This window comes from Lithobates pipiens, unplaced genomic scaffold, assembly GCF_037356315.1.
Source record: "Lithobates pipiens isolate NorthernLeopardFrog02 unplaced genomic scaffold, aLitPip1_a1.2 Scaffold_18, whole genome shotgun sequence".
NCBI lineage: Eukaryota > Metazoa > Chordata > Amphibia > Anura > Ranidae > Lithobates > Lithobates pipiens.
In genome coordinates, this window is record NW_027507758.1 from 3,344,995 (window position 1) to 3,633,352 (window position 288,358).

Below are 288,358 nucleotides of genomic sequence, written 5' to 3' on the forward strand. Positions count from 1 at the left end.
TAAGAGCAGCACATCCTGTGATAGGACAGAAGCTCTGTAGGCAGCAGAACCATCAAACGTTCCTTTTTCTGAGGCCGCAGAATATTGGATTTCACGTCACATTATACGGCGGCCGCCCCCTGAAGGTGCATCAAATCCGTCTGATTTCTCGCTCCCACCGACCCCGACTCACCCCTCACCCCTCACCCCTCACCTCTCACCCCTTACCCCTCACCCCTCACCCCTCACCTCTCACCCCTCACCCCTCACCCCTCACCCCTCACCCGCACAATTATTCTTTATACCATTCACTCGGGAAATCCTCCGCAGACCAACCAAATCTGCTTATAATGACAGCAGAATGATTAAGATTTACTTTCACATCTTTCCTCTTATTTTACCGCCAGAAACTTCTTTTACTTTATAAAAACTGCAAAAGTTGAGATGAAAAAAATAAGCGAAGCCCAGTGCTGATCACATGACAGCAGAACTTACCACCTCAGTACCGGGCACTTTTACCCCATTTCTGCCCAGGCCAATTTTCAGCTTTGAATGACAATTACGCGGTCATGTGACATTGTACACATAGGACATTTTTATCATTCTGATTAAATACCACGGGGGGGGGGGGGGAGGGGGTAATTTTTGCTAAACAAATAAAAACAGACCGAAGATGTAAAAAGCAAACAAAAGCCACTAAAAGGCGTCTCTGATGGGCACTGATGAGGTGGCACTTATCAGGAGGCACTGATGAGGTGGCACTGATAGGCAGCACTGATGGGCACTGATAGGTGGCACTGATAGACACTGGTAGGTGACACTGATAGGCAGCACTGATAGTTGGCACTGAAGATGATGCACTGATGGGCAGCACTTATAGGTGGCATTGGTGGGCATTAATACGTAGCACTGGTGGGTACTGGTAGGTGGCACTGGTGGGCACTGATAGGCGCTGGTAGGTGACACTTATAAGCAGCACTGATAGTTGGCACTGGTGGGCACTGATTGGCAGAACTGGTGGGCAATGATAGGTGGCACTGGTGGGTACTGGTAGGTGGCATTTATAGGTGCTGGTATGTGACACTGATAGGCAGCACTTATAGTTGGCACTGATGATGAGGCACTGATGGGCAATGATTGACAGCACTGATAGAGGTGGCACTGGTGGGCATTGATAAGGTGGCACTGGTGGGCACTGATAGGCGCTGGTAGGTGAAACTCATAGGCAGCACTGATAGATGGCACTGATGATGAGGCACTGATTGGCAGAATTGGTGGGCAATGATAGGCGCTGGTAGGTGACACTTATAAGCAGCACTGATAGTTGGCACTGATGGGCACTGATTGGCAGAACTGGTGGGCAAGGATAGGTGGCACTGATAGGTGCTGGTAGGTGACACTGATAGGCACTACTGATAGTTGGCACTAATGATGAGACACTGATGGGCAATGATTGACAGCACTGATAGGTGGCACTGGTGGGCATTGATAGGTGGCACTTATGGGTACTGGTAGGTGGCACTGGTGGGCACTGATAGGCACTGGTAGGTGAAACTGATAGGCAGCACTGATAGTTGGCACTGATGATGAGGCACTGATGAGCACTGATTGGCAGCATTGGTGGGCATTAATAAGTGCCACTGGTGGGTACTGGTAGGTGGCACTGATAGGTACTGGTAGGGGACACTGATAGGCAGCACTGATACTTGGCACTGATAATGAGACACTGATAGGTGACACTGGTGGGCATTGATAGGTGGCACTGGTGAGTACTGGTAGGTGGCACTGGTGGGCACTGCTTAGCGGCAGTGTGTTTCCGTGTGCCGGACTGATGTCCGTTTATACAAGCCGGTAATCTGCTTTTTTTTCTCTTCATGTTGAGGGAAAAAAGCCAATTACCAGCTTCCGTTTACATCACATGATCAGCTGTGATTGGCTGACAGCTGATCACATGATAAATTGCCGGGATTGGCCCCTTACCCTGATCTGTGATCAGCCAAGTCTCCTGGACTCCCTGATCACAGAGTGTGCCGCCCGCACCCCGCCGGGGGCACTCGGGCAGCAAATGCACAGGAGGACGTACATGGACACCCTTCCGGCAATTTAAGCCCGCGCTATAACTGTCTTTCGGGTATTGCTCAGGCTAAAAGAGGTTAAATATATCGCAAAGAACAAAAATCCGCTTTGTGTGCACCAAATGCCACTGCAAGCCCAGATATTACCTTGTTAAAGTAGCAGTGATATCATCACTGTGCTGTACATAGCCCGTGCAGAGAGAAGGGGTGTAGGAGACGCCCAGAAGTTTTACTTCAGATAATTGCAGAACAGAGGATGCTTTACCAGTCTTTGAAGTGTAAGAAGATGATGACTTTTTTAAAGCCCTGTTTCTGTAAAGAGCCAACACTGACTAAGGGAACATGGAAGAAATGAGGAAAACTAAACTAACTAGCACTAAACAGGAGGGGAAGACAAAGGGAGAAACCAAAATCAAATAGTATACAAGTTGCAGTGGCCCAAAACCTCCACTAGATGTCAGAATACTACGGAACGATAATAACCTGATGCAGTTAAATCCAACACAGAAAAATTACAAACTTACATAAGAGTGGCGCGTCATGCTTTATATGGTTTGTTTTGCCTTCCTATGATGGTCAGGGGTCAGGGGTCAGGCTCGGTGATCAAGAACAGTGAGAGGCTCCCACCGACCAGCAGGAGAAGCATGCAAGCAGGTCTCCCTGCCGGATGACGCAGGCTCAGGTGCGAGGTCTCAGCCCTTGTACACACGGTCGGAGATTCCGACGGAATGTGTCCTATCGGACCGTTTTGTCGGATATTCCGACTGTGTGTGGTCTCCATCGGACTGTTTCCGTCGGAGTATCCGATGGACCAAGTTTTCCAACTTGTTGGTAAAATTTTCCGACAAAATGCTCCGATCGGACATACTCCGATCATGTGTAGAGAATTCCGATCGGAACAAAGTGCCACGCATGCTCAGATCAAATTCCTACACCAAAGCTATTGGCTACTAGCGGGAACGTAGTCCCGTCGTAACGAAATAACGTCATCACGTCGGATTTTCCGACAACTTTGCCCGACCGTGTGTATGCAACAGTTTCGGACAAAATCCGTCGGACAAAATCCGACGGATTTGGTTGTCGGAATCTCCGACCGCGTGTACAAGGGCTAAGCACTAACCAGTATTCACCAGAGCTCCTGATGGTGGGGATGGGTTTTGCTATGTGTTAGTACCAGGTCGTGGTCTTTAGGAGCGCCCCCACAAGGAGGTGAACAAGATGGCGGGGCCAATAGCAGGTAGGGATCAAGGAGTGGCTGCAGGTCGGCATCAAGTGGAAGCGTAGTCAAGGAACAAGCCAAGGGTGGGTAAGGAGTGGTAGCGAAGAGATTAACGGCAGCCAGAGTGACAAGAGTGAGAGAGCACAATAATCTGACAAACAGGAAGTGCAGGGGCGTGGCTTAAATGGGAAGTTCATGGGAGGAGCATAGAGTTCAAGGTTCACCAGAAACAACAGACAAGGCAAGATTGTCGAAGGAAATGTCCGGGGAGCTGTCCAGCATCTCAGGTGGCTCAGCAAGTAGAGATCCAGCTCGATTCAATTCAGGTCCTGATTGGATCACTTCAGGTTTGGGGTTCTGATGAAGATTATTAATGTATTTATTTTTGTATTTTGGTTAAACTCGGTGACCAATGACCGTTGCGTCTTCCGTTCAACCTGAAGATTTAACTTGGACAGCAATTTTTTATTTTTTTTCAACTGGAATTTCTCTCGTTTTTTTTTTATCCAGAAGCCGCCATAAGAACTTCCTGCCAATCACAGAACCCCATTCACCGCGGATGGGTTGTCCTTGCTGTACTGAGATTGGTGCCGATATTCTGCCATGTGTCATACAGTGACATGTCACATCCTCTGCCCCCTTGCCCTTCGGTGTACGGCATCCGCAGTGAATTGTAATGACTACACGTGTATGGCAGAGCGGCCTCTCACCTCCCGACTCTCCCAATCACTGTCGGGTCAGAGTTAGCGTCCGAGCCAAACTCAATAAACCGTTCTGTGCCGTCTAATTGCATTCCGTAGAATGACAAGCTCACCCGTCTCTATTAACAATTCATGGCACCGCGCTCCGACGTGGAAGATAACTCTCTTTTCCGTCAATACCGGATTATTTTGGGCACCATGGTGCTTGTCTACAGAAGCTGGAAGAAGGAATTAAGGGAGTCCTCTTTAGAAAAGTATATCGATCGCAGGTCTCCGCGTATTGATCACACTGATATGTGTTAAAATTGGGCTCATCAGCAAAGAGTCAATCAGCAAAGACATTCAGCCCAGACCACCCCCCCCCCCCCCCCCCCCCGATGATGTCACACAGTTTTACTGGTCAACCACGAACAATATGGGATTCCCAAACGTTGAGGTCAAGACACATGGAGTGCCCATTACAAGAGACTTAAGCTTGGCACGTGCATTTGGGAAGTTCTTCTTTGGTCTCCATAGCTTCAGCAACTACTCATCCTTTGAGAAAAACACCCTCATTTTGCCCCGTCTGTCCAATGCACCACCCTAATCCCCTTTCCTCTTACCATCTCACCCTTTCGCCAACCACGAACAATATGGCAATCCCAAACGTTGAGGTTAAGACACATGGAGTGCCCATTACAAGAGACTTAAGCTTGGCACGTGCATATGGGAAGTTCTTCTTTGGTCTCCATAGCTTCAGCAACTGCTCATCCTTTGAGAAGAACACCCTCATTTTGCCCCATGTGTCCAATGCACCACCCTAATCCCCTTTCCTCTTACTATCTCACCCTTTGGCCAACCACGAACAATATGGGATTCCCAAACGTTGAGGTTAAGACACATGGAGTGCCCATTACAAGAGACTTAAGCTTGGCACGTGCATCTGGGAAGTTCTTCTTTGGTCTCCATAGCTTCAGCAACTACTCATCCTTTGAGAAGAACACCCTCATTTTGCCCTGTCTGTCCAATGCACCACCCTAATCCCCTTTCCTCATTTGGCATTCCCAAACGTTGAGGTTAAGACACATGGAGTGCCCATTACAAGAGACTTAAGCTTGGAACATACATATGGGAACGCCATAGCTTCAGCAACTGCTCATCCTTTGAGGAGAACACCCTCATTTTGTCCCGTCTGTCCAATGCACCATAAGGACAGAAAAAAAGAAGAATTACTCCTGCGCTAGTGACGGCGTTGCTACTGTGAAGTTGTACTACTATTTAAAACAATAAACCTGGAGAAAATGATTGTACGTGCCCCGCGCCTAGACTGACCAGGGTTGGTCTGAATAAGACTATGTGGGAGAAATGGGTGGCAGGCGCGTGATCAACGCGCCTGCCATCCATTTGGGCTATGTGGGCTCCATGTGGGCTCCTTGAGGGTAGGGACCAATGTGAGTGTGCAATGTACAGGGATAGGGACAATTGTAGACACTCACTCAGGTTGAACTGGATGGACTGGTGTCTTTATTCAACCTTACTAACTATGTAACTATGTAACCGCTTGCATCAAACTCATACAGTTTATTCATGTATAATGGAATACACACATAAAAAATATATATATTAAAAACTACATGACACAAAATATAAGCTACAAAATATGCACTTATAAGTTAAAAGTGGGACATGCCCATGCAAGGGCAAGTATTTAGATTATGGCCGACACGTTTCGAGGACAACCTCTTCATCAGAGCCTTGGGAACAGGAACCGAGTCTGTGTAAACCGGCAGACCAACATAAAACAACATGGAAAGGTGTGGCTAGTTGGGAGATATATCATATGATGAATAATTAATTCTTCTTAGCTCTGTACCAGTCCACATTGCAGCGCTCTATGAAGTAAAACGAGAAATATTTCTTTTAGTGTGGGTCTCGGTCGGATGTACCCGTCTCCAAAGCTGTATGAAAACACTGCAGCCTGTGTCCGTAATTGAAATAGAGAATGGCGTGGTAACTGTGGTAACTGTGGGGGGTGGGCGGTAAACGTCATCTCCCACCAGAGTCCTATCATGTACCTAAAGGACTTTGTGGCTGTCTCCATCCACATGAGTGGCCTGGTGCTCAGGCATGCATCTAGGGACAGCATGTCCACTCCAAGGAGCTATTGGAGGAGCTGGTGAGGAGCACAACAGCCCAATGGCCTCACTAAAGCCAACTAATTTCATGTTGGTTGGTTAAGGCTGGTGAGTGTATCTAAAATAATAAGGTAGTTCAAAAGTAGAAGGTTTTGCACCTTACGTAGGGTCATGTTGGAAGGTGGGAAATCCCAGGAAGGGGTGGTCGGGGGGGGGGGGGGTGAGGTGGGAGTAGGTGTAATCGGAAAGTAAGATAGAAGTTTGGAAGCAGAGAATTTTCTACCTTATGGAGAGTTATATCGGAGATGTTGACACCATGATGGGGCTTGGTATCAGAAACATCGGGAGACGGTCAGGAGCAGAGTATTTTGTACCCTTGTGGACAGTCGTGTTGGAGGTGTGATATCCCAGTGGTGGGGGTAATCAGGAAGGTGGAGAGAAGGTCAGGAGCAGAGTATTTTCTATTTTATGGAGGGTCGTGTTGGAAGTGTGATATCCCGGTTGTGGTGGGTGTAAACAGAAGGTAAGAGAAGGTCAGGAGCAGAGTATTTTGTACCCTTGTGGACAGTCGTGTTGGAGGTGTGATATCCCAGTGGTGGGGGTAATCGGGAAGGTGGAGAGAAGGTCAGGAGCAGAGTATTTTCTATTTTATGGAGGGTCGTGTTGGAAGTGTGATATCCCGGTTGTGGTGGGTGTAAACAGAAGGTAAGAGAAGGTCAGGAGCAGAGTCTCACTGACCTGATAAAGGGGTCCGATTGCAAGGAATAATACTGTGTCTTGGTGTAGAGTGTTATTGGGAAAACAGAGATTAGGGGTAACGTTTTGTGGTTTATGTTGGTGGATCTGTCACAATACGGTACATTGGAATTTTTCTATTGCTGGGAACCAACACGGTGTAATGTAGTGCCCCCTTCGTGCCAGTTCCTGCAACATGGGAAACCATTTAGTGATCAACTAATAGCATCCAATAAATACACCATCTGTGCTACTATCGGGAAATTATTTTTTTTAACCTTCTTTTAAATTCTATTTAACCCACCTGCAGTATAAGCTCACATACCTTCACAAAGGGTTAAGGTGGAGGGGGGGGGGGGCAGTCCAAATCATTTGGTGGAGGGGGGATTATGGTGTGGGGGTTGTTTTTCAGGGGTTTGGCCCATAGTTCCAGTGAAGGGACCTCTTAAGGTGTCAGCATACCAAGACCAACTCGCTCTTCCATGTCTTTATGGACCTTGCTTTGTGCACTGGTCCCAATCATTTGGTGGAGGGGGGATTATGGTGTTGGGTGGAGCGGGGATTATGGTGTGGGGGTTGTTTTTCAGAGGTTGGGCTTGGCCCCTTAGTTCCAGTAAAGGGAACTCTTAAGGTGTCAGCATACCAAGACATTTTGGACAATTTCATGCTCCCAACTTTGTGGGAACAGTTTGGAGCCCCTTCCTGTTCCAACATGACTGCCCACCAGTGCACAAAGCAAGGTCCATAAAGATATGGATGAGTGTGTTTTGGGTGGAGGAACTTGACTGGCCTGCACAGAGTTCTGACCTCCACCCGATAGAACACCTTTGGGATGAATTAGAGCGGAGACGGCGAGCCAGGCCTTCTCGTCCAACATCAGTGCCCGACCTCACAAATGCACTTCTGGAAGAATGGTCAAACATTTCCATAGACACCCTCCTAAACCTTGTGGACGGCCTTCCCAGAAGAGCAGCTAGCAAAGGGTGGGCCAACTCAATATTGAACCCTACAGACTAATGCCCCATACACACGATCGACCATTGATTGGACATTCCGACAACAAAACCCATGGGTTTTTTTCCGACGGATGTTGGCTCAAATTTGTCTTGCATACACACGGTCACACAAAGTTGGTCGGAGATTGCGAACGTCAAGAACGCGGTGATGTACAACACGTACGACGAGCTGAGAAAAATGAAGTTCAATAGCCCTTGCGGCTCTTCTGCTTGATTCCGAGCATGCGTGGAACTTTGTGCGTCGGAATTGTGTACACACGATATGGGAATTTCCGACAACTAGAGTATATGGGAGAGGTTGCAGTGTTGTGGCACCACAACCACCAAAGGTCAATTTTTCTACCACTGTTCAACAATGGCATGTAATTACAATTCTTGATATAATCGTTCACAGCAGGGCGCTCCAGCGCCCACCAAGAGTCACTTTGAGGGCTTACAATGTTGTGGCAAAACCAACACCTTGTTCCGCCATTTCTGCAGAGCATATAGGGCAGGCCCCTACTTTCAAACATCCAACTTACAAACATCTCCTACTTGCAAACGGAAGGAGACAACAGGAAGTGAGATGAAAAAAGATGGATGACAAAACAAATTATACAGGGGTGATAACCCTTCCCTATGTTTTCCAAAAAGCTTAAAAATAGTTTTTTTGACTGGAGCTACACTTTAAAAATGTACCGGTTGAAAATTACAAACAGATTCAACTTAACACAACAAATCTACACAGTCCCTGTCTTGTTTGCACCGCCTGTATACTGCTGTTCTGAGTATATAGGGCCTGGGGGCCACACGCATTTCCTTTTTTTAATATGGGTACGGGGTTCCCCTTAATATCCATACAAGACCCAAAGGAGCTGGTAATGGGGAAGGGGGGGCTACCCATGCCACTTTTCTCAATGGTTTTCAACCATATTGCTGGGACCCGACATTACATTAAAACCGCAAGCAGTTTTAAATGACTTTTTTTTCCATTAAATGTCATTTTGTGCAGGGACTGTTCTAAACACGGGAAACACGTGGCACTTCACAGGCATACTACAGACACCCCCCAGGCACGAAATTTAAAGGAATATTTCACTTTTTTTTTCACTATAATCGTCATTAAAATCAGTGCTCCCGCCAAAATGGCTGTTTTTTTTTTTTTAAATGGCATTGACCCATGTCCCCTGGGGCAGGAGCCGGGTCCCCAAACCCTTTTTAGGACAATATCTTGCATATTAGCCATTAAAATTAGCACTTTTTATCTCAAACATTTGAGTTCCATAGACTTCAATGGGGTTCTAAAGTTCGTATGAATTTTCGGTCTGTTCGAAAGTTCTGGTGCGAACCGAACCCGGGGGGTGTTCGGCTCATCCCTACTCCGCACACGGGCTGTGCTTCCTGTAGGCATAACAGAGTTTACTTTCCAGTTTGGACTGGAGCGCGTTGATAAGGGTTAAAGGCATTTGAGGAAGCGTTTCTTCAGGGCCAGGCAACTCCGTGACACCAGCCTCCGGACGCCTCTGAAATATAACAGTCATTTGTGAGGCAATTTTGTCCACAGTCAGCTCAGGCTATTGCAAAGGCCAGAGGGGAAAACAAATCAATATGTCACACCGAGCCAAGTCATTAATTAAAGCCGATGTAATTCTCATCCCCGGAGAGGTCGGAGTCGGTAAATCTCTGAGACCACACGCCAGCTCCTTGTAATTAGGGGGCTTGATGAACTTCGGTAATGAATTCTCACGCTCTTCAGGTGCAAAACCATCTGTCAGGGTTGGGCTCAGCCCTTCCTTTTCTGAGCTGGCGGCTCAGCTGTCGGCTAATCGCTAGCTCCTATCTCTCTCCACGGGGACTCACTGCTGATGATCCTGCTCGTCAGTCCTACCTACTTAAGCCGTCCAGCTCAGATGATCTCTGCCTTCGCCTTGGTCACATCTCTAGAGACGCTCTCCTGTGTTCCTGTTAGAGACTTGCTTGGCTGGCATTCCTTCTGGCTCCAGATCCTGCTTGCTGTCCTACTTCTCCGGCTCCCTGACGTTTTGGCTTGTCTGACTATCCTTTCTGGTTCCTGAACCCTGCTATGTTTTGACTACGTTTACTCGGTTTACCTTTTTTTATTATTATTAAACAAGTGAGATTTAACTGTACTTCTGTCTCAGTCTGATTCATGGATTCTGACACATTCTGAAATCTGCAAATGGTTACAGCAATGTATTTAATGTGATTTATTGTACGTTTATTTGTATGCTGTGCATTAATATCGTGGTCACCTTTACAGATCTGTAGCTTTTCTGTTGATCTGTCTCTATTCCCAAAGACCAGCAGATAGTTCTATGGATTTAACTTACAAGGTTGTGCTATAGGGCGCACTGGGCAGGGGGGCAATTTCCCCTAGGCTGCTCTAATGCCCTGTAAAAAAGACTGCACCACTTCCGACGCGGTCATGCGTAAAGGCTTCCTGGTGAAAAGGAGTACAAAGTCCCCACCAGTGTCCTATCCAATTGCGGGATGAGGACAGACAGAGCAAGCCACCCCCCCCCCCCCCCAACATGGATGGTGTATGAGCAGAGGTCAGCTCCATGCCCCACCGGAGGCTCTCTTCCCCCGGCCAGCCCCAATCAAGCTGCCCTGGCTACTGCCTGCCAGGCAGTTTAGGAACCCGACCGGCATGGCAGGCGCTGCCCAGTGAGCAGAGAATACTTGCCTAGGATTGGGGTTGGGAGGAGGCAGGGAAGATGGAGAGTGAGAGGGCAGCTTCACAATTGGCATCTTGGTTGTACTCTAGGCCAAAAGTTGCCAGTAAGCCCTGGTTGTGCTGGTACCTGGTATCCCAAAGGACTTGTGTTCAAGACTGGTTAACCACCTGCAGTTCAGTTAGTTAACCGCCCAACCAGCCAGAATGTTTGCCACAATTCCTAGTATCCCCCAAATGTTTCCAATTGAAGATTATTCTTAGTGTTCCCAGTGCTTCTTATTGAGGACGATTGCTAGTGTTCCCCATGTTTCCTATTGGAGAAGATTCCTAGTGTCCCCCGGTGTTTCCTATTGGAGAGGATTCCTAGTGTCTCCGGTGTTTCCTTTAGTGGAGAATATTCCAGTGTTCCCCAGTGTTTCCTTATGGAGAAGCATTCCTAGTGTCCCCCAGTGTTTCCTATTGGAGAAGATTCCTAGTGTTCCCCCATGTTTCCTTATGGAGAATATTCCTAGTGGTCCCAGTGTTTCCTTATGGAGAAGATTCCTAGTGTCCCCCAGAGCCTCCTAGTGACAAGATTCCTAGTGTTCCCCAGTGTTTCCTTATGGAGAAGATTCCCAGTGTCCCCCAGAGCCTCCTAGTGGACAAGATTCCTAGTGCTCCCCCAGTGTTTCCTGGCGAAAAAGATTCCTATTGTTCCCCAGTGTTTCTTATTGGAAAAGATTCACAGTGTCCCCCACTTTTTCTTAGTGGAGACGATACCTAGTGCCCCCCAGTGTTTCTTAGTGGAGAAGATCCCTCGTGTCCCCTAGTGTTTCCTTGAGGAGAAAATTCCTAGTGTGCCCTACTGTTTCCTAATGGAGAAGATTCCTAGTGTTCCCAGTGTCTCCTCATGGAGAATATGCCTAGTGTCCTCCAGTGTTTCCTAGTAGAGAAGATTCCTAGTGTTCCCTCAGTGTTTCCTAGTAGAGAAGATTCCTAGTGTCCTCCAGTGTTTCCTAGTAGAGAAGATTCCTAGTGTCCTCCAGTGTTTCCTAGTAGAGAAGATTCCTAGTGTTCCCCAGAACTTCCTCATGGAGAAGATTCCCAGTGTCCCCCAAGGCTTCCTAGTGGAGAACATTTCTAGTATCCCCCAGTGTTTCTTATTGGAGAGGATTCCCAGTGTTCCCCACTGTTTCCTAGTGGAGAAAAATCCTAGTGTCCTCCAGTTTTTCCTCATGGAATAGAGTCCTAGTGTCCGCCGGTATTTCCTAGCGGAGAAGATTCCTAATGTTCCCCAGTTTTATCTAGTGGGGAAGAGTTCTAGTGTCCCCCAGTGTTTTCTAGTGGAGAAGATTCCTAGTGTCCCCCAGTGCTTTCTATTGGAGAAGAGTCCTAGTGTCCCCCAGTGTTTTCTAGTGGAGAAGATTCCTAGTGTCCCTCAGTGTTTCCTATTGGAGAAGAGTCCTAGTGTCCCCCAGTGTTTGTTAGTGGAGAAGATTCCTAGTGTCCCCCAGTGTTTCCTATTGGAGAAGATTCCTAGTGTTCCCCAGTGTTTCCTATTGGAGAAGAGTCCTAGTGTCCCTCAGTGTTTCCTAGTGGAGAAGAGTCCTAGTGTTCCCCAGTGTTTCCTAGCGGAGAAGAGTCCTAGTGTTCCCCAGTGTTTTCTAGTAGAGAAGATTCCTAGTGTCCCTCAGTGTTTCCTAGTGGGGAAGAGTCCTAGTGTCCCCCAGTGTTTCCTATTGGAGAAGATTCCTAGTGTCCCTCAGTGTTTCCTAGTGGAGAAGAGTCCTAGTGTTCCCCAGTGTTTCCTAGCGGAGAAGAGTCCTAGTGTTCCCCAGTGTTTCCTAGCGGAGAAGAGTCCTAGTGTTCCCCAGTGTTTCCTAGCGGAGAAAATTCCTAGTGTCTTCACGTGTTTCCTAGTGGAGAAGATTCCTATTCCTATCCCTAGTGGAGAAGAGTCCTAGTGTCCCCCAGTGTTTCCTATTGGAGAAGATTCCTAGTGTTCCCCAGTGTTTCCTATTGGAGAAGAGTCCTAGTGTCCCCCAGTGTTTCCTATTGGAGAAGAGTCCTAGTGTCCCTCAGTGTTTCCTAGTGGAGAAGAGTCCTAGTGTTCCCCAGTGTTTCCTAGCGGAGAAGAGTCCTAGTGTTCCCCAGTGTTTTCTAGTAGAGAAGATTCCTAGTGTCCCTCAGTGTTTCCTAGTGGAGAAGAGTCCTAGTGTCCCCCAGTGTTTCCTATTGGAGAAGATTCCTAGTGTCCCTCAGTGTTTCCTAGTGGAGAAGAGTCCTAGTGTTCCCCAGTGTTTCCTAGCGGAGAAGAGTCCTAGTGTTCCCCAGTGTTTCCTAGCGGAGAAAATTCCTAGTGTCTTCCCGTGTTTCCTAGTGGAGAAGATTCCTATTCCTATCCCTAGTGGAGAAGAGTCCTAGTGTCCCCCAGTGTTTTCTAGTGGAGAAGATTCCTAGTGTCCCCCAGTGCTTTCTATTGGAGAAGAGTCCTAGTGTCCCCCAGTGTTTTCTAGTGGAGAAGATTCCTAGTGTCCCTCAGTGTTTCCTATTGGAGAAGAGTCCTAGTGTCCCCCAGTGTTTTCTAGTGGAGAAGATTCCTAGTGTCCCTCAGTGTTTTCTAGTGGAGAAGAGTCCTAGTGTCCCCCAGTGTTTCCTATTGGAGAAGATTCCTAGTGTTCCCCAGTGTTTCCTATTGGAGAAGAGTCCTAGTGTCCCTCAGTGTTTCCTAGTGGAGAAGAGTCCTAGTGTTCCCCAGTGTTTCCTAGCGGAGAAGAGTCCTAGTGTTCCCCAGTGTTTTCTAGTAGAGAAGATTCCTAGTGTCCCTCAGTGTTTCCTAGTGGGGAAGAGTCCTAGTGTCCCCCAGTGTTTCCTATTGGAGAAGAGTCCTAGTGTCCCTCAGTGTTTCCTAGTGGAGAAGAGTCCTAGTGTTCCCCAGTGTTTCCTAGCGGAGAAGAGTCCTAGTGTTCCCCAGTGTTTCCTAGCGGAGAAGAGTCCTAGTGTCCCCCAGTGTTTCCTAGCGGAGAAAATTCCTAGTGTCTTCCCGTGTTTCCTAGTGGAGAAGATTCCTATTCCTATCCCTAGTGGAGAAGAGTCCTAGTGTCCCCCAGTGTTTCCTATTGGAGAAGATTCCTAGTGTTCCCCAGTGTTTCCTATTGGAGAAGAGTCCTAGTGTCCCTCAGTGTTTCCTATTGGAGAAGAGTCCTAGTGTTCCCCAGTGTTTCCTAGCGGAGAAGAGTCCTAGTGTTCCCCAGTGTTTTCTAGTAGAGAAGATTCCTAGTGTCCCTCAGTGTTTCCTAGTGGGGAAGAGTCCTAGTGTCCCCCAGTGTTTCCTATTGGAGAAGAGTCCTAGTGTCCCTCAGTGTTTCCTAGTGGAGAAGAGTCCTAGTGTTCCCCAGTGTTTCCTAGCGGAGAAGAGTCCTAGTGTCCCCCAGTGTTTCCTAGCGGAGAAAATTCCTAGTGTCTTCCCGTGTTTCCTAGTGGAGAAGAGTCCTAGTGTTCCCCAGTGTTTCCTATTGGAGAAGATTCCTAGTGTTCCCCAGTGTTTCCTATTGGAGAAGAGTCCTAGTGTCCCTCAGTGTTTCCTAGTGGAGAAGAGTCCTAGTGTTCCCCAGTGTTTTCTAGTAGAGAAGATTCCTAGTGTCCCTCAGTGTTTCCTAGTGGGGAAGAGTCCTAGTGTCCCCCAGTGTTTCCTAGCGGAGAAGATTCCTAGTGTCCCTCAGTGTTTCCTATTGGAGAAGATTCCTAGTGTCCCTCAGTGTTTCCTAGTGGAGAAGAGTCCTAGTGTTCCCCAGTGTTTCCTAGCGGAGAAGAGTCCTAGTGTTCCCCAGTGTTTCCTAGCGGAGAAAATTCCTAGTGTCTTCCCGTGTTTCCTAGTGGAGAAGATTCCTATTCCTATCCCTAGTGGAGAAGAGTCCTAGTGTCCCCCAGTGTTTTCTAGTGGAGAAGATTCCTAGTGTCCCCCAGTGCTTTCTATTGGAGAAGAGTCCTAGTGTCCCCCAGTGTTTTCTAGTGGAGAAGATTCCTAGTGTCCCTCAGTGTTTCCTATTGGAGAAGAGTCCTAGTGTCCCCCAGTGTTTTCTAGTGGAGAAGATTCCTAGTGTCCCTCAGTGTTTTCTAGTGGAGAAGAGTCCTAGTGTCCCCCAGTGTTTCCTATTGGAGAAGATTCCTAGTGTTCCCCAGTGTTTCCTATTGGAGAAGAGTCCTAGTGTCCCTCAGTGTTTCCTAGTGGAGAAGAGTCCTAGTGTTCCCCAGTGTTTCCTAGCGGAGAAGTGTCCTAGTGTTCCCCAGTGTTTTCTAGTAGAGAAGATTCCTAGTGTCCCTCAGTGTTTCCTAGTGGGGAAGAGTCCTAGTGTCCCCCAGTGTTTCCTATTGGAGAAGAGTCCTAGTGTCCCTCAGTGTTTCCTAGTGGGGAAGAGTCCTAGTGTCCCCCAGTGTTTCCTATTGGAGAAGAGTCCTAGTGTCCCTCAGTGTTTCCTAGTGGAGAAGAGTCCTAGTGTTCCCCAGTGTTTCCTAGCGGAGAAGAGTCCTAGTGTCTTCCAGTGTTTCTTAGCGGAGAAGAGTCCTAGTGTCTTCCAGTGTTTCCTAGCGGAGACGATTCCTATTCCTATCCCAGTGTTTCCTAGCGGAGAAAATTCCTAGTGTCTTCCCGTGTTTCCTAGTGGAGAAGATTCCTATTCCTATCCCTAGTGGAGAAGAGTCCTAGTGTCCCCCAGTGTTTCCTATTGGAGAAGATTCCTAGTGTTCCCCAGTGTTTCCTATTGGAGAAGAGTCCTAGTGTCCCTCAGTGTTTCCTAGTGGAGAAGAGTCCTAGTGTTCCCCAGTGTTTTCTAGTAGAGAAGATTCCTAGTGTCCCTCAGTGTTTCCTAGTGGGGAAGAGTCCTAGTGTCCCCCAGTGTTTCCTATTGGAGAAGATTCCTAGTGTTCCCCAGTGTTTCCTATTGGAGAAGAGTCCTAGTGTCCCTCAGTGTTTCCTAGTGGAGAAGAGTCCTAGTGTTCCCCAGTGTTTCCTAGCGGAGAAGAGTCCTAGTGTTCCCCAGTGTTTTCTAGTAGAGAAGATTCCTAGTGTCCCTCAGTGTTTCCTAGTGGGGAAGAGTCCTAGTGTCCCCCAGTGTTTCCTATTGGAGAAGAGTCCTAGTGTCCCTCAGTGTTTCCTAGTGGGGAAGAGTCCTAGTGTCCCCCAGTGTTTCCTATTGGAGAAGAGTCCTAGTGTCCCTCAGTGTTTCCTAGTGGAGAAGAGTCCTAGTGTTCCCCAGTGTTTCCTAGCGGAGAAGAGTCCTAGTGTCTTCCAGTGTTTCTTAGCGGAGAAGAGTCCTAGTGTCTTCCAGTGTTTCCTAGCGGAGACGATTCCTATTCCTATCCCAGTGTTTCCTAGCGGAGAAAATTCCTAGTGTCTTCCCGTGTTTCCTAGTGGAGAAGATTCCTATTCCTATCCCTAGTGGAGAAGAGTCCTAGTGTCCCCCAGTGTTTCCTATTGGAGAAGATTCCTAGTGTCCCTCAGTGTTTCCTAGTGGAGAAGAGTCCTAGTGTTCCCCAGTGTTTCCTAGCGGAGAAGAGTCCTAGTGTCCCCCAGTGTTTCCTAGCGGAGAAAATTCCTAGTGTCTTCCCGTGTTTCCTAGTGGAGAAGATTCCTATTCCTATCCCTAGTGGAGAAGAGTCCTAGTGTCCCCCAGTGTTTTCTAGTGGAGAAGATTCCTAGTGTCCCCCAGTGCTTTCTATTGGAGAAGAGTCCTAGTGTCCCCCAGTGTTTTCTAGTGGAGAAGATTCCTAGTGTCCCTCAGTGTTTCCTATTGGAGAAGAGTCCTAGTGTCCCCCAGTGTTTCCTATTGGAGAAGATTCCTAGTGTTCCCCAGTGTTTCCTATTGGAGAAGAGTCCTAGTGTCCCTCAGTGTTTCCTAGTGGAGAAGAGTCCTAGTGTTCCCCAGTGTTTCCTAGCGGAGAAGAGTCCTAGTGTCCCTCAGTGTTTCCTAGTGTGGAAGAGTCCTAGTGTCCCCCAGTGTTTCCTATTGGAGAAGAGTCCTAGTGTCCCTCAGTGTTTCCTAGTGGGGAAGAGTCCTAGTGTCCCCCAGTGTTTCCTATTGGAGAAGAGTCCTAGTGTCCCTCAGTGTTTCCTAGTGGAGAAGAGTCCTAGTGTTCCCCAGTGTTTCCTAGCGGAGAAGAGTCCTAGTGTCCCCCAGTGTTTCCTAGCGGAGAAAATTCCTAGTGTCTTCCCGTGTTTCCTAGTGGAGAAGATTCCTATTCCTATCCCTAGTGGAGAAGAGTCCTAGTGTCCCCCAGTGTTTCCTATTGGAGAAGATTCCTAGTGTTCCCCAGTGTTTCCTATTGGAGAAGAGTCCTAGTGTCCCTCAGTGTTTCCTAGTGGAGAAGAGTCCTAGTGTTCCCCAGTGTTTCCTAGCGGAGAAGAGTCCTAGTGTTCCCCAGTGTTTTCTAGTAGAGAAGATTCCTAGTGTCCCTCAGTGTTTCCTAGTGGGGAAGAGTCCTAGTGTCCCCCAGTGTTTCCTATTGGAGAAGATTCCTAGTGTCCCTCAGTGTTTCCTAGTGGAGAAGAGTCCTAGTGTTCCCCAGTGTTTCCTAGCGGAGAAGAGTCCTAGTGTTCCCCAGTGTTTCCTAGCGGAGAAAATTCCTAGTGTCTTCCCGTGTTTCCTAGTGGAGAAGATTCCTATTCCTATCCCTAGTGGAGAAGAGTCCTAGTGTCCCCCAGTGTTTTCTAGTGGAGAAGATTCCTAGTGTCCCCCAGTGCTTTCTATTGGAGAAGAGTCCTAGTGTCCCCCAGTGTTTTCTAGTGGAGAAGATTCCTAGTGTCCCTCAGTGTTTTCTAGTGGAGAAGAGTCCTAGTGTCCCCCAGTGTTTCCTATTGGAGAAGATTCCTAGTGTCCCCAGTGTTTTCTAGTGGAGAAGATTCCTAGTGTCCCTCAGTGTTTTCTAGTGGAGAAGAGTCCTAGTGTCCCCCAGTGTTTCCTATTGGAGAAGATTCCTAGTGTTCCCCAGTGTTTCCTATTGGAGAAGAGTCCTAGTGTCCCTCAGTGTTTCCTATTGGAGAAGAGTCCTAGTGTCCCCCAGTGTTTTCTAGTGGAGAAGATTCCTAGTGTCCCTCAGTGTTTTCTAGTGGAGAAGAGTCCTAGTGTCCCCCAGTGTTTCCTATTGGAGAAGATTCCTAGTGTTCCCCAGTGTTTCCTATTGGAGAAGAGTCCTAGTGTCCCTCAGTGTTTCCTAGTGGAGAAGAGTCCTAGTGTTCCCCAGTGTTTCCTAGCGGAGAAGAGTCCTAGTGTTCCCCAGTGTTTTCTAGTAGAGAAGATTCCTAGTGTCCCTCAGTGTTTCCTAGTGGGGAAGAGTCCTAGTGTCCCCCAGTGTTTCCTATTGGAGAAGAGTCCTAGTGTTCCCCAGTGTTTCCTATTGGAGAAGAGTCCTAGTGTCCCTCAGTGTTTCCTAGTGGGGAAGAGTCCTAGTGTCCCCCAGTGTTTCCTAGCGGAGAAAATTCCTAGTGTCTTCCCGTGTTTCCTAGTGGAGAAGATTCCTATTCCTATCCCTAGTGGAGAAGAGTCCTAGTGTCCCCCAGTGTTTCCTATTGGAGAAGATTCCTAGTGTTCCCCAGTGTTTCCTATTGGAGAAGAGTCCTAGTGTCCCTCAGTGTTTCCTAGTGGAGAAGAGTCCTAGTGTTCCCCAGTGTTTCCTAGCGGAGAAGAGTCCTAGTGTTCCCCAGTGTTTTCTAGTAGAGAAGATTCCTAGTGTCCCTCAGTGTTTCCTAGTGGGGAAGAGTCCTAGTGTCCCCCAGTGTTTCCTATTGGAGAAGAGTCCTAGTGTCCCTCAGTGTTTCCTAGTGGGGAAGAGTCCTAGTGTCCCCCAGTGTTTCCTATTGGAGAAGAGTCCTAGTGTCCCTCAGTGTTTCCTAGTGGAGAAGAGTCCTAGTGTTCCCCAGTGTTTCCTAGCGGAGAAGAGTCCTAGTGTCTTCCAGTGTTTCTTAGCGGAGAAGAGTCCTAGTGTCTTCCAGTGTTTCCTAGCGGAGACGATTCCTATTCCTATCCCAGTGTTTCCTAGCGGAGAAAATTCCTAGTGTCTTCCCGTGTTTCCTAGTGGAGAAGATTCCTATTCCTATCCCTAGTGGAGAAGAGTCCTAGTGTCCCCCAGTGTTTCCTATTGGAGAAGATTCCTAGTGTCCCTCAGTGTTTCCTAGTGGAGAAGAGTCCTAGTGTTCCCCAGTGTTTCCTAGCGGAGAAGAGTCCTAGTGTCCCCCAGTGTTTCCTAGCGGAGAAAATTCCTAGTGTCTTCCCGTGTTTCCTAGTGGAGAAGATTCCTATTCCTATCCCTAGTGGAGAAGAGTCCTAGTGTCCCCCAGTGTTTTCTAGTGGAGAAGATTCCTAGTGTCCCTCAGTGTTTCCTATTGGAGAAGAGTCCTAGTGTCCCCCAGTGTTTCCTATTGGAGAAGATTCCTAGTGTTCCCCAGTGTTTCCTATTGGAGAAGAGTCCTAGTGTCCCTCAGTGTTTCCTAGTGGAGAAGAGTCCTAGTGTTCCCCAGTGTTTCCTAGCGGAGAAGAGTCCTAGTGTCCCTCAGTGTTTCCTAGTGTGGAAGAGTCCTAGTGTCCCCCAGTGTTTCCTATTGGAGAAGAGTCCTAGTGTCCCTCAGTGTTTCCTAGTGGGGAAGAGTCCTAGTGTCCCCCAGTGTTTCCTATTGGAGAAGAGTCCTAGTGTCCCTCAGTGTTTCCTAGTGGAGAAGAGTCCTAGTGTTCCCCAGTGTTTCCTAGCGGAGAAGAGTCCTAGTGTCCCCCAGTGTTTCCTAGCGGAGAAAATTCCTAGTGTCTTCCCGTGTTTCCTAGTGGAGAAGATTCCTATTCCTATCCCTAGTGGAGAAGAGTCCTAGTGTCCCCCAGTGTTTCCTATTGGAGAAGATTCCTAGTGTTCCCCAGTGTTTCCTATTGGAGAAGAGTCCTAGTGTCCCTCAGTGTTTCCTAGTGGAGAAGAGTCCTAGTGTTCCCCAGTGTTTCCTAGCGGAGAAGAGTCCTAGTGTTCCCCAGTGTTTTCTAGTAGAGAAGATTCCTAGTGTCCCTCAGTGTTTCCTAGTGGGGAAGAGTCCTAGTGTCCCCCAGTGTTTCCTATTGGAGAAGATTCCTAGTGTCCCTCAGTGTTTCCTAGTGGAGAAGAGTCCTAGTGTTCCCCAGTGTTTCCTAGCGGAGAAGAGTCCTAGTGTTCCCCAGTGTTTCCTAGCGGAGAAAATTCCTAGTGTCTTCCCGTGTTTCCTAGTGGAGAAGATTCCTATTCCTATCCCTAGTGGAGAAGAGTCCTAGTGTCCCCCAGTGTTTTCTAGTGGAGAAGATTCCTAGTGTCCCTCAGTGTTTTCTAGTGGAGAAGAGTCCTAGTGTCCCCCAGTGTTTTCTAGTGGAGAAGATTCCTAGTGTCCCTCAGTGTTTTCTAGTGGAGAAGAGTCCTAGTGTCCCCCAGTGCTTTCTATTGGAGAAGAGTCCTAGTGTCCCCCAGTGTTTTCTAGTGGAGAAGATTCCTAGTGTCCCTCAGTGTTTTCTAGTGGAGAAGAGTCCTAGTGTCCCCCAGTGTTTCCTATTGGAGAAGATTCCTAGTGTCCCCAGTGTTTTCTAGTGGAGAAGATTCCTAGTGTCCCTCAGTGTTTTCTAGTGGAGAAGAGTCCTAGTGTCCCCCAGTGTTTCCTATTGGAGAAGATTCCTAGTGTTCCCCAGTGTTTCCTATTGGAGAAGAGTCCTAGTGTCCCTCAGTGTTTCCTATTGGAGAAGAGTCCTAGTGTCCCCCAGTGTTTTCTAGTGGAGAAGATTCCTAGTGTCCCTCAGTGTTTTCTAGTGGAGAAGAGTCCTAGTGTCCCCCAGTGTTTCCTATTGGAGAAGATTCCTAGTGTTCCCCAGTGTTTCCTATTGGAGAAGAGTCCTAGTGTCCCTCAGTGTTTCCTAGTGGAGAAGAGTCCTAGTGTTCCCCAGTGTTTCCTAGCGGAGAAGAGTCCTAGTGTTCCCCAGTGTTTTCTAGTAGAGAAGATTCCTAGTGTCCCTCAGTGTTTCCTAGTGGGGAAGAGTCCTAGTGTCCCCCAGTGTTTCCTATTGGAGAAGAGTCCTAGTGTCCCCCAGTGTTTCCTATTGGAGAAGAGTCCTAGTGTTCCCCAGTGTTTCCTATTGGAGAAGAGTCCTAGTGTCCCTCAGTGTTTCCTAGTGGGGAAGAGTCCTAGTGTCCCCCAGTGTTTCCTAGCGGAGAAAATTCCTAGTGTCTTCCCGTGTTTCCTAGTGGAGAAGATTCCTATTCCTATCCCTAGTGGAGAAGAGTCCTAGTGTCCCCCAGTGTTTCCTATTGGAGAAGATTCCTAGTGTTCCCCAGTGTTTCCTATTGGAGAAGAGTCCTAGTGTCCCTCAGTGTTTCCTATTGGAGAAGAGTCCTAGTGTCCCCCAGTGTTTCCTAGCGGAGAAGAGTCCTAGTGTCCCCCAGTGTTTCCTAGTGGAGAAGAGTCCTAGTGTTCCCCAGTGTTTCCTAGCGGAGAAGAGTCCTAGTGTTCCCCAGTGTTTCCTAGCGGAGAAGAGTCCTAGTGTCCCCCAGTGTTTCCTAGCGGAGAAGAGTCCTAGTGTCCCCCAGTGTTTCCTAGCGGAGAAGAGTCCTAGTGTCCCCCAGTGTTTCCTAGCGGAGAAGAGTCCTAGTGTCCCCCAGTGTTTCCTAGCGGAGAAGAGTCCTAGTGTTCCCCAGTGTTTCCTAGTGGAGAAGAGTCCTAGTGTTCCCCAGTGTTTCCTAGCGGAGAAGAGTCCTAGTGTTCCCCAGTGTTTCCTAGCGGAGAAGAGTCCTAGTGTCCCCCAGTGTTTCCTAGCGGAGAAGAGTCCTAGTGTCCCCCAGTGTTTCCTAGTGGAGAAGAGTCCTAGTGTCCCCCAGTGTTTCCTAGCGGAGAAGAGTCCTAGTGTCCCCCAGTGTTTCCTAGTGGAGAAGAGTCCTAGTGTTCCCCAGTGTTTCCTAGCGGAGAAGAGTCCTAGTGTTCCCCAGTGTTTCCTAGTGGAGAAGAGTCCTAGTGTTCCCCAGTGTTTCCTAGCGGAGAAGAGTCCTAGTGTTCCCAGTGTTTCCTAGCGGAGAAGAGTCCTAGTGTCCTCCAGTGTTTCCTAGCGGAGAAAATTCCTAGTGTCTTCCCGTGTTTCCTAGTGGAGACGATTCCTATTCCTATCCCTAGTGGAGAAGAGTCCTAGTGTTCCCCAGTGTTTCCTAGCGGAGAAGAGTCCTAGTGTCTTCCAGTGTTTCCTAGCGGAGACGAGTCCTATTCCTATCCCAGTGTTTCCTAGTGCACATGGTGAGAAGCTCACAGTGTGCAGTGAAATCAGAGGAAGTCATTTCAGTCCAGCGGAGGAGCCACTTAAAGTGTACAAAACTGAAGGGAAGGCCAGAATTGATTTAAGAATCTGCCCTCATTTTCTGTCTGGGTGGTCGCCGGGACAAATACAGGGGGGCGAATCTCTACAGGAAACAAACCGGACATTGGGTCTCACCTTTCCAAGCTCCAAAACAAAACAAAGCTAAAAAAAAATAAAAAAATGAAACACACTTCACTTTTATGTACATTGTGAATGTTTATTTGTAAAACAAGATTATTTCATATCAGGGAGTTTTTCCTCCCGCTTGGAAGTAATTTTGTAATTGATGATCAGATATTCTTTCTCTGGGCCTCGGTATTTCCTCAATAGGACACATCTACTGCCCTCAATGATCAGATGCTGAGCATTAGATGTCCTCTATATGTATATACAGAGAGCGCCCTCTACAGGTAACTTTTATGTCTGCTTACCATGAAAAGATATGTAAACCCGATACACACCCAATCACTAAAATCTCCTGTGAGCTGTAACATGTTTTCTTGATCATACATCACGGGACACAGGAGCTTCATTACATAGTGGGTTATATAGGCACCTCTGGTGATTGGACACTGGTTGACCCAATTAAAGAGAATTCCTCCCCTATATAACCCCTCCCATTAGGGAGGCACCTCAGTTTTTTCGCCAGTGTCTGGTCGATGGTCACGTAAAACTTAGCTCTATGCGGGTCCCGGCGAGGGCCGAAGGGCTACAACAAACCAGATCCATACCTCGGGCCGATAATTGACTCCCAAGATGGTATGGTACCCGGGCCTCGTCTGCCGAAAACACGAGGTTTTGCCTGTAAGTCCTCTCCATTGGAAGACTGGACTCTGGGACAACCAGACTTGGGGTACTGTTTACTCAGGGCGCCCGTAAGTTTCTGGCAGAGTTTTTTACAAGGCCCAGGTAGGAGGATCTTTTCGTAAGAACCCCAGATACGCCTGAAGGTTGGCTAACAATACCCGCCGTGATGGGTGAAGGCTGGAATTGGTCTGAGATCAGCAATTCCTGCGGCGGGGACAGGTATGGGAAGTCATCCTATATATTTAATATATGAATGGATTTCTTCATTGTGAGTAGTTGTATGTCTTACCTGGTTTCCACCACTTGAGGGAGTAAGAGCAAGCCTGATGCATACTTACATGCCTTTCAAACAAACACGCTCAGTGAAATGCCTGGTCCTCCCAGCTACTCACGTCTCCTTGCAGTCCCTGCCACAATAAAAGTAAAAAGGGGTCCCACGCAGATCAGAGGGTCCCAGGTCACTCCTTTTGGGTTCCCCTTCCCCCCCCCCCCCCGGATCCCGCGGTCCTCGTGCACGCGCGCCGGGCACGCTCCCGGCCTAATAGGGAGAGGGGGGGGGTGTGGTTGCCAGCTGTGCACAATCAAGTGCTCCAGACTGCAATGCAGGCGCCAAAACGGCCGTTTTTAAAAGCCCAGAGCGTCAGGGGACTGTAAGGTGAGACACAGGAGCTGTGGGCTGTAAGCATCCGTGGGATTGGATCCAGGCGAACCTTAAGACACCTACTCGGCATCATATTGTGCAGTTAAGCTAATATTGATTTATTGTGAGACTTTAAGCACAACAAAGTGATTGCATTTTACACTAGTAACTCTGCTTTGTAGCTCAGTACTATGTCTCCTCGTAAGAGGGTTTCAGGGGCAGGTAACAAAAGCACTGGCAGGTCACCGCCTAGGTCCAGGGGTTCCAAAAGTGCATGCAGATTACCATCCCCCTCTGCAAGAGTGGAGCCTGCATCTCAAGACGAGTCAGTGCCCCTTTCAGGCTTTGCAGCCTCTCCTAATGTCGCAGCCCCGGTCTATGTCACTGAGGACTCCCTTAGGGCTTCATTGGAGAGTTTTGAAGGGAGGATAATGAATTTTATTTCTGCTTCCCTAAAAGATAGCAGGAAAAGGGGTAGATCACCTCCCTCTGCTGAAATCCCTCTCTCAGACAGCTGCTCTGAAAATGAGGAGAGATCCCTATCTTTGGAAAGGGATCATGAGCAGTCGGATCAGTCAGAGGAAGAGGAGTCAGTCCCCTCCTCCCAGGCACTCAGAAAGCAGGTGCAGTATTATACTGAATTGGTGCGTACCACATTCAGAATGCCGGCTGCTGAAGTCGCTACATCCTCTGTCTCTTCCCTGGGAGTCAGGAAAGCTCCACAGACTGCTTGTTCCTTCCCAATTCATCCTTTAATGGCTGACTTGATGTATGAGGACTGGGGACATCCCGATAAACTGTTTACTCCTCCCAAGAGGTTTTCTATGTATTATCCCGTGGAGGAAAGTTTCACCAAGAAATGGGGGGTCCCATCTGTCGATGCGGCTATCTCTTGTGTGAATAAAAACCTAACTTGTCCTTTGGATAATGCGCAGGTATTTAAGGATCCAGCTGACAAAAGGCTGGAAACCTTGTTAAAAGCCTCCTTTTCCATGGCCGGCGCTGTGGTGCAACCTACAGTCGCAGCCGTGGGGTTGTGTCAGTTCCTTAAGGAACAGGTTAAACAGATGTTTGAACTCCTTCCTAATGAGGAAGTAGAGAAATATGCAGAGATGCCTCACATCTTATGTTTCATAATTGATGCGATTTTGGATTCTGTCCAACAAGCATCACGTTTGTCCCTCATGTTGGTACACATACGAAGGGCTCTATGGCTAAAGAATTGGGCTGCTGAGATGTCATGCAAAAAGCATTTGGCTGGGTTCCCGTTTAAAGGGGAACGGTTGTTTGGAGAGGAATTAGATAAATTCGTCCAAAATATTTCGGGAGGTAAATCTACACTCCTTCCAGTCAAAAAGAGTAAACGTCCTTCATTCAGGCGTACTCTCTCTCCCGAAGCGTCAAGCTCTAAACAGTGGCGACGGCCTTCCCAGCCCTCCTCGGCTAGAAAGCCTCAGGGCCGAGCCCAGGGACAGAAAAAGACTTGGGGGCGGAAGCCTGCCAGGCAGACCTCCAAGACATCCTTGTGAAGGGGCGCCCCCGCTCGGCCGAGTGGGGGGAAGGCTCCTGCAGTTTGCAGGCGCCTGGCGGGAAGAGATTCAGGACAGATGGGTGATCTCTTCAGTGTCTCTGGGCTACAGGCTAGAGTTTCAGAAGATTCCACCTTCCCGTTTTCTAAGGTCAAGGATCCCCAGGGATCCAATAAAGCAGAGACCGCTATTTCTGGCCTTAGATCAATTACTATCCCAGGGTGTGATAGTAGAAGTGAGCCCGAAAGATCAGGGTTCAGGTTTCTATTCGAATCTCTTCACCGTTCCAAAACCAAACGGAAGTGTCAGACCTATCTTGGATCTGAGAGACTTAAACCGGTTTCTACACATCCAGACCTTCCGGATGCAGTCAATACGCACTGTGGTCTCCTCCCTGCAAGGAAGAGAATTCATGGCATCAATATATATCAAGGATGCATATCTCCATGTGCCAATATTTCCCGCACACCAGAAGTTTCTGAGGTTCGCGGTAGAGCAGCGCCATTTTCAATTTGTGGCCCTGCCATTCGGCCTAGCCACGGCCCCCCGAGTCTTCACGAAGATTCTAGACCCTCTCTTAGCAATCTTAAGAGTTCAGGGCATAGCCGTCATGGCTTACCTAGACGACTTGCTTCTCGTAGAGAGAACTGCAACGTGCCTAAGTCGCAGCGTCACCAAAACGCTAGAACATCTGGGCCGCCTAGGTTGGATTATAAACCTAGAAAAGTCGTCTTTACAACCGACCACCAGGTTGGATTACCTGGGTCTGATTATCGACACCGCTCAGGGCAGGGTGTTCCTTCCAAAGCCAAAGGCCTTGGCCATTGGAGATCTAGTGCGCCTGATTCTGGGCAGAAGATCTTCCTCCATTCGGTTGTACATGAGACTGTTGGGAAAGATGGTCGCCTCTTTCGAGGCCGTTCCATTCGCCCAGTTCCACTCAAGGCCCCTGCAAAGATGCATCCTTGCGATTTGGAACAGGAAGCCCCAATCCCTGGATCTTCCTATGCGTTTATCCCCTCGGGCACGCAAAAGTCTTGTCTGGTGGTTACAGACCAAAAATTTGCTGAAAGGCAAAACCTTTCTTCCCCTCTCATGGAAGATTGTCACCACGGATGCCAGCCTGATAGGCTGGGGAGCCGTGTTGCAGGGAACATGCTCGCAGGGAAAATGGTCTGCGACCGAAAGTCTGCTGCCCATAAATGTCTTGGAGATTCGGGCAATTTACATGGCACTCAGAGAGTGGTCTCACAGACTGCGAGGTTTCCCAGTTCGGATTCAGTCCGACAATGCCACCGCAGTGGCTTACATCAATCACCAGGGCGGTACCAGAAGTCTGGTGGCCCATAAGGAGGTGAATCGCATACTTGTCTGGGCAGAAGAGCATGTTCCGTGCCTCTCTGCAGTCTTCATCCCAGGAGTGGAGAATTGGCAGGCGGATTATCTCAGCCGCCAGCAGTTGTGCCCAGGAGAATGGGCTCTGCACCCCGATGTGTTTCAAGACATATGTTACAAGTGGGGCACTCCAGACGTGGATCTGTTTGCGTCCAGATTCAACAGGAAACTGGACAACTTTGTATCAAGGACAAGAGATGCACTTGCTCAGGGGTCAGATGCTCTGACGGTTCCCTGGGATCAGTACAATCTGATCTATGCCTTCCCCCCGAGCCCGCTGCTATCGCGGTTCCTGGGAAGGGTCAAGAGGGAGGCGAAGTCGGTCCTTCTAGTGGCCTCGGCTTGGCCCAGGCGACCATGGTTCGCAGAAATCATGAAGTTGGCAGTGGGCAGGCCATGGACCCTCCCCCTCCGGCCAGATCTGCTCTCACAGGGTCCAATTTACCACCCTGCCTTACGCAGTCTGAATTTGACGGTCTGGCTGCTGAAACCCACATTTTGAGAGGCCGTGGCCTTTCGGGGCCAGTCCTTTCCACTCTGGTCAATGCCAGAAAGCCGGCCTCCAGGCGTATCTATTACAAGATCTGGAGGACATATGTTTCCTGGTGTGAACCCAGGAGATGGCATCCTAGAAGGTATGTCATTAGCAGAATCTTGGCCTTTCTCCAGTCAGGCCTAGAAATGAATTTGGCCATAAGCACCATCAAGGTGCAGATTTCGGCCCTATCGGTCTTTTTTTCAAAGACCGCTTGCATCACACTCCCTAGTACGGGCTTTTATCCAGGGGGCTATGCGGATGAGACCGCCAGTCAAACCTCTGGTATGCCCATGGGATCTGAATTTGGTTCTCTCGGCCTTAGAGGCCCAACCATTTGAACCTCTGCATCTGGCTTCTTTAACTCTCCTGACAAAGAAGCTGGTTTTCCTAGTAGCCATATCCACGGCTAGAAGGGTATCAGAATTGGCAGCTCTTTCCTGTAAAGAGCCCTATTTAATTATCCATAAGGACCGGGTGGTTATGTGTCCCAACGGGTCTTTTCTACCTAAGGTAGTTTCAGGTTTCCATCTGAATCAGGATGTAATCCTACCATCCTTTTTTCCAAACCCTCAGTCCATAGAGGAAGAATCCTTACACACTTTAGATGTGGTTAGAGCAATCAGTCTTTATCTTCAAGCAACTGCTCAGATAAGAAAAACTGACTGTTTATTTATTCTGCCAGAAGGCCCTAGAAGGGGTCAGGCAGCGTCAAAGTCCACTCTCTCAAGGTGGATCAGACAGGTTATTTCTCAGGCCTATGACTTAAAGGGGAAGATTCCTCCTTTTCAGGTGAAAGCGCACTCTACTAGGGCTGTCAGTGCTTCTTGGGCAGTGCATCACCAGGCCTCCCTGGCTCAGATCTGTAAGGCTGCGACTTGGTCATCAGTCCACACATTCACCAGATTCTATCAGGTGGATGTCAGAGGGCAAGAGGATATCGCCTTCGGGCGCAGTGTACTGCAGGCTGCAGTTTAGGTCCTCAGGTCCCTGGCGGTCTAGATTCATGATCTGTGTCTCCCTCCCCTCAACCTGAGCATTGCTATGGGACATCCCACTATGTAATGAAGCTCCTGTGTCCCGTGATGTATGATCAAGAAAATAGGATTTTTATATACAGCTTACCTGTAAAATCCTTTTCTTGAGAGTACATCACGGGACACAGGGCTCCCGCCCCTCTTGGGTTTTACGTGGTTTCTTATTGCTTTGCTACAAAACTGAGGTACCTCCCTAATGGGAGGGGTTATATAGGGGAGGAATTCTCTTTAATTGGGTCAACCAGTGTCCAATCACCAGAGGTGCCTATATAACCCACTATGTAATGAAGCTCCTGTGTCCCGTGATGTACTCTCAAGAAAAGGATTTTACAGGTAAGCTGTATATAAAAAATCCTACTATTGTCATTATAATACGTCTAAATCTGAAGCTTTTATGTAAAATTATTTTGGCGATCCTGCCACGGGGGTCCTTGTTCAGGCACTTCCTGTAACAAGGTGACAACACTGTCCCCCCGTCTCCTATTTCTGCTTCCACGTTGTCACCCTGCTACATGGACTACAAGCTGCTGTTTCAGCACACATTACACAGGCAATTTTCTTCCTGGTTGGTAAGTCGATGGGAATTAAAGTCAGGGGGGCAGCCAGGCAGTTAGCATCTTCAGAAGAGGTTCAGGCGACCCCCCCCCCTCTTGCTGTCAGTGTTGGTACTGACCTGTTTTTTTTTTCTTTTTTGACCCATTAAGAAACAATTAAAACCAAACTCAATAAAAAAAAGTATTTTTATTGCTCTTATTTATTTTTCCAGTGATCATGTATACAGGGATTCACTTTACAATACATTATTAATCCGTCTTTTTTTTATTTTTATATAGAAGTATTTTAGATATATTATTTTCTTTTTTTTTGTTTTAAGATCTATTCATCTTTTCTTTATAGAAGTATTTCAGATATTCGCCGGTATTAAACATTTTCCACATCAGTGCAGGATGAGGATGTACATTATTTACAGGACACTTGGAGAGGAAAAATTACCCCTTCCTTTTACACTTAGGGGGGTATTTATAAAAAAAAAAAATAATAATAATATAAAAAAATGCATAGCTGTTTATCCATCAAAGCTGTATGTAAATTTGCTGTGTGTGAATTGAGCAAAATCGAATGTTCTCAGGCTATAGTCTCTGCAATTTGAACGTGTAAATGTAGAAAATACCACATTATGGCCACTAGATGGCACTGAGGATCATACTTTGTTCCTATGAAAGTTAGAGCCACCTAGTGGCCATACTGTGGTATTTTCCAAATTTACACATCTGAAAACCCCAAGAACATTCAATAGTGCACCCTTCGGAAAGGAGCAAATTTAAATGCAGTTTTTCAATGGGGGAGGGGGGGGGCACCTATGCAAAATTTATTTATAAACACCCGTTACCGACAATTTATATTCAAAGGGAAACCAAAATTCAGAGTGGTGCAATTACTTCCAATCACTGATTACTTTGTAGCAACATTACGGGATTGTTCCACCCAGAACTGATACTCGGGTGCTCCAGCAGGCAGGTGTCCCGGCGCTGGCTGAACTTACCACTGAAAGTGAATCTCGTTTATAAAGATGGCGGCTTTCAACGCAACGTAAAGCCCAACTCCGGCCCGGTCTTTAGTTTTGGATGCAGAAGGATTAGAACTTCTATCAGGTCCTGAATTCTGTCTGTATCCATGTGGAGGAGATTATATTGCTGCCTGTAAAGAGATGTTCTCTTCTCCTCCTCTTCTCTTTGGCGTTTGCCGAGTAGACAAGAGGCGTCGAGGTTTTCCGTCTCATAAGAGATCACAGACAGCAATACAACCATCACAGGGGCCCCAAACCTTCCGCCATCCCTCCAAGACTTTAAAAAAAGGAAAAGGTTTTGGCTGGAGTTGGGCTTTAACATTTTAGTATCGGAAAACCTGGTGGCCAAAAACCTTCTCCAGATGTTGTGATGGATCCAACTGCAGAAGTTGGAGGATGGAGAAGACTTCGGGGGCAACACCCCGAATATCCCGGAGACACGAGGGCTTATCTAGGGGAAAGGGCCGTGATGTGCTGTGAGCCTCAGCAGCCAATCAGACAGATTTGTTAAGAATGGATGGCTTCTGATTGGTGGCTGAGGGTTTGCACATCGTCCCTTACTAAATAAAAGGCCACCGTCTACAAAACCTGCGATACGGCGTGCGAAGGACGCGGCGCGGCCCTCAGAAGGAGCTTCTGTTTTGGGTTTGTTTGCGGAGTTTCTTCTTAAATGACATATTCATGGCGATACCCACGACCAGACATCCCAGCGCCACGCCGCCGATGGAGGCCACGATCACCGACCACATCGGAACCTGGTCTCCATCATCTTTCTCAGGTTCCACCAAGTCCTGGGGAAGACCACTGTTCTTCAGGGTGAAGAGGTAAGGGCGGTCCTGGAACAACACGACATGAAGCCAAATGATACGAGGTCCCCACTGCAACTTCACCCAACCCGCTCCACCCAACCCACTCTACCCAACCCGCTCCACTCAACCCGCTCCACCCAACCCGCTCCACCCAACCCGCTCCACTCAACCCGCTCCACCCAACCCGTTCCACCCAACCCACTCTACCCAACCCGCTCCACTCAACCCGCTCCACTCAACCCGCTCCACTAAACCCACTCTACCCAACCTGCTCCACTCAACCCGCTCAACTCAACCCGCTCCACCCGACCCGCTCAACTCAACCCGCTCCACACAACCCGCTCCACCCAACCCGCTCCACTCAACCCGCTCCACACAACCCGCTCCACCCAACCCGCTCCACCCAACCCGCTCCACCCAACCCGCTCCACCCGACCCGCTCAACTCAACCCGCTCCACACAACCCGCTCCACCCAACCCGCTCCACCCAACCCGCTCCACCCAACCCCCTCCACCCAACCCGCTCCACTCAACCCCCTCCACCCAACCCGCTCCACCCAACCCCCTCCACCCAACCCGCTCCACCCAACCCGCTCCACTCAACCCGCTCCACACAACCCGCTCCACCCAACCCGCTCCACCCAACCCGCTCCACCCAACCCCCTCCACCCAACCCGCTCCACCCAACCCCCTCCACCCAACCCGCTCCACCCAACCCGCTCCACCCAACCCGCTCCACCCAACCCGCACCACCCAACCCGCTCCACTCAACCCGCTCCACCCAACCCGCTCCACACAACCCGCTCCAACCAACCCGCTCCACTCAACCCGCTCCACCCAACCCGCTCCACTCAACCCGCTCCACCCAACCCGCTCCACCCAACCCGCTCCACCCAACCCGCTCCACCCAACCCGCACCACCCAACCCGCTCCACTCAACCCGCTCCACCCAACCCCCTCCACCCAACCCGCACCACCCAACCCGCTCCACTCAACCCGCTCCACCCAACCCGCTCCACACAACCCGCTCCAACCAACCCGCTCCACCCAACCCGCACCACCCAACCCGCTCCACTCAACCCGCTCCACCCAACCCGCTCCACACAACCCGCTCCAACCAACCCGCTCCACTCAACCCGCACCACCCAACCCGCTCCACTCAACCCGCTCCACCCAACCCGCTCCACACAACCCGCTCCAACCAACCCGCTCCACTCAACCCGCTCCACCCAACTAAAAGGGTGAGTCCAGGTTGTTGCCCAACTCCAGCCCCCCTCCCCAGTGCCTGTCCCCACAAACAATTCACCCCCCATCCCCAGATCACGTCTCCACAAACAACTGCCCCCCATCCCCAGATCACTTCTCCACAAACAATTCACCCCCCATCCCCAGATCACGTCCCCACAAACAACAGCCCCCCATCCCCAGATCACTTCTCCACAAACAATTCACCCCCCATCCCCAGATCACGTCTCCACAAACAACCTCCCCACCCATCCACAGATCACGTCCCCACAAACAACTCCCCCCATCCCCAGATCACGTCCCCACAAACAACTCCCCCCATCTCCAGATCACGTCCCCACAAACAACTCACTCCCCATCCGCAGATTGCGTCTCCACAAACAACTCCCCCATCCCCAGATCACATCTCCAAAATCAAATCCCCCACCCCCAGATCACATCTCCACAAACAACTCCCCCATCCCCAGATCACATCTCCAAAATCAAATCCCCCACCCCCAGATCACATCTCCACAAACAACCTCCCCCCATCCCCAGATCACATCTCCACAAACAACTCCCCCATCCCCAGATCACATCTCCAAAATCAAATCCCCCACCCCCAGATCACATCTCCACAAACAACCTCCCCCCATCCCCAGATCACATCTCCACAAACAACTCCCCCATATCCAGATCACGTCCCCACAAACAACTCACTCCCCATCCGCAGATTGCGTCTCCACAAACAACACCCCCATCCCCAGATCACGTCTTCGCAAACAACTCCCCCCCACCCATCCACAGATCACATCTCCACAAACAACTCCCCCATCCCCAGATCACATCTCCACAAACAACTCCCCCATCCCCAGATCACGTCTTCGCAAACAACTCCCCCCCACCCATCCACAGATCACATCTCCACAAACAACTCCCCCATCCCCAGATCACATCTCCACAAACAACTCCCCCATCCCCAGATCACGTCTTCGCAAAAAACTCCTCCCATCCCCAGATCACGACTTCACAAACAACTCCCCCCCCACCCATCCCCAGATCACATCTCCACAAACAACCCCCCCCATCCCCAGATCACATCTCCACAAACACCCCCCCATCCCCAGATCACATCTCCACAAACACCCCCCCATCCCCAGATCACATCTCCACAAACAACCCCCCCCCATCCCCAGATCACATCTCCACAAACACCCCCCCCCATCCCCAGATCACATCTCCACAAACAACCCCCCCATCCCCAGATCACATCTTCACAAACAACCCCCCCCCCCATCCCCAGATGACATCTCCACAAACAACTCCCCCATATCCAGATCACATCCCCACAAACAACTCACTCCCCATCCGCAGATTGCGTCTCCACAAACAACACCCCCATCCCCAGATCACGTCTTCGCAAACAACTCCCCCCATCCCCAGATCACGTCTTCACAAACAACTCCCCCCACCCATCCACAGATCACATCTCCACAAACAACTCCCCCATCCCCAGATCACGTCTTCACAAACAACTCCCCCATCCCCAGATCACATCTCCACAAACAACTCCCCCATCCCCAGATCACATCTCCAAAATCAAATCCCCCACCTCCAGATCACATCTCCACAAACAACCCCCCCCCCCCCCATCCCAAGATCACATCTCCACAAACAACTCCCCCATATCCAGATCACGTCCCCACAAACAACCCCCCCATCCCCAGATCACATCTCCACAAACAACACCCCCATCCCCAGATCACATCTCCACAAACAACCCCCCCATCCCCAGATCACATCTCCACAAACAACTGCCCCCATCCCCAGATCCTGTCTTCACAAACAACTCACCCCCCATCCCCAGATCACATCTCCACAAACAACTCCCCCCCCCATTCCCCACATCTGCTGCTGGAAAAAAAAAAACTTTTATTACTCCCTGTGACTCCTTATAAAATTCTTCCAGGGATACCTTGCATCCCATTGATGTAGATACACCCCCAAACTTACATCTTCCAAGGGTATGTTCATGTTATCCCCCCCCCCCAACCGTTTCTCAAAATCTCTCTTTCTACCGCATTCAACTGACACACAGCTTGCCCTACCAGGTCACATCTCAGAACCCCTTCCTGCTCCACTAGGTGCCCCCTACCCCCCACTGCTGCCATATTCTCCCCCAGGCTGGCTGTCCGTCTGGGAATGGAGAGAAGAGCACCCTTCACGTCTGGTAGGAAGAGCTGACCAGGAAAGGTGGAACCATTAGCACTTTTACTGGCCACGCCAAGGCATCAGGTGAGCCACCAAAGGCATAAAATTTGGTGCCACCCTCGAACAACATGCCGCCTGAAGCAGAGGGCGCTCTTCACCTCCTGCTCTGCCCCGCTCAGTGATGTGCCTGGATATTTATAGTTAGGAGTCGGGTTCACTTACATTGGTGGGACATTTCAGTCTGTTCCGGTCGTAGGTGTAGTTGTTGTAGTCCGTTTTCTGTCCAACCGGCTCCAGCTGGGAAAACAAACGTATTGTAAGATAAAGAGATTAAAAAATAAATAACCGGTTGGGTCAGGGGCCACCATTACCAATCTTGGGGCCCCATGCAGTCCTCCCCCTCCCCCATGCTCTTTAACCCCTTTTTTTTTTGGACACATGACTAACCCCGGGTACTTTCACCCCCCCCCCCCTCCTGCCCAGGCCAATTCTCAGCTTTCAGCGCTCTCACACTTTGAATGACAATTACGCGGTCATGTGACACTGTAACCATATGATGTTTGTATCATTTTCTTCACACAAATAGAGATTTCTTTTGGTGGTATTTAATCACCACTGGGGGTTATTTTTTGGTAAATAAACAAAAAAAGGCAGAACATTTTGAAAAAAAAAAGTTTTTCTTTGTGTCTGTTGTAATACAGTGCCTTGAAAAAGTATTCATACCCCCTGACATTCCCCACATGTTGTCATGTCACACCCAAAACCATAAATGTATTTTATTGGGATTTTCTGTGATGGACCAACACAAAGTGTCACATAATTGTGAAGTGGAAGGAAAATGATAAATGATACAAATAAATCTGTGAAAAGTGTGGGGGAGGGGCATTTGTATGGCGCCCCCCGGAGTCAATACTTTGTAGAACCCCCTTTCTCTACAAGTCTTTTTGGGGGTGTCTCTACCAGCTTTGCACATCTAGAGAGGACATTTCTGCCCATTCTTCTTCTTTGTAGAATATCTCAAGCTCTGTCAGATTGGATGGAGAGCGTCTGTGATCAGCAATTTTCAAGTCTGGCCACAGATTCTCAATGGGATTTAGGTCTGGACTGTGACTGGGCCATTCTAACACATGAATATGCTTTGATGTAAACCATTCCATTGTAGCTCTGGCTGGATGTTTCGGGTCGTTGTCCTGCTGGAAGGGGAACCTCCGCCCCGGTCTCAAGTCTTCTGCCGACTCTAACAGGTTTTCTTCTAAGATTGTCCTGTATTTGTCTCCATCCATCTTCCCATCACCTCTGACCAGCTTCCCTGTCCCTGCTGAAGAAAACCATCCCCACCACATGATGCTGCCACCACCATGTCTCACGGTGGGGATGGTGTGTTCGGGGGGATGGGCGGTGTTAGTTTTCCCCACACATAGCGTTTTGCTTTTAGGCCATAAAGTAGAATTTTGGTCTCCTCTGACCAGATCACCTTCTTCCACATGTTTGCTGCCCCCTCCCCCACATGGCTTCTCACAAACTACAATCAGGACTTCTTATGACTTTCTTTCTCCAATGTCTTTCTTCTTGTCACTCTTCCATAAAGGGCAGATTTGTGGAGAGACGACTAATAGTTGTCCTGTGGACAGATTCTCCCCCCTGAGCTGTGGATCTCTGCAGCTCCTCCAGAGTTACCATGGACCTCTTGGCTCTTCTCTGATGAATGCTCTCCTTGCCCGGCCCGGTCAGTTTAGGTGGACGGCCATGTCTTGGTAGGTTTGCGGTTGTGCCCATACTCTTTCCATTTTCCGATGATGGATTGAACAGAGCTCCGTGAGATGGTCAAAGCTTGGGAGATTTTATTATAACCCAACCCTGCTTTATACTTCCCCACAACTTTATCCCGGACCTGTCTGGTGTGTTCCTTGGCCTTCATGATGCTGTTTGTTCACTAAGGTTCTCTAACAGACCTCTGAGGGCTTCACAGAACAGCTGTATTTATACTGAGATTAAATGACACACAGGTGGGCTCTATTTACTAATTAGGTGACTTCTGAAGGCAATTGGTTCCTCTAGATTTTAGTTAGGGGTATCAAAGTAAAGGGGGCGCCATACAAATGCCCCTCCCCCACACTTTTCACATATTTATTTGTATCATTTATCATTTTCCTTCCACTTCACAATTATGTGACACTTTGTGTTGGTCTATCACATAAAATCCCAATAAAATCAAGGGGTGTGAATACTTTTTCAAGGCTCTGTATATTGAAAACAAGTACATTTTCTTCTTCATGGATGTTTGCTGATGAGGCTGCACTGATGAGGCTGCACTGATGAGGCTGCACTGATGAGGCTGCACTATTGGGCACTGATGAGGCTGCACTGATGAGGCTGCACTGATGAGGCTGCACTGATGAGGCTGCACTATTGGGCACTGATGAGGCTGCACTGATGAGGCTGCACTATTGGGCACTGATGAGGCTGCACTGATGAGGCTGCACTGATGAGGCTGCACTATTGGGCACTGATGAGGCTGCACTGATGAGGCTGCACTGATGAGGCTGCACTGATGAGGCTGCACTGATGAGGTTGCACTATTGGGCACTGATGAGGCTGCACTGATGAGGCTGCACTGATGAGGCTGCACTGATGAGGCTGCACTGATGAGGCTGCACTGATTGGGCACTGATGAGGCTGTACTGATTGGCACTTATAACCAGCACTGATCTGCACTGATAGGCACTAATAAGTCAGCACTGATTGGCACTGATGGGGCTGCTCTGATGGGCACTGATCTTCATTCATCTGCACTGATTGGCACTGATTATTAGTGTGAAGAATGTCCTTACTGTGCCCTGTGTCAGCCTTGCTAGTTGCCAGCTCTCCTTTCCTCACACAGACAGAGTGTGTGAGGAAAGGAATGCCGATACCCATCAAGTCTGTTTATATGTAATCAGCTGTGATTGGACACAGCTGATCACATAGTAAATGGCTGCTGTGATTGGCCCTTTACCCCGATCTGTGATTAGCTGTGTCTACAGGACTCATTGGTCACAGAGTGCGCCCGGCTCTGGGAGGGCATCCATGGACGCCCTCCCAGAACTGGAGAGCCACACTGGCATTGTCTTTTGGCTATATAAGTATGACATGTTTGGTATTTTTATTAATACGAAGCTTTATAAACTGCCTATTTGTACTGAACGTTGCGCGGTGCCCGGCGTGGGGCGGGTGACCCGACATACCATGTTATTCCACAGCGCCTTCGCCATCTCTGCATGCCCGCGCTCGTGGAAGTGGAAGCAGTCCTTGGAGAAGTAGCTGACGTCCGGCTGTCCGAGCTGAGAAAAGAACAGAATTCATTGAATTAAAACCTAAAATGTACTGATGTCATTTTATACTCAGTGATGTCATCACCGGGTCTCTGTGCTTCTCTATGTAATGGAGGCGGATCATGGCTGGTGGGAGGGGCTGGTAGGGGGCTGTACATTCCTTCCTGAAGACATTCCCCCCTCCCCCGGCCTCACTACTCCTCACCATAGCCCTCAGCCCTGATGCAAGCAGTGGGAGGGGTTATGCAAATATTAATAACACCTTGATGGGCAGTTGTCAGTCTGGAGGAGTGGGAGTTCCTAGGTGGGCTGTATTTGCATAAGTGACACCCACATGTGATGCTGACCCTCCATGATTGAAAGACCTATCGTCCAATGAGTGAAAGGGGTTGGGCCAGGGATAGTCAGGCTAATGCTGGACCTCCTCCAGCCAGGAAATTAGACGGGGCTCTATCTGACTTGCTGCAGCTTCAAATGTATATGGAGAGAAGCTCACAGTGTGCAGTGAAATCAGAGAAAGATGTTTTAGTCTGGGGGAGGAGCCGGTACACCTGTGCAAGACTGAAGGGGAGGAGCCGCTACACATGTGCAAGACTGAAGGGGGAGGAGCCGCTACACCTCTGCAAGACTGAAGGGGAGGAGCCAGTACAACTGTGCAAGACTGAAGGGGGAGGGGCCAGTACACCTGTGCAAGACTGAAGGGGAGGAGCCGCTACACCTGTGCATGACTGAAGGGGAGGAGCCGCTACACCTGTGCATGACTGAAGGGGAGGAGCCGGTACACCTTTGCAAGACTGAAGGGGAGGAGTCGGTACACCTGTGCAAGACTAGAGGGGAGGCGCCACTACACCTGTGCATGACTGAAGGGGAGGAGTCGGTAACACCTGTGCAAGACTGAAGGGGAGGAGTCGGTAATACCTGTGCAAGACTGAAGGGGAGGAGTCGGTACACCTGTGCAAGACTAAAGGGGAGGAGCTGCTACACCTGTGCAAGACTAAAGGGGAGGAGCTGCTACACCTGTGCAAGACTAAAGGGGAGGAGCTGCTACACCTGTGCAAGACTAAAGGGGAGGAGCTGCTACACCTGTGCAAGACTAAAGGGGAGGAGTCAGTAACACCTGTGCAAGACTAAAGGGGAGGAGCCGCTACACCTGTGCAAGACTAAAGGGAAGGAGCCTGTACACCTGTGCATGACTGAAGGGGAGGAGCCTGTACACCTGTGCATGACTGAAGGGGAGGAGCCTGTACACCTGTGCATGACTGAAGGGGAGGAGCCTGTACACCTGTGCATGACTGAAGGGGAGGAGCCTGTACACCTGTGCAAGACTGAAGGGGAGGAGTCGGTACACCTGTGCAAGACTGAAGGGAAGGTGCCTGTACACCTGTGCAAGACTGAAGGGGAGGAATCGGACACCTGTGCAAGACTGAAGGGGAGGAGCCGCTACACCTGTGCAAGAAGGGGAGGGGCCGGTACACCTGTGCAAGAAGGGGAGGGGCCGGTACACCTGTGCAACAAGGGGAGGCAGGAGGGAGGATTTAATTGAACATAAAAGACACACCGAATCGCAACCTCCGATCAACTAACCAGGTACCTCCTTCTCATACCTAAATCCCGTTACAAAGCAAAGGGAGAGCGAAGATTCGCAGTCCAAGGACCACGGCTATGAAATGCTCTACCCACTAACATCCGCATAGAAAAAAAACATTGGCCTTCAGAAAAAAACTCAAGACCCTCCTCTTCTAAGGAACAGGAAGCACAGGACGGATCAAGCCCCTTGAGGCGATTCAGTTTGCAGTTGTAGCGCTATATAAATCATTCATTCATTCAGGGCGGTGCAATTTCTGAATAATGATATCAATGAGAAATGTGAGACTTACATTGTCCACTGGCACAATTGTGTTCCTGAAGAAGGGCTGAGCCACCGCAGCGAAGTCCTCCCGCTCGGTGTACTTCTCTGGTAGCTGAGCCAAGTGAACCTGAATAGAAAGAGAATAAGAATCAAAGACAAATGTTACAGTATTATAAATCCGCAATAAATCGGCACCCGATGATGTCACAGACACTGCATAGAACCCGGAGCAGGTCAATCCCAAATAACAGAGTATGGAAGAGTGCTGCATTATGTGGGAAAGGCGCCGAGACCTCCATGTGCGAAATCAAATGAAAATACAAACTATTCTTATGTAATATTACACATTAATCTGGCTGCAAAAATTACATGAGATTTTATCAAATTCCCGATCATAATAAATGAAGTGAAATATATACAAAGTTGCCATAAATGTCTTCTTATGTTTCTGACACTCTCTAGAAGCCTGGAGTAACGATCTCGGTCTGCGGACACAAGTCACTCGGCTGTATAAGAGCGCCCCCCTACTGGTCACATCCTCACCTGCAGATCTCTGTTGAATTTCTTGATCTGGTTCAGCTCTGGAGATCCATCTCGCGGATTTATAAAGCACGGACAGGCGTTACTGCGGTGGAACAAATGGATTTACTTGTATTACAAGGGCAGTTCAGTGGAATATACAAGAAGCACAGAATGTACAGAGGATCACTTTGCCCTCCGGGCAGTGTGTAAAGTACGGCCCCCCTATATTTATTGCATAACGGGGGCGGTCCTTTTATGGACTATGTGCCACTGCCCCACCCCAATACCGATCACCACACTAGAGGCACTCGGCAAGTTCTGTCTCTTCTGTTCCTAAGGACCTTCCCCCAAGCTCATAAACACTCCTACTGCAAGACTGCTTTCAACTTTCAGTTGATTTTCGTGATGACGCTAGCTAAATTTAAAGAAAAATATATGTGTTTTAATGGATCACAGATGTGAATTAATGGGCGTTTCTACTGTCACTGAAGGTTTTGCTTGATATTCATTCATATGGTGCCAGATTGTCCATCAGAACACTGAACCAGCCAAATCAGTCAATGCCATCATTCTATTATCCCTACAAAAGGTTTACAGAGGTCAATAGCTTCAGCTTCAGTTTACAGACATGTACTTCCTAGGCTTGCTCCAAGTCAGTGACTGACAAGGTAGAAAAGCCAGGATGAGAGAGACTGTAGACTGTATCTATCAAACATGTTAGCGGTGATCTCTCCCAGATTTCTGTCCTCCCAGGTTCTCTTTATGGCCTCAGCCAAATATGGTGTCACAAGGTCGGTGTAAGCCATGTTGTTGGAAGACGTCACAAGCTTGCTAGTAGATTAGAGTCAACACTTACGGTTTTAAGAGGCTGCAGCCAATGGTGTCTGCGGTCACCGCGCGTAGTCCTTCTATCTCCATGATCTCCACCAAGTTGATGAAAGCACGGGGCACCTGAGGAGAAACCAATCGCAAACTGATAAATGGATACTGAGCCTTGCAAAGCATCATGGGGGATTTCCCAACAAACTTTATTCTTACTGAGTGCCATCACCTTATGATATCTGCAAATGCATCACAAGGAGGTTGGGAGGCCTTTCTGGGGCGTGCTCTTCAGGGTCGAATACTATGCTGTTGAGGAGCCTTAGGAACCTGTCTACTATCACCAGTGGTGTCACTAAGGTGGGGCCTGAGGGGGCCACGACCCCCCCAATTTTATAGCGTGATCCCCCATGTGCCCCCCTTCCCTCTCCTCCCTCTAATCACCATGCACTGGTGAGGCTGCATTGATGGGCACTGATCAGGCTGCATTGATGTACACTGGTGAGGCTGCATTGATGGGCACTGATGAGGCTGCGCTGATGGACACTGTTAAGGCTGCATTGATTGGCCCTGGTGCGGCTGCAATGATGGGCACTGGTAAAGCTGCACTAATGGGCACTGGTGAGGTTGTATTGATGGGCACTGGTGAGGCTGCATTTATGGGCACTGGTGAGGCTGAATTTATGGGCACTGGTGAGGCTGAATTTATGGGCACTGGGGAGGCTGCAATGATTGGCACTGGTGAAGCTGCATTGATGGGCACTGGTGAAGCTGCATTGATAACCTCTGGAGTGCATTCTACTCTATATATATATATATATATATATATATATATTGCATTTTATGGTTGCCCCCCTCCTTTATCCCTGTCCCCCCATGTGCCCCCCCCCCCTAAATATGAAAGCTGGAGACGCCATTGACTATTACTATTTTATTACTATGATTAGTGATTGATTGGTAAACAGATGTAATAAATGAATCCCTATAGGTGAGGATAAGATACACAATTACAATGTAGCTGTCCGTCTTCTGAAGATCACAGCCCCGTGCTGCAGACTCAGGGCCCCTCCCCTTCCTAATAGCACCTATGGCTGATATTATTGATCAGGTTGGCGGGTGATGCACACCGTATGCATTACTAGCCCTGGGTGTGACCGTACTATACCTCATCATAGAAGATGTCCAGAGCCGTCTGAAGATGTTTCATGTGATTCTCCAGAGAATATCGTGTCTGAGAAGGCAAACAAAAAAAGGAAATATCAATTTTACTCAACTTTAAATAATTAAAAATATTAGTAAAACTAATTATAAATCTTAACTACATTTATATAGAGTAATATTTAGTAGGAAGATATATTAGACGACATTACCTTCTAATTCCCCTTATTTATGACATGACAATTTAGCACGATACCTTCATACTTCATGTATCGCACCCGTTTCTTACGCCGTGTACCCGAGTCACATGACAGTATATATTCATCATTAGCACATTGTGAAATATACTGCAAAGTGCAGCTGTAAAGCCATTTTTTTTTTTCACAAAACTTTTACATTTTATACTTGCATACTGAACACTTTTTGAATGTATATCTTCTGTATACCGGTAATAGCTCCCTCTATTGGCTGTCTGTATATCAGGAGGTGTGTTTGGAATTTTCCGCTATAAAACCCATGTTGTCATGTGACAACCAAAACCGTAAATGTATTTTATTGGGATTTTATGTGATGGACCAACACAAAGTGTCACATAATTGTGAAGTGGAAGGAAAATGATAAATGATACAAATAAATATGTGAAAAGTGTGGGGGAGGGGCATTTGTATGGCGCCCCCCCCGGAGTCAATACTTTGTAGAACCCCCTTTCTCTACAAGTCTTTTTGGGGATGTCTCTACCAGCTTTGCACATCTAGAGAGGACATTTCTGCCCATTCTTCTTCTTTGTAAAATATCTCAAGCTCTGTCAGATTGGATGGAGAGCGTCTGTGATCAGCAATTTTCAAGTCTTGCCCACAGATTCTCAATGGGATTTAGGTCTGGACTGTGACTGGGCCATTCTAACACATGAATATGCTTTGATGTAAACCATTCCATTGTAGCTCTGGCTGGATGTTTCGGGTCGTTGTCCTGCTGGAAGGGGAACCTCCGCCCCGGTCTCAAGTCTTCTGCCGACTCTAACAGGTTTTCTTCTAAGATTGTCCTGTATTTGTCTCCATCCATCTTCCCATCACCTCTGACCAGCTTCCCTGTCCCTGCTGAAGAAAACCATCCCCACCACATGATGCTGCCACCACCATGTCTCACGGTGGGGATGGTGTGTTCGGGGAATGGGCGGTGTTAGTTTCCCCCACACATAGCGTTTGGCTTTTAGGCCATAAAGTAGAATTTTGGTCTCCTCTGACCAGATCACCTTCTTCCACATGTTTGCTGCCCCCTCCCCCACATGGCTACTCACAAACTACAAACAGGACTTCTTATGACTTTCTTTCTCCAATGTCTTTCTTCTTGTCACTCTTCCATAAAGGGCAGATTTGTGGAGAGACGACTAATAGTTGTCCTGTGGACAGATTCTCCCCCCTCAGCTGTGGATCTCTGCAGCTCCTCCAGAGTCACCATGGACCTCTTGGCTCTTCTCTGATGAATGCTCTCCTTGCCCGGCCCGGTCAGTTTAGGTGGACGGCCATGTCTTGGTAGGTTTGCGGTTGTGCCCATACTCTTTCCATTTTCCGATGATGGATTGAACAGAGCTCCGTGAGATGATCAAAGCTTGGGAGATTTTATTATAACCCAACCCTGCTTTATACTTCTCCACAACTTCATCCCTGACCTGTGTTGTGTTTTTCTTGGCCTTCATGATGCTGTTTGTTCACTACGGTTCTCTAACAAACCTCTGAGGGCTTCACAGAACAGCTGTATTTATACTGAGATTATATTACACAAAGGTGGTCTCTATTTACTAATTAGGGGACTTCTGAAGGTTTTTGGTTCCACTAGATTTTAGTTAGGGGTATGAGAGTAAAGGGGGCCGAATACAAATGTACCCCACATGCCAGATATTTATTTGTAAAAAAAAAATGAAAATCGTTTTTCATTTTCCTTCCACTTCCCAATTATGTGACACTTTGTGTTGGTCTATCACATAAAATCCCAATAAAATACATTTATGTTTTTGGTTATAACATGAGAAAATGTGGAAAATTACAAGGGGTGTGAATACTTTTTCAAGGCTCTGTACTACAGCCTATTCACAGCACAGTAGTAAAGCGTTGGAGGATGGTATAGCTGCCTGAAAATAATATATTTGATATAGTCATATGGAATATTTACCTCAGTAAATAGAAATGTAAAACAAATAAACGTATCCTTTTTAGTCCTGAACAAAATGAATAACAATATATAGAAAACAAAGTATCTATTCATGGAAGCCAATGTATCTAAAATAATATCAATGAAAGATTTGCTATTCTAATGACTACCTGGATAACAAAACCTGTAATTCACTCGGCAGTGGTCTACTCACTCTGTTATGGCAGTACTGGCAGAGGTCATTGCCCCCAATAAAAATGGTGATCAACTTCCAGTCGTTTTCAAAATTAATAACCTGTAAGGCAGAAAAATATATGAGAGGGGGAGGGGTTCCTGGGGTTGGAAGGGTCATTATGGGGCTTGTAAATCCTCAATGGCTGAAGGTTGCTCGTGTGTTTTCTCTGTTGTGTCACGCTCTGTTACCTCTCATACATTTCACACTTTAAAAAGATTTGGCCTCTCGTTCTCAATGGGCTGCCAATGCATCGTAGTGCACAAAAAAAACAATTTTTTTCAATGCACCCCATCACAGGCTGTACAGCATTCATGAGAATTTTCGGACATTTTAGATTTTTTTTTTGAGATTTAACAAACACATGCAGTTTTAAGGTTTGATTGACATGTTTGGTATCTGTTTACTTGACACGACTTTTTCTTTTTTTTAACCTTTTTAACCCAAAAATTGGATGTTATATTGTATTTGTTTACACTAAAATGATCAAACCCAGCATAGGTTCTCTTAAAACCCAGGAGTCGTGGTTCTCATTAAAACCTAGCAGAGGTCCTCATCAAACACTGTAAAGGTTCTTGTAAAACCCAGGAGAGGTTCTCATCAAAACCTAGCAGAAATCCTCATCAAATCCAGCAGAGGTTCTCCTCAACAAAGGTTCTCATAAAACCTGACAGAGGTTCCCGTGAAACCCAGGAGAGGTTGTCACTAAAACCTAGCAGAGGTCCTCATCAAACCCAGGAGAGGTCCTCATCAAATCCAGGAGAGGTCCTCATCAAATCCAGGAGAGGTCCTCATCAAACCCAGGAGAGGTCCTCATCAAACCCAGGAGAGGTCCTCATCAAACCCAGGAGAGGTCCTCATCAAATCCAGGAGAGGTCCTCATCAAATCCAGGAGAGGTCCTCATCAAATCCAGGAGAGGTCCTCATCAAACCCAGGAGAGGTCCTCATCAAATCCAGGAGAGGTCCTCATCAAATCCAGGAGAGGTCCTCATCAAACCCAGGAGAGGTCCTCATCAAATCCAGGAGAGGTCCTCATCAAACCCAGGAGAGGTCCTCATCAAATCCAGGAGAGGTCCTCATCAAACCCAGGAGAGGTCCTCATCAATTCTAGGAGAGGACCTCATCAATTCTAGGAGAGGACCTCATCAAACCTGGCAGAGGTTCTTATAAAAACCCAGAAGTCCTCATCAAACTCAGCAGAGGTTCTCATAAAACCCAGGAGAAGTTCTCATCAAACCCAGCAGAGGTTCTCATTAAACCCAGGAGAAGTCCTTGTCAAACCTAGGAGAGGTTCTCATAAAACCCCACAAATGTTCTCATCAAACCCAGGAGAAGTTCTCATGAAAGCTGGAAGAGTTTCCAACCAAACCTAGCAGAGGCTATCATTAAACCCAGTAGAGGTCCTCATCAAATCCAGCAGAGGCCCTCATAAAACCCAGGAGAGGCCCTTATCAAATCCGGCAGAGGTTCTTCTGAAACCCAGTAGAGGCCCTCATAAAACCCGACAGAGGTTTTCATCAAACCCAGCAGAGGTTCTCCTAAAAACTCAGCAGAGCTTCCCCACTCTGTATAAAACCAGGAAACGAATGACAATAAAATTGAGTAACAACTTTGTGTGGACACATTGGTTCTACTCACCGTACTCTCCTTCATCTTATTCACCAGTGTCCTCGCCTGGGTTGTTATGTTCCTGACAAAGGACAACATCTTATTATTAAAGAGAATCTATACCAGTGTTTAGTCAAGTTTTTCTTTCAGTATTTGTTATCTTTTCAAATATTTTTTTTATTAACATAAAAAAAGGGGTAGCAGTACACAAGTACAGAAGGTCGCATAGTAGAGAGATACTATAACATCAAAATGCAGGCAACACTTACAGTACAAGGCTAACGATTGAGTCATAAATACCATATGTAAACATCCAAGATCCATTAAAACCCCAACAGATCGTTTTGGCAAGAAATAGTCACTTAGGATCTAGGGCAAACCGTAAGGGGGATCTGTGAACTTTTCTCATTTCCTCCCTATTTGTGTATTAAATACACCATTGAAAGCCTTTTGTTATATCTGCAGGATAAGTGCAAAAACAATACTGCTCGATCTTGCCAAAAATCCAATGTCCTGTGTCCTGGTAACACTTTCTATGTTAACTCATAGAAACTGTTTACCACCCCCATCAGTTTCTCTATTTGGACTACAAGTCACTTAGTTACTATGCTGTGGATAACAAGACAGTTGGAAAGTTTAACAAAAGACAATGGGCAGGGCTGACACCAAATAAATGCTGTGCATTGTCAGCCCACCATAGGAAAATAGGAGCTGAGTGCAATTCTGGCAGGTCAACAGGTATTGTTCTTGCATTGCAGATGGGCAGGTAGGTCATTGAGCCACTTCCGGGGAGGGGGGAGGACAGGATGAAATCAGCTGCAAAGTCACTGCTGGGAGGGGGGAGCAGGGGATTTGAGCTGCTAAGTAAATGCTACTGAAGTCATTGCTGGATCAGGGGGAGATGAGCCGTTGAGAGAACAAGTCACTACTGGGAAGGGAAAGAGAGATGCTGAGCTAGGCCCCATGCACACTGTGCCTTTACCCCCCGGGTGCATGGGGCAATATACATGCTATATACATATTGTATACACTTTCACTTACTCTGCCTTGGCTCCACTAACAGCCACATTGAACATTTCATTTAGCCGGCCGGTCCCGGTGGAGTATCCCTTTACGTTGGGATTGAACTTCTTCAAGATGTCTTAAAAGTTAAATAGAGAAAAACCAATGACAAATCATTCAGAAATGATACAAAGAGTTCCGTTATATCATTAGAGCCCCCTATAAAAGAAGAGAGGTAACACTAGTCTCAGCCCCCGATCGATCTTCACCCTACTGCAGAGCTACTCTGGCCTGAGATTCTTCAAAACTCAGCACTCCAAAATAGGTGTTGGATGCCTGAGCCCCCGACTGGGCAATGTGGCTCCACCCATGAGGGACTAAGTTACTGGATCCTGCAAATTTGGAACCCTGCGCCTGGTACCCTGGTGTGCATTGGGGGTTGCCATCTGATACCCATGAACAGACTCTATTGTCTTTGGAGCTTTGAAAGTAAGTGAAGACTGGAGGCAGAGGTGGTGATATTATGTCCATTCTTTTTTCATAGTGATTTTTTTAGCACTTTTTAGTCCAAACTAGAGGTCGATTGGGTAAAAATGTGCCCCGCATTACTCAAATTTAATCTGAATTCGTCCCCTACAGCGCCTCTTTTTTGGCCACAAGATGTCCTCAGCCTTCCCAGGTTGAAAGACACACATTGTCTCTCAAACCAGAAGACTGAGGACTGTACCGTGAGTGCACAGTGCTTGGTCCCACCCCTGAGGAGCCATCACTATAGCATCCTTCAAACTGTACTGATGTAGAGAGCAACGCTGATCTCATCACATCAGTTAGTATTTAAAAAAAAAAAAAGAAAAACACAGTGAGGAACCTTTAGGGCGCCGGTGGTGGTCTGGAGGGAAAAGGTGGAGTCTAGTTCGACTTTAAAGGATCCGAAAATAGATTTTACACAACAGGGGCTGTGCTGGAGAGGTCTGTACTCCTGCTATGACACTTGAAGGGTGGTCCCCGCTCTCCTTGTTCATTTTTAATTTGTTCATACCATAAGGAACACAAAACAAAGGAGTTGATGCGCCCAAAGTTTGATGGGATCACGAAACTCCAAGGTGACAGAAAACAGAGGCAGGAACTATGGCAGGGAGTGGTCACCTTCTACTACCAATAGAAGAAGCCAGCAGCCCGCCAGACTCCGCCTATAACCGCGATATAACTTGTATGTGTGGACCAGTCCTTTCATGAAAGCTAAAGAACTTACTTGGAATTGTTGTGACTTTGTCCAAAGTGTCATCTCCTCCAATACTGAAAGAAAAGGACACATCGCAATTAAATAATGCCCACAATTATTTCACAACAATTTATTTAACAAAAAAAATAAAAAAAGCTGTCCCTGTTATAGCCAATCAGATTCCAGCTGTTCCAATTATCCTCAGTATATGTAATGCAACTAATTTATAGGACACATTTTAGGAGCTTAGATATTACACTAAGAGCAGGCAGGGTGAACGTGGCTGTACAAGCATCTGATTGGCTACTATGGAAGATATCTTATATTTGGTACAGTTACACATTGTCCAATTTCAATCATGTTCTTCATTAATTGTGACATCATAGAATAAGCAGCTCTCACCTCCAGGAAATCCCCCTCCACTCCGTGGCTACATTCAGGATAGAGGTTGCTCTGGCACCGAAACCAGCCTACAAAACACATTACAATTAGTTCAGCAGGAGAATCTTCCAGGAATGTATTAAAGAGGGGCAAAATGGGCATTGGCATCAAACCCACAGGGATTGACCTACTAACTCCAACTGGGGTGCTTGCTTTGATCCACCAATATTACTTATATATCACTTTTTGTTAATTTTGCTTTTATTATAAGTTGTCAAGTTGATCGGGACCAATCGGCACTTTTTATTTATACTAAATAGATGAAGACCTATGGCACATCAAGGGTGGCACAGTGGTGTAGTGGGCGGCGCAGTGGTGTAGTGGGTAGCACAGTGGTGTAGTGGGCGGCACAGTGGTGTAGTGGTTAGCACTCTCGCCTAGCAGTAAAAAGGGTCGCTGGTTCAAATCTCAACCACGACACTACCTGCCTGGAGTTTGCATGTTCTCCCTGTGCCTGCATGGGTTTCCTCCGGGTACTCCAGTCTCCTCCCACACTCCAAAGACATGCAGGAAGGTAAATTGGCTTCTGTCCAAAATTGGCCCCTAGTATATGAATGGGGACCTTGGATTGTGGCTCCTTGAGGGTGTAGGAACCGACAGGGCCATCTTTAATACAGATTGGGCCCTGGGCAAGATTTTTCTTGTATCCCCCCCCCCCCCACCCCCCTTGCAAATTCCCTCTCCATCTACTCTGAGACATACAATAAATAGCAGCTAGACCTAAAATCATTTTTCTGTATCAGATCAGGCAGCAATTGCGATTGGTTGCCAGCAGTTACAGCATATCATTACTGCTTACTACTAGTTGCTAGAGGTTACAGCACATGTTACGGCTCACTGATTTGTTGCTAAAGGTTACAGCACATCACCTCCTCACAGCAGGGGAACATGATATACATAGGAATGCCACCTTTATTTACATATAAATGCCACCAGTCACAGCTATTTACTTAGTATTGTCGCCGCTATTTACATATGAATGCTGATTATTTACATGTAAACACAGGGTCTGCAGGTGAGTCACTTGCAAACAACAATAGGGCAGAGCTGGGCAGCATTAGTAGCAGCACTTCACACAGATATTAGGACACAGCACAGGAATAAAACTTCAAGGGACAAGGGAATTTAAACCTGGATAGTTGGCAAGTATGAGGCAGCTGCTTTGGGCCCCACAACAATGACAGGGCCCAGGGCAGCTGCCCCTTTTGCCCTGCCTTAAAGGCGGCCCTGGGAACCGATGTGAGTGTGCAATGTACAGGGATAGGGACAATTGTAGACACTCACTCAGGATGGACTGGTGTCTTAATTCAACATTACCAACTATGTGACCTACCGTCAGTGAATCACCCAGCGCTGCCACCACGCGAATGTCGCCGGGACGCAGCTTATTAACTGAAAGAAAAAATAGAAACATTGGAAAACATGAGGAGGAGCAAACTTAATTGGTATCAAAACCAATGATTGTTGATTGTAACATCAACCATGACATTACCAAAATACGTTCAGTTACTGCAGCCCAAATATCCAGCTAATTTGCTGACCCATATTTCTGTGGCCACATGCTCTAGATGTGACAGAAAATGCACAGATAGAGTCAGCGAAAGCTACACCTTTCAGGGTCATACAAGCACTAATGCCGCGTACACACGCGATCGGAATTTCAGCCAGCAAAAGTCCAATGAGAGCTTTTGGTCGTGGGAAATGCGATCGCGTGTACGCGCCATCGGACTTTTGCTGGCGGAATTTCGGCCATCCAAAGTATGAGAGCAGGTTCTCAATTTTTCGGTCGGGAAAAAGTTCCTGTCCGAAAATCCGACGCGCAAAAACTCGGATTCAACTACGAGACGGAAGCGATCGGTCTGGTAAAACTACCGCTCGTAATGGACATAGCACATTCGTCACGCTGAATTTGTTTTAATAGTTTAATGCAGCGTGTTCTCTTCTTCTATACAACTCTAGATTGTAAATGCGCATATTTACACAGAGTTCTCACAAACTTCTTTCTTCATTATTTCTCCTCCTCTCATGAATAAGCTTTTTTTGTTTCTAACCGCTTCCCGACCACCTCGCGCCGATATACGTTGGCAGAAGGGCACGTACAAGGCAGAATCACGAACCTGTACATTGCCCTTTAAGAGGCGGTGTGCGCCCCCGCGCCAAGCTCCGTGAGTCAGGTCGCGGGTCCCGCGGACTCGTTCTGCCACGGGAATACCCGCGATCGCCTCACGAAGAGGAAGAACGAGGAGATGCTAAAGTAAATAATCATCTCCCTGTTCTGCCTAGCAACAGTGTCACTGATCTCTGCTCCCTGTGATTGCAGCAGAGATCAGCGATGTGCAAAACACAGCCACGCCCCCACACAGTTAGCAACACGCCCCTAGGACACAATTAAACCCTACACTGCCACCTAGTGGATAACCCCTTCACTGCCAGTGTCATTTACACAGGAATCACTGCATTTGTATAGCACTGATCGCTGTATAAATGACAATGGTCCTAAAAATGTGTCAAAAATGTCCGATGTGTCCTCCATAATGTCGCAGTCACAATAAAAATCGATGATCGCCGCCATTTAAAAAAAAAAAAGATTAATAAAAATGCCATAAAACTATCCCCTATTTTGAAAACGCTATAACTTTTGCGCAAACCAATCAATAATCACTTACCAAAAATATGTAGAAGAATACGTATCGGCCTAAACTGAGGGGAACATTTTTTTTTTTATATATATTTTTGGGGGATATTTATTATAGCAAAAAGTAAAAAATAATGTGTTTTTTGTTTCAAAATTTTAGCTATTTTTTTGTTTATAGCGCAAAAAACAAAAACCGCAGAGGCGATCAAATACCACCAAAAGAAAGCTCTATTTGTGGGAAAAAAAGGACGTAAATTTTGTTTGGGAGCCACGTCGCATGAACCTCGCAATTGTCAGTTAAAGCGACGCAGTGCCGAATCGCAAAAAGTGCTCTGGTCAGGAAGGGGGTAAAATCTTCCGGGGCTGAAGTGGTTAAAGCCATAATAAATTGGGATTTTTTTTTTTTTTAATGTTCATTTTTTTTTTTTTCTTAATCAAGAACTCCTTTTTTTTGGAATATTTTGAAATTATTTTCTAGTCATCTCCATCATTTTTTTTTTTTTGTGTGTTTTACACAACAACATTATTATCTTGTCTTTTTAAAGCTCAATGAGGTTGATTGGTGTCCCTTGTTAATTGGACATCGTATTTCTTGAATGTACCTGCCTACTCACAAACAAACTGTCCGATTTGAAGAAAAGCACATATAGGCAAGTATTTTCCAAAATATTGCGAATCGTCTCTCGCCAAACTTTCGACTAACACGACATTAGCAGAAGGAGCCCAAAGGGTGGCGCACTGGGTATTGAACTTCCTTTTTATAGTCCCGTCGTACGTGTTGTACGTCACCGCGCTCTTGACAGACGGAATTTGTGTGTGACCGTGTGTACGCAAGACAGCTTGAGCGAAATCCCGTCGGGTAAACCATCAGAGCTTTTTCCGACCAAAGATCCGATCGTGTGTACGCTGCCTAAGACTCGCAGAATAAAAGTTTCCATATAAGGGTGCAGACAGGGAAAGAAGAACATTCTTGATGGTTCCTCACCTGACGTCGGCACGCTGTCAGAGACGGCTGCATAGTTTCGGCATTCCATGTCACTGCCCCAGTTCTGCATCACATAAGAAATACGACATCACTATAGACAGTCATAGGATAAGGTGACCAAATCCGGGGACATAGATATATATATATATATATATTTATTGGCAAATGGTAAACTATTTTCTAAGCATAATTTTCCTCAAACTATATATGCAGTGTATGCGATACGTGTTTATGGAGCGATTATATAATGTATACTATACGTTATTTCTCACATGTCCTCCATGAGATAAAAAAAAAAAGATACTTTTTAACACTTTTAGGGATATGACTACGAAATGTCAAGAAGAAAAAAATTTAATGCGTATTTTGTATTTTATTCTTACCAAAGAAGCGCAGAGGTGCGTTATGTACAGAGTACAGAGTTCGGAGGTGCGCTATGTACAGAGTTCAGGGGTGCGCTATGTACAGAGTACAGGGGTGCGCTATGTACAGAGTACAGGGGTGCGCTATGTACAGAGTACAGGGGTGCGCTATGTACAGAGTACAGAGTTCAGGGGTGCGCTATGTACAGAGTACAGGGGTGCGCTATGTACAGAGTACAGAGTTCAGGGGTGCGCTATGTACAGAGTACAGAGTTCAGGGGTGCGCTATGTACAGAGTACAGGGGTGCGCTATGTACAGAGTACAGAGTTCAGGGGTGCGCTATGTACAGAGTACAGGGGTGCGCTATGTACAGAGTACAGGGGTGCGCTATGTACAGAGTACAGGGGTGCGCTATGTACAGAGTACAGAGTTCAGGGGTGCGCTATGTACAGAGTACAGGGGTGCGCTATGTACAGAGTACAGAGTTCAGGGGTGCGCTATGTACAGAGTACAGGGGTGCGCTATGTACAGAGTACAGGGGTGCGCTATGTACAGAGTTCAGGGGTGCGCTATGTACAGAGTTCAGGGGTGCGCTATGTACAGAGTTCAGGGGTGCGCTATGTACAGAGTACAGGGGTGCGCTATGTACAAAGTACAGAGTTCAGGGGTGCGCTATGTACAGAGTACAGAGAAGCGGCTGTCAAATGCTTTATTGAAAGCCACACAGGGAGATTGTTGCTTGTAACTCTCCCCAACGCCGACCATCTGTGAGGTTGCCCGGGTCCCCTCTGCTGAGCTCAGGACCAGCTGTGCTGGCTTATCAATGGCCCTGCCAGGGACAAAACCAGGTACAGTCTTGGTCCGGGGACAGTGTCCTCAGTCCGGGGACGGTGTCCTCAGTCCGGAGACAGTGTCCTCAGTCAGGGGACGCTGTCCTCAGTCCGGGGACGGTGTCCTCACTCCTCAGTCCGGGGACAGTGTCCTCAGTCCGGAGACGGTGTCCTCAGTCCGGGGACGGTGTCCTCAGTCCGGGGACGCTGTCCTCAGTCCGGGGACGCTGTCCTCAGTCCGGGGACGGTGTCCTCAGTCCGGGGACGCTGTCCTCAGTCCGGGGACGCTGTCCTCAGTCCGGGGACGCTGTCCTCAGTCAGGGGACGGTGTCCTCAGTCAGGGGACGCTGTCCTCAGTCAGGGGACGCTGTCCTCAGTCAGGGGACGCTGTCCTCAGTCCGGGGACGCTGTCCTCAGTCAGGGGACGCTGTCCTCAGTCAGGGGACGGTGTCCTCAGTCAGGGGACGGTGTCCTCAGTCAGGGGACGCTGTCCTCAGTCCGGGGACGGTGTCCTCAGTCCGGGGATGGTGTCCTCAGTCAGGGGACGCTGTCCTCAGTCCGGGGACGGTGTCCTCAGTCAGGGGACGCTGTCCTCAGTCAGGGGACGCTGTCCTCAGTCAGGGGACGCTGTCCTCAGTCTGGGGATGGTGTCCTCACTCCTCAGTCCGGGGACAGTGTCCTCAGTCCGGGGACGGTGTCCTCAGTCAGGGGACGCTGTCCTCAGTCCGGGGACGGTGTCTTCAGTCCGGAGACGGTGTCTTCAGTCCGGAGACGGTGTCCTCAGTCCGGGGACGGTGTCCTCAGTCCGGGGACGGTGTCCTCAGTCAGGGGACGCTGTCCTCAGTCCGGGGACGGTGTCCTCACTCCTCAGTCCGGGGACAGTGTCCTCAGTCCGGGGACGGTGTCCTCAGTCAGGGGACGCTGTCCTCAGTCCGGGGATGGTGTCCTCACTCCTCAGTCCGGGGACGGTGTCCTCAGTCCGGGGATGCTGTCCTCAGTCCGGGGACGCTGTCCTCACTCCTCAGTCGGGGGACGGTGTCCTCAGTCAGGGGACGGTGTCCTCAGTCAGGGGACGCTGTCCTCAGTCCGGGGATGGTGTCCTCAGTCAGGGGACGCTGTCCTCAGTCAGGGGACGGTGTCCTCAGTCCGAGGACGGTGTCCTCAGTCAGGGGACGCTGTCCTCAGTCAGGGGACGCTGTCCTCAGTCCGGGGATGGTGTCCTCACTCCTCAGTCAGGGGACGGTGACCTCAGTCAGGGGACGCTGTCCTCAGTCAGGGGACGCTGTCCTCAGTCCGGGGATGGTGTCCTCACTCCTCAGTCAGGGGACGGTGTCCTCAGTCCGGGGACGGTGTCCTCAGTCCGGGGACGGTGTCCTCAGTCCGGAGACGGTGTCCTCAGTCCGGGGACGGTGTCCTCAGTCCGGGGACGCTGTCCTCAGTCCGGGGACGCTGTCCTCAGTCCGGGGACGCTGTCCTCAGTCAGGGGACGGTGTCCTCAGTCAGGGGACGGTGTCCTCAGTCAGGGGAAGGTGTCCTCAGTCAGGGGACGCTGTCCTCAGTCCGGGGACGGTGTCCTCAGTCCGGGGATGGTGTCCTCAGTCAGGGGACACTGTCCTCAGTCAGGGGACGGTGTCCTCAGTCAGGGGACGGTGTCCTCAGTCCGGGGAAGGTGTCCTCAGTCAGGGGACGCTGTCCTCAGTCAGGGGACGCTGTCCTCAGTCAGGGGACGCTGTCCTCAGTCCGGGGACGCTGTCCTCAGTCAGGGGACGCTGTCCTCAGTCCGGGGACGCTGTCCTCAGTCCGGGGACGCTGTCCTCAGTCAGGGGACGCTGTCCTCAGTCAGGGGACGCTGTCCTCAGTCCGGGGACGGTGTCCTCAGTCCGGGGACGGTGTCCTCAGTCAGGGGACGCTGTCCTCAGTCCGGGGACGGTGTCCTCAGTCAGGGGACGCTGTCCTCAGTCAGGGGACGCTGTCCTCAGTCAGGGGACGCTGTCCTCAGTCCGGGGATGGTGTCCTCACTCCTCAGTCCGGGGACGGTGTCCTCAGTCCGGGGACGGTGTCCTCAGTCAGGGGGCGCTGTCCTCAGTCAGGGGACGCTGTCCTCAGTCAGGGGACGATGTCCTCAGTCCGGAGACGGTGTCCTCAGTCCGGGGACGGTGTCCTCAGTCCGGGGACGGTGTCCTCAGTCAGGGGACGCTGTCCTCAGTCCGGGGACGGTGTCCTCAGTCCTCAGTCCGGGGACAGTGTCCTCAGTCCGGGGACGTGTCCTCAGTCAGGGGACGCTGTCCTCAGTCCGGGGATGGTGTCCTCACTCCTCAGTCCGGGGACGGTGTCCTCAGTCCGGGGACGCTGTCCTCAGTCCGGGGACGCTGTCCTCACTCCTCAGTCCGGGGACGGTGTCCTCACTCCTCAGTCCGGGGACGGTGTCCTCAGTCCGGGGACGGTGTCCTCAGTCAGGGGACGGTGTCCTCAGTCAGGGGACGCTGTCCTCAGTCAGGGGACGGTGTCTTCAGTCCGAGGACGGTGTCCTCAGTCAGGGGACACTGTCCTCAGTCAGGGGACGCTGTCCTCAGTCCGCGGATGGTGTCCTCACTCCTCAGTCCGGGGACAGTGTCCTCAGTCCGGGGACGGTGTCCTCAGTCAGGGGACGCTGTCCTCAGTCCGGGGACGGTGTCCTCAGTCCGGGGACGCTGTCCTCAGTCAGGGGACGCTGTCCTCAGTCAGGGGACGCTGTCCTCAGTCAGGGGACGCTGTCCTCAGTCAGGGGACGCTGTCCTCAGTCCGGGGACGGTGTCCTCAGTCCGGGGACGGTGTCCTCAGTCAGGGGACGCTGTCCTCAGTCCGGGGATGGTGTCCTCAGTCAGGGGACGCTGTCCTCAGTCAGGGGACGCTGTCCTCAGTCCGGGGATGGTGTCCTCACTCCTCAGTCCGGGGACAGTGTCCTCAGTCCGGGGACGGTGTCCTCAGTCAGGGGACGCTGTCCTCAGTCAGGGGACGCTGTCCTCAGTCCGGGGACGCTGTCCTCAGTCCGGGGACGGTGTCCTCAGTCCGGGGACGGTGTCCTCAGTCAGGGGACGGTGTCCTCAGTCAGGGGACGGTGTCCTCAGTCCGGGGACGGTGTCCTCACTCCTCAGTCCGGGGACAGTGTCCTCAGTCCGGGGACGGTGTCCTCAGTCAGGGGACGCTGTCCTCAGTCCGGGGATGGTGTCCTCACTCCTCAGTCCGGGGACGGTGTCCTCAGTCCGGGGACGCTGTCCTCACTCCTCAGTCCGGGGACGGTGTCCTCAGTCCGGGGACGGTGTCCTCACTCCTCAGTCCGGGGACGGTGTCCTCAGTCCGGGGACGCTGTCCTCACTCCTCAGTCAGGGGACGCTGTCCTCAGTCCGGGGACGCTGTCCTCAGTCAGGGGACGGTGTCCTCAGTCAGGGGACGCTGTCCTCAGTCAGGGGACGCTGTCCTCAGTCCGGGGATGGTGTCCTCAGTCAGGGGACGCTGTCCTCAGTCAGGGGACGGTGTCCTCAGTCCGGGGACGGTGTCCTCAGTCAGGGGACACTGTCCTCAGTCCGGGGACGGTGTCCTCAGTCCGGGGACGGTGTCCTCACTCCTCAGTCCGGGGACAGTGTCCTCAGTCCGGGGACGGTGTCCTCAGTCAGGGGACGCTGTCCTCAGTCCAGGGACGGTGTCCTCAGTCAGGGGACGGTGTCCTCAGTCAGGGGACGGTGTCCTCAGTCCGGGGACGGTGTCCTCAGTCCGGGGACGCTGTCCTCAGTCCGGGGACGGGGTCCTCAGTCCGGGGACGGGGTCCTCAGGCCGGGGACAGTGTCCTCAGTCAGGGGACGCTGTCCTCAGTCAGGGGACGCTGTCCTCAGTCCGGGGACGCTGTCCTCAGTCTGGGGACGCTGTCCTCAGTCCGGGGACGGGGTCCTCAGTCCGGGGACAGTGTCCTCAGTCCGGGGACGGTGTCCTCAGTCAGGGGACGCTGTCCTCAGTCCGGGGATGGTGTCCTCACTCCTCAGTCCGGGGACAGTGTCCTCAGTCCGGGGACGGTGTCCTCAGTCAGGGGACGCTGTCCTCAGTCCGGGGACGCTGTCCTCAGTCCGGGGACGGGGTCCTCAGTCCGGGGACGGGGTCCTCAGTCCGGGGACGGTGTCCTCAGTCCGGGGACGGTGTCCTCAGTCAGGGGACGCTGTCCTCAGTCCGGGGATGGTGTCCTCACTCCTCAGTCCGGGGACAGTGTCCTTAGTCCGGGGACGGGGTGCTCAGTCCGGGGACAGTGTCCTCAGTCCGGGGACGGTGTCCTCAGTCCGGGGACGGTGTCCTCAGTCAGGGGACGCTGTCCTCAGTCAGGGGACGCTGTCCTCAGTCCGGGGACGGGGTCCTCAGTCCGGGGACGGGGTCCTCAGTCCGGGGACAGTGTCCTCAGTCCGGGGACGGTGTCCTCAGTCCGGGGACGGTGTCCTCAGTCCGGGGACGCTGTCCTCAGTCCGGGGACGGGGTCCTCAGTCCGGGGACGGGGTCCTCAGGCCGGGGACAGTGTCCTCAGTCAGGGGACGCTGTCCTCAGTCAGGGGACGCTGTCCTCAGTCCGGGGACGCTGTCCTCAGTCTGGGGACGCTGTCCTCAGTCCGGGGACGGGGTCCTCAGTCCGGGGACAGTGTCCTCAGTCCGGGGACGGTGTCCTCAGTCAGGGGACGCTGTCCTCAGTCCGGGGATGGTGTCCTCACTCCTCAGTCCGGGGACAGTGTCCTCAGTCCGGGGACGGTGTCCTCAGTCAGGGGACGCTGTCCTCAGTCCGGGGACGCTGTCCTCAGTCCGGGGACGGGGTCCTCAGTCCGGGGACGGGGTCCTCAGTCCGGGGACGGTGTCCTCAGTCCGGGGACGGTGTCCTCAGTCAGGGGACGCTGTCCTCAGTCCGGGGATGGTGTCCTCACTCCTCAGTCCGGGGACAGTGTCCTTAGTCCGGGGACGGGGTGCTCAGTCCGGGGACAGTGTCCTCAGTCCGGGGACGGTGTCCTCAGTCCGGGGACGGTGTCCTCAGTCAGGGGACGCTGTCCTCAGTCAGGGGACGCTGTCCTCAGTCCGGGGACGGGGTCCTCAGTCCGGGGACGGGGTCCTCAGTCCGGGGACAGTGTCCTCAGTCCGGGGACGGTGTCCTCAGTCAGGGGACGCTGTCCTCAGTCCGGGGATGGTGTCCTCACTCCTCAGTCCGGGGACGGTGTCCTCAGTCCGGGGACGCTGTACTCAGTCCGGGGACGCTGTCCTCACTCCTCAGTCCGGGGACAGTGTCCTCAGTCCGGGGACGGTGTCCTCAGTCCGGGGACGGGGTCCTCAGTCCGGGGACGGTGTCCTCAGTCCGGGGACGGGGTCCTCAGTCCGGGGACGGTGTCCTCAGTCCGGGGACGCTGTCCTCAGTCCGGGGACGCTGTCCTCAGTCCTCAGTCCGGAGACGGTGTCCTCAGTCCGGGGACGCTGTCCTCAGTCCGGGGACGCTGTCCTCACTCCTCAGTCCGGGGACAGTGTCCTCAGTCCGGGGACGCTGTCCTCAGTCCTCAGTCCGGAGACGGTGTCCTCAGTCCGGGGACGCTGTCCTCAGTCCGGGGACGCTGTCCTCACTCCTCAGTCCGGGGACGGTGTCCTCAGTCCGGGGACGCTGTCCTCAGTCCGGGGATGGTGTCCTCACTCCTCAGTCCGGGGACAGTGTCCTCAGTCCGGGGACGGTGTCCTCAGTCCGGGGACGCTGTCCTCAGTCCGGGGACGCTGTCCTCACTCCTCAGTCCGGGGACGGTGTCCTCAGTCCGGGGACGCTGTCCTCAGTCCGGGGACGCTGTCCTCACTCCTCAGTCCGGGGACGGTGTCCTCAGTCCGGGGACGGTGTCCTCAGTCCTCAGTCCGGAGACGGTGTCCTCAGTCCGGGGACGCTGTCCTCAGTCCGGGGACGCTGTCCTCACTCCTCAGTCCGGGGACAGTGTCCTCAGTCCGGGGACGCTGTCCTCAGTCCTCAGTCCGGAGACGGTGTCCTCAGTCCGGGGACGCTGTCCTCAGTCCGGGGACGCTGTCCTCACTCCTCAGTCCGGGGACGGTGTCCTCAGTCGGGGGACGCTGTCCTCAGTCCGGGGACGCTGTCCTCACTCCTCAGTCCGGGGACGGTGTCCTCAGTCCGGGGACGCTGTCCTCAGTCCGGGGACGCTGTCCTCACTCCTCAGTCCGGGGACAGTGTCCTCAGTCCGGGGACGCTGTCCTCAGTCCTCAGTCCGGAGACGGTGTCCTCAGTCCGGGGACGCTGTCCTCAGTCCGGGGACGCTGTCCTCACTCCTCAGTCCGGGGACGGTGTCCTCAGTCCGGGGACGCTGTCCTCAGTCCGGGGATGGTGTCCTCACTCCTCAGTCCGGGGACAGTGTCCTCAGTCCGGGGACGGTGTCCTCAGTCCGGGGACGCTGTCCTCAGTCCGGGGACGCTGTCCTCACTCCTCAGTCCGGGGACGGTGTCCTCAGTCCGGGGACGCTGTCCTCAGTCCGGGGACGCTGTCCTCACTCCTCAGTCCGGGGACGGTGTCCTCAGTCCGGGGACGCTGTCCTCAGTCCTCAGTCCGGAGACGGTGTCCTCAGTCCGGGGACGCTGTCCTCAGTCCGGGGACGCTGTCCTCACTCCTCAGTCCGGGGACAGTGTCCTCAGTCCGGGGACGCTGTCCTCAGTCCTCAGTCCGGAGACGGTGTCCTCAGTCCGGGGACGCTGTCCTCAGTCCGGGGACGCTGTCCTCACTCCTCAGTCCGGGGACGGTGTCCTCAGTCCGGGGACGCTGTCCTCAGTCCGGGGACGCTGTCCTCATTCCTCAGTCCGGGGACAGTGTCCTCAGTCCGGGGACGCTGTCCTCAGTCCTCAGTCCGGGGACAGTGTCCTCAGTCCGGGGACGCTGTCCTCAGTCCTCAGTCCGGGGACAGTGTCCTCAGTCCGGGGACGCTGTCCTCAGTCCGGGGACGCTGTCCTCACTCCTCAGTCCGGGGACAGTGTCCTCAGTCCGGGGACGCTGTCCTCAGTCCTCAGTCCGGAGACGGTGTCCTCAGTCCGGGGACGCTGTCCTCAGTCCGGGGACGCTGTCCTCACTCCTCAGTCCAGGGACGGTGTCCTCAGTCCGGGGACGCTGTCCTCAGTCCGGGGATGGTGTCCTCACTCCTCAGTCCGGGGACAGTGTCCTCAGTCCGGGGACGGTGTCCTCAGTCCGGGGACGCTGTCCTCAGTCCTCAGTCCGGAGACGGTGTCCTCAGTCCGGGGACGCTGTCCTCACTCCTCAGTCCGGGGACGGTGTCCTCAGTCCGGGGACGCTGTCCTCAGTCCGGGGACGCTGTCCTCACTCCTCAGTCCGGGGACAGTGTCCTCAGTCCGGGGACGCTGTCCTCAGTCCTCAGTCCGGAGACGGTGTCCTCAGTCCGGGGACGCTGTCCTCAGTCCGGGGACGCTGTCCTCACTCCTCAGTCCAGGGACGGTGTCCTCAGTCCGGGGACGCTGTCCTCAGTCCGGGGATGGTGTCCTCACTCCTCAGTCCGGGGACGGTGTCCTCAGTCCGGGGACGGTCCCTGGATATCGGGGACGTCTGGTCACCCTATCAAAGGAGCCATATTCGATGATCACAGTCATTCTAGTATCAGTTCACTTCATCGGTATTTTGAGTTCTGTCGATGTAAATGGCATATACAATATCATATCCAAAATCTCATTGAACCTTTAACACGTTGCTGTCTTTTTCAAAAATAGTTTTCTGTCTTTCTAAATCTTCATGTAAGAGGGGCTTTGGGATTGGCTAGTAATGGCGCCAAGAGCACAAGTCTCCACCCCTCTCCTGTTCTGCTAAACCACCGCCCCTTCCGCTGAGATTAAACCCTCCGCCATCTTGTGCCCTCTCCATGCCTGAGGCCTCCACACAACATTCTCTGCCATTGACCTTCATATCCCAAGGAAGGAAATGTCCACACATGAGTAGAATGGCTGCCAGTGGTGGCTGGTGGTATAATTGTTAGGAGGGGGGGGGGGTCACCAGCACCGCACTTATTCCATCTAGGTTGCGGGCAGTGCTTCCTCCTCCTCGGCTTTGGAGGCTTCCCCTGTGACTCCTCCCTCTTCCTCCTCCTCAACGCCCAATAGGATCGCTTCTCCTCTCGACCAATCGGGTGACAGGTATCAGGACTGGCTTCCTGATTGGCTGGGAGGAGAATCAGGAAGACAATAGCGAATATTATTTCAATTAAAGCCTTAGGCTCTAATCACATGCTTCTACAAAAAAAAAAAACATTGGAATCCATGCGTCCAGCACACTGCATGTAGATTAGGGGCCGGACACATGGATTAGGGGGGGGGGGGGGGTCACTGATGGCTGCACAGACTTGATGGAATTCAGGGAATGGCATACCAGTCACATCACATCGACATACATTCTGGAGCCACTTGGCAATACACAGCCAATCACATTTAGATGACGGTCCGCAGTAGTCACATGTGAAAGCATATGCAGCACTTTAAGCAGCCATCTCTCCCTAACAGCCTCTCCTTGCATTAGTACTCACAGAACCGGCTCTCTGTAGTCACCTTCTCCATGGGTGCACCTCTCACGGGATCCTCCAGGGCGGGGCTGCTGTTAGAAAACAGGATGCCCTGTACAGGCTTTTTGACAGGGCCCCCCAACTCCACCTATACCTCATCCACCCCCCCAAGGTGCAGTAAACAGCGGCACCGACTTTATCTGCCTACGCCCCAAAAAATAAAAGTCCCTTCTTTGCTCCCATCTCCTGGGCCCCTCTGTTGACCAGATGGGGCCCCCGGGAAATGTCATTCAGGCCCTGGCAAGCAAGTAGGCGGGGGATGTAGTCTAGTAAAAGTCAATTGATTTGTTCAGGCACTTCCTGTTTTGGGGTGACAACTTTCTGTTCCTGTCCCCCAATTGTGCTGTGTTGTTGTCACCCTGTTGCATGTAGGAGACTAAAAAAAAAACCTATATGGGAGAATGTGTGCCGCTCGGGCTGTAAGGGATGATAGTCCTGTGCCCACTGCTGTGGCCAGGGGAGGGGCTTGACTGTCCCGGAAGCCGCACACCAATGCAGACCCACTCTTGGCAAGATGAATGGCAGTCTCAGCCCTGACTCCCATCAGGCCACGCCACCAACGCGTTTCGCCTCGCTGCTCAGAGCTTAATCATGGGGATATCCGATTAAGCTGCCATTCATCTTACCAAGGGTGGGTCTCCATTGGTGTGCACATTTTCGTCAAGGCCATACTGACAATCGCCCAGGCACGGTCCACCATTGAAATACCCAGTGCTGCCAGCACCTAGGAGGGTCAGGCCACGTCTCTCTCATATAAAGCAGAGGCTCCACTCTCCAGCAGTCCGACACCTCCCCCGAACACTGATCCAATCAACAGCGCCGCTCAGGGAACGAAAGTTCTGTGGGTTGACCTTCAACAACAGCAGCAATAAGAGAAGTGGGATCCGGGGTCCTGGGGGCCCCAATGATTCCGGGTCACCACCACTTAGAGAAATGGAAATGCTTTCCCTATGGATGGTCTCCTTTTTAGTTATCAAAGGACATCTTACTACAGCGAATAGAAACAATGCAAAAAGAAAGACCACCCCGCCCCCCTTATAATCCATACCGTGATTGGTGCTGGAGTTGTCACGGGGGGGTAATTGTAGTTGCTGTTCTTATAGGTCCTCAGGAATGGCTGAGCCTGGAATAGAATAGAAATACATTTTATGAAGGAGATTGAAAAGAGTTACTTTGTTTCATCTTCATTGCCGGCATCCCAGCCTTCACCACATTCCACCTGCAACAATATAATGGGGTCTGTATATACGGGGTGGGGGAGGAGTGCTCCGGATTTAGGAGTGGTGAAGGGTTGGAGTCTCTTATGTTCCTTTTGGTGTTCAAGCGGAATATATCTATTCGGAACAGATTTTCTTATATTTGGCCGGGCAGAGTCTGCAGACATTAGGGGGGCTGAACTTTGGCCAGTGGGAGAAGAAAATATCCCGGCATCAGTGGAGATAAATAATGCCCCATCATTGGTGTCAGTGGGAGGAATAGTGCCCCATCATTGGTGTCAGTGGGAGGAATAGTGCCCCATCATTGGTGTCAGTGGGAGGAATAGTGTCCCATCATTGGTATCAGTGGGAGGAATAGTGCCCTATCATTGGTGTCAGTGGGAGGAATAGTGCCCCATCATTGGTATCAGTGGGAGGAATAGTGCCCCATCATTGGTGTCAGTGGAAGGAATAGTGCCCCATCATTGGTGTCAGTGGGAGGAATAGTGCTCCATCATTGGTGTCAGTGGGAGGAATAGTGCCCCATCATTGGTTTCAGTGGGAGGAATAGTGCCCCATCATTGGTATCAGTGGGAGGAATAGTGCCCCATCATTGGTGTCAGTGGGAGGAATAGTGCCCCATCATTGGTATCAGTGGGAGGAATAGTGCCCCATCATTGGTGTCAGTGGGAGGAATAGTGTCCCATCATTGGTGTCAGTGGGAGGAATAGTGCCCCGTCATTGGTGTCAGTGGGAGGAATAGTGTCCCATCATTGGTGTCAGTGGAAGGAATAGTGCCCCATCATTGGTGTCAGTGGGAGGAATAGTGTCCCATCATTGGTGTCAGTGGAAGGAATAGTGCCCCATCATTGGTGTCAGTGGGAGGAATAGTGTCCCATCATTGGTGTCAGTGGAAGGAATAGTGCCCCATCATTGTTGTCAGTGGGAGGAATAGTGTCCCATCATTGGTGTCAGTGGAAGGAATAGTGCCCCATCATTGGTGTCAGTGGGAGGAATAGTGCTCCATCATTGGTGTCAGTGGGAGGAATAGTGCCCCATCATTGGTATCAGTGGGAGGAATAGTGCCCCATCATTGGTGTCAGTGGGAGGAATAGTGTCCCATCATTGGTGTCAGTGGGAGGAATAGTGCCCCATCATTGGTGTCAGTGGGAGGAATAGTGCCCTATCATTGGTGTCAGTGGGAGGAATAGTGCCCCATCATTGGTGTCAGTGGGAGGAATAGTGCCCCATCATTGGTGTCAGTGGGAGGAATAGTGCCCCATCATTGGTGTCAGTGGGAGGAATAGTGCCCCATCATTGGTATCAGTGGGAGGAATAGTGCCCCATCATTGGTATCAGTGGGGGGAATAGTGCCCTATCATTGGTGTCAGTGGGAGGAATAGTGCCCCATCATTGGTGTCAGTGGGAGGAATAGTGCCCCATCATTGGTATCAGTGGGAGGAATAATGCCCTATCATTGGTGTCAGTGGGAGGAATAGTGCCCCATCATTGGTATCAGTGGGAGGAATAGTGCTCCAACATTGGTGTCAGTGGGAGGAATAGTACCCCATCATTGGTGTCAGTGGGAGGAATAGTGGCCCATCATTGGCGTCAGTGGGAGGAATAGTGCCCCATCATTGGTGTCAGTGGAAGGAATAGTGCCCCATCATTGGTGTCAGTGGGAGGAATAGTGCCCCATCATTGGTGTCAGTGGGAGGAATAGTGCCCCATCATTGGTATAATTGGAAAAAATAATATCCCATTATTGGTGTCAGTGGGAGAAATTGCGCTCCATTGTTGATGTCAGTAACAGGAATTATGTCCCATTGTTGGTGTCAGCAGTGCCCCAAGGGCCAGATAAAGGCAAGCAAAGGGCCACATTTGACCCCCCAGGCCGCAGTTTAGAGACCACTGCATTATAGGATGGCGGCAGTGCCGGATTAACCTCTATGGAGACCCCTAAGCAGCCTCCATCTTGGGGCCCCCCTTGCAGGTTTCTGGAGGTTTCTCGTGTGCATGCTCTGGTGGTATAACATTGTGCAGGGGGGCTGGTCTTGTCCCCCCCCCCTCCTGTAGTGGGTGGAGCCTTCGGGGGCCCCTCCCACAACTCCGCTCTCTGCACAGGCTGTGTACAGCCCAGTGATGAGGTCACTGCTACAGTCACAAGGTAATATCTGGGTTTGCAATGTGGCATGGGGCCCACAAAGCGGCTTTATGTCCTTTGCGGCTATGGAGGGGTAGATTTACATGCCTGGAGTTCAGCTTTCGGTTTTCTTACCTCAGTCGGGCACTTCAGTGAAAGGCTGGCTGCCAAGTCCAGAGTGTCCGTTTTCTGCCCGACGGGCTCAAGCTGAATAATAATAAAAAATAAATAAATAAGAGAAGACCCCATATATGGGGAATGAGGAGATATGGGATAGTGAGAAGGATTAGAATATACCCTCACACGTTATAAACTCCTCCTGTGCTGATAATGGAGGATGGGAAGGTTCTGACTTCTCTGAGTTTTTCGTAAAGACAATTTTCTGCTGATCATCGTTCGGAGAATGTACATCTTCATGTGAGAAGGTCAGTACCGGGACACGATGAGGGCGATTTACTAAAGGTAAGTAGACTGTGCAGGCTGCTGCACTCATTTTCCCTGGAGCTTAGTGAAGGTGGTGAAGCTTCATTTGTAAAGAATACCCAATCGGGTGTCAGGTTTGGGCTGAAGACCACGCTGGACTGACTGGATGGGTCACTAGTGGCAGGTAGGTGGCTCTGTGGGGCAGTAAGGAAGGAATCGCTTCCACTGTGTTGAGCACAATGGTGGGCAATGGTGGTGGTCGGACCCTCTTGGGGGCTGGTATGACCATGTGGTCGTTTCAGCGAGAAGACTTAGGTGAGCGCCCAGTGTCTAGAAAAGTGCAACTCTTGATGTAGGGTTCACAGAACATTCATTGAAAATGCAAACATGTACATCAAGCCAACGCGTTTCAGAGGAATGGACTCCCCCTTTCTTCAGAGCTGTTAGTGCGTACTTATGGGTGGGGGTGGTTCCCTGAGCAATTTCTACATTTCAGACTCTAGACTGACAGAGTGCCAGCTGGTTGCTTCCGTAGCAGCTCTTGCTACCTCTGCATCAGCAACAGCCGGCAATTCTGTCAATCTGAAGTTCGAAATTCAGAAATCGCTCCACCCTTAAGTACGCACTAACAGCACTTAAGAATGGAGTCTATTTCCCCGAAACGCGTCGGTTCGATGTACGTTTTCAATAAATGTTTTGTGAACCCTACATCAAGGGTTGCATTTTCTGGACAGCGGGAGCTCCCTCCTCACCCAAGTCTTCTCGCTGAAATGACCACATGGTCATACAAGGGAGGTAGCAGGCCAAGCCCCCAAGTGGGTCCACCACCACCATCCAACGGTGGGCTCAACCCACTGGTAGGGACTCTCTTCTCGCTGCCCATGGAGCCACCTACCTACGACTAGTGATTGATCCAGTCAGTCCATCGCAGTCTCCAGGCCAAATCTGGAACCTGATTGGGTATTCTCTACAAGGTGATGTTTCACCGAGTTCTGGGGCAAATGAGAGCACTTGCAGTGTACACGGTCTATATGCCTTTGGTAAATCCAACCCACTGCCTTCCAGCTCCTACGTCAACATAATAGTATAATACCATAAAAGCTACATGAAGAAAAAATGGAGAGCTGCACCGGAATGGACAATTATCGAGAATGGCCCAGGTATGGATGCAGCTAAGCTACAGCATAAGCAGACACGCATGAATGTGCTGTGGGGGGGGGGGGGGGTGTGGGGGTTATACTAAAAAGTCCATAGGTCCGAAGATATTTGTGGCAAGTCCTCAATAAGACTGAAGTAATTCTCTGCAATATATAAAAGGAAACAGCAGAGGGCGCCAACTAAGTGCAGTATATAGGAAAAAAAATGTAATACAGTATTTTCCTATATACTGCACTTAGTTGGTGGCCTCTGCTGTTTGCTTTACCAGAATGAGCAATACAGAACTCTCCACGCAGATACGGGAGACATTTGGGTTTGCAAAATGTAGCAGTTGGATTTTCTGATGGTGACTAGGCGAGATACGTAATGGAAGTTTGCACCACATGAACCATATAAGGTGGTCAGTGACACCACTGGGTCATCCCTTTGACATGTTCTGTATATAAAGGTTTGGACTGGCTGAAGTTGAGCATGGTTAGTGGAAGTCGTCACCGCATGAACCATATCATGTGGTCACATGACAACAGATGACCGGGTCATCCTTTATGGCATATTCTGTATATACAGGTATCGGCGGGCTGATGGTGACCAGGTGAGGTGGTTAGTGTACTGCACCATCTCCCCCGTTCCCCCCCCAATCAGCCCACAGCTTGTATTTACAGAAAGTGTCAATGGGATGGCCTGGTCATAGGGTTGCCACCTGTCCAGGATTCACCCGGACAGTTCGGGTTTGGAATCATGCGTCCGGGTTGCAGACTGCCTGAAACCCGGACACATTATTTAGGCTGGACTATGGCTTCCCAGCAGGGTTGCTGGCTGCAGTCTAAGCTGAGGGTGTCTTTTACACTCTTTCACACTGCCCAAAGCCAGCACTAACAATCCCCTCCCCTCCCAATCACACACACAGACAGGAGAGGAGAGAGGGCGCGATATGTGCCTCTTCCCCCTCCCTTACCCCTCTGTGTCTACCCACACTCCAATCCCCGTGCTGTGCCTCAGAATAGGAAAGTAAGCTGGGGCCGGAAATTTGAAGTCCAGCAGCCTCAGATACATCTGGATGAGAGGCGATGACTGTCAAGGGGTGAGTGAGCTCACCATCCATCCCTGTCTGTAACTGAAGTTTCCTCCCCCCTTCTCTCTCCTGCCTCTGAGTGAGTACACTAAGGCAAATCAGGGTTCTCAGAGCACCCCTTACATCACAGTTCCCCTTTACACCAGAGGCCACAGTGTTGCCCCTTTACATCAGAGTCTTCTCCGTACATCAGAGGTCTCAGTGTTCCCCCTTAGATGAGGGTTCCCAGAGCATCCCTTATGGTGGTAGAGTCCCCAGAGTTCTCCCTTACATCAGAGTCTGCAGAGTCCCCCCTTACCGTGAAAGGGAACCCTGTGAGTTCAGATGTAAAAGAGGAGCTCTGTAGATTCAGATATAAAAGGGGAACTCTGTGGACTCTGATGTAAAGGGGGACTCTTGTTCTTAACTTCATATGATTAGAAATGTATTTTAATAGCAAAATATATCTATAGTTTATAATATAAAAAAATTATTTGCCGTGTGCTGCTAAAGTGTTTGGGTTTGACTTGAAGAAAAGGTGGCAACCCTACCTGGTCACCTGGGGTCATGTGACCACATTACATGTTTCATTCCACGCTCTGTCATATGCAGATAAGTTGTGGCTACATTGAATGCTTACATTGTCTGGTCACTCGGGAGAGGCATATAAGGCCATGCATAACTTGAAGACAGCATGTGGCTCACAAGCCACTGGGTTTAGTCTGGGCTAAAGAACATTTAACATTTGTGCATTTGCCCCTCCCTGCCATTGGCTCCCGCAGCCCAGAATGTACACATTACCATGTTGTTCCAGAGCATCCTGGCCAGCTGGGAGTGAGACTTCTGACTGAGGTGGAAACAGTCTGGAGCGAGGTACGAGACATCTGGTGTCCCATCCTAGATAGGGAAGAAAAACACACCGATCATCAGCGGCACTGTTATATAATAGGCCATGGAGCAGATTCTTGTTCGAGTTTTTTTTTTTTAAACAATTACCGTATGATATGGAATCTTGATATTACGGAAAAATGGCTGCAGAACCACCGTGAAGTCATCTCTTGTGTCGTATCTTCCAGAATCGACCAGTTGCCGCAGACTGGACTGTTATAGGAAAAGAAACATAAGAACTTGTCATTATTTCTAGTCCATGTGTGCCAATTCTGGGCAAAGGAAGGGTGGGGATAGGCAGAATTCAGTATTTGAATACCAGCCCTTGTATTTTGTACCATATGGCTAAAAGCGTGTGGACACCTGACCATCTATATAGAGTTGCCCCTCCTTTGTGGCTTTCACTTCCTCCATTCTTATGAGAAGGATTTCCACAAGATTTAGTGGCTCATGCACACGGACGTTTTAAAAAACTGGCTGCAAAGCTAGCTCCGACGCCTGGAAAAATCAGCGTTAAAACCGCGATTTTTACCGCTTTTTGCATTGGCGTTTTTGCGTGTTTTTTAGCGTTAGCGTTAAGTAGCGTTTTTTTACAGAAACGCATCTCTTGGCTATAGCACTCCCAAATTGTTGGAGGATGAGAAGACCTGGCTTGCACGTCAGGTCCCACATTGGATGCCATAAATTTGATGTTTCAATTCATTCCAAAGGTGTTCAGTAGGGTTGAGGTCAGGACTCTGTGCAGGATGAGTTCCTCCACACCAAACTGGTCACACCATGTCTTTATGGCGCTGGCTCCACTCTTCCGGGAAGGCTTCCCACAAACTTTTGAAGTGTATCTGTTGGGATTTGTGCCCATTCTGCCAAAAGAACATTGGGGAGGTCGGGTATCAATGTTCAGTAGGGTCAAGGTTGGGGCTATTGAATTCCTCCACTCTTCTGGAAAAAAGGCTTTCCAGAAGATTTTGGAGGGTGTCTGTGGGAATTTGCACACATTCGTGAGGTCAGGGCCCCAAGTTGGGTACCAAAAAAAGACCTAGCTTGTGTGTCAGGCATCACGTTGGGCACCAAAAAAAGAACTGGCTTTTGTGGCAGGCCCCAAGTTGGGCTCCAAAAAAAGACCTGGCTTGTGTGTCAGGCCCCACATTGGGCATCAACAAAAAGACCTGGCTTGTGTGTCAGGCCCCACGTTGGGCACCAACAAAAAGACCTGGCTTGTGTGTCAGGCCCCACATTGGGCACCAACAAAAAGATATGGATTGTTTGTCAGGCCCCACGTTGGGCATCAACAAAAAGACCTGGATTGTGTGTCAGGCCCCACGTTGGGCACCAACAAAAAGATATGGATTGTTTGTCAGGCCCCAAGTTGGGCATCAACAAACAGACCTGGCTTGTGTGTCAGGCCCCACGTTGGGCACCAACAAAAAGATCTGGATTGTGTGTCAGGCCCCACGTTGGGCACCAACAAAAAGATCTGGATTGTTTGTCAGGCCCCACGTTGGGCACCAACAAAAAGATCTGGATTGTGTGTCAGGCCCCACGTTGGGCACCAACAAAAAGATCTGGATTGTTTGTCAGGCCCTACGTTGGGCATCAACAAAAAGACCTGGCTTGTGTGTCAGGCCCCACGTTGGGCATCAACAAAAAGACCTGGCTTGTGTGTCAGGCCCCACGTTGGGCACCAACAAAAAGACCTGGCTTGTGTGTCAGGCCCCACGCTGGGCACCAACAAAAATATCTGGATTGTGTGTCAGTCTCCACGTTGGGCATCATCAAAAAGACCTCACGTGTGTGTCAGGCCACAATTTTGACACCAACAAAAAGACCTCACGTGTGTGTCAGGCCACAATTTTGACACCAACAAAAAGACCTCACTTGTGTGTCAGGCCTCACGTTGGGCATCAAAAAATAGACCTGGATAGTGTAGGGTGGGTACTCCTGCGCTAAAAGGAATTTGTGATGTATACAAAGTAATGGGTGCTGCATACACCGTATGGACCAAACTCGTGTCCAAATTTGTGTAGTTTGTGAAGGGAGGGGGGTGGTGTTGCGCTACCTCTAGTATATTTTTTGGTATATTACCACGGTATTGCCAAAATATTAGTTGTATATCCAGCAATAAACGATAAAGTGCATTTAAGTGCAACAATCAGTGAATAATCTTAAATTAATTAATTCAATAAATTAAATCGGTATGTTTAAAAACGCATAATAGTTTTAAAACAACGAGAGACACAATAAACAATCTCTAAACAACAAAAACAAAAAAAAAATTAATATAAAATTATAACTAATAGGTGACTGTATCACTTGTGCAATAAATATGAAGTATAGGTGAATGGTTCAAAAAGTGATAGATTGCAAGCAAATAAAGCAAAATTGACTCAAGATATATAAGTAACATATAAAGCAAAATTGACTCAAGATATATAAGTAACATATAAAGCAAAATTGACTCAAGATATATAAGTAACGTATATACAAATAATTCGACTAGCTACATAAATATAAAGTGCGATATTGAATTTTAGTCCTTGATCCAGTGTGCAAATATTGGTGCAAACGTGCTTCGCTGGAACACTATATATAGCTATCTTGGTATTATAGTGACACTGTGCCTTTAAGTGCAGAAACTAAATCAGATCTTCAGTGTCCTAGACACCCGTGGAAAAAATGGGTGATTACCTTACTGCTGTAAGGTATACAGCGTATCGCAGAGTAATCTTTAGGAGGAGGGAGAGTCCCTTCAGCTCGGTTCAATCCTGGACTTTCATTCACTTTTAAGTGGAGCCAGGGGGATGGGGGGGGAGAGAGGGGTGGTAGTAATCCTTTTCTTCCTCTCTTTCACTGGGTGCCTCGGATTATATCATTCTCGATATGCATTTAAAAGAGATAAAACAGGCCCACCATGGTGTAGTATTTTGAATGGAAAAGGTATTTTTATTTAAATATTTAAAAACACTCACATTTCTGTAGCATAAAAGAGCGTTGTATAAACGAGCGCCGAGCTCGTATCTCAATGCCTGAGCGTCTGTTTTGGTGTCTTCGTTAGCCTCGGGTCCTACGCGTTACGTCACGGCACCCTGTTGAAGTCACGTGCCGTGACGTAACGCGTAGGACCCGAGGCTAACGAAGAAACCAAAACAGACGCTCAGGCATTGAGATACGAGCTCGGCGCTCGTTTATACAACGCTCTTTTATGCTACAGAAATGTGAGTGTTTTTAAATATTTAAATAAAAATACCTTTTCCATTCAAAATACTACACCATGGTGGGCCTGTTTTATCTCTTTTAAATGCATATCGAGAATGATATAATCCGAGGCACCCAGTGAAAGAGAGGAAGAAAAGGATTACTACCACCCCTCTCTCCCCCCCCATCCCCCTGGCTCCACTTAAAAGTGAATGAAAGTCCAGGATTGAACCGAGCTGAAGGGACTCTCCCTCCTCCTAAAGATTACTCTGCTATACGCTGTATACCTTACAGCAGTAAGGTAATCACCCATTTTTTCCACTGGTGTCTAGGACACTGAAGATCTGATTTAGTTTCTGCACTTAAAGGCACAGTGTCACTATAATACCAAGATAGCTATATATAGTGTTCCAGCGAAGCACGTTTGCACCAATATTTGCACACTGGATCAAGGACTAAAATTCAATATCGCACTTTATATTTATGTAGCTAGTCGAATTATTTGTATATACGTTACTTATATATCTTGAGTCAATTTTGCTTTATTTGCTTGCAATCTATCACTTTTTGAACCATTCACCTATACTTCATATTTATTGCACAAGTGATACAGTCACCTATTAGTTATAATTTTATATTAATTTTTTTTGTTTTTGTTGTTTAGAGATTGTTTATTGTGTCTCTCGTTGTTTTAAAACTATTATGCGTTTTTAAACATACCGATTTAATTTATTGAATTAATTAATTTAAGATTATTCACTGATTATTGCACTTAAATGCACTTTATCGTTTATTGCTGGATATACAACTAATATTTTGGCAATACCGTGGTAATATACCAAAAAATATACTAGAGGTAGCGCAACACCACCCCCCTCCCTTCACAAAAAATAGACCTGGCTTTCGTGTGGGGCCCTTCATGGGGCACCAAAAAAAAAGACCTGGTTTGCAGTCAGACATTCCAGTTCCTACCAAAGGTGTTCAGTAGGTTTGAGGTCAGGGCTCTTGAATTCCTCCACTTTTCTGGAAAGGCTTTCTACAAGATTTTGCGCTGTGTCTGTGGGAATTTATACGTATTTGTGAGTTCGGGTTCTGATGGTGGATGAGAATATTTGGCTTATGAAGGTGCTCAGTAGGGTTGAGCTCATGTAAAAATTATGAGAAATTCCACCAATAAGCCAGTTGCAGTTAATTTTGCTGTTCTGTGTAATATCGGGGGAAAGGATAAAACGCAGTACTGCACCTGATAAACAAGGTTGGTGTCCTTTACTATCTGCGTCTCGTAGGAATCCATAGGGTAGCTCAGAACACATGGGCACAGCAGCCTGTACAGGTGAAATTACACAATCATGACACAATAACATATATACAGAGATAGATTGTATGCCAACATCAAACAATAATGATCTATTGGCCCCTCAGACCACATCGCCAGCTTTCCTGACTCTTGGCTTTTCCCTGCTGCCTGAGCTCACTCCCTGGCCTCTCAGTAGGGGATCTCCTGGCACCCTGGGCAACTCCATGCTTCCTGGCTTCTGACTAGGGCACTTCCATGCTCCCTGGTTTTGCAGTAGGGGGATCTCCTGGCACCCAGGTTCCTCCATGCTCCCTGGCCTTTCAGTAGGGGATCTCTGGCACCAAGGTTCCTCCATGCTCCCTGGCCTTTCAGTAGGGGATCTCTGGCACCCAGGTTCCTCCATGCTCCCTGGCCTTTCAGTAGGGGATCTCTGGCACCCAGGTTCCTCCATGCTCCCTGGCCTTTCAGTAGGGGATCTCTGGCACCCAGGTTCCTCCATGCTCCCTGGCCCCTCAGTAGGGGATCTCTGGCAACCGAGCGCATCTATACTCCCTGGCCTCTCAGTAGGGGATTTCCTGGCACCCCGGGCACCTCCATGCTCCCTGGCCTCTCAGTAGGGGGATTTCCTGGCACCTGGGCTCCTTCATGCTCTTTGGCCTCTCAGTAGGGGATCTCCTGGCACCTGGGCTCCTTCATGCTCTTTGGCCTCTCAGTAGGGGATCTCCTGGCAACCGAGTGCCTTCATACTCCCTGGCCTCTCAGTAGGGAATCTCCTGGCCCCCCGAATGCCTCCATGCTCCCTGGCCCCTCAGTAGGGGATCTCCAGACACCCAGGCTCCTCCATGCTCCCTGACCTCTCAGTAATGGATCTCCTGGCACCCGGGCACCTCCATGCTCCCTGAAATCTCAGTAAGGGATCTCCTGGCCCCTGGGCTCCTTCATGCTCTTTGGCCTCTCAGTAGGGGATCTCCTGGCAACCGAGTGCCTTCATACTCCCTGGCCTCTCAGTAGGGAATCTCCTGGCCCCCCGAATGCCTCCATGCTCCCTGGCCCCTCAGTAGGGGATCTCCAGACACCCAGGCTCCTCCATGCTCCCTGACCTCTCAGTAATGGATCTCCTGGCACCCGGGCACCTCCATGCTCCCTGAAATCTCAGTAAGGGATCTCCTGGCACCCGGGCGCCTCCATGCTCCCTGACCTCTCAGTAAGGGATCTCCTGGCACCCGGGCGCCTCCATGCTCCCTGACCTCTCAGTAAGGGATCTCCAGGCAGCCGGGCGCCTCCATGCTCCCTGACCTCTCAGTAGGGGGATCTCCTGGCACCTTGCGCCACCATACTCACTGGCTTCTCAGTAGAGAATCCTCAGGCACCTGGGTGCCTCCATACTCTCTGGCTTCTCAGTAGGGGATCCCCTGGCACCCCGGGCTCTCTTACTCCTCTGAGACCTCCAGACTTCCTCAGTCCCTTGGACTTTTTGCTCCAATTTCGAGTGCCTAGCTATCTTACTAAGAAACTGGCCATGTGACTGGCACTAAACCATGTGAAAATGGTATTTTATCATCATCGGTCAAGATTTATTTTTTATGTAACTTATTACATGTTAGTGTTCTGCTCTGTGAACGTTCTCATTTGTAACTTCCTCTATTTGATCCTCATGGCCAAAAGGAGCGGCAAATCTAGATGAGTATATGCAGCGTGCTAGAATACGGCTTACTTTGTAAGGAAAGTGGGACATTCCACACGATTGTCCAACACACCATCTCTCAGCGGGAAGATGTCCATCACCTCCACCAGATTGACAAATGCCCGGGGGACCTGGAAGAGTGAGAGAGAGAGAGAGAGAGAGAGAAAGGAGAGGAGATGAAAAGAAGGGGGGACAACAGAGAGAGATAGGAGACAGAGGAGAGGAGTGGAGAGGAAAAGAAGGAGGGGGCAAGAGAGAGCAATAGGAGAGAGTGGAGAGAGAGAGAGAGATGAGGGGGTGTAGAGGATGGAAAGGAGAAGAGAGGAGAGAGAGGGAGATATGAGGGGGAGGAGAGAAAGTAGGGGAGGAAAAAGAAGTCAGAGAGAGAGAGAGAGAGAGAGAGTGCGGGGGAGGAGAGAAAGAGAGAGAGAAGGAGGGGAAGAGGAGAGAGTGGGGGAGAGAAGAGAATGAAAGAGAGGAGATTGGAAGAGAGGAGAAGAATGGGGGGGGGAGACAGAGGAAGGGAGGAGGAGATAGATGAAAAGAGAGAGAGGAGGGGGGAGGAGAAAGGGAGAAGAGAGGATAAAAAGGGAAGGTGGGAGGAGAGAGAGGGAGGGGAGAGAGATAATGAAAGAGATGGGAGGGGAAGAAAGGAGAGAGAGAGAGAGAGAGAGAGGGGGGAGTGGGAGAGAGAGAGAAGGAAGGCGAGGGGGGAGAGACAGAGAGGGGGGAGGGAGAGAGAGAGAGGGAGGCAGAGGAACAGAGGAAGGGGGAGAAGAAAATGAATGGGGGAGGGAGGGAGAGAGAGGGGGGGAGAGAGAGAGGAAGGGTGGAGGAGAAAGAGAGAGAGAATGAAAGAGGGAGGAGGGGAAGAGAGGAGAGAAGGGGGAGAGAAAGAGGAAGGGGGGAGGAGAGAGGAAGACAAGAGAGAGAGAGAGAGAGAGAGAGAGAGAGGAGGGGGGGAGGAGAGAGGAAGACGAGAGAGAGAGAGAGAGAGAGAGGAGGGGGGAGGAGAGAGGAAGACGAGAGAGAGAGAGGAGGGGGGGAGGAGAGAGGAAGACGAGAGAGAGAGAGAGAGAGAGAGAGAGAGAGAGGGGGGGGGAGGAGAGAGGAGACAGAGAGAGAGAGAGAGAGAGAGAGAGGGGGGGAGGAGAGAGGAAGACGAGAGAGAGAGAGAGAGAGAGAGGAGGGGGAGGAGAGAGGAAGACGAGAGAGAGAGAGAGAGGAGGGGGAGGAGAGAGGAAGACGAGAGAGAGAGAGAGAGAGAGAGAGAGAGAGAGAGAGAGAGAGGAGGGGGAGGAGAGAGGAAGACAAGAGAGAGAGAGGAGGGGGGGAGGAGAGAGGAAGACGAGAGAGAGAGAGGAGGGGGGGAGGAGAGAGGAAGACAAGAGAGAGAGAGAGAGAGAGAGGAGGGGGGGAGGAGAGAGGAAGACGAGAGAGAGAGAGAGAGAGAGAGGAGGGGGGGAGGAGAGAGGAAGACGAGAGAGAGAGAGAGAGAGAGAGAGAGAGAGAGGAGGGGGAGGAGAGAGGAAGACGAGAGAGAGAGAGAGAGAGAGGAGGGGGGGAGGAGAGAGGAAGACGAGAGAGAGAGAGAGAGAGAGGAGGGGGGGAGGAGAGAGGAAGACAAGAGAGAGAGAGAGAGAGAGAGAGAGGAGGGGGGGGGAGAGAGGAAGACGAGAGAGAGAGAGAGAGAGAGAGAGAGAGAGAGAGAGAGGAGGGGGGAGGAGAGAGGAAGACGAGAGAGAGAGAGAGAGAGGAGGGGGGAGGAGAGAGGAAGACGAGAGAGAGAGAGAGAGAGAGAGAGAGGAGGGGGGGAGGAGAGAGGAAGACAAGAGAGAGAGAGAGAGGAGGGGGGAGGAGAGAGGAAGACGAGAGAGAGAGAGAGGAGGGGGAGGAGAGAGGAAGATGAGAGAGAGAGAGAGAGAGAGAGAGAGAGAGAGGAGGGGGGGGGAGAGAGGAAGACGAGAGAGAGGAGAGAGAGAGAGAGGAGGGGGAGGGGAGAGGAAGACGAGAGAGAGAGAGAGAGAGAGGAGGGGGAGGAGAGAGGAAGACGAGAGAGAGAGAGAGAGAGAGGAGGGGGGGAAGGAGAGAGGAAGACGAGAGAGAGAGAGAGAGAGAGAGAGAGGAGGGGGGGGAGGAGAGAGGAAGACGAAGAGAGAGAGAGAGAGAGAGAGAGAGAGAGAGAGAGGAGGGGGGAGGAGAGAGGAAGACGAGAGAGAGAGAGGAGGGGGAGGAGAGAGGAAGACGAGAGAGAGAGAGAGAGAGAGAGAGAGAGAGGAGGGGGGGAGAGAGGAAGACGAGAGAGAGAGAGAGAGAGAGAGAGAGAGAGGAGGGGGAGGAGAGAGGAAGACGAGAGAGAGAGAGAGAGAGAGAGAGAGAGGAGGGGGAGGAGAGAGGAAGAGAGAGAGAGAGAGAGAGAGAGGAGGGGGAGGAGAGAGGAAGACGAGAGAGAGAGAGAGAGAGAGAGAGAGAGGAGGGAGGAGAGAGGAAGACGAAGAGAGAGGAGGAGAGAGGAAGACGAGAGAGAGAGAGGAGGGGGGAGGAGAGAGAAGAAAATGAAAGAGCGGGGAGGGGGAAAGAGAGAATGAATAGGTCTCATTCACAATAGATAGAGCACACGGTATACGGATTGCTGGGCGTTCATTTTGTTTACAGTGATGAAATGATTTGTTGATGGATCTCTATAAACACAATCAGATACTATTTGCATTTATGTTTGTTCTGTGCAAATTTGGGCAAAAACAAGTGATCTTTGGGCACTATGAATAAAGTCTCAGAAATGTTGAACCAACCTCCTGATGCAGCAGGTCCAAGGCCTCTCTGATGCGACTGATGTAATTTGTAGCTGAGAAGAAATTCTAAAAAAAAAGTTAAAAAGTAAATGTGATCGTATTTACAGCAACATTCAATACAGTTTAACGGAAAGGATTTTCTGTGTGTGTGTGGGGGGGGGGAGGGGGGGGTGGGGGGGTCATGTGTAATAATCAGAATCTTCACCCATGTATCTTAATATTAATACATGGATTGCTTTTTTTTATTATGTATTTTGTATTATCTCCCTATCAGAGCAGCTTCGGGCTGAGTGTCGGGCTGGGCGTCAGGCGGAGCGTCGGGCTGGGCGTCAGGCTGAGCTACGGGCAGAGCGTCGGGCAGAGCGTCGGGCAGAGCGTCGGGCAGAGTGTCGGACTGAGCGTCAGGCTGAGTGTCGGGGCGGAGCATCGGGCTGAGCGCCGGGCTGAGCGTCGGGCTGAGTGTCAAGCGGAGCGTCGGGCTGAGTGTCGGGCGGAGCGTTGGACTGAGTGTCGGGCTGAGCGTCGGACTGAGTGTCGGGCTGAGCGTCGGACTGAGTGTCGGGCTGAGCGTCGGACTGAGTGTCAGGCTGAGCGTCGGACTGAGTGTCGGGCTGAGCGTCGGACTGAGTGTCGGGCAGAGCGTCGGACTGAGTGTCGGGCAGAGCGTCGGACTGAGTGTCGGGCAGAGCGTCGGACTGAGTGTCGGGCTGAGCGTCGGACTGAGTGTCGGGCAGAGCGTCGGGCTAAGTGTCGGGCGGAGCGTCGGGCTAAGTGTCGGGCGGAGCGTCGGGCTAAGTGTCGGGCGGAGCGTCGGGCTAAGTGTCGGGCGGAGCGTCGGGCTGAGTGTCGGGCGGAGCGTCGGGCTGAGTGTCGGGCGGAGCGTCGGGCTAAGTGTCGGGCGGAGCGTCGGGCTGAGTGTCGGGCGGAGCGTCAGGCTGAGCTACGGGCAGAGCGTCGGGCAGAGCGTCGGGCAGAGCGTCGGGCAGAGTGTCGGACTGAGCGTCAGGCTGAGTGTCGGGCGGAGCATCGGGCTGAGCGCCGGGCTGAGCGTCGGGCTGAGTGTCAAGCGGAGCGTCGGGCTGAGTGTCGGGCGGAGCGTTGGACTGAGTGTCGGGCTGAGCGTCGGACTGAGTGTCGGGCTGAGCGTCGGACTGAGTGTCGGGCTGAGCGTCGGACTGAGTGTCAGGCTGAGCGTCGGACTGAGTGTCGGGCTGAGCGTCGGACTGAGTGTCGGGCAGAGCGTCGGACTGAGTGTCGGGCAGAGCGTCGGACTGAGTGTCGGGCAGAGCGTCGGACTGAGTGTCGGGCTGAGCGTCGGACTGAGTGTCGGGCAGAGCGTCGGGCTAAGTGTCGGGCGGAGCGTCGGGCTAAGTGTCGGGCGGAGCGTCGGGCTAAGTGTCGGGCGGAGCGTCGGGCTAAGTGTCGGGCGGAGCATCGGGCTGAGTGTCGGGCGGAGCGTCGGGCTGAGTGTCGGGCGGAGCGTCGGGCTGAGTGTCGGGCGGAGCGTCGGGCTGAGTGTCGGGCGGAGCGTCGGGCTAAGTGTCGGGCTGAGCGTCGGACTGAGTGTCGGGCAGAGCGTCGGGCTGAGTGTCGGGCGGAGCGTCGGGCTAAGTGTCGGGCGGAGCGTCGGGCTAAGTGTCGGGCGGAGCGTCGGGCTAAGTGTCGGGCGGAGCGTCGGGCTAAGTGTCGGGCGGAGCGTCGGACTGAGTGTCGGGCAGAGCGTCGGACTGAGTGTCGGGCTGAGTGTCGGACTGAGTGTCGGGCAGAGCGTCGGGCTAAGTGTCGGGCGGAGCGTCGGGCTAAGTGTCGGGCGGAGCGTCGGGCTAAGTGTCCGGCGGAGCGTCGGACTGAGTGTCGGGCAGAGCGTCGGACTGAGTGTCGGGCAGAGCGTCGGGCTAAGTGTCAGGCGGAGCGTCGGACTGAGTGTCGGGCAGAGCGTCGGGCTCAGTGTCGGGCGGAGCGTCGGGCTAAGTGTCAGGCGGAGCGTCGGGCTAAGTGTCCGACGGAGCGTCGGACTGAGTGTCGGGCGGAGCGTCGGGCTAAGTGTCGGGCGGAGCGTCGGGCTAAGTGTCGGGCGGAGCGTCGGGCTAAGTGTCGGGCTAAGTGTCGGGCTAAGTGTCGGGCGGCGCGTCGGGCTGAGTGTCGGGCGGAGCGTCGGGCTGAGTGTCGGGCGGAGCGTCGGGCTAAGTGTCGTGCGGAGCGTCGGGCTGAGTGTCGGGCTGAGTGTCAGGTGGAGCGTCGGGCTGAGTGTCGGGCTGAGTGTCAGGTGGAGCGTCGGGCTGAGTGTCGGGCGGAGCGTCGGGCTGAGTGTCGGGCGGAGCGTCGGGCTGAGTGTCGGGCGGAGCGTCGGGCTGAGTGTCGGGCTGAGTGTCGGGCTGAGTGTCAGGTGGAGCGTCGGGCTGAGTGTCGGGCTTAATGTTGTGCAGAGTGTCGGGCTAGGCGTGTTTTTTACACATTATGAGTGCTTACACCCAGTGGCATCGCTAGAGGGTGGCTTTTGGGGCTTAAGCCCCGAGTCTCTGCAGGGGAGGGGAGGCTCTCTGGGGACCCTGATGTAAGAAGGGGCTCTCAGGGGACCCCGATGTAAGGTGGAGGCTCTCCGGGGACTGTGATGTAAGTGGGGGGCTCTCTGTGGACCTTGATATAAGGGGGGGGGCTTTCTGAGGATATATATATATACACACACACACACACACACACACGTATATTACTGTATATACATGTGTATGCCCACCCAAGCGTATGACTTTCTTTACTACGCTGCTATGGGCTCTATCCCCAGATTTTTTGTAGACATAGCACCGCCCCCGCTTATACCAGTGAATTTGATTGGTATAAGCAACCATTTTTACTGAATGAAACTGATTAATTTAGTGTCTTTTGTTGTGATTAGCTGTGATTGGCCCTGTCTGTCCCATGTGATCACTGTGACTGTACGGGGAACGTGCTTGTTGGCTGTGCGAATGCTGCGACAATTGCACAGCAAATGTATTTTTTTTATAAATAGATCCCAAAGTATCTTCTGAAAAGAAAGATCACCTGCTAAAAATAATTGTCTTTGCAGATTATAATTACATTGTAAGCATTGCTGTGTACAATGTAGCTCAATGTAACGAATGATGTCACAAGCAGCTGGAATGAAAGGTTACACTCCAATATATATATATATATATACACTTACACTGTCCGTACAAGCGGCACAGAGGTCATTGGCACCAATGAACACGGTGATGATCTTCCAGTCTGTAGTATTACGAATTCTCTACAAACAAAAGAAAAAAAATGTCAGAAATGTGAGAAGGAGAAAATAACAGAATGTAACAATAAATAAATAATAATAATAAAAAGTTTTCATTATTATTATTGTAATTATTATTAATTTGTTTTTTTCCATTCGTTTAGATACGTCATTCGTTATTTCAGATAAATTCGTATTTGTTACGTTCACGAACAACCAAATTTGAAAGGAAATTCCAATACCTATAATTTAATAGTTAATAACTAACTAATAATAACTTAGCTATTACTATTTCAGATTTTCGAATTTTCTAATTTCCGTATTTTTTCGTATTTCCGAATTTCCGTTTTTTTCCCCCAAATTTCCGTTTTTTTTTTAATTTACCAATTTATGATTTTTTTTGAATTTACCAATTTTCAATATTCTGAAAAATTTGTTAATTGGGTTTTCCTTAATTCAGATATTTCCAAATTAACGAATTTGTCTAAATTCATAAAAAAAATGAATTCAGAAATAAACGAAATTGCATTTGTCCAATAAGAAGAAAACAAACTTTTAACAAAATATTCCCCTTCAATCCGGATATTTTCCTATTTTTGATGTCTTTAATCTAAAGGCTGACATCATTTAATCCACTTCCTTTGAGCCCAGGTTGTCCTGGACCCGCCCCCAGCCTGTGACTGGACAGCAAAAAAAAACAAAAAAAAAACATTACAGTGATAAGCAATCCCTCTGTCACTCTCCTCTCTCTTTCTATCAGCTGCTTCTGTTTGGCTCTTTGTGCTGCTTCTTCCTCTTACACTTCAGCTCTGCTGTACGGGGGACTGTGAGAGGAGGATACCAGGTCACACTAATTTATGTCTTTTATATTTGCCCCGAGTTCAGCTTTAAAGCCGCTCTGACACATAAACAAAAACAACAAAAAAAAAAAAAAAAAAGAAAAATTCCTCCCTGTAGAATAGAATAAATAATACCTTCCCCAATGAACAAACTATAATAAATGTGATAGGCAGCGCTCGCAAAATAAATCACTTCTACTGCAACTGTGATGGAAAACAAATAGGATCGCGATTGATCTCAATTAATTGATCAAGTGCTCAGTGCCAAAGAATTCCCCATCGTTGAATCCAAAGTGAAATTCCATTCATAAAAATTGTGCAAAGGTGTGCTGTGCCTGAATCACCAAAACAGAGCCCTGTGGTGCCGCGATGCCACCCTGAGCTCTGATGAAGACCCGCACTCACCAGATGGTGTTGACCCCTTTGTTATATAACAAAAAGGACCAGTCTCACTTAGTGGTCACCCAGGGACGGGAAGGTATTTCCCCGTCCTCGTAGTAGTGTAATCCAATAGCTCCAGTAGCAAAACAAGCAATCGATTAAAAAGAGAGAGAAGAAGGACCTCTCATAGCATAAAAATGCATCGTATTTATTGTTTAAAACGTTCGCTATACATGCAAACACTGTAAAAAAAAAACTCAAAACATGTATACCCACACTGTCCAATCATGCAGGAAGCGGACGGGCATCCGTGTGCCTTCCAAGTAGACCAGAAGTTAAGCGATGATGACGAAACGCCTGACACCTGAACTCTGCACAATAGATACTCCTGACCTCCGCAATCTGCACAATAGATACTCCTGACCTCTGCACTCTATACAATACATACTCCTGACACCTGCACTCTGTACGATACATACTCCTGACACCTGCACTCTGTACGATACATACTCCTGACACCTGTACTCTGTACGATACATACACCTGACACCTGCTCTCTGTACAATACATACGCTTGACACCTGCACTCTGTACAATATATACTTCTGACACCTGCACTCTGTACAATACATACTCCTGACACCCGTACTCTGTATGTTACATACTCCTGACACCTGCACTCTGTACAATACATACTCCTGACACCTGCACTCTGCACAATACATACTCCTGGCACCTGCACTCTGTATGTTACATACTCCTGACATGTGCACTCTGTACAAAAGATACTTCTGACACCTGCGCTCTGTACAATACAAACTCCTGGCACTCTGTATGTTACATACTCCTGACACTTGCACTCTGTACAATAGATACTCCTGACACCTGCGCTCTGTACGATACATACGCCTGCACTCAGTATATAGGCTTAATTTTAAAGCCCCTCTCACTGTTGGCACAATTTTGCCACATAACCAATTCACCACAACACGCTTGACGTACTGTTTCATTACTGTCCTCTGGATGTTCAAGAGGGCCATGTCCGTGTCAGGTAGGTTGTACAGGGCCCCATGATTTCTAAGGTGGCCCTGCCTGTGCCTTCAATCTTCTGAAGAATTATCCTGGCCGAAGAATGGTCACTCATTTCACAGGCTTTGATTCCACCCAATGGGCATTGCTACAGCACACAGCAATGACATACGGGCCAGCAGGTAGAAGCTCAAACACAGTAGGGGTCAGACGTATAGGGTTCCTCAGCCCCCCAAGGTCATCAAATTTAAAAACCACCCCCCCCCCCCTTACCAATACCCAACAGTCATGAAAAATATGAAAAAATGTCCCCACTGGGGACACTTGTTGAATGTGACAACCATCCATAAAAAGATTTCTCTTTCTTTGGAGGGGGAGAAGAAGTCTTCCCAAAGGGACTCCAAGAGCTTAAGAGCAAACGGGTGGCTGTTGACCCTTCCCTACGCTCAGGGCTCGAGTCCTGCGGGAACGCCGTCCCTGCACTATTTTCACAGCAGGAACGCCGTTCCCTTTGCAGGAATCGAGCCGCCCGAATGAGATGTATGCAGAGTAGCGCAGGAAGCGTTTGGCTGTAGTAAGCTCTCCCTCACTTCACACATCGCTGTTCGCTCCCCGGCGGCCCCCCCTCTCTTCTCGTCTATGGTCTATCCCAGATGATGTCACTAGCCAATGGGGATAACAAGAAGAGAGGAGGGGCCGCCGGGGAGCGAACAGCGATGTGTGAAGTGAGGGAGAGCTTACTACAGCCAAACGCTTCCTGCGCTACTCTGCATACTGGCTAGTAAGATGACAATGTGCCCCATGCCCAAATGTGCCCCCTGATGTCCTATGTGCCCCACTGTGCCCCATGCCGTAATGTGCCCCCTGCCCTGATGTTTTATGTGCCCCACTGTGCCCCATTATGTGCCCTGATGTGCCCCATGCTTTAATGTGCCCCCTGCCCTGATGTCCTATGTGCCCCATGCCGTAATGTGCCCCCTGCCCTGATGTCCTATGTGCCCCACTGTGCCCCATTATGTGCCCCATGCCATAATGTGCCCCCTACCCTGATGTCCTATGTGCCCCACTGTTCCCCATTATGTGCCCCATGCCGTAATGTGCCCCCTGTCCTGATGTCTTATGTGCCCCACTGTGCCCCATAATGTGCCCTGATGTGCCATGTGGCCTGATGTGCCCCGTGCCCTTATGTGCTATGTGCCCTGATGTGCTATGTGCCCCATAATGTGCCATGATGTGCCATAATGTGCCCTGATGTGCCAACGTTTCCCCCATACCCTGATGTGCCATGTGGCCTGATGTGTCCCATGCCCTGATGTGCCCCCTGCCCTTATGTGCTATGTGCCCTGATGTGCTATGTGCCCCATAATGTGCCCTGATGTGCTATGTGCCACATAATGTGCCCTGATGTGCCCCATAATGTGCCATAATGTGCCCCATGCCCTGATGTGCTATGTGCCCCATGCCCTGATGTGCCCTGTGCCCTGATGTTCCCCATAATGTGCCCTGATGTGCCATAATGTGCCCCGTGCCCTGATGTGCCATGTGGCCTGATGTGTCCCATGCCCCGATGTGCCCCGTGCCTTGATGTGCCCCGTGCCTTGATGTGCCCCGATGTCCTACTTTTTTTCTTTTTTTTTTGGTGGGGGAGTGGATCTTGGGTGGGAGTTACCACACTTTTTTCCCCAGGACTTGACCCCTGCCTACACTATTCCAAAGTTTAAAAAAAAGTTTTGGTTTTAGATACACTCTTAAAAATATAAATAAAAATGGCCTACAGCGGTCAATGGGTTACCTTGTCACTGTTCATCTGGTCTATCAGAGCTCTGGCTTGTGTGAGCATGTCACTGGAAAATAGAATAGAACGGCAGTGAGATAATAGGAACGTTCTACATTTTACTAAATTCACCTTTGCAGTGAAGAAAAATACATATTTGTGTTCCATTCTGAAGGAAGAACCCCGCCTAAAACTAAAGCCCACACTTGTATCCCGCCATCGCAAGCATTTCAAATTGTTTTCAAGTAGTAATATATACCCCCGTATAGTACACGACCTTTCCCTGCAGTCTTCACCATGGAATGTGTAGATGTTGATTGTCCAAGAACAGGATAGGAGGTGTGAAAGTTGTGGTGCCGTCCTGTCCTAGGTGGACAACACCATTGTTGGTGTCGAGAAGGCTGCATAGGTGTTAGCTCTTCGAGTTACATGGCCAAAAGGTGTAAATTGTTACTAAAACTGGAGATGTTGAGATGTTAAAATTGAACTATATGTGGATGGATGATGCTGAAGGCCCTCGATGTTCAATGATGGTTGTTCCAGTTGAACATAGAAGACCCAGTTCACACATCTTGTGTCTTCTCCATCCAAACTGTGACCTCACTGTCCTCCAAAGAATGTCCCTTTTCCTTACAGTGGAAATCTGGGCTAAACCTATCCTAAATCTGCTCCCACACCCCTTCTAACTCCGATTTTAAAGTGGTTGTAAACCCTTACAACCAACTTTGACTTAGCCCTTGTACACACGGTCGGAGATTCTGACGGAATGTGTCCGATCGGAGCGTTTTGTCGGATAATCCGACTGTGTGTGGTCTCCATCGGACTGTTTCCGTCGGAATATCCGTCGGACCCAATTTTCCAACTTGTTGGAAATATTTTCCGACAAACTGGTCCGATCGGACATACTCCGATCATGTGTAGAGAATTCCGATCGGACAAAGTGCCACGCATGCTCAGATCAAATTCCTACATCAAAGCTATTGGCTACTAGCCTGAACGTAGTCCCGTCATAACGAAATTACGTCATCACGTTCTGAACGATCGGATTTTCCGACAACTTCGTCCGACCGTGTGTATGCAACAGTTTCGGACACAATCCGTCGGACAAAATCCGTCGGACAAAATCCAACGGATTTGGTTGGCAGAATGTCCGACCGTGTGTACAAGGGCCTACAGGTGAGCCTAGATTAAGGCTTACCTGTAGGTCCAAGAAATATCTCCTAAACCTACACAGTTTAGGAGATATTTACCTGAAGACAGCCACCACTGTCTACGGCGCATGCGCTGTAGACAGAGGCGCGCAGGCGCACTGGGTAAGCCACAGATCGCGGAGATATGCCGCGTGTGTCGGCTCCCGTGCGCACGCACGGGAGTGACGTCATCATTGCTCCAGCGAATCACAGCGCCGGAGCAGCGAGACCCACCAAGAAGATGGACGCTCGGAACTACATGGGAAAGCGGTGACTTCGCTGGCTCCTGTGTCAGGTAAGTGACACATAATGGACTACTATGCGATGCGATGCGATGTGATGCGATGCGATGCACAGTAGTCCATTATGCTTTACCTTTGCAGGGAGACAAGAGGAAGTAAACCCATCAGGGTTTACTTCCTCTTTAACTATCCTGTATAAGAAAGATGTCTATACTTACCTATTATCGGGGCTCTCCGGTCTGGTCATGTGATCTCCCCAGCAACCGGATTTCCTGGGAAAGGAGAGAGCAGCAACAGTTCTGCAATGCCTGGGCGATGACGTCACACATAGGCTTACTATGGGGCATCCATTGTCCACTGTCCCACCGCTCCCCTGAAGCCGGCATTGGGAGCTGATCACATGACTGGACCAAAGCACACTGAGAATAGGTAAGTACAGGCATCTTTCCTCTATAGCAGGGGTATTGAATTAAAATTCACAGAAGTCTGATCGCTAACATTTCTTTCAGGCAGAGGTCTGAGTTGCATGTTTGTGCAGCTACTCTGACCTTCAAACCCCAGCCCCCCCCCCCATAGATCTTCCCCCAACTTCACACCACAGTGTCCCTGCAACTTTGCCTCCCACTTTACACCTCAGCCCCCCCTCGCAGCTCTACCCCCCACTTTACACCACAGCCCCCCTCGCAGCTCTGCCCCCCACTTTTCGGGGGAGGAGGGCATTATTAAGGGAGGTGACCAAGAACCCTGATGGTCACTCTGGCAGAGCTCCAGCATTTCTATGTGGAGAGAGGAGAACCTTCCAGAAGAACAACCATCTCCGCAGCTCTCCACCAATCAGGCCTGTATGTAGAGTGTGCAGACGGAAGCCACTCCTCAGTAAAAGGCACATGACAGCCGCCTGGAGTTTACCAAAATGCACCTGAAGGACTCTCAGATCATAAGAAACAAAATTCTCTGCTCTGATGGAACAAAGATTGAACTCTTTGGCCTGAATGGGAAGCGTCATGTCTGGAGGTAACCAGGCACCGCTCATCACCTGGCCAATACCATCCCTACTGTGAAGCATGGTGGTGGCAGCATCATGCTGTGGGGATGTTTTTCAGTGACAGGAACTGGGAGACTAGTCAGGATCAGGGGAAAGATGAACACAGCAATGTACAGAGACGTCCTTGATGGAAACCTGCTCCAAAGCGCTCTGGACCTCAGACTGGGGCGAAGGTTCATCTTCCAACAGGACAATGACCCTAAGCACACAGCCAAGATAATAAAGGAGTGGCTATGGGACAACTCTGTGAGTGGCCCAGTCAGAGCCCAAACTTGAACCCAACTGAACATCTCTGGAGAGATCTGAAAATGGCTGTGCACCGACCCTCCCCATCCAACTTCATGTAGCTGGAGAGGTCCTACAAAGAAGAATGGGAGAAACTGCCCAAAAATAGGAGTGCCAAGCTTGTAGCATCATACTCATCATACATCATACTCATCATACATCATACTCATCATACATCATACTCATCATACATCATACTCATCATACATCATACTCATCATACATCATACTCATCATACTCATCATACATCATACTTATCATACATCATACTCATCATACATCATACTCATCATACATCATACTCATCATACATCATACTCATCATACATCATACTCACCAAGACTTGAGGCTCTAATTGGTGCCAAAGGAGCTTCACCAAAGTATTGAGCAAAGGCCGTGATACTTATGTACATGAGAGGAGCCTGTGATACTTATGTACATGGGAGGAGCCTGTGATGCTTATCTACATGGGAGGAGCCTGCCTGTGATACTTATGTACATGGGAGGAGCCTGTGATACTTATGTACATGGGAGGGGTCTGTGATACTTATGTACATGGGAGGAGCCTGTGATACTTATGTACATGGGAGGAGCCTGTGATACTTATGTACATGGGAAGAGCCTGTGATACTTGTGTACATGGGAGGAGCCTTTGATACTTGTGTACATGGGAGGAGCCTGTGATACTTATGTATGTGGGAGGAGCCTGTGATACTTATGTACATGAGAGGAGCCTGTGATACTTATGTACATGGGAGGAGCCTCTGATACTTATGTACATGGGAGGAGCCTCTGATACTTATGTACATGGGAGGAGCCTCTGATACTTGTGTACATGGGAGGAGCCTGTGATACTTATGTACATGGGAGGAGCCTCTGATACTTGTGTACATGGGAGGAGCCTGTGATACTTATGTACGTGGGAGGAGCCTGTGATACTTATGTACATGGGAGGAGCCTCTGATACTTATGTACATGGGAGGAGCCTCTGATACTTATGTACATGGGAGGAGCCTCTGATACTTGTGTACATGGGAGGAGCCTGTGATACTTATGTACATGGGAGGAGCCTCTGATACTTGTGTACATGGGAGGAGCCTGTGATACTTATGTACGTGGGAGGAGCCTGTGATACTTATGTACATGGGAGGAGCCTGTGATACTTATGTACATGGGAGGAGCCTGTGATACTTATGTACATGGGCTTTATTTTTCATTTTTTATTTTTAATAAATTTGCAAAGATTTCAAACAAACTTCTCTCACGTTGTCATTATGGGGGATTGTTTGTAGAATTTTGAAGAAATTAATGACTTTAATTCATTTTGGAATAAGACTGTAACATAACAAAATGTGGGAAAAGTGAAGCTCTGTGAATATTTTCTGGATGCTCTATATGCCTATCTGTAAAAAGTGAGGTATATTTTTGGGGTGAGTTCCTGTCCGTTGGGAGTGGTGAAGCACTTTGATCACCGGTGTGGATTTTGAAGATTTGGAAATGCATATGTAGCAGATGACATTTGGGATCAAATGTCACACGCGTGTAAATTTAGTTTTTGCCTCAGAACAATAAAGGTTCTGAGGGGTAATTGTGTAGGTTGGCCTTAACACCAGTCTGGCCAGGCTGTGTTTGGAAGTTCTGCCTGGTCATGTGAGCGGTGAGGGGCACATGACAGGCCAGAACCAGGTCTGGTTGGATGTTTCGGTATCGGCCTTCTCGGAGCCAATCAGTGGGAGTGCCGGACCCGCTAAGGAGTCTGGGAGGGGGTACTTAAAGGAGTGTGGGTCACGTGTTCGGGGTTCTGGAGTTGTTCGTGAGACCCGTGTGGTCTGTTCTGGTTCCAGGACCGGGGTAGCCCCGTGAGGGGTCCCAGTCACGGGGTGTTCGGCACCCCGCAACATCTTCCTATCAGTGGCATCTGATGGACCTGCCTGGTCTGGGGTAGGGATCCGTCCATTCCCAAGTCACGGAACTGGCTGGTCTGAGGAGCTGTAACTGAGGGAGGATTCAGAGTGTCCGGGTGTCCGGGTGTGCTCTCGGCTTGGAGGGACACCGCAGCTCGTGGAAGTGACCGGGGGAGGACTCTTCGGAGGAGGGCCGGCAAGTGACATCCTGAGAAGTGCCTGCTTACTGAGTTGAGAAGGACATTGACAAATTCACACTTTTCCAGCACCAGTGAGGAGACGGGAAACGTTCCAGGTACGGAGGAAAAGGTTCCTATTCACCCTCAGTTGATTGTTCAAGTTTTGAGTCAATGTGCTGACTGCCATGATCTCTGGCTAGAGGTCTGTTCAGCCTTGAAGTACCCAGCTGCGAGTGGCTACTCTCTGGATGGAGATAGAGACTTTGCTAGACCTGCAGTTCAAGGTACCTGAGTTCTTCACCCCGTGCCCTCTGTTCCCTAAGAAACTGTGTTATTTGAGAGTTCTTACTGCAAAATAAAACTTTTTAAAGATGACTTCATCTGTGTCAGTGTTCAAGTCGTTGGGTATCAACCCTGGGAACCCCTAGAAGTAGAGGAGCAGGCCAAGACAAGGTAACTGGTAAGCCCATAAAGTCAAGACCGCCTTGCAACGGGTTATGACCCCCACACACATATCTGGAATATGAGAATTTATTAAGGGGCGCTTGAATCATTTTCACATCTTTTCACGAAGTGGACACTGGGTGTTATATATTAATTGAATATTTGAATATTGTCAGTTTTTGTCAATATTGCTTTATCACAGCACTGCAATTTGGAAGGACGCTGTGTTTTGCACTTGTGTTTATGTATTTTATTTGAGGTCCCACTAGATATTTCTCATCCTGCATCTTCAGAACCCCAAACCCTCAGCTGGTCCAGAAGAAGGCCTAATAAAGTCCAATTTACTTCAACAGGAAAAGTTATCTTTCCTGAATTTCTAAGACAATTCACATAAAACTCTTCTCTTCCAAGGGTCCAACTAAAAAGCTGAGAAGAATGAACCTTTCCTTTACATCAGTTTTTTTTTTTTTAAATAAAGTCTTACAAGGATTTGGCCCCAGGAACAGCTTCATTGAGGAAAGAAAGGGGATCCGTGTTCTTGCCGGTATCTGTAGAGTATCCCGTGACAAATGGATTGAACTCAAGAAGAATATCTGTAAAAAATAAGAACATTCTGTAATGGAGATTTCCAGAATGGCGGACCATCCCTGCCATTATTGGGGAGGCTCTGACAGAAGTGCGCTGTACATAGTAGTATGACAATAATAGAATTCAATCAGTAAGAACCCTTTTACGTTTCCCTTATAAAGTATTTTTCTCCATCCACTTAGGTTCCTTGTCTATGGGAAGTTACATCAGTCATCGGGGATGGGGTGGGGTTACTTTAATGGGGAATCAATAATAAATTCCATAATGTGCAATGTAAAAGGGAATGTAACAAATACAAATGTAACATTTGCCAAATTATGAATATAGAACAAATAAAAAAAAAAAACATTGTGGGCAGTTGTGCTCTTCCCGCCTTGTGGAAACAGTTGGGTGAAGACCCTTTTCTGTTCCACCATGACTGTGCCCCCCCCCGTGTACAAAACTAGCTTCAGACAAAACATGGTTTGACCAGTTTGGTGTGGAGGAACTTGAGTGTCCTGCACAGAGCCCTGACCTCAACTATACTGAACAGCGTCCTGAGCCAGGTCTTCTCATCCAACATGAGTACTGCCGCGTACACACGATCAAACAATCGGGTGGAAAAGTCCGGCAAACTCAAGTCCGCCAGACAATTCCCCCCGTGTGTAGCCTCCGGGGGAATTTTTTTACCCGAAAGTACGGCGGACTTAGAAAGTATTTTTGCACTCCAATCTTCCCGCCGGACTCACATTTCGGCGGACAATCCGGCCGTTGGTATGCCAGTCCGCCGTACTTTTGAAATGAGTGGATTTTTCCCGCGCGGAGAAAAGTCCACTCATTTTGAGCGCGTCTCCAGGTAGACGGGGCCAGCGAAGGAGGCGTCGCTGGCTCCGTCACCTGGTATGGACTTAAAGGGGAACCCCAACGCCAAAAAAAACGGCGTGGGGGTCCCCCCAGGTGCACATCAGACCCTTGTCCGAGCACGCTACCCGGCCGGCCAGGAAAGGGGGGGGACGAGCGAGCGCCCCCCCCCCTCCTGAGCCGTACCAGGCTGCGTGCCCTCAACATGGGGGGTTTCCTTGGGGAAGGGGGGGCCGCGCGGCCCCCCCACCCCAAAGCACCTTGTCCCCATGTTGATGAGGACAAGGGCCTCTTGCCGACAACCCAGAGGATGCTGGGACTGTGACATCATAATAGGCGGGGACATCATCCGGTGATGTCCCTATATAAGTCGCCGCACGCCTTGTCCCCGTCATTGTGAGCAGAGAGAGCGATGAGGCAACATCTGAAGAGAAGAAGAGAAGAACAGAAGGCGGCGGCGACAGAAGACCGGGCCACCGCCTGTAAAAGAGCTAGAAGAAGGCGCGGTGGCCCGGCAAGAAGAACCGAAGAGGGGGACAAGACCCCCGAAGTTGGAAGAAGAGGGCGGCGGCGGCGAAGAAAGCCGGGCTCCTCCGCTAGCAGAAGATAGCACAGGAGTCCGGCGAGAAGACCCCCGAAGACGGAAGACCCCCGGAGCTGTGCAATAAACTATTTTAACCCTTGTGTGTTGTGTTTTATTTTTACTTTTTTTCCACAGGTGAATGGGTAGGGGTACATTGTACCCCATACTCATTCACATAGGGTGGGGGGCCGGTATCCGGGGGCCCCCTTATTAAAGGGGGCTCCCCGATTCCGATAAGCCCCCCGCCCGCAGACCCCGACAACCAACGGCCAGGGTTGTTGGGAAGAGGCCCTTGTCCTCATCAACATGGGGACAAGGTGCTTGGTGCTTGGACAAGGCACCCCGCATGTTGAGGGCACGCGGCCTGGTACGGCTCAGGAGGGGGGGGGCACTCCCTCGTCCCCCCCTTTCCTGGCTAGCCGGGTAGCATGCTTGGACAAGGGTCTGATGTGGACCTGGGGGGACCCCCACGCCGATTTTTTCGGCGTTGGGGTTCCCCTATAAGTCCATACCAGGTGGCGGGGCCAGCGACGTCTCCTTCGCGGGCCCCGCCTACCTGGAGACGCACTCAAAATGAGAGGACTTTCCTCCGCGTGTGTCCGCTCATTTCAAAAGTACGGCGGATAGTCCGGCGGACTTAGTACGCTGTATTAGTCCGCTGAAAAAGTGCCGTGTGTGGGCAAGTAGCCCGTTCGGAAAGTCCGGCGGACAGTCCGGCGGGAAGTCCGCTGGACTAAGTCCGCCGGATAGTCCGCTACGTGTGTAAGCGGCATATCTTACCTCACAAATGTATACAGACACCTTCCAAAATCCTGTGGAAAGTCTTTCTAGAAGAGTGGAGGAATTCAAGATCCCTGACCTCAATCCTACTGAGCACCTTTGGGTTGAACATCAATACCAGAACTCCCCAATGCCCTTTTGGCGGAATAGGCAAAAATCCCACCAGATACACTCCAAAAGTTTGTGGGAATCCTTCCCAGCACAGAGGAGCCAGCTCCATAAAGACATGGTGTGACTAGTTTGGTGTGGAGGAACTCGAGTGTCCTGCATGGAGCCCTGACCTCATCCTTACTGATCACCTTTGGGGTGAATTGGAATGCCAATGGTGAGCCTGGTCTTCTCATGGTTTTCTCATCCAAATCGGCATCTGACCTCACTAATGGGCACAGATTCCCACAGACACTCTCTGATATCTTGTGGAAAGTTGTCAGAGAATGCTTCGCCGAAGAACTGGCACATCTGCTAATGCCCAAGGGAATTGCAGATTGGCATATAGGCGGTCGCCAATGCAAATGTGCATGCACAAGGGCGCAAACGGCCACAAAGATTCATGTGCAATTGCGCACACAATTTGTGACAGATTCTGGTGCCCAGCTGCCTATTTAAAGCCAGGAGCGTGATCCACTAGTTGCTGGATGATCTTCAGCTCCCCCGTGTGTTCCTGAGTTTCTGATATTATTGGATTTCCTGTTGCTGACCCGACTTGCCTTTGACCTGTCTTGTCTCCACTCTTGGCTTTGACCCCTGGCTTGCTCCTTTGACTCTGCTTCTACCTGCTGATCCGTGCATGACCTTTGGCTTGCTCTTTGGACTCCGCTGCTGTCTGATTACCTGTGTATAACCCTGGCTTAATCCTGACCCTGCTTGTTGCTTTATCCCTGGCTGATATTTTGTGTATGACTACTGGCCTGGCTGCTGACCCTGCTTCTGGCTCTCCCTTCTGCCAAGTCTCATCTGGTACATCTGAGGGACTCCTGCCCAGCAGTGCATCCTGCTTGTCCAACCACCACCCAGCAGACATCTCATCACTCAGCGTGTCACAGCAGACAACCCCTGCTTCTCTGGGCATACCACTCCCTGCCACCACCTTCAGGGTTGCCCTGCACTCAGCCATAAGGGAAGCCCTCTCGGGAACTTTGGCGTCCAGACAGGTATGTGAAAAAAAAAGTCTTCTCGGAAGAGTAGGTGTTATTGCCAGAAAGGGGGGCCAATTTGCTGTAGGGGGAGGGAGCAACCTTAGATGAATGGCCATTGGCTTCAGATTAATGGCCTTGTTTTTGGAATGGGATCTCCAACAAACTGATATATGGTCAAGTGTTGAGGAACCTTTTTGGCCATAAGTAGTTCCATCATATGCTCAGCTTGAAGTGCACAGGACTGTGACCAGAACTCTTTCTGAATTTATTATTAGGATTTCCACAGAGCTGTTTGTGTCACTGTCTCCTCCAACAAGCCCATAATGAAGGTGTTCCTGAGAACCTGTGGTTGGAATGTAATGCTGTCATTTGGCTTTGTAAAGGCTTTGAGGTGGGGTGTCAGTATTGCAGAACATTTGCTTCAGCCTGCCAACAACCAGGAAAACTGACATAGGAATGCTGGGTGGGGTTGGCCTTTACGAAGGTGTCCTGTTTTTTTTTATCTACGTCCTGGTGTCTATCCACATGCCATTAATAGGCACCAGAAAGAAAAATAAGGGTAAGTACTGAAACAATATTATGTGTTTTTTTTAATACTTACTCGGAAGCGTTGTGACGTGATCCAGTGTCCCATCTCCTCCAATACTGAAATATGTACAATCATGAATATCTTTATTAGTACTGTTAAGCCAACTCCAATAAAAAAACAAACAAAAAAAAAAACAAAAAAAAAAATGTTTTTGGGTCTTTATAATGCTTATAATCTTTTTTTTTTGCCCCTGCCCCAGCATATGTATGTGGGGCGGTCCTTAAGCGGTTAAAATTATGTCTCGAGACACCCCATTCTAAAATGTTTAGCAGTTCTAATAGCTTTACACAACGTAGCAACATCTACACGTAGGACACCCAACGTTAGAGGTTGTGACAGAACCGATCCCACACTCCGATTGAGTGCTTCCGTCATATACCACTTCCTCCCAGTCTGAATATACAGTAGATAGCAGATATTCCAACCGCTCACAAGCACAAAGCAAGATGACACTTGCTTAGCTGCTCAACATGGACTGATTTATTAGAACCAAAATGCCAAGTATTTATAATACAGTAGAAGACTAAAACCTAACCTAATTAGCATGAGCTAATTATCTAAATCAACACTCAGACTAGTTGACTGAGGGATAAGACTTTTCGGCTCCTAGCTCACTAACAATTCAATAAACATTACCATAAACATAAACACAGGGTTAATCAGCACAAACAACAATGTGTGAATACTCCTACAAGCCAGACTAGACTCATTTACATAACAAACAGGTGGCTGGAGTTGATGACATTAGCATCTAACAGTTTGTGTCCCAACAGCATGAGACAACACACATTATATATACATATATACAGCATTGAATCTGACTAGCACAGATCATAGTGGGGTTCTCATTCACCCTGTGCCCCTTAAAATCCAGGGCCCATAATCAGTCGGCAAGAGGCTCGCATTCAGTCATCTTAAAAAGCCTGTGTCCCGGCTAGGTCTGTCACAGAGGTGATTTAGTCTTCCAAGGAAAATGCACTTTTGCACCCTAGTACTGACTAGTATTCCAATGTTTCTCTTCTCCCTTGGTTTTTCTCCATCAGTCAAGCTAATGTCAACCCAGTGCTCAGGGAGAGGGGTGGAGAAGGGTAAAACAAGGATGCTGTGGAGGCAACAGACATCCGCCTTATCAACTGATGACATCATTGGTTGTTAGGATGGCAGTGTCTAGTTGTAATGGTGCATATAATGAAAACCTGTGGATTTGTGTAACTAAAGGGCAACCTGCTGGCTCCTATGAACAAATTTCATACATTTTTAGGCATTTTGCCTGAAGAAACCTCAAGGCTGACCTATAGTACATACAGGTCATTCATATACAGAGTATATCCCGTGTAATGTCTGGATTGTGTTCTGCTTACCTCCAGGATAATCCGCGGTACTGACTGAGCACATCCAGAACGTCTCCTGGGTTGGAGCCAATGCCGTTCCCAGCCTGGAATGGGATATTAAACAGTAATGGAAGGTTGTTGAATAACCAATAATGGGTGATCTTTAGAATGCTATGAATGGAGGGGAGAAGCTTTTGTTCATGGTTGTGTTTTTCAAAAATTTCTAAAGTTGCACAACCATGTCCACTATATTGAAACAAAAATGATCATAAATGGTTAAAAAAAAACAGTGATAAAAGTCCACATCTGAAGTAAATTTTGGTGAATAAATAAAGTCTATGTGTATTCAGTGCCAAGCCTGGATCTCCGTGATATTCAGCGCTGCATATTCTTACGTCAGAGAAATAAAAATTTATATGGCCTCTTACCAGACAGGGTGGACCCCAAGTTATAGAGATCTAACACGATTGTTAACAAAGTAGTCACCTCCGGCGTTCTCCTCTGTCAGCTCAGCTGCAAAGACTTCCTTCCCCCTTTTTAAATATTTTGTTAAATATTGTTTTAATAGAAGAGGATTTATATTTTTAGTATCCAAATTTGTGCTGTGAATTGCAACAATTTGGTTTTCTTAGTGAGACGGGGGGGGTGGTCTTGTATTAACCACTTCAGCCCCAGAAGATTTGGCTGCTCAATGACCAGGTCATTTTTTGCAATTCGGCACTGTGTCGCTTTAACTGACAATTGCGCGGTTGTGCGACATTGTGCCCAAACAAAATCAATCAGTGATCGAAAAAGTAATTTCAAACAAAGGGAAAAAGCAAGGTAGCGCAATGAGGTCAGAGCGAATTACCAGGCAAACAACACCCAGGAACCACCTGTAAATCAATGATCACGAGTGTCTTGGTATGATACTTTCAAACAGGGGATTCCGTATCAAAGTGAATACTCATAGAAAACTGGATACACACGCAGATCCTGGTTCTCGCTCTGTCACAAGCGATTGCAGGAGCCCGGCGGTCATCGCTCGCGTTGGCCCCGGGGCACTTGCTGCACGCACGCTCCCCCACTAGTGGCCAAAAGGCGAAGCGACGTGCCATTCTGCCGCAGTAAAACTGCCATGGCTGGTCAGCAAGTAGTTAATGTGTCACTTCCGTTGTCCCGCCTGCCTAGTTCAGTACGAAATACGTGGTGAGTGACATCCCATGATCGCCTCTGTTCTCAGTCGATGCTTCTTACAGGGAAACACATTGGGTGGAGCAGTTATATGTGACGTCACCACGTTCCAGGTCTGCGGTTGTGTTCATTTAATTATTCTATGCTAATTTAATGTGCAATGATATTGGAAAATAAAACTTTAGTTTCTACTGCACTTCCCTCTACTGCAGTTCCCCCCCCCCCTTTTTTGAATTTCACACCTGCTATATTTGCTGGAGAGCATTGAACCAATTTATCGGTGGAGCTGGACACCTTTGGATATTGTTCCTGAAGATTGTGGTTTAGCTATCATTACTGGGGAAGGAATTCTTTGCAGCTGAGCCCACAGAGGAGAACGCCGCAGGCAGCTACTTTTGATAACAAGCGTGTTAGATCTCTATAACTTGGGATCCATGATCCATCCCGTCTGGTAAGAGGCCATTTAAATCTTTCTTTCTCTGAAGTAAGAATATGCAGCACTGAATATGACAGATATCCATGCTTGGCACTGAATACACATAGACCAAAATTTATGTGGACTATTTGCACTGTTTTTTTAACCATTTCTGATCACTGTGTTAATTTATTTATTTATGGTTGCGTGCTTTATTTTTGTTTCCATATAAGTTAAATTGAGTATTTAGATTATTTTGAAGTTGCAGCACCAATGAATCAATCATAATTTTTTTTCACAATTTTTCAATTTTTCGTCTTTGTAATTATACACACAATTTAATTGATTATTTTTGGGTAAGTGTAACATATTTAAAACTTGAGCCAGCTGCTCCTGTCATAGCGGGAGTCCGCCGGGAGTCCGTCGTTTTTTTTTTTTTTAAAAGCCAGCAGCTACAAGTACTGCAGCTGCTGACTTTTAAAATAGTGACACTTACCCGCCCAGCGCGCCCGCGATGTCGGCACCCGAAGCCGATCTCTCGATCGTCTCTCGGGTGCTGCCGCCGCCATCTTGGGTATGGGAATCAGGAAGTGGAGCCTTTGGGCTTCATTTCCCGGTTCCCTACTGCGCATGCGCGAGTCGCGCTGCGCAATAAGGATGGTCCCCGCTGTCTCTGGGATCCGTGTGTTTCCCAGCAGGCAGCGGGGGACTTTCGGAAAGGGGCCTAGATTCTGCGGAAAGGGGCGTATATTCTGCAGAATCTACGCCGGAAGTGGGTGCAGATACCTGTACTGTACTGGTACCTGCACCCCCCTCCCCTCTGAAAGGTGCCAATTGTGGCGCCGGAGGGGGGGAGGGTTCCAATGAGCGGAAGGTCCACTTTAGGGTGGAGCTCCTCTTTAAGGTAAAAAACAAACAAAAAACTTGTACCTTTTAAATCCGCTTTAAACTAATTTTCATTTTTTTATTTTAATTGTGTGTGTGATTTCACTGCTAGAAATTGGATCTATAGTCCCTTTTCTCCGGGGTCATTGCAAATGAACTTAAAATGAACAGCACACGACAACAGGAGCACACGGGGGCCCGGGGATGTAGGACAGGGATAGGAAGGAGGCAGGAGCGGCATGTAGAGGAACCGATTGCCCTCCATTTCCTTCCTGCAACTGCTGAATATCTGCAGGAGGGAGAGGAGGAGAAGCGGGGATTCAGCAACTACATGAAGGGATCTGTTCCTCTACATGCCACCACCCCCACATCCAGGCCTACAGGGGGGCAGCACTGGTCCCCACATCCAGGCATACAGGGGGGCAGCACTGGCCCCCACATACAGCCATACAGGGAGGCGGCACTGGCCCCCACATCCAGGTGTACAGGGGGGCAGCACTGGCCCCCACATCCAGGTGTATAGGGGGGCAGCACTGGTCCCCACATCCAGGCATACAAGGGGGCAGCACTGGTCCCCACATCCAGGCATACAAGGGGGCAGCACTGGTCCCCACATCCAGGCATACGGGGGGGCAGCTCTGGTCCCCACATCCAGGCATACAAGTGGGCAGCACTGGCCCCCATATCTAAGCGTAAAGGGGGGCAGCACTGGCCCCCACATTCAGGCCTACAGGGAGGCAGCACTGGCCCCCACATCCAGGCATACAGGGGGGCAGCACTGTTCCCCCCCATCCAGGCCCACAGGGGGGCAGCACTGATCCCCACATCCAGGCCTACAAGGGGGCAGCACTGATCCCCACATCCAGGCCTACAAGGGGGCAGCACTGGCCCCCACATCCAGGCCTACAGGGGGTCAGCACTGGCCCCCACATACAGGCCTACAGGGGGGAAGCTCTGGTCCCCACATCCAGGCATACAGGGGGGCAGCACTGGCCCCCATATCTAAGCATACAGGGGGGCAGCACTGGCCCCCACATTCAGGCCTACAGGGGGGCAGCACTGGCCCCCACATCCAGGCATAAAGGGGGCACCACTGGCCCCCACATCTATGCCTACAGGGAGGCAGCACTGGCCCCCACATCCAGGCCTACAGGGGGGCAGCACTGGCCCCCACATCCAGCCATACAGGGGGGCAGCACTGGCCCCCACATTCAGGCATACAGGGGGGCAGCACTGTTCCCCCCATCCAGGCCCACAGGGGGGCAGCACTGATCCCCACATGCAGGCCTACAAGGGGGCAGCACTGGCCCCCACATCCAGGCCTACAGGGAGCAGCACTGGCCCCCACATCCAGGCATACAGGTGAGCAGCACTGGCCCCAACATACAGGCCTACAGGGGGGCAGCACTGGCCCCAACATACAGGCCTACAGGGGGGCAGCACTGGCCCCCACATCCAGACATACAGGTGAGCAGCACTGTTACCCCCATCCAGGCCCACAGGGGGGCAGAACTGACCCCCACATCTAGGCCTACAGGGGGGCACAACTGGCCCCCACATCCAGACATACAGGGAGGCAGCACTAGCCCCCACATTCAGGCCTACAGGGGTTAATGTACCTGTAGGTACGCCCCTGGAGCAAGGGTTGAAGGAAACTCCTTCAATGGGGACACTCATTGCTATGACAACTCTCTTTGGAGGAATTACCTCTCATTTCCTGTAGCATCTTTTGGACAGGAAGTGAAAGGAGATCTCCCTATCAGGACGCAGGCAGAAAACAAAATAACCTGAAAGGGGTTTTAATTAAACCTTCCCGTCACTATTCAAAATCAAAAAGCCTACACTGTAAGAGATCCAGCCGCAAGCATTGCATGGGGGGTGGGGCACCTTACTATAAAGGGAGCAGAAAAAAAAAGAGAGAAGATCTTCCTTAGGAATAAAATGCACTTTTATAGAGCAGCTTATTGGCCCACCTGCCCATTTCAAATGATTATTAATTCTTACCGTCAGTGAATCGCCAAGTGCTGCAACTACAGTGATGTCCGCCGGCCGCAGTGCATGGACTGAAATGAAATGTTAGTAGAGCTTATTACTCTCATAGAGGATATAAAACAGAATCTTGGAATCACAGGACAATGACAGCAGGCAGGGGGGTTATTTAGTCGGTCAGTTGGGATCTCCAAACTACGGCCCTCCAGCTGTCGCGGAACTACACGTCCCATGAGGCATTGTAAAACTCTGACATTCTCAGACATTCCTGGGCATGATGGGAATTGTAGTTCTCGAACAACTGGAGGGCCGTAGTTTGGAGACCCCTGAAAGTGTCCCTAAACCCCCATCATAAAAAAAACTCTCAATAAATGGTGTATTCCATTCTGTTCATACTTTTCTGTATTCTGCAAAATATCTGCTGCTCTCTATCGCCCCCTCCTGTCCATGTCCCCAATGCAGTTGGGGATTTTGCAGAGCGGTGGAGGCAGCTCTGCACATGCTCAGTTCTCAGTGAGATTCTTTGCTGAGCATTTCCTCCCTATCACATCTGAGCAGCCCATGTGACTATAGAGTCACCCATGTGGGCGTATACACAATGACAGGCCACTCCCTTCCCCCTCACCAGCTAAACACAATGGGGGGGTGGGCTGGATATTACCTGTAGATTAATGGAGGCTTCACCTCCCTCTTATTCTAAGACACAGGCCGGAGAGGGCGTGACACAGCCTGTGGCTGGCAGAAATCCACCCACACCGTGTTATTGCCAAAAAATAATAAAGATTTCATTTCAAACATATATTTGTATGACAATGTAAAACAGTTTATTGATATTATTTATTTTTACTCCTAATTCCAAAGGCTGTTTTTTTTTTTTTTAATGATGATCATGTGACCAGCAGCAGAGGACTAGAAGCTCCTCCTGCTTAAGTTTCCCTGCAGGCAGGCTGGGAGAGAGCCGGGTCATGTGACAGCTGGATACCCATTAGGAAAAAGGGACTAATCTTTTTTTCTTCTTTTTTATTAAAATAATTCCAGAGCCATCATCCATATACAGCAATAGAAGGGAGAATGTACGTTATACAACGTGCGTTTAGTATTACTTTACCTTCATTAGTAAAGCAGCCTTATCGTTAAATAAGCCCTCGGCTACCCTAGACATGGGGTCATGGGATTTCCCCCCAAAGAGCTTGGCTTTTACTAGAGAAGACGCTGAATATACTTACCTCTCCGTTGGGTGGAACGTCCAAACTATGCCCCCTACTGGAAAAGTCTTTAGCATTCCACACTTCCAGGATTCAGTAGGGATGAAGGAGCTGGAGGGAGCGGACATGCCGGGGATTCAGATATTCAGCACCCCCAGACAGTGGCGGTTGGTGGGTTTTGTTTTGGGGGGCCGCAAACAATCCTACGCTGCCGCCACCACCACCCCACCTCCCCACCTCCCCCCGGGTTGGCTGGCCGGCTGAGACCACCCCTACTTCTAGAATGTACTGGAACCTTCCAGAAGAATGGGAGGGGAAGTAAGGTGGGACATGCCGGGGATTAAGATATTCAGCACCCCCACACAGTGGCGGTTGGTGTTTTTTGTTTTGGGGGGCCGCAAACAATCCTACGCTGCCACCACCACCCCACCTCCCCCCCGGTTGGCTGGCCTGCTGAGACCACCCCTACTTCTAGAATGTACTGGAACCTTCCAGAAGAATGGGAGGGGAAGTAAGGTGGGGCTGCATGGAGTGTTCTGAAGGCCCTGACCAATTCCCAACAGAGGGTCGGCAGAGGGAGGGCCTCCTCAAATACTCAGGGTCAGCCCAGCTGGGGAGGAGAGTTCAGGTGGAAGCTGGAGATGGAGTGTTAGGCTGTCATGGCCTTTGAAGGGGCTCCCCAGTCTGGGGGGTGGGTGCAAACAGGACCTACAAACAGGACCTACTGTGGTGGCACTGGCAGGAAAAAAGGGGCATCTGCAGCCAGGAGGGCTGGCAGTGCCTGAAAAGGTGGTACTGGGAGCAGTAGCCACATATAGGACAGCTAGCATCAAAGTCCTCTATTTTTTTGGGCTAAACCATAGGGAGCCGCGGTCCCCGCCTGCAAAGGGCCTTCGTCCAGATTCAGCTGAGACTGTGCTGAATCTGAAACTTGTGCTAGCTGGTCCCGGGAGTTATTGTTCTGCAAGCAACTCTGTGCTGGAGGTACAAGAAGAAAGTGTGTATATACCGGGTGTCAGGGGTGGCCCGTCCATTAAGGGCACACGGGCACCGCCCCCCCCCCCCCATCCATCGCCACCTCCCCCTATCTATTTCAGGATGGGGGGGAGACAGGTGATTGTTTGTCGCCCAAAAAAAACACCAGCCGCCACTCTGGGTGTATAAAGAGTTCTACTGATCAAATGGGCATCCCATAATAACCCTTCCCTATCTGAGTTCAATTTCCCTAATTAAAAAAACAAAACAAACAGAGCTGCAAGGACTGCTTCTTTTGCTACGAGGGTAGGGCTACACCAGCAAATCAGTGGTCTCTCTGCAGAGGTCCAGCACACCCCCTGCCGAGTCAGACCTATCTTCAATCAGCAGTGAGTGTGGGATTAATTACAGAAACCCCAATTCAACTTTTAGTTAATGTCACTGAAACACATTCCAGTTGCAGCAAAACAAAAGGCTCAATTTATGACCGCTGACTACATTTATAAAGCACCATCTGCCTGAGTAAAGAGACAGTCCCCTTTCCTTCTGCGTGGAAGCAGTGGTCTCTCTGTATAGGTCTGGAGAGACCACTGCTAGCAGCTGCCTGGGCTTTTCAATCCTCTCCTCTTTTACACACAGAACTGCTCACCCTGTAGCCTCCCCATTGGAAGAGACCGAGAGCCAATCATCAGGGAGCAGCAGCAGAGAACTGTGGGATATGAAGTCCCAGCACAAAGCAGCCTGACTGACGTTTGAGGGGGCAGGACTGCCAATCCCAGGCTGCACTGCAGAGAGTCAAGAGAATTGTGGGAGAGCGTATAAAAGTACAGGGCGGACCCGGCCCAAGAGCCTTGTATCCTGGGGCCCATTGGGAGAGCAATCTTCTACCAAGCGGCACACAGCCTGCACCTCCAGTCTGGAGGGTCAGAACCCCGCCTGCTTCCAGAAGGATGCTCTGCAGCAACGCGGAATGTCATGAAATCGGCGATTCACCGGGTCAGCAGACTGAAGATATTGGGACACATCTTCAGCCAGGAGAATCGTTTGATCGCTCTTTGGAGGTCTACTGAATGCGTACAGGGTTGGTGAGGGGGCTTTGCCCAGGAATTCTATTGTCTTCCATAAAGCACCATATTTGAACACTGTGCACAGACACCTGTTATCCAGATCTAGTAGAGGAGTGCTATATCACAGCACCAGCTATTTTATATTGTAGCAAATTGGATCATGCTTTGTTGGGGTTTTTTGCCTTCCTCTGGATCAACTGTGGGTATAGGATTGTATATATGGCATTGTATGATATCATTTATTTATTTATTTTCATGGTTGAACTAGATGGACTTGTGTCTTTTTTCAATCTGATTAACTATGTAACTATATTGCTCCCCATCACTCTGTTACATTGAGGGACCCTTCTCCATAGAGCTCCAATGTGCCGGTGAAGAAAACAAAAGCAAGGCCTTGCTCTTATGCCTTGTACACACGGTTGGAAATTCAGACGGAAAAGGTCCGAACGGATTATATTGTCGGAAAATCCGATCGTGTGTGGACTTTTTCCATCGGAAATTCAGACGGAAAAAAATTTGAGAGCAGGATCTCAGAAAAAAAAAATCCGATCTGACTTTTTCTGATCGTTCGTAGAGAATTCCGATCGGACAAAGTGCCACGCATGCTCAGATCAAATTACGAGACCAAAGCTATTGGCTACTAGCCGCAACGTAGTCCCGTCGTAACGAACGAACGTCATCGCGTTCCAAACGATCAGATTTTTCTGACAACTTTGTCCGGCCGTGTGTTGCATACACCAGTTTAGGACAAAATCCGTCAGAAAAAAAATCTGATGGATTTTGTTGTCGGAATGTCCAACCCGTGTGTACAAGGGCTTAGAACATTATTGTTGTCACTCTTAAAGGGGACACATCACTGGTGTTTATCCCCTTCCCGCCGAGCGTACGCAGATATGCGTACTCGGCTTCCGGGGGGTATACCGGGATGATGCCCGCACCTGCAGGCATCATCCCGGTACCGTTTTTTTCAGCAGGCGATTGGCTATCCAGCCATAACAACCGATGCGGCTAAAAGCCGCCTCCCGCCGCTGTTACCGGTGCTCCCGCTCGATCGGGAGCACCGATTCCATGTCCGCTGCCTCCGGCTGCTGGGGAGAAACTGGAATGACGCCGTAATCGGCTTCGTTCCAGTCTCCTCATAGTAAACACGGAAGTGACGTCATGACGTCACTTCCCGTTTTCTCGGCTGCCAATGGCGCCGGTTTTAAAAAAATATCCGGTATTCAGAATCGCCGTTTTCGGCGATCTGAATACATTGAAGTGTAAAGGAGGGGTAGGGGGGTCTTTTAGACCCCCGATCCCTCCATAAAGAGTACCTGTCACCGCCTATTACTGTCACAAGGGATGTTTACATTCCTTGTGATAGCAATAAACGTGATCAATTTATTTTATTTTTTTTAAAACAATTTAGTCATTTTAAAATAAATAAAAAAATAAAAAAAATTTTTTTTAAAGCGCCCGCCATCCCCGCGAGCTCGCGAAGCAAAGAAAACGCATACGGAAGTCGCGCCCGCGTATGTAAACGGTGTTCAAATCACACATGTGAGGTATCGCCGCGATCGTCAGAGCGAGAGCAATAATTCTAGCGCTAGACCTCCTCTGTAACGCTAACCTGGTAACCGTAAAAAATGTTTAAAGCGTCGACTATTGAGATTTTTAGGTACCGTACTTTGTCGTCAATCCACGAGTGCGTGCGTTTTATAAAGTGTGACATGTTTGGTATCTATTTACTCGGCGTAACATCATCTTTCACATTACGCAAAAAAAAAATGGGATCATTTTACTGTTTTGTTTTTTTTCTATTCATGAAAGTGTCCCTTTTCCCAAAAAGTTGCATTTAAAACACGGCTGCGCAAATACCGTGTGACATAAAATATTGCAACATTCACCATTTTATTCTCTAGAGTCTCTGCTAAAAAAACATATATAATGTTTGGGGGTTCCAAGTAATTTTCTAGCAAAAAATATGGATTTTAACTTGTAAACATCAAATGCCAAAAATAGGCTTAGTCGTGAAAGGGTTAAATTACCTCATTGTGTCCTAGTATTAAAGGCAGGGCTGGTGCAGGGATTTTTGACACCCTAGGCGAAACCAAATTTTTCCACCCCCAATTGGCTCCACCCCTGACTCCACCCCCTTGGCCCTGCCCATGTGACAGAAGGCACCACTATACAGGTAGCATTTGGCTCTGCTTCCTCTAGCGCTGGCTCCAGTGCTGCGCTGCGCCTCTAATTACACTACTGGTCGGATGAAGCAGCTGCCTAGGACTGAGTTGGTTACATGCTGCAGCCTGCAGAGCATGCAGACACAGAGGGAAAGCAGTGGCCGGGCGCCCCTGAGCAGCAGTGCGCCCTAGGCAGCTGCCTAGTTTGCCTAGTGGTAGCACCGGCCCTGGTTAAAGGTACTATAGGCCGGCCTGGGGTTCCCCTTTTAGTGTTCTACATCAATCAGCAGCTTCCTTTGGGAGTCCATTTAATCCCTGTACGTTGTTATTATTCTTTTATTGTTGCAAAGCGTTATGGACTGTTCTGAGAACAGTTTCAATCAAGTCCTGGCTACTTATGCAGGGCTTGGCTGACTAATACCCCTTTAAAGCGGAGGTCCACCCTAAAGTGGACCTCCGCTCATCGGAACCCTCCCCCCCTCCAGCGCCACAATTGGCACCTTTCAGGGGGGAGGGGGGTGCAGATACCTGTAAAGTACAGGTATCTACACCCACTTCCAGGATAGCTCTCTGCGGAAAGGGGCGTATATTACGCCCCTTTCCGCAAGTGCCCGCCCCTTTCTGCAAGTGCCCCGCTGCCTGCTGGGAAACACACGGATCCCAGAGGCAGCGGGGAGCGTCCTTATTGTGCAGCGCGATTCGCGCATGCGCAGTAGGGAACCGGGAAATGAAGCCGAAAGGCTCCATTTCCTGATTCCCATACCCAAGATGGCGGCGGCAGCACCCGACATACGATCTACAGATCGGCTTCGGGTGCCGACATCGCGGGCGCGCTGGACAGGTAAGTGTCACTATTTTAAAAGTCAGCAGCTGTAGTATTTGTAGCTGCTGGCTTTTAAAAAAAAAAAAAAAAACGCGGAGTCCCGGTGGACTCCCGCTTTAACCAGGGGTCTCCAAACTGCGGCCCGAGGGCCAGATGTAGCCCTTTGCTAGCCTTTATTGGGCCCTTGGGCCACTATTCCTCTCGCTGTCTCCGAAAGTGGGGCACCATTTCTTCCACCGACAACTATGATTGGATACTATTCCTCCTAATAGTAGGGGCACTACACCTACTCCTATTGACCACCAACCCCCGAGGCCATATTTATTCTCACTGATGCCGGGGCCCGGGACATTTTCTGCCCACGCTGGCCACAACTTGGCCCTCCTAAAGTCTGAAGGACTATAAGCTGGCCCTTTTGTTTGAAAAGTTTGGAGACCCCTGCTTTAAACCTTGCTCTGGTCCAAGTAAACTTGAGAGAGCAGAACTGCGTCGGTGTGTTATTTCCCACTGTTATTCCATTAATCACATTGCTAGGGGGCGCCAGAAGGGGGGCTCCAGAAAGGGGCACCAGAGGGGGGCTGGGACAGTCCTTTGGGGGTTGAGAGGCAGAGTAACGGACTGAACAAACAAAAAGCAGCTCCTTCGGGGGGTATCGCTATATATATATATATATATATAGGTCTGGCTCAGTAGGGGGTGTCTCAGACCTCTGCAGAGAGACCACTGCTTCCGCACAGAGAGCAAGGGTCTTTCTTCACAGCATGCTGGCAGGGGACGGGTTTTTCTACTTAGGCTGTGGTTGCTTTAAAAAGAAAACCGACTATAAGACTTTGTACATTATATCTGTTACAGGAAGGAGTCGAGAAGCTCCGGGTGAAAGCTCCCTGTGTAGTTTCTGTAGTAGTTGTGACAATGAAGTATTACCGGAGGTTGGGACTTGTGGAGATTTCGATCGGTCTGCACACTGCACCTGGCTGCCGTACACCTAGAAACAAGGAAGCAAACACATCAACGTCAAATGATCATTTACATCCACTTACTACATTTCACGTCCATCATCACAGAAGGTGGGCAGAGTCTAAAAAGATCATTTTGTTTACGAAGCAGCCACAGCTTGTGGAGAAAAGCCTGTTCCCTGCCAGCATGCTGCAGAGAAGGAACCTTTGCCTCGGTGTGTGGAAGCAGCGGCCTCTCTGCAGAGGTGCACTGCGCCCTCTGCTGAGTCAGACTGATAGCTCTGCAAAGCTCATGCTCCCTGCTGATTCAAAAGCTCTAGCTCAGACTCAGAAAGTGCAGGTCAGATCTCGGCAGAGAAACCGCTGCTTCCACCCATAGAGCAAGGGTCCTTTCTATATAGCACGCTGTGGCTGCGTACTAAAGAAAGCACACCATCCAAATTCAAATGAGCCCAACGGTCATTTAACGGGGGGCACATAAGAGGGCCAGGAGGGTGGTAGGGAACGGCAGGTGAAGTGGATGCAGCTCCTCTCAGATTAGGTCATGAGATCCTAATGCACACACAGTATCTGACAAAAGTAAGTACACCCCTCAGTGACATTTGTGTAAATCTTCTCTTCTATCTTTTCATGTGACAACACTGAAGAAATGACACTTGTCTACAATGTAAAGTAGTGAGTGTACAGCTTGTATAACAGTGTAAATTTCCTGTCCCCTCAAAATAACTCAACACACAGCCATTAATGTCTAAACCGCTGGCAACAAAAGTCAGTACACCCCCTAAGTGAAAATGTCCAAATTGGGCCCAAAGTGTGAATATTTTGTGTGGCCACCATTATTTTCCAGCACTGCCTTCACCCTCTTGGGCATGGAGGTCAGCAGAGCTTCACAGGTCACCACTGGAGTCCTCTTCCCCTCCCCCATGATGACATCACGGAGCTGGTGGATGTTGGAGACCTTGCGCTCCTCCACCTTCCGTTTGAGGATCCCCCACAGATGATCAATAGGGTTTAGGTCTGGAGACATGCTTGGCCAGTCCATCACCTTTACCCTCAGCTTCTTTAGCAAGGCAGTGGTGGTGTTGGAGGTGTGTTTGGGGTGGTTATCATGTTGGAATACTGCCCTGCGGTCCAGTCTCTGAAGGGAGGGGATCATGCTCTGCTTCAGTATGTCACAGTACATGTTGGCATTCATGGTCCCCTCAATGATCTGTAGCCCCCCAGTGCCGGCAGCACTCATGCAGCCCCAGACCATGACACCCCCACCACCATGCCTGACTGTAGACAAGACACGCTTGTCTTTGTCCTCCTCACCTGGTTGCCCCCACACACGCTTGTCACCATCTGACACCAAATACGTTTATCTTGTCTCATCAGACCACAGGACATGGTTCCAGTAATCCATCTCCTTAGTCTGCTTGTCTTCAGCAAACTGTTTGTGGTCTTTCTTGTGCATCATCTTTAGAAGAGGCTTCCTTCTGGGAGGACAGCCATGCAGACCAATTTGATGCAGTGTGCGGCGTATGGTCTGAGCACTGACAGGCTGACCCCCCCACCCCTACAACCTCTGCAGCAATGCTGGCAGCACTCATACGTCTATTTCCCAAAGACAACCCCTGGATATGACGCTGATCACGTGACCTCAACTTCTTTGGTGGACCATGGCGAGGTCTGTTCTGAGGGGAACCTGTCCTGTTATACCGCTGTATGGTCTTGGCCACCGTGCTGCAGCTCAGTTTCAGGGTCTTGGCAATCTTCTTATAGCCTAGGCCTGAGATGGCGAACCTTGGCACCCCAGATGTTTTGGAACTATATTTCCCATGATGCTCCACTACACTGCAGAGTGCATGAGCATCATGGGAAATGTAGTTCCAAAACATCTGGGGTGCCAAGGTTCACCATCACTGGCCTAGGCCATCTTTATGTAGAGCAACAATTCTTATCTTCAGATCCTCAGAGAGTTCTTTGCCATGAGGTGCCATGTTGTACTTCCAGTGACCAGTATGAGAGAGTGAGAGCGATAAAACCAAATTTAACACACCTGCTCCCCATTCACACCTGAGACCTTGTAACACTAACGAGTCACATGGCACCGGGGAGGGAAAATGGCTAATTGGGCCCAATTTTGACATTTTCACTTAGAGTGCGCCTCTATCTAGGTGTAGTGATTTATTAAAAAGAATAAAAAAAAACAATAAAAATGCACTCACTAGTTAAAAGTAGATCAAGTCTTTTCATAAACCCATACAGACCTCCATAGGTGCACCGTAAGGCTGCAGAGCTCAGCGGGTACGTGGCTGGCTTAAGCAGAGTTCTTGATGGAAGTGCAGCTGTCGGGCTTCAGGCTGGAACATAAACGACAGCACCTTCCTGAAATAGCAAGATGGCTGCGGCTCCAAACAGCACCTCTCTCGGCTGGGTGAAGATGACAGGAAGTGAAGGGGGCGTGACTACAATGTAGTCACACCCCCTCCACTTCCTGTCAACATCATCTTAATGACACGCCTTTATCCACTTTTAGCTAGTGAGTGCATTTTTATTGTCTTTTTATTCTTTTTAATAACGTGCTACACCTAGATGAAGGCGCCCTCTTGTGTTTATTTTGTACAGTATCCAAATTTGCACATCATTTGTTTTGATGCACCTGGAAGCACAGACACTTTTCAATACATTTTATACTTTTACATATATATATAAAAAAAAACATTTATTGCTGAAAACGTATTTAGAAAGGTGGAATGATAATTCTGCACTCTTCTCTTACAGGGGGACGTGAAAGTGCTTCCCATTGGCCGATAAAAGAATAATCATTACTGGAGTACTCACCGGATCGGTAGTAACGGTGGGATAGACATAGTTGCTGTTCTTTGCGGTCTTCACATAGGGGTCACCCTAGAGGAGAAGACACAATGTATGAACCAGGAATGGTGGGGGGGAGGGGACTAACCGGATCGTACAAGGAAATGACATTCATGAAATATGTAACAGAGTAGCCAAAGGGGAAGGATTCCTCCTAAATCTTCTGCAGAGTCATTTTTATTGTACTCCAAAAATATCCAAAATGTCATCTCTGATCTCCTGTGTGAGACGTGAGTTACGTTGTCGCGCTGAACCCGCGACTTTAAACTTTGATTCCCTGACAACGTAGATTAGAAAGTCAGAACTCCTGACCTGCATACTTTTTCCAAGCCAGATTTCATTTCTATGGGGGCACAGACGACATTTAAATCCTGATGTACAATTCGTTTTAGTTGCGAATTTCATTTTTTCGGCGAAATTCAACAAATTCGGAAATATTCGAATTAACGAAAATCCGTTTAACAAATTTTTTCGAAAATCCATAAATTCAGAAATGTGAAAATCTGAAAATTAGGAAGTTCAAGAATCCAAAAATCCGAAAATAGGAACGAAAATCTGAAAAATTCAAAAGAATGAAAATCCGAAAATTAAAAAACCCAAACATTTTGAAAATCTGAAATAATAACTATTACTAACTATTACATTATAGGTATTGGAATTTTCTTTCAAATTTGGCTATTATGCCGCATACACACGATCGGACTATCCGGCGGACTTAGTCCAGCGGACAAACCGCCAGACTTTGCAGCGGAGGTCTGCCGGACTTTCCGAGCGAGCGGACCTGCCCGCACACGGAGGAAAGTCCGTTCATTTTGAACGTGGCTCCAGGTAGACGGGACTAGCAAAGGAGGTCAATGTTGCCGCCTCCATCGGCGAGATTGACACCTCACTGGCTCCTTCACCTGGTATGGACTTAAAGGGGAAGCCCTACGCCGAAAAAACGGCATGGGGGTCCCCCCAAAGTCCATATCAGACCCTTATCCGAGAACGCAGCCCGGCCGGTCAGGAAAGGGGGTGGGGACGAGCAAGCGCCCCCCTCCCCCCCTCCTGAGCCGTACCAGGCCTGCGTGCCCTCAACATGGGGGGGTGCTTTGGGGAAGGGCACCTTGTTCCCATGTTGATGAGGACAAGGGCCTCTTCCCGACAACTCTGGCCGTTGGTTGTCGGGGTCTGCGGGCGGGGGGCTTATCGGAATCCGGGAGCCCCCTTTAATAAGGGGGCCCCCCAGATACCTGCCCCCCATCCTATGTGAATGAGTATTGGGGTACCATGCACCCCTAACCATTCACCTGGGGGAAAAAGGTGTAAAGAAAAAAACAACACATGTTATTAAAATAATTTATTGGACAGCTCCGGTGGTCTTCCGTCTTGGAGGGTCTTCTCACCGGACTCCTCCACTATCTTCTGCTACCTCTTTTACTAGCAGAGGAGCCCGGCTTTCTTCTTCGTCGTTGCTGCCGCCATCCGGGGGTCTTCTTCCGACTTCGGGGGTCTTGTCCCCCTATTCGGTTCTTCTTGCCCAGCCTCCGCTATCTTCTTATAGCTCTTTTACTAGCGGTGGCCCGGTCTTCTGTCGCCGCCACCCCCTTTCCTGACCGGCCAGGCTGCGTGCTCGGATAAGGGTCTGATATGGACTTTGAGGGGTGGGGGGGACCCCCACGCCGTTTTTTCGGTGTAGGGCTTCCCCTTTAAGTCCATACCAGGTGACGGGGCCAGCGAGGTGTCAATCTCGCCAATGGAGGCAGCGACATTGACTTCCTGCGCTAGTTCCGTCTACCTGGAGCCACGTTAAAAATGAACGGACTTTTCTCCGTGTGGGCAAGTCCATTCATTTTAAAAGTCTAGCGCACAGACGGCCGGATTGCAGCCCGGCGGACAATTTTGAGTCAAAACTTCTTTCTAAGTCCGCCGGACTTTTGGAAAGAAAAAGTCCGCTGGAGCCCACACACGGGGCGCATTGTCCGCCGGATAGTCTGATCGCGTGTGCGTGTGTGAACGTAACGAATACGAATTTATCCAAAGTTACAAATTATCACAAATAACGAATGTCGCATCTAAACAAATGGAACCTGACAAATTAATAATAATAAAAACGTTTTATTGCTATTATTTATTAATATTAATTTGTTACGTTCCATTCGTTTAGATGCGGCATTCGTTATTTGTGATAATTCGTAACTTCGGATAAATTCGTATTAGTTTCGTTCACTAACAGCCAAATTTGAAAGGAAATCCCAATACTTATAATTTAATAGTTAGTTATTATTTAGATTTTCCAAATTTTCAGATTTTCGTTCTTTCAAATTTTTGGATTTTCATTCTTATTTTTGGATTTTCGAATTGTTTTATTTTCGAATTTCCCAATTCTCCAATTTCCAAAATCAAATTTTCGAAAAATTTCCCAATTTCTTTTTACAAATTTATTCAAAATAACAAATTTCGATCATAACGAATGATCCGCAAAATGTTGTTTTATTTTCGAATTTCCAAATCCAAATTTTTGAATTTTCCAATTTCCAAAATCACATTTTCACATTTTTCAGAATTTCCCAATTTTTTTTTTTTTTACAAATTTATTCAAAATAACAAATTTTGATCATAACGAATGATCCGCAAAATGAAAAAAAAACAAAAAAAAAACAAAGGAAATGAAAACAAATTTTTCAGCAGTGCACATGTCTAATGTCCAACCCTTCCCAAATCTATCCGAAGCTTGAGTCGTGGTTTGGGTTAGAGTTGGGCTTTAACTGGTCTCTAATTATGAAATGAAGACTCCCAATCCAGACAAAGGTAAAAGGCGTGTCTATGGAACATTGTTACTAAAGATGTTGAATACTTTTTATTTTATATGTTTCATCATCCAATTAAATAACAACATCTGGAATGGCCTCATTAGTCCTAATTCTCTCTCTCTCTCCTTTATTATCACTCATAGCTACTATAATCACTATATATTGTATATACAATCATTATATGTTAGATTGTAAGCTCTTCTGAGCAGGGTCCTCTTAACCCTCTTGTATTTTATTGTATTTTCTCTCTTTTATATTGTAAAGCTCTGCATAAACTGTTGGTACCATATAAATCCTGTATAATAATAATAATAATAATAATAATAATAATGATAATAATAATAATAATAATAATAATATATTGTACAGCATATTTATTTTACAAATGTCAGCAATACTATTTGCTACCTGTGGGGGGCAGACTACGCCAATGCTTTCGTTAATTCCCAGTTTATTGCTCTTCTGGCCGACTGGCTCAAACTGGGAGAAGAAAAGAAATAAATTAGTACATGAAGATCATTCACACCAAACATTCATGGCTTGTAGTGAGATAATACATAAGCTTAGACTGAAGTCAGACAGCTGATGTATTAATGTTTTTCGTACTGTCCTGTCTGAACAATGTTTGTGAACAATTCCACTTTGTATCTCTCTATCTCCCGTCTGATCAATGTTTATAAACAATGTTACTTTGTATCTCTCTGTCTAGCTCCTGTCTGATCAATGTTTATAAACAATGTTATTTTGTATCTCTCCATGTCCCGTCTGATCAATGTTTATAAACAATGTTACTTTGTATCCCTCTATTTCCCGTCTGATCAATGTTTATAAACAATGTTACTCTGTATCTCTCTGTCTAGCTCCTGTCTGATCAATGTTTATAAACAATGTTACTGTGTATCTCTCTATCTCCCGTCTGATCAATATTTATTAACAATATTACTTTGTATCTCTCTAGCTCCCGTCTGATCAATGTTTATAAACAATGTTATTTTGTATCCCTCTATGTCCCGTCTGATCAATGTTTATAAACAATGGTACTTTGTATCTCTCTATCTCCTGTTTGAACGATGTTTATAAACAATGTTTTTGTGTATCTATCTCCTGCCTGATAAATGTTTATAAACAATGTTTCTTTGTATCTCTCTATCTTGCTTCCATCTCTTTCCCAGGAACAAAAGGATGAAAACCAGAGGATTTTGATAGAATGTTAAATGATCTAACCATGTTAATCCATAAGCCGAGGGCGCTCTGTGCGTGAGCTTTGGCGCCAAAATGGAAGCAGTCCGGCGCCATGAAAGTTCGGTCAGGAAATCCCTCCTGTATAAAAGACAGCAGCCGAAAATCTGTCAGTGAATATTCCACAGTATAAAATATAGAATGTAACAATCAATAACATATATTCTATTCAATACGGAATGAGCCTGATCATCAAAAGTACGACTTTAAGCCAATGAGCCTAGAGACACAATCTGATTGGATGGGAGGAGCCCGGGCGCGGCAGCTGGCTTCCCGGCCCCCTCTTTAGCAACCAGATTTATACCTCGTGTTTTACAGTGCGTTTAAAGAAAGAAAGAAAAAAAAACGAGAAATGCGTGAAAAAAACGCTGGTTTAAAAACGCAAAATGCACTGAAAAAAACGTGCCTGAAAAACGCATCAAATACAGCCGCCTAGGTGTGAACCCGGACTCGGGGGATGTTTGCGAACGACCCCAAAACTCTATGAAAGAATTATAACCGTCGCCTTAATAAAGGGACATTCTGTTACTAAAAACGGTGAGTCCGTCTCCAGCAATGCTAAAAAGTTTGCAACTTTGATTGCAATATTATTATATATATTAAAAAAACAAAAAAAAACAACAACTTTTAACTGTTTTCAAAGCAAGGAGACCCGAGCTTTACAAATGGGCGTTGGGCTCGTTGGCCAGAGGTCACTATATTTATAATGAAGCCACACACAGCGTGATTTCCTTCCACTTTTAATTGCAGAGATCTGCAGTGATCACTCCAAGCCTGGGAATATCTTCCTTCTATTCTATACATTTGTGTACTTTGTATCGATTTCTCTCCATCCTTCGCTAATCATAATATGTACAACAATAGATAACAGTTACTTTTACAGCCATGTGATAAAATGGCTATTAAGCTCCATTATGCAGATCTACGACTCTCGTTTTCCACCCATCTCACCGCGCCGCGACCTGCCGGAGGTAATCAATGCGACTTTGGTGTGTTTTTTTTAGTTATCTTATTTAATTAATATAAAATTATAAAATTATTTTATGTTATTATTATCGATTATATCGTAATTTTATGTCATTATTATCTATTTTACCTGACACTCACATTCTGTCTTAGCCCCTTGTACACGCGGGTGGGACATTCTGACAACCAAATCCGTTGGATTTTGTCCGACGGATTTTGTCCGAAACTGTTGCATACACACGGTCGGACAAAGTTGTCGGAAAATCCGATTGTACATAACGTGATGACGTTATTTCGTTCAGGCTAGTAGCCAATAGCTTTGGTCTAGGAATTTGATCTGAGCATGCGTGGCACTTTGTCCATCGGAGTAGGCTACACATGATCGGAGTATGTCCGATCGGAGCATTTTGTCTGAAAATTTTACCGGCAAGTTGGAAAACTTGGTCCGTCGGATATTCGGGTCGGATGGAGACCACACACAGTCGGATTATCCGACAAAACGGTCCAATAGAACACATTCCGTCGGAATCTCCGACCGTGTGTACAAGGGCTTAAAGAGGAAGTAAACCCTGCCTCTTTCATTCCCTGCAAAGGTAAAGCATAATGGACTACTATACATCGCATCGCATCGCATCACATAGTAGTCTATTATGTGTCACTTACCTGACACAGGAGCCAGCGAAGTCACCGCTGTCCCCTGTAGTCCGGCGCGTCCATCTTCTTGGTGGGGGTCTCGCAGCTCCGCCGCTGTCATTCGGCGAAGCCGTGATGACGTCACTCCCGCGCATGCGCACGGGAGCCGACACGCGCGGCAGCTCCGTACTTGAAAATGCCGCGCTCAGTGCGCCTGTGCGCCGCTGTCTACGGCGCATGCGTCGTAGACAGCGGTGCCTGTCTTTCAGCAAATATCTCTTAAGCCGTGTAGGTTTAGGAGATATTTCTTGGACCTACAGGTAAGCCTTAATCTAGGCTTACCTGTAGGTCAAAGTGGTTTGTAAGGGTTTACAACCACTTTAAGCCCCATTATGCAGATATACGACTCTCATTTTCCACCCATCTCACCCCGCTGTGACCTGCCGGAGGTAATCAATGCGACTTTGGTGTATTTTTTTTAGTTATCTTATTTCATAATTTTATGTTATTAATATCGATTATATCGTAATTTTATGTTATTATTATCTGTTTTACCTGACACTCGCATTCCGTCTAAGGCTGGGTTCACACTGCTGCGGTGTACGAGATCGAATGCGATTCGCACTGCAGTGCAAATCACATGCGATCTCTGTGCGATTGCGATTTCAGCCGTACAGATAGTATGGCTGAATTCGCATCGCATCCGGCCCAAACTTGTACAGGACCCTTTTTTTTTTGGTCCGCAGCAGAATCGGATCGCATTGGGTGTTCACACCATGCGATTCGATTCCTGTCCGAGTTTGCAGATCGCACTGCGATATGCGAACTGATTTGGAGGTGTCTTTAACTTTTCACTGACACTCCCAGCAGTTCGCATAGAGCAGTGAGAACTGCCGCCGGGAAGGCATGCGATGCGGGAACCCGCAGTAGATTCACAGCGTTCCCGCATCGCAGCAGTGTGAACCCAGCCTAAGAGACAATTCTTGAGTCTAGCCCAGGGGTGCTCAACCTTTTGAAGAGTGAGGGCCACTTAAGTGATTTGGTAACCGGTTGGGAGCCACAATTATGGGTAGGGTAGGGTCCATACGGGGGCACAGGTGAGCTGCCCCCCTAAATAAGTAAATTGGACTTTATTAGGCCTTCCTCTGGACCAACTGAGGGTTTGGGGTTCTGAGGGGGCATCAGCGGCAACCCGTAATGCAGGGTGCAGGGGCGCCGCCCCCTTTATCCATGCGTCCGGCCCCCTAATCTACATGCGGGGCACCGGACACATGGATTCCAATGTTGTTTTGTTTTCTTTTTTTAAGCACATGATTAGAGCCAGAGGCTCTAATAGGCTTCAAATAAGGGTGGGCTTGTGGCGCAGAGCTCTGTGCCCTGAGCCCACCCAGTTGTGTGATAATAGCGAATAAATATCGTCTTCCTGATTCTCTTTCTGGCCAATCGGAGACCGGAGATCCGTTTGGCCGCCTAGGAGGATGAGGAAGGAGACGCACGGTGATGTCGAGGAGGGGAAGGCGCAGGGGAAGCCTCCGACCAGAGGAACAGCTGCCCACAACCTAGATAGGATAAGTGCGGGGCTGTGACCAATCAAGTGCGGGGCTGGTGACCAATCAAGTGCGGGGCTGGTGACCAATCAAGTGTGGGGCTGGTGACCAATCAAGTGCGGGGCTGGCGACCAATCAAGTGCGGGGCTGGTGACCAATCGAGGGGGGGGGGTGCATTGTTTGCCACCCCCTAAAAAAATATACCACCAGCCCCCACTGGTTGCCACCTTTTCTTTAAGCCAAACTGCATTTTTATTATTTTTTTAAGGGGAAACACTCTGGTGTAAAGGGGAACTCTGCTGTAAAGGGGGTTTCTGCTCACCACTTACATCGGAGTTCCCAGCATTCCCTCTTAAATCAGGGTTCCCAAAGCCTCACATCAGAGTCTGCAGAGCACCCCTCAGTCACCAGCACCTTTCATCCATGATGTACCTGCCGGCTGCTGGGCTTCAAATTTCCCACCCACACATTGGGGTACCACAGTTCGGACTAAATAATGTGTCCGGGTTTTAGGTAGTCTGAAACCCCGGACACATGATTCAAAACCCGGACTGTGCAGGTGAATCCCGGGTGGGTGACAACCCAATCTATGGGAGCCGACACGAGCGACATATTGCAGCGTTCTGCGGCCTGCTCAGTGCGCCTGCGCATGCGCCGTAGACAGTGGTGCCTGTCTTTTTGTAAATATCTCCTAAAGGTTTAGGAGATATTTCTTGGACCTACAGGTAAGCCTTAATCTAGGCTCACCTGTAGGTCAAAGTAGTTTGTAAGGGTTTACAAGCACTTTAAGACCAATTGCTGCTATTCGGTGACTATTTACATTGCAAGATCTCTACAGATATTTGTGAGTAGTTTTCCTTTTATGTACTTTTAATAAAATATTTCCAAAAGGATAATGCACAAGGCTGGTGCGCCCCTTTCTCTTCATAATTAGAGGACCCCCTTGTTTTAAACAATAAAACAAATTCAGCCACTATAAAATATATAAGTCGTGTTACAGAGATGAGAGATCTGTCATATTGGATACAATAAGGAACACAGATAGTAAAGAGTCTGTGACAATCATTTCGGGGGCCTCAAGCCTTCTCTTATGATGTCATTGTTACCGGAGTTCGAGGAAGCTCGAGATGTTCCAAAAACGGCTGAATGACGACGGTGAAATCATCTGTGGTGTCGTACAATCCGCTCTCCACCAACTGCCGAGTTTTTTCCTGAAAGGACATTGCAACATTTAACCTTCATTTCTCCTTGAGCGTTGGAAAAAAAAGTATATGGAGCAAAGGAGGAGAATAAAGACACCCCCAGACCCTTAACAGTTGCGCACACTGCGCGGGAAAACTTGCTGGTGCCCCCCCCCCCCCCCCATACAGACGTTAGATAATTACTAAGAGTGTCAGGGCCGTCTTTAATATTGATTGGACCCTGGGAAAAACTTTTCTTGGGGCCCCCCCCCCCCCATGCAGTTTTGCTCTCCACCTGCTCTGAGACATACAATAAATAGCAGCTAGACTCAAAATCAGTTTACTGAATCAGATCAGGCAGCTATTGCGATCGGTTGCCAGAGGTTTCAGTGTATCATTCCCGCTCACTAATTGGTTGCTAGAAGTTACAGTGTATCATTACCGCTCACTGACTGGTTGCTAGAGGTTACAGTGTATCATTACCGCTCAGTGACTGGTTGCTAGAGGTTACAGAACACATTAAGGCTTACTGGTTAGTTGCTAGAGGTTACAGCACATGAATTCTGCTTGTTGATTGGTTACTAGAGATTACTGTGGATATGACCTCAGGGGGGCATGATTTACATATCCATGCTGCCGCCCGCCTCTATTTACATATGAATGCCGGTAATTTCCATGTAAACACAGGGTCTCCATGTGAGTTATCTGGGACACGGCACAGGACTAAAACCTCAAGGGGCGAGGGAATTTAAACCGGGATAGTTGGCAAGTATGAAGCAGCTGCTTTGGGCCCCACAACAATGACAGGGCCCAGGGCAGCTGCCCCTTTTGCCCTGCCTTAAAAATGGCCCTGAAGAGTGTGACTTTACAGCCCTTCAATATGAGTACCTGGGTATAGGAACAAGCCTGCCATATAAACGGCTGTATTTAGTAGCAATCATTCTCTATAGAAATTCACCCCGTGAAAAAAATAGTTAGATTCACTCCAAGTAAGAGCTGATGAGATTCGCCAAGTATTTTCTTTCGGGATTTTTTCTTTGTGTTATATGACATTTAACGGGTCAAATCTTGTTTTTTTTTTTATTGCCAGGAACAATTTGGGTAGTACTATATCAGCTATTCTTTTCCTTGGAATGAATCTTTGTGGGGAGGTTTGGGTGAATCTTGTTAAATAACAGGAATTTGCTTTCTTTCATTGGCTGACTTGTGTTCCATTGTGGCGAATTAGGTTTACACCCATTTTCAACATTGGGAGGGAAGTAGCAAGTATCCAGGTATAGCAAGGGAGCGCACAGTCCCCTACTGTGGTGACACCAGTCCACATGTCTCTCAGCATTATGGTGTGTAGGAGACAACCAGACAGATTAGGGCAGTGATTCTCAACCAGGGTTCCTTCAGAGGTTGCTAGGGGTTCCTTCAGTATTGGGCCATTTCTGCCTCTCGGATAAGTTCCCACTGACACCATTGGTCTTTTGAGCTATCTGTAAGGAGGTAATTCTTCCCAATGACCACAAGTGTAAGGACCATTCTTCCCACTGACCACAAGTGTAAGGACCATTCTTCCCAATGACCACAAGTGTAAGGACCATTCTTCCCAATGACCACAAGTGTGAGGATCATTCTTCCCAATGACCACAAGTGTGAGGACCATTCTTCCCAATGACCACAAGTGTGAGGACCATTCTTCCCAATGACCACAAGTGTAAGGACCATTCTTCCCACTGACCACAAGTGTGAGGACCATTCTTCCCAATGACCACAAGTGTGAGGACCATTCTTCCCAATGACCACAAGTGTGAGGACCATTCTTCCCACTGACCACAAGTGTGAGGACCATTCTTCCCAATGACCACAAGTGTGAGGACCATTCTTCCCAATGACCACAAGTGTGAGGACCATTCTTCCCAATGACCACAAGTGTAAGGACCATTCTTCCCAATGACCACAAGTGTAAGGACCATTCTTCCCAATGACCACAAGTGTGAGGACCATTCTTCCCAATGACCACAAGTGTAAGGACCATTCTTCCCACTGACCACAAGTGTGAGGACCATTCTTCTCACTGACCACAAGTGTGAGGACCATTCATCCCAATGACCACAAGTGTAAGGACCATTCTTCCCAATGACCACAAGTGTGAGGACCATTCTTCCCACACTAATGTATCATGAGTTGTAGATTTCTCATTTTTAGCAGAGGGTTCCCCAAGACCGGAGAACTATTTCAAGGGTTCCTCTGTGTTGAAAAGGTTGAGAAAGGCTGGATTAGGGAGTTCCAGAGGATGGAGCAGGCTCTGGAGAAGTCCTGTTGAGCATGGGAGGAGGAGATGAGGGGCCAGAGAATAGAAGATCTCAGGAGGAACAGAGAGAGGATGATTTTGGTGATACTTTGAGACAAGGTTGGTGAAGTAGCTCGGGGAAGAGTTGTGGTTGGCTTTGTATGTTGTTAGTTTTTTGTAATTGTATGCATTGGGCAAGCAGAAGCCAATAAAAGGACTGGCAGAGAGGAGTGGAGGACACTGAATAGAGGGCAGTGTATAGATTGGCAGACGCAGGAATGTAAATGGAGGCCAGTGGAGGGGCTGGCAGAGAGAAATGGAAGACACTGAATGGAGACAGTGGAAGGATTGGCAGAGACACATAGTGGACAATGGGTGGAAGCGATTAAAGGGATTGTCAGAGAGGAGTGGAGGACACTGAATGGAGACCAGTGGAGGGATTAGCAGAGAGGGATGGTGGACACTGAGTGGAAGCCATTAGAGGGATTGGCAGAGAGGGGTGGAGGACACTGAGTGGAAGCCATTAGAGGGATTGGCAGAGAGGGGTGGAGGACACTGAGTGGAAGCCATTAGAAGGATTGGCAGAGAGGGATGGAGAACACTGAATGGAGGCCAGTGGAGGGATTGGTAGAGAGGGATGGTGGACACTGAGTGGAAGCCATTAGAGGGATTGGCAGAGAGGGGTGGAGGACACTGAATGGAGACTAGTGAAAGGATTGTCAGAGAGGGGTGGAGGACACTGAATGGAGGCCAGTGGAGGGATTTGTAGAAAGTGGTGGAGGACACTGAATGGAGGCCAGTGGAATGATCAGAAGAGAGGGGAGAGGACACTGAACTGAAGCCAGTGGAAGGATCAGATGAGAGAGGTGGAGGACACTGAATGGAGGCCAGTGGAGGGATTGGCAGGGAGGGATGGTGGACACTGAGAGGAAGCCATTAGAGGGATTGTCAGAGAGGGGTGGAGGACACCGAATGGAGGCCAGTGGAGGGATTGGTAGAAAGTGGTGGAGGACACTGAATGGAAGCCAGTGGAAGGGTTGGTGGAGGACTCTGAATGGAGGCCAGTGGAATGATCAGATGAGAGGGGTAGAGCACTGAATAGAAGTCAGTGGAAGGATCAGATGAGAGGGTTGGAGGACACTGAATGAAAGCCAGTGGAGCCATGGAGGGATTGGCAGAATGGGGTAGAGCACCCTGAATGGAAGCCAGTGGAGGGATTGGCAGAATGGGGCAGAGCACACCGAATGGAAGCCAGTGGAGGGATTGGCAGAGAGGGGTGGTGGACACTGAATGGAGACCAGTGGAGGGATTTGCAGAGAGGGGTGGAGGACACTGAATGAAGGCCAGTGGAAGGATCAGATGAGAGGGGTGGAGGACACTGAATGGAAGCCAGTGCAAGGATCAGATGAGAGGGGTGGATGACACTGAATGGAGGCCAGTGGAGGGATTTGTAGAAAGTGGTGGAGGACACTGAATGGAGGCTAGTGGAATGATCAGATGAGAGGGGAGAGGACACTGAATTGAAGCCAGTGGAAGGATCAGATGAGAGAGGTGGAGGACACTGAATGGAGGCCAGTGGAGGGATTGGCAGGGAGGGATGGAGAACACCGAATGGAGGCCAGTGGAGGGATTGGTAGAAAGTGGTGGAGGACACTGAATGGAAGCCAGTGGAAGGGTCGGATCAGAGATTCAGCCATTGAAGGGATTGGCAGAGTTCGGTATGAAGGACAATGAATGGAAGCCAGTGGAGGGATCAGATGAGAGGGGTGGAGGACACTGAATGGAAGCCAGTGGAAGGGTCGGATCAGAGATTCAGCCATTGAAGGGATTGGCAGAGTTCGGTATGAAGGACAATGAATGGAAGCCAGTGGAGGGATCAGATGAGAGGGGTGGAGGACACTGAATGGAAGCCAGTGGAAGGGTCGGATCAGAGATTCAGCCATTGAAGGGATTGGCAGAGTTCGGTATGAAGGACAATGAATGGAAGCCAGTGGAGGGATCAGATGAGAGGGGTGGAGGACACTGAATGGAAGCCAATGGAGCCATGGAGGGTTTGGCAGAATGGGGTAGAGCACACTGAATGGAAGCCAGTGGAGGGATTGGCAGAGAGGGGTGGAGGACACTGAATGGAAGCCAGTGGAGGGATTGGCAGAGAGGGGTGGAGGACACTGAATGGAAGCCAGTGGAGGGATTGGCCGAGAAGGGTGGAGGACACTGAATGGGAGGTCAGTGAAGGGATTGGCAGAGTGGGTTGTGAAGGACACCGAATGGAATTCATGATGGACTGAAGTGAGGATAGTCTATGTAGAGGCTGGCCAACAAGGAGGGAGTTGCAATAATTGAGATAAGAAGGCAGTGGATTGGTAGCTCGGTGGTGTCGTTGGTTAAGAAGGGGCATCATTTGGAAATGGTATGCAGGTGAAGGTGCCAAGATTTCAACAGTTATTGATGTGGGGCTGAAAGTAGAAGTCAAAGTCTATGATTGTCTAGCACCCTGGTATGAACTGATAGTTCTGTCATTGCTCTCCATAGAGAAGTCTGGGAAGGGGAGGAATTATAAGCTCAGTTTAAAAAAAAAAATTAAGTTGAGTAACTGATGTGACATCATTATTGAGATGTCAGTTAATATATTAGTGATGGATGAGAAGACAGAAGGTGCGAGGTGATAATTAGAGATAGATTTGGGTGTTGTCGGCATGGAGCTGGTATTGAAAAGAATGTAAGGTTATGAAATGGCCCAGAGAGGAAGTGCAGATAGAGAATAGAAGGGGTCTGAGACTTGGGACCCCTACAGAAAGAGGAAGAGGAGAGATAGAGTTGTAGGTGACACTGAAGGAATGATTAGGTAGGTAGGAAGAGAACAAGGGAGGAGCCGATTCTTGGAGGCCAAGCGGGTGGAATATTTTGAGGAGGGTGGTCACATGTGTCAGGCAGCAGAAAGGTCCAATAGTAAGTAATAAGTACGGAATGCAAAAAGAAGAATACAGACCAGCAAGCACACAAAAATATGAAAGTCCCACCTAAATATCACAATGCATCTATGATATATCACATGCTTACCTGGTACTGCTTATTGAAAGATCGAAGAACTTCTATTTCTGTTGAGCCTTCTGGGTAGTCCACCACACATCCGCACAGCGCGCTGCCAAGAGACACAATATTACTTCACCCTCCATACCTTTCTAAAGATGGCCATACACCACTAGATTTTGCTTTGAACAGTCATAGAAAAATAGTTCCTCATAACATTTGATTTTTCTATCATTGAGTCAAATAACCTCCTTTGAAAGGCCTTAAAATCCAGACCTGCTGTTGGAACATTGTGTTGGGCAACCGATTCCAAATGGGGGGGGGGGGGGGGTGGTGGCTTTACTGGTCATGCAGGCTGCAGTGGACAAGACTTGGCCCACAGACTGCAGTTTGGAGACCCCAGCTCTAGATGTTTGGTGTACCTGCCAGCCTGAGGTGTTTGTATACATAATGCCGCATACACACGTAGCAGACTATCCGGCGGACTTAATCTGGCGGACTTTCCACCGGACTGTCCGCCGGACTTTCCAAACGGGCTACTTGCCCACACACGGCACTTTTTCAGCGGACTAATACGGACTAATACAGCGTATTTTTGAAATGAACGGACTCGCCCACACACGTGGAGGAAAGTCCGCTCATTTTGAGCGCGTCTCCAGGTAGCCGGGAGCAGCGAAGGAGGCGTCGCTGGCCCCGTCACCTGGTATGGACGTAAAGGGAAACCCCTACGCCGAAAAAAACGGCGTGGAGGTCCCCCCCAGGTCCATATCAGACCCTTATCCGAGCACGCTACCTGGCCGGCCAGGAAAGGGGGTGGGGACGAGCGAGCGCCCCCCCCTCATGAGCCGTACCAGGCCGCGTGCCCTCAACATGGGGGGTGCTTTGGGGAAGGGGGGGCCGCGCGCCCCCCCACCCCAAAGCACCTTGTCCCCATGTTGATGAGGACAAGGTCCTCTTCCCGACAACCCTGGCCGTTGGTTGTCGGGGTCTGCGGGCGGGGGGCATACCTTTAATAAGGGGGCCCCCGGATACCGGCCCCCCACCCTATGTGAATGAGTATGGGGTACAATGTACCCCTACCAATTCACCTGTAAAAAAAAAAAGTTAAAAAAAACACAACACACAAGGGTTAAAATAGTTTATTGCACAGCTCCGGGGGTCTTCTGTCTGTCTTCGGGGGTCTTCTCGCCGGACTCCTCCGCTATCTTCTGCTAGCTCTTTTGCTAGCGGAGGAGCCTGGCTTTCTTCTTCTTCCGACTTCGGGGCCTTGTCCCCCTCTTCGGGGGTCTTGTCCCCCTCTTTAGTTCTTCTTGCCGGGCCACCGCGCCTTCTTCTAGCTCTTTTACAAGTGGTGGCCCGGTCTTCTGTCGCTGCTGTCGCCATCTTCTGTTCTTCTCTTCTCTTCAGGAGATGTTGCCTCGTCGCTGCCTCCGCTCACAATGGCAGGGATTCGGCGCGCGGCGACTTATATAGAGACATCACCGGATGATGTCCCCACCCCCTTTCCTGGCTGGCCGGGTAGCGTGCTCAGATAAGGGTCTGATGTGGACCTAGGGGGGGGACCCCCACGCCGATTTTTCGGTGTAGGGATTCCCTTTTAAGTCCATATCAGGTGACGGGGCCAGCGACGCCTCCTTAGTTGGCCCCGGCTACCTGGAGACGTGCTGAAAATGAGCGGACTTTTCTCCGAGCGGGAAAAGTCTGTTCATTTCAAAAGTACGACGGACTGGCACACACACGGCCGGATTGTCCGCTGAATTACTTTTGGGTAAAAAAAGTCCGCCGGAGCCTAAACACGGGGGGATTGTCCGGCGGACTTGAGTCCGCTGGACTTTTCCACCGGATTGTTTGATCGTGTGCACGAGGCATAACAATGACTGATCACAATGAGTTGGTAATTGTCTCCAGACCTCGGTATCTCTGGATCAGGTCAAGGCTGTCACAGGGTGACATTGAACTTGGACGATAACGGCAGCAATCTGCTCACATATTGATAGAACATCATAAACATGAGATTTCAGAGACATTTTATCCCTGTCATCTCGTCACTTCTCCCTATCACGCTCCTTCTATTTCAGTCTTACTCTTTGATCCTATAGAACTGATTGATCTGTACGAGGTCAGTGTGACATAACACAGGAAAGATATATACAGAAAGAGATTACAATGCAGAGAAAAGGGTGAGCTGCGTTATAGGTAAGAGGAAGGGCTCATCACCCCATGAGATGAGGGGTGGGTGTGTCATTGTTCTGGACCCCCAAGTGTCGGTGTGTCATTGTTCTGGACCCCCAAGTGTCAGTGTGTCATTGTTGTGGACCCCCAAGTGTCAGTGTGTCATTGTTCTGGACCCCCAAGTGTCAGTGTGTCATTGTTGTGGACCCCCAAGTGTCAGTGTGTCATTGTTCTGGACCCCCAAGTGTCGGTGTGTCATTGTTCTGGACCCCCAAGTGTCAGTGTGTCATTGTTCTGGACCCCCAAGTGTCGGTGTGTCATTGTTCTGGACCCCCAAGTGTCAGTGTGTCATTGTTCTGGACCCCCAAGTGTCGGTGTGTCATTGTTCTGGATACCCAAGTGCCAGTGTGTCATTGATCTAGACACCCAAGTGTCAGAATGTCATTGTTATGAACCCCCCAGTGTCAGGGTGTCATTGTTCTGGACCCCAAGTGTTGGTGTGTCATTGTTCTGGATACCCAAGTGTCAGAATGTCATTGTTATGGACCCCCACGTGTCAGGGTATCATTGTTCTGGGGCCCCCAAGTGTCAGTGTGTCATTGTTCTGGACCCCCAAGTGTCAGGGTGTCATTGTTCTGGACCCCCAAGTGTCAGGGTGTCATTGTTCTGGACCCCCAAGTGTCGGTGTGTCATTGTTCTGGACCCCCAAGTGCCAGGGTGTCATTGTTCTGGACCCCCAAGTGTCAGTGTGTCATTCTTTTGGACCCCCAAGTGTCAGTGTGTCATTGTTCTGGACCCCCAAGTGTCAGGGTGTCATTGTTCTGGACCCCCAAGTGTCAGGGTGTCATTGTTTTGGACCCCCAAGTGTCAGGGTGTCATTGTTCTGGGACCCCCAAGTGTTAATGTGTAATTTTTCTGGGACCCCCAAGTGTCAGGGTGTCATTGTTCTGGACCCCCAAGTGTCAGTGTGTCATTGTTCTGGACCCCCAAGTGTCAGGGTGTCATTGTTCTGGGATCCCCAAGTGTCAGGGTGTCATTGTTCTGGACCCCCAAGTGTCAGTGTGTCATTGTTCTGGACCCCCAAGTGTCGGTGTGTCATTGTTCTGGATACCCAAGTGCCAGTGTGTCATTGATCTAGACACCCAAGTGTCAGAATGTCATTGTTATGAACCCCCCAGTGTCAGGGTGTCATTGTTCTGGACCCCAAGTGTTGGTGTGTCATTGTTCTGGATACCCAAGTGTCAGAATGTCATTGTTATGGACCCCCACGTGTCAGGGTATCATTGTTCTGGGACCCCCAAGTGTCAGTGTGTCATTGTTCTGGACCCCCAAGTGTCAGGGTGTCATTGTTCTGGACCCCCAAGTGTCAGGGTGTCATTGTTCTGGACCCCCAAGTGTCGGTGTGTCATTGTTCTGGACCCCCAAGTGCCAGGGTGTCATTGTTCTGGACCCCCAAGTGTCAGTGTGTCATTCTTTTGGACCCCCAAGTGTCAGTGTGTCATTGTTCTGGACCCCCAAGTGTCAGGGTGTCATTGTTCTGGATCCCCAAGTATCAGCGTGTCATTGTTCTGGGACCCCCAAGTGTCAGTGTGTCATTGTTCTGGACCCCCAAGTGTCAGGGTGTCATTGTTTTGGACCCCCAAGTGTCAGGGTGTCATTGTTCTGGGACCCCCAAGTGTTAATGTGTAATTTTTCTGGGACCCCCAAGTGTCAGGGTGTCATTGTTCTGGACCCCCAAGTGTCAGTGTGTCATTGTTCTGGACCCCCAAGTGTCAGGGTGTCATTGTTCTGGGATCCCCAAGTGTCAGGGTGTCATTGTTCTGGACTCCCAAGTGTCAGGGTGTCATTGTTCTGGATCCCCAAGTGTCAGGGTGTCATTGTTCTGGGACCCCCAAGTGTCAGGGTGTAATTTTTCTGGACCCCAAGTGTCAGGGTGTCATTGTTCTGGATCCCCAAGTGTCAGGGTGTCATTGTTCTGGACCCCAAGTGTCAGGGTGTCATTGTTCTGGGATCCCCAAGTGTCAGGGTGTCATTGTTCTGGACTCCCAAGTGTCAGGGTGTCATTGTTCTGGATCCCCAAGTGTCAGGGTGTCATTGTTCTGGACCCCCAAGTGTCAGAGTGTCATTGTTCTGGATCCCCAAGTGTCAGGGTGTCATTGTTCTGGGACCCCCAAGTGTCAGGGTGTAATTGTTCTGGACCCCAAGTGTCAGGGTGTCATTGTTCTGGATCCCCAAGTGTCAGTGTGTCATTGTTCTGGACCCCCAAGTGTCAGTGTGTCATTGTTCTGGACCCCCAAGTGTCAGGGTGTCATTGTTCTGGGATCCCCAAGTGTCAGGGTGTCATTGTTCTGGACTCCCAAGTGTCAGGGTGTCATTGTTCTGGATCCCCAAGTGTCAGGGTGTCATTGTTCTGGGACCCCCAAGTGTCAGGGTGTAATTTTTCTGGACCCCAAGTGTCAGGGTGTCATTGTTCTGGATCCCCAAGTGTCAGGGTGTCATTGTTCTGGACCCCAAGTGTCAGGGTGTCATTGTTCTGGGATCCCCAAGTGTCAGGGTGTCATTGTTCTGGACTCCCAAGTGTCAGGGTGTCATTGTTCTGGATCCCCAAGTGTCAGGGTGTCATTGTTCTGGACCCCCAAGTGTCAGAGTGTCATTGTTCTGGATCCCCAAGTGTCAGGGTGTCATTGTTCTGGGACCCCCAAGTGTCAGGGTGTAATTGTTCTGGACCCCAAGTGTCAGGGTGTCATTGTTCTGGATCCCCAAGTGTCAGGGTGTCAGTATTCTGGATCCCCAAGTGTCAGGGTGTCATTGTTCTGGATCCCCAAGTGTCAGGGTGCCATTGTTCTCTGTTATGGAATCCTACTAGTCAGAGGGGCAATTTTGCAATAAGATGAATATTCATTTGTTAAAGTGGAGTTCCGCCCATATATATATATATATATATATATATATATATATATATATATATATATATATATATATATATATATATATATATATATAGTTGATCCCCTTTTTAATGCCAATATTCCGTTTGCTTTGTTGGCAGCAGCTTGGCATTGCTGAGCCCATCATCTACTAGGACACCCAGGTCCTTCTCCATCCTAGATCCCCCCATGTTGTTCAAGTTGCGGGAATGTACAGATTGAGCTAAAGATCAAATTATGAGTGGAACTCCACTTTAGATGACTCTCCTGTGGACGTCACACGCAGGCGCAGGGAGTGCAGACTACAGTATACAGCATGTGAGGAGCAATGTTGGTAGCCTCACCTCATCATTCTCCGTGGACAGTGAGTTCTATCATCATCAAACATTTCCTTTAATGGTATAATGTCCAGAATAGTCACCAAATTCACAAACATTCTGGGAACCTGAAGACAGAAAAGTAGCCAATTAAACAAATGCATTAAGAGAACAGGAATCCCGTCACAGCTGGTGACTGTCTGCATCCGGTCTTCCTATAATATACAGTATTAAAGGTAAGCCATACGTAGTGTCCCCTATAACAATACCCGTGTGTAGCGGCTGCTGCTCCCTCTCTCCTCTCACAGTAATCTAGAAATCTTTAGATAGCAGCTGTGACAACTCAGACCACGAAATCACTTTTGAAAGTAAAGTAATTTCTTACAAAGTCTGACTGGGTACAATGAAATCAACCTTCAAAATGAGGTGAAACCAACTGAAAAATCGAGACACTTCCTATAGGCGGGATGAAGGAAGCGAAAAGGGAAATTCTATTCTTAAACAATGTTGCAGATTGATAATTTACTGGTTGGAATTCAGTGACAGTTTAATAATAAAAGGTGGATCTTTCTTGAAGAATTACATTGTTGCAATATATTGTGACATGTCAGGAATTGACTCAAATTCACAAACTTATAAAGATAAACTTTAATAGAAAAAAAAAGTTATTGATAGACAAAGAAAAACAGGAAATGATAATAAGGAAACATTTTCTATTGCTCCTAAACATTGCTGACATCACTCTATGGACAAGATAAATATACGATATATAGACAGGTGATCAATACCTCTTTCTGCAGGTAGTCCAGGGCCTGTTTGATTCTGTATACAAATTGTTCAGGAGAATGATAGATCTGTCAGAAACCAATAAAACAAAGTTAATGTATCAACTTTTTTTTTTTTTTTTTTTTTTTTTAAAGAGAAGGATGAACATTTACCATTCATCCACAGAAACTAAACTCTCTCAGTCAACAAACTATTTTTAATCCTGCTAATTTTTTATTTTATTAAAATGTATTTAATTTTTTATTATTTTATTTTTTTATTTTTAATGCTGCTGCTAGCTTTATTAAATAGATAGGAAGGTGGATTATATTTACTTGTTTAAAACACTTAGCCCTTAGACACACGGTCGGAGATTCCGACTACCTAATCCGACGGATTAATTCCGGAAGTGATGTTGCATACACACGGTCGGACAAAGTTGTCGGAAAATCCGATTGTACATAACGTGATGAGGTAATTTCGTTACGACGGGACTACGTTCAGGCTAGTAGCCAATAGCTTTGGTCTAGGAATTTGATCTGAGCATGCGTGGCACTTTGTCCTATCGGAGTAGGCTACACATGATCGGAGTATGTCCGATCGGAGCATTTTGTCGGAAAATTTTTCTGGCAAGTTGGAAAAGTTGGTCCGTCGGATATTCCGACGGAAACAGTCCAATGCAGACCACACACAGTCGCAATATCCGACAAAACGCTCCGATCGGAAACATTCCAACGGAATCTCCGACCGTGTGTACAAGGGCTTAGAACATTTCTTCAGTTACTTCCTGGTTTCTGGCCTAGGCCAAAATGATGTCATACATCCCAGATGTCTTCATGGAAGGAGGGGCTTTCTCATCTAGGCACTCGAGATCTCCAATTACATCACTTCCCCTTGTACACACGCTCGGACATTCCGACGGAAAATGTCCGATCAGGCCATGTTGTCGGATAATCCGACCGTGTATGGGCTTCATCGGACTGTTTCCTTCGGAATGTCCGACCGACAAAGTTTTAGAGCTGGGCTGTAAAATTTTCCGACAACATGATCCGATCGGACTTTGTCCGATTGTTTGTAGAGAATTCCGATCGGAAAAAGTGCCACGCATGCTCAGATCAAATTAAGAGATTAAAGCTATTGGCTACTAGCCTGAACGTAGTCCCGTCGTAACGAAATAACGTCACCACGTTCCGAACGATCGGATTTTCCGACAACTTTGTCCGACCGTGTGTATGCAACACCAGTTTCGGACAAAATCCGTCGGAAAAAATCCAACGGATTTTGTTGTCGGAATGTCCGACCCGTGTGTACAAGGGCTTACTGTAAACCCTCAGTAATTGGAGATTTCCATGAATTGCTGTTTTGGCACAAGACCGGCAACCGTATACACTCCGCTACATTATTAGTCCGCTCCGATACAAACCAACAAAATGGCTGCCACCGAGGCGGCGACAACTTTTTTCTCCTTGCCCTTGTTTCACCAGGTTCAGCGACCCCTCAGAATGTGTAACGGAAGTGACGTTCCGCCGCCGACATCTTGCTAAACCCCCGCACTCCTCCACAGTTATGCCCCATACACACAGTCGGACTTTCCGACGACAAAATCCGTCAGATTTTTTCCGATGGATTTTGGCCCAAACTCGTCTAGCATACACACGGTCGCACAAAGTTGTCGGAAAATCCGAACGTTCAGAACGAGGTGAGGTAGGTACTACAAATGGGCCTGTAGCCAATAGCTTTCGTCTCGTAATTTATTCTGAGCACGCGTGGCACTTTGTCCGTCGGAATTGTCTACATGCAATCGGAATTTAAAAAGATGGGATTTTGTTGTCGGAAAATTTTAGATCCAGTTCTCAAACTTTGTGTGTCGGCAATTCCGACGGAAAAAGTCAGGTGGAGCCCACACACACGATCAGATTTTCTGACAACGCGATCCGATCGCTCATTTTCCGTCGGAAAGTCCGACTGTGTGTACAAGGCATAAGGATACACTGAGAAGGGGGAAAGCGGACATCTTGTTACACCCAATGGAGTTTTGCATTTTACACTTCTTTTTAACAGTAAAGTGAGTTTCTATAGTGAAATACAGGACTTAGAACTCCGTATGACTGGTTAGATGTTGAATTTTAAAAGCAGCGGCGACCCCGCTCATCTCACAGGTTTACTCATCTGACAGAAGTTCGCTACAAAGTAGACACCCTTTCCAGGGCAAAAGGTGACCAGTGTAGTTGTCATGGCCCATGCAGGGGGACCAATAGAGTTACTAGGTCCCTGTCAGGATTGTCCACCTGGTCACCATGTCCCTGGCAGGAAGGCCCATGACGTCACCATGTCCCTGGCAGGAAGGCCCATGAGGCCACCATGTCCCTGGCAGGAAGGCCCATGAGGCCACCATGTCCCTGGCAGGAAGGCCCATGAGGTCACCTTGTCCCTGGCAGGAAGGCCCATGAGGTCACCATGTCCCTGGCAAGAAGGCCCATGAGGTCACCATGTCCCAAGTAGGAAGACCCATGAGGTCACCATGTCCCTGGCAGGAAGGCCCATGAGGTCACCATGTCCCAAGTAGGAAGACCCATGAGGTCACCATGTCCCTGGCAGGAAGGCCCATGAGGTCACCATGTCCCTGGCAGGAAGGTCCATGAGGTCACCATGTCCCTGGAAGGAAGGCCCAGGATTTCACCATGTCCCTGGCAGGAAGGTCAATGAGGCCACCATGTCCCTGGCAGGAAGACCCATGAGGTCACCATGTCCCAAGTAGGAAGACCCATGAGGTCACCATGTCCCTGGCAGGAAGACCCATGAGGTCACCATGTCCCAAGTAGGAAGACCCATGAGGTCACCATGTCCCTGGCAGGAAGGCCCATGAGGTCACCATGTCCCTGGCAGGAAGGCCCATGAGGTCACCATGTCCCTGGCAGGAAGGCCCATGAGGTCACCATGTCCCTGGCAGGAAGGCCCATGAGGTCACCATGTCCCTGGCAGGAAGGCCCATGAGGCCACCATGTCCCTGGCAGGAAGGCCCATGAGGTCACCATGTCCCTGGCAGGAAGGTCCATGAGGTCACCATGTCCCTGGCAGGAAGGCCCATGATGCCACCATGTCCCTGGCAGGAAGGCCCATGAGGCCACCATGTGCCTGGCAGGAACGCCCATGAGGTCACCATGTCCCTGGTAGGAAGCCCCATGAAGTCACCATGTTCCTGGTAGGAAGCCCCATGAGGTCACCATGTCCCTGGCAGGAAGGCCCATGAGGCCACCATGTCCCTGGCTTTAGATGTAGTCATTTAGGTATCATTGTCACTTACTGGGTCCTTGCAGATTCCACACAGATCATTTCCTCCAATGAAGATAGTAAGCAGTTTCCAGTCTTCAGCATAATTAATTTTCTAATCAAAATAAATAAACAAATATATAAATACATTAAAAAAAATGACTGCATACAATGAAATGCGGTGTGGGTAACCGCATGCGAATCGAACAGAAATCACACTGCATTTCGGTTCAAATCATATGTGATCCTTTGCAGTGCAATTTGAGCCCATTCATTTAGCATGACTCGAATTGCACTGCATCCGCACAAAAGGGGCTGGCAATTTTTTTTCCGCACTGGAATCAGTTCACATTAATTTATTAATTTTCTAACGAATTCCAAATTGTCAGAATGATTTGCGTGCCCCATCATTGGTGTCAGTGGGAGGGATAGTGCCCCATCATTGGTGTCAGTGGGAGGAATAGTGCCCCATCATTGGTATCAGTGGGGGGGAATAGTGTCCCATCATTGGTGTCAGTGGGAGGAATAGTGTCTCATCATTGGTGTCAGTGGGAGGAATAGTGCCCCATCATTGGTGTCAGTGGGAGGAATAGTGCCCCATCATTGGTGTCAGTGGGAGGAATAGTGCCCCATCATTGGTGTCAGTGGGAGGAATAGTGCCCCATCATTGGTGTCAGTGGGAGGAATAGTGCCCCATCATTGGTGTCAGTGGGAGGAATAGTGCCCCATCATTGGTGTCAGTGGGAGGAATAGTGCCCCATCATTGGTGTCAGTGGGAGGAATAGTGCCCCATCATTGGTGTCAGTGGGAGGAATAGTGCCCCATCATTGGTGTCAGTGGGAGGAATAGTGCCCCATCATTGGTGTCAGTGGGAAGAATAGTGCCCCATCATTGGTTTCAGTGAGAGGAATATTGTCCCATCATTGGTGTCAGTGGGAGGAATAGTGCCCCATCATTGGTGTCAGTGGGAGGAATAGTGCCCCATCATTGGTGTCAGTGGGAGGAATAGTGCCCCATCATTTGTTTCAGTGGGAGGAATATTGTCCCATCATTGGTGTCAGTGGGAGGAATAGTGCCCCATCATTGGTGTCAGTGGGAGGAATAGTGCCCCATCATTGGTGTCAGTGGGAAGAATAGTGCCCCATCATTGGTGTCAGTGGGAGGAATAGTGCCCCATCATTGGTGTCAGTGGGAGGAATAGCGCCCCATCATTGGTGTCAGTGGGAGGAATAGTGCCCCATCATTGGTGTCAGTGGGAAGAATAGTGCCCCATCATTGGTATCAGTGGGAGGAATAGTGCCCCATCATTGGTGTCAGTGGGAGGAAAAGTGCCTCATCATTGGTATCAGTGAGAGGAATAGTGCCCCATCATTGGTGTCAGTGGGAGGAATAGTGCCCCATCATTGGTGTCAGTGGGAAGAATAGTGCCCCATCATTGGTGTCAGTGGGAGGAATAGTGTCCCATCATTGGTGTCAGTGGAAGGAATAGTGCCCCATCATTGGTGTCAGTGGGGGGAATAGTGCCCCATCATTGGTGTCAGTGGAAGGAATAGTGCCCCATCATTGGTGTCAGTGGGAGGAATAGTGCCCCATCATTGGTATCAGTGGATGGAATAGTGTCTGAAAGGCCAGATAAAGTTAAGCAAAGGGCCACATCCAGCCCCCGGGGTCACAGGTCCCACTGCTTTAGCCTGACACTCACCTATCAATGCATTTTGATAATTTAATAATTCATCCCATGAGCCCCACTGCTTGCGAGTACTGGGAGCGGGGGGGGGGATGATATCAGGAAGGTATGTACTGCCCCCTGCTTGCCCCTCCCACCAGCCATGATTTGCCTGCATTACATAGAGAAGCACAGAGACCCGGGGGTGACATCCGTGGGTCTAAAATAAGGAATGTGATGAAAACAGATCATGTTGAGGGAGAACCAGAGAAAATATAAGAAGATTTAACTTCAGCTTTAACCCTTCCCTCTTCATTCACAACTGAGAAGAAGTTCTGGCTGTACATAGACTGTAAATTGCCTTTGTGTTTTCCTTATAAACTTCACTCACCCTTGAAGAATTCATCCTCTTCATGGCCGTCACCAAGTTTTGGGACTGCTCCAGCATATCACTGCAAGGAACCGGAACACAAACGGGTCAGAACCATCAACAGACCCCCCCAATCAACAGATCCCCCAATCAACAGATCCCCCAATCAACAGATCATCCCAATCAACAGATCATCCCAATCAATAGATCATCCCAATCAATAGATCCCCCAATCAATAGATCATCCCAATCAATAGATCCCCCAATCAATAGATCCCCCAATTAATAGAGCCCCTCAATCAATAGATCCCCCAATCAATAGATCCCCCAATCAATAAATCCCCCAATGAACAGATCCCCCAATGAACAGATCCCCAATCAATAGATCCCCCAATTAATAGAGCCCCCAATCAATAGACCCCCCAATTAATAGATCCCCAATCAATAGATCCCCCAATTAATAGAGCCCCCAATCAATAGACCCCCCAATTAATAGATCGCCCAATCAATAGACCTACCCAATAAATAGACCCACCCAATCAATAGATCCACCCAATCAATAGATCCACCCAATTATTAGATCCACCCAATCAATAGATCCTGCCAATCATTAGACCCCCCCAATCATTAGATCCCCCAATCAATAGACCCACCCAATCAATAGATCCCCCAATTAATAGACCCGCCCAATCAATAGACCCCCAATCAATAGGTCCCCCCAATTAATAGATCCCCCAATCAATAGATCCCCCCAATCAATAGATCCCCCATATATACAAGGCAGGTGGAAATACAGACTCCTAATTATCTTTCATGAACCCTTCTGTGACCAGAGGACATTGAAGCCCGGCCGAGAGCCCGGACCAGATAACTCAACAATAACCACAGGACTTGTCTACCTAAATCATTTTCCTTCACATTGTTTATTTTTAAACACTTATTTCAGGTATTTACAGTGCCTTGCGAAAGTATTCGGCCCCCTTGAACTTTTCAACCTTTTGCCACATTTCAGGCTTCAAACATAAAGATATAAAATTTTAATTTTTTGTGAAGAATCACCAACAAGTGGGACACAATTGTGAAGTGGAACGAAATCTATTGGATAATTTAAACTTTTTTAGCAAATAAAAAACTGAAAAGTGGTGCGTGCAAAATTATTCGGCCCCTTTACTTTCAGTGCAGCAAACTCACTCCAGAAGTTCAGCGAGGATCTCTGAATGATCCAATGTTGTCCTAAATGACTGATGGTGATAAATAGAATCCACCTGTGTGTAATCAAGTCTCTGTATAAATGCACCTGCTCTGTGATAGTCTCAGGGTTCTGTTGAAAGCGCAGAGAGCATCATGAAGACCAAGGAACACACCAGGCAGGTCCGTAATACTGTTGTGGAGAAGTTTAAAGCTGGATTTGGATACAAAAAGATTTCCCAAGCTTTAAACATCCCAAGGAGCACTGTGCAAGCGATCATTTTGAAATGGAAGGAGTATCAGACCACTGCAAATCTACCAAGACCTGGCCGTCCCTCTAAACTTTCAGCTCAGACAAGGAGAAGACTGATCAGAGATGCAGCCAAGAGGCCCATGATCACTCTGGATGAACTGCAGAGGACTACAGCTGAGGTGGGAGAGTCTGTCCATAGGACAACAATCAGTCGTACACTGCACAAATCTGCCCTTTATGGAAGAGTGGCAAGAAGAAAGCCATTTCTCAAAGATATCCATAAAAAGTCTTGTCTAAAGTTTGCCACAAGCCACCTGGGAGACACACCAAACATGTGGAAGAAGGTGCTCTGGTCACATGAAACCAAAATCCAACTTTTTACCCACAATGCAAAACGATATGTTTGGCGTAAAAGCAACACAGCTCATCACCCTCAACACACCATCCCCACTGTCACACATGGTGGTGGCAGCATCATGGTTTGGGCTTTTCTTCAGCAGGGACAGGGAAGATGGTTAAAATTGAGGAGAAGATGGATGCAGCCAAATACAGGACCATTCTGGATGAAAACCTGTTGGAGTCTGCAAAAGACCTGAAACTGGGACGGAGATTTATCTTCCAACAAGACAATGATCCCAAACATACAGCAAAATCTACAAAGGAATGGTTCACAAATAAACGTATCCAGGTGTTAGAATGGCCAAGTCAAAGTCCAGACCTGAATCCAATCGAGAATCTGTGGAAAGAGCTGAAAACTGCTGTTCACAAACGCTCTCCATCCAACCTCACTGAGCTCCAGCTGTTTTGCAAGGAAGAATGGGCAAGAATTTCAGTCTCTCGATGTGCAAAACTGATAGAGACACCCCAAGAGACTTGCAGCTGTAATCGCAGCAAAAGGTGGCTCTACAAAGTATTAACACAAGGGGGCCCAATCATTTTGCACGCCCCACTTTTCATTTTTTTATTAGTTAAAAAAAGTTTCAAAAATCCAATAGATTTCGTTCTACTTCACAATTGTGTCCCACTTGTTGGTGATTCTTCACAAAAAATAAACATTTTATATCTTTATGTTTGAAGCCTGAAATGTGGCAAAAGGTTGAAAAGTTCAAGGGGGCCGAATACTTTCGCAAGGCACTGTATATATCGCTGACAATTTACATGTATATTGTACATTCACATCAGTTCCCGCCCCCGAGGAGCTTACACTCTAAGGTCCCCAACTCACATACATACATACTGGGGCCAATTTAGACGGGAGCCAATCAACCTCCCAGCGTGTCTTTGGAGGAACACAAATCACCATTCTGAATATTTCCAAATTAACGAATTTGTCGAATTTCATGGAAGAACACATTTGAAACGCAGCGAGTGTCGCGCATCCATTATTGTTCACCCGCCATGGTTGATACATGGGTTGGATCTATCAATGTATAAGAAATGTAACATAAGATGGGCCCCATCCAATCACAGAACGTCTTGTCTCAGGATGGGCCCTTTGAAGGAGGTACGAGGTGAGATGAGGTCGTCCAATGACTGGAGAGGGGGGGGGGTGGGGCATATTATCATTTGGAAAAGGTCTTACTCTGCTTTGGCTCCGGGAACGGCTCGGTTTAGGGCGGATCGTGGCAGAACATGAAAGCCTTTCCCTATGGAGTATCCTTGTATACCGGGATTAAACATCCGGAGAATGTCTGCAGAGGAAAGCGGTAGGTAGGGTTAGGTAGGTACACGGCAGTATTATTATACCAGAAAAATAATCCAAAGACGGAGGATCGTTCTACTACAGCCTGATTCCACTTTATAGTAATCCCTACGGGACGGCTCATTAGGGGAACGTAGGGATCGCTCTAATGATTATCTCCAACAATCAGAGGTTTTGCTAAACAGATTTCTATAAAAAGGTTATTATGATTAGGAATCCACATTGGAAGATAAGAGTCGAGTGATAGAAATGGGGCAGATAAATCAAACACGACACCGCATCCCAATATTGTAACCGATAAAACAAGAATTTGGACTTTGGGGTCAACCAACCCCGGGACTTTTGGTGGTGCCACAAATAAAAGGTAGAGGGTTACAATACCGTATCCATAAAAAAGTTTTGTTTATTATTAGAGAAACAACAGAAAAACAAATACAGATATACATTCATATGACATTAAAAAGCATCAAACATGGAAGATTTCCAGAATGGGCTGGCTTATCTAGCAATCCCATAAATACCACTCAACATGTTTCGCTCATTTGAGCTTCCTCAGGAGTTTAGGTATATGATGGCGATTTGCGCAGCCGAGCCATGCTGTCGCAGTACAACTGCGGCGACTGGTCTGCATGCGGTAACTATGAGCAAAACTTTTTTTTTTTTCATTTTGGATAGATCAAGGGGAGGGTTATAACTAGGGATGCACCAATGCCATTTTTATTACGAGTATGAGTACCGATACTTTTTACTTTTTTTTTAGTACTCGCCGATACCAATTAACGATCCCTACCGGAACTGTTTTGTTTTCACTTCAGCTATCAGCAATGGTACAAAACCAAGGTTATTTACAAATTAAATAATTCATCCCTTTGATCTGCAGATGAAGAAACAGAAAGATACAGAAAGAAACAATGTTTCTTTTTATTTTAGCGTTTCAGCGCCTGAGCGATGTTGTTAATAAACATTGCCGGTGTTCTGCCCAATTGAGTCCGACCATCGATATGTGTCCGTTCCGTACTGCGCATGCGCAGTACGGAGCAGACGAAGCTTCGGAAAATCTCCGAAGCTGAACGGCGCCTGCGCCGTGAGTGGAGGAGGTAGCCCCACTATCCAAGCGGACATAGGGTTTAGAATTTTAGAGGGCCCCTCGCGGGCGAGCTTCGCTCGCCACGCTTCGGGCTCGGCCTCGCTGCGCTCGGCTCTTTTTTATTCTAACTCTATGTCCACTTGGATAGTGGGGATAGAACCTGGACTCACGGCGCAGGCGCCGTTCGTCCTCGGCAATTTTCGGAATCTGTGCTCCTGTGTACTGCGCATGCGCAGTACGCAGAGGACAGCATCTGATGGAGGACCCTATTTTACAAGACACCGGCTGCTTTTTTTTTTTTGACAGCTCCAATTACAGCACTCCTTTAATTACACACGTGGGTTGGACTTGATAGACTTGCATCTTTCTTCAACCTCACCTACTATGTAACTATATGTAACTTCAGCTGTCAGCAATGGTACAATGCATTGAAAAGTTATTTACAAATGAAATAAACAGATTTTTTTATTTATTTGTTTTTTCTTTTTGTGCTTTTTCAATGTGAAATGTGTAAATATATGTTAATATATATATGTGTAAAAATATTAACTAAGAAAACAAACAAAAAACAAAGTTTTCATTTGTTTATCATTTATAAAATAGACGTAAAAAAAAAAAAAGCAGGAAAATAACAATTAAATGGAGGAGAATTAGGAGTTAATTAAAGCTGATTAGTGTAAATTAAGGGTTAACAATGGGTTAAATTGAGGAACATTGGTTCATCCCTTTGATCTGCAGATGAAGAAAAAGAAAGATACAAAAACAAACAATGTTTCTTTTTTATTTTAGCGTTTCAGCGCCTGAGCGATGTTGTTAATAAACATTGCCGGTGTCCTATCATATATGGTCCCCCATCGGATAGTGTCCGCTGTGTACTGCGCATGCGCAGTACACAGCACACACGGATTCCGAAAATAGCCGAGGATGAACAGCGCCTGCGCCGTGAGTCCAGGTTCCATCCCCACCATCCAAGTGGACACAGAGTTAGAATAAAAAGAGCCGAGCGCAGCGTGGCGAGCAAAGCTCGCCCGCGAGGGGCCCTCTAATTTTCACAACCCTATGTCCGCTTGGATGGTGGGGCTACCACCTCCACTCACGGCGCAGGCGCCGTTCATCTTCGGAGATTTTCCGAAGCTTCTTCTGCCCCGTACTGCACATGCGCAGTACGGGGCGGACACTATATGATGGCAGGACACTATCTGCCAGAACACCAGCTGCTTTTTTTTTTTCTGACAGCTCCAATAACAGGACTCCTTTAAAACTCCTTTAATCACACACGTGGGTTGGACTTAATGGACTTATGTCTTTTTTCAACCTCATCTACTATGTAACTATATGTAACTAACAGCTGTCAGCAATGGTACAAAGCATTGAAAAGTTATTTACAAATGAAATAAACAGATTTTTTTTATTTATTTGTTTTTTCTTTTTGTGCTTTTTCAATGTGAAATGTGTAAATATATGTTAATATATATGTATAAAAATATTAACTAAGAAAGCAAACAAAAAGAGTTTTAATTTGTTTATCGTTTATAAAATAGATGTGAAGAAAAAAAAAAAAGAAGGAAAATAACAATTAAATGGAAGAGAATTAGGAGTTAATTAATGCTGATTAGTGTAAATTAAGGGTTAACAAGGGGTTAAATGGAGGAACATTGGTTCATCCCTTTGATCTGCAGATGAAGAAACAGAAAGATACAAAAAGAAATAATTTTTATTTTTAGTGTTTCAGCACCTGAGCAATGTTGTTAATAAACATTACCGGCTGCTTTTTTTTTTTTTTGACAGCTCCAATTACTGGACTCCTTTAACACTTGAGTTGTCAGCAATGGTACAATGCATTGAAAAGTTATTTGCAAATGAGATAAATAGATTTTTCTTAATTTATTTTTTGTGTTTTTTTCAAATCTGAAATATGTAAATATATGTTAATGCTTATGTGTAAAAATATTAACTAACAAATAAAAAAAAAAAAAAAAAGGTTTAATTGTTTATCGTCTATAAAAAAGACATGAAAAAAAAAACAAAAAAAAAACAGGAAAATAATAATTAAATGGAGGAGAATAAGCAGTTAATTAAAGCCGATTAGAGTAAACTAAGGGTTAACAAGGGGTTAAACAGAGGAGCATTTGTTCATCCATTTGATCTGCAGATGAAGAAACAGAAAGATACAAAAAGAAACAATGTTTCTTTTTATTTTTAGTGTTTCAGCTCCTGAGCAATGTTGTTAATAAACATCACCCGCTGCTTTTTTTTTTCTTTTTTGACAGCTCCAATTACCGGACTCCTTTAACACTTGAGCTGTCAGCAATAGTACAATGCATTGAAAAGTTATTTACAAATGAAATAAATAGATTTTTCTTAATTTATTTTTTGCACTTTTTCAATGTGAAATGTGTAAATATATGTTAATATTTATGTGTAAAAATGTTAACTAACAAAGCAAACAGAAAAAAAAGTTTTCATTGTTTATCGTTTATACAAATAGACGTGAACATAAAAAAATAAATAAAAAAAAGCAGGAAAATAATAATTAAATGGAGGAGAATAAGGAGTTTATTAATAACGACCGCCCACTGTATATATATATATATATACACATGTCGGCACTTTTAAGTTGGATATCTCGGCAACAGCAGCAGCTGCTGCCATAACAATCTCTTCAGTGGGTGGTCCGGTTTACGATAATGGTGGTCTCTGTAGCGGATTCGCCACAAGATCACCGTTATTAGCGGCGGGAGAGGGTCCCCCCCACCTCATGCCACTCTCCAGCGCCCTCCACCGCTTACCGGAGCCGTTGGTAGCAGCGTAGGCGATCGGGTCCTCTTCCTAGCTGGGTATGGATAAGAGTGATGCCAAGATGACCCCCCCCCATCCATCTCCATACCATAGCAGGGCAGAAGCAACATTAAAACGTCACTTCCGCCCATACCTCTTAAAAGTGAAATTTTTTTGTTGTCATTTTTTCAAATGACAATTTTTTTATTTTTATTTTTTTATTGCATTTAAGTCCACATATGAGATGTGAGGTCTTTTTGACCCCCCCCCCCCCCCGATCTCATATTTAAGAGGACCTGTCACGCTTTTTTTCTATTACAAGGGATGTTTAATTCCTTGTAATAGGAATAAGTGACCCATTTTTTTTTTTTTAACTGTTTTAAAATCAATAAAATAAAGTAAAATAAATAAGAAAATTCTTCTTTTTTTTTTAAAGCGCCCCGTCCCGACAAGCTCACTCGCAGAAGCGAACGCATATATGAGCAGCGCCCATAAAAGAAAACGGTATTCAAACCACACATGTGAGGTATCGGCGCGATCGCTAGAGCGAGAGCAATAATTCTAGCCCTAGACCTCTTCCATCACTCAAACCGTCGCCTATGGAGATTTTTAAGGGTAAAAGTTTGACGCCATTTCACGAGCGGGCGCAATTTTGAAGCGTGACATGTTGGGTATCAATTTACTCGTAACATTATCTTTCACAATATAAAAGAAAATTAGGCTAACTTTAGTGATGTCTTATTTTTTAATTCCAAAAATTTAATTTTTTCCAAAAAAAAAGTGCGCTCGTAAGACCGCTGCGCAAATAAGGTATGAAAAAAAAAGTATTGCAATGACCGCCATTTTATTCTGTAGGGTGTTAGGAAAAAAAATGTTTAATGTTTAGGGGTTCTAAGTAATTTTCTAGCAAACCCCCCCCCCCTGTTTTTAACTTGCAAACACCAAGTCTGGAAAACAGGCCCGGTCCTTAAGTGGTTAAGGCTGATTGGAGTGTAAGGCTCCTTTCACACGGGACGGATCAGTAATGATCCGCCCTGTGATGATCCGCTCACTCAGCAGGGATCGCTCCGTTGTCCCAGCTGAGCCGGTGGCGGACGGGGCGGTCTCCGAACACTGTGCAGGGACCGCCCTGTCAGCTCTCCGTTCTCCTCTATGGGGAACCGTCTGTCCATGTTCATCCGATCCGCTCTGCAGACGGGTAGAAAAATAGGATTTTCCTCCATCTGCAGAATCAGATAATAGCGGATAATAGCGGAGGCGGACGATAGCGGGTGTCTGCGGATGTTCATGTGTGCCGAGATTTGTATTTATGTCTACTTGTTGACCTTACGATCAGTAGTAGATATACTGACAGTGTTGTGGTATATTGCTGTAAAGGTGGCTGCGGGGGAGACACTATATATATATATATATATATATATATATATATATATATATATATATATATATATATATATATATATATATAAAATCAGTAGTTAGGCTCCTAAAATTGCATAATAGTGGCATAATTGGACCTTTTTTTTATTTTGAAGATACGTGTCCCCAGTTATATTCTGTGATGACCCCTCTTCCATATCAGGCAACGTCCGAGGTCAGGCAACGTCCGGGGTCAGGCAACGTCCGGGGTCAGGCAACGTCCGGGGTCAGGCAACGTCCGGCGTCAGGCCACGTCCGGCGTCAGGCCACGTCCGGCGTCAGGCCACGTCCGGCGTCAGGCCACGTCCGGCCACGTCCGGCGTCAGGCCACGTCCGGCGTCAGGCCACGTCCGGCCACGTCCGGCGTCAGGCAACGTCCGGCGTCAGGCAACGTCCGGGATCAGGCAACGTCCGGGATCAGGCAACGTCCGGGATCAGGCAATGTCCGGGATCAGGCAACGTCTGGATCAGGCAACGTCTGGATCAGGCAACGTCCAGGATCAGGCAACGTCCGGATCAGGCAACGTCCGGCATCAGGCAACGTCCGGGATCAGGCAACGTCCGGGATCAGGCAACGTCCGGGATCAGGCAACGTCTGGGGTCAGGCTGGGTTGATGAGCGGCTGATTAGCCACCAGTGTGTGAGAAGGGGATGTACAGACGTCTTAGCCCCACCCCTACTGAAGAAGTCTATGCCTTGGCGTAACGCGTCTAGGGAGGGCGGAGCCTGCATGGTGACATCACATGGTGGCCATCTTATCTGTGAGAAACCGATGTTTTATGTCTGTCCAGCTAACACTGCTTGGGGTGCCACACTTGTGAGACTTTTAATCCCTGTTTTATGGGAAATAAATGTATTATATACGGAGAGCACTAGATTCCGCCATTTCTCTCCTCACATATCCGTCATTGTGGAGAGGTTACGAGGCTCATTGAGCCAGTCAGTTGCAAGAAGCGTGCTCATAGGAGGAGAGAGTGAAGTGATGAGCTGATCAGTCTGCCGCTTCTCCTCTCACTGTCCAATCACAGGCTGGAAGATCCGTCACTCGCCGCCTTCATCAGCTGGCTTTACGCCTATGGACAATGATGTAGGACGGAAACTTTGTGATGGGGGAGGGGAGACGGGGCATCTCCAGGATTTTAGAAGCCAGTTGATTCCCAAATATCATATCTGGGTGGACGCAGACTGTAAAGTGGACCTGTCATTAATATTGGCACAGCACATTTCTGGAAATGCTTTTACCATAAGATGGTTTATAGCTCAAATCATTCTGTACTGGAAACCTTTTTATCTCAATAAACAAAGTTGCAAAAAACTTTCTCATGGAACATACTTGCCAATGTGGTCACGTTACTGAGGTCTTCATCTCCACCGATACTACAGAGAGGAAGAGGAGCGAGAATGAAAGAGATACATTAATATCCTTCTATCTATCTATCTATCTATCTATCTATCTATCTATCTATCTATCTATCTATCTATCTATCCTCTCCCGGGGTGCGGGCTGCGGCTCTGGTGTCCGCTCCTTCCAGGGCTTCCTCTGCCGCGTGTCTCCTCTCTGTTCCTCCTAAGGGCTAGGCATCCAATGGGATCGCCTCACGATTTGGCCAATCAGGGAACAGGTCTCACGACCTACCTCCTGATTGGCGGGGAGGAACTTTAGTGTGAAAATAGCAAAAATGAATTTGCTATTGTCACACAACTGGGTGGGATCAGGGTGCAGTGCTCTGCCATCCATCCTATCCATCCTGTACCCCCCACCGTGTACCACCCACCCTGTACTACCCACCCTTTACCCCCCAACCTGTACCACCCAGCCTGTACCATCCACCCTGTACTATCCATGCAGTACTACCCACCCTGTACTATCCATGCTGTACTACCCACCTAGTACCACCCACCCTGTACCACCCAACCTGTACTATCCACCCTATACCACCCAGCCTGTACTATCCACCCTATACCCCCCAACCTGTACCACCCAGCCTGTACCATCCACCCTGTACAATCCATGCTGTACTACCCACCCTGTACTATCCATGCTGTACTACCCACCTAGTACTACCCACCCTGTACCACCCAGCCTGTACTATCCACCCTATACCACCCAGCCTGTACTATCCACCCTATACCCCCCAACCTGTACCACCCAGCCTGTACTATCCATGCTGTACTACCCACCTAGTACCACCCACCCTGTACCACCCAGCCTGTACTATCCACCCTATATCAACCAGCCTGTACTATCCACCCTATACCCCCCAACCTGTACCACCCAGCCTGTACCATCCACCCTGTACTATCCATGCTGTACTACCTACCCTGTACCACCCACCGTGTACCACCCACCCTGTACTATCCATGCTGTACTACCCACCTAGTACCACCCACCCTGTACCACCCACTCTGTACCACCCACTCTGTACTATCCACCCTATACCACCCACTGTGTACTACCCACCCTTTACCCCCCAACCTGTACCACCCAGCCTGTACCATCCACCCTGTACTATCCATGCTATTCCACCCACCCTGTGCCACTTACCGTGTACCACCCACCGTGTACCACCCACCCTGTGCCACCCACCGTGTACCACCCACCGTGTACCACCCAGCCTGTACTCTCCACCCTGTACCACCCAGCCTGTACCACCCAGCCTGTACTATCTATGCTGTACCACCCACCCTGTACAACCCACCCTGTACCACTTACCGTGTACCACCCACCGTGTACCACCCAGCCTGTACTCTCCATCCTGTACCACCCACCCTGTGCCACTTATCGTGTACCACCCACCGTGTACCACCCACCCTGTGCCACTTATCGTGTACCACCCACCGTGTACCACCCACCCTGTGCCACTTACAGTGTACCACCCACCGTGTACCACCCACCGTGTACCACCCAGCCTGTACTCTCCACCCTGTACCACCCACCCTGTACTATTCGTCCTGCACCACCCACCCTGCACCTGATTTTGTACTCTTTAGTTTTAGTAAATCAACCCTTGAGTGTTATTGATACATCCTGTGATCAATGTTTGTCTCCTAAATATACTGGTATTATATAATATTTATAGGGATAAATAAACAATATAAACAATTTGTTTATAAACCAAATAAAGTAAATCTGACCATAACCATTAAAGTGTGTCTTTAGATAAGTCTACAATTCTGGTTCCTTACATGTTGTTTCACGTTTCGATAGTTGTCAGGCCCCATTCATGCTTAGCGATTTGTCATCATCGCCATTCTGCCCGCAATTTCAAATCACGTGGCAATCACTGCAATATGCAGGACACGTGTTTCATTTTTAAATGGCACCCCAAACACGGTGCGATTTTGCCACAGTTGTCGCACAACAGAATCAATCTGCAGCAAAACGCCAAAAAAAGGAGCCGGAGCTCCCTTCCATTATTGGAGGGGGAGGGGCTGCCCTCGCGTGAAAATCGCCCCCCACACAAACATTCGCTACACAAAGTGTGAACGTGGCCTGAATATTAACTTCGTATTACAAGAAAACGAATATCACAGAATCTGCCCCACAATTCACACCGACCTCCAGGACATTCCCCGGTATTCGGATACCACGTCTAGAATGTCCATGATAAACGCTCCGGCGCCATTTCCTGCCTGGAACACCAAAGAGAATCCGCGTTAGACTGAAACTCCAGACAGAAATAAAACACACAATAAAATGACGTTCTGTTATCGGTAATTTGTCATTCCGTGATTTGTGCTGATAGAAGCATTTGCCACTTTCAGCTTCTCCTTTCACTGTCCAGACACAGGCTGGGGGCGGGGCCAGGATGACCTGGGCTCTGAGGAAGTCAGTGGAATGATGCCCCGACACCAGACTGAGGACATCTAGTGGCAGAAAAATGTTTGCTAAAGTCCAATCTCCCAATTTTGCTCATAGAGTTGCTGGGACAAAATTTGCTTGAAATTAAATAAAAAAAAAAAATAGATCACCTGTATTGTGCGTTTTGTGCGCATTGTATGTTCTTTGCATTTGTGCTTATTTACTATTTTTGTTTGTGTATTTTGTTGTTATTTTTACATTGTTTTTTTTTTTCCCTTTTTAAATCATATAAATCAGGTTTATTGAAAAGTTTCACAACCAAAAACAATCAGAAAGGCATAACCCAGGGACAAGGGGTGGGCAGGAGGGGGCAGCTGCCATGTGAGGTGGTGGGGGTACCACAAGGAGATTCAGGGAGGGAGGCAATTTGTGTCCAGAGGGGGATTTTGAGAGGGGTAGCAGGGGGTTAAGAATAGTTCTAGGGCAGTGATGGCAAACCTTGGCACCCCAGATGTTTTGGAACTACATTTCCCATGATGCTCCAGTACACTGCAGAGTGCATAAAAATCATGGGAAATGTAGTTCCAAAACATCTGGGGTGCCAAGGTTTGCCATCACTGTTCTAGGGAAATCTGGGTAGGTGTGCTAGGAGTGGTAATTTGGGGCGCAGGGGGGGGGGAGATTTGTGTTGCGGGGGGGAGATGGGTGAAGAGGAGATTTGTGCTAAGATCTAATTTTTCTTTTTTTTTTTCTGGAGGGGGGTATTTGTGCTAATAGGGTTGATTGGGGGGTATTTATGCTAGAAGGGGGGGGGGGATTTGAAGGTTAGAGGATTTGTGCAAGGAGGGGGACAATTTTTTTGGGGGGGGCCAAAATTTGTGCCTGGAGAATATAGGGTAAGATGAGCTGGGGGGGGGGGGGGGTAAAGACCAGGAGGGGGGATGTCAGCAGGGTGGATTTGTACTGTACGAAAGGGGGAATTTATGCTTAGAGGACAGCCATGCAGATTACATGGGGGGAGGGGGGGGGCACAATTTGGGCTGACTAGACATGCGCAACCCGTTTCGTTCCGAATTAGTTTTTTAACGAATTTAGACAAATTAGTCAATTCGGAAATAGCCAAATTAACGAGAAACCATTTAACAAACTTTTCTGAATAATAATGTAACTATTACTAATTATTAAGTTATACAATACAAAAAAACGAAATATAATGTAAAATGAGATACATATAATGTGAAAATAGATACGTCAAAAACACAATTGATAACAAGTGCAAAAAGTGAAAAAAAAAGTGCAAAAAGTGAAAAAAGTTGATAGGATGATCTTGAAACGCGTTTCCTTTTTTTTATGTTTCAGCGTCATCCTATGAACTTTTACTTTTTTTTTACTTTTTTGCACTTGTTATCAATTGAATTGTGTTTTTGACGTATCTATTTTCACATTATAGGTATCTCATTTTACATTATATTTCCTTTTTTGTATTCACTTTTTATCACATCCATCCATTATTTATCACTTCTTTAGTGACACGGGTTTTTTCACTCTTTAATCATGAGTCGGAGTTCATGGTGTTAATCGTTGGTCTTGTATATGTGATTATCTACATTGATCTGTTGGTCATCGATCACTTACTTGGTTTTATATTTGCGCAACTTTTTTTGTTTTATGTGTATTTGTTGCGTTCACTAACAGTAAAATTTGAAAGGAAAATTCCAATACCTCTAATTTAATAGTTAGTAGTAGTTAAGTTATTATTAGTTAGTTATTTCAGATTTTTTGAATTTTCGGGCTTTCGAATCTTCGAAGTTTCATTCTTATTTTTGGATTTTCGTTCTTTTTGAATTTTTGTTCTGACTTTCAGATTTAAACATTTTTTTGGATTTTCGAACTTTTGAATTTCGTATTTTAAAATTTCCGGATTTTCGGATTTCGAATTTTTCGTTTTTCAGAACTTACAGATTTTCGAATTCTGAATTTACGAATTTTTTTAATTTACGAATTTTTCGGATATTCAAATTTGCGAATTTTCCAATATTCATATAAATTTGTTAAACAGGTTTTCATTCATTTGGATATTTCCGGTTTAATGAGTTTGTCGAAATTCGTTAAAAAACTAGATATTTTTTCAGGTTTTAGAATTTTCAGGTTTTTTAATTTTTCAAATTAACAAATTTTTTTCAAATTTACGTTTTTTTTTTTAATTCACAAATTGCGATCATTACAAATGACCTGAAAAACAAACAAAAAAAAAAAAACGAATGAAATGAAAACAAACAATTTTTTTCAAATTTACGATTTTTTTTTTTTAAATTCACAAATTGCGATCATAAAAAATGACCTGAAAAACAAAAAAACAAACAAAAAACGAATGAAATGAAAAGAAACAATTTTCGGACAGCGCACATGTCTACAATTGACTGTTCATAGGAAAATTCTCAGTACATTCGATGACTTATGAATGGCATTTGAAAGTGCTTCAAAATTTCCTTTACTTTTAACATTTGATTGTGGAAAAAATGGAGTTTCCTAAATAAAAACGACACAAATTGCTAGAAATTTGTTTGTTTTAAAAAAAATCGAATGAAAGTTCTTAACAAGAAAAAATTTAAAAATCGAATTTCTCCTGGTGTGTGTGTGTGGCCAGCTTTAAAGACGATCGCCAAGAGGAAGCGCACAGATGTAATGCCTTTGATCTCATTTGGAAGAACGTTTTTTTCCTTAGGTTGATGACATCATAGTGAATTCCTGCTCTATAAAGCCCCGAATCCTGCCAAGAATGAGCTGATCGATGGGATAAAGGAGTGGAGTACGTTTCCCAGCAGGTTGTATCTTTTTTATTTCCCGACCGGCACGCCGCCGGCGGCGCACACGCGATGGCAGGGCGGCATTTAAAACTGGGCATACCTGTACGCCAATATGCCTGCCCGTGCCATTCTGCCGACGTACATCGGCGTGCGCTGGTCGGGAAGTGGTTAAGGAAGTATAATATCTCCCTTTTCCCTATTTTAGTTAATTGCAGTATAATGACTGACGGGGCAAAATTCAGTCAATCCCAACACTAACCCTCCCTGTAATCCCAACACCAACCCTCCCTGTAATCCCAACACTAACCCCCCTGTAATCCCAACACTAACCCCCCTGTAATCCCAACACTAACCCTCTATGTAATCCCAACACTAACCCTCCCTGTAATCCCAACACTAACCCTCCCTGTAATCCCAACACTAACCCCCCTGTAATCCCAACACTAACCTCCCCTGTAATCCCAACACTAACCCTCCCTGTAATCCCAACACTAACCCCCCTGTAATCCCAACACTAACCTCCCCTGTAATCCCAACACTAACCCTCCCTGTAATCCCAACACTAATCCTCCCTGTAATCCCAACACTAACCCCCCTGTAATCCCAACACTAACCTCCCCTGTAATCCCAACACTAACCCTCCCTGTAATCCCAACACTAATCCTCCCTGTAATCCCAACACTAACCCCCCTGTAATCCCAACACTAACCCTCCCTATAATCCCAACACTAACCCTCCCTGTAATCCCAACACTAACCCTCCCTGTAATCCCAACACTAACCCCCCTGTAATCCCAACACTAACCCTCCCTGTAATCCCAACACTAACCCTCCCTGTAATCCCAACACCAACCCTCCCTGTAATCCCAACACTAACCCCCCTGTAATCCCAACACTAACCCTCCCTGTAATCCCAACACTAACCCTCTCTGTAATCCCAACACTAACCCTCCCTGTAATCCCAACACTAATCCTCCCTGTAACCCCAACACTAACCCTCCCTATAATCCCAACACTAACCCTCCCCGTAATCCCAAAACTAACCCTCCCCGTAACCCCAACACTAATCCTCCCCGTAATCCCAACACTAACCCTCCCCGTAATCCCAACACTAACCCTCCCCGTAACCCCAACACTAATCCTCCCCGTAATCCCAACACTAACCCTCCCCGTAATCCCAACACTAACCCTCCCCGTAATCCCAACACTAACCCTCCCCGTAAACCTTTAATAATTAAATTATACATTAATTCTGAATCTTGCTACAATGTATATGAAGTTAACTATTCGCAGTGGGCGGTACTTACAGTGAGCGAATCTCCCAGGGCGCCGATGACCTTGAAGTCGGCCGCCTTCAGATTGTGAACTAAATAGAAATAAAAGTTGATTCATCTCTGTGACCAACAAAGCCAAATCCACCGCTGGTGAGATCTACGTACCGGACGTCGGCACCGCGTCTGATGGGCTCAGGTCCGCGCAGGTGAAGTTGGAACCGACTTTCCTCTCCTGAAAGCAGAAGAAGTTACTTTAGATAAGTTCACCCCAAAATGCACAATAAGAAGCAGGATGCAGCAGTTTCTAGAGACAACTTGCCCGGTGAGATCTTTACCAACAAGCTGCTTTTTATCACGGAGATCAGTCACAAGAGGACCGTCACCCCCCAATCTCCCCTCCTCGTACCAATCCCCCCAAACTCCTCTCCCAGCAAAATCCCCCCTCCTCGTACCTATCCCCCCAATCTCCTCTTCCAGCAAAAAACCCCCTCCTCGTACCTATCCCCCCAATCTCCTCTCCCAGCAAAATCCCCCCTCCTCGTACCTATCCCCCCAATCTCCTCTCCCAGCAAAATCCCCCCTCCTCGTACCTATCCCCCCAATCTCCTCTTCCAGCAAAAAACCCCCTCCTCGTACAAATCCCCTCTCCTAACACAAATCCTCCCTCCTCGTACCAATCCCCCAAACCCCTCTCCTCGCACAAATCCCCTCTCCTAAAACAAATCTCCCCATCTCATACAAATCCCCCCAAACTCCTCTCCTAGTCCTAGCAAAAAAAAAAAAAACTCCTCGTACAAATCCCCCCAATCTCCTCTCCTAGCACAAATTCCCCCTCCTCATACAAATCCCCCCAATCTCCTCTCCTAGCAAACCCCCCCTCCTCGCACAAATCCCCCCAATCCCCTCTCCTAGTAAAACCCCCCTCCTCGTACAAATCCCCCCAATCTCCTCTCCTTGCAAAAACCCCTTTCCTCGTACAAATCCTCTTTTCTAACACAAATCCCCCCTCCTTGTACAAATCCTCCCAATCCCCTCTCCTAGCACAAATTCCCCCTCCTCATACAAATCCCCCCAATCTCCTCTCCTAGCAAACCCCCCCTCCTCGCACAAATCCCCCCAATCCCCTCTCCTAGTAAAACCCCCCTCCTCGTACAAATCCCCCCAATCTCCTCTCCTTGCAAAAACCCCTTTCCTCGTACAAATCCTCTTTTCTAACACAAATCCCCCCTCCTCGTACAAATCCTCCCAATCCCCTCTCCTAGCACAAATTCCCCCTCCTCATACAAATCCCCCCAATCTCCTCTCCTAGCAAACCCCCCCTCCTCGCACAAATCCCCCCAATCCCCTCTCCTAGTAAAACCCCCCTCCTCGTACAAATCCCCCCAATCTCCTCTCCTTGCAAAAACCCCTTTCCTCGTACAAATCCTCTTTTCTAACACAAATCCCCCCTCCTTGTACAAATCCTCCCAATCCCGTCTCCTAGCATAAATTCCCCCTCCTCGTACAAATCCCCCCAATCTCCTCTCCTAGCAAACCCCCCTCCTCGCACAACAAATCCCCCCAATCCCCTCTCCTAGCACAATCCCCCCCAATCCCCTCTCCTAACACAAATCCCCCCTCCACGTACAAATCCCCCCAATCCCCTCTCCTTGCATTAACCCCCCTCCTCGTACAAATCCCCTCTTCTAACACAAATCCCCCCTCCTCGTACAAATCCCCCCAATCCCTTCTCCTAGCAAAACCCCCCTCCTTGTACAAATCCCCCCAATCTCCTCTCCTAGCAAAAATCCCCCTCCTTGTACAAATCCCCCCAATCCCCTCTTCTAACGCAAATCCCCCCTCATACAAATCCCCCGAATCTCTTCTCCTTACACAAATCCCCCAATCCTCTCTCCTCGCAAAATCCCCCTCCTCGCACAAATCCCCCCAATCTTCTCTCCTAGCACAAATCCCCCCAATCTCCTCTCCTAGCACAAATCCCCCTCCTCGCACAAATCCCCCCAATCTTCTCTCGTAGCACAAATCCCCCCAATCTCCTCTCCTAGCACAAATCCCCCCTCCTCACACAAATCCCCCCAATTCCCTCTCCTAGCACAAATCCCCCCTCCTCGTACAAATCCCCCCAATCCCTTTTCCTAGCACAACCCCCCAATCCCCCCTTTTAGCACAATACCCCAACACCCCCCCCAACCTCCCCCCTAGCACAATTCTCCCCCCATCATTCCTATTACCCTTCATAGCACAAAGAGCCCCAACCCCCCCTCCTGCACAAACCTCTCATCTCAGTACAAATTATTGTCTGTGCTGGCCCAGCTCCTCTGCCCCTCCCCTCCCTAAATAACTTTTAATGCAGCTGCTGGGAGAGGAGTGAAGAGGAATACTGTAACGGGTCACATAAGGAACAGATCTGTGCGGGGCTGCTGACATCACATCCAAGATGGCGCCACCCAGAACCAGTCTGGGGCACATAGAATCTTTTTAGATCTTTGCTGGAATGAATGGACCGGTGACATGGTGACATGGTGACAAGGTCTCTTCCATCTTACCTGCGGTCCGCTCTTCTCCACTCCCATCATGTCGTTAAGCAACACGTAGGGACTGTTCTTGTGCGTGTTCAGGAAGGGCGTTGCCTGTAGGTGGAGCCAAACATGACATCATTACCCCCCTCCATAGTCATCAAACTTCATCAGTACTTTATACTACGCTGACAAAGATGATTTTATATCATGTCAGCTCCATCTAGTGGCCAGGATTTGGTATTTTCCTCAAATATCACAATTAGGGAATTACTACAATATGGCCACTAGATGGTGCTGATGATAATCATAGGAAATGCACCCATTGGACACATTATTGGGATTATTACTGTGCACAATGATTTTTGTAAGTTATTTACATGTAAAATGAAATGATTTCCTGGAACCTACCTGTTCAGAGCACTGCACTTCATACACCTCTCCATAGTTGTTAATGTTTTTTTTCTCAGAATCCACCTTACAAATGAAGAGACGTCTTTTATGATATACAGAAAATACTGACAACATTTTCATTTCAATGATAAATGATCAATTTATTAGTCTTAAAGTAGAATTCCAGTCTAAACCTAACTAGTCTTAAAATGTCCCCTCCCCCCTCCTATCATCTATGCTGACTAACCTGTGTAAGAAAAATCTATACACTTACCTAATTCCAGCAATGTCATCCGCTGTGTCAGCCAGCGGCAGCTGCAGGGGAGAAGGGAGAGCGCTCCACAATGGCTGGTAATGCCTGAAGTGATGACGTCACTCATAGGCTACCGTATCCCAGCTATTGTCAGCACTCCCCCTTCTTCCCTGCAGCTGCCACTAACTGACACAGAGAAGCACTTGACAATGGCTGGTAATGGCTGGAACGGTGAAGTCACCCATAGGCTCCCGCGTCCCAGCCATTGTGCTTGCTTTTTTTCTCTCTGGTCCAGTCACGTGATCCCCTGTGTCAGCCAGCAATGGCTGCAGGGGAGAAGAGGACGAGCTTAGACATGGCTGGTAAAGCATGGAGTAATGACATCACCCATAGGCTTTCATCTCCCAGCCATTGTCAGCACTCCCTCCTCTCTCTGGTCTGGTCATGTGATCCCCTTTGACAGTCAGCGACTGCTGCAGGGGAGAAGAGAGAGCGCTCAACAATGGCTGGTGATGACTGGAACGATGTAGTCACCCATAGGCTCCCGTGTCCCAGCCATTGTGCTTGCTTTTCTTTCTGGTCCAGTCATGTGATCCCCTGTGTCAGCCAGCAATGGCTGCAGGGGAGAAGAGGAAGCACTCAGTAATGGCTGGTAAAGCCTGGAGCGATGACATCACCCACATGCTTCCATGTCCCAGCTATTGTCGGCGTTCCCTCATCTCCCCTGCAGCTGCCACTGATTGACACAAGGGAGCACTCAACAATTGCTGGTAATGCCTGGATCGGTAATGTCACCCATATGCTCCCATATCCCAGAAGCTATTGTCGGCACTCACTCCTCTCCCCTGTCTGGTCACATGATCCCCTGTGTTAGCCAGCAATGGCTGCAGGGGAGAAGAGGAAGTGCTCAGCAATGGTTGGTAAAGCCTGGATCAATGACCTCATCCACAGGCTTCCATGTCTCAGCCATTGTCAGCACTCCCTCCTCGCTCTCGCCCGGTCATGTGATCCACTGTGACAGCCAGCAATGGCTGCAGGGGAGATGAGAGAAACCTCAAACATAGCTGGTAATGTCTGGAATGGTGATGTCACCCATAGGCTTCCATGTCCCAGCTATTGTAGGCACTCCCTGCAGCTGCCACTGACTGACACAGGGGAGCACTGGACAATGGCTGGTAACACTGGATCTGTGATGTCACCCATAGGCTCCCAGGTCCCAGCTATTGTAGGCACTCCCTGCAGCTGCCACTGACTGACACAGGGGAGCACTGGACAATGGCTGGTAACACTGGATCTGTGATGTCACCCATAGGCTCCCAGGTCCCAGCAGCCATTATCGGTGCTCACTTCTCTCTCCTGCCTGGTCATGTGATCCCTTGTGTCAGCCAGTGATGACTGCAGGGGAGAAGAGAAAGTGCTCAGCAATAGCTGGAAATGTCTGGCACTGTGACTTCACCCATAGGCTCCCATGTCCCAGCCATTGTCAGCACTCCCTCCTCGCTCTCGCCCCGGTCATGTGATCCACTGTGACAGCCAGCAATGGCTGCAGGGGAGACGAGAGAATGCTCAACAATAGCTGGTAATGTCTGGAATGGTGATGTCACCCATAGGCTTCCATGTCCCAGCTATTGTAGGCACTCCCTGCAGCTGCCACTGACTGACACAAGGGAGCACTGAACAATGGCTGGTAACACTGGATCTGTGATGTCACCCATAGGCTCCCATGTCCCAGCTATTGTAGGCACTCCCTGCAGCTGCCACTGACTGACACAAGGGAGCACTGAACAATGGCTGTAACACTGGATTGGTAATGTCACCCATAGGCTCCCATGTCCCAGCAGCCATTATCAGTGCTCACTCCTCTCTCCTGCCTGGTCATGTGATCCCTTGTGTCAGCCAGCGATGGCTGCAGGGGAGAAGAGAAAGTTCTCAGCAATAGCTGGAAATGTCTGGCACTGTGACTTCACCCATAGGCTCCCATGTCCCAGCTTTTACCAGTGCTCCCTCCTCTCCCATGCAGCCACCACTGACTGACACAGGGGAGTGCTCATCAATGGCTGGTAATGCCTGGGGCGGTGATGTCACCTATAGGCTCCCATGTCCCAGCTATGGTCAGCGTTCCCTCCTCTCTAGGGTCTGGTCACATGATCCCCACTTTTTTTTTATCTGCACTTAGGTCCCCCTCTGAAAAATGATCTAACAATTGACCGTTGAGTAGCAGCATTTGTATGATCTCCTCCGGCTGCCATGTTAGACTTCCAGTAGGAGGCGGTGGTGGGGGTGGGGGGGGGGCACCTACCTGCCCCACTGCAAAAATGGTTCAAGAATGGTTTGAGGAACGCAAAAAAACAGTTTATGGTGTTGACTTGGCTTCCAAATTGGAAGGTGCGAGGTGCCGCGCTGGAGCAGATAATGAGTAGGTGAAGCCCCCCGGCAGAACCAAATGTAGGTCTGCATGATACTCACCATGTGTAGGACGGGGTGAAGGACCACCGTGAAGTCTTCTCTGGTGTCGTACCTTTTGGAGCTTATTATCCTCTCCAGTGCAGACTAAGAAGACAAGAGAGAAAACAGACGGGTTTAGGTCAGGAGATGGGCATTGTCCATATATTCTTCACCCAAAGAAGGCTTGGCTCTTCCATTGGCACAGCCCGAGCCTACAGGACAATACCCGGCTTTTCTACCCAGAGCTGGGCGCCCATCGGGAGAAGACATAATCCCAAAGAAGTTTATTCATTCAGTTCATTCATTATCACCATATTATAGACGAGGACCAGAGGTAGGAAAGGGAATGTTCTCAGGAAAAGAGTCGATCATATCGGAGGGCGCCGAAGGTTGTGTGTCTATAGACTCCAGAAGTGGAGCTTTATTTCTAAAAGCGAGTGGAATATTACATTTCCATAAGAACCAATTCCCTTCATATCCCTGATCCTGGCACTAGGGCAGTGATGGAGAACCTCGGCACCCCAGATGTTTTGAAACTACATTTCCCATGATGCTCATGTACTCTGTAGTGTAGTGGAGCATCATGGGAAATGTAGTTCCAAAACATCTGGGGTGCCAAGGTTCACTATCACTGCTCTATGGGATCCAGAACAATGGAGGAAAAGTCCCAGCATTCTGGACACTTGCAGGTCCCAGAACAATGACACCCTGACACTTGGGGGTCTAGAACAATGACATACTGACACTTGGGGGTCTAGAACAATGACACACTGACACTTGGGGGTCTAGAACAATGACACACTGACACTTGGGGTCTAGAACAATGACACACTGACACTTGGGGTCTAGAACAATGACACACTGACACTTGGGGGTCTAGAACAATGACACACTGACACTTGGGGGTCCAGAACAATGACACACTGACACTTGCAGGTCCCAGAACAATGACACACTGACACTTGGGGGTCCAGAACAATGGCACACTGACACTTGGGGGTCCAGAACAATGGCACACTGACACTTGGGGGTCCAGAACAATGACACCCTGACACTTAAGGGCTCTAGAACAATGACACACTGATACTTGGGGGTCCCATAACAATAACGCTCTAACATTTGGAGCCCCTATGTGTCAGTGTGTCATTGTCCTGGGACCCCCAAGTGTCAATGTGTCATTGTTCTGGGACCCCAAGTGTCAGTATGTCATTGTTCTGGACCCCCAAGTGTCAGTATGTCATTGTTCTGGGACCCCCAAGTGTCAGTGTGTCATTGTCCTGGGACCCCCAAGTGTCAGTGTGTCATTGTTCTGGGACCCCCAAGTGTCAGTGTGTCATTGTTCTGGGACCACCAAGAGTCGGAGTGTCATTGTTCTGGGACCCCCAAGTGTCAGTGTGTCATTGTCCTGGGACCCCCAAGTGTCAGTGTGTCATTGTTCTGGGACCCCAAAATGTGGAAGTGTCATTGTTCTGGGACCCCACACTGACACTTGGGGCTCCAGAACAATGACACGTGACACTTGGGGCTCCAGAACAATGACACGCTGACACTTGAGGGTCCTACAGCAATGACACACTGACACTTGGGGGTCCCAGAACAATGACACACTGACACTTGGGGGTCCCAGGACAATGACACACTGACACTTGGGGTCCAGCACATTGGCACACTGACACTTGGGGGCCCAGAACAATGATACACTGATACTTGGGGGTCCAGAACAATGACACCCTCACACTTGGGGGTCCCAGAACAATGACACACTGACACTTGGGGGTCCAGAACAATGACACACTGACACTTGGGGGTCCAGAACAATGACACCCTGACACTTGGGGGTCCCAGAACAATGACACACTGACACTTGGGGGTCCAGAACAATGACACCCTGACACTTGGGGGTCCAGAACAATGACACACTGACACTTGGGGTCCAGAACAATGACACACTGACACTTGGGGGTCCAGAACAATGACACACTGACACTTGGGGGTCCAGCACAATGACACACTGACACTTGGGAGTCCAGAACAATGACACACTGACACTTGGGGGTCCAGAACCATGGCACACTGACACTTGGGGGTCCAGAACAATGACACACTGACACTTGAGGGCTCTAGAACAATGACACACTGATACTTGGGGGTCCCATAACAATAACGCTCTAACATTTGGAGCCCCTATGTGTCAGTGTGTCATTGTCCTGGGACCCCCAAGTGTCAGTGTGTCATTGTCCTGGGACCCCCAAGTGTCAGTGTGTCATTGTTCTGGGACCCCCAAGTGTCAGTGTGTCATTGTCCTGGGACCCCCAAGTGTCAGTGTGTCATTGTTCTGGGACCCCAAAATGTGGAAGTGTCATTGTTCTGGGACCCCACACTGACACTTGGGGCTCCAGAACAATGACACGCTGACACTTGGGGCTCCAGAACAATGACACGCTGACACTTGAGGGTCCTACAGCAATGACACACTGACACTTGGGGTCCAGCACATTGACACACTGACACTTGGGGGCCCAGAACAATGATACACTGATACTTGGGGGTCCAGAACAATGACACACTGACACTTGGGGGTCCAGAACAATGACACCCTGACACTTGGGGGTCCAGAACAATGACACACTGACACTTGGGGGTCCAGAACAATGACACACTGACACTTGGGGGTCCAGAACAATGACACACTGACACTTGGGAGTCCAGAACAATGACACACTGACACTTGGGGGTCCAGAACAATGACACCCTGACACTTGGGGGTCCAGAACAATGACACACTGACACTTGGGGGTCCAGAACAATGACACACTGACACTTGGGGTCCAGAACAATGACACACTGACACTTGGGGGTCCAGAACAATGACACACTGACACTTGGGGGTCCAGAACAATGACACACTGACACTTGGGAGTCCAGAACAATGACACACTGACACTTGGGGGTCCAGAACAATGACACCCTGACACTTGGGGGTCCAGAACAATGACACACTGACACTTGGGGGTCCCAGAACAATGACACTCCGACTCTTGGTGGTCCCAGAACAATGACACACTGACACTTGGGGGTCCAGAACAATGACACCCTGACACTTGGGGGTCCAGAACAATGACACCCTGACACTTGGGGGTCCAGAACAATGACACACTGACACTTGGGGGTCCAGAACAATGGCACACTGACACTTGGGGGTCCAGAACAATGACACACTGATACTTGGGGGTCCCATAACAATAACGCTCTAACATTTGGAGCCCCTATGTGTCAGTGTGTCATTGTCCTGGGACCCCCAAGTGTCAGTGTGTCATTGTCCTGGGACCCCCAAGTGTCAGTGTGTCATTGTTCTGGGACCCCCAAGTGTCAGTGTGTCATTGTTCTGGGACCACCAAGTGTCGGAGTGTCATTGTTCTGGGACCCCCAAGTGTCAGTGTGTCATTGTTCTGGGACCCCCAAGTGTCAGTGTGTCATTGTCCTGGGACCCCCAAGTGTCAGTGTGTCATTGTTCTGGGACCCCAAAATGTGGAAGTGTCATTGTTCTGGGACCCCAAGTGTCAGTGTGTCATTGTTCTGGACCCCCAAGTGTCAGTGTGTCATTGTTCTGGACCCCCAAGTGTCAGTGTGTCATTGTTCTGGACCCCCAAGTATCAGTGTGTCATTGTTCTGGACCCCCAAGTGTCGGTGTGTCATTGTTCTGGACCCCCAAGTGTCAGTGTGTCATTGTTCTGGACCCCCAAGTGTCAGGGTGTCATTGTTCTGGACCCCCAAGTGTCGGTGTGTCATTGTTCTGGACCCCCAAGTGTCGGTGTGTCATTGTTCTGGACCCCCAAGTGTCAGGGTGTCATTGTTCTGGACCCCCAAGTGTCAGTGTGTCATTGTTCTGGACCCCCAAGTGTCGGTGTGTCATTGTTCTGGACCCCCAAGTGTCAGTGTGTCATTGTTCTGGATCCCCAAGTGTCGGTGTGTCATTGTTCTGGACCCCCAAGTGTCGGTGTGTCATTGTTCTGGACCCCCAAGTGTCAGTGTGTCATTGTTCTGGACCCCCAAGTGTCAGTGTGTCATTGTTCTGGACCCCCAAGTGTCAGTGTGTCATTGTTCTGGACTCCCAAGTGTCAGTGTGTCATTGTTCTGGGGCCCCCAAGTGTCAGAGTGTCATTGTTCTGGACCCCCAAGTGTCAGTGTGTCATTGTTCTGGACCCCCAAGTGTCGGTGTGTCATTGTTCTGGACCCCCAAGTGTCGGTGTGTCATTGTTCTGGACCCCCAAGTGTCGGTGTGTCATTGTTCTGGACCCCCAAGTGTCGGTGTGCCATTGTTCTGGACCCCCAAGTGTCGGTGTGCCATTGTTCTGGACCCCCAAGTGTCAGTGTGTCATTGTTCTGGACCCCCAAGTATCAGTGTGTCATTGTTCTGGACCCCCAAGTGTCGGCGTGTCATTGTTCTGGACCCCCAAGTGTCGGTGTGTCATTGTTCTGGACCCCCAAGTGTCAGTGTGTCATTGTTCTGGACCCCCAAGTGTCAGTGTGTCATTGTTCTGGACCCCCAAGTGTCGGCGTGTCATTGTTCTGGACCCCCAAGTGTCAGTGTGTCATTGTTCTGGACCCCCAAGTGTCGGCGTGTCATTGTTCTGGACCCCCAAGTGTCAGTGTGTCATTGTTCTGGACCCCCAAGTGTCGGCGTGTCATTGTTCTGGACCCCCAAGTGTCGGCGTGTCATTGTTCTGGACCCCCAAGTGTCGGCGTGTCATTGTTCTGAAACCTTCATGAGTCCAGAATGCCGGGACTTGATTGTTTTGGATCCCGATGTTCCGGTGTCGGGGATATGATGGGAATTGGTTCTTATGGAAATGTTCCTCATGAGAACCTCGGATTTATATTATAAAGCAGAGAAGGTTGAGGTGAGTTTATGAAAACCTCCTTCACAATCAACAAACTTGAACCCAACGTGACAACTGGAAATAAATCTTTCTTTGTATCTTCTAGTTACTTAGTGACCCCACAAGGTCCATCAGAAGATGACACTGAACTTTGATTTGAGATTTCCAGATAAATCCAATAATAATTATCTGCGGCGTTCCCTGGACCCGCCTCGGACCGATCCCCTGATAGTCCTTATCTGCCGATGGAGCTCAGATACAACGTTGGCGGATTATCACGTCAGGTCAGAGTGTGAAGACCTTGGCATCGGTTATAGGGTGACGCACAGAGACTGACGGAACGCGTCTGACGGAGCGTGACTGCTACAATGTTCAACGTTCCACACACAATACAATCTCAATGTCGTGGAGCTTTCAGAATCTTTTATTTAAAGCGATATTACACTCAAAATCACAAATGTATTACATTGCAGCTTACCAATTCTTAAATGCGATGGCTGCATTAGTTTCCTTTTTTAGGCTTTTATTTCCCCTTAATTTTTATCTGGTGATCCTGCCAGCAAGTCTGTTGTTTTTCAAAAGAACACATTTTCTTGCAGTTACAGGGATGAGATAAACCATTTGCCACTGACAGGGGTGCACAATGATTTTCTTTTTTTTTTTATGTAAAACTTTCATCCTACAAGGAACAAAACTGTTTGCTGCCACTGATTATAACGTGTGAGCTGGAGTTTGGATTTGATTTGCTAGTGTATCTAAATCTGCTAGTCCATCTAACAGTCCCCTCCCCCCCAGACTGACAATGTTGCTGTCCAAAGGTACCTCCTGTGTTCCTTCATCCAGAGTGGGCGGGGGCACTCTAATACAGGAGGCACATTACTGGCCAGATCACCAGGTGAAAACAGAGGGAATCTATTGCTCTACATGCCACCCAACTGCCCCTCCTATCCACCTCCTGCTCCTGTGCCCTCTCCTGCCCTCCCCATCCGCCCACAGTGTTGCTGGGTTCCCCCCCCCCCCCTCCCCTCTCTTGCGGCAGGAGATGCTTTTTAGGATGGAGAGTGGGGAAGAGGCCGGTAAATGTGTCATTCAGTGGCCCCTTCCTTGTCTTAATGAATAGAGTCAGTGATGCCTACCAATCCCTGACTCGGTCCATTCATAACTGAAGCATAGTAAACTGTGTTCATTCATAAATAAGACATAGGAAATGAGAATTGGGATTTTTCAAGTGCATACAAAGACAGTAATAAATTCATAGGGGAAAATATAAGAATTCCACAATAGATCAGTAACAAATACCAACAAGAGTGTAATTGTATCTCTACATGTTTCGCCTTTTACGGCTTCTTCAGGAGATTCTGTTACAATAGACACTGTGTATGTAGAATGATCACTAAAATAGAAAAATATATATCAGAGAAAACTATTTAGAAGAAACAAACAATGTTTTTTTCTAAATTGTTTTCTCTGATATATATTTTTCTATTTTAGTGATCATTCTACATACACAGTGTCTAGTGTAACAGAATCTCCACAAGAAGCCGTAAAAGGCGAAACATGTAGAGATACAATTACACTTTTGTTGGTAATTGTTACTGATTTATTGTGGAATTCTTATATTTTCACCTATGAATTTTTTTTATCAAAATACATTTTCTATTTTTCTAAATGATTGTCTTTGTATGCGCTTGAAAAGTCCCAATTTTCCTTTCCTATGTCTTATTTACAAAAAGGGATGTGGCGCCTCTAATGAGTCTTTCCGCCAGACTAGCTCTATAATTATATTTCTCCTTTGTGTTTATTCATAACTGTGTTTCCTATGCTTCAGTTTGTGAATGAACAGGAAGCCTCTGTACAGAGCTCGTCCTGCCCATTCATTGTGTGCAGCTGAAGCTGCAGATATGGGGGGGCTGTGTTCTCAATCCCCTTTCTCTGTCTCAAAGGTGAAACATCGGAGGTCTATTTAGACCCCAATTGAGCTCCTGAATTTTTTTTTTTTTTTTAAATAATTAAAAATAAATAAAATAAAATGTTAAAAAATAAATAAATAAAAATAAAAAGACTACTGACACCAGTGGCGGAACTACCAGGGTCACAAAGGTCTCACTTGCGACCCAGTCCTGGCATTCCACCACCGTGGGGGGCTTTATTTTTATATTATAGGGCCTCTGGTTTAATAACATCCTACCGCGCCTGTCTTGCTGCGTCTTGATACTCTGTACTTGACCCCGAGCCGCCGGCGACACCTTGGTTACAGGTATCGGGGCCGGGCAGATATGAAAACCTCATTTTCAACCACAAGAAAAGCAAATACCGCACAGTGCTGACACTAGCGGTCTGGTTCCTGTGTAATATACCCATTAATATAGTGATTGCATGTGGTCATGTGATTGGCTCACCTGGAAGGAGAAGCGGAGCATGGCTTTATAATAGACGGACGGCTTCCTGAAACACTCACAGGTTTCCCTGGTGGGAAATAAACACACAAGGTTAGCGCCACCTATCAGATCCGACCCTACAATACAACCCATTCATCTCATTTAAAGAGGAACTTCAGTCGCTCCTCTGACTTTCTTTTTTAGCCCCACACACTTGTCATGCAGTGTTGTCCTGGACTCAGATACTCACCTGTCCAGTGGATCCAGAGTTGTCCTGCTTCGATCCAATCAGGCGCAGCAGTTTGGGTCCTGTGGTCCTGTGCCGCGAATGTTGGTCCTCCCCAATCATCGAAAGCTGGCTACCTCTTCCAGGTTCAGCCAGGTGACCTCCGATGAGGACCACAGCTCCCCCCACCCGCTGGTTAGCTGTTATTCCTGCAGACTCATGGGATATGTGACCTTGAATCCCTGACCTCCGATGTCAACCAGCGCTCCCCCCACCCACTGGTTAGCTGTTACTCCCGCAGACTCATGGGATATGTGACCTGGAATCCCTGACCTCCGATGTCAACCAGCGCTCCGCCCACCCACTGGTTAGCTGTTACTCCCGCAGACTCATGGGATATGTGACCTTGAATCCCTGACCTCTGATGTCAACCAGCGCTCCGCCCACCCACTGGTTAGCTGTTACTCCCGCAGACTCATGGGATACGTGAGCTTGAATCCCTGACCTCTGATGTCAACCAGCGCTCCGCCCACCCACTGGTTAGCTGTTACTCCCGCAGACTCATGGGATATGTGACCTTGAATCCCTGACCTCCGATGACAACCACAGCTCCCCCCACCCACTGGTTAGCTGTTACCCCCGCAGACTCCTGGGATATGTGACCAGGAATCCCTGACCTCCAATGACAACCAGCGCTCTGCCCACCCACTGGTTAGCTGTTACTCCCGCAGACTCCTGGGATATTTGACCTGGAATCCCTGACCTCCAATGACAACCAAAGCTCTGCCCACCCACTGGTCAGCTGTTACTCCCGCAGACTCCTGGGATATGTGACCTGGAATCCCTTACCTCCGATGAGGACTACAGCTGCCCCCACCCACTGGTTAGCTGGTACTCCCGCAGACTCCTGGGATATGTGACCTGGAATCCCAGGAGGCTGAGGCAGCAGGGAAATGCCATTGTTGCCTAGGTGAGAATGGGTGGGGTCAGGACTAGAATGCAAAAAAATAAAAATGAGTCAATAAAAAAGGGGGGAGGCCGTGTGCAGAGCTTCAGGTGATCTGGGGGGTGAAGATCTGATTTATTGTTTGTCGATTTGCATATTTTCCAGGTCATCCTGGAACTGCCTCCAGTCTGTGACAGGACAGTGAAAGGAGAAGCAGCGCAGGGATGAGCTCATCTCTCCAGCACTCTGCTTTCCCTTTCTATCAATGTGCTTCTTGTTAGCTCTTGAGCTAGATCAGGGGTCTCCAAACCTTCTAAATGAAAGGCCAGATTTCTGTCCTTTAGACTTTAAGGGGGTCAGACTGTGGCCAGTGGGATTTATTAAATGTCCTGATATGTGGTGTTTGTAGGAGGAATAGTGCCCCATCATTGGTGTCATTGAGAGGAATAGTGTCCCATTGTTGTAGTCAATGGAAGAAATTGTGCCCCATTGTTGGTGTCATTGGTGTCCTAGTGTCTTATCGTGGGTGTTAGTAAAAGGAATTATACCCCTTCTTTAATGTCAATAAAAGGAATGGTGACCCATCATTGGTGTCATTGGGAGGAACAGCATCCCATCAATATCAGTAGGGTAATAGTGGTACATCATTGGTGTCAGTGGGAGGAATAGTGCCCCATCATTGGTGTCAGTGGGAGAAATAGTGTCCCATCATTGGTGTCAGTGGGAGGAATAGAATAGTGTCCCATCATTGGTATCAGTGGGAGGAATAGTGCCCCATCATTGATGTCAGTGGGAGGAATAGTGCCCCATCATTGATGTCAGTGGGAGGAATAGTGCCCCATCATTGGTGTCAGTGGGAGGAATAGTGCCCCATCATTGGTGTCAGTGGGAGGAATAGTGCCCCATCATTGGTGTCAGTGGGAGGAATAGTGTCCCATCATTGGTGTCAGTGGGAGGAATAGTGTCCCATCATTGGTGTCAGTGGGAGGAATAGTGCCCCATCATTGGTGTCAGTGGGAGGAATAGTGTCCCATCATTGGTGTCAGTGGGAGGAATAGTGTCCCATCACTGGTGTCAGTGGGAGGAATAGTGCCCCATCATTGGTGTCAGTGGGAGGAATAGTGCCCCATCATTGGTGTCAGTGGGAGGAATAGTGCCCCATCATTGGTGTCAGTGGGAGGAATAGTGCCCCATCATTGGTATCAGTGGGAGGAATAGTGCCCCATCATTGGTGTCAGTGGGAGGAATAGTGCCCCATCATTGGTGTCAGTGAGAGGAATAGTGCCCCATCATTGGTGTCAGTGGGAGGAATAGTGCCCCATCATTGGTGTCAGTGAGAGGAATAGTGCCCCATCATTGGTATCAGTGGGAGGAATAATGCCCTATCATTGGTATCAGTGGGAGGAATAGTGCCCCATCATTGGTGTCAGTGGGAGGAATAGTGCCCCATCATTGGTGTCAGTGGAAGGAATAGTGCCCCATCATTGGTATCAGTGGGAGGAATAGTGCCCCATCATTGGTGTCAGTGGGAAGAATAGTGCCCTATCATTGGTATCAGTGGGAGGAATAGTGCCCCATCATTGGTGTCAGTGGGAAGAATAGTGCCCTATCATTGGTATCAGTGGGAGGAATAGTGCCCCATCATTGGTGTCAGTGGGAGGAATAGTGCCCCATCATTGGTGTCAGTGGGAGGAATAGTGTCCCATCATTGGTGTCAGTGGGAGGAATAGTGCCCCATCATTGGTGTCAGCGGGAGGAATAGTGCCCCATCATTGGTGTCAGCGGGAGGAATAGTGTCCCATCATTGGTGTCAGTGGGAGGAATAGTGCCCCATCATTGGTGTCAGTGGGAGGAATAGTGCCCCATCATTGGTGTCAGTGGGAGGAATAGTGCCCCATCATTGGTGTCAGCGGGAGGAATAGTGTCCCATCATTGGTGTCAGCGGGAGGAATAGTGTCCCATCATTGGTGTCAGTGGGAGGAATAGTGCCCCATCATTGGTGTCAGTGGGAGGAATAGTGCCCATCATTGGTGTCAGTGGGCGGAATAGTGCCCCATCATTGGTGTCAGTGGGAGGAATAGTGCCCCATCATTGGTGTCAGTGGGAGGAATAGTGCCCCATCATTGGTATCAGTGGGAGGAATAGTGCCCCATCATTGGTGTCAGTGGGAGGAATAGTGCCCCATCATTGGTGTCAGTGAGAGGAATAGTGCCCCATCATTGGTGTCAGTGGGAGGAATAGTGCCCCATCATTGGTGTCAGTGAGAGGAATAGTGCCCCATCATTGGTATCAGTGGGAGGAATAGTGCCCCATCATTGGTGTCAGTGGGAAGAATAGTGCCCTATCATTGGTATCAGTGGGAGGAATAGTGCCCCATCATTGGTGTCAGTGGGAAGAATAGTGCCCTATCATTGGTATCAGTGGGAGGAATAGTGCCCCATCATTGGTGTCAGTGGGAGGAATAGTGCCCCATCATTGGTGTCAGCGGGAGGAATAGTGCCCCATCATTGGTGTCAGCGGGAGGAATAGTGTCCCATCATTGGTGTCAGTGGGAGGAATAGTGCCCCATCATTGGTGTCAGTGGGAGGAATAGTACCCCATCATTGGTGTCAGTGGGAGGAATAGTGCCCCATCATTGGTGTCAGTGGGAGGAATAGTGCCCCATCATTGGTGTCAGTGGGAGGAATAGTGCCCCATCATTGGTATCAGTGGGAGGAATAGTGCCCCATCATTGGTGTCAGTGGGAGGAATAGTGCCCCATCATTGGTGTCAGTGAGAGGAATAGTGCCCCATCATTGGTGTCAGTGGGAGGAATAGTGCCCCATCATTGGTGTCAGTGAGAGGAATAGTGCCCCATCATTGGTATCAGTGGGAGGAATAATGCCCTATCATTGGTATCAGTGGGAGGAATAGTGCCCCATCATTGGTGTCAGTGGGAGGAATAGTGCCCCATCATTGGTGTCAGTGGGAGGAATAGTGCCCCATCATTGGTATCAGTGGGAGGAATAATGCCCTATCATTGGTATCAGTGGGAGGAATAGTGCCCCATCATTGGTGTCAGTGGGAGGAATAGTGCCCCATCATTGGTATCAGTGGGAGGAATAGTGCCCCATCATTGGTATCAGTGGGAGGAATAGTGTTCCATCATTGGTATCAGTGGGAGGAATAGTGTCCCATCATTGGTATCAGTGGGAGGAATAGTGCCCCATCATTGGTGTCAGTGGGAGGAATAGTGCCCCATCATTGGTGTCAGTGGGAGGAATAGTGCCCCATCATTGGTGTCAGTGGGAGGAATAGTGTCCCATCATTGGTGTCAGTGGGAGGAATAGTGCCCCATCATTGGTGTCAGTGAGAGGAATAGTGCCCCATCATTGGTGTCAGTGGGAGGAATAGTGCCCCATCATTGGTGTCAGCGGGAGGAATAGTGCCCCATCATTGGTGTCAGTGGGAGGAATAGTGCCCCATCATTGGTGTCAGCGGGAGGAATAGTGCCCCATCATTGGTGTCAGTGGGAGGAATAGTGCCCCATCATTGGTGTCAGCGGGAGGAATAGTGCCCCATCATTGGTGTCAGTGGGAGGAATAGTGCCCCATCATTGGTGTCAGCGGGAGGAATAGTGCCCCATCATTGGTGTCAGCGGGAGGAATAGTGTCCCATCATTGGTGTCAGTGGGAGGAATAGTGCCCCATCATTGGTGTCAGTGGGAGGAATAGTACCCCATCATTGGTGTCAGTGGGAGGAATAGTGCCCCATCATTGGTGTCAGTGGGAGGAATAGTGCCCCATCATTGGTGTCAGTGGGAGGAATAGTGCCCCATCATTGGTATCAGTGGGAGGAATAGTGCCCCATCATTGGTGTCAGTGGGAGGAATAGTGCCCCATCATTGGTGTCAGTGAGAGGAATAGTGCCCCATCATTGGTGTCAGTGGGAGGAATAGTGCCCCATCATTGGTGTCAGTGAGAGGAATAGTGCCCCATCATTGGTATCAGTGGGAGGAATAATGCCCTATCATTGGTATCAGTGGGAGGAATAGTGCCCCATCATTGGTGTCAGTGGGAGGAATAGTGCCCCATCATTGGTATCAGTGGGAGGAATAATGCCCTATCATTGGTATCAGTGGGAGGAATAGTGCCCCATCATTGGTGTCAGTGGGAGGAATAGTGCCCCATCATTGGTATCAGTGGGAGGAATAGTGCCCCATCATTGGTATCAGTGGGAGGAATAGTGTTCCATCATTGGTATCAGTGGGAGGAATAGTGTCCCATCATTGGTGTCAGTGGGAGGAATAGTGCCCCATCATTGGTGTCAGTGAGAGGAATAGTGCCCCATCATTGGTGTCAGTGGGAGGAATAGTGCCCCATCATTGGTGTCAGCGGGAGGAATAGTGCCCCATCATTGGTGTCAGTGGGAGGAATAGTGCCCCATCATTGGTGTCAGCGGGAGGAATAGTGCCCCATCATTGGTGTCAGTGGGAGGAATAGTGCCCCATCATTGGTGTCAGCGGGAGGAATAGTGCCCCATCATTGGTGTCAGTGGGAGGAATAGTGCCCCAAACACTATGCGGGGCTACAAACCTGGAAGCAGACGTTGGTTATGTAATGTGTATATATATATATATATTATGTACTATACATAGAACACGGTTTCTAACATACACGGATAACATCCTTTATATCAGGCTGACCTCTATTACATATATATCTAAAAATAACAACAACAAATGAATATTTGCTATTCTGTAACTTTGCTCCTGATCTGATCACGTCTGAAAACACTAATAGCTCCACTCCACAGATTACACAATAAACCAACCAATGAAATGGCAGAGTGCCGCCCCGTCACTTCACCCTCATCGATTATACGTAATCATTTATTGGTGCTTAGAAATATGGAGAGGCTCAATAATCTTCACCCAGATTAATCAATAGCAACAGAGGACCATAAAGCAATTCATCACTGCACAACATACACATCTAGATTATCGGAACCTCCATTATCAGCCCACATAATGCACAGCAACCAACCGAGCGGTCAGACTCCACTCAACTAGTGCAGTGTGGTGTACACAGAATATAATACAGTGTAGTGTGGTGTACACAGAATATAATACAATGTAGTGTGGTGTACACAGTATATAATACAATGTAGTGTGGTGTACACAGTATATAATACAATGTAGTGTGGTGTACACAGTATATAATACAATGTAGTGTGGTGTACACAGTATATAATACAATGTAGTGTGGTGTACACAGTATATAATACAGTGCAGTGTGGTGTACACAGTATATAATACAATGTAGTGCGGTGTACACAGTATATAATACAGTGCAGTGTGGTGTACACAGAATATAATACAGTGCAGTGTGGTGTACACAGTATATAATACAATGTAGTGTGGTGTACACAGTATATAATACAGTGCAGTGTGGTGTACACAGTATATCATACAATGTAGTGTGGTGTACACAGAATATAATACAATGTAGTGTGGTGTACACAGAATATAATACAATGTAGTGCGGTGTACACAGTATATAATACAATGTAGTGTGGTGTACACAGAATATAATACAGTGTAGTGTGGTGTACACAGAATATAATACAGTGCAGTGTGGTGTACACAGTATATAATACAATGTAGTGTGGTGTACACAGTATATAATACAATGTAGTGTGGTGTACACAGTATATAATACAATATAGTGTGGTGTACACAGTATATAATACAATGTAGTGTGGTGTACACAGAATATAATACAGTGCAGTGTGGTGTACACAGTATATAATACAATGTAGCGTGGTGTACACAGTATATAATACAGTGTAGTGTGGTGTACACAGAATATAATACAGTGCAGTGTGGTGTACACAGTATATAATACAATGTAGTGTGGTGTACACAGTATATAATACAGTGCAGTGTGGTGTACACAGTATATAATACAATGTAGTGTGGTGTACACAGTATATCATACAATGTAGTGTGGTGTACACAGTATATAATACAATGTAGTGTGGTGTACACAGTATATAATACAGTGCAGTGTGGTGTACACAGTATATAATACAATGTAGTGCGGTGTACACAGTATATAATACAATGTAGTGTGGTGTACACAGTATATAATACAATGTAGTGTGGTGTACACAGAATATAATACAGTGCAGTGTGGTGTACACAGTATATAATACAATGTAGCGTGGTGTACACAGTATATAATACAGTGTAGTGTGGTGTACACAGAATATAATACAGTGCAGTGTGGTGTACACAGTATATAATACAATGTAGTGTGGTGTACACAGTATATAATACAGTGCAGTGTGGTGTACACAGTATATCATACAATGTAGTGTGGTGTACACAGTATATAATACAATGTAGTGTGGTGTACACAGTATATAATACAGTGCAGTGTGGTGTACACAGTATATAATACAATGTAGTGTGGTGTACACAGTATATAATACAATGTAGTGTGGTGTACACAGTATATAATACAGTGCAGTGTGGTGTACACAGTATATCATACAATGTAGTGTGGTGTACACAGTATATAATACAATGTAGTGCGGTGTACACAGTATATAATACAATGTAGTGTGGTGTACACAGTATATAATACAATGTAGTGTGGTGTACACAGTATATAATACAGTGCAGTGTGGTGTACACAGTATATCATACAATGTAGTGTGGTGTACACAGTATATAATACAATGTAGTGTGGTGTACACAGTATATAATACAGTGCAGTGTGGTGTACACAGTATATAATACAATGTAGTGTGGTGTACACAGTATATAATACAATGTAGTGTGGTGTACACAGAATATAATACAATGTAGTGTGGTGCTGTAAAACAAAATCCCCATCATGTCCGGAAGGCCACCAAGGAGAGGCAGACGCTCACAGTCCACTAAAAGAGGACAAGCAGCCTCTGTGTCTACAGCCAACAGTGCTGGTGGTGGACGTGATGCATCCTCAGCCGGTGGCCGTGGGGCACGCTTGTTATTGAGCCACAACATGCAGAAGAGTTGGTGGAGTGGATAACAAAGCCCCATCCTCCATCCCCATCCTCCCCCATCTTCCTCATCCTCCCCATCCTCCCCATCCTCCCCATCCTCCACATCCTCCCCATCCTCCCCAGCCTCCCCATCCTCCACATCCTCCCCATCCTCCTCATCCTCCTCATCTTCCTCATCCTCCACATCCTCCCCATCCTCCCCATCCTCCCCATCCTCCCCATCCTCCTCATCCTCCTCATCTTCCTCATCCTCCCCATCCTCCCCATCCTCCTCATCCTCCTCATCCTCCCCATCCTCCCCATCCTCCCCATCCTCCCCATCCTCCCCATCCTCCCCATCCTCCTCATCCTCCCCATCCTCCTCATCCTCCCCATCCTCCCCATCCTCCCCATCCTCCCCATCCTCCCCATCCTCCCCATCCTCCGCATCCTCCCCATCCTCCCCATCCTCCCAATCCTCCTCATCCTCCCCATCCTCCTCATCCTCCCCATCCTCCTCATCCTCCTCATCTTCCTCATCCTCCACATCCTCCCCATCCTCCCCATCCTCCCCATCTTCCCCATCCTCCCCATCCTCCCAATCCTCCCCATCCTCCTCATCCTCCCCATCCTCCCCATCCTCCGCATCCTCCCCATCCTCCCCATCCTCCCCATCCTCCCCATCCTCCCCATCCTCCCCATCCTCCCAATCCTCCTCATCCTCCCCATCCTCCCCATCCTCCTCATCCTCCCCATCCTCCCCATCCTCGTCATCCTCCCCATCCTCCCCATCCTCCCCATCCTCCCCATCCTCCTCATCCTCTGTCACCCAGACTCAGAGTCGTTTTCGTTCCCATGGAGCTGCCAAACCGGCCTATTTCACCGGCTCCTTGTCCACAGTCACTCCTTCCGTAGCCCCACCATCATGCATGGAGGAGTCCCCCGAACTACTCCACCACAGTGTCGGGTACATGCTGCAGGAGGATGCGCAGTGATTTGAAGGCTTCTATGTTGGTTCCCAGGTTGAGGAAGAGAGTAACGTGAGCCCAGAGAGAGGGGGTGCCACAGAAGGACAAGAAACTGGCAGAGCGCGTTCCTGTGCCCACCAACAGTATCTGTGAGGGCGTACAGTGTTGTGGCACCACCACCACCCAAGGCCCATTTTTTCTGTTTAACAGGGGCATATAATTACAATTCTTGATGTAATATTTCACAGCAGGGCGTTCCAGCGCCCTCCGAGAGGGACTGTGAGGACTTACAGTGTTCTGGCACCACCAACAACTAATGCCCAATTTTCTGCAGAGTATAGAAGGAAGGTTGTATAGTATATATACTTCCATTCAGAGTATATAGTGCCTGGGGGACCCCCACACCATTTAAAAAAAAAAAAAAATCTTGCACTTAAGATGTCAAAATAGTCTGAAAGGACAGGTTCAGACTATTCATGGCTCCTCCTCTATATAATATTACTTGTAAGGCATTCGCAGCGGTAGACTCTATTGGGCGGACAGAATGTATAACCTCCCAATTTCCAACTGATACAATTGTGCAGTAATGTTGTGTTACCAATCCTGTGTAAGAATGTTATGCCGTGTACACACACACACACACGAGCGGATTTTCCGTCAGAAAGATCTTGTGTGGTTTCTCCGACGGAATTCCGCTCAAGCTTGGCTTGCCTACACGCGGTTCGCTGAACTTTTGACCGTCAAGAACGCCGTGAGGTACAACACTACGACGAGCCGAGAAAATGAAGTTCAATGCTTCCGAGCATGCGTCGAATTGTTTCCGAGCATGCGTCGAATTGTTTCCGAGCATGCGTCAAATTGTTTCCGAGCACGCATTGGAATTTTGTGTGCGTCGGAAATTTCTATAGATGATCGGAATTTTCCGATCGGAAATTTCTCCGACCGAAAAATTGAGAACCTGCTCTCAATCTTTTGCTGGCTGCAATTCGGCCAGCAAAAGTCCGTTGGAGCGTACACACGGTCGGAAAGCTATTATTTGTAACTTTGATTTTTTTATCTTTTTTTTTATTATTATTAAATACTGTTTTTTTTACATTGTGAAGCCTTTCCATCATGGTTCCTCTATCTAATATTACTGGTAAGGCATTCCACACAGCAGTAGACTCGGTATTGAGTGGACGGTATTGGTTGCCATTCAATTTCCAATAGATACAATTGTGCAGTAACATTTGCATTACTAAGTCTTTATAAGGATAACATATCGCTACAATACATTCTTTTCCTGTAATGAGGACCCTGAAAGGAAATAGTAGGTATTCTGGACGACCCCCCCGTCCATTTAGGTACACCAACAGGCATGGCAGGACTTACCATTGGGCTTGACTGGGCTCAAGCCCATGGGCCCCACCCAATAGGGGGCCCCGTGGGCCCCGCCGAGATACATAGCTGAGTGTACTCGGCTCCGCTCCACTCATTCACGCCCAGTCCTGCCCTATGATGGACATAACACGAGGACTGGGCGTAACCGAGTACACTCGGCTACACTCAGCTCCGCACGGGACTGCAAGAGGACCCGAGAGCCGCAGAGAGGACCCGAGAGCCGCCAAGAGCCTCCGAGAGGGCCAGAGCGCCGCCGAGATACACAGGACTCCGTATCTCGTCGGTACCATTTTTAAACTTCAAGACTGCAATGACAAGGCTGCAAATGACACTGCAGATGGATGGGCAAGGCTGCAGATGGACACTGATAAGGCTGCATTGATGGGCATTTACATGTAAGTTTTTTTCCTTAAAATTCCCTCCTAAACTTGGGGTGTGTGTTATACGCCGATAAATACGGTAATGTATAGAAGGTAGGGCCCGAAAGTAACTCAAGCCCAAGGGCCCTCAGCACCCTAAGTCCTGCCCTGCCAACAGGGCCCTCAGCACCCTAAGTCCTGCCATGCCAACAGGGCCCTCAGATATCCGGAGTCACCATGAGACAAGAAGCAGGTTGTGCATTCTATTAGGTGCGTTACAGCTTATATATGGTTCAACATACCAATAGAAAGAGGGGAGAGGGAAGTGGTTAGTAAATGATGTATTGGTATAAAATATATAGTTATACAAGTCAATGACCCTTTAAGATTATCATGAGATAACACGAGTCAGCAGGCCACCTGGTTATGAGTCATAAGTCATGCATCCCGTCCCATGGCCTACAGAACAGAGAAGGACAAACCAACTCACAATGATATATACAGAGTGCAGTGCTTGTGCAGGCGTCTCTCTACGCATTCTTTTATAGTTGGAGATTTAAGCCATCTTGTATACTGAAATGGCACATCAAAGCACATCGGTCACAATGGTTCGGGCATATTACTAAAGACCCACTCACCTGATATCAGAGTTCTCGGGGTTGGACAGGAAGAGCCCGCTGAGCAAGGTTAGGTCCACCAAACTCACCAAAGTCTTTGGCATCTGTAAAAAAAAAAAAAAAAAAAAGCCCATCATTTTTTAATGATTTTTATTTCTGGAAAGAATTGTAAGAACCAATAATAACGTAGTGGGCTAGGCTGAAAAAAACATAGAAGTCCGTCAAGTTCAACCTTGTACCCCCCCCCCCCCCCCCCCCAGCCAACTCGGTCCATAAGAAGAACAGACCCTAAACCTGCAGCCAATCAGGCCGGCCTTCTATGATCATAGTCACGCACTTCAGTGACAGTACTGTACAAGGCAGTAAAGCTCTGATTTGGTTTTGAGTTGCTGCCCCTCACTCTATTGGTGCTGCTCTGATTGGTTGAGATTGTTGCCCCTCCCTCTATCGGTGCTGCTCTGATTGGTTGAGATTGTTGCCCCTCCCTCTATCGGTGCCGCTCTGATTGGTTGAGATTGTTGCCCCTCCCTCTATCAATGCCGCTCTGGTTGAGATTGTTGCCCCTCCCTCTATTGGTGCTGCTCTGATTGGTTGAGATTGTTGCCCCTCCCTCTATCAGTGCCGCTCTGGTTGAGATTGTTGCCCCTCCCTCTATTGGTGCTGCTCTGATTGGTTGAGATTGTTGCCCCTCCCTCTATCAGTGCCGCTCTGGTTGAGATTGTTGCCCCTCCCTCTATCGGTGCCGCTCTGGTTGAGATTGTTGCCCCTCCCTCTATTGGTGCTGCTCTGATTGGTTGAGATTGTTGCCCCTCCCTCTATCGGTGCCGCTCTGTTTGGTTGAGATTGTTGCCCCTCCCTCTATCGGTGCCGCTCTGATTGGTTCAGATTGTTGCCCCTCCCTCTATCGGTGCTGCTCTGATTGGTTACAAGAAAGACAAAAGGTGGGGCTTCTGGACTTTTTAGGCACCATATGCAAAATAATAATCATGAAATAAGGATAAAAATCAACATTTTATTAATTAATTTTATTAGTTTTATTGTTGATTTTTATCCTTATTTCATGATTATTATTTTATAATATTAATTGGGACGTGGCAGGTATTATACCCCTATGTATCCACAGCACCACTCTATGTGAGATACATTCTCTGATTAGCATGGTTGAGATTGTTGCCCCTCCCTCTATCGGTGCTGCTCTGATTGGTTGAGATTGTTGCCCCTCCCTCTATCGGTGCCGCTCTGATTGGTTGAGATTGTTGCCCCTCCCTCTACCGGTGGTGCGGTGCAGTAGATTACAGGCAGCTCATGTCAGATTCCGAGATTTACGATCGTTGTATGTAAAACGCATTGAATTATTTTCATTGAACGCACAGCTGGAAATGTTGCTTGGCTGGATAATTTTCGGGTATGTGCCCCTCATATGCACCTGGAATCTTAACCCCTTCAGTACCGGGCACTTTTACCCCCTTTCCTGCCCAGGCCAATTCTCAGCTTTCAGCGCTGTCACACTTTCAATGACAATTGCGGTCATGTAACAATGTACTCATATGAGATTTTTATCACTTTTTTTTTTAAACACAAATAGAGCTTTTTTTGGTGTATTTAATCACTACTGGGGCTTTTATTTTTGCTAAACAAACAAAAAAAGACCAAAAAAAAAAAAAAAAGTTTTCATAGTTTGCTATAATATTTGGCAAACGGGTATTTTGTCTCCTTCACTGATGTGCGCTGATGAGGCGGCACTGATGTGCACTGATAGGCTGCAGCGCGGGCGCAAAGAGGTTAATGTGTGACTCTCACTTACCTCTTGCTGCAGGTAGTCCAGGGCCAGGCTCAGTTCCCTGATTTTGTGTTCTGTGTGGTCTTCCTGTTCAAAATCAGAAAATTCAAAAATGACTGTAGACACATAATACATGTGCTTATTATAAAACAATATCCCTGCTAATTAAAGGCCAACTGAACCCTCTTTTTTTTATTACTCAAATACATTCAAGCTGCTAAAAGTAACATACTGTATGTGCGCCTCTTTATTATTATTATTATTATATATTAATAACCAAGCTGGTCTATCCTGGCTGAAGATCTGGACTGCCAAACACACCCAGAGAAAAAGTAAGAAGTAAAAAAAAACAAAAAACAATTGATTAAAGTAAATGAAAAAAAAATGATACAAAATACAAAAAATATTCAAGAAGCAGTAAAGTAAATAGCATGTGTTGTTCTTTATTATTATTTCAAAGGAAATGATCCATAAGCTGCACATCATGAAGTAGACCCATGTGCATGGAGTGAGAGGAATGGCAGCCTCAGCCCGGCCTCCAGTCCGGCCACACTCTCAGTCCGGGCTGAGGCTGCCATTCCTCTCACTCCATGGACATGGGTCTACTTCATGATGTGCAGCTTATGGATCACAGTTACATAGTAGGTGAGGTTGAAAAAAGACACAAGTCCATCAAATCCAACCTACGTGTGTGATTATATGTCAGTATAACATTGTATATCTCTGTGTTACAGTCATTCAGGTGATTATCTAATAGTTTCTTGAAACTATCAATGCCCCCTGCTGAGACCACCGCCTGTGGAAGGGAATTCCACATCCTTGCCTCTCTTACAGTAAAGAACCCTCTACATAGTTTAAGGTTAAACCTCTTTTCTTCTAATTTTAATGAGTGGCCACGAGTCTTGTTATACTGCCTTCTGCGAAAAAGTTTTCTCCCTATTGTGGGGTCACCAGTCCGGTATTTATATATTGTGGGGTCTCCAGTCCGGTATTTATATATTGTGGGGTCACCAGTCCGGTATTTATATATTGTGGGGTCTCCAGTCCGGTATTTATATATTGTGGGGTCACCAGTCCGGTATTTATATATTGTGGGGTCACCAGTCCGGTATTTATATATTGTGGGGTCACCAGTCTGGTATTTATATATTGTGGGGTCACCGGTCCGGTATTTATATATTGTGGGGTCACCGGTCCGGTATTTATATATTGTGGGGTCACCAGTCCGGTATTTATATATTGTGGGGTCACCAGTCCAGTATTTATATATTGTGGGGTCACCGGTCCGGTATTTATATATTGTGGGGTCACCGGTCCGGTATTTATATATTGTGGGGTCACCAGTCCGGTATTTATATATTGTGGGGTCACTGGTCCGGTATTTATATATTGTGGGGTCACCAGTCCGGTATTTATATATTGTGGGGTCACCAGTCCGGTATTTATATAATGAAATCATATCCCCTCTCAGGCGTCTCTTCTCCAGAGAGAATAAGTTCAGAGCTCACAACCTATCCTCATAACTAATATCCTCCAGACCCTTTATTAGCTTTGTTGCCCTTCTTTGTAGTCGCTTCATTTCCAGTATATCCTTCCTGAGGACTGGTGCCCAGAACTGGACAGTATACTCCAGGTGCGGCCGGACCAGAGTCTTGTAGAGCGGGAGAATTATCGTTTTATCTCTGGAGTTGATCCCTTTTTAATGCCAATATTCTGTTTGCTTTGTTAGCAGCAGCTTGGCATTGCTGAGCCCATCATCTACTAGGACCCCCAGGTCCTTTTCCATCCAGTTTTCAATTCATGTACTCACCCTATGGTCCATGCCAGCGGACCTTATTTTGTACAGTAAACGTTTATGGGGGAACTGTGTAGAATACTTTTGAAAAATCCAGATACACCACATCTAAAGGCCTTCCTTTATCTAGATACACCACAACTACGGGCCTTCCTTTATCTAGATACACCTCGTCTACGGGTCTTCCTTTATCTAGATACCCCACGTCTACAGACCTTCCTTTATCCAGATACACCACATCTACGGGCCTTCCTTTATCTAGATACACCACGTCTACGGGCCTTCCTTTATCTAGATACACCACGTCTACGGGCCTTCCTTTATCTATATACACCACATCTACAGGCCTTCCTTTATCTAGATACACCACGTCTACGGACCTTCCTTTATCCAGATACACCACATCTATGGGCCTTCCTTTATCTAGATACACCACGTCTACGGGCCTTCCTTTATCTAGATACACCATGTCTACGGGCCTTCCTTTATCTAGATACACCACATCTATGGGCCTTCCTTTATCTAGATACACCACATCTACGGGCCTCCCTTTATCTAGATACACCACGTCTACGGGCCTTCCTTTATCTAGATACACCACGTCTACGGGCCTTCCTTTATCTAGATACACCCCGTCTACGGGCCTTCCTTTATCCAGATACACCACATCTACGGGCCTTCCTTTATCCAGATACACCACGTCTACGGGCCTTCCTTTATCTAGATACACCACGTCTACGGGCCTTCCTTTATCTAGATACACCACGTCTACGGGCCTTCCTTTATCTAGATACACCACATCTACGGGCCTTCCTTTATCTAGATACACCACGTCTACGGGCCTTCCTTTATCCAGATACACCACGTCTACGGGCCTTCCTTTATCTAGATGCACCACGTCTACGGGCCTTCCTTTATCTAGATACACCACGTCTACGGGCCTTCCTTTATCTAGATACACCGCGTCTAAGGGCCTTCCTTTATCCAGATACACCACGTCTACGGGCCTTCCTTTATCTAGATGCACCACGTCTACGGGCCTTCCTTTATCTACATACACCACGTCTACGGGCCTTCCTTTATCTAGATACACCACGTCTACAAGCCTTCCTTTATCCAGATACACCACGTCTACGGGCCTTACTTTATCCAGATACACCACGTCTACGGGCCTTCCTTTATCTAGATACTCCACATCTACAGGCCTTCCTTTATCTAGATACACCACGTCTACGGGCCTTCCTTTATCTAGATACACCACGTCTACGGACCTTCCTTTATCCAGATACACCACATCTATGGGCCTTCCTTTATCTAGATACACCACGTCTACGGGCCTCCCTTTATCTAGATACACCACGTCTACGGGCCTTCCTTTATCTAGATACACCACGTCTACGGGCCTTCCTTTATCTAGATACACCCCGTCTACGGGCCTTCCTTTATCCAGATACACCACATCTACGGGCCTTCCTTTATCCAGATACACCACGTCTACGGGCCTTCCTTTATCTAGATACACCACGTCTACGGGCCTTCCTTTATCTAGATACACCACGTCTACGGGCCTTCCTTTATCTAGATACACCACATCTACGGGCCTTCCTTTATCTAGATACACCACGTCTACGGGCCTTCCTTTATCCAGATACACCACGTCTACGAGCCTTCCTTTATCTAGATGCACCACGTCTACGGGCCTTCCTTTATCTAGATACACCACGTCTATGGGCCTTCCTTTATCTAGATACACCGCGTCTAAGGGCCTTCCTTTATCCAGATACACCACGTCTACGGGCCTTCCTTTATCTGGATGCACCACGTCTACGGGCCTTCCTTTATCTAGATACACCACGTCTACGGGCCTTCCTTTATCTAGATACACCACGTCTACGGGCCTTCCTTTATCTAGATACACCACGTCTACGGGCCTTCCTTTATCCAGATACACCACGTCTACGGGCTTTCCTTTATCTACATACACCACGTCTACGGGCCTTCCTTTATCTAGATACACCACGTCTACAAGCCTTCCTTTATCCAGATACACCACGTCTACGGGCCTTACTTTATCCAGATACACCACGTCTACGGGCCTTCCTTTATCTAGATACTCCACATCTACAGGCCTTCCTTTATCTAGATACACCACGTCTACGGGCCTTCCTTTATCTAGATACACCACGTCTACGGGCCTTCCTTTATCTAGATACACCACGTCTACGGGCCTTCCTTTATCTAGCTACACCACGTCTAAGGGCCTTCCTTTATCTAGATACACCACGTCTACGGGCCTTCCTTTATCTAGATACACCATGTCTACGGGCCTTCCTTTATCCAGATACACCACGTCTACGGGCCTTCCTTTATCTAGCTGGCAACTCACCTCCTCATAGAAGGTTAGTAGATTGGTTTGGCAAGAATGATCCTTCATGAATCCATGCTGATTACTGCTAATGATACCGTTCTCATTACTAAAATCTTGTATATAGTCCCTTATCATCCCCTCCAAGAGTTTACATACTATTGATGTTAGTCTGACTGGTCTGTAATTCCCAGGGATGTATTTGGGGCCCTTTTTAAATATTGGTGCTACATTGGCTTTTCTCCAATCAGCTGGTACCATTCCCGTCAGTAGACTGTCAGTAAAAATTAGGAACAGCAGTCTGGCGATTACTTGACTGAGTTCCCTAAGTACCCTCGGGTGCAAGCCATCTGGTCCCGGTGATTTATTAATGTTAAGTTTCCCAAGTCTAATTTTAATTCTGTCCTCTGATAACCATGGAGGGGCTTCCTGTGATGTGTCATGAGGATAAACACTGCAGTTTTGGTTACTGAAGCCCTCCGATTCCCTTGTGAAGACTGAGGAGAAGAATAAATTCAATACCTTCACCATCTCCCCATCCATTGTAACCAGATGTCCTTCCTCAATCTTTATGGGGCCAATATGGTCTGTCCTCCCTTTTTTACTTTTTTTAAACTTTTTTTTTTAAGAATTTCTTGGGATTTTTTTGCTCTCCTCCGCTATGTGTCTTTCGTGTTCTATCTTAGCCGTCCTTATTTCACCCTTAAATTTCTTTTCATTTCCTTTGACACTTGAGCTTGGAGCTGAGATGAGCTCCCCTGTCCCTGTCTGCGCTCACAGCAGTCTAGTTGGATTTTACCTCTCTACCTGAGTGGCACCTCATTTTATCTCTTTATTATTATTATTATTATTATTATTATTATATTATTATTAATATATTATTATTATAATTATTAATTATTATTATTATTATTATTATTAATAATAATAATAATAATAATAATAATCAAGCTGACCAATCAACAACACTTGCACTGTCTTAGCAGCACATTTCATTGGAGAGCAGTACAGGGGACATGTTGGACTGCTGGAGATGAGGACTGTGGGAGATGAGGTCCGGATCTACAGTGTGCTGAAGGCAGCTTGATATAGGGCTGCAGTATTAGTACATAATAATGATAATAATAATTATTATTATTCAGATTCGTAAACGCTTAATTAATTCCATAGGCGATTAAATAATAACAATAATAATAATAATAATAATACACTGAACATAAGAAAATTGTATAGAACGGCAGTCTTGTTGTGCCACATCCAATAATTGGGAACTAGTAAAAAAGAGAACCCCTAGTGGTGGACTTTAGAAGGCACGTACAAAAGATCAAAAACGTAAATCAGAAACAAAATGTATTAATTGAACTATCATAAAAACATATCATAGAAAAACAGCTTAAAACAACATGGTTATCAATAATATATAGTACAGTAGACTATAAATCTTGTCACCCTACGCGTTTCAGAGCGCTCACGTCTCCTTCCACAGGGGTGAGTAGGTAGCAAAAGCACATTTAAATCAAAATGAAGCATTAAATAGATATTCCAGGATGTTTGTAATTAAAGGCAACAAGACAAAATCGGGCACTTCGAGTGATTTCTTAATCTCCAAGGCCCCCCAGAGGTAGACGGTAAAAAAAAATCAAGGCCAAGACACCTATAAATGCTCTACTGCAGGTGGACAACAAAGGCCCACAGTATCCCCAGACCCGTCGAGTGGGCAGAGAAAGGGACTAGAGGAAACACTGGGGGCAGGGTAGCAATCGGCCCCCGGAGCAGTAGTCGAAGTGAAATATACGGCTTGGTATAGGCTTTAAAAAAGTGGCGTCTAGTAGTGGCTTAAAAATAGAGAGCTTCATAGACAGTCTGACCGTCCCGCAAGCAAGTGCTGTGGATGAAGTAAAAGTCCACCACCAGGGGGCTCTATTTTGCTAATACACTAATCATATGTTACGTTGCATTAGAATACATTAGAGACATAAGAAAAGCATTTAATTCAGGTTCGGGAGAGGCAGAAGTCATGTTGAGTAACAATAATCGCAATGATTATGGAATATTATCCGAGCAAAAACGCAGGGAGAACTGCCAACAGGAACTTTCTTTGATTAAATCTTGAACTTGGAAAATCAGAATGTGTGCCAGGATTGATAAGCGCCACACCCAACGGATTTCTTCTAACGCCGCTTAATGCAAATTCTCCATCTTGCCTTTTTTTCAGTGCCGGAGATCAAAGAACTCAAGGAGGAGCCTCAACACTCCGCAACCAAAATCATTTTATTTTATTCGTGTTAGAGTAAGGAAAGAGAGATTCTGATTGGCTGTTCTGGCTTACTTACTGTGGTCTTTGCCTTAAAGTGGTGTTGCCACCAAAAAAAATGAAAAGTTGTTTAAAATTCTTAAAAAAAATAAAATTAAAAATAATTGGAAAAAAATAATAATTTTTTACTCACCTCTAAATGCCTGTTGCTAGGGGGGGTCCCTCGTAGTCTGCCATCTTCATTGCCCGGGTTGGTGACATCACTTCCCCTCGGCGCCGCACAGTCATCTGGGACCTGTCACGTGTCCCAGATGACTGTGCCGCCTATCACGGCGCCCTGTGCCGCTCACGCATGCGCAGTGGGTGCCCAGCTGTGAAGCCACAGCCAGGTGCCCACAGTAAGAATGCCGGCGCCGCGAGCGGAGCGGGGAACGAGGGGGGGGGGGCTTTGTACCCCCGCATCGCTGGACCCTGGGACAGGTAAGTGTCCGATTATTAAAAGTCAGCAGCTGCAGTATTTGTAGCTGCTGACTTAATTTTTTAGGGGGCACCCCACTTTAAGCCTCGTTACACACGATCGGACTTTCCGAAGGGAATTGTGTGATGACGGGGCTGTTGGCGGAAAATCCGACCCTTTTGTACGCTCCATCGGACGATTGTTGTCGGATTTCCCACGGACAAATGTTGGATGGCAGGTTTATAAATTTTCCGCGGACAAATGTCTGTTGTCGGATTTTCCAAACGCGTGTACACAAGTCCATCGGACAAACGTCCAAAGTACAAACGCACATTGCTCGGAAGCGAGGACGAGCCGGAAGCAGTCGGTCTTGTAAACTCGCGGTCGTAACGGAGAATTAACATTCGTGACGCGGCAAATGATGAAATGTGGAAATGCAGCGCACAATTCTCTTCTTCTATAATGGGATAATAATGAAGCTGCTTTGCTGGTGATACTGATGGAGTTATTGCAAATTAATTTTCAAAGGCTTTTATCTTCTAGTGATATCAAGAATAATATTATTATGTCTTTTTTTGTTTTTTGGGCAAGTTACCACAACACCTTTATCCTGGCGTTTTTAAGACCAAAGATACAACTATGTTGGTGTCCTTTGTGAATGTTACATTGTATTTATTACATTGTATTTATTACATTGTATTTTTATAAAATGTAACTTCCTACTTCCAAACTGTCATTTGAAGTAAAACACATCGCCAAGTATTATTCTACACAATATTTTTATTGTGCAATAAAAAAAAAAGAAAACAAATAAAATTAAACACGATATCTGCCAATAGAACTTAACCAAAAAGTGCATTCTATGCATCCAAAAATATAGAAAATATACCAAATCAAATCATTATTATTCAACCAATAAATAAAATAAAATAAAAGCCTCATGCATGTGTCCTGCTTCTTAATATAGGGGGGTCAGCAACGCCAAGAGTTGGTGAAAGCAGGGGTCCGCCACCCGGAGATAATTCAGCAAATAATGATTATTCTCCTGGAGCTCCCGCAGCAAAGGCATATGACATAATTGGTCACCATTAATAAAGCAATCAATTTTTGGTCCAAGGACTCCTCCTCCTCCTGTTCCTGGACTGGACTTGGGTCAAAGCAATAACTCCAAGGCCAATAATAAATAGCACGTTATCTCCTCCGATTCCGCAACATGGCTGGTTGACGAACGGCCTGTTCAGAAACTAACGGGAAAGCGCGAAATGAAAAGCGCAAATCAACACTCACCAGACTTCTACTAACACGAAATTAGCAGAAGGAGCCCAAAGGGTGGCACTAAGGAGCTGAAAATCCACGTAGTACGTCACTACATTCGTGATTGTTGGCCAAGAATTGTGTGGCTGTATGTAAGCAAGACAAGTTTGGGAGAATGCCCTTCGGAGAAAAGTCCACGGTTTAGTTGGCCAACAATCTGATCGTGTGTATGAGGCTTTACTGCTCAGCGGGAGCCAAACATCATATATTAAAGCATTAGTTCTGCCACTACTATATATATGACAGCTTGCCAATGGTTGCTAAGGAAGCCGTCGCCGACATCACCAGCGGGTATTTCGGGGGGGGACATTTGGGGGGATCCATGTGCCATTTATTTATTTAAGCCAGCAGGAAAATGTCGTTTGCTGGCAATTTAGAACACAGCTTTGCTTTGGATATGCTACAAGGTAACAGCAGAAGGGGCTGATCTGTGTCAGGAGCCTGTGCAGACACCAGGATTTACATGGTTTGATCATCCCTGAGACAGGATCTCAGTCCAGGAAGTGGAAGGTGACCCTGGATGATGCCTGGACAAAGATGGTGTCACCATTATGGAGAGAAGATCAGATGAAGGCATTGTCAGGGGGGGGAGGGGGGGGGATAAATACCTGGAAATATTACAATGACACAATGATAGCACTTCTTATAGGAAGGAGATCTGATGTTGGGTGTGTTATAACATTTCTGAGTCTCTGGGTCGGATGGGATGAGGAGTAATGACTTTCCAGCTCCAGTAAACAAGGAAACGAGCGACAATCCTTCACTGGGAATCTTTTATTCCATTCTCATTATTTCCACATCCTTTATCACCGCCGCCTGAGATAATCGATGCCGGCCGGTGATTACACAGAGATGGTATCTGCCTGTCCTCAATAGATCGATCGCTATCTGCTGATCTCTGTCACCGGGCCGCGTTATCTTATCTCCGGACAATTGGCGCTTTAATGGGAACAAAACCCGATCTGCTGGCAGGACGCTCCGCGCTGAATCACCCAACCATGAATCCCGCCAACTCAAAGTATTTTCATTTTCCATTTATTTCTTTATGATAACGAATGTAATAAAAACACATTGAATATAACCGGCCTGAAAAAATCTTTACGTGGATTTAATACCAATGATGGGACACTATTCCTCCCACTGACACCAATGATGGGGCACTATTCCTCCCACTGACACCAATGATGGGGCACTATTCCTCCCACTGACACCAATGATGGGGCACTATTCCTCCCACTGACACCAATGATGAGACACTATTCCTCCCACTGATACCAATGATGGGGCACTATTCCCCCCACTGATACCAATGATGGGGCACTATTCCTCCCACTGACACCAATGATGAGACACTATTCCTCCCACTGACACCAATGATGGGGCACTATTCCTCCCACTGACACCAATGATGGGGCACTATTCCTCCCACTGACACCAATGATGGGGCACTATTCCTCCCACTGACACCAATGATGAGACACTATTCCAACCAATGATACCAATGATGGGGCACTATTCCTCCCACTGACACCAATGATGGGACACTATTCCTCCCACTGACACCAATGATGGGGCACTATTCCTCCCACTGACACCAATGATGGGACACTATTCCTCCCACTGACACCAATGATGGGGCACTATTCCTCCCACTGACACCAATGATGAGACACTATTCCAACCAATGATACCAATGATGGGGCACTATTCCTCCCACTGACACCAATGATGGGGCACTATTCCTCCCACTGACACCAATGATGGGGCACTATTCCTCCCACTGACACCAATGATGGGGCACTATTCCTCCCACTGACACCAATGATGAGACACTATTCCAACCAATGATACCAATGATGGGGCACTATTCCTCCCACTGACACCAATGATGGGGCACTATTCCTCCCACTGACACCAATGATGGGGCACTATTCCTCCCACTGACACCAATGATGGGGCACTATTCCTCCCACTGACACCAATGATGAGACACTATTCCAACCAAAGATACCAATGATGGGGCACTATTCCTCCCACTGACACCAATGATGGGGCACTATTCCTCTCACTGATACCAATGATGGGGCACTATTCCTCCCACTGACACCAATGATGGGGCAATATTCCTCTCACTGATACCAATGATGGGGCACTATTCCTCCCACTGACACCAATGATGGGGCACTATTCCCACCACTGACACCAATGACGGGGCACTATTCCTCCCACTGATACCAATGATGAGGCACTATTCCTCCCACTGATACCAATGATGGGGCAATATTCCTCCCACTGATACCAATGATGGAGCACTATTCCTGCCACTGACACCAATGATGGGGCACTATTCCTCCCACTGACACCAATGATGGGGCACTATTCCTCCCACTGATACCAATGATGGGGCACTATTCCTCCCACTGACACCAATGATGGGGCACTATTCCTCCCACTGATACCAATGATGGGGCACTATTCCTCCCACTGATACCAATGATGGGGCACTGTTCCCTCCACTGACACCAATGATGGGGCACTATTCCTCCCACCGACACCAATGATGGAGCACTATTCCCCCCCACTGACACCAATGATGGAGCACTATTCCTCCCACTGACACCAATGATGGAGCACTATTCCTCCCACTGACACCAATGATGAGACACTATTCCTCCCACTGATACCAATGATGGGGCAATATTCCTCCCACTGATACCAATGATGGGGCAATATTCCTCCCACTGATACCAATGATGGAGCACTATTGCTCCAAAAAGACTTGTAGAGAAAGGGGGTTCTACAAAGTATTGACTCCGGGGGGCGCCATACAAATGCCCCTCCCCCACACTTTTCAAATATTTATTTGTATCATTTTCCTTCCACTTCACAATTATGTGACACTTTGTGTTGGTCCATCACATAAAATCCCAATAAAATATGTTTTTGGTTGTAACATGAGAAAATGTGGGAAATTTCAAGGGGTATGAATACTTTTTCAAGGCACTGTAAAGAAAGGATTTCCATATGTCCACCGTCTGCCCTACTTCTAGGAACGATCACCTGGTATTCTGCATGCTGTAGTTACATACATGTGTAACACATTTTGTTTCTAACATGATGGTCGATGTTTTTTGGCTCATTAGCACAATGTAGGTTAGTGCCGGGAGGGGAGACAATCACGTGAACTTCCCATCTGTTCTTCTGCTTTAGTATGGAAATCACAGGTAATCGTTTATTTCTTTATTTCTTCTTCATATTGAATTTCTGACATGAAAGGACATAAAACTTTAGAAAACCCAACTCTGGGCCATAGTGCCCACCCTCCCTTCCCAAGAGCCCCACCAGCACTATGCTTTGCCTTTCTATTCCGTTTTTTCTGGTTGGTCACATGACTCAATGGGGTTGGTTTCCAAAAACTGAAGAGTGCAAAATCAGATGCCGCTCTGCATAGTAACCAATCAGACTCCAGTTTTTTGTTTTGTTTTTTTGGAAAAACTTAATTGAACAAGCTGAATTTAGATGCTGATTGGCTGCCATGCAGAGCTCTGCACCATTTTTCACTCTCCAGTTTTGGTAAATCAACCCCATCGAGTCCTCTTCCTGCTCCTTGGTCCTCTCCCAATGGTGGATAGTCCGGGACAGTAGTGTATTTAGGTTTTGTGCTGCCCTAGGCCTGACTAGACTCATTTCCCCCTTTAATTTAAATATGGTCCACCCCTTCCTGTCAAGGCCACACCCCTTGCTGTTTAAGACCTGCCCTGAAATTTTTCGAGCGAGGACACTAGTTCTGAGGGCCTGGGGGGGAATGGATTCCCTTAATTTGCATAGATTTCCTGTCACTTCCTGTTTGGCTATGGGGCAGGAAGTTATGGGCTATCTCTGCAATGGGACAAGGATAGTAAAAAAAAAAAAAAAAAAAACTGACAGGGGCTATAACCCTCCCTTACTCTATCCAAAACCTGCAGGGTGCCATCAGGGCAGGACTTAGGGTGGTGGGGGCCCCTGGGCTTGAGTCACTTTCGGGCCCTACCTTCTATACATTATCGTATTTATCGGCGTACAACTCGCGCCGGCGTATAACACGCACCCCAAGTTTTGGAGGGAATTTTAAGGAAAAAAACCTTACATTTAAATGCCCATCAATGCAGTCTGGCAGTGTCATTTGCTGCCTTGTCATTGCAGTCTTGAAGTTTAAAAATGGCGCTACCGAGATACAGAGTCCTGTGTATCTCGGCAGCTCTTGGATCCTCTCGGTGGCTCTCGGCGGCTTTCGGATACTCTCGGTGGCTCTCAGGTCCTCTCGGCGGCTTTCGGATACTCTCGGTGGCTCTCGGGTCCTCTCGGCAGCTCTCGGCAGTTCTCGGGTCCTCTCATCGGCTCTCGGGTCCTCTCGTCGGCTCTCGGGTCCTCTCGTCGGCTCTCGGGTCCTCCCAGCGGCTCTCGGGTCCTCCCAGCGGCTCTCGGGTCCTCTCGCAGTCCCGAGCGGAGCCGAGAGTAGTGTACTCAGCATGGCTCACAGTCATATCCAGTCCCTGTGTTATGTCCATCATAGGTCGGGACTGGGTGTGACTGTGAACGGAGCTGAGCGAAGTACACTCGGCTATGTATCTCGGCGGGGCCCCCTATTGGGCGGGGCCCATGGGCTTGAGCCCAGTCAAGCTCAATGGTACGTCCTGCCCTGGGTGCCATGCTCAAGGGGTGAGGATATGACACCCTGCACTCATAGTAATTCCTGAGCCTTCCTGGGAAGCTCGAGGACATCATGTGGTGAAGAAGAGGAACTATGGGGTCAACTTTGGATTGAAGGCGAGTAATGCAGCCAAGGCTGCCCACTAGATTAAAGAACCCATATATAGCCTGAAGCTGTGCTTTAAGTGACAGATGTTTTTCTGGTATGAGCAAATCCACAAATATATCAAATATATCAAATATATCAAATATATATATATATACAGTACTTATCCTACAACAAGTCCTGAGTGCCTTGACTCTTTTATGATCGTGACCTACAGCAAGCCCTGTTCTTCATGGTTGTTGGGAACAAGATGCTTCCTAGTGGTCATGAAAAGTACTGTAGACTTAAGCCCTGTACACACGATCAGATTTTCCGCAGACAAAACCTCTGAGTTTTGTCCGAAGGGCGTGTGCCTGGATTTTGTTTTGCATACAAACGGCAAGGAATTGTCAGCCAACAAACATGAATGTACTGATGTACTACGTGGTTTTTCAGCTCTTTAGCGCCACCCTTTGGGCTCCTTCTGCTAATTTCATGTGTGTAGAAGTTTGGTGAGTGTTGATTCACGCTTTTCAGTTCGTTTCTGGTTTTCATCAACCAGCCATGTTGCGGAATCGGAGGAGAGAACGTGTTATTTATTATTGGCCTTGGAGTTATTGCTTTGATCCAAGTCCAGTCCAGGAACAGGAGGAGGGGGATTTCTTGGACCAAAAATTGGTTTCTTTATTAATGGGGGCCAATTCTGTCATATGCCTTTGCTGCGGGAGCTCCAGGAGAATAATCCGGATGATTTTTGGAATTATCTCCGGATGACGGACCCCTGCTTTCACCAACTCTTGGCGTTGGTGACCCCCTATATTAAGAAGCAGGACACATGCATGAGGCTTTTATTTTATTTTTTGGTTGAATAATAATGATTGGATTTGGTATATTTTCTATATTTTTGGATGCACAGAATGCACTTTTTGGTTAAGTTCTATTGGCAGATATCGTATTTAATTTTATTTGTTTTCTTTTTTTATTGCACGATAAAAAAATTGTGTAGAATAATACTTGGCTGTGTGTTTTACTTCAACTGACAGTTTGGGAATCGGCAGTTACATTTAAAAAAATACAATGTAACAATAACAAGGGACACCGACATAGTTGTATCTTTGATCTTAAAAACTCCGGGATAATGGTGTTGTGGTAACTTGCACCAAATAAACAAAAAAACAAAAAATATAATAATCTTATTCTTGATATCACTAGAAGATAAAAGCCTTTGAAAATTCGTTTGCAATATCTCCATCAGTGTCACCAGCAAAGCAGCTCCATTATTATCTCATTATAGAAGAAGAGAATTGTTGCGCCGCATTTTCACATTTTATCATTTGCCGCGTCGCAAATGTTAATTCTCCATTACGCACGCGAGTTTACAAGACTGACCGCTTCCGGCTCGTCCTCGGTTCCGAGCAATGCGTGTTTGTACTTTGGACGTTTGTCCAACGGACTTGTGTACACGCGCTCGGAAAATCCGACAACACACATTTGTCTCAGCGGAAAAAGAAAATTTTAAAGCCTGCCATCCAACATTTGTCCGCGGAAAATCCGTCAGCAATTGTCCGATGGAGCGCGCACACACGGTCGGATTTACCGCCAACAGCCCCATCATCACATATTTCCCGTCTGAAAATCTGATTGTATGTAACGAGGCTTTACATCTCACTTGTGGTCCACCGACTTAATACTGTATCTCTCAGGGTAGCAGACATTATAAGACATTATAAGAGATTATAAAACATTATAAGACATTATAAGAGATTATAAAACATTATAAGAGATTATAAGAGATTATAAAACATTATAAGAGATTATAAGAGATTATAAAACATTATAAGAGATTATAAGAGATTATAAGAGATTATAAGACATTATAAGAGATTATAAAACATTATAAGACTCTTGTGGTAAATCTTTACCTGAACACAGAAGTTACACGGATCTTCTGCTGTTACAAAGATCAGGATCATCTTCCAATCGTCCGCGAAAGACACGACCTGGGAGCAGGAGAGACCGTTACTTTCTGTATTTTTTTTACTTATACTTCTAGTTCTTTCTCCACAGAGCTTTACAGAAGATCGAGCCGTGCACATCACTTTTTTTTTTTCCTTTGACCCCTTTCACAATGGGGCGTCGGGGCTCTCTGCGGTAAAGCGCTGCTATCTTTAGCAGCGCCTTTACCGTCGTTTTTGCGGGGGGGTATTCAGCCACTAGCGGGGCGGCTTTAACCCCCCCCCCACTAGTGGCTGAAAAAGGGTTAAAACAACCCAAAAAGCTCCGCTGCAATGGTGCTTTGGCAGCGTTTCTGCAGCAGTGCCCATTGATTTCAATGGGCAGGAGCGGTGATGGAGCGGTGTATACAGCGCTCCTTCACCGCTCCAAAGATGCTGCTTGCAGGACTTTTTTTTTTAGCGTCCTGCCAGCGCACCGCTCCTCGGGGACTTTCACACAGGAGAGGCACTTTACAGGCGATATGCAGGCGCTATTTTTAGCGCTGTAGCGCCTGTAAAGCACCCCAGTGTGAAAGGGGGCTTTTAGAACGTTTAAATTAGATGTAAACTCAATTACTGAATTCTCTTATACGCTTTAACATGTTAATGTCATTTCAAGAGAGTTTTTTTTATTATTTTTAAATCTACAGCTTTCATGAAAATACTCCCTGGTACTCCTTCAATGATAATGTTTCTTTCCGGCACTTCCTGTTATAAGGTGACAACGCTCTGTCCCCCGTCTCCCAGTTGTGCTCCTGCGTTGTCGCGCTCACAAATCCGTCCGATGGAGGTTACAAGACACGGACTCGACATACATTATGCATGGTCTGTTATCACTAGGGATGCACCGATGCCACTTTTTTGACACTGAGTACGAGTACCGATCCTTGACATGTACTCGCCGATACCAATTACCGATACCTATCATATACGAAGAGGGGTGGTTTGGGAGGTGGGGGGGGGGGGGTTGTTGTTTGGGATGCCGGGTGATGATGGCAGGGTGGGAGGGGTAAGTGAGGGCAAGGTAGTTGAGGGTGGGGTGAAGTAGGGATTGTGGGGTGGGAGAGTTTAGATGGAAAAGGCTGTGATCGCTAGGGGGGGGGGGGGGGATGGGGATAGGAGGGTTATTGGGAGACATGGGGGCAGAGGTGACAGCTGGTAGAGGGAAGGAGGAGACAATAGGCAGAAGTGACTGCAGGCATAGTACAGGAGACAGTCAGAGACTCCAGGCATGGTACAGGAGACAGTCAGAGACTGCAGGCATAGTACAGGAGACAGTCAGAGACTGCAGGCATAGTACAGGAGACAGTCAGAGACTCCAGGCATGGTACAGGAGACAGTCAGAGACTGCAGACATAGTACAGGAGACAGTCAGAGACTGCAGGCATGGTACAGGAGACAGTCAGGGGCTGAAGGCATGGTACAGGAGACAGTCAGGGGCTGAAGGCATGGTACAGGAGACAGTCAGAGACTCCAGGCATGGTACAGGAGACAGTCAGAGACTGCAGGCATGGTATAGGAGACAGCCAGAGACTGCAGACATAGTACAGAAGACAGTCAGAGACTGCAGGCATGGTACAGGAGACAGTCAGAGACTGCAGACATGGTACAGGAGACAGTCAGTGACTGCAGACATGGTACAGGAGACAGTCAGGGACTGCAGACATGGTACAGGAGACAGTCAGGGACTGAAGGCATGGTACAGGAGACAGTCAGAGACTAAAGGCATGGTACAGGAGACAGTCAGAGACTAAAGGCATGGTACAGGAGACAGTCAGAGACTAAAGGCATGGTACAGGAGACAGTCAGGGACTAAAGGCATTGTGCAGCAAGAAAACAACGCTTGTGGGCTGTTAGGATGGGTGGGCCTGCACCTAGTGATGCCAATGGGAGGAGGAGGCGGGGAGGGCACTGTGCGGAGGGGAGGAGGAGGCGGGGAGGGCACTGTGCGGAGGGGAGGAGGAGGCGGGGAAGGCATTGTCCGGAGGGGAGGAGGAGGCGGGGAAGGCACTGTCCGGAGGGGAGGAGGCGGCAGGGAGGGCACTGTTCGGAGGGGAGGAGGAGGCGGGAGGGCACTGTCCGGAGGGGAGGAGGAGGTGGGGAGGGCACCGTCCGGAGGGGAGGAGGCGGCGGGGAGGGCACTGTCCGGAGGGGAGGAGGCGGCGGGGAGGGCACTGTCCGGAGGGGAGGAGGAGGCGGGGAGGGCACTGTCCGGAGGAGAGGAGAAGGCAGGGAGGGCACTGTCCGGAAGGGAGGAGGCGGTGGGGAGGGCACTGTCCGGAGGGGAGGAGGAGGCGGGGAGGGCACTGTCCGGAGGGGAGGAGGAGGCGGGGAGGGCACTGTCCGGAGGGGAGGAGGAGGCGGGGAGGGCACTGTCCGGAGGGGAGGAGGCGGCGGGGAGGGCACTGTCCGGAGGGGAGGAGGCGGCGGGGAGGGCACTGTCCGGAGGGGAGGAGGAGGCGGGAGGGCACTGTCCGGAGGAGAGGAGGAGGCGGGGAGGGCACTGTCCGGAGGGGAGGAGGCGGCGGGGAGGGCACTGTCCGGAGGGGAGGAGGAGGCGGGGAAGGCACTGTCCGGAGGGGAGGAGGAGGCGGGGAAGGCACTGTCCGGAGGGGAGGAGGAGGCGGGGAGGGCACTGTCCGGAGGGGAGGAGGCGGCGGGGAGGGCACTGTCCGGAGGGGAGGAGGAGGCGGGAGGGCACTGTCCGGAGGAGAGGAGGAGGCGGGGAGGGCACTGTCCGGAGGGGAGGAGGCGGCGGGGAGGGCACTGTCCGGAGGGGAGGAGGAGGCGGGGAAGGCACTGTCCGGAGGGGAGGAGGAGGCGGGGAGGGCACTGTCCGGAGGGGAGGAGGCGGCGGGGAGGGCACTGTCCGGAGGGGAGGAGGAGGCGGGAGGGCACTGTCCGGAGGAGAGGAGGAGGCGGGGAGGGCACTGTCCGGAGGGGAGGAGGCGGCGGGGAGGGCACTGTCCGGAGGGGAGGAGGAGGCGGGGAGGGCACTGTCCGGAGGGGAGGAGGAGGCCGGGAGGGCACTGTCCGGAGGGAAGGAGGAGGCGGAGGGGAGGGCACTGTCCGGAGGGGAGGAGGCGGCGGGGAGGGCACTGTCCGGAGGGGCGGAGGCGGCGGTCCGCTCCCAAGCTACGTCACTTCCGGTATCGGTTTCCGATACTCGTGAAAATGGCTAGAATCTGCGCCAATACCGATACCGGTATCGGTATTGGTGCATCCCTAGTTATCACTATCAGCAAACCCCATATATACCTCCCCAACATTTTGAGATGGGAACGAGGGACACCTATTAGCAAAAGTATGTGGACATAGGACACACCCCTAGCCACGCCCCCTTAAAGGAGAATGATACAAAAAAAATTATTAGTTAAACCCACTAGTGCTTTTACCACTACTATAACTTTATATTGCCTTTTGAAATTTACAAATGCAGCAATTTAGTAATTAGATGAAAGGTTTAGTGCTGGGAAACATTTTTTGAAAGACAAAAAATGCATTTTATATACAACTATACAGATTAGACCAACATGAGGGACAAATGAGGAGGAAAGAGGGACAGAGGGACATTGCACCAAATGAGGGACAGCTGGTAGCTATGCCGATGCAAGGCAGTACCATGCAGCCACCCCTGGAGTGTAGACAGGAAGTAGCTGCACAGAAGCTGCAAAAGTTCAGCAGTCCTGAACTCCAAAAAATAGAGAGACGGGTTATTCTATTACAAATAGGTGGTGATGCTTTAGGATACACAGGGATCTTACAAACTAAATGCCATTAAGGCTAAAGTTTACACCCACTTTAAAGCCGGCCATAGATGGTTCGAATATTGGCTGGTTCAGCAGACACCGGCCAAGATTTGAACCATGTATGGGCAGGCTGATTGTTCCATCGATCTTCTTGGGTACAACCAGAATGTCAGATTTTGGCATGCTACCAATGAAATCAGGAGGAAATGGTAGGTGTATGTTCAAAAACCAGGTCTGTCTAATCCACAATGCAACGGCAGAAAAAAGAACCTAGTGCTCACGGCACGGTGTAACCCCTGTGGATCTTAATCGGCAGACCAGGTGAGTAGATAAAAATAGTAGTAAACTTTATTGCATGTGAACATTCAATAAATAGAAAAAAGATAACATTATAAAACACAGCAATATACCCCAATACACGCATCAGTATGGAGACAAGCCGCCCTTAGGAAGGTTGGTGGGCTAGTACATACTGGCGGTGACACCTGACATGTTTCGGACCTATGTAGTCCTTCTTCAGAGGTTTAAGTCACTTGGGTCATGAAAGTTCTATAATGCAGATATATAAGAAGTCTTATGGCGTGTTTATGTGGTTCCCATCCATCCCGGGTGAAGGGCTTCGACCATAAATAGTATATTAGTGTAGCGCCGGCTCCTGACGAGCAAGCGCTATATGTTTTTTTTTTCTATTTAATATTCCTAAAACCACAGTTGGGTTTTAGGGTTAATTATGCCAAATTATGGTTTCAGTACCAGTCTAGCTGGATTGCACTGGGTTCTCCTCGACCACAGGTGTCACTGCCACCGCTGGCAAGTGTGAGAACGCAGTTGAGATAGGCGTATCGAGTGCCACTTTTCTCAGAACCAGCCCAGTGGGAGTGTCATCCTGCTGTGCATTCTGGGAGAGGGTACTTAAGGTACTGCCATCATGTGCTTTTGGGCTCCGGTCCAGAAGATCTTTCTGTCTGATTGGTCCTGGTCCTCCTGAGCAGCTCCCATGGCCCTCATGGCCTGGGGTGCGGATCCATCCAATTCCGAGTCTCGGGGCTGGATAGCCCGAGGCAAAGTAACTGAAAGGAGGATTCAAAGGTGGTCCGGTGCCGTCTCATCTGTGGAGAGGCCCGGCAACTGGAGAAGCAACCAGGGGAGGACTGTTCTGGAGGAGGCCAGGCACAAGGCTGGCTCCTCTGAAGGAGCCTGGAGGCTCAGTTGAAGGACACTAAATGGATCTACACTCATACGGTATCGCCGGACCGGCTGCGAAATACTGGTACCGTATGATGGCTCTCTAACTTTACCTACGTCCTTCAGTTACATCCAAGTCTGTGGCAGAGACTTTGCTTTACTTAAACACTCTAGGCCTGGTGAGAGGAGGTCTATCCGGTAGCTGTGAGAATCCAGCTGTGAAACTGTAACTCTCTGGACTTCTATTGTGAGAGACTTCCTATCTATTGCAATTCCAAAAAGGTACCTGAATTTCCTTCCTAACCCTCCACCCTTCGTTAAGAGACTGTGTTATCTTTTAAATAAATATCCCAAAAAGAGGATCCAGTGTCAGTTTCTGCAATTCTTTGGGCCATCTACCTCGGGAAACCCCCAGATGCACACGAGGTCAAGAAGGTAAAGGTAAGCCCAATAAAACCAGCAGCTCCTTCGGGGGGGTCAGTGCTACATTAGTAACACAATAATCAGTATATAAAAGTATCAAAAGAGTGCACATATCTTATCACATCTAAGTTGGCAGCAGTAGAAACCGTACTAACAAAATCTACAAATAATTGATACAACCAACCGGAGATCTGATGGTGAATGGTCTCACGGATCGAATTGTGCCGCCATGATGAGCCCAAAGATGGAACCAAGAAGGGTAGGAGGTTCGATCTGTGAGACCATTCACCCTCAGATTTCCGGTTGGTTGTATCAATTATTTGTGTATTTTGTAAGTACAGTTTCTACTGCTGCCAACTTAGATGTGATAAGGTATGTGCACTTTTTTGCTACTTTTATATACTGATTATTGTGTTACTAATGTAGCACTGACCCCCGAAGGAGCTGCTGGTTTTATTGGGCTTACCTTTACCTTCTTGACCTCATGTGTGTCTAGGGGTTTCCCATGGTAGATGTGATAAGATATGTGCACTTTTTTTGATACATTTATATACTGATTATTGTGTTACTAATATACTATTTATGGTTGAAGCCCTTCAACCGGGATGGATGGAAACCACATAAACACGCCATAAGACTTCCAACATGAAATGTGATAGATGTTAGATGTGATAAGATACGTGCACTTTTTTGATACATTTAGATACTGATTATTGTGTTACTAATATACTATATATATCTACATTATAGAACTTTCATGACCCAAATGACATAAACCTCTGAAGAAGGACTACATAGGTCCGAAACATGTCAGGGGTCACCACCAGTATGTACATATGCTAGCCTACCAACCTTCCTAAGGGCGGCTTGTCTCCATACCAATGCGTGTATTGGGGTATATTGCTGTGTTTTATAATGTTATCTTTTTCTATTTATTGAATGTTCACATGTAATAAACTTTAATACTATTTTTATCTACTCGCCTGGTCTGCCTATTAAGATCCTGAGGGGTTACACCGTGCCGTGAGCACTAGGTTCTTTTTTTCTGGCTAGCCGCTAGCAATAATCACTGTGTTCTCCCAGCAGGGTCGGTTCCCCATGCCCACCCTGTCGGGAGAACACAGTAGCTCTGCGCGAGGGATTCCCCCATCAAAACTGACTGCATTGATAGGGAAACCTATGGTTGCAGGAAAGAAAATGACTTCATCTTATGGCCTGCCTTAGCCATACAGTATCGAAACATACAACAATTTTAAACTTTTTCATGGCACATTTTTAATACAAGATTGCACCATCCATCGCACTTACCAAATCTTGCTTGAGAGTTTGCACCAAGTTCTTGGCCTCATCCACCAGGTTACTGAAATGCAAATACAAAGCAGTTTTTAGAAGGTTTTACAAGATCTGGCAGAGCAATGTCCTGAACATACGTTCCTGTCTAAATACTCACTTCTGTGACACCGGCGATACGTTGGAGACGGAGTAATACAATTTTTGTCCAACGTCTGCCAAAGAGGAACACAATAAACATTTTTATACAATAAATGCAACCACTGACCAAATGCTTTCACATTGTTAAGGGGCCGGGTGTATTCTCTTCTGCATTGAGTCATTTTGTAGTTGATAAAAAGGGAAGAAGCCGATCCTGGCAAATGAGATTTCACCAAGATCAACACGTCTTAGCAGATCTCACAGGGGAGTACCTGCAGGGGTTGCAGGGGTCGCAATTGCAACCAGGCCAAACGCTCCAAGGGGGCCTGTGTGGCCCCCTGTACACCTGGATAGGAGGGGCGGCAGCATATAGAGGAACCAATCCCCTCCCTCCTACAGCTGCTAAATGCCCGCTTCTCCTCCTCTCCCTCCGGCAGACATTCAACAGCTGTAGGAGGGAGGGGATCGGTTCTTTCTATCCAGCTTATTAGCGCTCCCCCAGGCCCCTATCATTTTTCCTGGCTCCCCTGTGCTCTCTTCCACTCCCCCCCCCCCCTTTCTCCCCAACAGCTCTGCTGGGTTCTTCCTTCCCCTCTCCTGCCGGCACTGCGGGGGAGGTTTTGTCAGGATGGAGAGAGGAAAGGGGCTGGTAAATGTGTAATTTACCTGTCTCTTCCTTACCTGAATGAATAGAGTCAGTGATCCGTACCGATTACTGAGTCTGTCCCTTCATAACTGAAAACTGTGTTTCCTATGCTCCAGTTTGTGAATGAACAGGAAGCCTCTGTACAGAGCTCTTCCTGTTCCATTCATTCTATGCAGTTGAGGCTGCAGAGATAGAGGGCTGTGTGCTCAATCTCCTTTCTCTGTCTCAAAGGTGAAACATCGGAGGTCTGTTTGGACCCCTGATATCTCACCAAAGCCCCCCCAATGGGGCTCCTGAAAAATTGTAAAAAAATAGTAATAGACAATATTGGAAAAAAAATAAAATAAAGATAACATAGAATGGTAAAAAAAGATAATAAACTAAAATAACAAAAATAATAAACTTCTGACACCAGTGGCGGAAATATCAGGATCGCAAAGGTGGCACTTGCGATGGGCCCTGGCATTCTTCCACCAGGCTCGGAGGGAAGGGCCCCGGGCCAGGGGATCAGGGGGGCCTGTCATGTTTTTTTGCACCAGGGACCCTGAAGATTCTAGTTACGCCTCAATGAATTCTCCTTACTAACATATTTTCTAGTTAAGCTCGGGGTTCACACTGCCCACGACTTCGAAGTTGGATCCCGGCGCAACTTTGACACATCTTGCATGCTACTGACTTAACAGAAGTCAATGCAAGTCCTACCAAAGTCAGACCAAAAGTAGTGCAGGAACCTTTTTCTAAGTTGGAGCACCGATTAGAAGGGTTCCATTGCACCGAATGGGGTCCGACTTCTGATGCGAAAAGTGCTCTAAAGTCAGAGCGATTGTCACATCAGTGTGACCCGGGGTCGGACTACTTTCCTCTACCGGCCTGTGCATAAGATACAATGTAACACAGCGGAAATCTACTCACATGACTCGGTGAGCTGGCTGGCTCGTAGGAGGGTCTGTTCCAGCCTGGTGATAATAACAGAGAAAGCACCGATAAAGAACCGATTCATTCCTATCACTCCTCATAATTTCTCCAAATCTGACACCAATCATATGATATGATCACGTGTCAATCTCCCGCCCCATAGATCTCCGCTCCCCAAGAAAGAATTCCCAGCTTACCTTGCAAACTTGCTCTTGTTGGGGCTGTCATCTGACTTCTGTGGAACACAAGGATACAAGATTGTAAATAAAAGAGCAATATGTCACACACAAGATGTCATACTCAATGGAGGGAGCCATACTGTCTACTTTTATCTTGGGGGGGGGGGCTAGACCCTCTATTAGGTCATGTATCCAGGCCATGGTAGATCTAGTAGTAGGTTGTCCCACGTATCCCGGTCATGGTAGATCTAATAGTAGGTGGTCCCATGTATCCCGGTCATGGTAGATCTAGTAGTAGGTGGTCCCATGTATCCCGGTCATGGTAGATCTAATAGTAGGTGGTCCCATGTATCCAGGCCATGGTAGATCTAGTAGTAGGTTGTCCCATGTATCCAGGCCATGGTAGATCTAGTAGTAGGTGGTCCCACGTATCCCAGTCATGGTAGATCTAATAGTAGGTGGTCCCATGTATCCAGGCCATGGTAGATCTAGTAGTAGGTTGTCCCATGTATCCAGGCCATGGCAGATCTAGTAGTAGGTGGTCCCACGTATCCCAGTCATGGTAGATCTAATAGTAGGTGGTCCCATGTATCCAGGCCATGGTAGATCTAGTAGTAGGTTGTCCCACGTATCCCAGTCATGGTAGATCTAATAGTAGGTGGTCCCATGTATCCCGGTCATGGTAGATCTAGTAGTAGGTGGTCCCATGTATCCCAGTCATGGTAGATCTAATAGTAGGTGGTCCCATGTATCCAGGCCATGGTAGATCTAGTAGTAGGTTGTCCCATGTATCCAGGCCATGGTAGATCTAGTAGTAGGTTGTCCTATGTATCCCGGTCACAATAGATCTAGTAGTAGGTGGCCCCATATATCCCGGTCATGGTAGATCTGGTAGTAGGTGGTCCCATGTATCCTGTCATGATAGATCTAGTGGTAGGTTACCCCGCGTATCTCGGTAATGGCATATCTGGTTGTCAGTGGTCCCATGTATCCCAGTCATGGTAGATCTGATACAAGGTGGTCTCATGTATCCCGCTCTCATAGTAGATTTGTTAGTAGGTGGTCCCATGTATCCCAATCATAGTAGATCTGGTAGTAGGTGGTCCTATGCATTCTGATCATGATAGATCTGGTAGTAGGTTGTCCTATACATTCTGGTCATGGTAGATCTGATAGTAGGTGGTCTCATGTATCCAGGTCTCGGTAGATCTAGTAGTAGGCGGTCCCATGTATCCCGTCATGATAGATCTAGTAGTAGGTTACCCCACGTATCTCGGTAATGGCATATCTGGTTGTCAGTGGTCCCATGTATCCCAGTCATGGTAGATCTGATACAAGGTGGTCTCATGTATCCCGCTCTCATAGTAGATTTGGTAGTAGGTGGTCCCATGTATCCCAATCATAGTAGATCTGGTAGTAGGTGGTCCTATGCATTCTGATCATGATAGATCTGGTAGTAGGTTGTCCTATACATTCTGGTCATGGTAGATCTGATAGTAGGTGGTCTCATGTATCCCGGTCATGGTAGATCTGGTATTAGGTGGTCTCAAGTATCCCAGTCATGGTAGATCTGGTATTAGGTGGTCCCATGTATGCAAGTCATGGTAGATCTGGTAGGGGGTGGTCCTATGTATCCAGGTCATGGTAGATCTGGTAGTAGTTGGTCACATTCAGCTGGACTTGTTCTGTAATGTTGAAGATGGGTTGTATCTTCTCCATGCACTTCTTCAGTAATAATGAGCGTTTACCCCAACCTTGATATCCACACAGGTAGCACAGACACCTTCCTCCAGTCCTCATGGCAGGGCTTGAATGGGCACACCTGGGCACCTCCCAGGGGCTCTAGGCACATAGGGGGCCTGTGATCAGGGCCAGGACAATGGGGGGGGGGGGAGCAGGTGCTGTGTTGAGAGGTGCACTGGTGTTTTGGCTGCTTGTGCCGCTCTTCTTTGACAGGAGTAACTGCAATGTCACCCCTGTCAGAAGGAGCAGCATTGGATGGCTTCTGCTGGAGAGAGGATTCAGCTTTCTCCTCCCTCCTGCAGGGGGCAGAAGAGAGCTGGCACTGAGACTGAGGCTGAGACTCAGCGCAGGAGAGGAAGTGGGAGCTGCTTTCATTGCAGGTGGAAACAGCATTTGTGATCTGTGAGTACAAAGAGGAAAGGAGGAAAAGAGGAAGGGGGACACAACTGTGATGTATGGGGACACTGTGAAAGAGACACCTGATGTATGGGGGAACCTGATGTACGGGGACACTGTGATGGGGGGATCCTGATGTAAAGGGGCACTGTGATGGGGGGATCCTGATGTAAAGGTGCACTGTGATGGGGGGATCCTGATGTAAAGGTGCACTGTGATGGGGGGATCCTGATGTAAAGGTGCACTGTGATGGAGGGATCCTGATGTAAAGGTGCACTGTGATGGGGGGATCCTGATGTAAAGGTGCACTGTGATGGGGGGATCCTGATGTAAAGGGGCACTGTGATGGGGACACCTAATGCGAGCTGGTAGGGGCCCTATTGGTTGTCCAAGAACAGGATGGGAGGGATGAAATTTGTGGAACCCATCTGTTATATGGGCATATGCAGTGGAATGCAAAAGTCTATAGATTGGGGTGATAAAGCAACATCTCAGCATACAAATGGCCCAACGTAGGACAAGAACTCTACAGGTCTAGACTCAGTTTTCCTACATCATAAGTAAAAGGGACGTTCTTTGGAGGACATCCTGTACTTGTTCAATCAACATCCACATATTCCATGATGGTTGGTTGAAGGTGTCGGTGCTCCCTGTGTGGTTATAGATGTTGGGGTCTCTTCCTGGACACTCATTAGATCCGAACTTGGAGAAGAAATGAAACATCTTTACAATTACAGAAGAAGTCCAGTTGACGGCGAGTAACTACTAGCTGGTCCTCTATTAGGTTTTTGTTGCTGTCAGTGAGAGATGACACTTAGTGACGCCCCTGTGACACCGGGACAGGAAATGAAGGCTACAGGGGTCACCGGGACAGGAAATGAAGGCTACAGAGGTAACCGGGACAGGAAATGAAGGCTACAGAGGTAACCGGGACAGGAATTGAAGGCTACAGAGGTAACCCGGGACAGGAAATGAAGGCTACAGAGGTAACCCGGGACAGGAAATGAAGGCTACAGAGGTAACCGGGACAGGAAATGAAGGCTACAGAGGTAACCGGGACAGGAAATGAAGGCTACAGGGGTCACCGGGACAGGAAATGAAGGCTACAGAGGTAACCCGGGACAGGAAATGAAGGCTACAGGGGTCACCGGGACAGGAAATGAAGGCTACAGAGGTCACCGGGACAGGAAATGAAGGCTACAGAGGTCACCGGGACAGGAAATGAAGGCTACAGAGGTAACCGGGACAGGACGGCGCACTAATGGAAACCTGGCCATGGCTCCAACCTTTCCCCGCTGTGCTAAAAAATGTGCTTTTGTTGCCGCCTCTGTCCCTATTTTTGGGATTTGGACACATGAGTTTGATGACCAAGTGATGATTGCGCGTTCCAGGAGACCTCTGGGAGCTGGGGACAAGCTATTGTGCGAAGAGTAACGCCACGAAGGAAGTCAGCATTTGGTCCCGTTTGCCATGAGCCTAAAGCTGGGCACACACCCTGTGGGCTGAACGGAAATAAACGTACAGATTGCTGTACCAATGCTGGGTACACACGGGCCGAAAACTGGCCGAAATCACTTAGTTCGGCGGGACTAGTATTTTTGATAAACATTATGGAAAATATCTCCCTCTGGTGTCCCCTTGTTGGTCCCCTGAGGAAGGACCCCCCACAGATAGAGAACCCAGTGCATGGAATAATAAAGAAGCCATTGACCTTTCAGAATGAGATACTTACAATATTCAAGCTTCGGAGAGTAGAGATGACTTTAATGTCGGAAGGACTCAGAGAATGGACTGGAAGAGATAAAAAATAAATAAATACAGGTTATCGTTGCTCTAGGTGACACTCCTATTGAGGAGGGACTTCTAGAGCCTGCACTATCCCAGGCAGTGTTCTGCCATCTTCCAAATGCCCTCCAGTGGAAATGCCCACAGTAGCAATGAGTGAACAATCTGCTGATTTCTCATGTCAGGTAAAGCAGGAAGCCAAACCTCCGGTACATCTCCCTCCTTGCATATCATATTCCCCGCCTCTTTCTTAGAATGTCTAAATACTCTCTGTGCTGGCCCAGCTCCTCCACCCTGCACCTCCCTACATAATATATCAAGCAACCAGGAGAAGAATGAAGGGGAATACTATAGAGCAGCCTTCATTAAAAATGGGGACCACGGTCCGGACCCGGACCAAGTGACACTCCCACCCAGACTGTAAGCCTGAGAGTCTGCAGCACTAGATCTCTGTTGCACTAACATCATAGGTTGCTAGGATCACCGGGGTCATAGAAACCAATTATGTCACTTGGGCGCCATCTTCAGCAAGTTTCTCCGCCCACTTTCCACCTCCTGCAGCAAGCTTCTTCTTCAAGCCCCCACCCCCTGTCTGCTTGTCTACAGGGACCTATCCATGACTTAGATGGATTCTACCAATCTACAGGTGCCCTGTGATGGTTCACAACTGAAATTTAAGGATGGGCACTCTGATGGGGACGCCTGGTCATTGATGGAAACACACTGATGGGGAGACCTGCTGTATGGGGGCACTATGATGGGGAGACCTGCTGTATGGGGGCACTATGATGAGGAGACCTTCTGTATGGGGGCACTATGATGAGGAGACCTTCTGTATGGGGGCACTATGATGGAACCAACTGGTCATTGATGGGAACACTGTGATGGGGAGACCTTCTGCATGGGGGCACTATGAAGGGGAGACCTGCTGTATGGGGGCACTATGATGCGGAGACCTACTGTATGGGGTCACTATGATGGGGAGACCTACTGTGTGGGGGCACTATGATGGGGAGACCTACTGTATGGGGGCACTATGATGGAAACAACTGGTCATTGATGGGAACACTGTGATGGGGAGACCTTCTGTATGGGGGCACTATGAAGGGGAGACCTGCTGTATGGGGGCACTACGATGGGGAGACCTACTGTATGGGGGCACTATGATGGGGAGACCTACTGTATGGGGGCACTATGATGGGGAGACCTACTGTATGGGGTCACTATGATGGGGAGACCTTCTGTATGGGGGCACTATGATGGGGAGACCTTCTGTATGGGGGCACTATGATGGGCAGACCTGCTGTATGGGGGCACTACGATGGGGAGACCTACTGTATGGGGGCACTATGATGGGGAGACCTTCTGTATGGGGGCATTATGAGGGGGAGACCTGCTGTATGGGGGCACTATGATGGGGAGACCTGCTGTATGGGGACACTATGATGGAAACAACTGGTCATTGATGGGAACACTGTGATGGGGAGACCTTCTGCATGGGGGCACTATGAAGGGGAGACCTGCTGTATGGGGGCACTATGATGGGGAGACCTGCTGTATGGGGGCACTATGATGGGGAGACCTGCTGTATGGGGACACTATGATGGGGAGACCTGCTGTATGGGGGCACTCTGTAGGGTGACACCTGATTAATAGGGGGACTGTGAGGAACACCTGTTCATTGATGGGGACACCTGCTCTCCTATGAGGTCCATCTAATGGGGACACCTGATCTATGTCTATGGGGGCACACTGATTTGGGCAACTGATCTATGGGGGCACACTGATGGGGCACCCGATCTATGGGGGCACACTGATGGGGCACCTGATCTATGGGGGCACACTAATGGGAAAACCTCATCTATGGAGGCACTCTGATGGGGACACCTGATATAAAGGGGCACTCCAATGAGGGAACCTTGTGTATGGGGGCACTCTGATGGGAACACATGATGTAGGAGGGCACTCCGATGGGGGAACCTGACGTAAAGGGGCACTCTGATGGGAAAACCTCATCTATGGGGGCACTCTGATGGGGACACCTGATATAAAGGGGCACTCAAATGAGGGAACCTGACATAAAGGGGCACTCTGATGGGAATAAATACTGTGGAATTTCTATGGAATTTCTCATTTTTTGATAGACGTACAGTACAATGTCTACAATCTGAGTCATCATACAGTCTTGAGATTCAAACCCCCCCCCCCCCCCCCCTGGAAGAAAATTTTAGTGAATGGACCTCCTTCAATTCAATACCCCCACTATAGAGTATCATTTGAGTGGCAGCTGGGGCTGCTGATATTGCATCCAAGATGGCGGCACTCAGAAGCGGTCTCAGGGCTTTTGGATGACTACACAGGGGAGGAGATTACAAGTAAATGAATTATAGTAAATGCTCATATAATCGAATGAGAATATTTTTGTTGAATGAATGGACTTGTGACAGGTGCTCTTTAATTAGCCCTTCCACAACTACCTACCTTGTGCACTCGCAGTAGCTCTGACTATTTCAGCTTTCATACTTTCCGCAAATTCTTGTAGATTTGAAGTGAAGCTGAACTTCTAACAGTAAAGCTTTTCCTCCATTCATTAGCCAGAAGCCTGTTCTGTGCACCCCTCTGATCTAGGTTCACTTGTTCAGTCGGTCCCGACACCCCCCGACACTGACAGAGGCCATGAAGAAAGATTTTTCCTTCTATAAGACAAAACGGTCAGCCACCTCGCTGGGGTTTCGGGTTTTATTCGGCTGTCAGTATTTGAATTGATAAAAGTGTTTTGGACTTTCTATTTCTATCCGTCTCGGGTCACTATACAGATGATTTCCACTCCTCGGGACATTCAGACTTTAAACATATAAAAGTTTCACACCAGGAAAAAAAAAAAAAAAAAAAACCCTTTGAAAAAGTTCTCAGTGTCTGCATACAATGAATGGAGGAGGGAGAGAGGAGTCCTTGTGGAGAGGAGAGTCACTCACCTGACGTTGGCTCCACTCCAGATCGAATGTTTGTATTACGATTACACGGGAACAGATATCTCTGCGGAAGATAATAAGAGTTTAATGAACTACAAAGGAACGCGTTAGCCTTTGTACCCTCCCCCCACTCATTTACTCCTCCGATCAATATTTTTTACTTCGAAAAGTGCCATCTGAATGTTATCTAAGGAATCCATATCCATGTCCTGAGATACAGTATGTTCTAGATGGGGGGTCACCAACCTTCCTAAACTCACAATTTTGAATCCCGCGGACCACTAACATGAATTTTACATTCCTTATACACACAATGCTCCGGCTCTCTGCCCCACTAACCCCAATCACACTGCTGCCTTATACACACAATGCTCCGGCTCTCTGCCCCACTAACCCCAATCACACTGCTGCCTTATACACACACAATACTCCGGCTCTGCCACCCTCCCTCCAATCACACTGCTGCCTTATATACACAATGCTCCAGCTCTCTGCCCCCCGGATCACACTGCTGCCTTATACACACAATACTCCGGCTCTCTGTCCCCCTCCCCCCAATCACACTGCTGCCGTATACACACAATGCTCCAACTCTCTGCCCCCCTCCGCCCAATCACACTGCTGCCGTATACACACAATGCTCCAACTCTCTGCCCCCCTCCGCCCAATCACACTGCTGCCGTATACACACAATGCTCCAACTCTCTGCCCCCCTCCGCCCAATCACACTGCTGCCGTATACACACAATGCTCCAACTCTCTGCCCCCCGGATCACACTGCTGCCTTATACACACAATGCTCCAGCTCTCTGCCCCCCGGATCACACTGCTGCCTTATACACACAATACTCCGGCTCTCTGTCCCCCTCCCCCCAATCACACTGCTGCCGTATACACACAATGCTCCAACTCTCTGCCCCCCTCCGCCCAATCACGCTGCTGCCGTATACACACAATGCTCCAACTCTCTGCCCCCTGGATCACACTGCTGCCTTATACACACATTGCTCCGGCTCTCTGCCCCCCTACCCCTGGATCACACTGCTGCCTTATACACACAATGCTCCAGCTCTCTGCCCCCCGATCACACTGCTGCCTTATACACACACAATAATTTGGCTCTCTGCCCCCCGATCACACTGCTGCCTTATACACACAATGCTCCAGCTCTCTGCCCCCTAGATCCCATTGCTGCCTTATACATACATTGCTGCGGCTCTTTGCCCCTCCCCCCGATTACACTGCTGACTTATACACACAATGCTCCAGCTCTCTGCCCCCTCCCATCACATTGCTGCCTTATACACACAATGCTGTGGCTCTTTGCCCCCCACCGATCACACTGCTGCCTTATATACACAATGCTCCAGCTCTCTGCTCCCCCCCCGATCACACTGCTGCCTTATACACACAATGCTCCAGCTCTCTGCCCCCCCGATCACACTGCTGCCTTATACACACATTGCTCCGCCTCTCTGCCCCCCTACACCTGGATCATACTGCTGCCTTATAAACACAATGCTCCAGCTCTCTGCCCCCCCCCCCCCGATCACACTGCTGCCTCATACACACAATGCTCCGGCTCTCTGCCCCCCTCCCCCTGGATCACACTGCTGCCTTATACACACAATGCTCCAGGTCTCTGCCCCCCCCCCCCCCCACCACACTGCTGCCTTATACACACAATGCTCCAGCTCTCTGCCCCCCGATCACACTGCTGCCTTATACACACATTGCTCCGGCTCTCTGCCCCCCCCGATCACACTGCTGCCTTATACACACATTGCTCCGGCTCTCTGCCCCCCCCGATCACACTGCTGCCTTATACACACATTGCTCCGCCTCTCTGCCCCCCTACACCTGGATCATACTGCTGCCTTATAAACACAATGCTCCAGCTCTCTGCCCCCCCCCCCGATCACACTGCTGCCTCATACACACAATGCTCCGGCTCTCTGCCCCCCTCCCCCTGGATCACACTGCTGCCTTATACACACAATGCTCCAGGTCTCTGCCCCCCCCCCCCCCCCCCCACCACACTGCTGCCTTATACACACAATGCTCCAGCTCTCTGCCCCCCGATCACACTGCTGCCTTATACACACATTGCTCCGGCTCTCTGCCCCCCCCGATCACACTGCTGCCTCATACACACAATGCTCCGGCTCTCTGACCCCCTCCCCCTGGATCACACTGCTGCCTTATACACACAATGCTCCAGCTCTCCTATCCTTATGGTCCTTATTTTCGGCAGCTGGACGTGTTGAGCCGCATCATACCAAAGACTTGGTAGAGTGGATGACCAAGCCCTCCTCATCCTCTCTCATCCTCTCTCACCCAGGCTCAGGGTACTAGCAAAGCAGCTGCCAACATGTCCTCGTCTCAATGTCATCATCAGTGACTCCTTTCCTAGATCCACCATGTCCTCCTGAGGAGTCCCCTGAACTCTTTGAGCACAGTGTTGGGTACATGCTCCAGGAGGATGCCCAGTGTTTTGTAGGCTCTGATGATGACACTCAGCTAGAGGAAGGCAGTAGTGTGAGTGCAGAGAGAGGGGATGCTCAAGAAGGACAGGAATCTGGCAGTCATGTTCCACCAGCTGCAGCATACTGCCAGGTTTTCTCCAGTGATGACGAGGGAGGGGATGATGAGGGCACTGACTCCACGTGGGTGCCTGATAGGAGAGAGGAGGAGGAGGAGGAGAAGGAGGAGGAGGCCCATCTCCAACGAGGCAGGATGCCCTCCGGGGGCCAGCTTGGGGGCAGCACACCGACTGAATCACACCGCAGAGCTCCGCCTGTGCAGGGCGCTGCCTCTGCACGTTATTCCAAGAGTTCTTTGGTGTGGGCCTTTTTTGAGATGAGTGCATCAGATCGCACCGCTGCTATTTGCAACATATGTCTCAAGCGTATCTCGCGTGGCCAAAACATCAGCCGTTTGGGCACCACATGCTTGACCAGACATATGTTGACCTGCCATGCAGCTCGTTGGCAAGCTTACCTCAAAGACCCACATCAAAGAACAAAGTGGACCTCTCCTTGCTCCTCATCAGCTGGGATCTCCAACCCCACTAGACCTTCAGTCCTCTCTGAAACCTGCTCTGAGAGGAATGAAGGTGTAGAATTAGGTGTGTCACAGCCAAGTGCTTCCGGGCACTCTGCTAGCGGTACACCCACGTCCGATTATAGCAGGCAATTGTCCCTGCCCCAGCTGCTGGACCGGCGAAAGAAGTTCACTCCCAGCCATCCACATGCCCAGAGGTTGAATGCTAGCTTGGCTAAATTGCTAGCACTTCAACTGCTGCCTTTTCAGTTGGTAGACTCGGCCCCCTTCCGTGAGCTTGTGCAATGTGCGGTTCCTCAGTGGCAGGTCCACAAACGCCATTCCAGCTCTCTACCGGCATGTGGAAGGCAATGTCCTTGCCTCGCTGGACAGGGCGGTCAGTGGTAAGGTGCATATTACCGCTGACTCATGGTCCAGCAGGCATGGACAGGGACGTTACCTATCCTTCATGGCCCATTGGGTCACTCTTCTGGCAGCTGGGAAGGATGCAGGACAAGGTGCAGTAGTGTTGGAGGTTGTTCCGCCACCACGCCTCCAAAATGCTACTATTGGTTGTGACACACCTCTCTCCTCCACCCCCTCCTCTTCTTCTTCCTCCATGGCCTCTTCCAGTGCTCTGTCCTCAGAACCAGCGGTGCTTCGTAGGTGTTCCAGGGGCTACGCAAGTACGCAGGCAAAACGATGCCATGCCTTGCTTGCGCTGGTTTGTTTGGGGGACAGGAGCCACACTGGGGCGGATGTTTTGTCAGCTTTGCAGGGGCAGGCCGAGAGGTGGTTGACGCCACGCCAGCTTAAGCCAGAAATGGTGGTTTGCGACAATGGCACCAACCTCCTCTCCGCCCTCCAACAGGGACAACTGACCCATGTGCCCTGTGTGGCTCACGTCCTTAACCTGGTGGTGCAGTGGTTCTTCAGCAGGTACCCCGGCTTACAGGATGTCCTGAGGCAGGCCAGGAAAGTCTGTGTGCATTTCCGCCGATCATTTAAAGTGGTTGTATGGTCAATTTTTTAACTTTTACCTACAGGAAAGCCTATAATAAGGCTTACCTGTAGGTAAAAAAAATATCTCCTAAACCTGTACGGTTTAGGAGATATTCCCCTCGGTATGCGCCGCTGACTGCAGCGGCGCATGCGCATGCGCGGGAGTGACGATATCGCTGCTCCGGCCACTCACAGCGCCGGAGCCGCGATACCCGGAAGAGACGCCGAGGGAGCATGTCAGCTCCCTCGGCGTGGATCGGGCCAGATGTCGGGGCCTCGTTCTAAGGTAAGTATTTCATAAAGAGCTAGTATGCGGTGCATACTAGCTCATTATGCCTTTTGCTTTGCAGGTTTAAAAAAAAAAAAAAAAAAAAATTTGCGGGTTTACTACCGCTTTAATGCCTGTGCTCGGCTGGCTGAGCTCCAAAAGGAGTTGAACCTGCCCAAGAACCGCCTTATATGTGACATGCCCACCAGGTGGAACTCAACGTTGGCCATGCTGCAGCGGCTGCACACGCAGCAGAGGGCCATCAATGAGTACCTGTGCGACTACGGCACCAGGACAGGGTCAGGGGAGCTCGGTTTTTTTCACCACGCCAGTGGGGCATGATCAGGGATGCATGCACTGTCCTGTCACCGTTTGAGGAGGCCACAAGGATGGTGAGCAGTGACAGTGCATGCATCAGTGACACTGTACCTCTTGTCCACCTCTTGGAGCATACGCTGCGTGGAATAATGGACAGGGCACTTGAGACAGAACAGAGGCAGGAAGAGGAGGACTTCCTTGCCTCTCAAGGCCCCCTTTATCCAGACAGTGTTCCTGCTGTGCCACCCATCACACAGGAAGAGGATGAGGAGGAGGAAGAGGAAGAGGAGGAGGAGGATGATTGTGTCAGCATGGAGGTGGAGGCTGGCACTCAGCATCAGAAGCAGCAGTCTTTTAGGGATGATTTACAGTCCCAAGAAACACGTGGACTTGTACGTGGCTGGGAGGAGGTAGCTGCGGATCATGTTGTCCTTAGTGACCCAGAGGCCCCCGGACCGAATGCCTCAGCTAACCTACGCTGCATGGCCTCCCTGATCCGGCAAAGCCTGCGGAAGGATCCTCGTATTCTTCGGATCAAGGAGAGGGACCATTACTGGCTGGCCACTCTCCTTGATCCACGGTACAAGGGTAAGGTTGCCGACCTTATCTTGCCATCGCAGAGGGAGCAGAGGATGAGACATCTCCGGGAGGCCTTGCAGAAAGGTCTGTGCAACGCGTTCCCAGAGACTGGGAGGTTACAAACTGAGGCTTCGGTCAGTCAGAAGGAGCGGTGGAGAAGGTGGCTGTCTGACCGATGCGTTCAGACAATTTTTTAGTCCGCAGCCCCAAGGTATGATCGGTTCCAGCACCCATCGCCAGCGTCTAATTTACATGGTGCAGGAATACCTAGGGGCAAGGTCAGACTTGGACACCTTTCCCACCGAAAATCCTCTGGCTTACTGGGTCTTGAGGATGGATCACTGGCCAGAGCTTGCACAGTATGCAATTGAGCTACTGGCCTGTCCTGCATCCAGCGTTCTTTCGGAACGCACCTTCAGTGCTGCTGGTGGCTTTGTAACCGATCACAGGGTGCGCCTGTCCACCGACTTGGTTGATTGACTGACCTTCATAAAGATGAATCAGTCTTGGATCACCACCAGCTACCAAGCACCTAAAGCTGATGTAACCGAATAATTTTTTTTTTAAATGTCACATCCCTTCAAGACTGCCTATGCTGATGCTGAGTGACTGTCATGTTATGCTGACTGACTACCCTCTTCCTCCTCAATGATCCTGCTGATAGCTTGGAAGAACATTTTTGGTTCTGGGTGACGCCACCAGCCCAATTTTTCTGCCCCTGTTTAAGGGGCGCGTAATTACAATTTTTGATGCAATGCTTTGCAGCAGGGCTCATTCCTGCACTCCAACTAGAGTATATGGGAGTGGTTGCAGTGTCGTGGCACCAGCAAGCAGTGCCTAAGGCCCAATTTTTCTGCCCCTGTTTAACAGGGGCATGTAATTACAATTCTTGATATAATATTTCACAGGAGGGCCCCTTCCTGTGCCCACCCAGAGTAACTGTGAGGACTTATAGTGTTGTGGCACCAGCACCACAACCACCAAAGGCCCAATTTTTCTACCACTGTTCAACAATGTCATGTAATTACAATTCTTGATATAATCGTTCACAGCAGGGCGCTCCAGCGCCCACCAAGAGTCACTTTGAGGGCTTACAATGTTGTGGCAAAACCAACACCTTGTTCCGCCATTTCTGCAGAGCATATAGGGCAGGCCCCTACTTTCAAACATCCAACTTACAAATATCTCCTACTTGCAAACGGAAGGAGACAACAGCAAGTGAGATGAAAAAAGATGGACGACAAAACAAATTATACAGGGGTGATAACCCTTCCCTATGTTTTCCAAAAAGCTGAAAAAAATATTTTTTTTGACTGGAGCTACACTTTAAAAATGTACCAGTTCAAAATTTCAAACAGATTCTACTTAACACAACAAACCTACACAGTCCCTGTCTTGTCTCCTGTTCGGGGTATATAGGGCCTGGGGGGCCTTTCCTTTTTTTATATGGGTACGGGGTTCCCCTTAATATCCGTACAAGACCCAAAGGGGCTGGTAATGGGTAGGGGGGCTACCCATGCCATTTTTCTCAATTATTTTCATCCATATTGCTGGGACCAGACATTACATTAAAACCGAAAGCAGTTTTAAATGACTTTTTTTTCAGTTAAATGACATTTTGTGCAGGGACTGTTCTAAACACGGGAAACACGTGGCACTTCACAGGCATACTACAGACACCCCTCAGGCACGATATTTAAAGGAATATTTCACTTTTTTTTTTTCACTGTAATCGTCATTAAAATCAGTGCTCCCGAAAAAACTGCAGTTTTAAAAAAAAAATTTGGCATTGACTCAAGTCCCCTGAGGCAGGAGCCAGGTACCCAAACCCTTTTTAGGACAGCATCTTGCATATTAGCCGTTAAAATTAGCACTTTTTATTTCGAAACGTTTGCGTCCCATAGACTTCAATGGGGTTCTAAAGTTCGCACGAATTTTCGGTCCGTCCGAAACTTCTTGTGCGAACCGAACCGGGGGGTGTTTCGGCTCATCCCTAGGCACGACCACTGTTTGCTACGTGCGCCATAGGTCACCATCTTCCTGGTAGGGGCCCCAGTGCATTACTTTGCCCCCCCCGGGGGCCCATGATTCTATTAAGATGGCACTGTGTAGGTGGGGAGTTTCCAATTGGTGCCCCAAGATACACAGGCTGCCGACAAATCGCATTACCAGTGCTGAGCCGCTCGCACATATGCAGTTCATTGTTTTTTTTTTGTTTTTTTATAAAAATAAAGACAATGCATGCAATAACAAAAATAAAAAAACATTATTATAGCTCAACAAATACTATGGTAAAATGATGAGACGTGTTTTGTTTTGTTCAGTCCCTGTAAGAAAATGTAAACGCCGTTTATCACCCTCGTCACACTCGTTTTGGGGATACCTGAAACAGAAACTGTCTGTGAACCCCCAACTTTCCAAAAGATTTTTTTCTTCTCATTATTAATCTCTTGCCGACTGTACAATTTACATACACGGCGGCAGAGCGGCCTTTCCTGTGGCGGATCACGTGCGCTCAGGCATATGATCGGACAATGTACACGGGTTTGATCGATAACATACATAAAGAGGTGATCTGTACCAAATATAGTAATAATTACCGGGTCACTGCTCAGTTCTTCTCCATTGTTATCCGTTCCAACAGGGTGACCTAAAACGAGAATAAGACGTGATCGTTCTGGGTGCAGGGTAACCAAAGGCGTCCAAAAGTTGAACTGTTTGGTTCTTTAGACATCGAGAGGCTGCATATTTGCAAGGGGTTTACATACTGAATCATAGTAAAGACAAGTATTGAGGAAATTGTTTTTTTTTAGGTGCCAAACAACAAAAAATACATTTTGTATAAAAATATTCAAGTTCATTTGTACAAGTCAAAATAAAAGAAATGTTATACATGTACTTGGCAATTAATCCAGTTTACTCAACATGTTTCGCTATATTTAGCTTCTTCAGGAGAAAACTTTTGGATGCCGCACATGTAAAACGCTATTGCCGCGTACACACGATCGGACTATCCAGCGGACTTAGTGCGCCGGACAACTCGACCGTGTGTGGGTTCCGGCGGACTTTTTCTTCCCAAAAGCCCGGCGGACTTTGAAAGAAGTCTTGACTCAGAATTGTCCGCCGGACTCGGCTTTCCGGCGGACAATCCGCCCGTCTGTGTGCTAGACCGCCGGACTTTCCAAATGAACGGACTTGCCCACACACGGAGTAAAGTCCGTTCATTTTGAACGTGACTCCAGGTAGGCGGGACTAGCGAAGGAAGTCTATGTCGCCGCCTCCATGGGCGAGATTGACACCTCGCGAGCCCCGTTGGCTGGTATGGGTTTTAAGGGTAACCCCTACGCCGAAAAAACGGTGTGGGGTTGCCCCCAAAGTCCATACCAGACCCTTATGCGAGCACGCAGCCCCGGCCAGTCAGGAAAGTGGGTGGGGACGAGCAAGCTATACCAGGCCATGTGCCCTCAACATAGGGGGGTGCTTTGGGCCCCCAAAGTACCTTGTCCACATGTTGATGAGGACAAGGGCCTCTTCCCGACAACCCTGCCCGTTGGTTGTCGAGGTCTGCGGGCGGGGGGGCTTATCGGAATCCAGGAGCTCCCCTTAAATAAGGGGGCCCCAGATCCCGGCCCCCCACCCTATGTGAATGAGTATCGGGTACATCGTACCCCTACCCATTCACCTGAGGGAAAAAGTGGCAATAAAAAAAAAAACACACAGCACAGGTTTTTAAAGTCGTTTATTAGACAGCTCCGGGGGTCTTCTTCCGACTTCGGGGGTCTTCTCGCCGGGGCTCCTCCGCTATCTTCTGCTCTTTTACCGCTCTTTTACTGATTTATTGATATTAAAAAATGTTATTTGTTCATCTTTTATTAATTTTTGATATATTTTGTGTTTTACATGCGTAGCATCCAAAAGTTACTCCTGAAGAAGCTAAATATAGCGAAACATGTTGAGTAAACTGGATTAACTGCCACGTACATGTATAACATTTCTTTTATTGATGATTTTAACTTGTACAAAAAAAACTTGAATATTTGTATACAAAATGTATTTTATGTTGTTTTAGCACCTAAAAAATAAAAAATAAAACTATTTCCTCAATACTTGCTTTTCCTGGAATACTAGGGGGTGTGGTGCATGGGACCTCCAGACACTCAGCCTAATCTCTTAATGCATAGTAAACACAGTTTACTATGCTTCAGTTATGAATGAACTCAGCGAGTGAATGTGTTCAGTGTGTTCATTTAGAAAAGGAAGGAGTCGGTAAATTACATATTGTTTAGCCCCTTCCCCCCCACTCTCCAGCTTGAAACATACCCTGCAGCAGCCGGGGGAGAGGAGGAAGGCCAGCAGCACTGGGGGGCGGGTGAGGGGGGGGCAACACGTGGTGGGGGGGGAAAGCCCGGGCAATAGGGGGAATCGGCACTGCATGTAGTGATTAGGGTGTGCCCAGGCACACCTGGCACACCCCCTACACACGCCTATGGTCAGTCCTATAGCGCTGCAATCAGCAAAAAGATCACGCCCCTTTCCTGCTGATTGGAGAACTCCAGCTCTGAGGGGTGTGTCAGACCTCTGCAGAGAGATTACTGCAAATTTTGATCAAACAGCTGAATGCACAGCACAGTCCCTCCGCATACACAGGAAGCAGATCTTATATACAGTACATGACAATGAAATATGGCCGCCTCTGGGGACTAATATCTTTACAAGCGATACATGGAAACAGCATACAAAATATACATAGAAACAAGGATTTCACAAGCCGGTGCTGATAAGATAACATACTGTATGTATTAAGCTCTCAGCATTAATCGATTAAAAAACTTTAAAAGATTACATTCGATTTACAACCAGGAAACAATAATAGAGGACTTAGTGCCGGTTCATACTTGTGCGATGTCAGGCCATGGATGCGATTCACAACGCGCTGCTGTGCAGACCGCATGCGATGTCTGTGCGATGCGAATTCAGCCCTACAGATTGTATACAGATTGTACGGCTGAATTCGCATCGCATTCGGACCAAAATCGTGCAGGACCCTTTTTTTTGTCCGCACCAGAATCGGATCGCTTTGATGCTCACTCCCAATGCGATTCCTATCCGAATTCACAGATGCGATATGCGAAGCGATCTGGGGGGGGGGGGGGGGGGGTGTCATTAACTTTCTATTGACGCGCCCCAGTGGTTTTGCATAGGGCAGTTTGTACTGCCTGCGAGTTCTATGCGATGCGGGAACCGGCACTGGAATCGTGCTGGTGTGAACTGGCACTGGAATCGCGCTGGTGTGAACCGGCACTGGAATCGCGCTGGTGTGAACCGGCACTGGAATCGCGCTGGTGTGAACCGGCACTGGAATCGCGCTGGTGTGAACCGGCACTGAGGGTGCGATGTCTGAGATGGATGTGATTCGCACAGCAGTGCAAATCACATGCGATCTCTTGTGCGATGCGATCTCAGCCACACAGGTAGTATGGCTGAATCTGCATCCAAACTCGCACAGGACCCTTTTTTTTTTGGTCCACAGCAGAATCGGAATCGCATGGCTGTTCACATCTGATTCCTGTACCGGGGTTTGCAGATCGCACTTGCGATGGGCGAACTGATTTTGGGGCGTCAGTAGCTTTTAACTGACACTCCCAGCAGTTGGCATAGGGCAAGTGTGAACTGCCAGGGGCAGACGCGTGATGCGGGAAACCCGCAGGGGATTCGCAGGGTTTCCGCATCGCAGCACGCACTGTGTAATTTACATTCTCCCTTCTATTTCTGTATACGGGGGGTCCCCGACTTACGGACGCCCGACCTACGAACAAAACTCCTACTTACGAACCGGGCCCTGCGGGGACCCTCTGCTGTTCTGCGCGGACATCGGCCGTTCTGCGCATGCGCAGCCAGACGGAGCCACGGAAAATAACGGAAATGTCCGTAATTTTCCGCGCATGCGCAGAACGGCATTCAACGGAACATCGGAAATGTCCGTAATTTGCCGCGCATGCGCAGAACGGCATTTCAACGGAACATCGGAAATGTCCGTAATTGTCATTCTGCGCATACGCGGACGACTTACGAACATTTCCGATTTACAAACAGGAGGACAGTCCCTAACGGGTTCGGAAACCCGGGGACCCCCTGTATGGATAATGGCGCCTTAATTGTTTTAATAAAATAAACCACCTAAGTCCCCTTTTTCCCAATGGATATCCAGCTGTCACATGACCCCGGCTCTCTCCCAGCCTGTCTGCAGGGAAACAGAAGCAGGAGGAGCTGCGAGTCCTCTGCTGCCGGTCACATGGTCAAAAACAAAACAGTCTTTGGAATACAGAGTAAAATGATATAAGTAATATCAATAAACTGTTTTAAATGTCATACAAATATCAACAATCAAATCTTTATTATTTTTTTGGCAACAACATGGTGGGTAGATTTCTGTGTCCGGCCCCCTCCGGCCTGGGCGTCAGAAGTCAGAAGTTTTTTCACCTTAATGCAGAGGATGCATTAAAGGGGCTGTAAAGGTTCGTGTTTTTTGCATCCTATGCATTAAGGTGAAGAAACACCCGTCAGTGACCGGACTCCCAGCCCCCCCCCCCCCCCCGTTTTACTTACCTGAACCCTCGAGTCATCCCGAACCTGACCCAGCGGGGACGTGCTGTCTCTCACTGCCCGGGGTTCTCGGTTCTTGATTGGATAGATTTATAGCAGCACAGCCATTGGCTCCCGCTGCTGTCAATCAAATCCAATGACATGTGCGCCAGGGGGGCGGGGCCGAGTCCAGCATTCGGTTATCCCCCCCCGGGAGAGCGCTTCTCCCAGGGGGGGGTTTCTGATGTGGGGAGGAGCCGCGAGAGCCGCCGAGGGACCCCAGAAGAGCAGGTTTGGGGACACTCTGTGCAGAACGAGCTGCACAGTGGAGGTAAGTATATGTTTGTTATTTAAAAAAAAAAAAAAAGGATACAACCCCTTTAAGTAGGAGGGAGGTGAAGCCTCCATCAATCTAAATGTAATATCCCATCCCCCGTTGTTTTTAGCTAGATAATGGGCATGGAGGAGGAGGGAGAGAGTGGCCTGTCAATGTGTATACGCCCACATGTGTGACTCTATAGTCACATGGGCTGCTCAGATGTGGTGGGGAGGAAATGCTCAGAGCCCTGCAGTTGCAGCAGCTGGTTGATAAATATGAAACCACTCAGATTATGAAACCGCTCGAGCTGAGGTCCGATGGAAGTGGTGACAGGGTACCTATAAAAAACCGGTCCCCGCCCCCCCCCCATGAAAGTTGCCAAATGTGGCACCTGGGGGGGGGGGGGAACAAATAAGCGGAAGTTCGACTTTTGGGTGGAACTCCACTTTAAATGCCCCCATTAAAATCACTTTCCCACATGGACACAGAGGAACACACAGGGATTTCTTCAGAATAACAAATGTAGAAATCTGCAGCAAAGTTTGTTACAATCCCTGCAATGTTCAGAGACCACCCAGAGGGGGAGGGGCTTTTTTCTCAACAAAAGTGGAGTTACTCTTTAAGTCATGTTATACAATGCTTTCCCATCATCCTGTGCAGCCCAATTTAGCAGGGCTTTCAGAGGGCCTCTAGGCAGGTCTGCAATGCCACCCCATACCTCCCAACTTTCTGAAATGGGAATGAGGGACCCCTATAAGCAAAAGTATGCAGGCATAGGACACGCCCCCCCCTGCCACGCCCTCTTAAAGGAGAATTATACAACAAAAATGATTTGTGAAACCCACAAGGGCTTTTTTTTTTACCACTATTATTCCTTTATATTGGCTTTTGGAATTTACAAATGCAGCAATTTAGAAATCGGATGAAAAGTTAATCACTGGGAAAGACTTTTTGATAGATAAAAAGTGCATTTTATATACAACTATACAAATCAGAGCAACATGAGGGGCAAATGAGGAGGAAAGAGGGACAGAGGGACATTGTCTGGAATGAGGGACAGTTGGGAGCGATGCTGTTCTGTGTAGCCTGGCCTCCTTGAATATACATTTCCCAGCATGCAATGCCTCCAGAGGACAGCAAAGGCAATAGCAACGGTGCTCAGTTCGGGGGGTGGAAATACCGCCAATGATGTCACTGGCTACTAACGCTTCATTTTGGTTCTTTTTTTTTTTTTTTACAGTGGAGTGACAACATCACGGCTGCATTCCCAAGCACTAGGAGAGTGTTGTCACCCAATGAACCCCTCTAGTCCTGGCCGGGGTCACATGATCTCCTGGTAAGATTTAGCAGATGAATAGAGATACATTATAAATGATTGAGAGATAAAGATGAGTGTTGAAAGAAAGAAATCATTTAAAATCACTCGCGGCTATAATGAATTGTCGGCTCCCGTAATACAGAGAGCACTCATACCCCGGAGAGATGATCATCCGTCACTGGATAGCAAGAGTGGATTACCACCGCTGGAATCTTTTTTTTTTATTCTTGTTTTTATTTTTAATAAAGGACTTTTTATTTTTTACACTTTCTTTGTGAAATGGTAGGGGTACTTTTGTACCCCCTTACCATTTCAAATGGGGGGGGGGCCGGGATCTGGGGGTCCCCTTGTTAAAGGGGGCTTCCAGATTCTGATGAGCCCCCCGCCCGCAGACCCCCACAACCACCGGCCAGGGTTGTGGGGATGAGGCCCTTGTCCCCATCAACATTGTGCTTTGGGGGGGACCCCAAAGCATCCTCCCAATGTTGAGGGCATGTGGCCTGGTACGGCTCTAGGGGGGGCGCTCTCTTGCCCCCCCCCCTCTTTTCCTTTGGCCTGACAGGTTGAGTGCTTGGATAAAGGGTCTGGTATTGATTTTTAGGGGGACCCCCACGTCAATTTTTTTTTAAATTTGATGCGGGGTTCCCCTTAATATCCATACCAGACCTTTAGGGCCTGGTAATTGAATTTGGGGGAACCCCACGCTTTTTTTTTATTTATTTTTTTATCAATGACTTTCAATAACTGTTCTGTGTATTGCGGGGAGCCGACAATTCATTACAGCTGCGAGTGATTTTAAATGACTTTTTTTCCTGCACAAATGACACTTTGTGCAGGGACAGTTCTAAGCAGGGGAAACATGCGCCCCTTCACAGGCATACTATAGACACCCCCCAGCTACGAAATTTAAAGGAATATTACACTTTTATTGTTTCACTTTAATCATTATTAAAATCACTGCTCCTGAAAAAAAGTCAGTTTTTAAAACTTTTTTTTTGCATTGATCCATGTCCCCTGGGGCAGGACCCGGGTCCCCAAACACTTTTTAGGACAGTAACTTGCATATTAGCCTTTAAAATTAGCACTTTCGATTTCTCCCATAGACTTGTATAGGGTGTTCCGGCTTTTCGAATTTGCCGCAAACACCCCAAATTGTTCACTGTTCGCTGAACAGGCCAACAGGCAATGTTCGAGTCGAACTCAAAGCTCATCCCTAATTGCGACAAATGTCACATTAATGATCTTGTTAGCGGTCGCTCCGTGGTGACATACTGGGGCACACTAGGACACGTCGGGGCACGCTGGGGCGTACTGGGGCATGCTAGGGCATGTTGGGGCATGCTGGGGCATGCTGAGGCATGCTAGGGTACGTTGGGGCATGCAAGGGCATGTTGGGGCCTACTGGGGCATGTTGGGGCATGCTGCCCAGAGCAAAGATATCAAACTGTGTACAAGGGGACCCCCATCCAGGAATAGAGGAACCCCCCTCCCCACCTCCAGCAGAATGGGGCCCCCATCCAGGAATAGAGGAACCCACCTCCCCACCTGCAGCATAAGGGGACCCCCATCCAGGAATAGAGGAACCCCCCCTCCCCACCTCCAGCAGAAGGGGGCCCCCATCCAGGAATAGAGGAACCCACCTCCCCACCTCCAGCAGAACGGGACCCCATCCAGGAATAGAGGAACCCCCCTCCCCACCTCCAGCAGAACGGGACCCCATCCAGGAAAAGAGGAAACCCCCCTCCCCACCTCCAGCAGAAGGGGGCCCCCATCCAGGAAAAGAGGAACCCCCCTCCCCACCTCCAGCAGAACGGGACCCCATCCAGGAATAGAGGAACCCCCCTCCCCACCTCCAGCAGAACGGGACCCCATCCAGGAATAGAGGAACCCCCCTCCCCACCTCCAGCAGAAGGGGACCCCCATCCAGGAATAGAGGAACCCCCCTCCCCACCTCCAGCAGAAGGGGACCCCCATCCAGGAATAGAGGAACCCCCCTCCCCACCTTCAGCAGAAGGGGACCCACATCCAGGAAAAGAGGAACCCCCCTCCCCACCTCCAGCAGAACAGGACCCCATCCAGGAATAGAGGAACCCCCCTCCCCACCTCCAGCAGAAGGGGACCCCCATCCAGGAATAGAGGAACCCCCTCCCCACCTCCAGCAGAAGGGGACCCCCATCCAGGAATAGAGGAACCCCCCTCCCCACCTTCAGCAGAAGGGGACCCCCATCCAGGAATAGAGGAACCCCCTCCCCACCTCCAGCAGAAGGGGACCCCCATCCAGGAATAGAGGACCCCCCATCCCCACCTCCAGCAGAAGGGGACCCCCATCGAGGAATAGAGGAACCCCACCTCCAGCAGAAGGGGACCCCCATCCAGGAATAGAGGAACCCCCCTCCCCACCTCCAGCAGAAGGGGACCCCCATCTAGGAGGAGTGCAGGGGGTTATAAGAGGGGCCCCCATGCAGGAAAACAGGAACCCCCTCCTCTCCTCTAGTGGAAAGGGGCCCCCATCCAGGAGGAATGCAGGGGGTAATTAGAGGGGACCCCCATCCAGAAATACAGAAACTCCCCTCCCCACCTCTAGTAGAAAGGGATCCCTATCCAGGAGGAGTACAGGGGGTGATTAGAAGGGACCCCCATGCAGGAATACAGGAACCCTCCTCCCCACCTCCAGCAAAAGGGGACCCACATTCAGGAGGCATGCAGGAGGTGATCAGAAGGGACCCCCATCCAGCAATAAAGTAAACCCACTCACCACCTCCAGCAGAAGAGGACCCCCATCCAGGAGGAGTGCAGGGGGTGATTAGAGGGGACTCCCATCCAGCAATACAGGAACCCCCTCCCCACCTCTAGTAGAAAGAGACCCCATCCAGGGGGAATACATTTGAGGGGACCCCTATCTAGGAGGAGTGCAGGGGGTGATTAGAGGGGACCCCCATCCAGGAATACAGAAACCCCCCTCAACATCTCTAGTAGAAGGGGACCCCCATCCAGGAACCTCCCTCCCCACCTCTAGTAGAAGGGGACCCCCATCCAGGAATACAGAAACCCCCTCAACATCTCTAGTAGAAGGGGACCCCCATCCAGGAATAGAGGAACCCCCCTCCCCACCTCCAGCAGAAGGGGACCCCCATCCAGGAATACAGGAACCTCCCTCCCCACCTCTAGTAGAAGGGGACCCCCATCCAGGAATACAGGTACCCCCCTCCCCACCTCTAGTAGAAGGGGACCCCCATCCAGGAATACAGAAACCCCCCTCAACATCTCTATGAGAAGGGGACCCCATCCAGGAATACAGAAACCCCCCTCTGCATCTCTAGTAGAAGGGGACCCCATCCAGGAATACAGGAACCCCCCTCCCCACCTCTAGTAGAAGGGGACCCCCATCCAGGAATACAGAAACCCCCCTCAACATCTCTATGAGAAGGGGACCCCATCCAGGAATACAGAAACCCCCCTCTGCATCTCTAGTAGAAGGGGACCCCATCCAGGAATACAGGAACCCCCCTCCCCACCTCTAGTAGAAGGGGACCCCCATCCAGGAATACAGGAACCCCCCTCCCCACCTCTAGTAGAAGGGGACCCCCATCCAGGAAGGGTGCAGGAGGTGATAAGAGGGGACCCCCATCTCCGCTCTGCTGGAGAAGGTAAATAAAGTGAACAAACAACCCTGGAGCCCCCATACACACATAGGAGCCCCTAGTCCCAGTGTGGAGGAGGAGGGGCTACACATGGTGGTGATGGGGGCCCCATTGCTCGCTCTGCTCTCCATGCTGGGTGCAGCCCCTCCTTCACCCCCCACTGTATGCAGGATGCCCAATCCTGGGCTCTGCACAAGGTGGCATCTGGAGGATCTGAAGGGGAGGCAGGGAAGGTGCGCCCCCTCTATATAATAAAGTTCTGTACAGGGCACGTGTTCCTTCTGCCCCCACCCCTTGTGTTTTTTTGTTCTGCTCTCCTATAATACAGATTAAGTTAATTTAAAAAAAAATAAAAAAATAAAACTTTAAATTCCTTTTTTTGCAGGTGAATAAATGTGAATTTCTTGTTTGTTTTCTTTGGAGTCGGCAGAAAATTTCCCACACGATCCGCAGATCAAAGAGATTTTACTGTTATTTATGTTTAGTGAACATTTGTATTTGGAACGTTCAGATAATGACTCGGAATGAATGTTTATTTTCCTCATCAGAAGTTTTCCGAGGTTCTCTCTGCAAAATCTAAAGATTCACACAACTTTTAGGATCTTTACAAGTCCGAAGAAATTCTTAAAATTGTCACAAACTATAGAATCGGTATCACTGCCCTGGCTGAGATAATGTCATCAGTCTGCTGCAAGCAGGAGGAAGCATTTCCTCAGTCCCGCCAGTGATCAGACTTCATAGAAAGTCATGAGCTGAGAGGCCGCAGCAGGGGCTGATCTGTGTCAGACATTTGTGAACACACGACTGTGTCATCCCTAAACCAGCGCTCAACCTTAGAGCTCTTGCATAGCACCCTTCTACACCCTAAAACCCAACACAACACAAACAGTACCTGGCTTTTCTGTGTGAATGATAATTCATTATTCAGCATTCTATGTGAAGGGTTCATTGAGTTGGAGGACACATTTCTGAAAAGCTCCAGAAATTACAGCAGCATATTTTTTACTTTAGTTTTTCAAGAAATTGTACAAATGCACTGAAAACAAAGGCAATCCGAGCAAACACTGTATATACAAATAGTCAAATGTCCCATCTGTACAAGGTTTATAAACAATGTTATTTTGTATCTCTGCATCTCCAGTCTGATCAATGCTTATAAAAAATGTTACTTTGTATCTCTCTATCTCCCGTCTGATCAATGTTTATAAACAATGTTACTTTGTATATCTCCTTCTCCTATCTGATTAATGTTTATAAACAATGTTATTTTGTATCTCTCTATCTCCCGTCTGATCGATGTTTATAAACAATGTTACTTTGTATCTCTCCCTCTCCTATCTGATTAATGTTCATAAACAATGTTACTTTGTATCTCTCTATCTCCTATCTGATTAATGTTCATAAACAATGTTACTTTGTATCTCTCTATCTCCCGTCTGATCAATGTTTATAAACAATGTTACTTTGTATATCTCCTTCTCCTATCTGATTAATGTTTATAAACAATGTTACTTTGTATCTCTCTATCTCCCGTCTGATCGATGTTTATAAACAATGTTACTTTGTATCTCTCCCTCTCCTATCTGATTAATGTTCATAAACAATGTTACTTTGTATCTCTCTCTCTCCTGTCTGATCAATTTTTATAAACAATGTTACTTTATAAACATTGATCAGACACGAGATAGAGGGATACAAAGTAACATTATTTATAAACATTGATCAGATGGGAGGGAAAGAGATACAAAGTAATATTGCTTGTATCTCTCTATCTCCTGTCTAAACAATATTTATAAACATTGTTACTTTGTATCTCTCCATCTCCTGTCTAAACAATGTTATTTTGTATCTCTCTATCTCCTGTCTGATCAATGTTATAAACAATGTTACTTTGTATCTCACTCCTGTCTGATCAATGTTTATAAACAATGCTACTTTGTATCTCTCTCCTGTCTGATCAATGTTTATAAACAATTCTACTTTGTATCTCTCTCCTGTCTGATCAATGTTTATAAACAATGTTACTTTGTATCGCTCTATCTCCCGTCTGATCAATGTTTATAAACAATGTTACTTTGTATCTATCCCTCTCCTATCTGATCAATGTTTATAAACAATGTTACTTTGTATCTCTCTTTCTCCTGTCTGATCAATTTTTATAAACAATGTTACTTTATAAACATTGATCAGACAAGAGATAGAGGGATACAAAGTAACATTGTTTATAAACATTAATCAGATGGGAGGGAAAGAAATGCAAAGTAATATTGTTTGTATCTCTTTATCTCCTGTCTAAACAATATTTATAAACATTGTTACTTTATATCTCTCCATCTCCTGTCTAAACAATGTTATTTTGTATCTCTCTATCTCCTGTCTGATCAATGTTTATAAACAATGTTACTTTGTATCTCTCTCCTGTCTGATCAATGTTTATAAACCATGTTACTTTGTATCTCTCTATCTCCTGTCTGATCAATGTTTATAAACCATGTTACTTTGTATCTCTCTCCTGTCTGATCAATGTTTATAAACAATGTTACTTTGTATCGCTCTATCTCCTGTCTGATCAATGTTTATAAACAATGTTACTTTATAAACATTGATCAGACACGAGATAGATACAAAGTAACATTGTATATAAATATTGATCAGACAGAAGATAGAGAGATACAAAATAAAATTTTTGTATCTCTCCATCTCCTGTTTAAACAATGTTTATAAACAATGTTACTTTGTATCTCTCCATCTCCCGTCTGATCAATGTTTATACACAATGTTATTTTGTATCTCTCCATCTCCCGTCTGATCAATGTTTATAAACAATGTTTTTTTGTATCTCTCCATCTCCCGTCTGATCAATGTTTATAAACAATGTTTTTTTGTATCTCTCCATCTCCCGTCTGATCAATGTTTATACACAATGTTATTTTGTATCTCTCCATCTCCCGTCTGATCAATGTTTATAAACAATGTTACTTTGTATCTAAGGAGCTCTAACTCGCATTCCTACATACTCATACTGGGACCTATTTAATCCGGAGCCAATTAACCCCCCAGCAGGTCTTTGTAGTGTTGGAGGAAACGGAGTGCCCGCAGTAAACCCACGCAGGCGCAGGGAGAACATGCGAACTCCATGCGGGTAGCACTGTGGTTGGGATTTGAACCCACAACCTCGGTGCCGCCGGGTGGAAGTGCCCAGTCCTTCATGTAGAGAGGTGGCGCTCTTATACAGAGGTGCGCTACTGGCCCGATCACCAGGAGAAAACAGAGGGTGGAAAAAAGCTTAAAAAAAAAAAAAAAAAGAAAACGAATGCAGCCGCCACATCTAGTGATCGATAAGCTGCAATATATGACATTTTTAGTTTTGGGATTAATATAATGTGCACTGATACCACATAGCGGGGTGCCAAGGACTGGAGGGGGGTCCTAAAGCCATGAATGATAAAGTTCCCGATAATAACTTATCTGTGACTTACCTCTGGCCAGGTGTAGAAGAAGCAGAGTGAGGAGGCGGAGGGTCGCTCTGTATTGCCCCCCCATAGTCGGTGGAAGGGTAGAAACCGCTGTGTATGGCTGGAGAAGACGCCCGGCTTTTATATCCCCGGCTTGTGTCTGATAACCCGCCGACCATAAACCGCCTCTTATCATTCTCACCTTTGAGAGAGCGCCATCCCAGGCTGGAGGCGCAATAAACCTCATCTGGAGCACAAACATTTCACTGTCACCCTTGTAAAACCTTATCTGACATGATGGCTCCCTCTCTGGGGGGGACTGTCACTGCGTCTTAGGACGACACACAGCGGGCGGGGGGGGGGGGGACGACACACAGCGGGCGGGGGGGGGGGGGGACACGCGGATTGCAACAAAAATGACATCAGTGTTTCATTTGTACCCCACTACTGATACAAAGATGCATTGGGGGAGATTTACTAAAGACAAATAGACTGAGTACTCTGCAGGTGCAGTTGCTCCAGAGCTTAGTAAACGAGGGGAAGCTCTGCTGACTTCCATCATCCAATCATATGCAAACAAAAATGCATTACAATTTTCCCTGTATATGATTGGGTATTCTTTGTAAAGTGAACCCTTGCCTCATTTACTCAGCACTGGAACAACTGCAGTAACTGCCAAGCAGAGAAGCGATCCCATTGGCCACCGAGGCGGAGGAGCAGGGGAAGCCGCTGCCTGTGACCTAGATGGGGTAAGAGCGGGGCTGGTGACTGACCGACCGGGGGGGGGTGCCTGTACACCACCGCCACCAGCCTGAACCGGTGATACCCCATCCCCCACACCATTACACCCCCACCACCAGCCTGAACCGGTGATACCCCATCCCCCACACCATTACACCCCCACCACCAGCCTGAACCGGTGATACCCCATCCCCCACACCATTACACCCCCACCACCAGCCTGAACCGGTGATACCCCATCTCCCACACCATTACACCCCCACCACCAGCCTGAACCGGTGATACCCCATCCCCCACACCATTACACCCCCACCACCAGCCTGAACCGGTGATACCCCATCCCCCACACCATTACACCCCCACCACCAGCCTGAACCGGTGATACCCCATCTCCCACACCATTACACCCCCACCACCAGCCTGAACCGGTGATACCCCATCCCCCACACCATTACACCCCCACCACCAGCCTGAACCGGTGATACCCCATCCCCCACACCATTACACCCCCACCACCAGCCTGAACCGGTGATACCCCATCCCCCACACCATTACACCCCCACCACCAGCCTGAACCGGTGATACCCCATCCCCCGCACCATTACACCCCCACCACCAGCCTGAACCGGTGATACCCCATCCCCCACACCATTACACCCCCACCACCAGCCTGAACCAGTGATACCCCATCCCCCACACCATTACACCCCCACCACCAGCCTGAACCGGTGATACCCCATCCCCCGCACCATTACACCCCCACCACCAGCCTGAACCGGTGATACGAGGCAGGATGGATCCATGCGCCAAATTCTGACCCCACCATCTGAATGTTGCAGCTGAAATCCAGACTCATCAGACCAGCCAACGTTTTTCCAGTCTTCTATTGTCCAATTTTGGTGATCCTGTGCCAATTGTAGACTCAGTTTCCTGTTCCTAGCTGACAGGAGTGGCACCCGGTGTGGTCTTCTGCTGCTGTAGCCCATCTGCTTCAAGGTTGAATGTGTTGTGTGTTCAGAGATGGTATTCTGCATACCTTGGGTGTAACGAGAGGTTATTGGAGTTCCTGTTGTCTTTCTATCATCTGGAACCAGTCTGCCCATTCTCCTCTGACCTCAACAAGACATTTTCCTCCACACAACTGCCGCTCACTGGATATTTTCTCTTTTTCCCCACATTCTATGTAATCCCCGAGAGATGGTGGTGTGTGAAAATCCCAGAAATACTCAGACCGGCCCGTCTGCCACCAACAACCCATGCCACGTTCAAAGTCACCGAGATCCCCTTTCTTCCCCATTCTGATGCAGCAAGTCGTCTTCGCCGCGTCTAGATGCCGAAATGCAATGAGTTGCTCCCGTGTGATTGGCTGATTTAGCAATTTGTGTTACCGAGCAATTGGAACAGGTGTACCTAATAAAGTGGCCGGTGAGTGTGTGTCGTGACAAGGAAAATAAATAAACAAAATGAATGAAAAGGAAAATTTTGTTTACAAATTAATGAGGGAAAAAAAAGGGCAGGGAGGGGTTCGGCTGATCGGATGATCGGGGTTCATTTGGGGTTAATTTGGGGTGAAATAGAATTACATTTTATTTAAAAATCGTTTTCTGTCACATGCAGATCGATCGTCACCCCTGTGATCTACAAAGCAATGAACTAAAATGATGTAACGATTGTTACTTTGTATTTAATCACTCATCAGCCAATCAGCAACTCCGATTACATTTCTCAGGACGTATCTCCTACACAATAGATGATTACATATTGATCCCAGAGTGCTCTGTGCATGGATTACATCATCTCTGTGCTAATCAATCAATCGGCGACAATTTATTCATTTAACCTCTTGGCGCCCAAGGTACGTCCCGAGACGGCCTCGACTTTCGGGGGTTATATCCGAATGATTCCCGAGGCCACAGACATCATTCAGATATCGCCATTTTCAGCCGGCGATTCCCTGCACCATAAGAACGATCATAGCGGCGTCCCCTCCCGCCGCCCTCCGGCGCTCTTACCGACTCACCGCTTCCATCGGTGAGTCGGTCACAGGATCCGCCGGCCTCCCAGATAATAATCATAGAGATTTCCGGCGGACCAGATGGTCGGCAGAGTCTCTATGATCGTTCGGAGGCCGGGCGCGATGTTATGACGCCACGCCCGGCCTCTGCATTCAAATAACGGCGCCGCCTCGGCTGGGAAGCCGTGATCGTTTTTATTTTAATTTTTTAATTTCATTTTTTTTTTATTTTAGAGGTTTGATTTTTAGAGGTGAGATGTGGTGTCTTATTCCCCCCCCCCCCCCCCCCGATCTCAATGTAAATATGTCCGATCGTGCCATATTCCTATTACAAGGGATGTTTACATTCCTTGTAATAGGAATAAAAGTCATCACATTTTTTTTTTTTTTTTTTTTTAAAGTGTCAAACTAAAAACAATAAAAGTAAAATTAACAATAGAAAAAAAATAAAATAATTTAAAGTGCCCCTGTCCCCGTGAGCTCGTACGCAGAAGCGAACGCATACGTAAGTCCCGCCCACATATGAAAACGGTGTTTCGAACCACACATGTGAGGTGTCGCCGTGAACGTTAGAGCGAGAGCAATAATTCTAGACCTCCTCTGTAACTCAAATCATGTAACCAGTAAAACATTTTAAAGAGTCGCCTATGGGGATTTTGTAAATACCAAAGTTTGGCGCCGTTCCGCGAGCGCGTGCAATTTTGAAGCGTGACATGTTGGGTATCTATTTACTCGGCGTATCTTCATCTATCACATCATGCAAAACAATTAGGCTAACTTTACTTTGCAGTTTTTTTTTTTTTTTTAAAGCATGAAACTTTTTTTTTTTCTGAAAAAAAAACGTGTTTGAAAAATTGCTGCGTAAATATCATGCGAGATAAAAAGTTGCAAAGACCTCCATTGTATTCTCCAGGGGTCTTTGCTAAAAAAACAAAACATATATAATGTTTGGGGGTTCTATGTCATTTTCTAGCAAAAAAAAATGATGAATTTTACATGTAGGAGAGAAATGTCAGACTTGGCCTGGGCGCCAAGTGGTTAAACATAATTAGAAAAAAAAAAAAATATAGTGACCGCTGAAAAAGACCTGCTTGGCATATTTTTTTCTTTTTTTTTTTTCAATGTACGCCCTTAAAAAAAAAAAACTTTAGCCATTGCTATGTTTAGCCAATATTAATGAATACTGTAACGTATTTACAACTCTTTTGTATTGATTAAAAATTTTTCAATAAATATACATTAAAAAAAAAACTTTAGGTTTTACAAGCTTTTGTTTCTCCGATTGTAAATTCCCCGGCGGCAAATATTAGCAAATCAGATCTTCTGTGTAAATGGGCTCCTCTCGCGTCTCCTGTCTAAATTGACGCTCGCAGCATTTTCATTTTTATGTTGTTCATTCATAGCAGTGACCTTTGATCTGCACATGCGCTCAGCGGACGCACGCCCCGCCAGTTCAAAAAAATAAATACATTAAATGTGTTTCTAATTAACCCTTTAAATACTCCCAGAATCAGACCTCCTTCCTGATATATTGCTGCTGATTTTTTTATTTTTTTTTATTTTTTTTATTTATTACCATTAATACTTAGACTTTTTTATTTTTTATTTTATTTTGTTATTTACATTTTTTAATGACACATTTTAAAAATGTGAAAAAAAATATATAAAAACAAAACAGTTTTGCCATGCTTTGTAATAGAAAAGGAATGTTACGGTTATCATAAATGGGACAAATTACAGAATAAACTGTATACTTTTATTATTACTATTAATATTATTATTAATGAAAAAATTATACTTTTTGCAGTAACATTAGTTATTTTAAAATGAACACAATTCAATGCTTTTTCTCTGTAGATTGCATAGAAAATAGGTTTCTATTTGCATGCTTATCAGGATGACATTAGCTTACAATAAAAAACTGTGGTTTTACAAAACTGAAGCTCAGAATATGCACACAGCTTATAAATCCACAGGTTATCCATTATCTGTTTCAGTGGGAGGAATAGTGCCTCATCATTGGTGTCAGTGGGAGGAATAGTGCCCCGTCATTGGTGTCAGCGGGAGGAATAGTGCCCCATCATTGGTGTCAGTGGGAGGAATAGTGCCCCATCATTGGTGTCAGTGGGAGGAATAGTGCCCCATCATTGGTATCAGTGGGAGGAATAGTGCCCCATCATTGGTGTCAGTGGGAGGAATAGTGCCCCATCATTGGTATCAGTGGGAGGAATAGTGCCCCATCATTGGTGTCAGTGGGAGAAATAGTGCCCCATCATTAGTGTCAGTGGGGGGGAATAGTGCCCCATCATTGGTGTCAGTGGGGGGAATAGTGCCCCATCATTGGTGTCAGTGGGTGGAATAGTCCCCCATCATTGGTGTCAGTGGGAGGAATAGTGCCCCATCATTGGCGTCAGTGGGAGGAATAGTGCCCCATCATTGGCGTCAGTGGGAGGAATAGTGCCCCATCATTGGTATCAGTGGGAGGAATAGTGCCCCATCATTGGTATCAGTGGGAGGAATAGTGCCCCATCATTGGTATCAGTGGGAGGAATAGTGCCCCATCATTGGTATCAGTGGGAGGAATAGTGCCCCATCATTGGTATCAGTGGGAGGAATAGTGCCCCATCATTGGTATCAGTGGGAGGAATAGTGCCCCATCATTGGTGTCGGTGGGTGGAATGCTGGTGGTCACATGGCTGTGGTGACTCCTCCTCCTTCCTCTCTGGCAACTTGAAACAAAATCCACTCTTGCTGTGCTTTGATAAATCTCAGGATTCTCTATAAAACCAGTATCACAGGGGGGCGCTCTCCAATAAATGTTTATTTAAAGATGTTATATAAACAATAAAAAAAAAAAAAAATATATATATATATATATATATATATATATATATATATATATGTAAAATTGACTCAGAGACGTGACAGGTTATTTATAAATGTACATAGTCCTGAGTGTTCGGGGGGGGGGGGGGGGGAGGGGGGGTATTTTATGTTTCAGGGAATCATGGGAGAAGCTTCTGTTTATCTCTCAGACCTATAAACTGTCTTATCGGCCACCTTTGAGAGGTAAACTGTAATTATGTAATATGAAGTCATAAAAAACAGTAAACATCTCAGAGTAATAAAAGCAATACATTGATCGCTTCCAGGTTTACATTAGAGCAAACGACACGATAAATACATAAAACTGAACATTTTGTATCAAATATTTACCGTAATTCTCCTTTCCTGACGGACTCCATGGCAGCCTACGTGTGGGGTAACCCCGCCTCCTCTCCAATGCTATAGGACCCCATACCCATAAATTCGAACTCGCCGCTCGGGACTGCGTTCCGGAACTTGCCAATTCTTTGGCCAAGTGGGTGGGAACTCCGTCTGCCATGGAGTCCATCAGGAAAGGAAAATTACCATGGCAGCCTACGTGTGGGGAATAACTAGCCAGACCACGCGGGGCGGGTATGCTGAACAAAAAAGATTTAATTTGCCCCGTCAGCTGACAGGATCCTTAAACCAAAGTTCACAGAAGATGGAGAAGGAGGCTCTATGCAGAAATGTGACACAAAGGTACTAATGGAGGCCCAAGAGGCCACTTTGCAGAAGACATCTGGAGCCACGTGCCGGGATGCCGCCCACGAAGATGAAGACTGATGAAATATTGGCCAGATTCTTGTGGGCCCAAGACATGATGGGTTCGACCTCTTGGAGCAGGGTGGGGCTCCGAGTGCCCCCTTGCCCCCTCACATAAGAGACTGCTGTGATGTTGTCCATCCTTAGTACCACTGACTCCCCTTTCAGGAGATGCGAAGAAGATTGAAGGGCACACCAGGCCGCCCGAAAGTTCCAGGACATTGAAGCCCGGATTGTGGAGACAAGCATCCCACTTGCCTTGTGCCAGCTCTGGCATACAGAGGGCTCCCCATTCATCACCGCTGGCGTCGGTCGTGACCATGACTCATGAGACGGGGGCAATGGAGTGGCGAGTGAGTAGGTTCCTGCGCTGAAGCCACCAAAAGAGGCTGTTCCTCATCACTGATGTTATGCGAATGGACTGATTGATGTCCCCCGAATGCCATTGCTGAAGGAACCCCGTCTGAACGGGACGTAACCTCCACAGAGACCATTTGACCATGGGGGTCGTAGAGACCATCGTGACCAGTGGCAGCTGGTGAAGTTTTAGGATGTGGGTGGGTGCAAGACCCCACCTCTCCCGATTTGGCCCCTCCCGCTTCTCACAATCCACGCCCCTTATGGAAGCCACATCATATACCAGGCTGCACATTATACACGGGGCTCTGCACATCATATACCAGGCTGCACATTATACACGGGGCTCTGCACATCATATACCAGGCTGCACATTATACAAAAGGCTCTACTAAAGCAACCTGAAAATCGCACATTTCTGCATTCTGTAAATCGCATTCTGTAAATCTCACATATCTCCACTCTGTAAATCTCACATATCTGCATTCTGTAAATTGCACATATCTGCATTCTGTAAATCGCATTCTGTAAATCGCACATATTTGCATTCTGCATTCTGTAAATCGCACATATCTGCATTCTGTAAATCTCACATATCTGCATTCTGTAAATCGCACATATCTGCATTCTGTAAATCGCACATATCTGCATTCTGTAAATCGCATTCTGTAAATCGCACATATCTGCATTCTGTAAATCACATTCTGTAAATCGCACATATCTGCATTCTGTAAATCACATTCTGTAAATCGCACATATTTGCATTCTGCATTCTGTAAATCGCACATATCTGCATTCTGTAAATCTCACATATCTGCATTCTGTAAATCTCACATATCCGCATTCTGTAAATCGCACATATCTGCATTCTGCATTCTGCAAATCGCACATATCTGCATTCTGTAAATCTCACATATCTGCATTCTGTAAATCACATTCTGTAAATCGCACATATTTGCATTCTGTAAATCACATTCTGTAAATCGCACATATCTGCATTCTGTAAATCACATTCTGTAAATCGCACATATCTGCATTCTGTAAATCACATTCTGTAAAACGCACATATCTGCATTCTGTAAATCACATTCTGTAAATCGCACATATCTGCATTCTGTAAATCACATTCTGTAAATCGCACATATCTGCATTCTGTAAATCACATTCTGTAAATCGCACATATCTGCATTCTGTAAATCGCACATATTTGCATTCTGTAAATCGCACATATCTGCATTCTGTAAATCGCACATATCTGCATTCTGTAAATCGCATTCTGTAAATCACACATATCTGCATTCTGAAATCTGCAAATAACACATATCTGCATTCTGTAAATCACACATATCTGCTGTAAACTAAAAAAGCATATATCTTTATAAGCATATATATTTTTTATCTTGTTGAGCGGGGGGGGGGTGGGAGCTGATTAGTATGCTGCCGACCACCGATAGTAACCCTTTTTTTTATCTTGTTTAGCGGAGGTGGGGGGGGGGGTAATTGTATGCTGCCGACCAACGATAGTAAGGGGGGTGATTGTATGCCGCCGGCGCTGAGAATATACCGCCGAAAATAGCTATTGAATTAAGGGTGGAGGTGGGGGGGGTCCGGTCTGAAAATAAGAAATATTGTGGATGTGGAGGGGGGTGCCACTGAATAAAGAATATTTAATAAGGAAAGCAGAAAGCATGGCCATGCCTTACCTGTGATCCTCTCAGGCGGGACGACAGTGAGAAGAGAAGAGAACAGACTGCCAACGTCACTTCCTTGAGTGACGTCGGAAGCACCGCCCACCGCTCACTCAAAGTGCAAGTCTATGCACTCGCTCGGCCAGTCCATTGCGCCGGAAGCTGTGGCGCGATCGGCTGCGCCACAGAGCGCTTTTTTTTTGGGGCAAATGAAGCGCCTCGTCTGCAATCTTGTGATTGCATAGACGTGGCGCTTCCCATATTGCGCTGCGCCCGCGCCCGGATACAGTGCACATAGGGACATTTAAAAAAAAAAAATAATATATTTTTTAAATGGACATGTTTTAAAAAAAAATTCCACATTTTTTTTTACTACATGGGGGGGGGGGGGGGGGGGACGGCGCCCAGGCGCCCCCTATGGACGGGCCTCCACTGACGATAATTCTTAGGCACTGTAAGGCCCTCAGGCTTGAGGAGTTCAGAGCCTGTGAAATTCTTTCCTGAATAACTGGGACCTTTTCCACACAGGGAGAGGAGATGGTGCTTTGGGTCGAACCGGGCCCCCAAGGTATATCAGACGCTGGACTGGTACTAGGTGGCTTTTCTCCAGGTTTAGGAGCCACCTGAAGTCAACCAATGTGGAGATGACCTGCTCCTTGGGGATCAATAATTGCTCTTTATCCTGGGACAGCAAGAGGAGGTCATCGAGGTAATGGTACAAGCGTATCCCTTTTATTATGATAAGGGCCACCACAGCCAGTAGAACTTTTCAAAAAGACTCGGGTGAGGTTGTCAGTGGGGGAGGGGCATTAAAAAAACATAACTTTTTACGTTTTTTATTTTTTTATGCGTGTCTGCTTGTTAACTACTTCCCACCAATGTACATAGGCCAGTGTACATAAACAGCCAGGTAGGAGCCTTCTCCTTCTGAGTGGACGTTCAGGAATGTACGTCAGAAGGAGGGGGATCGCACGCACGCGCAGCGGTGCGATCCCGATGCACTCGCGTCACCCGGACACGGCGCATCTCGGATTGGCAGGAGGGCTCTGTGATTGGCCCTCCTGATCACATGACGGCCATGTCCAATCACAGCCATCATGTGATGTAAACAAACAGCCGGTTGCTAGACAGACAATCGGCTCTCCTCTCCTCTCACAGAAGTCATCGCTGAGGAGAGGAGAGCGGATCGCTGCAGCCGTCTGGTGATCAGTGAGTATGAGCTGTTTTTTTACAGCTTTTTACTCACTGATCACCAGTCTAGTGTAAACACACATGTCCCCAAATAATAAAAACACATGTCCCCCACATATGTCCCCAGGGCCGCTGATAGAAATCATGGGGCCCCGTACAGCCTACCTGACGGGGCCCCCTTCAGCTCCACCCCTGGTCCCTCCTTCAGCCCCGCCCCTGGCCCCTCCCCAGACCCCACCTTGAAACGAAGCATTGGCGGCATGGGTGGCACTGTCTGAAGCACATTAAGGCATTGGCGTCACGGGTGGTACTGTCTCTGCAGGCAGCACATGCGTTATGGGCCATAATGCATGTGCTACCGACAGACAGTGCCACCCATGCCGCCAATGCCATAATGTGCTACAGACAGTGCCACCCATGCCGCCAATGCCGTAATGTGCTACAGACAGTGTCACCCGTGCCGCCAATGCCGTAATGTGCTACAGACAGTGTCACCCATGCCTTAATGTGCTGCACACAGTGCCACCCGTGACACTTATGGCATAACACATGTGCTACTTGCTGACTGCGCCACCCATGCCGCCAATGCCATATTGTGCTGCAGATATTTCCACCCATGCCGCCAATGGCATAATGCCATTGCCAGCATTGTGGCTCTGTCTCTGCAGGCAGCACATGTGTTATGACATTAGTGTCATGGGCGGCACTGTCTGCAGCAGAATATGGCATTGGCGGCATAGGTGGCACTGTCTGCAGGGAGCACATGGGTTATGGGCCATAACGCATGTGCTACCTGCAGACAGTGCCACCCATGCCACCCAATGCCATATTCTGCTGCAGACAGTGCCACCCATGTTGCCAATACCATAATGTATATATGCTGCTGCATCAGTAGTAGATCTTGACCCCCCCCCCCCCCCAAAGCAAGCACACACCTGTGTAACTTCTAGCTGAGCCCCACGAGGCACTTCTTCCCTGATCCTGCTGCTGCCTGGACTGGAGTGTCCACAAACGATTCCATTCAGACTGCAGCTACTTCTTTTTTGTCTTCTGCCACCACCACTCGCCTCACTGACACTTATCTCATGAGGAGGGGGAGGAATCACTCCGCGGCGCCAGGGGGAGGGCACGATAGAGGACGCACTGGCTGGGACTTGAGCCACAGCCAGCATGAGGAGCGGGTGCGGGAGAGGCATTCTTCCGCGCCCGAAATAGAGGAAATAGTGCCTCCCCTGCCGCCACCTGTGGGCGCTATTTAGTTGGTAGTTGAGTCGGATGGGCTCTGATCGGCTGTGGTTTATTATATTAATTCTTTTACTGCTCAGCTTGCCCGGGCCCCCCTGCTGTCTGGGCCCGGTACAACAGAGCCAGTTGTACTGGCCTATCAGCGGCCCTGTATGTCCCACTAAAACCACATGTTCCAATGATCACCTGCACACATCTGTCCGTGATCACCTGCACACATCTGTACATGATCATTTGCGTACATATGTCCGTGATCACATAGGCAGCACAGTGGTTAGCACTTTCACCTAGCAGCAATAGGGTCGTTGGTTCAAATCCTGACCATGACACCATCTGTCTGGAGTTTGCATGTTCTCCCGGTGCCTGCGTGGGTTTCCTCCGAGTACTCTGGTTTCCTCCCACACTCCAAAGACATGCTGGTAGGTTGATTAGACCTTGTCTAAAAAAAGAAAAAAAAAAAGTTGGCCTTAATATGTATATGTCAAAGCGTGTCAGGACCTTACGGGGTAAAGGACCACGCAAAAAAAAAAAAGCCACAGATGGACTCTGGTGGCAAGAAAGTGCCCTGAGGCGATTCAGTTCGCATAGGTAGCGCTATACAAGTCACTCACTCCTCACACAAACCAATTATTATACACTTAACGGGATTTTTTTTTTTTTTATACCAAAAACATGTAGCAGAATACATTTTGGCTTAAATTCATGACAAAATTTGATTTTATTGGATTCCTTTTAAAATAGAAAGAAGAAAATATAGTTTTTTTTTTTCCAAATTTCCATTCTTTTTTTTTTTCGCTTATATCGCAAAAACTAAAAAACAGAGTCGTGAATAAATACCACCAAAATAAAGCTCTATTTGTGCAAACAAAATGATAAAAAAAATGTCATTTGTGTACAGGGTAGCACGACCGCGCAATTGTCATTGGAAATGTGACGGCGCTGAAAGCTGAAAATTGGGCTGGCAAGGAAGGGGGCGAAAGTTCCCGGCATTGAGGTGGTTAACACATTCTAATATCCAGAATAAATGAATATTCTGGTCAATAGAACACATATATGTGCATTCAAAAATGCTACCTTTTTTCCCCACTGCTTTTCACCTGTAAGGAGAAAGAAAAGATGTCTAAAAGAATAGGGTATGCAAAAAAAAAAAAAAACAGGTGTGCAAAATTGTCATATTGCTAGAACCGTGAAACGTAGAATACTTATTTATTTATTTCTTTGGCAGGTCACGGTAATAGCAAAAAAAAATATACGGCTAAAGCTAAAAAAACAGGAGATATTTATTAAAATTTTACTGCTAGACATATGCAATTTGTTTCGTTCCGAATTCTTTTTTTTTTTTTTTTTTTACGAATTTCGACAAATTCGTTAATTCGGAAATATCCGAATTAACAAAAAAATCCATTTAATAAATTTTTTTAATTTTAATATTTGTAAGTTTAAAAATTAGAAATTGGAAAATCCTAAAAACCCCCGAAAATTCGAAAATCTGAAATAACAGCTAACTATTAAATTATAGGCATTGGAATTTCTTTTTTTAAATTTGGCTGTTAGTGAAAGTAACGAATACGGATTTATCCGATGTTAAGAATTATCCGAAATAACGAATGCCGCATCTAAACGAATGGAACAGAACAAAATAATAATAAAATGTTTTTATTATTATAATTTGTTATTTATTATTATTAGCGTAACAAATTAATAATAATAAATAACAATTATAATAATAAAAACATGTTATTATTATTTTGTTCTGTTCCTTTGGTTTAGATGCGGCATTCGTTATTTTGGATAATTTGTAAATTCGGATGAATTCCTTTTTGTTACGTTCACTAACAGCCAAATTTGAAAGGAAATTTCAATACCTATAATTTAATAGTTAGTTATTCTTTTGAATTTTCGGATTTTCTTTCTTATTTTTGAATGTTTGAATTTGCAAATTTATGAATTTTCAAATTCCCGAATGTTCAAATTTTACAAATTTACGAATTGCGATCATAACGGATGACCCGAAAAACAAACAAAAAAAAAACGAAAACATTTTTTTTTGGCAGTGCACATGTCTATTTACCACCAAATCTAGGCCATCTTTCTCCTCTAAACCACAATATGATTCACCTGGATACACAAACTAGTTACGAGGATTCAGTATGTACAGCTTTATTAATACATGACAAAGTTGCAAAAACAGAGGGATTACATTCCCTCTGTTCTCAGCTGTATAAGAGCTGGGGGGAGGAGAAACAGCAGCACACTGAACTTACCAGTGAATGGTTGAGCGGGGGGGGGGGGATTATAGGAGTCTTGGGAGATGGCTATCGAGCGCCCAAGGCAAAGATGCAAACTGTGCACCCCCCCCCCCCCCTTAGGGTAAGGGTCAAGGTGCTCACATCCCTGCAATAAACCATTGCGCCCAGGGCAGCTGTCCACCCCTTGTTCCGTCACTGGGCATGCGATGCATACTAGCACATTATGACATTACTTTTCAGGGTACAAAAAAAAGTGATTTGGTTTAGACTAAGGCAGAAGGTGCATTCAATGCGTTATGATAAAAAACCTTCTGTGTGAAGCAGCCCCCCTCAACCCCCTTCAGCCCCCCTAATACTTACCTGAGCCCCCTCTCTATTCCGGTGATGTTTCACGAGACGCTTGGCTGTCCGGGACTCGCTCTCCTGATTGGCTGAGATGCACAGTGGGGCTCATTGGCTCCTGCTGCTGTGAATCAAAGTCAGTGAGCCAATGAGGAGAGCGAGGGGGCGGGGCCGAACTGCAGCTCCATGTCTGAATGGACACACAGAGCAAGGTGCAAGGTGCCAGCTGTGGGGGGCATTTGGCAGGAAGTAGGGGCCAGGAGCGCCGGCGGGGGGGGCCCGTGAGAAGAGGAGGATCGGGGCTGCTCTGTGCAGATCCATTACAGAGCAGGTAAGTATAACATATTTATTATTTTTAAAGAAAAAAACACAAGACTTTAATATCACTTTAAGCCGGGCCATACATTATACAATTTCTTGTTCAATTTCCTTTACATTTACCTTCACCTGTGTAGTAGACGGGCCGGCCTGACTGCATACAAATTGAAAGTGTTTAGGTTTGACCTCATATGATATGGTTTTGGTAGATGGTATAATGTATGGGCAGCCTAAGTTTAATGCAATATTATTATATTATATTATATAATATTATATTATTTAAAAATAAATGTCATCCAATAGAGAGACGAATGAATCCGCACATGAAGGAGATCCAGCTGCTTCGTCATCTATCAGTGGCGGTGGAACAGAGGAATCTGTGACTTTTATCTGTACATTCAGTTATTATATAACAGAAATGCTCCTTATCAATGAGAATGACTGATCCCAAGGCTGTTGTGTTCGCAAAACCGATAAACACATTAAAGGGTTATTCTATCTGGGATACAAAGATGACTTACACTCATAATACCTACAGTATGTCTGCTATATGACCAAAGGTATGTGCACCCCCTCCACATTATAGAGATCAGGTGTCTCCAGTGAAGGGTCCTGGTAATCCTCCATCATACAAAGACATTGTAGACAAGTGCACTCTTGTGGTAACAGTTTAGTGAAGACCCTTTTCTGTTTCAGCATGACTGTGCCCCCCCCCCCCCCCCCCATGTACAAGGCCGGCTCCATAAAGACATGGTGCAACCAGTTTGGTGTGGAGGAACTCTTTTTTTTTCCTGAGAACTTTCAGAGATATGTGAATGAACGAGTCCTACAAAGTCTTCATGGGTCTCTAGGCCTAGGCCAACCAAAGACCCATGAAGGCTTTGCAGGAATTGTGTTTCCTGAGAACTTAGAGATATGTGAATGAACAAGTCCTACAAAGCCTTCATGGGTCTTTGGTTGGCCTAGGCCTAGAAGACTCTTTTTATAGACATTTGTGCTCTTCCAACCTTGTGGTAACAGTTTGGTGAAGACCCTTTTCTGTTCTAGATGACTGTGCCCCCCCCCCCCCCCCCCCCCACTGTGTACAAAGCCAGCTCCATAAAGACACGGTGCAACCAGTTTGGTGTGGAGGAACTCGTTCATTCATATATCTCTGAAAGTTCTCAGGAAACACTAGTTTTTTTTCCACACCAAACTGGTCACACTATGTCTTTATGAAGCTGGCTTTGTACACAGGGGGGCCACAGTCATCTAGAACAGAAAAGGGTCTTCACCAAACTGTTACCACAAGGTTGGAAGAGCACAAATGTCTATAAAAAAGAGTCTTCTAGGCCTAGGCCAACCAAAGACCCATGAAGGCTTTGTAGGACTTGTTCATTCACATATCTCTGAAAGTTCTCAGGAAACACAATTCCTACAAAGCCTTCATGGGTCTCTGGTTGGCCTAGGCCTAGAAGACTCTTTTTTATAGACATTTGTGCTCTTCCAACCTTGTGGTAACAGTTTGGTGAAGACCCTTTTCTGTTCTAGATGACTGTGCCCCCCCCCCCCCCCCCCACTGTGTACAAAGCCAGCTCCATAAAGACACGGTGCAACCAGTTTGGTGTGGAGGAACTCGTTCATTCATATATCTCTGAAAGTTCTCAGGAAACACTTGTTTTTTTTCCACACCAAACTGGTCACACTATGTCTTTATGAAGCTGGCTTTGTACACAGGGGGGCCACAGTCATCTAGAACAGAAAAGGGTCTTCACCAAACTGTTACCACAAGGTTGGAAGAGCACAAATGTCTATAAAAAAGAGTCTTCTAGGCCTAGGCCAACCAAAGACCCATGAAGGCTTTGTAGGACTTGTTCATTCACATATCTCTGAAAGTTCTCAGGAAACACAAGTCCTACAAAGCCTTCATGGGTCTTTGGTTGGCCTAGGCCTAGAAGACTCTTTTTTATAGACATTTGTGCTCTTCCAACCTTGTGGTAACAGTTTGGTGAAGACCCTTTTCTGTTCTGGATGACTGTGGCCCCCTGTGTACAAAGCCAGCTCCATAAAGACATGTTGCAACCAGTTTGGTGTGGAGGAACTCGTGTGTCCTGAGAACTTTCAGAGATATGTGAATGAACGAGTCCTACAAAGCCTTCATGTGTCGTTGGTTGGACTAGGCTTAGAAGACTCTTTTTATATACAATTGTGCTCTTCCAACCTTGTGGTAACAGTTTGGTGAAGACTCTTTTCTGTTCTAGATGACTGTGCCCTCCATGTGTACAAAGCTATCTCCATAAAGACATGTTGCAACCAGTTTGGTGTGGAGGAACTCTTATGTCCTGCACAGAGCACGCCAGCTCATCCAACATCAGTACCTGACGTCACAAATGTGCACAAATTCTCATAGACACCCTCCAGAATCTTGTGGTAAGTCTTCCCAGAATGGGTGGAGGATGTTGTAGATGCAAAGTGGAGCCAGCTGCATAAAGACATGGTTTGACAGTCTAGTGTGGAGGAACTTGAGTGTCCTGAGAACCTTCAGAGATATGTGAATGAACAACAAGCCCTCAACGCCTTCATGGGGCCTTGGTTGGCCTAGGCCTAGGGGACTCTTTTTATAGACAATTGTGCTCCTCCAACCTTGTAGTAACAGTTTGGTGAAGACTTATTTCTGTTCCACCATGACTGTCCCCTTGTGTACAAAGCCAGCTCCATAAGGACATGGGGTGACGAGTTTAGTTTGGAGGAACTCGAGTGTCCTGCACAGAGCCCTGACCCAGGGCCGGGACAAGGGATGGGCGGGAGGGGGGACGACTTCCCTGGGTGGTGTCTTAAACTGAGGGGAGGAGGGCACACTGGGAGCTTCGGTTGCTGTTCCTGCCTCACAGACAATAGTGACTGTGTATTCACTGCATATACTGATTACCGGACTCCTCCGCTCATCCAACTCTGCCTTATCTCTGCTATTTATTGCTGCTAATAATCACTCTCTCCTCCAACAAGCCACACTCCCACCCTCAACGTGCTCTCCTTCCCAGGACACTTCACCTTCTTCCCTGTTACTTTCACTATGGTCCGGTGTTCTGTCATATAGTGCCCTCTATTGAAAAATGGTTCACGCGCTTGCTTGTCGGGATCATGCACAAAATTGCGGTTTTCTTGACAAAACACAGAATCGCACTGTCCTTTGGTAGATGCACAGCAGTGCCATTAATTGTTAAAGGTACCCCTACACATCTGATAACGCACACATTTTTTCACACACACCAAACCACATGGTGCTGCAGCACTTTACCATCTTTGCCCTGGGCACTGGATGACCTTGTCCCAGCACTGCCCTGACCTCATCCTCACTGGACATCTTTGGGATGAATTGGAATTTGAATGGTGACTGTCATCCAACATCAGTACCTGACCCCATAGGTGGTCAAAAATTTCCACAGGCACCCGCCACTATCTTGTGGAAACCTTCCAAGAGGAGTGGAGGATGGTATAGCAGCAAAGCGGGCAACTCCATAGGCCATGGGGGGGCTTCTTCCTATCAGTGGCCATGAGGGGGGGTCAACTCCATATTAATGGTCATTGAAGGATGGGAGAAACTCCATATTTAGGGGCGTAACTATAGGGGGTGCAGCAGTCGCGACCGCAACCGGGCCCTGTGATGCAGGGGGCCCATGCAGCCCCCTCTACATATGGCCGGCAGCAGCATAGGCAGCTAGGGGTACCAGTGCACCATGCACAGGCGTGGCTGGAGGTGGAGGGTGACTAGCAGAGCTCCATGCTCGACTATCGCACTGGCTGCTCTTTAGTTGTGCATTCCCCGCATGACCTGTGTCCTCGGCCGGCTCCTCAGAGTACCCCTCTCCTGCTCCATGCATTGCCGCTCAGTCCGATGTCTGTTTTCCCCAGCCAGAGTCCCGCCCCCCCCCGAGTCTGACCCACACTGCACTGCATAATTCTCCCGGGTAAACAAACTTTAAGCACACAGATGCAGTGCAGCCCTATGAGAGCCCCCCGGAGGACACTGCAGGCTTGTCTGCCAGCCCCCCTCCTCCCCCGTCATACACAGATGATGAAAGGTCTTTCTGGGAGATATGCTGATCACCCGTCCAGCACACTGGATGGAGCCCAGGCCAACATGGATGAGTGCGTGGCCTGCAGCTTGGTCATGGTAAGTGAGAGGACCCCATCCCCCACACACCATTGCATACCCCCTCCATCTCTCCCTGGGGACAGGGGCCCCTTCTCACGTGGGGACAAGGACCCCCATCTCCCCTGGGGACAGGGACCCCTTCTCACGTGGGGACAGGGACCCCCATCTCCCCTGGGGACAGGGACCCCTTCTCACCTGGGGGCAGTAACTTCATCTGCCCTGGAGAAAAGGACCTCATTTCTTCTGGGGACGGGGACCCCATCCTGCCTAGGGACAGTCCCCCAATGGGGCACCTAAAAATTTGAAAAGAAAATAATAAAAAAAAACTACTGATGCCAGTGGTGGAACTACAGGGCTCACAAAGGTCATACCTGTGACCACGCCCTGGAGTTCCACCGCCGGACTCAGAGGGAAGGGCCCTGGCTGGGGTCCAGGGGGGCCCTTCATGGTTTCTTGCATCGGGGCCCTGAAGGTTCTAGTTACGCCACTGTCCATATTAATGGAAATGTGGAGGACTCCTTATTAGTGGCCATGGGGGGACAACTCCAACAACTCCATAGTAATGGCCATTGGAGGAGGGCGGCAACTCCCTATTAATGACCATCGGGAGGACAATTCCACATTAATGGCCACGGGGGGACAACTTCATAGTAATGGCTATTGGAGGAGGGCGGCAACTCCATATGGCCATTGGGAGGACAGATCCATATTAATGGCCATGGTGGGGGGCGGGTGGCAAACCCATATGGAGTTGTCCCCTGATGGTTATTATTATCAATGGCCATGGAAGGACAACTTCATTTTAATAGCCATGTAGGGGGGGGATAACTCCATATTAATATCCATGAGAGGACAACTCCATATCAATAGCCTTTGTTTTGGAAAAGGATGTCCAACAAGCTCATATAAGTGTGATGGTCACATGTTCGCAAACTTTGGGCATATAATGTATAATTTTTAGGTCTCTATTTACCAGAAATGTTGTCTCCTTCAATTCCTGCTACTCCCATGACTATTCACATACAATTACAACTTTCTTGTTCAGACATCTAGAATGATTTTTTATTTTTTTTGGCCATTGTATCTTCTAAATAATAAATCAAGAATCAAGAAGTTGGTATTTTTAGGGTGTGAAAACACAACAATATAAAAAAATAAAAAAATCAAAATTTTATTTAAAAAACATTAAAATCATATCCAATATAACCATACAATACATAAACAGATGCAAACGTATTGAGTCTCAAACTGATTGAGTTTGTTCTATGGCACAGCCGGGCGCCAGAGCCCCTATGCTGGAGCGTGAGAGGAACGTTGGAGACCCTTCCTTTGGGAGATTCCCTATGGTGATTTCTGAGGAATTTGAGAACTATGGTTTCTCCACTCACTTAAGAAGGGAACCTTCGCTTGCACTCTATGATGTCTAGGATTTGTTATAAACGTGGTTTCTTACAGATGGACCACTAGAATTATCTACCTCTCTCTCAGCGCCTAGAGGCGATTCAGTTTGCATTGTGCGCTATAAAAGTATTTCATTCATTCTCTATTGTTTCACCAAATTATCCAACTGATATATCCATATGACTCTGGAGCCTTTAGATTTTTTTTTTATAACTTTATATATTGATTGAACATGCAGTGACCATATGTACAGTGTCTGATAATAAGTTCTTCTGAAGAAGCCATCGTTGAGGCGAAACATGTCGAGACGCAATCAGTTTGCATCTGTTTATGTATTGTATGGTTATATTGGATATGATTTTGTTTCTTAAATAAAATTTAGATTTTTTTTTTTTTATCAATATTGTTGTTGTGTTTTCGCAAACCTAAAAAAAATTGCAACTTCTTGATTCTTGATTTACTATGTATATACGAGGGATGTGGTGCTAATGACTCTCAGATTCCCAGCAAAATTGTCTCCATTGTATCTTCTAGATTGGTTCATGAAGCACAGGGAGAGACCTCATAAGAGAAGAACTGTGTGTTCCATGTACAGACCTGTTTGGCCGGGACAAGGAAAAGTCATATAGAGTCAGTGGCGTAACTAGAACCTTCAGGGCCCCGATGCAAGAAACCACGAAGGGCCCCCCTGAACCCCAGCCAGGGCCCTTCCCTCCGAGTCTGGCGGTGGAACTCCAGGGCGTGGTCACAGGTATGACCTTTGTGAGCCCTGTAGTTCCACCACTGGTATCAGTAGTTTTTTTTTTATTATTTTCTTTTACATTTTTAGGTGCCCCATTGGGGGACTGTCCCTAGGCAGGATGGGGTCCCCGTCCCCAGAAGAGATGAGGTCCTTTTCTCCAGGGCAGATGAAGTTACTGCCCCTAGGTGAGAAGGGGTCCCTGTCCCCAGGGGAGGTGGGGGTCCCTGTTCCCACGTGAGAAGGGGTCCCTGTCCCCAGGGGGAAATGGAGGGGGTATGTAATGGTGTGTGGGGGATGGGGTCCTCTCACTCACCATGACCAAGCTGCAGGCCACACACTCATCCATGTTGGCCTGGGCTCCATCCAGTGTGCTGGACGGGCGATCAGCATATCTCCCAGAAAGACCTTTCATCATCTGTGTATGATGGGGGAGGAGGGGGGCTGGCAGACAAGCCTGCAGTGTCCTCCGGGGGGCTCTCATAGGGCTGCACTGTATCTGTGTGCTTAAAGTTTGTTTACCCGGGAGAATTATGCAGTGCAGTGTGGATCGGACTCGGGGGGGCGGGACTCTGGCTGGGGAGAACAGACATCGGACTGAGCGGCAATGCATGGAGCAGGAGAGGGGTACTCTGAGGAGCCAGCCGAGGACACAGGTCATGCGGGGAATGCACAACTAAAGAGCAGCCATTGCGATAGTTGAGCATGGAGCTCTGCTAGTCATCCTCCACCTCCAGCCACCCGTGTGCATGGTGCACTGGTACCCCTAGCTGCCTATGCTGCTGCCAGCCATATGTAGAGGGGGCTGCATGGGCCCCTTGCATCACAGGGCCCAGTTGCGGTCACTACTGCTGCACCCCCTATAGTTACGCCCCTGTATAGAGTATAGAGTAGCTTGGTTGTTGCTTTTATGTAAATTTTATCACAGTTTTATATTTCAAAAAGATGAACTCCGGGATAAGCGATATGGTCCTGTGGCCTCTCGCGGGAGGTTTTCCTCGGTGTGTGTGGCCTTAACATTACCGCTACCTGGCTTGATCCCTTCTGGTGTGTGGACAGTGTGGAGCAGAGGTGGGGCCCCCCGGGTTCAGGGGCCCCCGGCTGTGCCGTAGAACAAAGGAACCAAATGGAACGTTTTGCCGCATGTTTAGAATATCATTGATTTATGTTACTGATAGATCCACTTAGTCATCCTACGAATCACATGAAAGATATTGCTGAACAATGTTGCAAAAGAGTTGATCCAGTAACCTGACCTCCTTATCAATTCCTTATCCCTTTCCAATCGCTGATATCGATGGTTGAGAAACGTTGAGGTTTATATATCGGGATAAATCCACTGATAAAATCTTTAAACATTGACCCCCACCAGGGTGTAAACAAGATAATAACAGACCTACCACGGGAGGGGAGTTTATGGGACTTTGTATGAGGCAAACGTAGTCATCTGCCCCCATCCCTATCATATGGACTAAAAGCTTTAGATGAAGTATATGGTGGGCCAAAAAATTATATTGAATAAAAAAGAAATTGTGATTATTATGTTATTGTGATACAAAGTATCAGAATATATTGTAGACAAAAAAAAATATATAATATATTCTGATACTTTGTATCACAATAACACACATTAATAATTCATAATAAATAATATAAATATCTATATACACAAAGATGGTACCTGCATATTCTAAAGTTCCTCTAATCCCTATCATTAGAAAAGAATGAAAAAGTACTAGAGAAAAATCTATTTTTACATATGTAATAAATTCAATAATTCATAATTCATAAACAGTCCGCAAGAATAATAGTAGCCCTTGATTGATATTGTAACCGGACATAGAACGACTCATGTTAAAATTGATAGATTCATAGTTCACGAACAGAATCCAGAGTGATATAATATAGTAACACATAGGTTACATTGGAACTTGACTGTCACGTAACTGGTGGTAGAGCCTGATATTGTCAGGAAGGGCTAGCCAGTACCCAAGATGGCGGCTGAAGAATACGACCTGTGACCTCAGCCCCTGTCAGAACACCTCCGGTGCATCTGCGCACACGCACGCATATGCGGGCACACGTGCGCATGGTCAGCAAGGACATGCCAGTATTCAGGATGAGAATCCGAGACAACCTGCCAGACTGCCGCCTGTGCACATGCGCGCACCTGGTAACAGCTTTTGGCACCCAACAGGCTATTTAAACTCTGCCAGTGCACAGACTCGGTGCTGTCTGCTCTACAGTGTTACTGTTACCTGCATCTTGATACCTGTTCCTGTTCCCCGGCCCGGCTTGCCTCTGACGATTCCTGCTATCCGCCTTCACCTGACCCGGCTTGTATGACCACCGCACCTGCCTCCTTCTGCTACCTCACTGCCAGCCCATCACCGTCCCGGCCTGTATCCTGACTATTCTTATGCCTCTTCGTCTGCTCCTGATGTGTCCGCCAGTGTATGACCCGGCCTGCCTGTACCATCCCTCTCTTCTGCCGGGAGAATCCCACTGAGCTACCGCTCCTCCTTCAGCTGCTTCAGATTCCACGGCCTGCAACCAATCAGGCACTCGTGCGACTCTGCACTCCTGCGCTCCCTGTTTGCTCTACCGGGGGCCCTCGGGTCAGAGGTGTAAGAGAGGGCGTCCACTGCATATCAGGCTCTACCATCAGGTACGTGACAGATATGCAGAGGACGGCCTCTCTTACACCTCTGACTTGAGGGCCCCCGGTAGAGCAGACAGGGAGTGCAGGAGGGCAGAGTCGCACAAGTGCCTGGCAGGGTCGCTGACAGCGGAGCTGGGCTGGAACCTCTAGTAGGGTGGTGGAAGAACACAGACACAGCGGAAGACCAGGAACAGCGGGGGGGCTGGAAGCTGGAACAGACTGATACTGGAACACGACAGGCTGAGAAGCAGATGCAGCTGCAGGTGGGATGGAGGCTCCCAGGGGGCTGGAGAGGAGGCAGGTACAGGCAGGCCGGGTCATACACAGACGGTCAAGTCAGGAACTGATGCAGAGGCTGGAGCAGAGTCGGCTACAGGCCGGGTCGCTAATAGGCTGGCAGCAAGGTAGCAGAAGGAGCAGGCAGGTGCGGAGTCAGGGGCAAGCTGGGGTCAGGTGCAGGCAGAAAGCAGGGAATGTCAGGAACAAGTTGAGTCAAACAACTGGAACAGGTATCAGGCAACGGATAGCAGGGACACACGGGGGAACGCTGTAGAGCAGACAGCATTGATTCTGGGTGCCTACCCAGTTTAAATAGCCCATTTGGCGCCATGAACTGTCACAGGGTGCGTGTGCCCTGCGGTACACGCAGGCACACCCGCTGCACTCTTCTTACAGGAATTGGAAGCTCAGGACGTTTTCTGTGGCCACCATCTTTGCTGCTGGCGTGCCCTTCTGGACAATGACTTCTGTAGGCTTGACGCGTTTCGTGACTGGGCATCACTCATCAGGAGTAAACATTTAAAGGTTTTTCCCTTTATCATTCTTATTACTTGTGACCATATCAGACCAATTAAGAATTCATATACAGTGGAACCTCGGATTGTGAGTAATGCAGTTAACAAGCTTTTCACAATACGAGCAATTTTTAAATAAAAATCCTGACTTGGTTTGCGAGTGTTGTCTCGCAAAACGAGCAGGATTCAAGCCTCTGTGGTGTGCAGTACCGCATTTGGCCAGAGGCGCGGAGGCGCCGGTGACACTTGGAGCCGTTATGAGCCATTCAGAAATACTCTGAAACACTCAGAAATACTCTGTTCTTGAGCGTTTCCGAGCCTTTCCAAGGGTTTCCGAGTGAATCTGAGCGATCTCAGAGTATTTCCGAGTCTCTCCGGTGCCCTCTACCTCTGGCCACATGCGGTATTGCATGCAATAGAAGTCAATGTAGAACGAATTATGTTCGTTTCCAATTGACTTCTATGGGGAAACTCGCTTTGATGTGCGAGTGCTTTGGATTACAAGCATTCTCCTGGAACGGATTATGTTCGGAATCGAATCCACTGTATGTCATTGTAGATGTACATTACACGCTTTTTCCTGATGAGTGATGCCAAGTCACGAAACGCGTCAAGCCTACAGATGTCGTGTTCCAATATAACCTATGTGTTACTATATTATATCACTCTGGGTTCTGCTTGTGAATTATGAAATTATCAATTTTATCAGGAGTCATTCTATGTCGGGTTACAATATCAATCAAGGGCTACTATTTTTCTTGTGGACTGTTTATGAATTATGAATTTATTACATATGTAAAATAGATTTTTATCTAGTACTTTTTCATTCTTTTCTAATGATAGGGATTAGAGGAACTTTAGATTATGCAGGTACCATCTTTGTATGTATGTATGTGTGTATATATATATATATATATATATGTATAGGTGTATTATATGTATTTTATTGATTATGGATTATTAACGTGTATTACTGTGATACAGAATACCAGAATATATTGTAGACAAAAATAAATATAATATAATTTTTATTCAATATAATATTTTGGCCCACCATGCACTTCATTTAAAGTCCCACTTTTATTGGCTTTTTGAAGATAATAACAGACGTCTCCCCAAATAAATATATACAGTTGTGCTCAAAAGTTTGCATACCCGGGCAGAAATTGTGATATTTTGGCATTAATATTGAAAATATGACTGATCACGCCAAAAAAAATGTCTTTTATTTAACCACTAGAGATCCGCGCTATAGCCGAATGACGGCTACAGTGCGGACTTGCTTTGCTAGGACGATGTCTATTGACGTCGTCCCGTGCACGAGCGGCCTGCGTGCGAGGGGCACGCATGGCACGCTCTGTGATCGGCGAGTCTATGAGACTCGCCTGATCACAGATCAGAGCAAGGGGTCGATCCCGACCCCTTACCACATGATCAGCTGTCAGCCCATGACAGCTGATCATGTGATCACAACAGAGCCGGTAATCGGCTATTTTTCTTCCTCGCGCTGACACCGGCGGCCGTGAGAGGGACTTCAGTCCCGATCACGGCCAGCTCATCAGTGCCCACCTGCCCCCTGCCAGTGCCACCTAAATATGGTAAAAAGTGCCACCCATTAGTGCCCACAGTGCCACCCATCAGTGCCCACAGTGCCACCCATCAGTGCCCCCAATCTGCCTCAATAACAGTGCTGCACCTCAGTGCCACATATCCGTGCCCATCAGTGTCATTTACCAGTGCCCATCAGTGATGCCCAGCAGTGCCACCTATCAGTGCCACCTATCAGTGCCTATCAGTCCCATCTATCAGTGGTACCTATCAGTGCCCATTAGTGCCACCCATCAGTGCCATCTTATCTGTGCCCATCAGTGCCGTCTTATCTGTGCCCATCAGTACTGCCTTATCTGTGCCTATCGGTGCCACCTTATCTGTGCCTATTAGTGCCGCCTTAACTGTGCCTATCAGTGCCCACCAGTGCAGCCTATCAGTGCCCACCATGCCGCCAAATCAGTGCATTTCAATGAAGGAGAAAAATGACCTGTTTGCAAAATTTTATAACAAACTATTAAACATGATTTTTTTATTTTTTTTATTTTACATCTTTTTTTGTTTGTTTAGCAAAAAATAAATCTCCCAGCTGTGATTAAATACCACCAAAAGAAAGCTCTATTTGTGGGAAAAAAATGATAAAAATGTCATTTGGGTACAGTGTTGTATGCCCGCGTAATTGTCATTCAAAGTGCATCAGCGCTGAAAGCTGAAAATTGGTCTGGGCAGGAGGGGGGTTTAAGTGCCCAGTAAGCAAGTGGTTAAGGATAGCGATCACATGAAGCCATTCTTTATCACATAGTTTTTTTTTGGATCCTTTTTAGATCATAATGATAACAGAAATTACCCAAATGGCCATGATAAAAAGTTTACATACCTTGGAATGTTTGGCCTCGGTACAGACACAGGAGGTGGCACACACGGGTTAAAATGGCAATTAAAGGTTAATTTCCCTCATTTGGGGCTTTTTAAATCACAATTAGTGTCTGTGTATAAATAGTCAATGAGTTTGTTATCGCTCACATGGATGCACTAAGCAGGCTAGACACTGAGCCATGAGGAAGTAGAAAAGAACAGTCAAAAGACCTGCGTAACAAGGTAATGAAACTTTACAAAGATGGAAAAGGATATAAAAAGATATCCAAAGCCTTAAATATGCCAGTCAGTCCTGTTCAATCACTTAATAAGAAGTGGAAAATTAGGGGCTCTTTTGATACCAAGCTAAGGTCAGGTAGACCAAGAAAAATTGCAGCCACAACTGGCGGAAGAATTGCTCAGGATACAAAGCCAAACCCCCCCCCACAGGTAACCTCAGGAGAAATGCAGGCTGCTCTCCCAAAAGACGGAGCACAATTCAATAATACTTGAACAAAAAAGAGCTGCATGGTTGAGCTGCCAGAAGGAAGCCTTTACTGTGCCAATGCCACAAAAAAACACACAAACAAAGTTAAAGTCTATGGGACACAAACATGAAAAATCAAAAGTGCTAATTTTAAAGGCTTATATGCATGGTATTATCATAAAAAGTGTTTGGGGACCCGGGTCCTGCCCCAGCGGACATGTATCAATGCAAAACATTTTTTAAAAAAATAAGTAAATCTCATACCTGGGGGGTGTCTATAGTATGCCTATAAAGGGGTGCATGTTTCCCGTGTTTAGAACAGTCTGACAGCAAAATTACATTTCTAAAGGAAATATTGTCATTTAAAACTGATCGTGGCTGTAATGAATTTACGGGTCTCGGCAATATAGATAAAACGAATTGAAAAAAACAGCATGGGGTTACCCCCCAGTCCATTACCAGGCCCCTTTGGTTCTGGTATGAATATTAAGGGGAATCCCAAGCCAAATTTTTTTTTAAAAATTCCGTGGGGGTCCCCCTAAAATCCATACCAGGCCGTTCAGGTCTGATACGGAAATGAAGGGGAACCCTGTGCCAAATTAAAAAAAAAATGGCGTTATGTGTCCCCCCAAAATCCATACCAGATCCTTCAGGTCTGGTATGGATTTCAAGGCGAGTCCTGCGCCAAAATTAAAAATAAATAGCGTGGGGTCCCCCCAAAATCCATACCAGACCCTTATCCGAGCACACAACCTGGTAGGCCACAGGAAGAGAGGGGGGGGTGGGAGAGCACCTCCCAAACCGTATCTGGCCACAGTCCCTCAACATGGGGAGGGTGCTTTGGGGTAGCCCCCCAAAGCACCTTGTCCCCATGTTGATGGGAATAAGGGCCTCATCCCCACAACCCTTGCCCGGTGGTTGTGGGGGTATGCAGATGGGGGGGGGCTTATGGGAATCTGGAAGCCCCCTTTAACAAGGGGACCCCCAGATCCTGACCTCACCCTATGTTAATTGGTAACGGGTACATTGTACTCCTACCATTTCACACAAAAAAAAGTGTCAAAAATTGTAAAAAAGACAAGAGACAGCTTGGGACCTTTTGTAAAAAAATAAAAAAATAAAAATGTCCCGCAATGTAAATTCACGCCGGCCGATGGACCGAAAAAAAAAACCATGGGAGGCTCCTGCTGAATGACGCTTCTTCTGGGTGACAGTTCTTATATAGCTGAGGGCGGGGCCAACCAGTGATGTAAGTGGGTGACTCTGCCCTCCTCTGACGCCACGTAGGACCCTACGCCATTTTTTTACAAATTTGGCACAAGGTTCCCCTTAATTTCCATTCCAGACCTGAAGGGCCTGGTATGGATTTTGGGGGGACCCCCACGCATTTTTTTTTTAATTTTTAGTTCAGGGTTCCCCTTAATATTCATACCAGACCCAAAGGGCCTGGTAAGGGTCTGGGGGGGGGGGGGGGGGGGAACCCATGGTCTTTATTTCAATGAGTTTTATCTATATTGCCGGGACCCGACAATTCATTACAGCCGCGATCAGTATTGAATGAGAATTTTTCCTTTAGAAATGTAATTTTGCTCTCGGACTGTTCTAAAAACGGGAAAAATGCGCCATTTTACAGTCATACTATAGACACCCCCCAGGTATGATATTTAAAGGAATATTTCATTTTTATTGTTTCACTTTAAAGCATTAAAAAAAATCACTGCTCCCGAAAAAACTGACATTTAAAAAAAAAAAATTTGCATTGATCCATGTCCCCTGGGGCAGGGCCCGGGTCCCCAAACACTTTTTATGACAGTAACTTGCATATAAGTCTTTAAAATTAACACTTTTGAGTTTTCATGTTAGTGTCCCGTAGACTTTAACGGTGTTCTGGCGGCTTTCGAATTTGCCCCGAACGTGGCATTGTGTTCGCAGAACATCCAAAGTTCGGACTGAACTTATGCTCGGGCCGAACTGTTCGCCCATCCCTAATGCCAAGGTGGGTGTTGGACATATTGTAACCGGACTTTTTTGTGGAACTTGTGCTGTAAAAGCTTCTTTCTGGCAACTTGACCATGCAGCTCTTTTTTGTTCAAGTATCATCGTATGGTGCTCCTTAAAAACAACCACACCGTCTTTTTCCAGAGCAGCCTGTATTTCTCCTAAAGGTTACCTGTGGGGGGGGGTTTCTTTGTATCCCAAACAATTCCTGTGGCAGTTGCGGCTGAAATCTTTCTGGATCTACTTGACCTTGGCTTGGTATCAAGAGATCCCCAAATTTTCCACTTCCTATTAAAAGATTGAACAGTACTGACTGACATATTCAAGGCGTTGGATATCTTTTTATATCCTTTTCCATCTTTGTAAAGTTTCATTATCTTGTTACGCAGGTCTTTTGACTGTTCTTTTCTACCTCCTCATGGCTCAGTGTCTAGCCTGCTTAGTGCATCCATGAGAGAGCTGACAAACTCATTGACTATTTATACACAGACACTAATTGTGATTTAAAAAGCCCCAAATGTGGGAAATTAACCTTTTAATTGCCATTTCGAGTGAGTGACTTGTATAGCGCTACCTATGTCAACTGAATCACCTCAGGGCACTTTCTTGCCACCAGAGTCCATCTGCGCCTTTTGTGTGGTCCTTTTACCCTGTAGGGTCCTGACACGCTTACAAACACAAACACATACACATATTAAAGCCAATTTTTTTAGACAAGGTCTAATTAACCTACCAGCATGTCTTTGGAGTGTGGGAGGAAACCGGAGTACCTGGAGGAAACCCACACAGGCAGAACATGCAAACTCCAGGCAGATGGTGTCGTGGTCGGGATTTGAACCAGTGACCCTATTGCTGCTAGGTGAAAGTGCTAACCACTACACCACTGTGCTGCCCTTTGTGTGCCACCTTCTGTGTCTGTACCAAGGCCAAACATTCCAGGGAATGTCAACTTTTGATCACGCCCATTTGGGTGATTTCTGTTATCATTATGATTTAAAAAGGATCCAAAGAACAATGTGATAATAAATGGCTTCATTTGATCGCTATCCTTAAATAAAAGACAGTTTTTCAATATTAATGCCCACATTTCACAATTTCTGCCAGGGTATGCAAACTTTTGAGCACAACTGTCTATTACTATTCAGGTCATACTACCTTTATTGCACTTAATGGTAGAAGTTCATTAGTTCCATAATTATACCTCAAAACATGAATGAAAAAGCTGTTACACAATGTTGATAAGAACCCATGACATATGCTGCGAATGTTTACGTGTTTTATATATTGTACATAAGTATAGGTTCTATAATTGTGATGTAACATCTGCCCTCTGTGCCCCTTTCAGCAATACAATATTTTAATTCGTCAGATCTCCCCAATCATTTTTATTTTTTTTTATAATTTTGTGGTTGTTTTTTTTAATCAACATCTCCTTTTTTGACAGTTTGCTCATCTTTGCATTTTTTTTTTTGGTGTGTTTTGTGTGTCAACTTACCACAACACCATTATTATCTTTTTATTTTATTGTTTTCTTTTTTAATCTACAGGAGGTTGTTTGGTGTTGGTGCCCCTTGTTATTCATTTGACTTTGTGTTTTTGAAATGTAACTGCCTACTCACAAATAAACTGTCCTTTTTGAAGTAAAACACATACGCAAGTAATTCTTCAACCCAAAAAAAAAACTTTATTTAGGTGTCAAACAAATAAAGAGGAAGGCAACGCTGGAGAAACTGGTTAATTTGGCGAAGCCTTTGGCCCCCAGGGCAGACATGAACTAATTTGAAAATGCAAAATTGGTGGCCTGAGGAGTACATATCTCAGGGAGAGCAGTCTGGTCCAGAAGTCCTAGAGATCAGGAAGAGCAGATGCCATCTATGTCCCCAGGATGTGGTCCTACAAGAGGCTGCATCTTCTGTCAGACCAGACTGAACCCAGGCCATCACTCTCTGGTCTTCCTTGGGCACTTCCCTCCAGGCTTCCTTCCAGGCTGTGGTTCGGCTCCTGTAGTTGTGGCAGGAGGAGGAGGAGGGCGATGGTCAACCTCCCGGCTGCCACTTGCCACAGCCTCCTCCCGGCTGCCACTTGCCACAGCCCCCCCCCCTCCCCCCCGGCTGAGGTCTTCCTGAGTATGAAAATGGGATATCGTTTTAGTTTTTTGCTCATCAATCACACCATTTTGAGCTCATGACTGTTGCAAATTGAATGTTACCAAATAGAACAGACTATCATTCTGAGCCCAGCATTTTCCATTCTTGTCCCAATCATTTTTGGTCACTACTGTCTATTGAGATGTAAACCACTTTGTTAAATCACAACTTACTGATCAATAATAACATCTAGTTAACATCATTAAATGTACGACAAGAAATATGTTGAACAATGCAATACCTGTCTCAAGCTGGGCCCAATCACATGTTGCTGCCTGGATGGCCCAGGTTGGACATCGGAAACCTCAGCTGGGGGTGAGGGAAGCCTTGAAGGAAGACTGGAGAGTGGTGGCCTGGGTTCCCCCTGGTCTACCAGAAAATGCAGCCTCTCGTAGTACAAGATCCTGGGGACATAAATGGTATCTGGATCTCCTGATCTCAGGGAATGCTGGTGCTTCTTTCGCTCCCTGAGATATATACTCCTCAGGGCACCAATTTTGCCCTTCACATAGGTCATGTCTGCCATGGGGACCATGATCTTCACCAAAGCAAGAGGTTTCTCCAGCGCTGCCTTCCTCTTTCTTCGGCCATTGCAGGACTGGTGAGAGATGAGTGGACTGGTGCTTCCCAAGGTGTGTGTGATGCTGCCACCCACCTGTCCCACTGCTCCCTCCTGTGACGCTGCCCCCCACCTATTTCACTGCCCCCTCCTGTCCCATTTCCCCCTCCTGTCTCACTGTCCCACACCTGTCGAACTGCCCCCCTCCTGTGACGCTGCCCCTCACCTATCTCACTCCTCCTCCTCCTGTCCGTCTGCTCCCTGCCTGCCCTTCTGCCCTCCTATTGTCCCGCTGCTCTCTTCCTGTGACACTCCCCCCTCCTGTCCCACTGACCCTCTCCTGTGACACTTCCTCCTCCTGCCCCACTGCTCCCTGCCTGTCCTGCTGCCCCCTATTGTCCCACTGACTCCCACATATCCTGCTGCCCCCTCTTGTCCCACTGTCCCCCTCCTGTGACACTCCCCCAGACCTGCCCCCCTGCCCACCTGCTGTAATTTTGCCCCCTCCTGTCCCACTGCCCCCACCTGTTCCACTGCCCCCCTCCTGTCCCACTGACCCCCTCCTGTGACACTTCCTCCTATCCCACTGCTCCCGGCCTGTCCTGCTGCCCCCTATTGTCCCGTTGACTCCCACTGCTGCCCCCCCTTCTGTCACGCTGCCCCCTCCTGTCCCATTGCTTTTCTCCTGTGACACTCCCTCCTCCTGTCCCTCTAACCACCTGCAGATATATTGCCCCCCCTCCTGTCCTACTGCTTCCAACCTGTCCCACTTCCCCCTCCTGTTCCACTTCCCCCTCCTGTCCCACTGCCCCCCTCCTGTGGTGGGAGGAGATGGGACTGAAGGAGGACATGGGATGGAGGAGATGGGACTGGAGGAGGAGATGGGATGGAGGAGCTGGGACTGGAGGAGGAGGAGGACATGGGATGGCCAGGGGGGATTGGTTGGGACAGCCAGAGGGATGGCCCTGGGGAATGTTGGTTGTCAGGCCGGGTGGGCAGGTCTAAAGCTGAGTAAGCGGCTCCAAAATTTCTGTGTGCCTTGGTGATGAGAGGACGGAGACAAATAACTCATCTACAAAACTATCGATTATTTTTTTTCCTTGCATTGTGGAATTCTGAATTTGCAAAACACAGATACAGAGTCGCCACCTTGTGGTTAACATGAAGAGATGAAATGTTATCATGTGTTACCAATGCGTTTCGCAATGTGTCCTGATAGAGATCTTTGTGGTCACACAGCACCATCTACAGGCATTATTCAGGAACTACAACCCGACTGACATCCAACTCTTGTTCTAGAAAACAGATAATGGAACAGGATTGGAGTCCTGGACTCAGTTCCCACCAGGGACACTGTCTGCATGGAGGATGTATGCTCTACCTTTATTTATGTGGGTGTCCTCCCACTGGGGTGTGGGGAGTCATCTTCTCCTTCATTTATAGTTTTCCTCCTACACTTCCTATACTTCTCCTTTTTCAACTGTTTTCTCTCATAACTTCCTTGGTTGTAGACCAGCAGGTCCTCCTTCCCAGACGAATACACGAGACATCCACAAGAGCCCTCAACTCCTCGCTACAAAGTAACATCCACGCGGATGAAGCCCCTGGTGCAGCTTTAAAAACCGCGCGGTTTTTATAAAATGTATGTCCTTTTCTTTCACACAGATAGACATTTATTTTGGTGATATTTGATCTCATCTCCGTTTTTTTTTTTTTGCGCTATAAACAAAAATGAAAATTTAGAAAAAAAAACACAATTTTTTTTTACTTTCTAAAACATCCAATAACATTTTTTTGAAAAAAAATCGAATTTCTTCATAAATTTAGGCCAATATGTGTTCTGCTACATATTTATGGTAAAATAATAAAAAAAAAAAAAAGCAATAAGTGTATATTGAGTGGTTTGTGTGACAGTTATAGCGTCTACAAACTACGGGATATATAATGGAATATTTATTTATTTATTTTATACTAGTAATGGCGGCGATTAGCGACTTATAACAGGACTGCGATATTGCGGCGGACAATGTGACACTAACTGACACTTTGTGGGAACCAGTGACACCAATACAGTGATCAGTGCTAAAAATACACACTGTCACTGTACTAATGACACTGTCTGGGAAGGGGTTACACATCTACAGCAATCGAAGGGTTAAATGTGTGCCTAGCCAGTGTTTATGTATACTGTGTGCTGCTGTCATTAAGGCTGCATTCACATCCGAGCGTAGCGTCTTTGAGCGCTTTTCTGCCGTTTTTTTTCTCGTGTTTTTTGGGGCGTCTTTGGCGCGTTTTTGCACGTTTGTATGCAGTGTTTTTGGGCTTTGGCATTTTTTTATTAGCCAATAGAGAAAACTATTATCTTTTGCATCATTTGTTGCTAGGTGTTTCCGATTTTTCTTTTACTTTTTCCATTAGCTTATATTTCTTCTTTTATTATTATTCATTTATTATAATGTTTTTTTCGTTAGGGTAAGGGGTTCGAGTTCAGTTTAGGTTAAGGTTAGGATTGGGAGTTGGGGTTTATTTATTATTATTTTTTTAAATAAATTTTATTTTATTCATTATTATTATTATTATTATACAAATAATAATAAATGAATATCTAAATGTAAAATAAATACACAAATAAACAAAAATCCTAAATAAAAAATAAATAAATTCAATAAATGAATACTAAGTAACAATAAATAAATAAATACCCCTTAACTTTAACCCTTGCCCCTTAAAAAAACAAAATAATAATAAATAACTAAATACCCTAACCCTAACACAAAAAAATAATATTATTATTATTAATAATGTATTTTTGTGTTTGAGTTTGGGTGTTGTTATTTTATTGTTATTATTATTAATAATGTATTTTTTGTTTGAGTTTGGGTGTTGTTATTTTATTATTATTATTATTATACTTATTATTATTATTATTATTATTACATTTTTATTATTATACTTATTATTATTATTATTATTATTATTATTAATAATAATAATAATAATAAGTATAATAATAATAATAAAAAAGTAACAACACCCAAACTCAAACAAAAAAAATATTAATAATAATAATAATAACAATAAAATAACAACACCCAAACTCGAACAAAAAAAAGACATTATTAATAATAATAATAATAATAATATTAATAATAATAATATATTTGATATTTTTAAGGTTAGAGGTTAGTTGTTCTTCATTAATGTATTATTACATATTATTCATTTATTTTACCAATTTATGGTGATTTTTAGTTATTTGTGCATTTTTTTTACATTTATTTATTCATATATTATTACTATTATATTTCTTACTTTTTTTACTTGAGCAGAAAATTGCGCAGAAACGCACAGAAATGCGCAAATGGTGAGTTTCCATAAATTTTTATTGGAATACGAAACGCCAGAACTTGTTTGAGCTTCAGGCGTCTGGCTTCAGGTGACTTGGGGTGAAGATGTGAACCGTCTCCATCGATTTTTTTTTTTTTTCCTCCAGCGTTCTTGAGCTTCAAGCAGATAATCGCTCCGGTGTGGACGGGGCCCGAGGGAAGTGCTTTGCAGGGAAAAAAAATCCATCACATCGCCCCCTGCTGACAAGACAGAACTCTGCATTGTTTAGAGCCCCGTCCAGCCTGCCTCCTCACCAATTAGCACGGGGGGGGGGGGGGGGGGGCGGTGGTCATTAATTGGCCGGCACCCTCTGATCGGCTTCTGTGCTGACTAATCACAGCACAGCCGGCGCGCCCCCTACCTGGAAGACACGAATTACAAATATAGACGTGATTCTGCGCAGAGCGGCCGTCCTATAGTAGTGAAGCTACGATGGGCCGGTTGCCAAGTGGATGAACAATTTAACCCCAAACCAAAAAGATCACATATCGCAGCTGATCATTAGATGTGGCGACTGCATTTGTTTGTTTTTTTTGTTTTTTCCCCCTCTGTTTTCACCTGGTGATCCGGTCAGTAGCACTCCTCCTGTATTAGAGTGCCCCCCCCCCCCCCCATACAGTGCCTTCAAATTCCCCACATTTTGTTACAACCAAAACCATAAATGTATTTTATTGGGATTTTATGTGATGGACCAACACAAAGTGTCACATAATTGTGAAGTGGAAGAAAAATAAATAAATGATACAAATAAATATGTGAAAAGTGTGGGGGAGGGGCATTTGTATGGCGCCCCCTTTACCAGTGGTAGTTGGTGCTCAAAATTTTTTGGGGGCGCAAACAAAAATTCTGAAAAATACTTAAAAAAAAACATAAATTGCAGCCTCACTTTGCTCATCTAATATAACCACTGTGCCATCATATGCAACCACTGTGCCATCATATGCAACCACTGTGCCATCATATGCAACCACTGTGCCATCATATGCAACCGCTGTGTCCATCAAATGCAGCCACTTTGCCCATCAAATACAACCACTGTGCCATAATATGCAACCACTGTGCCCATCATATGCAGCCGCTGTGCCCATCAAATGCCGCCACTTTGCCCATCTAATACAACCACTGTGCCCATCATATGCAGCCACTGTGCCCATCATATGCAGCCACTGTGCCCATCAAATACAGCTGCTGTGCCCATCAAATACAGTCACTGTGCCTATCAAATGCAGCCACTTTGCCCATAAAATACAACCACTGTGCCATCATATGAGGCCACTGTGTCCAGCAAATACAGCCACTGTGCCCATCAAATAAGCCACTGTGCCATCAATTGTAGCTACTGTGCCATCAAATGCAGCCACTGTGCCATCATATGCAACCACTGTGCCATCATATGCAACCACTGTGTCCATCAAATGCAGTCACTTTGCCCATCAAATACAACCACTGTGCCATCATATGCAACCACTGTGCCCATCAAATACAGCCACTGTGCCCATCAAATGCAGTCACTTTGCCCATCAAATACAACCACTGTGCCATCATATGCAACCACTGTGCCCATCAAATACAGCCATTGTGCCATCAATTGCAGCCACTGTGCCATTAATTGCAGCCACTGTGCCAATCATATGAAGCCACTGTGCCCATCATATGCAGCCACTGTGCCATCAGTTTCAGCCACAGTGCCATCATATGCAACCACTGTGCCCATCATATGCAGCCTCTGTGCCCAGAAAATACAGCCACTGTGCCCATCATATGCAGCCAGGCGCGTCCCCCGGCTGTCACTTCACCAACCAGTCCCCCCCCGCCCACCCGCAGCTGGTCTGGCGGCACTTACTGCTCATGTGACGGGGCTCTCCTGCAGTGGCGGTAAGCGGCGGCTCCGGTGTCCGCTCGGCTCCTCAGGCCTTCTCTGCCGTGTCTCCTCCTCATCTGCCAAGCGTTAGGCCTCCAATAGGATCGCCTAATGCTTTGGCCAATCGGGAGACAGGTCTCACTGACCTGCCTCCTGATTGGCAGGGAGGAACGTTAGTGTGAAAATAGCGAAAATGAATTCGCTGTCACACAGCAGGGTGACGCAGTGCTCTGCGCCCCGATCCCACCCTGTTTTGAAGCCTATTAGATCCTCTGGCTCTAATCACGTGCTTCAAGATACACACCCCCCGCCTATCCCCGCCATAGTATTTCATGTGTCCGGCGTCCTGAAAGGGGCCGGGCACATGAATAGGGAGGGCGGCAGAGGTGTCGGGGGGGGGGGCAGCGCCCGTTGCACCCACAATGCCCTTTACTCTGATGCCACTAAAATGTAGAGGAACCAATTGTCTTCAGAAGTTACCTAATTAGTAAATAGAGTCCACCTGTGCTTTGGGGGGATTTGTGCTAGGATGGGAGATTGGGGGAGGAGAATTTGTGCTTGGAGGGGGGTCTTTGGATTGGGGGGGGGGATTTGTGCTCGGAGGGGAAGGGGGAAGTTTTAGGATTTGTGCTCGGAGGGGAAGGGGGAAGTTTTAGGATTTGTGCTGGGAAGGGGAAATTTTTTTTGGGGGGGGGGGGATTGTGCTGGGAGCATATGCAGAATGATATGATTTGAGCTAAGCATGCAGATTAGAGCAACATTTTTTTGAGGGGGGGGGGGGGGGGTTGGAAACACATGATGCTCATAAATCTTGGGGGGGCTGCAATTTGGCATGTTCACCCTGGGCTCTAGATGACCTTGTCTCTGCACTACGAAGGACACACCCCCTCCTTTCAGAGATTAAAGGAAAAAGTTATATTGTATGTACAAAGGGAACAATAAAAAAAAACTGCCAATAAGTGCAGAATGATAGGCCTTGCCCATGAGGAGCTCATAGCCACAGTGGAGTACAAAGTATATAATGATACTAAGAACACCCCTGGGTCACCATTCCCTGCATCCTCTGACCCCTCCCCCCACCCCAACCCCGACCCCACCCTGACCCCACCCTGACCCAACCCCCACCCCAACCCCGACCCCACCCTGACCCAACCCCCACCCCAACCCAGACCCCACCCTGACCCCACCCTGACCCCTGGCCAGACAAGGCAGAATCAGTTGAACCAGGAGGCACTGAGCCCCTTGAAATCCCCCATACTGGAGAAGTACTACCAACCCCCCACCTTATGTGGTGGGTTCTCAATTCATATTCCTTCCCACGAGGGATATCCTTCAGGACAGCATAAGGACCAGAATGACAGTGGAGCCCCCCCCCCCCCCCTACCAGACACTGATAAGAACAGATGGTGCACCATGTAGTATTCCCTAGATCAGGGGTCCTCAAATCCCGGCCCTCTTGTGTGTCTTTTCCCTCCCGCAGGTCATTCTGCCCGAGCACTGCCGGTCTACTTGTTTTTCGAATCCCCCTTCTGTTCTCGGCAGCAAGTCCTCAGCAAACAGAAGAAAAAGCCGCTCCCCCAACCCCCTACTGCTATGCCATGCTGCGCTGTGGATTGGTTGCTAGGACCGCAGGCATCCTAGCAACCAATGACGTCATCAGTGCAGCCCCTCCCGGCTCCCGCCCACAGTTTATATTAGCGATCCTTCCGCATTCTGTCTGCTTGTGTAGCGGGGAGGTGCAGGAGAGCTGTACCATGCTAGCAATGTAAGAGGCAAATAGGAGGGGAGTGGAGCCGAGCCTGTAATGTCACTCCGAAGTTGCGCCGTGTGGTGGGGAGCTGGTTAGAGATACCTATCTTATTAAGCGCTTTATATTTGATATTTTGTAAGTGTATTTTATGGTGGGGATTTAAATAAAGAGTTCACTATGGGGGAGGGGGGGGGCGGGTAATTTATGAAAACTGAAGCACTCTGAATCTGGTGCATCTCTGCATGGAAACCAATCAGCTTCCAAGTTGTATTGACAAAGCTTCATTGAACAAGCTGCAGTTAGTAGCTGATTGCAGTAGCGGCCCGGTCCATACGGGAGAAAAGGGGTGCCGCCCCTCTAATCCATGCATCCGGCCCCCCCCTAATCTACATGCCAGACCCATGGATTCCAATGCATGTGATTAGAGACAGAGGCTTGGGGGGTGGGCTCGGGGTGCAGAGCATTGCGTATTGTGTGACAATAGCGAATTAATATTCACTATTCTCCTCCCGGGCCAACCAGGAAGCAGGTCCTGATACACATCACCCATTTGGCCCAGAGGAGAATTGATCCTATAGGTCGCCAAGGAGGAGGAGGAAGGAGACACAGGGGAAGCCAACGCCCCTGACCTAGATGGGGTAAATGCGGAGCTGGTGACCGACCGAGGGGGTGGCGCAGTGAGCCCTTCGCCCGGTGATGGATGTGCACTTTGCATGAAGAGTGAAGACACGGGGGAGGGGGTTTTGCTTAATTTTTTTTTCATCACTATTTTTAAATATTATTTTTCTTTCTAGATGTGACTGGATATACGCATAGTTGCCAACTGTCCCGAATTTCCCGGGACATTCCCGGGATTAGGACATTTGTCCCGAATGAATTTTGTCCCAGGAAATGTCCCGGGAAATTTGGTTTGTCCCGGGAAATAGAATTTCCCGTTTTTTTGCCGCCGGCCGCTAGAGGTCGGCGGCTGGCGGGGACAATGTCTCCGCTGGCCGCCATTTTTAAGAAGACCAGAAGTTGGTCTACACCTGTGGTGCCGCCCACCCCTGCTGCCAGTGTGTGTTTGTGTCAGTGTAAAGTGCGGTGGGCGGCACCACAGTTAAATGTCTCCACGCGGCAACGGCGGCATGTCGGGGGCCAGTCTGTCAATGTGGATGTCGGGGCGGGGGCCAGTCGGATGTCGGGGGCCAGTGACAGTCATGGTATGTGGATGTCGGGGGCCAGTCTGTGAATGTATGTGGGGGCCAGTGGTATGTCGGGGGCCAGTCTGTGAATGTGAGGGCCAGTCTGTGGATGTTGGGGGCCAATCTATGGATGTCGGGGGCCAGTCTGTGAATGTGGGGGCCAGTGGTATGTTGGGGGCCAGTCTGTGGATGTCAGGGGCCAGTCTGTGAATGTGGGGGCCAGTCTGTGAATGTGGGGGCCAGTGGTATGTCGGGGGCCAGTCTGTGAATGTGGGGGCCAGTCTGTGGATGTCGGGGGCCAGTCTGTGAATGTGGGGGCCAGTCTGTGAATGTGGGGGCCAGTGGTATGTCGGGGGCCAGTCTGTGAATGTGGGGGCCAGTCTGTGGATGTCGGGGGCCAGTCTGTGGATGTCGGGGGGCCAGTCTGTGAATGTCGGGGGCCAGTCTGTGAATGTGGGGGCCAGTGGTATGTCGGGGGCCAGTCTGTGAATGTGGGGGCCAGTCTGTGGATGTCGGGGGCCAGTGGTATGTCGGGGGCCAGTCTGTGGATGTGGGGGGCCAGTCTGTGGATGTGCGGGGCCAGTCTGTGGATGTCGGGGGCCAGTCTGTGGATGTTGTGGGCCAGTGGTATGTCGGGGGCCAGTCTGGAGATGTGGGGGCCGGTCTGTGGAGTATGTGGGGGCAGGTCTGTGCAGGATGTGGGGGGGCGGTCTGTGGATGTGGGGGGGGGCGGTCTGTGCAGGATGTGGGGGGGCCGGTCTGTGGATGTCAGAGGGGCACCAGATGTAAGGAGGGGCTCCGCTGATGGACACAGATGTGAGGAAGGCTGCTCTGATGGGGCACCTGATGTAAGGACAGACTCCGCTTGGGGCACCTGATGGCATCTGGTGGCAGGCAACGTGGCTAGTGACACGCTCAGGGCTCCCACTGATTCAGCATTATGGTGAGTTGAATGATTTCATTTCATATTACAATGTAATAATAGAAATAATGCGCTTCAATCATCCTGATACCATAACAATCATGGCGCCGGGATGATTGAAGCGCCAACACCAGGTATTTGGAGTATCTTTATCTGCTGATTGTCAAACTCTGGAAAACACATATTGCTATTGTGGTGTAGGATCGGGGGGCTGCTGTCTCTCCTTTCCCTCTCTCCCCCCTCCTTTCCCTCTCTCCATCCCCCCCTCCTTTCCCTCTCTCCATCCCCCTCCTTTCCCTCTCCATCCCGCATTCATCTCAGACTCTAACCACACCCCTTTGAGCCACGCCCCATGTAAGCCACGCCCACTATTTTAGGTAAACCACACCGCATTTTTACCTTTTCCTATGCCACACCTATAAACGCATGCCCCGCCCCCTAATTATACCACGACTCCGCCTACTGCCAAAAAAGTGTCCCGAATTTTTTTTTTCACAATGTTGGCAACTATGTATACGTGTGATGAACAATCAAAAGGACGATTTCAATATCATCGACTGAGGTGTTGCGTCGCCACAATGAATTTATTTGAATATATTACTTTGGTGTTGTGGAATGACTTTGCGGTGTTTGGTTGTCCATCACATATCTGATGTCATTTTATTAGTAGTGAATGCTAATGTAGCACTTACCCCCGAAGGAGCTGCTGGTAATTGATTGGGCCTCTACTCTGCTCTTTCCACCCCCCAATAAATTGGCTCAACCCTCTTTACACAGCTGTGTAACAATGTTGGTAACAAAAAAAAACCAATATTAATATTTGTTGTTACCTGGGTATACGCTGCTCCACCTGCTAGGAGAATGAACACACTTCACAACAATTGTACGTGAACCAAAATATAGATCTACTGAAGCAAGTTTAAACAATAAGTACAAGAATTGTATTGGCACACAAGTTTGACACAATACTGAGATAAGTGTTTGTAAATTGTTATACTCAAGGGTTACCTAAATGACCCCTGTAGGCGCATCTCCAAGTGGGACTAATGCTCAGAGCGATGAACTCTTGGCACTGGGCACCTTCCCACTTCCAGCAACGGCCGTACGGGCACTCTAAAACTGCAATACACTACACAGTGCTAGCAAAACAATGTAACACAATGTAATTACTCAACAGCTCCTTCTGTAGTGAATGCAGTTATTTGTATGTAAGACCTTACAGTAAATGATGTCTTCTTTCTTCAGCTAGCCATTATACTGCAGTGTTTGTATTCTATAGGGTTTGCAGGTGGTAATGTGACGTAAAGTAATGAACAACAGTATCTTCAATTGTGCAATGCACTTATAAACTCCTTTCCTGGGAATGTACCCCCACCGTCATATATTGTTAGTGAAGTTAGGCTTTGAGGCCTATCTGAGCACAGTCTAATTGAAAGGGACTGTTCCATGGCTCTACAGGTCTCGGCAATACTATGAGATTAGTCTAAGTGTGTGAAGTGCTGTATATAACTTCTGGGCAACAGCCCTCTCACCACACCAATCCTGCATAACTTGATGCCTCCGTTCCGGTGGTCTCAGACCTGCTGCCAGCCAGCTCCGTCACGCTGCACCGCACCGCAAGATGACCGGGACCCTCATTTGACTCCGTCAGGCGTTCTGGATCCTCTGGTCAGATCACACCGCTGCTCCAGCACACTGTGGTAAGACACTCTCAGTGGTTGCTGTTCCGCTCCGCACGATGCAGGCCATGGCTCTTCAAACAGACACCCACAGATCCCTGTAGGCAGGCCACGCTTTCCAGCAAGAAGAGACAGAAAAATGGCCACGCTGGGCCTTTTATTACCTACCCAGCATGCAGTTCAGCCACTCAGTGTTCATGGGTAGGTGAGTGGGCATGGTGGGTAGGTGAGTCCTTTCTCAAAGTAAAACAATTAAGTCATTTCCTACTTCCTGTGAAAGTTAAACAAGTCTTTTCCACTGCATACCAGTAGAGGGAGACAAATACCAATCTATTAACATTGTCCTATTAATAGCATTACATGTCAAAAATTTCAGCGCTACATACTCCCCCTGCTTTAAATCTTTGGTCCCCAAAGATATTCAAAATCTTTGCTCTATTACACATTTTTGCCTCCAGACGATTGCACAATACTGACAGTGGAGCCTCCCACAAGTTCTAATGTGATGGGAGACTGTTCTGTGCACTCACAACTGACACCGTGGTGTCTGGTACAGATGTGTCAAGGGGTGAGATGGGATTGTCCCTTAGTGAATCAACAGTAGAGGGGCCAGGCATTTCGGAATTCCTTTTGGCGGTAAATCGAGCCTTTTTGGAGCATTCACCCAGCACATCATAAGTTAGTCTTTTTGGTGGATGAATCTCTCTTTTGACTCTCTCTCTTTTGGGTGTAGGCACCATTTTTGGACAAGTACTATCCTCTCCCCTTTCGGACTCTTGTACTTCAATGTCATTGGAGGGCGAGTGATCCTCAGAGTGTCCATTTGGTGGCACAAATTCTGGGGCTTCTGGCCTAAGGATTCCATTGTCCTTCTCTCATGCAGGGAAGACGGTTTGTATCAGCTCCTGGCATTTCAGATGACCACAACCAGCTTATCTCCATTTCCTCCTCCTCACTATCTTCTGTGGCAAGGGATCCAGGCTGAGACCTAGTTACTGGTTGAGGTACAGTAGTAGACATGGATGGCAGTTCCTGCCGTGGAGTTATTCGAACTGCTGCTGTGAGGGGATTTGCGGAGGATTTGCGGCGCATTTTGCGCGCTAGCGGGGTGCTTTTACCCCCCGCTAGCGGCCGCGAAAGGGTTAAAACTGCCGGCAATACGCCGCAATAACAGCGCTGCCCCATTGATTTCAATGGGGGGCAGCGGTGGAGGAGCGGTTAACACACCGCTCCTTCACCGCTCCAAAGAAGCTGCTGGCAGGACTTTTTTCTGACGTCCTGCCAGCCCACCGCTGTAGTGTGAAAGCCCTCGGGCTTTCACACTACATGCAATGGTGCAGCTTCTTTAGGGCGGATTGCAGGCGCTATTTCTAACGCTATAGCGCCTGCAAAACGCCCTGGTGTGAAAGGGGTCTAATGGTCCTGTACTCCCTTCCAGCCTAATCTGATATACCGGAAATCCTGGGAGTCGTTTGCATACATTTTATGGCTGTGACTTCCACCGATCAGCCAGCTTGTGTTTCCCTGGTATGCCCAGGTTCCTTAACAGGACTCGGTCACCAGATTGTAGATCCTGAATCCGTACCTTGAGGTCGAAGTTCTTGCTTCTACTTCCTCTGGCGTCTGACGTGGCTTGAGCCTTTTAAAATTCGGCCTTCAAACTCCTCCACAATCTGTCTACATGCCCTCGATGAAAAGTCTCCGAGGTGTCATTCAGAGTGCCGAAAGCCAAATCCACCGTTAGTCGGGCTTCTCAACCAAACATCAGACGATAGGGCGAATACCCCATAGCATCACTTATGGTGCTATTGTAGGCATGTACCATGGCTGTGATGTGTTTACTCCACTGTTGTTTTTGTTCAGAGACCAGAGTCCCCAACATGTTGAGGGGGGTTCAGTTAAACCTCTCTAGTTGAGGGTCTCCTTGTGGATGGTAGGGGGTAGTCCTGGATTTCTGAATGCCTAGTAGACCCAACAGTCGTCTAATAATGGTACTTCTCGAAGTCTCTTCCTTGATCTGAGTGGATCCGTTGAGGCAAGCCATAGTGAATGAAGCATTTTTCCACTAGAGTCTTTGCCACTGTAGATGCCTGCTGATCACTGGTAGGAAATGCCTGAGCGTAGCGGGTGAAGTGATCAGTTACTACCAGGATGTTTCCTTGCCCGCTCAGGTCATATTCCAAACATAGGAAATCTATGCATACCAGATCCATTGGCCCTTGACTCTCTAAATGGCCCATATGGGCGGCTCATTGGGGTAAGGTCTTCCTTTGTATACACCAGGAATGACAGTAGCTCTCCACTTCAGTCCTCATATAAGGCCAATAAAACCGTCCTTTCTGATCCCAGGTGGCCATGGTGATCATGCAAGGCGATCAGCACTTTCTCTCTGTTTCTCTGACAGAAACAACTGCCACTTCTCTTCAGGATCCTCAGAGGGGCCTCTTCAGTAGACCACCCCCTGTTGCAGCTGCAACCGATCCGACTCTTTACGTAGCAGGCGAGCTTCTTTCTGAGTGCTCTTGAGAAGTAGATCAGGGTGATGGCTCTCCAAGGCCTTTAGTGCCATGCTACAGAGGGGATCTTCTTTTTGATCCCTCAGGAGGACCTTCCCAAGATAACTTAAGCAGACCCTCCTCCACAAATTGAGTGACATCACAATAGCCCTTAGGTACCCCCGCAGCAGAAACTCCGACTTCCTCCGCCCTGGCTCCACCTTTTATTTGTTGCTCCACCCCTTCACAAAGGGCTCTTACTCCTTCAGGGGTAAGCTGAGTCCATCCTTCTGAGTGGTCCTGGGAACAGTGAGGCCTTCTTGACAGTGCATCTGCATCTCGGTTCCCAACCCCTGGTTGATATTTCAGGCTGAAGGTAAATCCCAAGAGGGCCGCCAACCACCTATGGCCTGTGGCATCCAACTTTGCTGTAGTGAGCAAGTACGTGAGAGAGTTGTTGTCCGTCTTGACCACAAATTCTGCACCATACAAATAGTCTTTTAATTTGTCTACCACAGCCCACTTCAAGGCTAAAAATTCAAGCTTGTGAGTTGGGTAATTCCTCTCGGCGGGTGTCAGACTCCGGCTCACATAAGCAATAGGCCTTAAATGTCCGTCATGCTCCTGAGAAAGCACTCCGCCAAGTCCATCTCGGCTAGCATCCACATGCAGTTCGTAGGGTCTGGTAGGGTCTGTATAGGCCAAGACCGGGGCAGTGGTAAGGCTAAACTTCAGCTGTCTGAAAGTCTCTTCGCATTGCGGAGTCCACTGGTCTTGGATGGACTCTTTCTTCTTCCTGGGTCACTGCTTTGGTTTTCCAGGTTTTTCTGAGTCTAAACCAGCTTCCCCTTGGTTCTTCAACAGCTCAGTGAGTGGGTGGGCTATTTTGGCAAATCCTTCTATGAACCTCCGGTAGTACGAACAGAACCCTAAGAACGAACTAAGCTCTGTCACATTCGTGGGTCTGGTCCAAGAGGTGACAGCTTCAGCTTCTGAGGGTCTGTGGCCACTCCTTTAGCGGACACGATGTGGCCCAGGTAATTCACTGAAGGTTGATAGAATTGGCACTTTTCCATGGAGAGCTTCAGGCCTTCATCATGGAGTCTCTTCGGGACTTTCTCCAGGCGCTCTTCGTGCTCTACCAGTGTTCTGCCAAACACGATGACATCATCCAAATATACCAGCACTAAGGGCTCGAGTCCTGCGGGAACGCGTGGGAATGGCGTCCCTGCACTATTTTCACAGCGGGAACGCCGTTCCCTTTGCAGGACTCGAGCCGCCCGAATGAGATGTATGCAGAGTAGCGCAGGAAGCGTTTGGCTGTAGTAAGTTCTCCCTCACTTCACACAGTGCTGTTCCCTCCCCGGTGGCCCTTCCTCTCTTCTCGTCTATGGTCTATCCCAGATGATGTCACTAGCCAATGGGGATAGACAAGAAGAGAGGAGGGGCCGCCGGGGAGCGAACAGCACTGTGTGAAGTGAGGGAGAACTTACTACAGCCAAACGCTTCCTGTGCTACTCTGCATACTGCCTAGTAAGATGACGATGTGCCCTATAATGTGCCCCCTGGTGTGCTATGTGCCCCATGCCCTAATGTGCCCCCTGTCCTGATTTCCTATGTGCCCCATGCCGTAATGTGCCCCCTGCCCTTATGTCCTATGTGCCCCACTGTGCCCCATTATGTGCCCTGATGTGCCCCCTGCCCTGATGTCCTATGTGCCCCACTGTGCCCCATTATGTGCCCTGATGTGCCCCATGCTGTAATGTGCCCCCTGCCCTGATGTCCTATGTGCCCCACTGTGCCCCATTATGTGCCCCATGCCGTAATGTGCCCCCTGCCCTGATGTCCTATGTGCCCCATTATGTGCCCCATGCCGTAATGTGCCCCCTGCCCTGATGTCCTATGTGCCCCACTGTGCCCCATAATGTGCCCTGATGTGCCCCATGCCCTGATGTGCCTCATGCCCTGATGTGCCATGTGCCCTGATGTGCCATGTGGCCTGATGTGCCCCGTGCCCTTATGTGCTATGTGCCCTGATGTGCTATGTGCCCCATAATGTGCCCTGATGTGCTATGTGACCCATAATATGCCCTGATGTGCCATAAAGTGCCCCCATGTGCCAACGTTTCCCCATGCCCTGATGTGCCATGTGGCCCGATGTGCCCCATGCCCTGATGTGCCCTTATGTGCTATGTGCCCCATAATATGCCCTGATGTGCTATGTGCCCCATAATATGCCCTGATGTGCTATGTGCCCCATAATGTGTCATAATGTTTCCTGATGTGCCCCATGCCCTGATGTGCTCTGATGTGCCATGTGGCCTGATGTGCCCCTCACCCTTATGTGCTATGTGCCCTGATGTGCTAAGTGCCCCATAATGTGCCATAATGTTCCCTGATGTGCCCTGATGTGCCATGTGGCCTGATGTGCCCCTCACCCTTATGTGCTATGTGCCCTGATGTGCTATGTGCCCCATAATGTGCCATAATGTGCCCTGATGTGCCATAATGTGCCAACGTTTTCCCCATACCCTGATGTGCCATGTGGCCTGATGTGTCCCATGCCCTGATGTGCTCCATGCCCTTATGTGCTATGTGCCCTGATGTGCTATGTGTCCCATAATGTGCCCTGATGTGCTATGTGCCCCAATGTGCCACATAATGTGCCCTGATTTGCCCCATAATGTGCCATAATGTGCCCCATGCCCTGATGTGCTATGTGCCCCATGCCCTGATGTGCCCCGTGCCCTGATGTGCTATGTGCCCCATAATGTGCCCCATAATGGGCCTGATGTGCCATAATGTGCCCTGATGTGCCATAATGTGCCCGTGCCCTGATGTGCCATGTGGCCTGATGTGTTCCATGCCCTGATATGCCCCGTGCCCTGATGTGCCCCGATGTCCTATTTTTTTTTTTTTTGGTGGGGGAGTGGATCTTGGGTGGGAGTTCCCACACTTTTTTCCCTAGGACTTGACCCCTGCCAGCACTTCAATCAAGTTCATGTCACCCACAGTCTTTTCCATCAATCTCTGGAAAGTGGCTGGGGCTCCAGACAGACCTTGTGGCATGCGGTTGAACTCAAAGAATCTTCAGGGTGCATGGGGATCTGGTAATACCCATTTTTTAAATCCAGCACGCTGAACCACTTTGCCCCTGACAGGCTCTGTAGGGCATCTTCTATTCGGGGTGTGGTGTATTAGTCGGGAATGGTCCTTCGGTTCAGTGTCCTATAGTCAATACACAACCGTAATGACCCATTCTTCTTCCTCACCACCACTATTGGGGAAGCATATGGACTCCGAGACTATCGGATAATTCCTCTCTTCCTCAGCTCAGCCAGCTGTTCCCGCAGGTCTTCCAAGTCTCCCAAAGGAATCCGTCTGACCCTCTCTCGGAAGGGTTTATCTTCCTCAGTCGGATATTGTGTTCAGCACTTTTTGCAACCCCCACGACTAACTAACTTTTTGAAAAGGCAGTTTTCCATCTCAGAAGCTGGGTTTTGGCTCTCTCCATCCAAGCAGGTGTAAGGGGAGTGTTTTTTGGAATCTCTCCTCCTTGTCCTCCCACTATACTACACGGCAGGGCAGGACTTAGGGTGGTGGGGGCCCTACCTTCTATACATTACCATATTTATCAGCGTATAACACGCGCCGGCATATAACACGCACCCCAAGTTTAGGAGGGAATTTTAAGGAAAAAACCTTTTAGGAGGGAAGTTTAAGAAAAAAACTTACATTTAAATGCCCATCAATGCAGCCTTATCAGTGTCCATCTGCAGCCTTGCCCATCCATCTGCAGCCTTGTCCAGTGTCATTGCAGCCTTGTCATTGAAGTCTTGAAGTTTAAAAATGGCGCCGCTGAGATACAGAGTCCTGTGTATCTCCGCTCTCGGGTCCTCTCTGCGGTGTAACGACATATTCGGCAACCCATCGCAGTATGCTACGGAAGTGATGTTCCGTCGCTGCCATCTTGGTACACTCCACACTCGTCCACAGTAAGGATACACTGAGAAGGGGGAAAGCTGACATGTTGTTACACCCACCGGAGTTTTGCATTTTACACGTATTTATAACAGTAAAGTGAGTTTATATAGTGAAATACGGGACGTACAACTCCGTCTGACTATTTAGATCTTGAATTTTAAAAGCAGCGGCGACCCCGCTCATCTCACAGGTTTGCTAATCTGACAGAAGTTCGCTGCTTTTAAAATTCAACATCTAAGTAGTCAGATGGAGTTGTAATTACTGTATTTCACTATGTACTAACTTTAATGTTATAAATACGTCTAAAATGCAAAACTCTGGTGGGTGTAACAACATGTCCACTTAACCTCTTCTTAGTGTATCCTTACTGTGGACGAGTGTGGGGTGTAGCAAGATGGCGGGGACGGAACGTCACTTCCGTAGCAAACTGCGATGGGTCGCCAAATATGTCGTTACAGCGGCTCTCGGGTCCTCTCGCAGTAGCCGAGTGTACTCGGCTCGGCTCACAGTCACGCCCAGTCCCTGTGTTATGTCCATCATAGGGCGGGACCGGGCATGACTGTGAGGGGAGCGGAGCCGAATACACTCGGCTATGTATCTCGGCGGGGCCCGCAAGGCTCCCTATTGGATGGGGCCCATGGGCTTGAGCCAAGTCAAGTCCAATGGTAAGTCTGGCCCTGCTACACGTTGAGACTGGGGTTGCTTGATTCACCTGCCCCAGCAGCACTCTAGCTGGCATCTTCACAGGTGAGGCTGTTGTGTTTCGGACCCTGACTGAGACCTTCCTATGACTTCTCTGAAGCGCCTTGGTCAATATCACTTCTTGGATTATTTCCAGTCCCTTGTCTTCCTTCTGACTGTCCTTCTCAGGGACGATGAAAGGGCCATGTTGTCTCCAACTCAGTTTGATAGAAGCTTTTAGACAGACTACTTCATCTGGTTGCACCACCTTCTCACTCCTGTTTAGGCGCCAGATTTTTCCCACTCCTTCTGATGGGGCTCTCTGCTCTTGTACTAGATTCCGGTAGACTTGTGCCAGCATAGGGTGTACATTCGTGGCTGGGATGCTCTGTTCTTGGACAAGTGGGGCCAAAAGTCTTCGGACCAGGTCAGTATTGGTGCCAATGATGAGGGAATTTCTATAAGCCCCTGGGGGGCGAGGACATACCACTGTCAAGGTATCGAGGGTCTCGGCCTTTCCCGCCACACTCGGGTTGAAGGTGAGTTTCATAGTTACATAGTTAGTCAGGTTGAAAAAAGACACAAGTCCATCCAGTTCAACCACAAAAAAAAAAATATATATCATACAATCCCATATACCTAATTCTATACCCACAGTTGATCCAGTTGAGGAAGGTGAAAAACCCCAGCAGAGCATCATCCAATTTGCTACAGCAGGGGAAAAAATTCCTAAATCGGATTTTCCCCGGATCAACTTTACCTATAAATGTCAGTACCCAGTTATATTATGTACATTTAGGAAATAATCCAGGCCTTTCTTAAAGCAATCTACTGAGCTGGCCATAACCACCTCTGCAGGGAGTCTATTCCACATTTTCACAGCTCTTACTGTGAAGAAACCTTTCCGTATTTGGAGATGAAATCTCTTTTCCTCTAGATGTAAAGAGCGCCTCCTTGTCCTCTGTGTTGACTGTAAAATGAATAACTCAACACCAAATTCACTGTTACAGACCTAGCTGGGACAAAGGCTTTTGGAGAGGACTGAATGCGAGCCTCTTGCCTTGCGATTATGGGCCCTGGCATTTGGGGGAATGGTGCTCTTTGTGAGCTGTATGCCTGGGGTACCCTGGAGGTGGTGTTACTTTAGATTCAGGTCCATGTCCCCACAAGACACACAGACCCTGTATATGCCCAAAGACCATTCTTGGTTGTTAATTCTGAACAATGCACAATCCTTGAAAGAACTGATCACATTGATCTCCGGAGACGGACTGTCTGGTCACCTAGACTGCCTTAAAGCGGAGGTCCACCCTAAAGTGGACCTTCCGTTCATTGGAATCCTCCCCCCCTCCGGCGCCACAATTGGCACCTTTCAGGAGGGAGGGGGGTGCAGGTACCTGTACAGTACAGGTATCTGCACCCACTTCCTGGATAGATCTCTGCGGAAAGGGGCGCCCCTTTCCAAAAGTCCCCTGCTGCCTGCTGGGAAACACACAGATCCCAGAGGCAGCGGGTCCATCCTCATTGCGCAGCGCGACTTGCGCATGCGCAGTAGGGAACCGGGAAATGAAGCCGAAAGGCTCCACTTCCTGATTCCCATACCCAAGATGGCGGCGGCAGCACCCGAGAGACGATCGAGAGATTGGCTTCGGGTGCCGACATCGCGGGCGCACTGGACAGGTAAGTGTCACTATTTTAACCCCCCTGACGGTATTCCCGAGTCTGACTCGGGGTGGATTTTTCATACCAAAAGCGGTATCCCCGAGCCAGACTCGGGACAGCGTCGCTGGATCCAGGAGGAGGTTTACTTACCTTCTCCCTCGGATCCAGCGTTGTCTCCCCGCTGTACGAGCGAGCCGTGTCTCGCTCGATGCATCACACCGCCGATCTCCGTGCCCTGCGAGCGTTGCGACGCACGGGCACGGAGATCGGCGCCAAATTCAAAAAGTGAAACAAACAGTAAACATACAGTATAATGTAATCTTACAGATTACATTGCTGTATGTAAATATTTCATATCCCCTTTGTCCCTAGTGGTCTGCCCAGTGTCCTGCATGCACTTTTATATAATAAAAACTGTTCTTTATGCCTGGAAACTGGAGATTGCCCATAGCAACCAAAACTGTCACTGTACATCAAAAATGATTTTAGAGCAGCTAGAAAACAGCGATAATAAATTAGAATCACTCGCAGAATTGAGAGATAGCAATTTGTGGGGAGATCCGTCATCAAATACTGAAAAGTAATGACAGTGACAATTCTGCAACTCAGCAAATTTCAGTGTTTTTGATTTGATTACATTATTGAATAATTTTTATTATTGTTATATTATTATTTGGTACAATTATTTATAGTTATTTATTATATTATAATTTATGATTTCATTTTTCAAACTTTATCATACCCGGGATGTCTGCTAGACTCTGGTTTGGACAGATTTAAGAGAGTTATTCCTAAGAATTACAGGACTACAATATAAAACGCCAAATTTTCATGCAAAATAATGGTACCGCTTTTAGCACCTAAAATCCGAAATAATCGTACCGCCAGGGAGGTTAAAAGTCAGCAGCTGCAGTATTTGTAGCTGCTGGCTTTTTAAAAAAAAAAAACGCGGAGTCCCGGTGGACTCCCGCTTTAAAGAGGAAGTAAACCCTGATGAGTTTACTTCCTCTTTCATTCCCTGCTAAGGCAAAGCATAATGGACTACTATGCATCGCATCGCATCGCATCGCATAGTAGCCCATTATGTGTCACTTACCTGACACAGGAGCCAGCGATGTCACCGCTGTCCCCTGTAGTCCGGCGCATCCATCTTGCTGGTGGCGTCTCGCAGCTCCGCCGCTGTCATTCGGCGAAGCCGCGATGACGTCACTCCCGCGCATGCGCACGGGAGCCGACACGCGCGGCAGCTCCATTCTTGGAAATGCCGCGCTCAGTGCGCCTGCGCGCTGCTGTCTACGGCGCATGCACCGTGGACAGCGGTGCCCGTTTTCGGGCAAAGATATTTCTTGGACCTACAGGTAAGCCTTAATCTGGGCTTACCTGTAGGTCAAAGTGGTTTGTAAGGGTTTACAACCACTTTAAGGGCTGTATTAATTAACATGTTAATTATGTAATTGTATTTTAAGTTGTTGCTATAGGGGATGGGGGAGTATCCATGAGCAGATGAGCAGCCCTACCTCATTATTTAACCTCTTGTGTTAAAAGTGTATAAAAAGGCTGTATTCTGCCCAATAAAGCATTCAAGATTCTACAAGCTATTTTTGATAGACTTGTATTCAACGCAGCTATGATAATATATCTCTCTGATGGTCAAACTGGAGGAAGCGGGATATTCTGATGGAAGCACTCAAGCAGAGTGTGGGATAGGATCCGTCACATTCACTATGTGGACCCCTTATATATTTGTACACATTGATCATATCCCCCCTTAATCTCCTCTTATCAGGAGTGAATAAATTCAGTTCCTCTAATCTTTCCTCATAGCTGAGCTCCTCCATGCCTCTTATCAGTTTGGTTGCCCTTCTCTGCACTTTCTCCAGTTCCCCGATATCCCTTTTGAGAACTGGTGCCCAAAACTGAACTGAGTTTAATAGGTAGGGAGCTGACATAGGGGAAATTCTGGGTCCCTAGGCCCCATATTTCTAACTCCTCCAACTTCTGCAGTGGCAAATGTTTGAGACGTTTTTCATAAAAGTCTTTGTAAAGAAGAATGAAAAAGTGAGCCTTCGCGCTACTATGGAAAAAGTGCAACTGAAGTGAATATAAACAACTGATGATGAAAGTATATAAATTATATATATAAAAATATATAAAATCACAAAGCGCACGTGCAAATATATAGTGCAAAAAAATGCAGCAAGACGGAATAGTGAACACAAAACTATCAAAAAAGTGATAACAGAGAAAAGAGTCCTGCGCAAATGATGCCAATACTATATGTATAAATATATAAATAAATCAAAATTAGCTAAGTGCAAAAACAACATGTGAAAAGATCAAATAAAAAATAAATAAATAGTCCATATAATAATAAGCACCAAAAAATGTTGAAAAATGATGATGAAAAAACAATGAAGTGGACAGTCAGGGCTCCCAGAACTCTCACCTTAAGACAGAGAAAACAGGCTCATCAAAATACACAGGGGGTCTCCAATTTCATTCCTCATATACAGCCATCAGGGAAATCCAGATAAAAGATGTAAATACCTCATTCGGCCACTAGAGGGCCATTATTAGCATGGATGCTTATACTGTTAATCCAAGGATGTATTCCGTAGTGTATGGCTCAAAACAAGAGGGGAGAGGGGAAGGGAGAGAGAGAGGAGGCTCCAATGGTGTAGTATAAAACGTTAAAGGATCAATTTATTAATATAAACAAGAGACTCTCACATTAAAACTAAGATAAAACAGCACAGCAAGGTGAATAAAGATGGTGGCGTGGCATCTTCCGCCAGTCTTACTCTACTTCCGGTACGTCCTACGGCCACTCCCTACGCGTTGCGTCATACCACGTGACTTCTTCATGGGGATCAAAGAAGAGTAAAGAAGAGTTACTTGGGCTCCGGTGTCCCAAAGGGCTTTGGCGCCTTCCACTTGGATAGAGACAATTGGGGAGGGTCCCACTAGCTTGGGAGGGAGTCCATGAGGAGTGGCAGGTTTTGCCTGTCTGGTAGTTTGTATTTTTACGCTTCGCTTTCGTGGATTCTTATCTGGCTTCAGCCTAGGTGGGGCTCCAGGAGCCCGGTGCGCATTAACTCCCCGATGCCGGGCAGTCTGAGTCAAAGGGAGTGGGGCACTGAGTTTCTCGGAGGCAACAACTGAGGCCTCGCATGAGTTTTTGAAATCTTGCTGCAGTTTCTTGGTATCGTTGGAGTCTTCGGAGCTTGCTGATGTAGTAGGGCACCCAGTTGACTACTTCACTGGGGCCCTCTGAAGTTTTCCGCCGGCTTTTGTCATTGTGTCCCCGATTTTGGACTTGGGCACACTCGTCCGATAGTGTCCAACTCCTCCGCAGTTGAAACAGGTCCCTTGGTTTTCAGCAACTGTAGAGCTTAACAACTTCTTGGGCGTTATAACTCCCTCATCTCGTGGAATATTGTTTCTGGCGGTAAACAGAGCCATCATGTCTATTAATTGTGACACTTGGGTTTTGAGGAGCTCTATCTGGGGGTCGCCATCAGCTGCACTGGCCTTTCTGACTTCCACTACAGATTTTGGCCTCTGACCTTTTTTCTTTTTGCTCTCCAGTATGGCCTCCTCTTCACGTACAATTCGGATCAGGTCCAGATACTTTAGGATGCCACCATCTTTACGGGTTCTCAACAGGAGTGTGATGGGGTCCAAAGGCTGAGCACCCATCAAGACCTGCTTGGCTCCAACTTCATCCACCTTACTGGGGTCTAGACCCTTCTTCAGCAGAATCTGGTGTATAATCTTGTCCAAACGCCTCATGTATTCTGACAGCTCCTCTCCCTCATCTTGGTAAGTGTGTTCCAATTGATAGATCAGATCAGGAACTTTCTCTGTGCGCCCAAACACATCCTGCAGAATGTGTAGGTAATCCTGAGCCACACAGCTTCGTTTGCTGAGCTTCAAATTTCGGATGGCTTCTGAGGCAGGCCCTCTTAAGCTCTCTGCGATTCTCTGTTTCTTGTGAGCCTCAGGGATGTCCCATTCATCCAAGGCTTGTGTGGTTTGCTCCAACCACTCTTCAAAGTTGTCTTCTCCTGGAGGTACGGGGCGTCTTCCAGAGAAGGCACTGAGCTTCTGATATCCAGTTCCAGGGTATATTGGGTTGCCCTTCTGGCATTGGGACACAAAGTTCCCTAGGGCTGTAAAGAGTTCCGGTTCAATTGAGGTCAGACTTGACCGGGAGGGAACTTTGGTTGATCTCACCTGTGTGGAGCAGGTAGGGCTTTCACCTGGTCCCTCTGAGTGGGTCAGGTAGAGTTTTGTCTTGTCAGCCAGCTTCACACTCGTGCCTCTGAAGTTTTCAGGGATCCCCTTTCTCCACTCCAACAGTGCATAAGTGCTGGAGGTCTGGTCTGACGGCAACAACCCAGGCCTTCCTATATGGGCACAATGCCTTTACAACCTGGCTGATATGTTCTTCCTCCCATGCTTCTCCTGGGAGTTCAATTGTCACGCTTGCTTCTGAGCGGGTGCCTTCCGCTTCACACCACTGGACCACAGTGATGGGGTCCATACTGGTGCCAAGAGGGTGGGTTTGATTGCAGAGTAACAGAAATCCCGGACGAGCCCCCACGTGTAGCACTTACCCCGAAGGAGCTGGTGGTAATTGATTGGGCCTGTACTCTGCTCTTCCACCCCCAATAAATTGTCTCAACCCGCTTGACTCAGCTGTGTAACAATGTTGGTAACGAAAACCCAATATTAAAGAACACTTCAATAAAAACAGGTTACATGCATTTTACCTTTTGTTGTTACCTGGGTATACGCTGCTCCACCTGCTAGGAGAATGAACACACTTCACAACAATTCTACGTGAACCAAAATATAGATCTACTGAAGCAAGTTTAAACAATAAGTACAAGAATTGTATTGGCACACAAGTTTGACACAATATTGAGATGAGTGTTTGTAAATGGTTATACTCAAGGGTTACCTAAATGACCCCTGTAGGCGCATCTCCAAGTGGGACTAATGCTCAGAGCGATAAACTCTTGGCACTGGGCACCTTCCCACTTCCAGTAACGGCAGTGCAGACACTCTAAAACTTCAATACACTACACAGTGCTAGCAAAACAATGTAACACAATGTAATTACTCAAGAGCTCCTTCTGTGGTGAATGCAGTTCTTTGTATGTAGCGACAACATTGTAAGGCCTTACAGTAAATGATATAGTCTTTTGTCTTCTTTCTTCAGCTAACCATTATACTGCAGTATTTGTATTCCATAGGGTTTGCAGGTGGTAATGTGACGTAAAGTAATGAACAACAGTAACTTCAATTGTGCAATGCACTTATAAACTCCTTTCCTGGGAATGTACCCCCAACGTCAGTCAATTGTTAGTGAAGTTAGGCTTTGAGGCCTATCTGAGCACAGTCTAATTGAAAGGGACTGTTCCGTGGGACTACAGGTCTCAGCAATACTTTGAGATTAGTCTAAGTGTGTGAAGTGCTGTATATAACTTCTGGGAAACAGCCCTCTCACCACACCAGGCCTGGATAACTGGATGCCTCCGCTCCGGTGGTCTCAGTCCTGCTGCCAGCTCCGTCACGCTGCACCGCACAGCAAGATGAGACGAGAAGACCCTCGTTTGGCACCGCAAGATGACCGGGACCCTCGTTTGGCTCCGTCAGGCGTTCTGGATCCTCTGGTCAGATCACACCGCTGCTCCAGCACACTGTGGTAAGACACTCTCAGTGGTTGCTGTTCCGCTCCTCAGGATGCAGGCCGCGGCTCTTCAAACAGACACCCACAGATCCCTGTAGGCAGGCCACGCTTTCCAGCAAGAAGAGACAGAAAAATGGCCATGCCAGACCTTTTATTGCCTACCCAGCATGCAGTTCAGCCACTCAGTGTTCATGGGTAGGTGAGTGGGCATTGTGGGTAGGTGAGTCCTTTCTCAAAGAAAAACAATTAAGTCACTTCCTGCTTAGCTGTTATGTGAAAGTTAAAGAGTAAGTAAAGGCACTCTTTTTTTTTCTTTTTTTAATGCAACCTGCAAGGCAAAGGCATAATGGGCTAGTATGCATAGCATACTAGCTCATTATGAATAACTTACCTGAGAACAAAGCCCCCGAAGCGGTCCTCCTCCTTAATCTTCACCGCCGCCATGTATCCCAGAGTGACTTCCGGGTCTCGCTGCTCCGGCGCTGTGATTCGCTGGTGCCGCGATGACGTCACTCCCGCGCATGCGCACGGGGGCCGACACGAGTGGCATATCGCCGTGATCTGCGGCATGCTCAGTGCACCTTGCGCGCCGCTGTCTACGGCGCATGCACCGTAGACAGCGGTGCCTGTCTTTTTGTGAATATCTCCTAAACCGTGTAGGTTTAGGAGATATTTCTTGGACCTACAGGTAAGCCTTCATCTAGGCTCACCTGTAGGTCAAAGTGGTCTGTAAGGGTTTACAACCACTTTAAAGCGGGAGTCCACCGGGACTCCGCGTTTTTTTTTTTTTTTTTAAAAGCCAGCAGCTACAAATACTGCAGCTGCTGACTTTTAAATAGTGACACTTACCTGTCCAGCGCGCCCGCGATGTCGGCACCCGAAGCCGATCGCTCGCTCGTCTATCGGGTCCTGCCGCCGCCATCTTGGGTATGGGAATCAGGAAATGGAGCCTTTCGGCTTCATTTCCCGGTTCCCTACTGCGCATGCGCGAGCCGCGCGGCGCAATCCGGACGGTCCCCGCTGCCTCTGGGAGCTGTGTGTTTCCCAGCAGGCAGCGGGGCACTTGCTGAAGGGGGCGGGCGCTTGCGGAAAGGGGCGTAATGTACGCCCCTTTCCGCAGAGAGCTAGCCCGGAAGTGGGTGCAGTTACCTGGATTATCCAGGTAACTGCACCCCCCTCCCCCCTGAAAGGTGCCGATTGTGGCGCCGGAGGGGGGGGGGATTCCGATGAGCGGAGGTCCATTTTAGGGTGGACCTCCGCTTTAAACAAGTCTTTTTCCACTGCATACCAGTAGAGGGAGCCAAATACCAATCTATTAACATGGTCCTATTAATAGTATTACATGGCAAAAATTCCAACGCTACACTAATATTGCCGATTGTAATCATTATATAATATCTATTCACATTAATCCCCTAAACCTAAATTCCCTTTGCAAGCCAAAATTCTCCCCCCAAATAAAGTCCCCCTGTCCCAGTACAAATCCCCCCTAATCCCCTCCCCCAGCACAAACTCCCCCCTAATCCCCTCTCCCAGCACAAATTCCCCCCTAATCCCCTCTCCCAGTGCAAATCCCCTCCTAATCCCCTCTTCCAGCAAAAATCCCCCCTAATCCTCTCCCCCAGCACAAACTCCCCCCTAATCCCCTCTCCCAGTGCAAATCCCCTCCTAATCCCCTCTTCCAGCAAAAATCCCCCCCTAATCCCCTCCCCCAGCACAAACTCCCCCCTAATCCCCTCTCCCAGAGCAAATCCCCTCCTAATCCCCTCTTCCAGCAAAAATCCCCCCTAATCCTCTCCCCCAGCACAAACTCCCCCCTAATCCCCTCTCCCAGTGCAAATCCCCTCCTAATCCCCTCTTCCAGCAAAAATCCCCCCCCTAATCCCCTCCCCCAGCACAAACTCCCCCCTAATCCCCTCTCCCAGAGCAAATCCCCTCCTAATCCCCTCTTCCAGCAAAAATCCCCCCTAATCCCCTCTCCCAGCACAAATTCACCACTATTCCCCTCTTCCAGCACAAACCCCCCCCCCCCCAATCCCCCCTCTCCCAGCACAAATTCCCTCCTCTAATCCCCTCTCCCAGCACAAATCCCCCCCCCCCCAATCCCCTCTCCCAGCACAAATCCCCCCAATCCCCTTTCCCGGCACAAATCCCCCTAATCCCCTCTCCCAGCACAAATCCCCCTAATCCCCTCTCCCAGCACACATCCCCCTAATCCCCTCTCCCAGCACAAATCCCCCTAATCCCCTCTCCCAGCACAAATCCCCCTAATCCCCTCTCCCAGCACACATCCCCCTAATCCCCTCTCCCAGCACAAATCCCCCTAATCCCCTCTCTCAGCACAAATCCCCCTAATCCCCTCTCCCAGCACAAATTCCCTCCTCTAATCCCCTCTCCCAGCACAAATCTCCCCCAATCCCCTCTCACCTCTCTATTCTATTCTATTCCCCTCTATTATTTAATTTTCAATTCAAATTTTTCTTTTCTATTCTATTCTTTTATTTTATATTCTATTTCTTTGTTTTTTATTCTATCCCTTAATTTTATATTCGATTTTTTCCATTATTTTATTTTTTATTCTGTTCTGTTTTTGCTCTATCATATTCTATTCTATTCTTTTTTTATTCCTTAATTTTCTATTCTATTTTATTCTCTTCTAAAATTCAAATTCGTTTTGAAAAGCATCTGAAATTCGTCCAAAATGTTTGTTTTATTATTGTGGATTTGTTTAAATTGTTTACTATTGTATTTTTCAGAAATTCAGGTTACGTCGCTTATTATCCATTGTGACATCATCACCAGGTCTCTGTGCTTCTCTAGGCAATGCAGGCAGATCATAGCTGGTAGGAGGGGCCAGCAGGGGGCAGATCATGGCTGGTGGGAAGGGATATCAGGGGCCTTTAGATATCTTCCTGAACCCCCCCCCCCCCCTCCTCAGTACTCCTCTCTGATGGGGGAGTGTCAGTCTATAAGAGTGGGTGTGGCTGTATTCAGGGGCGGACTGACAACTAATGGGGCCCCCGGGCAATAGAAGCTCATGGGGCCCCCTTGGGCGCCACACCTTGCCAGGGAGACAAGGGGGGGAGCACACAGGGGGAAACTGGAGGGAGAACGCACACGCACTCACACAAACACAGGGAGACACACACACACACGTGGACACTCACACACCACACACAGGGGGACACACTCTCACACTGGGAGACACACACACGGGGACACTTACACACACACCACACACACGGGGGGGGGGGACACACACAGGGGGGGATACACTCACGCACACACACACAGGGGGGAGGACACACTCTCACACACAGGGGGATACACTCTCACACACAGGGGGATACACTCTCACACACACACACACACACACAGGGGGATACACTCTCACACACACACACACACAC

General features: G+C 48.1%; 1 protein-coding gene across 1 annotated transcript; it reads right to left on the reverse strand.

The window, feature by feature from the left end:
- Nucleotides 1-28,490: 28,490 nt before the first annotated feature.
- On the reverse strand, nucleotides 28,491-228,720 carry LOC143986951 (phospholipase B1, membrane-associated-like). The gene is made up of 57 exons (XM_077485364.1): nucleotides 228,570-228,720; nucleotides 215,831-215,880; nucleotides 208,025-208,085; nucleotides 204,997-205,055; nucleotides 201,144-201,181; nucleotides 200,944-200,987; nucleotides 199,405-199,459; nucleotides 199,263-199,314; nucleotides 192,526-192,603; nucleotides 177,669-177,731; nucleotides 175,886-175,968; nucleotides 164,379-164,445; nucleotides 157,121-157,204; nucleotides 154,420-154,485; nucleotides 154,039-154,122; nucleotides 151,658-151,724; nucleotides 151,526-151,584; nucleotides 147,170-147,243; nucleotides 144,944-144,987; nucleotides 138,207-138,315; nucleotides 135,205-135,265; nucleotides 133,182-133,262; nucleotides 129,901-129,966; nucleotides 129,140-129,240; nucleotides 123,727-123,808; nucleotides 118,314-118,418; nucleotides 114,047-114,142; nucleotides 113,231-113,302; nucleotides 109,998-110,063; nucleotides 107,140-107,200; nucleotides 99,996-100,054; nucleotides 95,549-95,622; nucleotides 94,200-94,243; nucleotides 90,156-90,264; nucleotides 84,399-84,450; nucleotides 80,301-80,381; nucleotides 77,120-77,185; nucleotides 74,358-74,458; nucleotides 72,590-72,671; nucleotides 68,263-68,367; nucleotides 68,068-68,163; nucleotides 64,770-64,841; nucleotides 62,344-62,418; nucleotides 51,513-51,576; nucleotides 49,226-49,284; nucleotides 47,854-47,921; nucleotides 47,482-47,525; nucleotides 46,269-46,368; nucleotides 45,258-45,309; nucleotides 43,601-43,681; nucleotides 41,246-41,311; nucleotides 40,118-40,212; nucleotides 39,283-39,364; nucleotides 38,768-38,866; nucleotides 36,804-36,899; nucleotides 33,802-33,876; nucleotides 28,491-30,171 (listed from the first exon to the last, which is right to left on the reverse strand). The coding sequence occupies exons 1-57, from the start codon at nucleotides 228,631-228,633 to the stop codon at nucleotides 29,959-29,961; spliced, it is 4,302 nt and encodes a 1,433-aa protein (XP_077341490.1). The 5' UTR covers nucleotides 228,634-228,720; the 3' UTR covers nucleotides 28,491-29,958.
- Nucleotides 228,721-288,358: the final 59,638 nt, after the last annotated feature.

Excerpts from the sequence above, each read along its gene's own strand:
- LOC143986951 (XM_077485364.1), bottom strand. The coding sequence starts at position 228,633 with ATGGGGGGGCAATACAGAGCGACCCTCCGCCTCCTCACTCTGCTTCTT. Across the intron at positions 107,201-109,997 it reads CCACCGTTACTACCGATCCG|GTGTACGGCAGCCAGGTGCA; the intron begins GTGAGTACTCCA and ends CCTTGTTTCTAG. Across the intron at positions 64,842-68,067 it reads GGATGCTCTGGAACAACATG|CTTGAGCCCGTCGGGCAGAA; the intron begins GTAATGTGTACA and ends ATTATTATTCAG.